Source organism: Falco cherrug, chromosome 5, assembly GCF_023634085.1.
Source record: "Falco cherrug isolate bFalChe1 chromosome 5, bFalChe1.pri, whole genome shotgun sequence".
NCBI lineage: Eukaryota > Metazoa > Chordata > Aves > Falconiformes > Falconidae > Falco > Falco cherrug.
The window spans coordinates 63,738,626-63,981,520 of NC_073701.1; the positions used below are offsets into that span (position 1 = coordinate 63,738,626).

The 242,895-nt window shown below is 46.7% G+C and overlaps 4 protein-coding genes and 1 long non-coding RNA gene across 14 annotated transcripts; 4 read left to right on the top strand and 1 right to left on the bottom strand.

Annotated features, from left to right (window-relative positions):
- Positions 1-24,215: 24,215 nt before the first annotated feature.
- Positions 24,216-31,097, top strand: LOC102048524 (endonuclease domain-containing 1 protein-like). The gene is made up of 3 exons (XM_014287473.3): positions 24,216-24,434; positions 27,689-28,008; positions 30,190-31,097. The coding sequence occupies exons 2-3, from the start codon at positions 27,724-27,726 to the stop codon at positions 30,733-30,735; spliced, it is 831 nt and encodes a 276-aa protein (XP_014142948.1). The 5' UTR covers positions 24,216-24,434; positions 27,689-27,723; the 3' UTR covers positions 30,736-31,097.
- A 139-nt stretch (positions 31,098-31,236) lies between these two features.
- Positions 31,237-56,607, bottom strand: LOC102049741 (uncharacterized). 3 transcript variants are annotated; one of them, XM_055712317.1, is made up of 8 exons: positions 56,252-56,607; positions 46,077-46,262; positions 45,733-45,855; positions 45,201-45,428; positions 43,204-43,245; positions 42,158-42,205; positions 41,193-41,256; positions 31,237-34,637 (listed from the first exon to the last, which is right to left on the bottom strand). In XM_055712317.1, exons 1-7 carry the CDS (start codon positions 56,310-56,312, stop codon positions 41,213-41,215), a joined length of 732 nt encoding a protein of 243 aa, XP_055568292.1. In that variant the 5' UTR covers positions 56,313-56,607; the 3' UTR covers positions 31,237-34,637; positions 41,193-41,212. The 3 variants fall into 3 exon arrangements, 2 of the variants coding, with proteins under 2 accessions (XP_055568292.1, XP_055568291.1); XM_055712316.1 differs by lacking the exon at positions 31,237-34,637 and adding an exon at positions 37,895-39,275 and having other exon boundaries at positions 56,252-56,606; XR_008732529.1 differs by lacking the exons at positions 31,237-34,637; positions 41,193-41,256; positions 42,158-42,205 and having other exon boundaries at positions 43,637-45,428.
- Positions 56,608-79,970: 23,363 nt separating this feature from the next.
- RBM17 (RNA binding motif protein 17) lies at positions 79,971-93,968 on the top strand. 3 transcript variants are annotated; one of them, XM_055711883.1, is made up of 12 exons: positions 79,971-80,063; positions 81,810-81,950; positions 83,443-83,559; positions 84,473-84,639; positions 86,551-86,648; positions 87,636-87,692; positions 89,625-89,766; positions 91,742-91,893; positions 92,590-92,666; positions 93,028-93,126; positions 93,472-93,544; positions 93,690-93,968. In XM_055711883.1, exons 2-12 carry the CDS (start codon positions 81,828-81,830, stop codon positions 93,791-93,793), a joined length of 1,209 nt encoding a protein of 402 aa, XP_055567858.1. In that variant the 5' UTR covers positions 79,971-80,063; positions 81,810-81,827; the 3' UTR covers positions 93,794-93,968. The 3 variants fall into 3 exon arrangements, with proteins under 3 accessions (XP_055567858.1, XP_055567859.1, XP_055567860.1); XM_055711884.1 differs by having other exon boundaries at positions 92,593-92,666; XM_055711885.1 differs by having other exon boundaries at positions 86,554-86,648.
- A 14,930-nt stretch (positions 93,969-108,898) lies between these two features.
- PFKFB3 (6-phosphofructo-2-kinase/fructose-2,6-biphosphatase 3) lies at positions 108,899-152,202 on the top strand. 5 transcript variants are annotated; one of them, XM_055711604.1, is made up of 17 exons: positions 108,899-109,029; positions 135,772-135,897; positions 136,223-136,319; positions 136,791-136,857; positions 137,012-137,086; positions 137,353-137,409; positions 139,185-139,309; positions 140,032-140,239; positions 141,079-141,225; positions 141,606-141,710; positions 142,660-142,789; positions 143,000-143,062; positions 143,233-143,297; positions 144,887-145,057; positions 146,164-146,186; positions 148,163-148,213; positions 149,206-152,202. In XM_055711604.1, the coding sequence occupies exons 1-17, from the start codon at positions 109,014-109,016 to the stop codon at positions 149,210-149,212; spliced, it is 1,533 nt and encodes a 510-aa protein (XP_055567579.1). In that variant the 5' UTR covers positions 108,899-109,013; the 3' UTR covers positions 149,213-152,202. The 5 variants fall into 5 exon arrangements, with proteins under 5 accessions (XP_055567579.1, XP_055567576.1, XP_055567578.1 ...); XM_055711601.1 differs by lacking the exon at positions 108,899-109,029 and adding an exon at positions 130,306-130,908; XM_055711603.1 differs by lacking the exons at positions 108,899-109,029; positions 148,163-148,213 and adding an exon at positions 130,307-130,908.
- Positions 152,203-194,147: 41,945 nt separating this feature from the next.
- LOC129736276 (uncharacterized) lies at positions 194,148-213,040 on the top strand. 2 transcript variants are annotated; one of them, XR_008732634.1, is made up of 4 exons: positions 194,148-194,211; positions 202,594-202,668; positions 204,056-204,340; positions 209,527-213,040. It is a non-coding gene; the product is annotated as an uncharacterized LOC129736276 (long non-coding RNA). The 2 variants fall into 2 exon arrangements; XR_008732633.1 differs by lacking the exon at positions 209,527-213,040 and having other exon boundaries at positions 204,056-209,513.
- The last annotated feature ends 29,855 nt before the right edge of the window (positions 213,041-242,895 follow it).

Consider the following 242,895-nt stretch of genomic DNA (forward strand, 5'->3'; position numbering starts at 1 on the left):
GGTACGTGGCTGCAAGAGTCTTTTCTACATCCAGCCTGAGCCTCCCAGTCCCCAATGTACAGCTCATGCCTTTTGTTACAGTCTGGCATGATGGAGAGGAGTTGGGATGTGTCCCTGCAACCACCTTTTGCGTATTTGTAGCCAGGTCTTAGCTCACCCGTCGGCCTCCTTGGGGCTTTCTCTCCGCTATTAGCACCACTGGCTTGTGGCAGGAGCACAGAAACCTGCCTTTCAAACCCCACTTTGCTTTCCCAAAGCCAGGGCAGCAGCCAGAGAATCCATAGGCAGACCGGGGGGGGGGATCACCCACCCCACCACGAGCATCTCCCGTGGCACTCAGCCCCGTCTCCCGTGCTGGTGGCTTGCTGCACTTGAGGAGTCCAGACGGCTTCTTCCACCAGACTGGAGAGCTCCAGACTGCTGAACTGGGGTGACATGGATGGGGCATCTGTAGCTCAGGTGCCCTGGTAGACCTGATCTGGGTCTCATCCAGAAGAGTGTCCAGAGCATCACGTCCTGCCCTCGCAGCAGGGCTCATGGGGGGTGGGGGTGGCACCAGGGGTGGGGCAGGAAGAGGAGTTGGAACCACCACTCCTGTTTTTTCCTCTTTCTAGAATCCATCCTACATCCCAGTTCATTCACAGGCAGTTTTGCAGGGGTGCATCTGATCCAGACAGTCTCCAGCCTGGGTTCAACCCACCGGCACGTTCGTGGCCGAGCAGTGACAGAACACAAGTAACTTCCCACTGACGTGCCAGGTGTGACACCGTATGTAGCATAAAGCCCCCAGTATCACTGTGGCCTTTTTTTGCCCAAGTTTGACGCAACCTTAATAAGATCTGTGAAGCATCAGGTTGGAGAATGAGTATGAAGCTGTAAATCAGCAGCAACTTCACAGTAATTGCCATTGACACCAGGGGAAAAGAGCTTTCTGGAAGGAGAGGTGGAAGGGAGTCATTGGTGGTCCTTCATCTGAGCCCTTCCTCCGCGCTTCATGCTAGCGATGTGATTATTGCTTATTTTTTTCGCTTTTGATTTCACAATGAATATGAACAGGGCCAGCCTAAATGCAAATAGGAGCACTTGGAACTTCTGCAGGGACCCCAGGGGAGGCTCCGACTGCCCCAAACTGAGTCACCAGCAGCCCCATGCAGGGGCAGGGAGGGCACAGGGTGGGGGGTGACAAGGCAGAGCTGCCTGTTCAAAAAAGGCCTCAGTTTCTTGGTTTGGTAAGGATAGAAAAATAAAAGTTGATGCTGCAACCTAGTGGAGAAAAGCCAGCCACGCAGATTTACAGCAGAGCTCGTCCAGGCTTGGGGAAAGCAGAAGGTGATGTAATTTGTGCCTTGTAGCACTGGCTGGTGCAGACTGGACCGCTGCAGGCTGAGTTCCCCTCATTTTTATGAGATTCCAAATCTGAGAGCATGTTCTGTAACATATTCAAGTTTTCTAGAAAGTGTTTGGCTTATCACTAAATGACACTCTCGTGAAAAGGCTGTGTACATCCCCATGGCCCACGTTCACCTAGCGCAGTGCCAGAGTGACTGCAAACGGGGTGTCAAAGGGTCTGCTGAGAGCAGTGAACCTGTGGGATCTAGTCTGTGCTCGTAGCTATTTCATACAGCCCCAGGAGGAACTGGGATCGCAGCAGAACCTGCTTGCTGGGTGACATGGGGGGGGAAGGGCCACCGGCAGGGGTGAGATGAATTGCCTCCTGCCTGGAGCTAGGTAAACCTGAGCTGCAAACTTAATGTGGTAGCATAGTCTAAAACTAGCTCTGAGGCTGGAGCAGCCAGACCTGGGGACTGGAAAATCCCCAAAACACATAGGCTTTAGGTCGATAATCATCCAAAACGGAGACACAAGCACTACCCAAGCTAAGGGCTGGTGTGAGTGGGTGCCAAACTAGGGCAGGGAGAGTGTGGTCTGAGAGGCACAGGGATGCTGTGCTCAGGCTTGGGGTCCACGCTGCAAAAAGGAGTCTGGAAAATGGGAAGGATTTCAGAGGAGACCTTCAAGAGTGAGGAAAAGTTGGATAAACTACTCTGAGGGGCAAACGTGAGCTCAGTGTGTCACCCAAGTGAGGAGGATCGATCTCTGCCCACGAGTGCCATGTCCAAGGGACCCCAGTCCTGGGCTTGGTTCCTGTGGGTGGGTGGCCTGGAGAGCACCTAGTGACCAAACCCCTCTGCTGGGTCCCTGCGTGGGTTTGTACGCCAGGAAGGCTTGACACGGGAAGGATGAGGGGGAGCTCCCTAGCTCTGCCTGGAGCATGGCCTTCTGCCTGGCCGGCATCCCTCTCATGCCGAGGGCTTTGGCAGAACTGAGACACCTCTGGGATTAAGGAACAGCTGAGCTGGGGGTTTACGGACCTGTGTTTTGGCTTTAGGCACCGCAGTTGGCATCAAGCTGCCTAAATCCCCCACACACCACATCTCCGAGACTGCACTGGTTTTATCGACTCACAGACGGCTCCTTTGGATCACCTGAGCCCCATGGCCAAAGCCACCCTGGCACTCGGGAGACCTTGTGCACAAGCGACGGGTCAGTTAAATCACAGCTACTGGCTTGTACCCCTTCCAAACAGAGAGGAGACAAGGGAGAGACAAAAACGGGAAGGGAGGCCGCTGAGTGCTAACCCATCGGTGGATACTTGCAGCTGGTCCTGTGTGCTCAGCCGGGATCAGGGAGCCAGCAGCAGCCCTTAAGCCTGGTACAGGGATGCTGGCCCCGCGTCCCTGCTCACCCCACGTGTCCTGCCTCCTGACTTTCCCCGTGCAAAACCTCCCCCATATTGCTGCTGCCTCTGGCCTGTGTGTATCATCCGTGGGGCTCATTTTGGCTCATTAAAAATAGCGGAGCATTGTACGGGGGAGAAGGCAGGGAAAGAGGATGAAGGAGTATGGCCAAGAGTAGCAGCAGGAGGAAAATGAGGAGGAGGAGTGACGCAGTGCTGGGGGGGCAGAGAGGAGCACAGCAGCTCGAGGCAGCTGCACAGAGCCCGGCAGCTGGACGCCAAAAATAAACCTCAACGGTGAATCAATTTGCTCTGAGGAATGGGTAAATCGGGGGAAGCAGCAACGAAAGGAAGCGGACAGGGTAGCTGATGAACTGAATATGCAGGAAAATCCACAGAGCAATGAATCACCTCCCCAAAAAGCCCCTTTTCCCGAAACAAGGCAGTGATGAAGCAGAAAATTGAGCAGAGACAGAAACAATCAATTATGTGGCAAAGAGAAGTTGTCTCCTGTTGAGTAAATATTCAGGAGTGGCCAACAAAAGGCAGGGAGTCAATGTGAGCACGCAGATAAATCACTGGTCAGCAACCCACGGCTGTGGGGCCCAGCGACTAGAGGCACTGGGAGCAATGATTCGTGAATGTGCCCACCCAGCAAAGGAGCTGCAGGGCTGCCACTGGGACACGGAGCGTGTGGAGATGCTCCCTCCAGATCTGCGTGCCTGTCCCCAGTGATGGGAGGACAGGGAGTTTCGGGCAAGGAAAAGTGGGCTGCAAACGTTGAGCTACACTGGGCAGAGGAAATGATGCTGGGCACTGCCATGTGATGGGTGAGGGGTCCCAGGGACTAGGTTACAAAGCCCTCTAAGCTCCAAAAAACATTTTTTGGGGATGGGATGAGGCACGCTTGGGGCATCACAGAGCCAATAGACATTGGGATCATTGTTTGGATCATCGAGCATCCGTGGAGGATGATGAAAATTTAACAGAATGCACAGCCGAAGCTCCTTGAGGAGCTGTCTAGATGTTACGGCTATGAATGCATAATGTACAGTGATGAGGAGAGCTCAGAAACATTGTGGAGAGAAACAGGTTTCTTGAAGAAAATGCTTAATGCACAAGAAACTTTGGGGTAAAAAAATCTGTAGAGACAACTGTAGAGATTGCCTCTTGCAGAAAGCAAGGATTTGTTATTAGGACATGGCTGCTTTTGGCCACTGTAGGACAGACCTTATGTAGAGAAGCCAAAAGAGCTATTAGCCATGATTTGGAAATGTGTTTTGGGTGTTTCATCAAAAAAAGAAGGAATTTAGAAATGCTTTTTCCCAGCTGAGTGCTCCAGCCACTAGACTGGAGTCCAGCTCTGTCCCTGCCTTGTCCTAAGCCATCTCCTCATAGCTGCTCCATGATGCTGTTTTAGGAGAGGGACTGTGGGCATGAATGGTTGAAGGAGTTTGGAGGTGGGCTCATACGTGTGTGTGAAGGGGTCACATCTCCCCTGTGCAGCTCCTCTCAAAATCGGTGTTTCTCAGCTGACCCTCTGCAAGGGCCACAGGCATCCCAGCACTGTGCTGGGGCAGAGACGGCCCATGGACGGGCACAGGCAGAGGGCATGGATGGAGAAATGAAGATTATTCATGTGGACGCAGAATCCTTCATGCCAAACTCTGTGCAACTCAGTGGGGATGGAGGTGCTCCCACCCCCATCCTTGGGGGACCTCCAAGCCCAAGGGCCACATCTCCACAGCCCGAAGGGCAGAGCAGACCTCTGTGCAGGTGCAGGAGCTGTGCCACAGCCTACGCTTCTGCTGATGTGAAGCCACGTTGTCACTAGAGGGAAGCAGAACCATGTGCACGGCGCTGTTATGGCACTGCTGGCATCACCAGAGCTGCTCTGGGCCGGCAGCGTGGGGACACTGGGCAGAAGCACCCACCCAGCGCATCTTTGCTGGAGCAAGGCGACGCCTTCCTCACCTCGGGCTGCGCAGAGCCCCGGGAAGGGTGGTGGAAGGAAGCCACAGGGAAAGGGGGCGGCTGAAGGGATGCTGGGCCACGTTGACTAGTTACTACTCTTCAGGGGCATGTCTGGGTCCCACGTCCCCTGCCTGCAGTGCTGCTCACTGGTGGTGAGCTGGCATTGGCACTGGGGGCTGCAGCGGGGTTCAAGGACACCCCATAGTGCAAGATCATGGCCAGCAGGGTTGGCTGGGGGCTTGGAGCACGGTTGGCTCTGCAGGGGAGATGCACAGTGCTCCTGGAGACAGTGTGCTCGTCAGGCTGAGCATCACTGGGCCACCACCCTGCCTGAAGCACAGCCCTCCTGGGACGGGTAACCAGAGGGACCAGGGTAGGAAGCAGGGGAGGCACGAGGTGGCGAGAGGGGGACAGGGTCCCGAATTGCCCTTGTCTGTGCTCAGCGCTGGCGGTGCTGCTGGTCACTGCACCCCAGGGAACGCGCAGGACACGCACATGGGAACCACATCATCCACAGAGGAGGCGGGTCTCCAAGCCAGCTGCTCTGGAACCTGGGCATTTTCTTCTCTATGAAGACAAGCAACCAAGAAAGTCATTTCCCCCTTCAGCCCTGGAGACGTGGAGAATTCCTCTCCTCTCCTGGTGTACTGGGCTTGTCTCCACTTACACCCTGAGCTCTCCGTGGGGCTGGCATGGCCACAGCCCACCTTAAAGCCCGTCCACATCTCCGGGGAAGGTTCACGTGAGTGTTCATCAGCTGCAGATCAGGATCATTTCCTGGCACGTTTGGAAATAAATGCATCTTGCACGTCTCCCTTTGTCTACTGCTCCTGAGAGGTTTTTGACACAAAGTCAGCCTATTCACCAGCAGGTGCCAGGAGTTTAGTTCAATAACAGATTTTGCTGCCAGAGCTCTGCCCTTATCAGTACAAGCCTCGATCGTTGCAGTTCTCCCACAGCAGGTCGTGCAGCCAGGAGATGCCGGGGCTTCCTGCTTTGGGCAGCACGAGACTGTAGCTGTCTGCCAGCCTGACAGAACAGAGGTGAATTTGGTGTTTTCCTCAACCCCACCTCTCCTGCAGAGAAATTTCAGGGCACCTGATTAGCTAGACCCTGCCAGAGGAGCTCGGTGACAGGAAACCAGTGATCCCTTTGCAGGAGATGAGGCAGAAGGATGCACGTGGTGCCTCTAGGAGAAGGCAGGACGTCAGCAGAAAACACAAACTGACAATATCAGCTTGAATGATCAGAAATTGTGTTTCTCAGTTAGTGGAAGGAGCACACTCCCTCTGGTCCCACCAGCATGTTGCTCAACAGCCATTGCCCAGGGCTGTATCTTCAGGGCATCTCCATGGGCAGCCACCAGCAAGATTATTCCCATTCACCAACGTGCCTGTTGGGTTGAATACTTGATGGAAACCTTCTAATGACAGAAACCTTAATGGTGTCATGCTGTGAAAGAAATAACTGTGGCTTGGGGTTTTATACCTCCAGATCTTTCTCTTGCTTGTTAGCGTCAGAGCCACGCTGCTAGTGTTTGCTCAGCTCGTTCCTGGGTGCAAAGAACGAAGCAGAGAGGTGCAGCACTGGGGTCGGGGCTCGGTGGTTATTTGCTGGGCTGAAGGTGGTGATGCCACAGGTGAGGAAGGCTGGAAGAGAGCCCAGGCACTTTAAGCCCAAGGTGAGGAATTTACATCGGAGATACCCCTACTGGCCCTTTCTGGTGGCAATTTCCAATGTGTGGCCAAAGGAGACAGTTGGGAGAGCAGCTAAGCGTGGGGGGGAAGGAGTATCACTAGGAAAGGGGGTGTTACAGTGGGTTTGTGGTATATAAAAAATCATTACAATTAGGAAATAGGCTTGTTTGTCTGCTATTAATTGCTGTATTGGAAACAGGAGGTGAAATACTAGCTGTTGTTAGGTCTTTAGCTCAACAGCTAAAAATTACTGCCAGCAGTAGTAATTTGGGTGAGGATGGAGAGGCAGCTGGGCAACATGGCTTGCCCAGGAGGACAGAGAAGAGGCAAAAAGGCAACTGCAGGACAAAAACCAGTGTTGTATTTTGTTTCTGAGAATTGGAGGTCCCTGTAACCCCAGAGGGTATTATTGTCCACTGGAGCAGCAGCAGACCAGGTGACAGGCACAAAGAAGGATGTGATATTGCGGTGGTTCCAATGGTGACGGCAAAGCAAAGAAAAAGAAGTACTAATGAATGCCTTGTTTTTAAAAGGAACTTTCTTTCTCCCCATTAGTGAGAACTTCCTGCAGCAAAAACAAGTGCAGCTGCTTTTTTTTTTTCCTCTCTCTCCTTTCTTTTTTTTTTTTTTTTTTCTCAGAAAGAGGCGTCTGAACCCTTTTGCTCTTTGAGAACGAGCACATTGAAAACTGGTTCTGTGGTACTGCGCTGACCAACTCCTGTACAACAACTCCTGTACAACGCAAGGGCCACTTCATCCTGGCTAACAGAACCAAGTCACCAGCCAAACCAAACCCCTGAAGCCTCTTGGTCCCCATGCTGAGTGGCCGCCGCAGCCTGGGACAGCAGGCAGGACGGCTGTTGGAAAGACTTCTGCTCCTCTGGTTCCTACCAGAGAAGATTTAAGGACACAAATGTCCGTCAGAGAACGCCCTTGCTTTCTACTCCAATGTAACAGCCCTCTTGGTCCACCTCAGTATGGGGGGTGGGGTGGGGGGTGTTAGCTGCAAGTAACCAAGGGACAAAGCAGGGAGAAAGACCTGCTGAACAGGTAGCTCTGTGCCTTGCTAAATTCAGGAAAGACCACGTGGGTGTGATTTAACTGCCAATCCAGGAAGGCTGGAGCCCAAATCTGCTTACACTGGCCCACTACAAAGAGGGGCAAGCCATGGTCTGCTTGTCCCATAGACCTTCCACCTCTGGAAGAATGAATGCTGAGGCTCAAAGGAGAATAAAGTGTGAATAAATTCTGCTGGTCTATCAAGGTAGCTGTTTCAGATTCATGAGCTACTCATAAACTGGATGTCACCTGGAGTGCTGCTTTGAACCACAAGGTCTGTGTTGAAGGGGGTCATTTCTGGCAAGACAGACAGCTGGATGGGGCAGGAATAACATCTGGGCTTCTGACATGGAGACAAGTCAAACCCCTAAACACAGCCCTGAAAGTCAGCTGAGGGAGATGGGGTGAATGACCCAGGCTGGAGCCCAAGGCTGACCCACGGTGCCCGTGACCTTGCCTCTGCCCAGTGACAAATGGGGCTCAGAGAAACGGCCTTGGATGTCCTGTTCAGGGGAAAGCCAAAAATCACTTTGATTGCAGTAGAGGTTTTGTTCAGAGAGAAGAGCCTTCATTCCCCTTCCACCTTACGGTACAAAGCTATGCCCCATAGGAAGCAGGGGATCTGCTACTTAAAAAATTGCTGTTGACACAAGGAAGAGCTGAGAGCAGACAGGACGACAAGTACCAGGAAAATAACGATCATGCAGCTAATCATGGGTTTGAACTTTCTGAAACTGTAGATGAGCTGTTTGGTGAAGTCTCAGCTATCTGCCTATAATGTATCTGATGAATACATACCATGTAGAAGCATCTCTATAGTCTCTGCTATATATATAGATACATGATACATGAATAAATATATTTATATTAATAGTATATCTAATATATGAGTAAATGTATGGTGAGGTTAAAGGTAGGGAAACTGAAGCCAAGGTTGTAGGGGACTGGGAGGGATGAAGGAAGGGAGGAAGACATCGCTGTGAGGTCCAGGGGGGACAAGGAGGAGAAGAGAGGCAGACTAAGAAGATTCAAAGGGAAGAAGAAAAGGCTGGATGGAGACCACAGGGGATTTTATAGACAGATGAATGTTTGTGTCTCATGTTGCTCCTGTGGCTCCCAGACCTTCTGAAGAGCCTCAACCTCAGATGACAATGGAGGTGAGGGCTCTCTTCCTGCGCTCCTCTCTAGTGCTACTCTGGGCACGTCACTGGGGGATGCTGGGCTGGGCTTAGATGCAGATGACACAAGTGTCCAGATTCCCACATCCTAAGACCTAAAGTCCCCCAGGTGCCTCCCGCCTTGTGCTGGTCTGGAATCTGCTGCGAGTTTGACTCTTGGATCATGGATCCCTTTTCAGGGTGGCTGTGAGTGTTGCCACTTCAACACAGAGCTACTGAAGGAGGTTGTTTGTCTGCTGACAGCTGCCTAAAAATGACCAGCGTCCTTTCCTTGGATCCCATTTGTTTTCCTCTCGCCCTCTGAAACAAAGGGAACCCACTGGAGGCCTCTGTGACAGAAGGGTAGTTTTTCCAGAAACTGTCTCTGCTGCCTCCAGTTATGGATGCATTTTTTTAGGTGTCCAAGCCGAATTTTGATGACCCCTGAACTGGTGATTGAAAAGGAGGACTTTGCAGGGAGGCATCTACCCACAAGTGAGAGTGTCTTGCTCACCCACCGTGGTCTACAGTCTTACATGTTCAAAGAAAAGAGTTGTGAAAGTGGCACCAAGGACTGGTGTCTCTGGCAGATCCAGACAGCTAAAACATGGGGTGAAGTGAAAGAAGAAAGGAGCTCTGACTCAGAACTGCCCTTCATTGCTGAGCGTTTCCCAGAGGCCTCAGGGACAGCAAAAAATGTCTTCATCACGGCTGTCGGGAGAGATGCAAGTGAGCTGAAGGACTTTGGGGAAGATTTGTCTTCATTTCCCTCATCTAAAGACCAAATCTATGGGGGAATTACAGCAGCTGCAAAGACATTAAACTGAAAGAAACTGGCAGGGATTAATCGTGGTCTTTTAAACATTTCGGGAGGATGTTGGTCAGAAGCGTATCAGATGTTGTTTAATCGGGCAGCTGTGGAGTCTTTCACACCTTCAGGGCACATTTTCCCTAGTTACTAATTTTCAGGGTAGCTGAACAAGATTCAGTTTTATGACTTGGTGGTGGGAGGAAAACATCTCCAAAAAACTGAGTCATTGGAGCTCAGGCACACAGTAAATCAGTGGGGAACTCGAGCACAGTCATAAGATCAGTGATAGAGACCTCAAAGGTCATCACATGCATTTCCCAACCAAACCCAGAAGTCATTATGCTTGTGTTGTACCCGAAGGTTGTCCCATAATGGAGACCCTACTGCCTTCCCAGAGAGCCAGTTCCAGTGCCTGGAAAATTAGAGAAACCTTCCTAGTGTCTAACCCAAATTGCACTGAGTCTTGCTTAGCTTAATCCGTGGCTGTCTCATCCAACATGGGCAAGGAGAGCTGGAGCCAGGTGTGTGCCTGATGGCTGCTGCCAACCCTCCAGAGTCTCCTTTTAAAAAGTAATATATTTTTTCAGCTGTGCATCACGAGTTGTGTTTTTCAGAACGGCGATCTCTCACTCCTGGATTCCTCCTGGCTGACTCATTTTGTTGATGGAGGTGTCCAAAACTCAGCCTGCCGCTCTAGCTGGGGCCTTGCTGGTGTTGATATTGGGATGGCATTTGCATCTTTGCAGAAGCTCATGTCAAAAGGTCATATCATGATGCCATTGCATACTGTACCATGGCGGACTATAGGATTCACTACCATCACAGCCAGCATCACATCCCCACCAGATACCAACAGCTTTAGGCACCATAACTTTCAGATTAGCACTGATACCTACAATTACTGGTCCTGTGTTCTGCCCTCCAACAGCTGCCCAGGTTGATCTGACCCTATGGTACCTCTGTCTCTATCCGATCCATTGCACTTCTCAGATCTTTGTTAACTCTAATTGTGGGTGTAGGGTGGGAATAACAGTGCAGGATGGCGTGGAACAATTACTTGATGTGTCTTGAAGGCTCTCTTACCAGGCATATGAATTTCAAGATGGGTTCCCCCCCTGAATATTTCTGTTATTTGTTTTGATCACTTTAAGTAATAGTCTCACTCCCTCACATCTTTGGACTCCTTTCCTGCTTGGAACAGTCTGTGAATTTAATAAGGATATGGTCTCCTCCATCAGCTGAACTACCAGTGAAGGCACTGAACAGGACCTTGGACAGACTTGGTCGAGACCCATGTCTATGTTCTTCCAGTCTGGTGTGGACCATGAAAGGCAGCTCCCTGGGAGCATTCTGCAGCACTTCCCACATGTATCCCGGCACACTGCGTCAGCCTTCAGTCTCTCAAATAATGCCACAGGAGACATGATCCGATGTCTTTGTAAAGAGAAGTGACGTGAAATCATGTGCATCGCCCTCACCCGCAATGTCTGTTACCAGATCACAAGAGGAAATCACAGTGGTTTGAGAAAGCCTGGTGTTGACAAACCTCTCTCTCCTGTTACTTTCCAGGTGCTTGCAGAAATTTGGTCTCAGCAGTGTTTCTGGAATGAAATGAAATTCATCCTCTGAGTCCATAGGTTCCAGGATCCATCTTTTCCTCCCAATCCTTTTTTTTTTTTTTTTTTTTGGGGGGGGGATAAGCATGACTTCTTCCCTTTCTTAATCTGAAAGCATCGCCTTACCCTGCTCAGGTTCTCCAAGACAACTTCTAGCAGCTCTTTGTAAGTATCTCACAAGAGTCCCTTGAGACCCAGGCAAGCTGAAAGCATCTGCTGCTTCTGGACACTTTCAGCTTGTAGGTATCACCTGTCCATAACCTCCCCCCTGCACCAAGCAGCAGATCAGGGCACCTCCTGGTCATATTATGAGGGTCAGAGCACATAAGAAAGGATTTCTCCTTGCCCCAGATAAGCTTTGTGTTATGTTTTGGCCTTTCTGATTTAGTCCCAGCATGCTCAATACAAGGATGCTCGGGTTTTGGAGCTGACCTAGTTTCTACTTTCTATATGCCACCCCCTGATGCTGAGGTCGATGAAGAGCCTGAGATTTACTGTGCCTGTAACGATGCTCCTTTCCTTCACTTTAGAGAACTTTCCACTTGAGATGCCATTATTGTTTATTTTAAATTGAGTCAAGCAATTTTGCTTCTCCTAAAATCAAAGTCAAGCACTCGGGCACACTTGTGTTCAGCTACAAGTAGTTGTAAATCTGAATTTCAAAACTCTTCCAAAGCAGACACTTGTAAAGAACAAAAATAATGGTTAGTTGTAAAATCATTCACTAAGGGAAAAAGCAGATTCGGGGACCTAAAATAAAGAGTGAATTTGTGTGTGTTATTTCCTCTGTTGCCTGTCTCATGTAAAAAAAAAATAATAATCTTTTCAGTTATGAAATTACGGAGCTGTCCTGAATCGCAGCTTGTAGCACAAGAAGGCTGACCACCTCCTCTTTGAAGTGCCGATGCGCTGAACATTAAATCAATCTTCAGCTATTTCAGTAACAAACACATATAGGATTTACAATAGGAACAAAACAAAATGAAAAAAATCCAGCAGCAAGGGCAGCCAGTGCAGTTAGGTAATGCAGGTAGGCATGCATTGCCCAGGCTTGCGGCTGCGTCTACAATAATGAGGCTGTTGTGAATAGATGGGACAGGCAGCTGCCAGCAATGGGATACGCTGGGTTGAACTTTTCTGGAGGCTGGCAATGGACTAAATGTCCTTTCCAGGTCCATCTGCTGTGCAGTTTGGGATGCTTACAAGCTCCCAAGTGTTCTGTGTCGGTCATATCGAGGGAGGGAGGCTGAGGCAGAGGATTTGTGAGTTCACAATGGTCCTTCGGCAAGTCCCCGTCAAAGCTGAGGTCCGAGCTCAGGAAATCCTGGCTCTTGTTCCTGCAGCTGGCGAGGTGTTTTTCATAACAGCAGAGACAAGTCAAAGGAGGGCCAGGTCTGACATCTCTCATAAAGAATTTCCCCTGTGTTTGCAAGTTAAGCGAACACCACGGTGTTTTGCCAGTGGAACCCAGTTGCAGTTCAGCTCTTTCTGACTTGGGTAGCTTGGCTCAAAGATAAAGAGCATTTCTGCTTTGGGGTGGGGATCCAAGACGGCTGGCTTGTTGTGCTCGTGTGAGTCCCCAGCCGAAACCCAGGCGCTGCGGTTTCAGTAACCGCCGCGTACGTGGAAGCGCCGCATCACTTCCTACGTGCGACGGCCCAGCACTATCTGGCACACGCCGCACACAACCACCTTCCTGTGCCGGGGTTGCTGATGCTCAGCAGGGCAGCTTTGCTGCTCCTGCGATCAAAATAACTGAAAAATGGCCCAGCTCTGCTTTCCCATTCTCAAAGCACCGCAGAGAGGTGGTGGCTCCTGGGGAAAAGCCCCTTCCCCGCGAGGCACCACGGCGCCGTGCAGAGTGCGGGGTGCTGGGCAGGCTGCTTGCCTCCTCCTGTGCGATGTCTTTGGAGTGCCCTGGATGGCATGAATTGAAATTCACGTATTAAAAATAGCCGTTTTTTTGGAAAGTAAAACCTGGTTGCTTTGTGTTTGGTTGTTGATGTACATTGTTGAGAGCCTGGCAGCTTTTGGGCTAGGAAGGTGGGACTTTCAGGATGGGTTTGGTTCAAATAACACAGTCAGGAAGCAGAAAAGTCCAGAGTTTTTGCTACCTTGTGTCTGTGTGTGTTTTGCCCTTGAACATCACTGGGCAGAAAGTAGATAAAGAAATTTTCCATACTGTCATTTTTTTTTTTCCCCTTTCAGTTTATCAATAATGATATCTAACCTTATTGCAATTAATTGCAATAGTGAAACTGAAAAATATTAACTGCGATGTTTGTAACTTGCACTGAAATTTGTGTCTTCCACTAGAAAGTCCGTCCATGACTGCTAGAAGAACCAATAAAGCTACAAGCTTTTACCTGCCATTAGTGAATGTTATTTACTATATTCAGGGACAGATTGTTCCTGCAGGCCAATTTGTTTGGACGACTGAGAATAAACAACATGCAGCCTTTTAAAGGCTACCTAGATGAGATGCCTGAATGGATGCTAAATGAAAATAATTTGAAGCACAAAGGAGTCATTTGAAAGTAAATAACATCTTTAAGTCTGCTCCTCTATTTTCTCTTCCAAACACTTGAGTGTTTTCCAAGAGCAAAAATAAAAGTTCAATGTACAGCATGACATGCAGAGAAAGAATCTCAGATGAGCAGAAGACTTCATGTTGTAATCACTGACGAATAGTACCCAAATAGCTGGAAGGCATCTGTGATCTTTAGGAGAGATGAGCTCTGTAATGGAATAATGTGGCCGAGTGTTGCCTTAGGTTACAATAAAGAGGGGTGTTACCTGTTTTAATCCTGCAGAAGAATTATGTTTTGAAAGGCTGATATTAAATAAACACAGGGATTTAAATGGCAGGTTTGTGCCGCTAACCCCAACATGCTTTCCAAATAAAGCATCCACAGGGGATATCCAGAAGGGTGAGAGTGGTACAGAAAGAGTTGTGTTCTCAGTGCCGTGTCCTGTGGCACACCTCCCAGGATACCGTGTTGGGGCTGATGGTAGTGGCTCTGCATTTAGCAGAAACTTTTGTTACCTCCAAAAAAACCTGGAGAGTATCAGCCAATGCATTTTGTGCCTATTTCTGTGATTTAGGTCTGCGGCAGTCTTCAAAACAAGAACCAGGACATAGAAACCGAGCTCTAAACCTGGTGTTTTCTACCTTCTTCTTGCTCCAGCCTTACCCACGTTGATCTGTATTTTGGTCTTATTTGGAATAACTCTCCAGATTTCTTTCATAATGCCCATGGGTTTATAAAGATCTGCCTTTTGACATTTGAGGTTGGACTTGACTCCACGCAGACTCCCTCCACCCCACCTCCTTTGTAACCATAGGAAGGTGGTTTCTTTAACAGACACTTCTAGTTTTTTTGCAGATACAGGAGTGAAAGGAAAAGGGGGGGGGGGGGGGGGGAAGAGATGTAGGTGGCAAATTCCAGGTCAATCTCATTCATTGCTTCTGTGGAATCAGCACCCACACATCAGAGACACAGAGACCGTTGTGGAAAGGCTGAGGTTGGAAGGGAGCTCTGGAGAGTCCGGACTTTTCCTTGCAGCAGATATAATGTCAATGCTAGATCAGTCTGCTCGAGGTTGACTCCCTCCCGAGTTTTATGATGTCTCCAAGAGCTGACATTGGAGAGTCTGAGCAAGCCCACCCCTTTGCTTCTAGTACCTCCACCATGAGGTTGGCTGCTTCTTGTTTAGGGTTCCCTACTCCCAGCAAATGCAGCTGGCGGCATTCGCTCATGCTTTGCCCAGGCACAACAGCCTGTACTCAGAACTGGTGAATCTGACTGTTTCTACCAAAGCAACCTAGAGATCTGGTGAGGGCAACCAGGTGTGGTCCAGCCCTGAAGATTCAACATGCAGAAACATATAAAAAAACCCTCCAAAAATTTATTACTAATGTGATCTGCCTCTTATCAGCCAGTCTGGACTTCAAATGCATCTCCTGTAAACCAGTTTTGCTGTGCTGGTTTCCTCGCTGGTGTCAGCAAATACTTCTGCTTTTGCTTTTCAAGAGCAAGACAGCCTCTGGTTAGATCCATATGGTGGACTGCAGGTCGACCACCTTGCCCAGACACAAGGGTGCTGCTGCTGCCCAGAACTTCTCTAACCTCATCAGCTGCCTCCTCTGCCATGGCAGATATCCCCTGCTGGGAGATGGGTCCCGGCAGTCAGTCCTTGCTGTGAATTTTGTGTTCTAGGGAAGCACCTTCACCTTCGGAAAGGCATCAAAGAGCCAGCTGAGGTGAGGTCTGGGCTGGTTGCGTGCAGGTTTCTGCATTTCCCTGCTGGATTCCTGTCTGCTTCTGTTTAAGGAAAACCTTTGTTCATCACTGAAGAATTTGCCTGTTGTTATGGTTCATTTCCTCACCTTGCTCGAGTTTGATCTGTAGATCCATCAGCCCTCTGTGTTCCCATTCCTCTGTCTCCTACTTGGAAAGACAGGTGCTGCCCGTATACAACACTTTCAAAACCATGTTGGTGCAGAAGCCCACAAAACAGAGGAAACACTGAATTTAGCTTACCACAGTTCGTGACTCACCACATCTTGTTGACATACCCCTGGAAATACCCATTTCAAATTTCCCCACTTGCTTATTATGGACGCCGGTATATTTTTATAGTAAACGTGTTCTCCACCTGCTGGTAGTGAGAATGAGCACTGAGTTCTGCATCCATCGTCTCAAAACTCTGGATTTTCTCATGCATCCTATTGGCAATGGCCATATTGCAGAAAGTGGTATGTCCAGCAGAAAACCAAGCCACAAGGGAAGTGTCACTAGTCCTCTTGGGTTGTGCTCAGCTCCCTGAGGTCATCTCTTTGGGCTGAGCTACAGGGTAGGGCTGCATCACAAGGGGAGGAGTCAGCCTAGAGCAAGCATAAGCTGACGCTCCACTGCATCCATGAGCTAGCTCTTGGTCTAGCAGGAGGTCTGACTCAGAGCAAGTCACCTGCACAAAGAGCTTTTGACTTCACTTCTCAAGCACCCCAAATCTGCATCTAGCCCATAGCTAGTTTAGCATGAACTTATCTTCACAGTAGGTGTTCTTCTGGCGCTAACAGCTATTTGGGGCTTGGGGAACATGCAGAGCACTACTCTAAACTCAGGCAACCCTGCCAAAAAGTAAAAGAAAAATAACTCTGCCCCTTACGCCCTGTTGGCTTCTTCAACCCCATCAGATTACTGGATCTAAGAACACCAAGACTGAATTGCATGAGGTGCATCCTTCCCTCCTGTTCCTTGCTATGCTGCTTATTTTTCTGTTGTGCTCTCCAGAGAACATCCTGTCATGCAGGAAAGGTGATGCAAGTGCAGCAGGTCCTCCTAGAGGGTTGTGAAACTCCCCTGAAATTCCTGCTGGATTGCCATACCAAGGTCATGAGAGTGAATGAGGAGGGGCTGTTTGCGTCAGAGACATAAGGACAGGGCTTTGGAAAAGGATAGCTTTTGTATCTTTTATGTTAGGCTTTGGCTAAATGATATAAAATAGACATCACGTATGTAGAGATAGCAACACAAAGTGGGACTCATCCCGTGTAATCTTAGAGGTGGAAATCAGAGCTTGTCACCCTGGGATCCCTTATAGTCGTCAGAGAGAAATAAGCACTTTTCTAATATAATACACTTCATCTGCCTGGTGTGAACTGTGCCCTGGAAATGTGGATTCATCGTTTATTGACTCTAAAGGGAGCGCTGAGAAGTAGCTCTTCAGCAGGATGAATCCTGCTTAGCCATCAGCTGAGCTCTAGGAACACATCTGGGAGTCTGAGTCATTTTGACAGGGCGAGCTAGGAGAGGGTTGTTGCAATTGTCTGCCTTAGTCTGGCTTCAAGGGCCAGCTTCTTGTGAATACAGCTTCATCAGGAAATGTTCCAGGATTCGAGTCCTAACTACTTTCTTCACCCACACATCACGATGCAGCAGCGGGCCTCTGTGTCTGAGTGCTGTCTCTTTGTTCCCACTGGTCCTCAGCTTATATGGCAGATGCAAATTTTAAGTAGCAGGTAGTAGAGAGCAGATTTCATTGATTTTAGATTTAATCGAGTCTTTAACATCTACATCCTTGAAAGGCACTTGGAAAACTTTTAAAGTCTCAGGCACTCAAAATGCAAAGGGTTTCACGCTGACCTCCTACCATATGCACTCAAGGTTGGCTCATGCTCCTCGTCCACTGTAAGAAAAAACATCACCCCGTGGCTGGGAAGAGCAGGCCATTTCCTCATGCTCTCTTAAAGACAGATCCTAACTGAAGCTTAGTCACTTTGTTGAATGAACTCCTAAGATCAACCTAAGTGGCATTTTAGCACTTAATATCCAGTGGTTTTATCACCTTCCTAAAAGCTAGGTGTTATGTCTGAATCCTTTTATCACAGATATGTTCAGGAATCGATGAGTGTGACCACTAAGCAAGATTTATGAATGAAGGATCTGTTTACTTAGAAGTCTGGATTTTTCAATAATGGCAGAAAAGTCACAAAAATACAAAATGACAAAACACATAGTTAAGAATATACATAACAGGAGTAAGTTTTCCACTAGCAGCTTCAGCATCTCCGAGGGCTTTCTCTTAAATCACAGCTTCTGTCTCTTAACAGAAGATGATGCCTGTGTATCAGCAGGATCTGCCACCCTCCTACGATGCAGCATTATCATGTCTCATGAGCACTGGATGACTGAAGCTGACATCTTCAGAGGTGGCTGGCTCTTCCTGCCCTGCCACATCCCTGGGCTCAGGGGATGCCAAGTCTGGCAGAGAAGTCCCAAGTCACAACCCCTGAGCAAAGGGGATGCTCTGCCTAATGAGCAGTGAGGCTTTTCCTCTGGAGTTTGGTCTGACATAGTTCTGCTCACAATCAACAACCTGATTTCCATGTAGAGTGATCCAGCAGCCTAACTGGAAATCTTCATGTTGACGTAACTGCTAATTACCCTTGGCATAATTAACGTGCAGTAACGCAGCCTGTGTTCATTGCAGAGAGGGCCAACCTGTGGCTCCCGAGTGGCTGAAGCACTGTTCTCTCACCGTGGGGTGATTTTGCACGGCTAGCAGAAGAGCTGGGTTGGTGCAGAGACCGTTGGATATCATCAGTCTCTCCTTGCGGGGGCAGATGAGCTGATGGGGTCTCATCTGTTTGGTGTCTATCCTCCAAATTGGTGTCTATCCTCCAAAGGAGCCTGAACCAGGAATCTGGAAAAGTGCCCTCCTCTTGGCTGTCTGAGGTATGTGGTGTGGGGTTTTGTGGCTTTGGGCTGTAGAAAGGGTTTAACGTACAGCTCTCAGGACCAGGGAATCTGGCTATCTCCTGACTTGTTTGAATTTTCCAGATAATACCTGAGTGTGTTGGGGCAGGGCAGGGCAGCAGGGGGGGGAGATGGGAGGTGCATCTACCATAGGGTCATAGAAATGCTGGTTGGCAACAGCAGCTGGAGGACTCCAACTCACCCCCTGCCTGAAGTGGAAGCCCTGTCAGCTCTAAACTGGCTTAGCCATGGTTCCATCCAGCTCAGCCATGAGTCACCTCCACAACTCACCATTTGTCATTTCCCAACAACCTGTCGCCGCAATGTGCTACCCGCCTAGAGGCATTTTGCGTCCTGCTGTCCAACCTGCACTTCCCAAGCCACAGTCTGTGGCTGGTGCCCTTTGTCATCGTGCCTGGCTCTACCACGAAGAGCCTGGCATCCTTGTCATTAGCAGCTGTTAGGTTGTCCTTCAGCCTCCCCTTTGCCAGGCTCAGCCAGCCTCAATCCCTCAACCTCTTTTCCAAAGATGTGTGCTCCATGCCTCAGGCCGCCTTGGTAGCAGACCTCAGGGCAGCTTCAAGCCAGGTCTCAGCAGGATTTAGGATTCCCACATACATGGTGAAATCCTGGCCCCAATACACAAATGTCTTCCAAGTAGAGAAATCAAAGGAGTCTTAATGAACAGGTTGTATTATTAATTAAAGATATTTCATCCTTTTAAAAATATGTGAAACCACAGCATGGACTAGTTTCTGTATAGAACAGCGTGTTTCTGAAATCAAAGCACAGCTGAGAGTGTTGCCATAGCTTATGAAGAAGTGTGCTGTCATCGCTGCACGGTGGAAGGAAGGAAATCCCACAGGATCAGGCTCCAGATAAAGCTTTAATGTCTCGGGACTTCCATTTTACCTGAGGAACAGCTGCAGCCTGTGAGATACTTTCCAGTCCAGCCTCCTGCCCGTGGATTTCCCTTGCTGTCACCGAGCCCAGCAGCCCGCCAGAGCAGGGTGCTGGTGGTGGCGAGTGACCCGCTGCCCATAAAGGTGAGCAAAGCTCGGAGGAGGGGGGCTGGGACATACCCCAGGCCTGCAGGGAAAGTGCATCTGCTCACAGAATCGCCCTGAGAGGCTGTGCTGAAGGCTGGGGCTGACTGCTTTGGGTACAGCCACAAAGCTGCCATGCTGCTAAGTTGAATGAGGGAGCTCTTCAAGGGAGAAGCAAACTGGAGGGATGGAAGAAAGGGGTCTGACAAGCCCTAGAAAATGCAAAAAGACAGATCCCAGATCTGCCTAGATCTGCCCTTCGGTGCTAATCTTTTGTGACCTAGGCCACGTGCGGGGGCATTGCTAGGAGGATCTAGCCAGGAGTGATCCATGCTTACAGACCTGAATGCGCTTGGTCCCTGCTTTTCCTCCCACAAGCATACACGGCCTCCATCCCTGACCACCCAGCCCTGGCCTCGCTGGCAGGATTCCCCCATCGATTCAACGCTTGCCTTTTTTAGTGCAGCACCATAAAATCAGCCTGAAGCCAGCAGCCCTCCTCGCCCTGAGCCATGGGGTTGAGTTTCTTGCAATCTGAGCAAACAATTATTTTTTTTTTCCTTGAGGAAACCAATCTGTCTGACATAACCTAGAGTGCATCTGCAACCATTCTAGTCCACAAAAGGTGTTAAAATGCAGTAAGTCTTTGCTGATTTTCATACCACAGCACAAGCACTGAGCTTCTTCCTGGGTATGTGGGAAAGAGCTGCTTCAAGACCCAGAGACGTGACCCCAGTGATAGTGTGACTGGGCTTGCAATGCTTTACTGGATATACCCCAAAACCAGAGTCACCAAGAGAGGGGGTGGATTTAATGCACAAAACTTTTAAGTATCTACAAGTCAGACATCTGTAACCAAGCTATCAGCTTTCACTGCCTTTATACTCAGCAGAAATAAACGCTTTAATTTGAACCATTTTACATTTGCTTAATTGAGGCTTACACTAACTCATCTCTGGAGACACCTTTTTCTCTCCATTGACTATAAAGTGCAGGTTTGGAAATCTCTTTTTCAACTGCCTGAGTTAGGATGAATGAATATAGAGGTTTTGGGGATGGGCATGTCTTACAACCTTATGTAAGATTATTTTAAGACTTGCATGTGTCATAGGTACAAACACAGTGCTCTTCTTTTCCTTCTACATCAGTGTTACCGCACTGCTTTTGCTGTCCACATTTTACCTCTGCTCCCAAGCAATTCTCCTGCTTTTTCCTTGCCATTGTCTCTTCACCCATCAACACCCAGCCCACAGAAGCACTGGTGTGCATCTGTGACGAGGGATTTCAGTTATTGCCTAATCCTCCCCAGCGGACACTGTGCTGCTGCACGAGAATCAGAAACTGAAAATAACACATTTTTGGTCTCCAAAGCTGAATGAAACTGAAAGAGTGAAAGTAACCACAGGCAACCAGACAGCTCTCAGCTGGTTAGTGTTTGCAGCAGGGTGGTGCTTCATCGGTGACAAGGGGGAGACCCCACTGTCACTGAAGTGTTACTTGCTCTGCATGCACAGGGACCGTGGCACTCAGTCTGGTGGCGTTAATGTAACTGAAGTTACCCAAAGCACATGCCAGCTCTTTCAGCTGAACCGTACTCTATTAAAACCACTGTTGATCCTTACGGGGAAAGGATGGATTGAACACATTTGTCTCCAAAATGCAAGGATTGCTATAAGCCAGCATTTGGCATGTTGCATGGAAGAACAGCTCAAGGTAAATAGTTTAAAATGGATAATACACACCTGGTCTCCTTGGAGGGATTAGACAACCTAGTAAGTCTTTTATATCTTTCTGTTTTCCCTGCTTTTTCTCCATCAATTTGATAATTTTCACATGCCCCTGGATGAGGGTTGTGGTGTTTGCATGGGAGAGGGGCCACGTTCCTTAATGGAGAGCTGTGTGGCAGAGCTGCTTTGAGACCACGTCTGGGACCCTGGGGAGGGACAGAAGCAGCAGCTGCTGCCTTTGCCAGGCACCTCAAATCTTTGGTCTGATCTAGGTCAGGTTTCGAACCATGACTTGAAGCCTACACTCATCTGAACACCTGGCAAAGGTGAACATAGTTGGCATAGCAGTAGGGTGAGACAGGCATGTCTCAGCATCCTGGTTGCTACAAAAGAGTCCGCTGGCCTTGAGGTGTCTGCATTCCCTCTCTGTCCTCGCTCCCATCAGCAGAGTAACTCCCAGCACCAGAGGTGACTCACAGGTCAGTGAGGATGGCATGTCCAGCATCTGGACATGTTCAAGTCCTGCCTGTGGCCATGGGATGCCAGGGTCTTTGCTGCCCTCTAAGGAGAACGGTCCAGAACAGCATACATCATCTCATTTCACATGCCCAAGCAACATTTCTCTTCCTTACATTTTGTTTTCTCATGCCCATTTGGCTTCTGCTGCTGTGATTTACCCCTTCCTCAAGACCTGCAGTGCTCAATCTACTTAGCATTTCTGTGGCTATTTGCTTGCTTCTTCCATGGGGACCAAAGTCTCAAGAGAAGGCTTTGGTGGCACCTCTTTTTCTGCAGTAGTAGTGCTTTTCTCACTGCTTCTGGTTCAAAATCCTGGCTTTCCTACACTGCAGTCACAAGAGGTATTTTCATTTCCCTGCATTTCAACAGCTATCTCATAGCTTGCCCTGCTTTGAGCAGGAGGTTGGACTGCTTTTTTTAGCATCTGATAGAAAGAAAACTGAGGTAATTCTTAGGAGAACATTGTCATGGAGAAGCCACATCTGGAATTCGATAGATTTTCCCTAGAAAAGTGATGTAAGTCCTGTTTCTTTTCAACCATGACATGGAAAAGTTATTGGAAGTACTTCATCTATGAATGTCCAGGCTTCCAACTAGGAGAAGACTGGAGGGTCCAATAGGATTTTTCCATCTCTGAACTTTACAGGTTGAAGAAATGGAGGTTTGTCTTACAGGACAGACCACATGGGAGCTGGCCTGCAGGAGAGTTCATTCAACATCACTCACATCACTTCTCCACCCAGAAAGTGCACAGCTCTAGACAACGTATGGGCACTGTCTACACTGACATGAAAGGCAGAACCATGCCAGTTAGTAAGCATCAGAGCACAATTTTTATAAAAATCAGTGAAATGCAAAAGCATGACCTCATAGACCTCAGGAGTAGGACGAGAGGTTCATGACTGCTTCGGATTATTTCCCATTATAACAACCAACTCATTGCCACAGTATCCCTGGACTGTTACCTGTATTTTAGACACAATACATTTTTGGGATAAACTCAGGAAAGTTTGCCAAGGTTAATTAAAATTGTGGACAAGTGGAAGAGTTCGGTTCCGTTCCCACTGCTCATTCATTCACAACTAAACTGGACTCATTTTCCTCCACTTCCAAAAGAAATGCCCACATAAGGGTTTAGAACAGTTTCACTTGTCCACCACAAGAGTTAACCCAGGTGAGCTTTTGTTGACACCAATTACATGGAAGAACTTTTTGTTTTCCAAGAATGGCCTGCTGCAAATTGCTCTGCTTGGGATTTTACCATCAGGCCTTTTGAAACCTTGAACTGTGTTTCCATTGCATCCTTGATAGCACAGCTGGGTACTGGTTGTGTTAGCTAAGCTGGTATCTGCTTGGGCTGCTTGCTGTTTCACTGTGGCTATTTTAAGCACTTTTTGAAAAAGGAAGAAACTTGGTGTTGACTGCCTGTCCTCTTCCTTTCTCTGTGCACCCCTCCAACCATGACCTTATGCTTTACCGTATTAAAAACAGAAGGCCAGCAAGGACATCAAGCTCAGCACGTTGCTATTCTTCAGAAATGTCCGTCAAATTATGCTTTAAACTAGAGTCACAGAATCCCATTGCTCCCATTGCTCCAACTCCTCAAGACATGCTTTCAACGAACAAGCCCTTGCACTAACAAAAAGTAGCAGGATCAGACACAGAGGGCAAAGGCAGAGCTCAGGGGGTAAAATCCAGTGCAAGGAACTGCTGCCCACCGATGCTTTTACTGGGCTACAGGAGGGAGCGTCTGCTGAACCCTTGGGGTTCAGAGAGATACAGAGTAAGGCATGCAGCATGTGGCCTGGGACTAGGGGCCTGTATAGAAATGAAAAATCCAAGATAAAATAGTCGTGCTCCCTGCAGCTTTTAATCAAAATGTGCACAGAATATTGCCAGACCCCTTTAACTCTGCTCCAACATGCAGCTCAGGACAAGGGACCCTTCTTAGAGTCCCTGACTTTTGTCAGGCCTTTTTCTGATGATTCTTGGTCATAATCATTAACAGTCTTTAGTCCCATTTCCACCCCACTAATAATGTAGAAGACCAGCATCTTTCCTCCAGCTTTCCTTAAAGAGACCATAGGAACCAACACTGTTCGTTACCTCTGCCCACTGAGGTCAAGAGAGCACAGCCTACCAAACCTTATTCTCTGTGTCCAGCCCCTCAAATCCCTTTTATTCATTCCTAAGGAAAGAAAACAGTCTCCACCGAACCTCCTTTCTGGACAGATTGAGATCCTATTTGAACACCAGCTCAGCCATGGCTGTCCAGCAGCAAGCAGAGACCAAGGTGTGCCCCCAGGGTCTGCAGGATGGCATTAATAAGTGCTATTGCAAAGCCTTCACCGTCTTTGAAGGGAAAATATATAGCCTGACCACATTAATTACATTCTGAGAGGCTGTAGAAGAGCAGACTGTGAACATCTGTGTGTGCTCAGAGGCAGGCTGGTCAGGCGAGTGCCACCAGAGAGGGTCTGCAGGGAACAGGACCTGACGCAGGAGCTGCAGCAGCAGTGGTGCCCCGCGAGGAATGAGGAAATGGAAAGGGAAATCACCAGACACAGTTATCTGCTGCTGACACGTGATGCTGCAAGTCATCAAACTTGGGAGAGATCCTGAGGAAACAGCAAACAGAAACTGTCAACCCATTTCTGGGCAGGCATGAACAAATCTCCCCTGAATAACAGTAGAAATCCTCTCTTTTCCCCGAGTTTCCCTTTTTATGACCAGGTATATATTGCAGTGGGACTCTTGAGGGATCAGACTATTTCTCCAGGGAGAAGAGTGAAGCAACAGCTCAGCTGCCTGTTCTGAGACTGCTTCAAGGTAAGCTCTCGCTCCTTTCTCATCATTGCCTGCAATATTCCAAGTGTTTCCTTAGCTTCAGTTTAAATAAGTGAGACAAAGTGTGGGCTGCAGTTGCTGAGCTCTAATATCCACCCTCCAAGGAGAAAGTGAGAGTTTATGCATGCACCGTATTTTGCAGCTCTTTAACATTTGATGTTAAGGAAGGCAAGGACAGAAGGAATGGTTTGGGAAACTCAAGCACAGAAAAGGAAAGATCTGGAGAATATGAAAGAGACACTTAGAGGCAGCACAGAAAAGGAAAGATCTGGAGAATATGAGAGAGACACTTAGAGGCAGAAGAGATTGGAAGAAGCCTGGAAATTGTCACCACATGAGCTAATCCCTGGTCTTTGAAAAAATAATAAAATCAGGTGGGCTCCAGGAAAGAAAAAAAAATCACTTTTGGTGATGCTTGGATTAAAACCTCAAAGAAGGAATGCTATTCCCAAAGGAAATAAACTACCCCACTATGAACTGGCACTCCCAGAAGCTGATCCCCCAGATATCATTAGATCTGAAGCCCTCGGCAGCTCTGGCAATGTGTCATCCATCTGGAAGTGTCACCCAAACCTGGTGGGATGATCTGAAATAGTGGCAGTGTTCCTGCTGCTCACCTGCTGCCCCAGCCAAATGTTTAACCTGGCAAAGGATGCTTTGAGGAAACTATCAGCATGGGAAGCCTTGAGAACAGATGCACAAGGAGATGCCTGATGCTGAACTGAGATGTCTGATTGTAGGAAAACAGATTCATCCCTGCTTTTTTTAATTATTCATCTTGGTGATTGCAATTTGTCCTGCTTGTCTTGGACATCTCTTTGAGGAAGAATTATTGCCTAGGCTCTGGCAAGGTCTCGGTTAGCTAAGAGCAAACACCAGGCACTGGGTTGCATCTGAATGCCCCTGCCTACAGCACAGGAACCTGACAAAGGTTGCACAAGATGCACTGAAGATGCTGGAGGCAGAGTGCCCTCCTGATCCGAGGGTGGCTGGTGCCGCCAGGCACTCCTTTACACCTGCTCTGGCACCATCACTTACCTTAGAAATACTGCCTGTCGACTACAGCACGCACCAAGCAGATGAGGGGGCTGTAGCCTCTTTCATGTGCAACGCTGGGAAAAGGTAGGTTCAAGGTCTTGTTTTGGCCCACTGACAGAGTTTGGCTCGCAGCTGTAGGGGAGACTTGATTCAAGGTTATCAGAAATGCCATAAAACCCCTTGCATAATTAAGTTCCGCTTGCCAAGTCACCTGGAAAATTCACATCAAACTGTTGAATAAGAAGTGGATGGAGCTTATCGAGTACCATAATTCCACCCATGACCTTGCAAAAGACCTCTGGAAAAACACAGGTCCTGGCTCCAGCCCTGGACAAATTTACACTAAACCCTGTTAAAGAATCTATATAAACCACCCTGAGGCCACAGCTGGTTTCAGAATGTACCAGAGACATTTGAAAGTCCTCTACCACTTTGGGGCGAGCAGAGTCCTGTGAGTAAAATATTTATGTGCCGCTCTTTCACACGGTAGGTTGGTTTCTATATATCTGATACCGTTAGATGTATTTTAAGCTGGTTGAGGGGGTGGTGCAAAAGAAAGACTTTTCAGTAACTTTTCTGCCTGGGATGGGGCAGATAGAGTCATGCTCTGCAGAACATTGTGATAAGTCATTTCTTGCGGTTCACTTGTCTCATTTTTCAGCTTACTGGTCACCACGTTTCTGATCCAGCACTAGTAAAGAGATAAAGGACCAGATGACTTAGGTCAGAGCGAGGGTTTATCTAGCTCAATATCTTGAATCCAATGGAAATTAATAGATGAAGGTCAGGGAAAAGAGTAAGAAAAGAGCAAATGGGCAAGGTGAGTTTTCAAGCCTCCAGTGGTCCTCAGCTCAGGCACCTCCCCAGCCAAAGTGGGGTTTAAGTTTCAGAGGCCATGGCAGCTTTCTCTCCCATGAATTCTTTTGGTTGCTTCTCATGCCTGCTTTATTTTAAATGCTGATTATTTAAAAACCATTCCATCAAATGTATATCAATGAGATCAGAAATATCACTGCTATCCCAAGGCCTGCGGTGCACCTGAAAGAAGATGATGCTCTCTGCATTGCTGCCAGCATCACAGGGAATTTTTCAGCAATTCTCTGAAAAATTCTCTGAAAAAAAAATCTTGCTGACTACTGAAAATCATGTCAACACCTGGGAAAGACAAAATAGCACCTGTTTCTGTTCCAGAAATAGAAAATCCTGCACTGGTGCCTTTTACTTTACAGGAAAAATGATCAGCAAAGCTAAAGATATGCATGGGCAGGAACCCTGCGCAACCGTGGGAAGAGCTGCCCCTCAGTATCTGCATTGCTGCAGCAGCAGCCAGGGTGTTGATAAGATAGAGGCGTCATCCCTCTTGCTTGCTGCTGCCATCTGCTTGGCCCCCTTCTCTTTCTGTATCCATGTGTCCGCAAGTTCATTGCCTGGGGCTGGACACCCTGAAAATGCAAGCTGAGCAGCAGGACACACATTTCCCACCGTCAGCTGAGAGCCAGGACCCCAAGCTGGACCACTTTGGGTTAAACATCTGACCCAACTTTAGGGGAGACTAACCCTGCAGTGAGCACAGAGGAGTTACCGAAGAGCTGCAGGTTGGTGCAAACTTGCATGGGGCCAGAGACGTGTGGGATGCACAGCGTTACTGTTATTCCCCTTCCAAATCCCCAGTGAGACTAAAGCCCAGCTCAGTGCTGTGGGTGGCTGAGCAGAGCACGTGCCCAGCTGCAGGTCCTCTGCTGTGGGAAGGTCTTCAGAGCAGAAAGGAGCGAGATGGTGTTCTGAAATGAGGGACTTCCAGCCCCTGGGTTGCTTCAGGCTTTGTTCTCCAGTGCCAGTGCAAAAGCTGAGCTCTTGGCCAAAACGAGTACGTTGGAAGATATGGCCTTGTCCCCACACCATGCCTCAGTTCCAAGAAAACTTTGCTGTGTGAGCTGATTAGACGTGGGATGGATTTGAATCCCTCCTCAGACGGGCTGATTGCTCCCACTGCTGCCTCGTCTAGGCACCTAAAACCTATTTTAGATTTCACCTTCATTCCACTGTTGATTTTTCCATACCCAGGAGGACAGCAGTTGTCCCCTCCTTGGTCTCTCATAGTCCCCTCCTCTGCCAGCTGTGTCCCACAAGCACAAAAATGACTCCAGGCCATGATGAGCTTTCTCCAAGTTGAGTGTACCTCTGCATTTGCCCTCCAGGTGAGCCAGAGCCTTCACTTGAAACCCTCCCCACGATGCTGTTGCTGCTGCTGCTGCAGGTCTTGGCGAGCTGCCTCTGGCTGGGATGCAGTGAGGTGGTGACATCCTTTGAAAGTTCATGCCCTCAGTTTTTCTTCCGGGCAACTCCCCCAAATGAAGCCCTGGAGCCGGAGAGCCCAGCCTGGATCTGCCAGCTTTACAAGAACCAGTATTACTATGCCACCCTGTACGACAGGAACAGGCGTATTCCCGTATACTCTGCTTACCTCTACCAGCCTGGACCGGGCAAGAGACCTAAAACGTGGCTGGTTGAGCCCCAGGTGAGTGTCCTCTCCTACTGGCATGTCATCCTCCAGTCATTAAAAGATTAGCTACAGCATTTAACCAAACACTTCTTCCGCAACCCCCCCCCACGCAAATGGACCCACGGGACGGGATTCATCTCATCTCACATCAAACACCTTCACCACATTTCCTCTGCTGTGTCTGAGACATCAGCGGGAGGTTGATGTGAGTCATATCCTAAAAATTCCTGGTTTTCCACGTTGGCCTAATAGGAATATTAAGTCAAATTACATTACATTACAAAGTCAGATGACGCCCCCCTCCCTGTACCATCCAGTGGTGGGGGACAAAATGATGAAGAAAAAACATCTAACAGCAGCTAATTTTGAGGCACCGACAGTGCTGGGCTCTGATCTCCACTTCGTCTGAGCTATTTTGCATCCCTGACGTAGCTTATTTGCTCCCAGTTGTCAATCTAGCTTTGTAAGTAGCACGAGAGAAGTGCAGAGAAACTCAGAACTGGGTGAGACGACCCAGTGAAAATGTCTCGACACAGGCACTCAGCAACAAGAGGGTTAGGTTAGTGCTGGGTGAATTTATTGGTATTTCAGGCAGTGAAAAGCGAGTGGGATCAGGATCAGTCAAGCCAGAAGTGCGCAATCTCCATCCACCGGCAGTTGCCTCTTACTGCCATTGCCTCAGGCTTGGTTCAGAAGGATCCACCAGGCGCACAGCTCTCTGCAAATTGCATAGCCCTCCCAAACGTCCTTCTGACAAGCTTCAGACCTTCAGTAAAAAAGGCCAAGCAAATTATGGAAGAGAAGAAGAGGAAATTGAGGTCATTGCTAAGTATATGGTAGCAATAGGGAATTTAGGTGAAAATCAGCCACAGAAGAAAGCCACATACCTTGTTGCAGAGGAAGGCTGAAAATGTTTCCCTAAATATGAAAAGCAAGGTGTTATAGTTAAGAAAAAAATCATTTGCACTTGTTACTCATAGGAACTCCAGCAACTAATATGGTATTAGCACCACTGCAGCATCCTCATTTAAGGGGGATAAAAATGTCTCTCTCTTTTGCTCCTGGACCACAGACCCAGGTCACCTGCAAAACCTGTGATCTTGTTAACTTTCTTCAGAGGTCTTTTTGTGGTATTTAGGTTCCCCGGGTCTCTTTGGGGATTATAAACTTCTTTAAGAGGCTGATCAATTCTAACTAATTTTCAGTGATGCTGCGGAAGGAACACATCTGTGTTCCCTGGCACAGACATCAGCTCTGAGGCACATTATTAGCAGTGCAGTAGCAGATCCCACTTGCACTGAGGTATTTTTGCTTACTGAACAAAAAAGCTTCATCATCACAATGAACTATAGCTTTTCCAGAGAAACCTCACCTCTAGGACTGGTTTCCAACACATCTCCCTGTGTATGGGGTCAGAGGAGGCAAACACTGGTGCTTCAGGAGTGTGGTACTCCTGCAGCAACCACACATACTTCTTCCTACATGAAGGGCAAAGAAGGAGAAGAGGAGAAGGGACTGAGTCCTTCTCATCTCCTGGGAGTCCTGTGGGCTCCACAGCTCTTCTGCTCAACCTCTTCCCATCCTGTCCACCTTCAAGGACTCCCTAAGACACCCAGCCTTCAAAGAGGATAGCTGTGTGCTTTGTTTTCCCTAAGCCTGTAAAACATCAGGGTGTTGACAGACCGGGTTTAAAAAGGCATGAAAACCTTTCACAGAGACTGAGAGAGTGCTTGTGGAAATGGGGCTGAACGGAGCAAAGGCCAGGGCTGATGAGAGCATGATTAGATGCAGGTGATGAGGGTTGGATGTGATGAATGGGGGTGGGAGGAACTGGGGAAGGCCCTGGGCAGATGTGAAATGTGGAGACAGGGGAAAAGGGAACCTGTTTTGGAGGGCAGATGTCTCACCAAAGTCACCTTTCAAACCTGGGAGTGGAAAATGCTCATTGTCTCATGCATCCACCCACACTCCCAGTGCAGGCTGCAGGATGGATCTCAAAGGTCACGAGTCAAATAGAGAGCTGACAAAGTGTGAATTATTTTTTTTTATTTTAATATCTTGTGTTAGTTGAGGATTTTCATATATCGAGATGACAATAATAGTTGCTTGGAACTCAGAGACTTTTGCTCCAGGGAAACCTGCTCCCTTATTCCCATCCCTAATACTAACACTTCTTCCTCTTCTTTACCTGTCAAGCTGATGGGTCCAACTCATCCCAAAACTATGGAAAGAGAGTGGACCCTCTTAAATTATTTCAGCGTCACCTTAGAGCAACTCAGCAAGAGTCAAGCTATCCTCCAAGACTACAAGAACCTGACAGGTTTGAACCGTGGCCATTTGAACCCCAGTGGCCATCACTCCGACTCCGGCAGCAGGACGGCTACCTTCACCCTCACCAACATAGTGCCCCAGAATGAGAAACTCAACGGTGGTGCTTGGAAGAACTATGAGCAGCAAATGATGATCAGAAGGACCCAGGGCTGTAACACCACCTATGTCATCGTGGGTGCCGTGCCTGGGAACAACTATATCGCCAAGGGGAGGGTGAATAAACCCAGCCACATCTGGTCGAGTGCCTGCTGCGAGGTGGACACCAACCACAGAAAGGCTTGGGCGGTCATTGCCGAGAATGACAAGAATGAGGTCCAGCTCCTCACGCTGGGGGAGCTGGAGGACAGGTTGACCCAGCTCTATGGGAGGGACCAGGTTTCTCTGTTTGACAGTGACTGTCCCCGGGAATAAGCCCTGCTTCACATCCCGGGTGTAAAAGGCTCGGGAGCTTTTGACACGTCCTGTGCAGCATCCTGTGGATAATGGCTAGCTGAAAAGGGTCACATAGACATAGTCCAGCTGGCTGGACAAAAATGCACATCGCTCTCAGCTTATCTGAAGTAAAGCAAAAGTTACACAATAACAGGAAGATCGCGGTGGGAAAGAATGTTACAGGTGGGAACAGATAACTACAGAAGAGAAACTAGGGGCGGGCTTGGTATTTAGGCAACTAACCAATAATGAGCTTAACTTTTGTAATATGTATGAGCTAATTATAACAAGGCATAAAAGGTGACTGTAAGGCACAATAAACAAAGTCTGCTGGTCACTCATATTGAGCGACTGTGTCTTCCCTCCGTCGCGACAGCATCCGTCCTGCTTCCTTCTCTAGTAGTTTTCCAGGTGTCTCTCAGAGCACCTTCCCCTCTGATTAAAGGAAGAAAGAGGCCAGCAGAACCTCCAGTTGGTTTGCTTTGCTGCCCACCCTTGGAGGGAGCTCTTAGTCAGGAGTTCTTGCCTTGGCCACTCTGGAGGGACAGGGTGGATAACAGCCCATGGGCAAGGAAATCAGAGCTTCTCACTGACGCTACAAAGGCTTTGCTTTTTTTCCTCTCTTTTTTCCCTTTTTTCCATGCTCATATACAGATCATATTCCTTTCTCTCCTCATTAGATATCACTGATGGCGTGTTGCTGGCTTGCCCCTCACTTTCTGATAGTTCCTTTCTCTCCTTGTTAGATATCACTGGTAGGGTGTCACTGACTTGTCCCTCACCTCCTTAGGAAGGCTGTGGATCTTGGGTGGCTCAGGTTGCCCACAGAGGTTGTGGAGTCTCCATTGCTGGAGATACCCAGAACCCAACTGTACAGAGTCCTGGACAACCCGCTGTAGCTGACCCTGCTTGAGCAGGGGTCTGGACTGAAGGATCATGAGATGTCCCTCCCAACCTCAACGGGTCTGTGATTCATCCTGGGACAAGGAAAGCAGAGAGCCCAAGGATTGCTGAGAACCTGTAAGGATTATCCTACAAATACATTCTGACCAAAAAAGCCAATGACAACAGCAAAAGATAAAGGGAGAGAGGGAGGTGGAAAGAAGAAATACAACTAAACATAGGAGGAGCATCCTCGCTCTCTTGAGGTCCGTAAATAAATTAAACAAGGAGAAGGAAGGAAGTACCTACATACAACCACTACACTGCCTAACCCTGAGCTTACATGGGGACCGCGTTTATGTCCATTTGCTAGCAGGGTTTTGTTTGCTTGCTTTGGGAACCTGCCCCTTGAGAGCAGAAGCTCAGGTGTCAGACAACCAGGCTCAGGGATCAGACACACAGCAAGCTTTGACCAGTCAAAGATAAATGTCTGTCAAACGCTGGTTGGATAATTTCATTGCCTGCTCTGCTTCTGAGCCTGTTCTGCAGATTCATGTATAACTGATTTTGTGAAATGTATTCCATGGGGGTAAAATATCAACATATGCCATATAATTCAGTTCCTGTGTAGTTTACAATATAAATTATTTGCTCCGGTGCTGAATTGTGGGGTCACCTTATATATAAACCAGAAATTGCTTCCCACTGAAACTGTCACTGCTAGTAATTTCCTAGTACCTACCACATCCTTGCAGGAGGTAGGGTGTCCAAATCCAATCTGAAGTTGCCATAACACCTACAAAAGTGTCACCATCAGACTCCAGTTATTTTTCCTATGAATGTGCATGACCAAAGTGGATTGTGGTACCAACAGCTCATACAAACTGTCTCACAGAGATACCGTCTTGAGCCTGAACCTCTCAGCTCAGGAGCTGTCCATCAGCCTACTGGGTCTCATTGCTCCTCCAGGACAAAACTCTTTGGAGGCTGCACAGAAACGTGGGGTGGGGTTCAGGTGCAGAGTCAGACACCTACATGCAGGTGTCTTCATGTCTGCTGGGTGTCTAAGCTCTGACTGCAGGCAGCAGAGGTCCAGGTGTGGCTCAGCCGCATAAATAAGAGGCATCCTGGGCTACTTCAGATGCCCTGATGTATGCAAGACACCCAGTGACTGATCTGCTGCAGGATCCTGGGGGACACCTGCACCCATCTGGGCCAGCAGCCAGTGGCCAGGCAAGTTTCCCAAGGGTTTCTGCAGTGGCTCTGGACACCTGAGCACAGGCAACCAGATCCCACCGCAGACTGCTAGGCAGTGCCCAGTAGCATCACAGCCTTCTGGTCCTGCCATCTCCAGCTGCCACGGTGAGAACAGCAGAAGCGCTTACTTGTGGCAGCTGTGTTGCTCAGTGAGGTCGTGGAATATTTTGATTTTTAGGAGAACCAGATGGGAACATTACTCACACCCCTACTGCTGGATAGCCCCTATGGTCCCAGATCCCCTGCCCTGACAGACTTCTGCTCCTCAGGTCAAATGCTGACACAGATCATTGATGGGGTGAAACCATCAGTGCTATTTCAGGTTGAGGGACCTCTGCAGATACCTCTGGTGTTTCTCATGGGGCTTCCTCTGACTTGCTCACCCAGCTCCTCACACCCACTGGGGCCTGAAACCACACTCATCCTCACAACTACCTGTCCCATGCCCCACCACCCCTGCTTTCCAGGCTCTGCTGGAATACCCCGTTCCCTGGCCACCCCTGTGAGTCACCCCTCTGTCAGCTCCCCGGGGTCTCCCCAGGACCTTTTTCCCTGGCAGTACCCAGAAACGCCCTCCCCTCCACAGCAAGCATGTGAAATACATGGGAAGCCAAAACCATAAATGAATCGGCTTGCTTCCAGCAGACACCAGGGGTGCTTTGCACAGCACCCCAGCTTGGAGCTGAGTAAAGGGCTGCCCCAGCCCCACCGTCCGCACCTCCAGAAGCATCCTCGTGGGAAGCTTACATCTGTGACTTTCTCTGGTTTCTGCTGTCCCTGGCTATGAATGGGGAATAGGGATACAGCCCTTCGGTGAGCCCAAAGCCGGTCCGCGCATCATAGGTGTGCCCCCAGTGGGGTGGAAGCTCCTCTGTCTGCTGGGAAGATGCAGCTGCACTGAGATGGGAAGGTAATTTCACAGTTTGCTCTGTGTCTGTCTGTCTTTGGGGAGAACTCTGGGCACTTGTGGGTTGCTGGGACTTCAGACACAAAGGAAAGATTATTTGGCCCAGGAGCTGGGAGGAAGGGATGCTGGGAGCTAAACCCCATTAGCCCTGTTGCTCATTGCATCGCCTGCTGGGGTGGGGTGAATGGGCATGCAGCTCGCAGAGGGCCCTACCGCTGTCAAAGCTCACTTCACATGCAGTTTGCTTAGTCCTTTTCCAAAACCACCAACAGTTCAGACTCCTTGAACTGAACAACGTATTGTCACATCCTGTCCCAAAACATAAAGGATATGAGAAAATCAAGAGGGTGGCACCATCTGGCCTCTGCTTGAGAAAGCAGCTGGGAAAAACTCCTTTGATGCATCCAGATTTTGAACGGCTATAACATTTCACAAAAGTAAATACAATACGCTTATTTGTAAAGCTCTCCAGGAGTGTCTCTGGCTGCCATGTGAGGAAGGCAGCCTGAGGGCACCTTACTGGGGCTTTGCCATCTCCTGGACAAAGGAGAAGCCATCCCCGTTTGCTGGGCTGGACACTCTGAAGCTATTGGTTTTGTCTGTCTCTTTCATGCAGGCAGCAAGTATACTGTCTGTGGTTCTGCTTGAAACACGTGCTGTTCATGGCACTAAGCTGGTCTCCTAGCTGGCTGTCCAGGGGGAGTGCAAGTCTTTTAATCTCACCCTGCAGGGACAGGCTTGCTACTAGGAAATGAGGCTCAAAGCCACGAGGGTCCTTCCTGAGTCTCAGAGGAGGGTGCAATTGGGAATTTCCTGTCTTCAGGTAAATGTGAATCTACAAAAAGGAAAAAAAAAATTACATTAACTTCTTCGTCTTGCCAGGAGCTATTAGAAGAGAAAAATGTTCCATTTATTTAAAAAAAAAAAAAAGCATCTCTATTTTCACGTTATGCATTGTTGTGGCAAGGTCACCAAATAAGCGGGAAAGCCTGGAGACTTGAAAAACAGTGCTCCCTCCTGATTCTTCATCCAAACACGTGAAAAGTTATTGTTGGCCAGTTACATGGTGGACCAATGAATCATGGTTCTTTGCATCTCTACAGCATCCTCTGTCTGATCTTTAGTGCCTTTTCTTGATTTAAAGGGCTAAAATGATGGCTGGCGACTCCGAGAGCAAAACCCAGTGTGGCATGAATGGAAGGGCCCTGAATATATGAACTAAAGGCTTGAGACAGCAGGAAAGTCTGTTGAGAGCTTCTAAAAGGGGGATGGCACCACCAGAACAACTGGGTCATTGAACATATCTGCATAGAGGTAGCAAATGAGTAGAAGGGGAAGAGGAAAACTTCTGCCAGAGGAGCTGTAAAATGGGCTTGGAGGAAACCTTCAGCAGGAAGGAAAATGGAGATCTCAGATCTGATATGGAGGAATTAATAACATTTTAAAATTAGTGAGAAAGTTAACATTGCACGTGCTGAGCTGACACTGCAGGTGCCGAAAGCCTTTGTGCCGCGCCTGTACGATTTTACATAACTGTCAGGACATTTGCTGGGAACGCTTCTTGTTCACATGACATAATGATATCAGTGAGATTAATATTTTCAGACCCGAGATGCCAGGTGTCCTACTATGAACTAATGTTTGCTTTCTAAGTATCACATTGGCTTCTGTAAAGTACTTGTAGTTTTGCACTCTTTCTGACAAATTGCACAACCACATGTCTTTCGCCAGTTGTGTTACCTGCATCTCTGGGTAACCTGCTCACATGAAGACTTGTTTTAACAAACGGCTAAGTGCAGAAATGGTAAACAGCCGTTTACTCCTGAGGCTCTGAGATCTTAGTCTGAATGCTCAGAGCGTTGGACTGAGACAGACCGGTTTACAAAGTCACCCCAGTGCCACCATTTCCAATCCATAAAACAAAAAATGATCTTCATTTTACTGTGTACTGTGACTTAAGTCTAAGAAGAGTCTAACCCCCTTCAGTTTTATTATTTTCCTCTTACACTGCCCTAAGTAAGAACTTTACCAAGGATTGAGGGAGTTTGAGCAGCCCAAACCCACTAAAAACTGGAGGAGAGAGAAACCTTCGGTTTTGAGCAGAGCGAGCTGGAAAACAGGGCTACTCGTGCACAGGAAATTTTGTCATTTCAAAATACGGTTTCAGTCTGAATCAGAACAAAACCCCATGGGTTTCCAAATTCCCCTTGAAATGGAAATTCTGAGAATTTGGGTCTGGAAATGCTGAAGCAGGGTGTTTCTGATACCGCCTCCCACCGAAGACCTGCTGAGCAAAATCAGCTTTCTCACCAGCTCATGGTGGTGCCGCCACCAGCTTCCCTGAGGAGGCGGGAGGTTTCCTGGGGACACCTGCAGTGACATCTCCCTGGGAGCCTCTCCAAGGAATGCTGGGCTTTGAACATCGACCTGGGAGCCCTCCTCCCTGCTAGACTACTTGAGCATTGCACAGCTGGGTCCTGGTGGTCCATCAGGTGGCTGAAAGGGCTGTGTTAGGAAGAGGGGGGAAGGTGGAGGCTGTTGGCAGGGCAAAAGGACCAGGTTTGCCTCTTGCAAAAATTTACGCAGCAGCACTTTGCCCTGCAGCCATGGACTTCCCCCTCATCCTACATGGACCTCCCCACAGTTGGGATGACACCTCTGGAGTCTCTTGAGAAAAGGATCATATTTGGTATGGGTATGAATGCCACAGCTGTAAAAATGAAATCTAGTTAGGGAACATCTTCCCTGAATTTCTTCTGCAGGAAGGCAGGAGGAGAAACCGATTAGAGAATCAGAGACCTGGAAGGGACTGGTGGAGCTGGTGCTTGCTGGAGTCCTGAAGTCTTTGCTCTCATGCCTTTAAAGTCCACAGGTGAGCACGTATTTGTGCTGCCACACTGTTATTCCTATAGATAAAGTAGAAACAAATCTAGAAAACGTGTGGGTAGCTGCAGTGTTAAGGCTGTGACGGAGAGGCAGGTCTGTACTGTTTCACTGCCTCCTTGCACTCCTTCCTTATATCTACTGTTTAAATTGCCTAAGACACAGGCCATTTTTGGCCACTGAACAGTACTTGTGTGTAAGATCCCCACCTATTACCATTTTTTGTCATTGCAACCAAAAAACTTGCTTAAATTTAAACTTCATAAATCATTTTGTCTCAGTTGCAAGAAATGTTTTTATTAGGTTTCTTTAGCATTTACAGATCTGAGTGACAGATTCTGCAAGTCTTCGTGACTTCTAGGGCTGGGATCTGGCTCATTTATTGGGACATCTCATCACAGGTATTTACACGTGGGGGTAATTCTGCAGGCTGGGCACAAACAAATCATGCTGCTCGGCTTCCAGCGATCAGTGCAGAGAGGAGGACAGGCCTCCCATAGTCCTGTGTTGTAGCTTCTAGCCCTAGACAGATGTCTCTGACATCCCTGGGTGTCTCAGGTCATGGCAGATACCTACCTTCAGGCAACTGGATCAATCTATAGCTGTTTCCATGCAAGCTGCTGTCTGAGCTCCCAGTACAGTCAATGGAGTCAATGGCTGACATGGTCCCTGGGGTCTGGAACACTATTCAACCTGTGTGGACACCTGCATTTGACAGCTGCATGTCTCTAGACTCCTCTTATCTCCACTATGATGGGACCAGCTTGCATGGAGACACCTATATGAAAGCACATGTGATGACGCATTGCAATGTGCAGGCTAATTCTTACCCTGGCCACTTTTGGGAAAACACATTTTCCCACATTCGGGCTCCTGACCATGATACAGAAGAATGTGTATTTCCACCCTTTGGGGAGGGTTAGGGTTAAGGGAGCTCTACAATAGATTGTAAAAATCTAGTAACTGCTTCTGTTCTCTATTTTGGAGACGTTGCCAGAGATCCTCTTGTCCAAATATTTTTAGTTTCCTGCTGCATTTTAAAGGTTAGCTGTGATGGGATATGTGTGAAGTGAGCTTTAGCATAGGTCTTTAGAATAAATCTTCTGAGACACATTCCTGAGCTCATCACACCTTTTGTTAAAACAAGAGGGTAATGGAAAATAAATCATGTATTTTTCAAAGTTTAGATCAATAGCAAGAAGAACAAGCTGCCTTTCAAACATCCACAACAATTTATTCTTACAGTTCATTCGTTGTTCCATGCCGAAAAAAACCAGTTTACAAAATAAAAATATCAACCACCGCATCTCATGTAAAAGAAGTAAGAGCGACCATGGCGAAAGCACAACAGTGACGGTGCCCTTTGGCCACAGCCTCTTCCAGTGATGCCGTTTTGCTCCCAGGCTGGGTCCTATTGATCCTGCTTGCTCTCTGCTTGTCATGTTGAAGGCTGTAGCCTCAGACACAAACATTTCCCCAAGGGCCACCAAGCCTACCGAGAGGTATAGTCCAGCTCAACTGAGAGTTAATAGTTTCCTGATAAAGTACATATACAGCTCCTGTGCTGGAGGTGACCTGGGTTCAGAATCTCTATGTAGGCATTAATAGCTGGGAGAATTAAACCCCATAAAAGTTGTCCAGGCTGTAACCCACTATTACTTACAGGTCCCTTACCAGCAGTGTGTCCCCCTTGATTTCCAAGAAACAAAGATGCAATGTGGAGAAAGAGTCCCTAAGCCAAGCTGGCTAGGGAAAGGCAGAAAAACCACTGGAAAAGTAGGAGCCATGACTCTGCTCTTGTTATCTGTATAAAAATTAAAAATGTGCATGCTAGCAGGAGATGAAATATTAATGTTCTCCAGTGAAATGCCCTGAGCAGGACAAGCCACGCCAGCCTAACTGCAGTGCCTAACAGAGGTGTGTTAGCAACAAGTAATGTGCATTGACTGAATGAAGCAGGAGAGCTTAGTACCACCGCTTGCAGCCTTCCGAGCAGCTGCCAGGTGTGAAAACCTCTCATCTATTGCATAAATACAGATTGTTGTTCGCTCCCATACAAAATAACAGCATGTAATAGACCATTACACATCCATCTTTATAAAGATATGTAGTACAAATAAGTCCTATTCCAACAGGAATAAAAAAAAGCCATGGGAAGTATAAATATCAAGGTTATGGAGTAAGAATAAGTCAACAGGAACACAACCCAGTAAAACAGTAACACATACGCTCTATCACAAAATAGAAAACTGCACTCAGGTCTCATGCTTCCTGAATTATAAGGAAGGGATTCATCCCATTTTGCTTTTGTAGCATGCCATATAAGCATCTATAGCTAATCTGGTCATTCTTTAGAATTCTTTAGGCATTGTTTAGAGTCAATGCAGAGAAACAGGTGCCTTTAAATTGTGAGCCATTTGGCCCATATACAGATATCTCTATGTATCTGTGGCACAAATAAATACGCACATACACATATACATAGGCAATAGGGTGAGGTGAACTACTCTCTGAAGGGACTTCTTCCCCTCCATGGTCTGCCTCGGACAGAGTTGCTTGCATTTTGTCAGATGAACCAAGTGGAGCATGGCTAAAAAGAGACAGAAGACTATTCAAAATTCACAAATTCCCGATAATGTCAGTACGTCAAGTATTGCGTATGGTTGGGTCTGTCCTTAAACGGCTTTGCACTAGGTTCTTTGGTGCTCTGCAGCTATGAAAGCAGTTTTCAAACTAATCAGCTGCCGCAACCTCCAGCATCCTTTTCTGAGCTGGAGGAATAATGTAGTAACTGTTGTGGAAGGAGCTAGTCTAAAACAATTGGGAAGAGGGGAACAATGACAAATGCACGTGTATACTGATCCATAAGGGAGTCCAGTAAGATTTTCAGTTTACATGCAGAGGAAAAATTGATTTAATTTCCTTTTCCAAGAAGACCAGCATAAGGAAGAGAAAAATATGTCTGTGTTTGACCCATCTAGTTAGGGAAGGGTTGGGGGAACATCAGGTATCCAGCATTTCTCTTTGTGGGGAAGGTGGTGTGTGGGCTGTAATGACGATGCCATCATCTAAGTGCTTGGGCAAGTGGTCCATATGTACACCTGGTCGCTTGGGAGAGGCTGCAGTTATATCAGCAATACATCTGCTATATGGTAGGAGGAGGAGAAGTGTTTCTAGGAAGCCATTTCAGCCAGGGCTCTTTCCCCATCTATCAGTGATGGGGTGCACCCCTTCCACTCGTGCTCTGTAGGTGGAAAGACACTCTGTCCCCATGAGAATTAAGCCATAATACTTTTTGCATCCTTCACACATTGTATCTGAGTGTCAAAGCTTCCTCCTCATTTGCTACTGCTGATCTTTGAATCACTGGTACAATCTGGTTCCTTCTGTAGCAAGTCATCGATTTCATGAGTTTGGTTCTGAATGCTGCAGTTCCCTGAGAAGCCTTCTCTACAGCAGGCAAAAGACTTTACTACAGCTGGGAAGAGGCAGGTTTTCAATGGCTTCTACTATATTTACTATGGGAAACCACACAGTACTTTTTGCAGAAGACACCGCTTAGGATCTCAGTTGTTACTTCATCTGGTATCAACTGTTTCACAATTTGTTCCACCACAGGGCCAGTGAAATGTAGAACATTCCTGGCAATTTTTCACATACCATTTTCTCAGAAAGCCTACAATGGCCCAGGCAATCTGCACCATGGTTGACCATCTTCACTAGAGCATGTTTCAAAGCATTGTCTTCAACTTCTATGGCTTTATCCTATTTGTGAACTGGCAAAAACACTGCTGATGTGGTTTCACAAGGTCCTCCCCTCCTCCTTTTTGAGAAAAATTCCCATTTAGCAGAGAAGCAGAGCCCATCAGTAGTTGGTAAGGAACACAAAGAGGAATGGGTATGAGGATTAGCAAAGAAAGAGGAGAAAAGGAGAACTCCCAAATATCAGACAGGGACACCCTGGATTAACCAGGCTGGGGAGTCTGTGAACACGAATAGCCTTGGTGCAATTCAGTGTAGTAATAGAAACAGCGAGGAGGACAGACTAAAATAATTCTGAAGTACAAAGTTGTCATGACACAACTGAGAAATCAGGGGGATGAAGGAAGAGTTACGTGGTCATGGTGGCAGATGCTCCACCAGACTTCCCACAGGTTAGCCAGAGAGAAAAAGACTGATTGTGTAATCTATCTGAAACCAACATATTTGCATAATTAACCTTAATTTCCCCACAGGATTCATTTTCCACCCATTATTTGAACTGGTGTTCTCAGTTGCACAATGGCTGGGGCAAAGCATGCTTTTTGATTTCAAAAGCTCTGATTCTTCTTTTTCTTCTGCCAGCTGAACCAGACAACCCAAAATCCATGGTCATTTATTTAATACCGGATAAGGTATTCAGAAACTTAAGCAGTGCAGTAGTGAGATGGCTGATCTGGTTGATAGCTCTTCACTGCTAGGGATTTTTTTTTTAGATGTCACATTTTCCTGGTTCCGTCCCACTTACCATATTCTTTGCTTGGTGAGTCACACAAAGACAGCAGGAATGATAAGCAGAGCAAAAAAGATAGCTGTTAAAACAGAAAATCAACACGGTTAGCACCTGGTGTTATCTTAATTATTGCAATTACTCCAACTGGGAGAAACAGGCAAGACCTGGGATAGGGTCTTATCTTACCCCTATGCCCAGAGGCAAGAGTTCTTCCATGTTGCCCTATTGCTTTGCTCCCTGGGGCAAACAGGACCCAGCCAGAGGAGACCTGGGCAACTAAAGATCGACCACAGCCAAATAACCACAGCATAGTTTACAATACCTTTTGTTCCCTTCCTTTATCTCACTCCATTATTCCTCCTTATTATAACGTGGGCTACAGTTGTCAGCAGACTCCAGCTGGAATCAAAAGCCCCTGTACATACCTTGAGCACAGGCACAGTAAGAGACAAATTCTATGTTAGCAGCTAATGGCTGAATGGCCAAAGGGGAGAAGAAAATATCTTCAGACTGATCTAAATGCATCAGTTTTGCTGTGAGGAAATATTTTATTTGGCCATCTTTTTTTAATCCTTTGAAAATGTGAAAGAAACATATAATTTAAATATTTACATTTTTCCCTGTTTTTTCCAGTTGAAGTTATTCACTGAATTCACAGAAAATCTCAGGGAAAGAATCTGAAAATTGCTTCATTTAAAAACCAGACTTGCAGTTGATCCGTTTTCTTTTACTTCCCTTATGTAGCTTTGAAAACTTCTTTATAAAAAAATTTAAGTGCTTAAACAGTCTCTGGTTTACACTTTCTTCACCGACTTCTCACCCAATACGTGCACATACAAAAACCAGATGTGTTTTGCAGTATATTTATTAACTCTTACAACACAGAAGATTTGCTGTTTGGTAGAACAGCAAATTGAAAGGCAAAGCAGCTGCTCTGGGGGATGGAGTGAAGTCTGAACCCAACTAACAAAATGGCATACCTGTCACTGGCAGTATCAAAGATGAGGAAAAGGATGGATGAGCCGAACCTATGAAGAGAGAGAAACTCTTGATTTTTGTATTGATTTGCTTATGTGGTGAAAAGCATCAAAGCAGAGATGAGGACAGAGTTAGGTGAAGAGCCAGCTTGTTCCAGCATTGAAGCAATGATGAGGGTAGAGTCTGACAGCTATCCCTCTGCACAGGAGACTCAGTAATTGCCATGTTCGTTTCCTGGATATCAACATACGTGCTGATCTGATATCTGTTAATGGTGGGCATGAAGTGAGCTGCATCTTCCGGGGAATGGAATCCAGCTAAGACATTTATTTCATATGAGATTGGGATGGATGACTTTCAAGGTGCCAAGCTAGGATTTGGAAACATGGCTTCAAACAGGACCTCTTTTCCCCCAGAAATGTAAGCCAAAGCTTCCCTGGTGCAAGAAATTCATTGAATTTCTCCCTTATCCTGAGAAGGAAGCTCCGAATTTGAGCCAGTGTGAGATATGGACAGGTGTTTAACAAAAGGTCCTGTAAGAATGGTGTCTTGATAAATCTTTTTGTGCTGGATGCTGGGGGGACAATTGAGAAAGGGAAGGATATTCTTTATCCAGCCCCATTAGAGACATCACATCATAACAAAGAGAAATAGCTGGTGTACTAGTTACAAAGACCTGACTTTGCTCAGGTTTAAGTGTACTTTTGCAGGAAACTGGAATTATTTTCTGTTGAATTAAAGGCCATGATAGCCTGTTTCATCATCCAGTCTCATGTTTTTCGTAATCCTAATTTTAAAATTCCAAGTATTTGTAATCTCTGACTATTCAACAGGTTGTATCATTTTCTAGGACTGGTGCGTTGATGGGTTATTTCCATCATAGCAAGAACTTCCTTCACCCTGATAGTACCAAGTGGAATGATCAAGGGGGGGTGTGTGTGTGTGTGTGTGTGTGGAGAAAAAGAAAAAGAAAAAAAAAAAAGAAAAAAAAAAAAAGACTGCCATGAAGGAGGAGGAAAAAACAAACAACAAATTGTGACTGCTGTACCCGAAACACTCTGAACGAGGAACCACAGGGAAACAGACAGATCTATGAAGAAGGGGAGAAAGTCCTGAGTTAATGCTGAAAGCGTGTCCAGTGAGTAAGGTGATTCTTTCTTACAGTCAGAGCAGCAACAGAGGCAATGATGGCCAAGTGTCACCTGAGAGGTTGCTCTGCAGGCAAAAGGACCAGCCCAAACCATCCTGCCCTACCACATGGCCTGGCATGGGTCACAAAGGGCTGGCATTCATCTCACCTACCGTTACATGCAATGTATGAAGGCCCGGACCCCAGGTGAGATCCCCCATTGCGTACACCAGTGCTGGTTATACCCAACCGCTCATCCACCCAGGTTCTGCCCTGGAACGTGCCTACGTGCAGCAAAGCACCTTGGCAGCCAGGTCACACCCCACCGAGCTGTTTAATCCCCCCTGCTCACCTGAGGAGGTCTCTTCTTCCCAGCTCAGGGTTTAAGCTGGGGGGGCTTTGGCCAGCCCCTTGTTGCAGACGGGTGAGCACAGAACTGATGTGCAGGTGAGCTCAGGGAGCCAGATTTAGTGCCAGTTGCTGCCTCACCACATTTTCAGGCAGAATCACCCTGCAGCCCGGCACCCAGGCAATGGGCAAAGCCTTTTCTTTATCTCCACATCCAGGGCTCAGGAGCGAGCAGGAAAAGCCTGCACAGACTTCAGAAACAGCCCTTACAGTTACACAGATGCAGCCTCTGAGATAGCCATATGGGCTCTGCTATCATCACTGGGGAGAAACAAGCCTTTAAAAGGTGCAAATCATCTCACCCTAAAATAGACCTGAAATAGGGCAGCTAACACAGCACCATCAACACCTGTTCCCCCCTGTTGGTTATAAAGGCAGTCCAGCTCAGGTGTGGGTATCTATGCAGCAGGCACCTACCATTCTGCAAGATTAATTTCCCCTTAAAGGCCCAAGTACTGGTGAAAACCAGTTATTTCCACTCTCTGTTGGTAGGAAAAATCCTCTTGTGTTGACCTTGCATTAGCTTCCACCTCTTTAAAATTCAGACCAGTGCACTCCCCTATCTCAGAGGAGGTTGGAAGGGTAAGGAAAGCCTGAGGACTGTGGAGGTGGTGGACAGCTGCAGCCTTCCACCATCAATAACTCTGCCTGACACCCAGAGAGAGCTCCAGACCCTCAGTGCTATCACAGACCCTTTGAAAAGGGGCTTTGTTTTCTCCCTGCATATTGAACTCCTGCACTGTAGATTTAGGAGAGGTGCCATCAGAAAAGGTAGATAATTTAGGTGGAATGGAGTAGGGGTCATAAAGTGCCTTTTTTGGTGGTTTGGGGTTTTTTTTTCCTTTAACACATCTAAAGGCATGAAAGCAAGGTTCAGAGGTTCTGCAGCCTCACTTGGGAGCCCTGCTAGCTCCCTGCACAGTGAAACTCAAGATGCCAGACCACAATGGGGCACATCCTGCTGAATCTGGGTCCAATATTAGTGGGCTTCTTGCCATCTTCTAACAGCATCCTGCATGTTAAATTAAGAACCGAGAGACATTGCTCGGGTTTAGCTATGGACTAGATAAACTCTGGATCCTAAACCCCTGAGCAATCATGAGAAATGCTTAGATATACCTTTTGGAGTACCTTACTGTGAAGTGACAACAGATGACCTGTAACTGCCAGGAGGAAGGAGAAAGAGAAATGCTTGTTCTACTGTTTTCTTCCTAGTATATGACAGTGTGGCTCTATCTGTCACACATTCTCAGAATTTTGCAGTTAGTCTGAAAAGACACCCAAGACAAAGTAGGATACAGCTATCTACAAAGTAGGATACATCCTCCCCCGAGATTTCAACTCCATCAGTCAGAAATCACATCTCCATTGGTGTCAGATACCTGAGGTCCCTGATCTCTCCACCCCCAACCCCAAGCAGGTTGTTCCCTAGGACTGATGTGCTGAGCTGGGGGGTCTGGACCCTGTCAGGTCATGACACCAATGTGATGCTAAAGCAACCATCATACCTGGCTCAACAGTCTGTGGCAGCCACTCACTGCTGTCGTTGGTGCATCGTATGTCAAGGCAGGTCCAGCTGATTTTGCCATTCACCTTCTTGCACGTGCAGGTGCCAGAGGTGGGGGGTCGCTTATCATAACCGCTCTGGCATTTGATATTTAATACTTGTCCCACATAATACTGTTTGTTCAGGCTTATAGAGGCATGTGGAACAGTCTTGGGAGGACCACAAAAATCTGTGGGATCACAAGGCAGCACATGGTTAAAGCAGGTAGATTTTACCTTCTGCTTTTGTTCTTGAAACAACATGATTTGTATTGGTTCAAAGTACAGACAAGCAGGATATACCAAGCCTTCCTAATTCTTTGTTGGGATATAAAATACTCGTTCGCTTACACCACACCGCTTGTTTAGCCAAGATATGATAGCAATTGTTTCTTTTGGTCTGTCAAAATAATCAAAAATTACTCATCAGTCTTACACTGCTTCCATGAAAATCAGCAGAGAAAGTGTTACAGTAATGAATGGGCTCTTACTTACCTTTCTGGTCAAACTTAGAAAAGTTTTCTTGCTTCTGGGTTGCAGGGGTCTGTGTTTTGCTTTCTGGCTTCTGTGTAAAATCTAACTCCATCATGGGAGCCGTTGACAACAAAATTTTCTCGTCTGTGGGAAAAGTTATATTTGCTGAATTACAGCAGGATGAATAGCAGAACAAAGCCAGAGCACCCAAACTTTTAAAGACAAGGTAGAATTGTTCCAAGTTCTAATTTGCAAAGATAAGCACAAAAGATCATTTGTTAGAGCAATGCCCAGATGTGTCTTACACTGACTAACTCATTGGAAAAACACCTCTAGAAGTGTAGAAAAGGACAATAATCACTTACCAATACATTCAAATTCCTTGTAGACCCAAGAAGCAACCTGACCTATACTCTGACACCGAATTCCCATGTACTGGCCACTTCTTCTTGCATAGCCGCTGTCACATTCATAATACAGTTTGGTCCCCACTGGATACATGTCGGCAGTGACATCAGCAAATTCGGTCCTTGGAAGAGCTGGGCACTTTTCTGCAAACAGAACGCCTGAGAATCAGGGCAGCCTGTGCATCTACCTTATTCACTGAGGACTTCCCACATCTTTCTGTCTTATCAGTACCAGATCATGCCCAGAGGGCAGTGAATTAAGCATAATTCTGCTCCCAGCCACAGGGCTAAATTACAGCTGAGAGATGAAACTGGGTGTCATGAAGGGAACAGGAGGGTAGCAAAGCTGTGTTTCTTTGATTGTCTCTAAGCCAAGGAGAGGCTCTGAGTGTCTGGTGAAACTATTAGTTATTTTAAGTGAACATTTTTTATTTTAATATTAGAACCGTCCCACCATCCAAAGCCACCTTCACATTGGAGTCAGCTGTCGCCATTGATTTTATAAGTATAGATTTGTTCAGGATGCAGAAAAATCCCTTGGGAGTGTCTCCACCAAGTGACATAAAGCCTGTATTTGTCTAGATTTTTTTAAGTGTGTGTGTGTGCGTGCTGATTTTATTCGCTTGTGTTTCTTCTGGAGGAGAATGGATGCTGGAACAAGGATGTTCTGCAGCAGGTGGGGGCGGTGGCAGGACGCACCAGACCTATCTGCCTCCCTTGCCCCCCCTGCCTGAAGCAAGCTGTTGAGCCCTTTCTTTCTGCACCCAGCAGATGGGCAACATGAAACGCTACCAACTTTTTCTTAATGAAGCTGTATGCCATCATATTGTAGAGCTGCTGCCTGCAGCAGAGCGTGCAGCCCTGAATCTATGCAGTGAGGCATAATAAGCAAAACGAAGTCATTAAAAGTTGCAATAAGCAAACACTGGAAAGGGGAGTAGACTTTTAGTTCTGTCTGAGCACACCAAGGAGCAGCTCACTGTGAAATAAGTTTGCAAACCTAAATATAACTTGCCCCAAAACAAGGACGTGAAGTACTGTGTCATCAGCAAATCACATCTAAATATACTTCTCAATCAGTTGGAATGAATTAAGTTAGGTCATTTCAGTGCACTTGAAAAGCCCACTGAAGCTGAGCTGGAGACCCGAAAGTTGATAAAGGCACTATTTAATGAATCTTTAAGGCCTAAAGGCTAAGAAATTAAAGGATCAAACAAGCTGGTTGCATCAGGGCTGGCATTCGGGATCTTTGGGTGCATGATCTTTGGCCCTTTATGCTTATGCATAATAGTAACAGCTATTAGGAGCAAAATTTCCTAGTCATCACGTCTACACATTTTCTGCAGCCATAATTAACGCAGCCTTAGCAACCAGCAAGAATGACTGCAAAAGGGCCTTGAATCCCTGAGACTTGATCATTTGGCACCTGCCCTTGACTCCCAACGTGCCTTCTTGAAACAAAGCCATGTCTTGCCGACAGCAACACAATCGGCGACTCCCAGACCCAGTCCCGCAATGCCCTTTTCTTTCAGAGCCACCTGTCATTTTCTCACTTTGATATTTTCTGCCCTTTTTAACTTTTAATTACCTTGCTGCTTAGTAAAAGTCACAAAGTTTGAAGAAGGCAACAATGAAAAGTATTCTGAGTGGCTTAACATCGAAGCTGTGTGAAGGCTGTTTTAACCCCCGTGTATCTTTGTGTTATCAGAGGATTCACCTTGTAAACGACATCAGACTGTGGCTTCAAGAGAAGTGACTGTACCCGAAATAGTTAACCACATGGTTTACCACAGACTGTCAGGGTGATTAAAATTAAAGAGTTATCAGATTAGCAGTAAGTTGAGATCACGTACTCTCACTTTCCCTGAAAGCTAAAAGCATGTTTCCCTCAAGACTTCAAAAGCCTCTTTGAAGCAGACTGTAGATCTGAATCTCAGCACGAGGCACTCAAACCTACAACTCTTTAGTCTCTTCTTAAGAAAACCCACAGTATTTAGCCTACTCATCATATAGGGCAACTGTTGTTTTAATCGATGATCAAAGTTAGAGCTCTGTACTTGCACGTGTCAGATAAGGATTACACAAAAATGGTGCGCTCGGGTGATGGCAAAGCAATACGCATCAGGCCGGTGCTCTTGGATCAACTCACCCACGTTGCAGCTGGATCTCACACAACACTCCGAGCACCCAGCCTTTTCATTACATCCACATCACTCACACCCTTGTCTTCTCACATCTAAACCACTGCGGTATCTACTTCTTTGGCCTTTACACCCATATTCCAGACTCTGATCCAGAAAGCACTTGGAAAGATGAATTTCCTAGGTCTCACAGTGATCTTCTGTTTGCTTCCCTCTGTTGACTTCTAACTGCTTCACTGTCACATCCAATATTTTGCTCCCATTTTCAAGAATGTTCTCCCTATCAACCATCATAACCATTCAAAACATTGGCTTCTTTTCTCCTGCTAGACCTCCTCACCACCGTGTTTGATATCAAAGTCATCAGCTTTTGGATTTATTGCTATACCAGCCCTCACACTGGGAGGAGGAGCCGTGCATGAATATGGACATTTCAAGATACCTGTTGTCATCATTCCTCTTGATTGTCTTTAAGTATCTTATCTATTTTCAGAGGTGCTTTTCTTTAAGTGGCCTTTTACTCATCTTTCAAGAACAGGCAGGCACGCAACATGCTGATCAGCATTACTTCTGTACTTTCTTGTCTTACATTTGGATCCTAAACTTCCTGTGTTGGTCAGCTATTTGTACCACGCTTATGCAAGCAAGTCCATCAGCCAGGACTCCAGGCATTGTGGCAGTAGATGTGATAATAACTCTTGATAATGACTACACGCTCAGCGAAGTCGGTCTGAGAATGAAAGCTGTAGTTTGACCCAGAGGAGCTCCCCGTGCTTTGATATTTAGCAGCATCACAGGTTCAAGCTAAACGCTGTATTCAAACTCCCATCAGGGAAAAATAAGTATCCCCCAAAGCTGCAGAGGCCGTAGGTGGTGGCGTATAGGTGTGCAGGGGTGTTTCATGGCACTGGACCTCCTGGCATAGTGTGGGGAGACTGTGCAGAGGGCAGGCAGACCTGGTGAGGTCTGGACCATAGTGCCTGCACAGAATGACCTCTTGCTTATCCCTGGAACTTTGTGCCCAAGCGAACTGCATGGTTTTCCCTTAAAAAAACAACATCCCTGCCATGTAGGGGATAGAAAAAACAAGGGATGGGAAGAAACAAGGGAACTATGGAATGGCAGTGCAGATTTACTCCTTGACTAGGTTTCTGACTTTTTTACATTTTTAGGGAAGATTAACTTTGCTTTTTTTGCTGTTTTGCACCTGATTGGGAATTAGTCTGTCAATTCCTTTGAGCCCTTGTGATATGAAAATGTAAATCTTACAAAAGGTCAGTACACCTAGGTGTAACCTGCCTCATAGCCTCTAATGACCCAGTTTTGCATAGCCCAGATTTCCACTGGATTCTGTATCCTTCTACAGTTGCTCCAGGGCTCCACTTCTGCTAGCATTGGTTTAAAAGACTGCCCTCACATCATCTTCGCATTTCTTGGGGTTTCGTTTGCCTCCTCATTTCCCCACCCCCATCCTCCAATTCTCTACCCCCATGACAAGGTGCTCTGTGTCCCTATTTCCTTCCCTTTCAGTCCCAATGTCCTCTGTCCTCCCTTTCCTTCATTCACCAGCTTCATCAGCCCTCACCTACCATTCTTATCTCCTACACCAAAAAAGTGCCCTGTGACTCCATTTCTATGCACTCAGAGGTACTAACACAATGTATTGAAATGGGCTGAACAGAGAGGCTGGTGTAATTACATTCATGAGATTTAGCACTGCTATCAATTGCAGAATTGCTAAACCACATCACTTGCCTAAGGCAGCTGGGAGTCCACATTTCTCCCCATATTAGTGACTCTTTGATGTCTACAGTATTTCTGGAAATTTTGGAACTGGTTTCAAGTCTTACCGTATAGTGGATGGAGACATGCTCTTGGGATTAGGAGACTAGTGAATTTAGATGATAGACATCCATGAAACATAAAAATTAAAAAGTAGTTACTGCATCTTCTGGTGTGCTCCCAAAATTAAGTTTGATAACCTTTCTGAGACCTGCAAACCTTGTCATCTAAGCCACCAGATAGGGGGATTCTGCTATTCCTGCTTAAGCAACAGTGCCTGAGGCCATCAGAGGCATCTTAAGGCATCTGGAACCTCCACATAAGCTGTCAGGTATCACACAGGAGTTATTGGAGGCTGGTGCCAGGCACAATACCCTGCCATGCCCTGTCTTTTGCAAGTTCATTGCTGTGTGCTAAATAAAGCTGAACTGTCTTTGGCTACCCTCAGCATCTAGCTTTTGGCTGCCCTCAGCATCTAGCATCATCATGCAGGCTCAGGGCAAAGAAACCTGCTGGCTAAATCACTATCAGTTCTTTCAGTGCTTGCGTTTCTTCCCTGGGGTTTCCCACTCAAATACAGTCAGTGACTTAACACAACGCCGCTCAGAGTAGACCTGCTAGCAATATTAGGATTTATGAAGCTCTCCTGCCTACTTCTCTTCCATGCCTGAGTTAGCAGAACAGTGTTAGACAAGGCATCAGAACAATATATTTTATCCAGAAGAAGTGAATGGGGAAAATTCATGATAAGTGTTTTCGGTATTAGATAGACACAGACAGTGAGTCATGCCATGATAACCTAAACTCAGAATTTCCTCTGTCATGCAGCTGTGTGTCACCAGCACTGATATTATTCTGGTGTCAAGTTAAAACATCAAGGTGCAAAAATAGGACAGTTTTCCCCTAAATACAAAAGCAGTAAGGTGGGATTTGTAGGAAACTGGCTGTTCTGAAGATCTCGGTAGAAGCAGTGGAAGAAACCAGGCACTTCATATACTTGCCCAGTTCAGAGATGAAGAGAGTCTCTTCCCAGAGGTACCAAGAAATCAAACCGTGCCCAAATGAAGGCATTTCCCCAGATGTGCCTGAAAAGCTAATTCAGCCCTGGGCGTTCATATGCTGTCTGAAACTATGTGCTCTCTACATAGCGCATGTCTTTGGAAGATGAAACTGTTACGGGTGAAAAGAAGGAACTGGTACTGGCAACTGGAATGAAATGGTAATGAATTTTTCTAACTTCAAAACTTATTCCCAGAGGGTCCATTAAGAAGCTAGCTACAGCTCTGCCTGCTTCTTTCACTTCTGATTAATGTCATTTATTGTCTTTGTGGATTTGTAAGCTGGCAATAGATCCCAGCTGTGGGGCTGGGGTGCAGACCTGAAGTTTATGGTAATTTGCCTGTGAGATTTTGATTAGCTATACTGTAGACTACACAGAGATTATCTTACAAAGTCACAAGAATAGCAATGAGTCTGCAATGTAAGTGACAGAAATACAATGCAGATAAATTGCCAGGCACATGATTTAATGCAAACAGGAATGGAGATCAGCCTTATGGGGCAGGACATGGGTTTTATTACTCCTAGCAGTGGAGAAGAGGCATGTCTGATTCTAAGGCAGTTCAACACCTGCTGAGTTTGCTGTACTAGAAGATGCCTCTGTTGGCAAGACAGTGTAAAAGAATATGAACCATCAGGAGCTGTCCATTAACTCTGTAGGACCATAGAACATTAGGTTTGGGAGACATGCACTTCTCTTATCTGTTGGCTTAATCTGCTAACCTGCGGTTTGCCATTGACCTAGTCAGTGGAATGTAGTGCAAAAAAAAAAAAAAAACTTCCATATACAGCAAAGCTAGAGTTGGTTTGACAGTGGACTAAGCTTTCTCATGCTCAGCATAATTTAGCCTTCTCAGTTCCTTCTGTAAAAAGCAGAGATGAGCAGACCTCTCTAGAGGACAGCAGATGCCTAACTTAAGTTCTCCAAAGCAATGCTTAAAGGTGCTTCTCTCTTTTTATCAGCTACAGTGGTGGACGAACGCTCTTACATGCTCACATTAATAATTGTATGGTTTAGCTAATGCATGGAAACCATGTTAAAGCTCACTTTGCTGTGAGCTCCCAGGAAAGCAGCCTGAAGATGTTGTGTTTTCTGCTGACCCAGTTGTTTCTTGATTTGATGTCTGCCTCCCCTCTTCCTAAACACAATTATCCCCCTTCAGCACCATATGACTCCTGTTTTAAGGCATGGACTGAGTGCCACCCAGTCAACAAAATGCAGACATTTCAATTCCCTGCGTAGTCACTAGAAAGACATTTACAGGACATGACTCTGCACCTTTATCTGCAACCCGGAGGTGAACTGTGCCCTGAAAGCACTATGTTCTCTCTCCTGGCTGTGAAGGGGGTCCACATGTCCAGCTTGATGGAGAAGATGGTGCAGAGTTCTGAAGTTAAGAAAGATGAATCTCATGCCTGCCCTGGCAGGGAGGCTGGGCAGGGGACTTGGACTGCAAATGTGGAAGAGGGAGCTTTAGGAAAGAAGGAGAATGTTTCCTAAGGCAGGGAGAGAGAGGAAAACTAGTGTAAGCACGGTGCACCACATAGAAAATACATGAAGTGGAGAATGGAGAACTTTTTTTTTTATTCTTTTGTTTCTGGGTGTTTACAACCTTCTTGGACCTGTGGTAAAGCCACAGAGCTCACACTCTTTAAAGGCAACCACTGCACATGTTATGGTAGCAGAACATAGAGTCTGGTTTTGAAACTACCAGATGTGAAAGCCTTGTTTTGGCGTGTGGCATTTGGGTTTTGAATAGGTTTGGCTGCATTTTAATCTGTGAGTTCAGTAACACCCGCCTCTTCTGTATTTTCATCTAAAGGGAAAAACACATTACTGAGAAAGAAAACCAACTTTTAAAACAGCAGCAGAAATTCAGATTCTTCTCTTTGGCTGGAACTTTCTCAGCCTTGCTTTTTGTTGGGTTGGAAGGGCACAAGAGAATAACCTCTCTGAAAATAATTGAACTGGCTGACAAGCATGTGTCCCAGTCTTGGGTAACAGTGAAAAAAGGTCTGATGAGGGTCTTCTGATTTCAGATGTGGCGTTAGGACTCATCTCGTTTGACTTGTGGCCTTAGCAGTGTCATTGATCTTTTTGCTGGAGCTCTCAGGAGTGGGATGGAAATTATTGGTTAATGTTGATGTTATTTTCTGTAAAGCATTAAACATTTTTCTAAATAAAGAGGGCTCTATATTCTTCATCTGAGGGCTCACACTTTACAAATGGAGAACATAAAGAAAAAGCAGCAGATGAGAGTGCTGCTACCCTGGCAGGGCTGAGGAACAGGGAGTCAAGTGAAGAAAGTAAAGGTGGACTTTGGAAATGTGTTTTGGAGAAGCATTGGAGGAGATGAAGCAAAGAGTCAGTAAGCCAGGTGGTTGAATGATTCAGGACCAGGGTCAGGAGGTGGAAACCATGGGTAGAAAACATCCAAAACCCGGGCTTTGAAGATACAATTAATGCAACAGAAAAAAACAAGAGAGACAAAGCTAAACATCGAGGAAGAAAGCAGGGAGACCGAAATTGCAACACTCTGAAGGCAACAGAGTGAGGTCAAAGGTAGCGGCTTTCTAGCAGTAGCTAAAGAGTGGATTTTTTGCTGTGATAAAATAGAAGGACATAACATCTTATCTCTGATGAGATGGGGAGAAGCTTTCTCCCTCTGAAGGCAGAAGCAGATACTGCAGGATCTCTGTCCATAACATCTGCTTTTTCTCAGCAGGATCACAATTTTTTAACAATTTTTTAAACATTTTTATTTTAATTGTAGCCATGTATTGGACACTTCACTGCTGAGGGCCACTGTAACTGGAAGGTTTATAAAGGTATTTGCTCTCTGGTTGACCTTACAAGAATTACTTGTATGTGTTTGACAACCTTAATTTATTCTGCATTGCGTTTCAAATCCATGCGAGCAAGCACTAATATGCAAGTATAATGGGAAAGAAATTCCTCTCATTTAAATGACTGAGATCTGGTACCCATCTTGTGTGAATGAAATTCAATTGAATAAAATTCTTTCTTTTGTGAGTTTTAATCCTTTCCAGGTTTAACTTGCAAATCTATTCAATGTACTCCTGTAAGATGAATAGCAAGATGGAAAGGTCACAGGAGCACAGAACAGCTTTTATCTTGTGTTTGACGCTCACCTAGCATACTTCCAGCCTCATCCATGCAGCTTCTAGGCACTGCTGCTGTGCAGAGTAAATGAGATAAATGTGATGCTTTTCACAAGAAAATCAGCATTTCTCTTATCCTCTTTAGCACTAAGGTGTAGTTTTATTATTACTAAATGAACGATCATCCCATGCCGTAGTTTTCGCAGATACATATCAGAGGACTTTGCCCTTTCAGAACACATCAGATCTATCAGTGAAACTGTTCTGTAAAACAAAGGGGTTTTATTTTCTTTTTCCCCTAATTATATCTACTCCTGATAGCACATTTTGCCAGAAACCTTCTTGCAAACAACATCTACAGCAGGATCTATTTACAGAACTGAACTTGCAGTGCTGGGACAAGCTGAAAAGACTGAGACAAGATAATATGAAGAGCACTGTGTGTACTGAGTCATAGCTGATTTTTCACTAGTTTGACCTAGCCTCTTTCCCTTTTCTTGGCTTATGTCTGTTCCCAGGTCTCTCTGTTGATCCCTCTAATGAGTTAAAAACGGTAGGTCTTACAGCCACAGTACTTCAGGCATTTCTACAATGAAAGACCCTGAATGGTAAAAGGTGGTATTTCTACCTTAGCGTATTATTTGCAGGGAGAAATGAAAAAAAAAAAAAAAAAAAAAAGATACTATGTTTAAACATTGGGAGAGACACTGAAAATAAATACAAGAAGCTGAGGAGAGATGAGCTTAGCGATACAGTGAAGAATGCAATGCATTTATTCATTCACCAGAGAATTAAATCACATCAAATAGCATAAAATGCAACTGCTCTAACACCCCTCAATTTTTTCCAAAAACCAGAAAGATTTCTGATAAATGAGGCTTGCCAGCAAGAAATCTCACAATGTGTCCCACCACAGTAATACAGAAAGCATGATATAGGGACCTGACTCATCCCAGAACTGATCCTATTTACATATCGTTGGCTGAATGTCTCGCAGCGATGCTCTTGCACACAGCACTGAAACACTTGCCGCGGGCACTGGCACTTCACTTGGCAATGAAAACACCCAGTGAAGGAAAAGATACAGCGTTTACTGGCAAAATATTTTAAGGAGAATAAAATCACCTGGGGGTTAAATATTTTGAAGGTCCTTCCTGCATTAATAAATCATAAGCTACGCAATCTTCCCTTGAGATGCCCAGCCCCTAGTAAAATTCACCACCCTACTAGAGACGATCCGTCAGCAGTTACAGTACCAGTGTATCTGAGAACCTGCCTTAGGCTGTATCTGTTCATACCTCTCAATCTGGACATCCTCATCAGATACAGAAGGAAGGAAATACCACATTTAATGGACCACTGAGAATGTAAGATTATTTTTTCCCCCTTTAAACAAAGCAGTTTAAATTCAAATACACTAGTATATCACCAGACCATTTCTGAATGCACACACTTGTCACAATAACTAAGCCCAATATAAGCAGTATCACAATTTATGAATGTGTAAAATTATGCTGAATGAATTAGCTGCCTCTGTTCACGGTTTGTAGGCACTACTGGATGGGAGGCGTGGCTGAAAGAATACTTGGTATCTACACACTCATAGCAAACCTGGATGGCAACTCCGAACTAATAGCATTGCCATCAATTTTACCTACAGAGGTACTGACATTTCAGTGTCTATTTTTATATTTCCTTAAGTTACGGGCAAAATGGAAAAAAAACAAATTCAAAGAGCTACCTAAAGTGCACAAGGCTGCTTTGATCTGCCCACCATTCCAATGATGGGTTGGAGGATACATACATTACTCAGACAAAAAATATCCTGTAGTGCGCTGGATTGCTTGCAGTTGATGGTTTGTGGGCACAAAACCCATTTCTCTCATTTCCTTAGAATAATAAATTCCTTAAGCTCTTAACATCTTTCCTTACCTGAAAGGAGTCAGGATGTTGCAAACATCCTCCAGCAGCCACCACAAAAAAGCAAATCATATTTTCCCTACCCAAAAGGCAGAAGTAGTCTTTTACCTGGTTTGTTCCCCTTGGCGGATCCTAAAAAGAGCCACATCAAAAGGTACTTGAGCTCCATGGGACTTGTTCACATCTTTTCTCCGTAACACAGGATGGTGAAGCTTCTCAGAACTGATGAGCTGGTGCCAATCAAGCCAAGGAGTCACCTACTGCCTGGCTAGGCTGGTGGGGAGCATCGCCCTGCGTGCGCGGTGAGGTCTTTGCTCTTCGGTCAGCAAATCATTGTTTCACTGGCTGGCTCTGCAAGACAGAATAAAAGCTGCTCTCTCTTCAGGTATTAGTAGCTTTTATCCAGGAAATCAAACTTAATGCTCAGCGTGATGGAGTCTGCCATCGTGTGTAGGAAGTGGTTTGACACATCAGAGCTACTGACTCCAGAGCTGTTCCACTACAGCTGAGGTCAGTAGAAGGGGGAAAGATTCTGGTAGGTTTGTGCAGCCACTTAACCCTGAATTTGTGTCCAGGCAGGTACTTAAGAGGGACCATCACTGTAGCATAGTTGTCTTGTGTATGACAGTGGACCTTAGGCACTATCTGTGGGCTCTGCCTACAAAGAGAAGGTCCCGTGGGGTATCAGTTTGGCTTTTGGGGGGTCGTCTGCTAAGGATGATAAAGCCACACTCCGTTCGTTTCTTGATGTATGCATGTCTGCAGTTTCACTGTGTGAAAGCTGAGCTTCTGAAGGATGGATGGTTTGATCAAATAGAATCTATAAGGATGAGGCTGGCAGGCTGGGAAAGGGTTTCTCTTGTTCCGAAGTTGTCTGGTTTTCCATGCCTCAGTGAAATTTGTTCTTCCAAATGTCAGTGGTAAACTGGAAATGATGAAGGAAGTATCACACTTTATGTAGTTTTCTTGAGCCACTTCCACAGAAATTATTATCTGTTAGTACCTAGAGAATTAGTTGGGATAGATTGTGGAAAACCAGATTTAAACTATATGTGGTATTCGGTCTATTCTATTTACAATCATATATATATATATAATCAAATCAATTACACGCTGGACATTTACTTCTCTCTAAGGAATAAAATCTTCCAAACAGGCATGCTAAGAAATAGATGTGATACATTTTTAAATGCCACTACAGCTGCATCCATCAGTCACAGGCACAGATGCAGAGGATGCTGTGTTAGTATAGACTCTTCTGTCCTCACACCCTTAAGGGAGATAGTCCTGTGAAAGACAGCTGACACAAGGGAGCTTCTTTTGAGTGAGACCTAAAACAGACCTTTTCTGGGGGCGCGTGATGCCATTATCTATGGGAGGCTGCACAAAGGTGCACCTTCGCCCCAGCATGTGAAAAGATGCAGCAGACAAAAGATGCTACAGTGCCTGCTTGCTCTCTCCTGATAAGTCTCCTTTTGCCCTTTTTCTGAAAGCTTTAGTGCAGCTTCACTGATGCAGGTGACAACTCCTCCTGGGGGGTCTGTTGGCAACAAGGCTTTGGCCAGGAGGTTACTGCCCAAACCCAAATGCAACAGGGCATAGAGAACAAGTAAGACTTCTGGAGCAACTGCTGCAGGTGAAATGCTTTGCTTACCCAGGGCTGCTCTGTGCTCCACAGATATTTACTGCCTTTGCTTTAGTACCAAATAATCTCCCATATTTAATAGCATAATAGGAAACGCTCATGCCAAAGCCCACTGAAGGATTTTGAGGGATTTGTTCTTGAAACATCTGCCCGAAAATCTTAGACCCAGTTCTTCACCTTTTGTCCACAATACCTGGAGATATGCAACTGCATATGCAGAACCGCAGCCATCTGAGTTGGTAAACCATATTTGCTAGATTTCCCAGAAAGAAATCCCAGTCTTTTTATCACAATTTGTCCTTCCCCTACTAAGCATGGGGTCTGTTCTTTGAGGGTGCGGGGATTTACACCCCACCATCACCTTCTGTTTTCTTGCCTGGTCAAACTATTTAATTTCATAGCTATTTGCATTACGGAGACAGAGAGAGGGCACCTTTTCTGCAGTCCTTCAGCTCAGTCTGCCTCTCTCAGCTGTACAAAATTCTGCCAGTTAATCAAGGATTGCAGGCTGAGCAGGGGGCAGCAGCTTGGACCACAAGCGCAGCTTCTCAACAAGCTGAATTTTTCCTTTTGTTGCAAAAGGTCTTTTTTCGGCAGATGAGCTGAGATCCACTCCCTCTTGCACGCAGCCATTTGCTTTCAAGCAGCAGATCTCAGCGTAGGTGGATAATAGCCACGAAGATTTTACTAGAAACGGTGAGTTCTTATCCTAGCAAGAACACGCTATGTGCAGTCAGTTGTACGGGAAGGAACGGTGACCCCAGGTGGCTAATTGCTACAAGCACAGTTTGCAGGAGAAAGACTCGTAACTCGGCATTTAGGCCTTTTAAAGGTCAGAATAAAAACCGTTACTGCTGGCGAGAGCAATTAGTTAGGTCAGCTTTGTGAAACAGGTCAGCTGGTGGAACGATTCCAGGAAAAACCAGTGCCGCTTCTTGCAAGGAACTGCCCCAAAGCAGAGCGGGGTGGCGACTGGAGGGACCCAGCAAGGGTGAAAGTGATCTAGAGGTAAAAATAAAATAAAAAACAAAAAGTAAAAATAAAACCAGGGGATTGGGGGGGGGGGGGGGGGAGGCGGGACAGGACGACACGACAACATAACTAGCATTATAATTTAGATTATTAACATCAGATGTTATCAACAGAGGTGTGTGGCAATAAAGGAGGGGAAGCACTGTGAAAACTTGGTGGGAACCTGGAGAGTGATGGAGGGAAACAGGAGCAGCTTGAACATCCAGGAAGGTGTAGGGGGAAAAGCAGGTGCTGGTGCCTCTGTTGCTTGTTGACTTTCTTCCACTGATCGCCAGATTTTGCTGCTCAGAGTAGTCTTCTCTTTCAGCAGAGAGCTGGGAGGGAAAGGCCTGTCACATGGCCCAGGTCACCACAGACAAGATTATGAAGATTATTTTTATACCATGCCACGTGACCAAGAAAGATGCAGAAATGGAGTTGCCAGGGAGTAAAACACAGACACAGCTCCAGCCTTCTTTAGGTCTAGATTTAGCAAGGGCTTTTCAAAATTCTGCAAGTGCTTTTAAAACTCTTAGTGCACAAACTCATTTGGTCTGGAGGTCTGGAGGTAGCAGAGGCTGTAGGCAGATTCTCCAGTGTATCGGGTGCAGTTTTATCTGATGAACAGAAACCAGGATCATTCAGAAGCTGGGGAGAAAACAGGCATTCATAGAGGTGTGTATCGAGATCTCCTGAGACTTAGGAGACATGTCCCCTTTAAATCAACATCTCAAATAAAACCAACGGGTATTGAATTTTCAGTTGGGCATTGATTATTTTATAAATCCAATGATGTTTCAAGGAAAAATCAGCCAGCTTTAAAAAAGGACAACACTAGGATCTTGTTGCAGCCCTTCCCAGTTCAAAGCAGTGATAAATATCCACATAACTCACTAAAATAAGCAAGCTTTGTTGTCTTCCTTTAATTCAGTTATCCTGTTCTGAATCACACTTACATGAGCCCTCTATTCAGGGGAGTAACGCTTCATATGGACCTTGCCAGGAGCATGTGTGGGTGGCTCTAATAGCTAACTAAACTCTGTTAATCAGTAAATTGCTTATACATCCTTGAAATTATGGTAATGGTGGTTGTAAACTCACTTTATTTTTTTTAACTTGGGAGGAACTGTATTGAGAATTTTACCTTAAGCATGGGATATATTACTACTCTGTGAACAGCTGAAGCTCAAATAGCTAGGTTTTGCACTTAAATAGGCCACCCTTGGCTTTGTTTACAGACTACCTAGAGGACTATGTTTAGTATTTCCAAGAAAAGATATTAAAGATGCCATGCACAAGAGCCCTTCCCATCTTCCACAGCAGCACCCAGCTCCGCTGCAAAGCAGAGGTGTGAGGAAGTCCCAGTTATACCATATACTAGAAATGATCATTAGAAATTTTTCACCCAACCTCATTATTTAGAACAGTCGAACTGTTTTGAACTGCTTTTTATTTCCTATAAAAGTGAGACAGAGCTGACATGAGGCACACAAACTTTGCATCTTAAGTGGAGCATATTTACAAGGTCAACAAGGATTTAGGTTCAAGTCACGAGAGTTGCATGGTCAACATAGTTGTCAAAGTTCCCCCTTGAGTCAATGGAAAAAGTCAACAAGTGCATCTAGAGAGTGATTCACCTCCTCTTCTGGACATCTACCTCTACTGGATGAATCACCCATCTGAGCTTCTCTCCCTCCCTTCCATCTGCAGACAACTGTTAAACCAGCATAACTAGTTTAAACCAAACACAAGTCTTTCAGACAGCTGCAGCTGAATGAGACAAAACCACCCTGCAAAACTGTACTGAATTTGAAAAGAGTATTTAAATTGCTTATTTACTGACTGAGAACAGTCTTCCCTGTCAAACACCCTGAACGTAGTTCATTATACTCTTATTAACTATTCCTTTCACGGATGCAAAGTTCTGTGATAAATATGTGAGGACCATAAAACTGCAAAGGACCTCGAGGGTCCAGTATTCAGTGTTGGGCTAAATCCGTCAAACAAATCACTCTGTGTGCTTTACCATCTCAAAAATTGGAGGGGATGTGTGCATTGAAAGGTTCCTACTCCTCAGCAGGTACCAGAAGGGTTTCATCCTCCAGCCTGAAGTGGAGAGCAAGATTCTACAGCTCTCATTCTTCTGTGTTTATCATACTTCTCACCATAGCTTTCTCCATGAATATTTGTTACGCTAAGGCTCACTTCTATCAAATTAAGAATATGGGCCTTTAGTTCACATCCACAGAGACAAAGGAAATTCCGGGGTTTTCTGAAACACAAAGTGCTTTGAATCAAACTCTCTGTTGGAAAAACAGCTCTGAGATGTGTATGAAAGAACAGACTAGTATGAAGACCTCAGTGCAATGCAGGGATCCTAAAGATCTTTCTGTGTGAAAGAGAAAAACACAAAAAAGAGCCACCCTCACTGGCCAGTAAGAGCAACCTCTTAAACCTGAAGGTTTATACAAATCAGTACAAGAAGCATGAGAACAGCCTTGCTGGATCAGGCCAATGGTGCCTCAAGCCAAGCCTTTTACCTGCAGCAACAGCAGCAGGAGATGCTAGTCTAGGAGGGCACTTGACCTAGGCTGCTTCCAAGCCCCTCATTTCTCCAGGTGTCCATGGTTTTTGCATGAAATGCTGCTTTTCTGCCCATGCCTTTTGGCCCTATTTATGGACCTGCTGTCCATCAGTGGTGTCATTCCCATTTGAACCTGTGTGCTGGTTTTGGCTGGCATAATTGACTTTGTAGCAGCTGGTATGAGGCTGTCTTTTCGATTTGTGCTGGAAACAGTGAATACAGGGATGTTTTTGTTATTGCTGAACAGTGCTGACACGAAGTTGAGGCCTTTTCTGTCCCTCACCCCAACCCACCAGTAAGCAAGCTGGGGGGCACAAGCAGTTGGGAGGGGACACAGCTGCGACAGCCGACCCCCACCGACCAGAGAGACATTCCATACCATATGGTGTCATGCTCAGCATATGAACTAGGGGGGAGGCTGGCAGGGGGCCGCTGCCTGGGGACTGCCTGGGCATCGGTTGGTTGGTGGTGAGCAATGGTTTTCATTTGCATCACTTGTCTTTCTTGGGTTTTATTTCTCTCTCTTTGTTATTTTCCTTTCCATTACATTATTACAATTATGATTATCTTTCAATTATTAGACGTTTTTTATCTCAACCCACAAGTTTTCTCACTTTTACGCTTCCAATTCTCTCCTGCATTCCTCTGCGGGGCACTGAGTGAGCCGCTGCATGGGGCTGAGCTGCTGGCTGGGGTTAAGCCATGACAACCTGCCAGTGCTCCTGGCCTCCACAGCCTCCTCTGGCAGCAAGCTAAAGGACCCGTCCTGCAAATAAAGGACTCCTTTTATCTGTTTTAAACTGATGTTCTACTGAATGTCTCCAAGTTCTGCTGTTGTGGGATTTGGTGGCTTATGGTCTATATTCACCATATCACCCACCTTCGCAGTACAGTTAACCTACCCACATCCTCCCCTTCTCCATGTTGAACAGCCCTAGACCTTTGCTGCCTCTCCTTGTAAAGCAAATGCTCCAATCCCATGGTTATTTTAGTTGTCTTCCTCTGGACTTTCTCCAGTTCCACTATGTCCTTTTGGAGATGCAGAAAGCACAATGGCTCCGGCTACCCCACATGTAGGCCCACCAAGGTTTTATATGGCAGCAAAATTATCTTCTCTGTCCCATTCCCAGTGACAACACCCAAGATCATGTTGGCTTTTTTGGCCATTGGTGCTATTCTCCAAAATCATCAGGTTAGTATGCAACAACAGCCAAAACATCCCCCCAGTACTTCCCTGTGGGAATCAAACAACAAGCACATTATTATTACAATAAAGTAGTGTTTAATTAGCAGATCTGGAAGAGAATTTGTAAACTTACTCTCCTCAGACTTAGTGTTGGGCTGAGTTTCCAGCTTACGTTGAAAACTCTTGATATGTTTAGTTTCCATGTAGTGAATACTGCCACAATGCCATTAACACAGCGATGCCTAGGTTGGGATGTTTAATACTTCCCCATGCAAATACAGCCGCATAATACAGATAACTTTCTTCTAGAGATATTCTTATTTGCAATCATCATTGCTCTGGTTTGAGCAGAAAAATTTCAGGATCTTAAAATAAACTGATAAGTGAAGTATATTATTGTGTGATCATATTTGTTCCTTCCTTTCTCCTTTTTAGTACCATCAAGTTATAGTTAATCAGGCGTACTCAATCCTACAAAGCGCACAAGCCTTAAGAAAGCCTCTGTAGTGAGCTCCTTCCCCAAGACACCCTGTCTCTTTGCTCGACTTTAGTAAGAATTTTTACACTATCTGTCAATTTAGGGAAAATAACCTAGTTGAATTACAGGGTGAGTAAAAAATTGATTGGAAAAACCCTGAAAAGAAAGTGCCTTAAAATGGTTCAAAAGTGCGTCTAATGGAAGAGCATATTGAGCGGCACCGATTAAATGTCAGACAAGAAGGATGTATTGAAAGATGTTCTCCAGGTTATTATGTGGGTCTGAGGCTTTTCAGGTTTTTTTAACAGTTATCTGAATGATGACTATAGACAATCTTTACTGCATTTGCAGCAGATGCTAAGCCAGGAGAGATCATGCGTATATTAGAGGTCAGGAAAGAAATTCAAAGTTACCTCAATACACTAGACAAAAAAAGTAGGATGCAATTTAAAGAATAAGTGCAAGCTTTATATGTAGGCAGAATAAAAAAGCCTGTGAAATGGAGTACTGGTGTCACCGGTTAGATAGCTTTTCTGAAAATGAACCAGGGGTTATGTGCAGAAGGCCAACTGGCAATGTCACATGGAAAAAATGTAAATCTAATTCTGAAATATACAACATATGCAAAATAATCCCTTGTTTTATGCTTTGACAATAAAGCCATGGATGGAATGCTGTGCCCAGCTGTGGGCACTACACATTGAGAAAAACTCGGACCAGCAGAAGGCAGTTCAGAGGAAAGCAATGATAATGACAATGACAAGGGGGTCTAGAAAACATTTCTTAAAAGGAAAGACTGGATAACCTGAGACTGTCTGAGGAACGGTGATGGAGAAGGGGGCGAGATAACAGCCTTCAGCAGTGATAGAGATGGAGCCAATTGTGCCTAGGCATGGACTAGGAGACCCTCAAGTTTCCTTCCAGCACTGCAGTCTTGGGTCTGGTAAAGACTGTGCTCTTCACTCTCACTTTCCAGACTGCCAGCCCAGTGAGCTGCAGCCCGTGCTTTAACCCTATCACTTACAGTCAGAGAAAGTCCTTCTGCATCATCCTTAGCTCTCACTTGCCATCTAACCCATCCCCAAGCAGTCTTAGAACCTGACTGATTTTTGTACCAGTTAAACCTTCTTTAGCCCAGAAAAGAGCTGCACCTTCAGTTTTAAAGGGCTCTGTGCCTGTACTAAATGAACAAATGCACATTTTGCATAACTTAACAGCATTGTCGCCATAAAAGTCAGTCAGAAACTACATACTATCCACCTTGGGTGTTGGCTATGTAATATTTGCCTTTGCCTAACCAAGAAGGCGGCTTTCTTACCTATCTGATATCTAGGTACCAAAGGTGGAGTCCTGCCCGTGGGGCACAGCAGCCCCCGGCAGCTGCGGGCTGGGGGCAGGGGGCTGGGAACTGCCCGGGGGGAAGGGCCGGGGGGGCTGGGCACAGCCGCTGGGCAGGAGCCCCCAGCGTGCCCAGGTGGCCAAGGGGGCCAGCAGCGCCCTGGACCGCTGTCAGAAGCGCTGTGGCCGGCAGGGCCGGGGCAGTGCCCGTCCCCCTGTGCTGGGCACCGGTGCGGCCGCCCCTCGGGGCCTGGGCTCAGGGTCGGGCCCCTCAGGGCAGGGGGGACGCAGAGGGGCTGGAGCGTGTCCAGAGCCGGGCAGGGGCTGGGGCAGGGGCTGGGGCAGGGGCTGGGGGGGGGCGGCGGGGGGAGCTGGGGGTGTCAGCCTGGAGAGGGGGGGCTCAGGGGCACCTGGTGGCTCCCTACAGCTGCCTGGCAGGGGCTGTAGGCAGGGGGGGTCGGTCCATGCTCCCAGGGAACAAGCACCAGGACACGGGGAACCGGCCTCACGTTGTGCCGGGGGAAGTCTAGATTGGACATTAGGAAAAATGTCTTCACGGAAAGGGTGGCCGAGCGTTGGAACAGGCTGCCCAGGGAGGTGGTGGAGTCACCATCCCTGGAGGTGTTTAAAAAACCTGTAGATGCGGTGCTCAGGGACATGGTTTAGTGGTGGGCTTGGCAGTGCTGGGTTAATGGTTGGACTTGATGATCTCAAAGGTCTTTTCCAACCTAAGTGACTCTATGGTTTTATAATTTCTTTGGAGACTCATATGGGGGACAAACACCTGAGCTGGCTGTCTAGACTCCTATTACCATCAATGAAGACAAGAAGACTCAACTAGGGCAGGGCTGTATCTTAAAAAAGATGTTTAAGTAGGTCGGATGGAACGTGCCCTGTAGGTGTTTGGTTTTCCCTATTGAAAATAAAGAGGATCTAGATGGTGAACTGACACACAGATACCCTTTATTACAGGCATCTAAAATCAGAGGAGATGAACCTAACCTCCAGCTAGTTTTAAAACACAGACTGTTACATTATACTATTGCCATCCCACCTTTGGCCCTTATATTACCAAATGAACTTCCCATGGCTGAAGACTAGCATTAGAAATCTTGCTGCTGCATGTCATAAGGCATCTTTCTACCTCTCTTTAGTTTTATGAGCTGGGTAGATGCTTCTGTTTAGGAAAACAAAGTTCAGTGCCTTCCTCTAGCTCAGTGATGGCACAGTTAATCTCAGCTGTATGAATTTTGTTGAGTCAGCTATGAATTTACCACCTCATAGGAAGCTGTTGTAGATGTTCCAAGAAATGGGGCTAAACACTACCCCACAGAAATAAATGTAAACAGTTGCATTTCAGTTCTTAGATGAATCTTGCACCTTTTCCCTAAGAGGAAAAAAAAACCAAACCAAACTTCTCAATGGTACGGACTTTGAGGACTCCTTACAGAAATGCAAAAAGAACATCTAAATGCAAATAGTAGTGATATGAAAAATTTACAGAAGTTCTTCAGCTAGAGTAACGTGGAGGTTTCTAAATCTAACCACTAACCAAGAAATGTTAGTGTATGAGTGAGAAAATTGGTGTGGTCCTCAGGAAGGAAGTATAGAGTGAGAAAATGAAATGGTGATTTAGAAAAGGTCAGGATACATTTTTCATCAGCCATGCTAAAGAAACAGAAAACAATACGAGTTTTTCCTCCTTGAGCATAAATTATTAAAGCTGACCCTTTTATTCACTGCAGAATAAGGATTCATTCCATGTGTTTTGCTCTTAATGAGGCTCAGGACTTTTTTACAACATCTTTTTAATGAATCCCCAAGTTCTGACAGTATCAAGAGCAATCCTTCAAATTGCTGCCAGAGTAACTCAGGCTGAGTTTATGCTACAAAAGTCAGACCTCATGTTTCAGGACATTATTTTAGAATCATAATTTCCTGTGGTTGCTCTGGGATTTTCTTTGTAGGATGTTTTTCTAATGCACCTTCAGCTGTTCTCAAATAGTGCAGTGACACCAGCATTCAAGGTGTTGTAGATGAAGGCAATCTAACATGGGGCAAGTAAGCATTGTTCTGGCTAACAATGGAGCACTAATGCTGGTCAACAGAGCTGGACATCTGCAGAGAGAAACTTATGGGTGAAGTATTAAATAAATAGCTAACTGGTGGCTATCCTTTCCATCACATTAGATTTCCATGAGCCATTTTGTTACTGTTACCCTTGTACCGTATTCATGGACCGAGCACTATTTGTGCAGTGGAGAAGGTTGGGGTTGACGTGAAGACGTTGGGATTAGCAAAAGACCATGAGATGATGGATGTCTGAGGTGCAAAGCTCTGAGTAACCCAATAGGCCTGTTGAGGATTTCAAAGCACTCCATCTCTTTCTCTAGAGGGAAGCTTGGCTGCCAGACAAGATAACACTTTGGGATGAACAAGGTTGTTTTCACCTTTTCTCACTTAATATTAGAAGTTGATGTAGATGCAGACTTCTGAGTTAGTCACCTGTTTGCCATTGCAGTCAATGGAGAGCAGCAGATGTAGTTCAGATGGTGTATGTTAGATGTTTGCCTTAGGGGGAGATGAACTTCACTGCAGAAGCATATGCTTCTCTGCACCGGCTACTAACAAGCCAAACACCCAAATGCTGCAGATGTCACATTTGGTCTGAGGATATCCACCAAACCTCCCACCTGGTTTTTGAGTGTTACAAACTGCTGAAATTGGCAGCAAATATTGCCCTGTGTTGCCTTGGTGTCTATAACTGTCTCCCAGTGCTCTGGGTCCTTGCCAAAAATAACTTCCCTACCGTCAGATTTATACCCTTCACTCAGATGAGCTAGCATGTTTGTCAAATATCCCAGATCCAGACCCTATCACCAACCCCACCATCTCTCTGGCTCTTGTGGTATAGTGCACATGTTATAAATACTGGAGCACATCGGAGTTTGGGGCTGAGCTCTGGGCAACATTGCTCTTCAAGGTGAATACAACTAAAACTGAAAGCAATGAACTGCAGCAAGCGAATCTGTAGTATTGAAAGGTTTGAGATGTCCACACCAGTCCTAACACTTGAGCTGTTCAGGGCTTCCAATGGTGAGTGCCTCTCTGGTGCTTGGAAGAAGGAAGGAGAAAGGTGACCTAGACAGGGTCAAGCTGACTGTAAAGCATGCTAATGAAGTGCAGGAGTTATTTCCATAAAGCAGTTCATATTTCATGCCCTGCAGCTGTTCTTCAAAAAAAACCCTAGCAGCTATTTATCAGGCTGTTCAACAGAAGTATGCTTATCCCACGGAAGTTCTCCTCTGACCTTCATAAATTGAACTGTCCACACTTTATAACCAGACCCTGTTGTATCACCTGCATCCATCCAGCCAAGGGAACTGCCTGCCCTGTGGTTGGCTTTGGAGGTTGCAGAGGAGTCACTCGTGTGGGGCAAATGGCCTCAAACTTTCTCCCCAAGGCCAAGACAAAGCTCGTTGTAACCAGAAAGCATTCAGTGCTGAAAAAAGTGTCCTCACCCCAAGACTCTGAGCTCAGACAGCGAGTGCAATGGGCTTTGAATCTGGTTGCATTTCCCAACTGCACAAGAAATGTGCAAACTTTGCGGGAGACCACTTTCATCCAGCAGAATCCCATCACATGTGGGATGGTCTCCAAAGGGTACGGCAACACTGCAGGCAAGAAATGGGATGGAAAATCAACATGTGGGATCTTTTATATCTCTTCTGGGCACAGGGACACTTTCTTCTCTATTGACACCTCTGATTGTCACAGTTCAGCCCTTCTGAAGTCCTATTTTGATCACCACATGTTGATAACCATAGACAGCCCTACAGGAGAACAGGGTCCTAGGAAGAAAGTATTAAACAATCTTACAATTCCAGGCTCTGTCCTAAGGAGCATAGTCCAAGCTCCTAAACTTCTTGATTTCTAATTCCCAGAGATCAACATTTCTTCATCTGGTGAGTTTGACTTGCAACTGTAGCTTTCTTTTAAGATAGGAGATCATTCAAAATACACAATTTTTAAAGCAGAAGAAAGAAGTGTCTGAAAGCAAGTATTTTGGGGATGAGGGAGTTCACATAGCTTCATGTTACGCCGAGTTTCGTGACACTTGTGTTGAAGCAGTGAAAAGAGGACAAGATTTCCCAGAGCTGATTTACTTCCCATCAGTCAGACTGCTCCTCACTCAGATGCCCTCATGAACATCTTCATTACGTCTGTTACTTGCATGATAAAAAGAGTAGCACTCAAAATAAAAAAAAATCTCCATCTGCCGTTTTCATGGTGAGCAAGTGGAAAACATGAAATATTTGACGTGACTAATAAAAGCCAGACGCTGAGCCTCCTCAATTTGGAGTGTTTTATCAGCTCATTTAAAGCTAGAAGAGGAAAGCACTCCAGACACTATGCCAGATACAGCTCAGATGCTATAGAAAGAACAGATAAAGGATAATATGAAAATATAAATTATAGCAGAAGGATAGTATCTACCTGCTTGGCTGTTTAGTGTCCAAACTGTGTCCACCAAGGTGATTGTATCATCTCTCTTAAGTGGAATCAAAAAGATTAAGAAATTAAAGACTTGTATCAAGACATTAAAATGAATGTTCCCTTTCCCAGTTCTTGGCCCAGACGTTGTTATGTATAGCTTGCTCCTTTTTCCACTTTATCAAGTTCTGCAGTGCAGCAAAGGCCAGACTTGGAATCTTCCTGCTATGTCTTCAATGGGCACTGCCCTAGAGTGTGGCTAAATCAGTCAGAGAGGGAAGAGAGAGAAGAAAACACGGAGAAACTGGACAGGTATCAAGGACATGGCTTGCTTCAGCTCAGCACAAAACCAGCACCTCTCACTGTGGCTCAGTGTGGCCAGCAGTGCCAGTCAGCATTAACGTACTGTATAATTCTGAGCTGAAGAAACTCAGAAGAAAAAAACTGTCCTTCAGGTAGGAGGCAACTGCACCTGTTGTAATGCAAATGGTTTTGCGCTGGGGTTGCTGTGGCATTCCAGTGGTCATGCACAGCCAAACCTCAGCTTCTTATGCTCCCTGAAAAATCACATTGTAGAGCAGAGCTGCTGGTACCCGATTCACCACCATGAGCGTTGCCACAGGCTCCCCATGGTGGCACAGCCTGGCTCTGCCCTGGGAAGGCTCCATCCCAGCAACATCCAGCTCCAACAGTGGGCTTTAAAATGACAAATTGTAACCAACACATGCAACTGAGAAAGCAGATGTGCTAAGAGAGGGAGAGCTTCATGAGAAAGACTTGCTGTCAAAGGCAACAAGCATCAGAAGGATGAGGCCAGAGGAGACAGCTAATTTTGGCTCCTCCACTAACTCCAAATGTGGCCTGGGGAAGTGACTCCCCTGCCTTCCCCACTGCCTCACACCTGTAGGCTGTTAACAATAAATTCTTGATAACAATCTCTATTGTAACTGCAGCATGTCTCCATGTTCTCCTGCTTAAAGTCATGCACCCTTTGAGAAAAGACAGTACTTTAAAAGTCTTAATTTGGAGCACCACCTCCTAATGCTGAATAGCTAGAAAGCAACTGAGCAGAAGCTCAGTCAAAAGGTTTCCTACTTTATATTAAAAAAGAAAGAGAGAAGAGCTTCATTTGTTTTTGCTTCAGGAAGCTCTCTGCACCAACAGAGAAGAAAGTCCCTTTCTAAAATAACAAGAAATTCATTAGCATTTCTTGTACTTTTTTAAGGTCACCATTATAGATATTTTTGATAACACATCCTTTTACGTGCATGTGGTCTGCTCTGACGGCGGAGGTAATGCTGTTTACAAGGCTGTTACCTGAAGAGTGGGGTTGGTGTTTTTTTCTGATGTCTTCCTTGTTTTTCAGGAACAGAAGGATGGACAGTGCTCACACCTGGCTCATTGCTTGCTTATGGTTAAGGTCTTGGAAAGACACTTGGAAAGAGTGTACGAGGAAAAACAAAAGACATGGCGAACATTGCCATATTTAAAAAGATGAAAGCTCAGTGTTTGGCCTCCTTCATTTGCCTTCCATGATGCTGTAGGACCAGATCATTAAGGACTTCAGGATACTCTACCTCTGCTTACAGTGCTTTTTCTTAGGAAACATAGGAGTTGACAAGCTGGGCTAGATTACCATCAGTGTAGTCCAGTTATGAGGCCCTTTTCCAACAATCAGGATATCTCCAAAGGAAGAGGCAAGAAATCATACCTAGACAAATCAGAATAACCTGGTCCTTAATCCAGTTATGAGTTTGTTTTACAACATACAAAATAAAAGTTTTTTCTCTCTTGCATGAGATGGCATACTCTGAATAAACACATAGCTCTTTGTTTCTTACTACAGGAGTACGTTGCGAATTGTAGAGTTACCAAAAAGTTCAAGGCACACAAACTATTTTATCAAATGAAAACTATGAACAAAAATAACTCCTGGGACATAAGGTAGCATATGGAAACTGTCCCAGTAAACTAAGAAAGTGCTGTTCCATGGACTAGAAATGTCTTATAGGGATGATTCACCACCTGGCCATAGACCATGCTTGAAAACTTCCTAGGCATCTCAGTTTTAGATAGCTAAAATTGGATGAGATTAATTGTAATTGTATGAGACATCTTACCTGATCTTATATGTCCATATATCCAATACACACAGTCTGATTCTGAGATGGGAACTATCATTGCTAAACAGCTGGAAAATGCTGCCTGGAGCTTGCTGAAGGTCTGGATCCTCCAGCAGAATCCCATCATTTAGACCAGACTGGTCCATTCACAACGTCAAGGATGAGGATGTTCCAATATACCCGTCTCTGCATCAAGCACCTCTGTGGCAGAGATGATCTTGAAGGTTGATGTGTAAGTCTTCTAGGACTACTCTAAACCAGCAGATCTTCATTCAACAGATTCTGAATATCAGAAGCTTTATCTTACCTTCAAAAATTCACCTAGAATATCAATGCTATTGGACATACTTCAGGGCCAAGGATACTGTACATTACCCACACAGGAAGAAAGCCACAGAAGAAACAGAAGAGAACATGTCCTAGCACAAAAAGCTGCATGCACAGAAAATAAGTTGAACTTCTGTTAAGCTGGCAATCCTTTGCACGGACTAGGTGAGATTCTGTGGTACCCTTCATAAAAGCAACCTTTTAAGTTATGTGAAATCATCAGCTTGGGTGAAATCATCCCATAACTGGAGACCAGCAATTCCATAAGGAGGTCTGAATCCATCCTAAAGACGATGGACATACTGGAGAGAGTCTAGCAAAGGGCCACAAAGATGATGTAGGGACTGGAGCATCTCTCCTGTGAGGAAAGGCTGAGAGAGCTGGGGCTGTTCAGCCTGAAGAAGAAAAGGCTCAGAGGGGTGTTATCAATGTGTATAAATACCTGAAGGGAGGGCACAAAGACAATGGAGCTGGCTCAGTTCTGCTCAGCGGTGCCCAGGGACAGGACCAGAGGCAATGGGCACAAACTGAAGCAGAGAACGCTCCCTCTGAACATCAGGAAGCATTTTTTTTACTGTGAGGGTGACTGAGCACTGGCACATGTTGCCCAGGGGGGTTGTGGAGTCTCCATCCTCACAAATATTCAAAAGCTGTCTAGACATAGTACTGGGCAACCAAATCTAGGAGACCCTGCTTGAGCAGCTGATTGGAGAAGATGCCCTCCAAAGGTCCCTTCTAGCCTCAATCATTCTGTGATTCTGTGAAATCATAACAGCTGTGTTTGCACTAGAGTGTTGGATTGTGTAAGATCATTATTACTAAGAACCCATATATTACTATGTGGGATGTAGGCTGAGGATCAGAAATGAGAGGACTGTTTAGGTGGCCTGCACCTTTTAGATGTCTGCGTAAGATAATCTGGCAAGATATTTTCAGATAGCCATCTTAAGTGCTCTGGCTCTCCATGTAGTCACAAGCAAGAATACAGGGTTCTCTAGAGTGATTCAAAGGGTTCAAGGAAAATATCTAGCTCTCTCCATTGACCTAACAGGTCTTACATACACATCTGACATGATGCTCCTCTATGGACAACAAGGTGTCACTTGGAATCAGACAATAGGTAGTTCACTGAGGTGACGCTGAGCAGACGGCTGATTCAGGGAACATGGCACTATCCACTTGCATTTTACAGTACTCGTGCCATTTCTGAGCTAAACAACTAATGGAGGAGAAGGAGGTGGAGAACTTCTTTTGCATATTTTCCCAGTGCTCAAAGCACTTGGTTAGTAATCCAGAGCAAGCCTGGATGCTAAAGTTCTCTCCTTCACCTCATTTCTGTATAACAAGTAACAAAGCCATAGAAATAAGAGATTCATAGGATAACACAGATTGGAAAGGAGAGGTTCAACCTGCCGCTTAACACAAGGTTGGCTATGGGACCTCACCTGGCTTTATTCAGCTGGGGCTTGAAAACCACCAAGGATGGAGACTGCACAACCTCTCTGGGTATCTTAATGCCCATCAATGTGTTATTAACACCAAAAAAATCTGGTTATGCCAAGAATGTCATGATGGCCATCACGACAGGAGCTCAAAGTATACTCCTTGAACATTAAGTTCTTGAATTCAGCTGTTTTGGACTGAAAACGGTTGTTCATAAGAATCTGATAAAAATCTGCAGCAAGCGGAAGGGTAACCTTACCTATCTCTAAAACGTCAGTACAGATGCATTTCCAGAGCAAAGTTGTATTGCTCAGTAACAACCCACAGTTCTTAGAATGTAATCTCAAATCCAGAATTATATTTCAGTTCAAAAAATGTACCTGTAAATTTGGAAGGAGCTTTCATTCAGATGTTTCAACTGCTGGTGAAAATTGCTGTCTGAGACTCCTGGTTTTGAGTACTCAACTTGAGATGTTTTCATTTGCCCAGAATCCTTCAAATGGTCCCAAGCTGGGCTCTCAGAATGATAGGAAATGCATTAGTGTCACTATTAAACTGTAGTAGATTGAAGCAATGTTTTAGGATGGAAAATCAGAGGAGCTGAATGATTCTGAAAAGGAGTGAGCTCTTTTACATGGGAAAAGGTTTAGTGAATTTAACCAATGGCCTTTCCTGGCATAAAATCTTCAAACCTGGAGACAAGTCTAACAGCGAGGAATCTCCACTGTAGCACTTAACGTCACTTGATCTTTAAAATGGAGTGGCAGCTATTGAAATTTTGAAAAAAAAAATAATGGTTTAACCAAGGTTTGGCTCTGATATAAGAGAAAACTAAAGGAAAGATGGGAATGCTGGACCAAAAGCTTTCACCGCAGGCACACAGAGTAATGGTTGGGAAGGCAAGCAAGCCAGCTTGTAAAGCTGATTTTCTCCTTCTCTTGCAAATCCTCCCTTCACTGTTTGCCTTGGCTTCCAAAATCTTTCTCAAAGCTATTAGTTTTAAAGCTGATGACCAATGTAACAGAGGTTTAACTCCCACCCTCCACCCCACCCCACCCCCTGTCTCCTTCATTTTCATAAAGTCACAGAATCCTAGAATATCTCAAGTTGGAAAGGACCCATAAGGATCATCGAGTCCAACTCCCAGCAAACACAAAACACCTGAAATCCCTCCAATTTATTGATGCCCCAGACAGTGGGATTTTAAGCATGTAAGAAACCTGTATTTTTGGCACAAAGACACTCTTGATGGCTAATGCAGGGTGATCTGAATAACTTTCTACCCAAATCCTTCCTCTAGCAGAGCAGCACAACCATTTTTTTTCTCTCAGTGACAGCAGACGTCCCATCTGTACCAAGTCTAGTCATGTGTAATATTTTCACTGTTACATTTTCAACATGTTTTCTCAGTTCTTCAAACAAACTTGAGACAGTGACGGTAGGACAAAATGGTCACTTCCTCATTTATAGCATTTTTTTCCCCGTTGCTGGCCAAACAAAAATACTCCACTGCAGTGTCAATAGCAACGGAGCTTTCTTTAGTTGTAATCAAAAATATTGAAATATGTGTGTCAGAAACTTCATCTGTGATGAAGTATTTCTGTTTTGAGACACTTTTTACTCATTTTCATTATGGAACTCAGCCAAAATATGAAACTAGGTAGAAATGTGAAATAAGTAAAAACTAGGTAAAAAAAACCCCACAATTTTCTGGGGTTTTGGGTCATTCTATATACAGCAAAAATACACCATTTTCTTCATCATTTTCACAGTCACATTTTCAGCTGTTCCCTTAGTAGAAGAAAAAATATTTCACACGTCTTTCTACCTATTTTCAATTCTTTCAGGTTACTACTCCTTCCAGTTTTGGGGGTTTTTTTCAAGCCACCAAGCCTAAGCCAATTTTCCCAAGGCAGGATAATTTTTTTTCTTGCGCTTTCCCCTTCATATTTCATTTTGCCACATGGGCAACGCCGAAGGAATTCATTGGGCAGACAGCAGTGATAATCAAACAGATATTTTCTGTGCCAGGGTGGGGTGCAGGAGGAAAGAAAAAATGTCCAGAAAGGTTTGAAGGTGCTGCCAGGACCAAGCCAGCAAATGTAGTGTGTGGCAGGGTCAGTTCTCCGCCTGGGACCTCCACCAGTGGCTGGAAACCACCATCTGATGGGATTTAACAACTTTTCAACTTAGAAACCCTTCTCTGAGCAGCCTTGGTGGTTTGCTTTTGCGCCACGTTGTGGTCCCCACCATTTCCCACCTGCGTGGGTGGGAACCGCTCGGCTCTCCTGATGCTCTGCGGTTTTGGGGGGGTTCCTGCAGCCACCGTGGCCACCCAAAGCCCCCAGTTAGCTTGCCGCGCACTGCCCTCTAATGCCATGCTGGCACATTAGCAACCCTCGTCCTCAGCGGAGAGCTGTAATAGGTAGTGCAAATGATCCACATCCCGCTAAAACTGCTATCAATGCTTAAGGGGAATTGTAAGAAATGAGGCATTTATAGGCTGCTTTTTCTCTCCAGCATTGCTTTATTTTACGTCTTCTTAGAAATCGCCATCAGGGAGAAAAATGAGAACTCCCTGTGTACCTTTTCTACACCATTTTGGCTGTCAGATGCATTCAGGATCCCCTTCAGCTGCCTCTTTTCACCCAACATATCTGATTTCTTTAAGTTTTTGTATTGCAGTGCTGCTTCTTGGAAGGGATGGGATGCCCAGGAGTTAGATGGCCACTCAAAGGTGTCCATACATGTTGGATTTATGGGTATGTTTCCTCCCCTTTTTTTTTTTTTTTATTTCAATGCTTCCTAGCAGCCCGTTTGCTTTCTTGCCTCCTTCAGAGCACTGAGTAGGCATTTCTAGAAAATTATCCACAATGAAAGCAGAATCTCTTTCCTTAATGGAAGCAGCTGATTTAGAGCCTGCTGCTGTGTGTGTTTTGTTAGTACTATTTTCTCTTGTGTGCATTGCTTTGCATTCATTAACACTGGGTCCCATCTGCCATCTCATCACCCAGCCAGTGTTCTGCCATCCTTCTGCAACTTTTTGCTTTCAGCTTCTGCCTGGTTACTCTGAATAATTTGGGATCCGCAACAAATGCTATCACCTTGGCTGTTCACCTTTTCCAGGTTGCCTGTCGGTACAACAAGGGCTCACAATCCAGGCTGGTGGCACTTCTTACAGTGTCACGGTGTGAAAATCATGAGTTTATTCACAGCTTTTTGGTCCTGCCTGTAACCCCATCTCCATAATCCCCCTCATCTCCTCTCCCAGGAGTCGAGGAGACCCAACCGCTTCAAACCCATCTCAAACAGCTGAGAAAATTGCTAAGTTGGGAGAAGAAGCTGCAGGAAAAGGTACAGAGCAAAGCCAGATGAGATAAAAAAGGCAGGTACAGAGGCAGAACTGCTGAGACAGTGATCATTAGTGGGATTCAACATTTAAAATCCTAAAGGAAAAAAATATATTTGGAAGATCAAGTTTCAGCATCATCGTGGCTCTGTTGGAGGGCACAGAGCTGGCCAGCGCTTCCCCACCTTTGCAGATATAGCTGAAAAAGAGATTTCAGCCACAGTTACTACCTGTTTCCAAGATGAGTAGTGCTGGGGATGACCCCACAAATTTTTCCTCTTTTTCCAGTCTGTCTGGGATCTCTAGATTTGGCAGCTGGGTGAGATTTCTCGCTCTGCCTGCAGCCTTCCTGAATCCAAAATGAGATGGCTTTTGTTGGCTGCTTTGCTCTTACACAGATGTGTACAAGTATATTGTGGTTATTATTCCAATGATTAACAAATTCTGATCCATGCCTAATGCACTTTCTAGACTCAACCAAGAGTTGCTTCTCTTCTTGTGAATTATCTGATGCATTGCTTTAATAAGTAGTTATTTACAGGTCTAATAATTTAGCCTTTGCCCTCCCTGTTGTGACTTGTTCCTAGGAGGAATTGAAAACTCCTATTGCTATCTTGTTTTCCACCTTTTCAGACTCTAATCTCTTTTTAGTTTTTCCCAGCGACTGTCTTGCTGTGGTGTTCCCCTGTGACATTTCAACCCACAGTGATTTCTCTCAATACCTTTTGATGCAATTAACTATTTGATTCCTTGCTTTAACATAGGATACCAGTTTTCTCAATGGGATTCTGTCACTGTAAAATTAGTATTCAAGTGTCCTGATGATTTTCTTTCTTCCAGAAAGTTACAGATATGTGAATTATAGCAATCCTTCCTTTAAAAATGCAGGCATTGCTAGGGCAAGAAACCAAAGGAATATACTTGGGAGATCCTCCATAAATAAAGTGAAGACAATTTCTTCTTATATTTAAGAAGCTTTTACTGTCATTATGAAAATAGGTCCATCTGTAAATGCACTGCCTAGAAAGACTGCCTTAGTAGAAAGCAGAACAACTAGGAGAACAAGAGTCTAGTATAGTCCAGAAATTGAAATTGGATATCTTAAGTAGTAACTTTACTTACTAGCACCATTTTTTCAGCTAACCATGGAGAAATAAACTGCATAGAAGTGCAGTCAAAACCAATGCTGGAGATAGTCTTTCTTTCTGATTAATATATAGTGTCTGTAGCATTTTGAGGCTGAAGTGACAGTGCTATCTGCTTTGAGGTTGGAGGTTGTGCTTTGCTTTGCAGACAGTGTTGCATGTTTATTTACATTGCTTTATCATGTGGTGCAAGTGGCCATAATTCCTAGAAATCTCAGCTCATCCTATCTGACATGCTTGGTAAGAGCTGGAGATACACCTGTCCATTATAAGCAAAAAAGAAAATCCATTTTTGCTGTTGTCAAAAAGAAGACTCTGAATAATTAGTGCAAGACTTTGAGGTGAGCTACCTGGAAAAGATGGTGTGGTTGGTGTGGCTGGGTGAAATCCAGGCTCAGACAGATACAGAATTTTAGGGATTGTTTTGGAAAACAAAAATTATTTCTGCAGCTAGGTGATCAGAGAAATCAACCGATCCAGTCCACTTTAGGCCCAAATGTCATAATGCAATAAATACTTCTAAATAGCCAAATAATTTGCAATAACACAATTACGTGGTGACCTCCGTATTAGTGACAGTGATGGCACAGGGAAATGGTAATAAACATGCCTGAATACTAGATGGGGATGTTTGAAATACACTTGATGTGAAATGATGGCAAGTTTTCTTTCCTCCTAACATTTTCGCGACAACTGTGTTGTCAAACTCAGAAGAGTCTCATATTTTCTTCATTTTTTTCCCCCAGAATTAAGGTGTGCTTTGTAAGTAATTGGAAATGCTGAACACCCAAGGAGACAAGCTGCCAGATTACTCGTTCACTAAACTACTCAAAATTCTTAAGGAGTTAGAAATACACTATAGAGTATGGTGATATAACATGCAGGGAACATGCAGTGTTGGGCATAAATGTAGTCCTGTTCTCTGCCAACTGAATTCCTAAATCTGCTTCGAACTCCAGTTTAGCTCCAACTAAATAAGGGTCAACAGCAGCTCATCATATTGCAGGGACACATCTCTACACTCGACTGTTTCCCAAAAAACTCACAATTCAGCTACAACAATTATTTCTTCTCTCCTCAGCAGCGACATGGACTCTTAAACCTGAAAAACCTTGACGATCATTGAAATTCTGAGTGCAGTACTAATATGGGGTTTGGTATTGCTGTTGCCACTGGGATTTGAAGCGGCTTTCTTCATGTGAGCTATGTAAAGCATCTGATAGTGTTTGCTATTTGGTGTTAAACCATCCTGGCAAAATATATTTTACTTTCTGTTTAATGTTGTTTGTCTCTACTCCTGTGTGTTCTTGTTTCAGCTGGGATCAAGTTAATTTTCTTAATAGCTGGTGTGGGGCTGTGTTTTGGATTTGGTGTGAGAACAATGTTGATAACACACTGATGATTTAGTTGTTGCTGGTTAATGTTTATACTAAGTCAAGGACTTTTCAGCTTCCAAAGGGCTGGAGGGGCACAAGGAGTTGGGATGAGATACAGCCAGGACAGCTGACCCAAATTGGCCAAAGGGATATTCCATAACATAGGACGTCATGCACAGCATATATAAACTGGAGGCAGAAGAAGGAAGGAGGAGATGTTTGGTGTTACGGCATTTGTCTTCTCAGGTCACCACCACACGTGATGGAATCCTGCTCTCCTGGGGATGGCTGAGCACCGGCCTCTCCATGGAAAGTGGTGAACAAATTCCTTGTTTGGCTTTGCTTGCATGCCCAGCTTTTGCTTTAGCTGTTAAACTGTCTTTATCTCAACCCACAAGTTCTCTCACTTTTACCCTCCTGATTCTCTCCCCCACTCCACTGGGGAGGAGCGAGTGAGCAGCTGTGTGGGGCTGAGGTTAAACCCTGCCACCATGGTTCCATGCACCTTCTTTAACAGGGTTGTTGCAGGGATCATTAGAGACCGGCCGACCTTCACATGCAGCCCATGAGTTGTATGACCCCACCTCATTCAGCTCAACCGGGAACTTTTTCCAAGTGGGTTTGGGGCACACCACCACAGCACAGGACTCAAAACCCCGGGGCTACCCTGACTGCGGGGGACCCCTGACCTGGCCCAGCGCCGCAGTCTCACCCTGTTGCACATCAGGGGCTGGATTCCCGGCGTGAGGAAGGAAACAAAGCTCAGAGCACCTATTACACTGCACGTGCATCATGAAAACTGAAAAAAATTTGGGCTCCTTTGGGACTGAGGGAGCCAGCAGCCCAGATTTCAGACCCATGATGAAAAATGGCGTGTGCAACCGGCTATCACCCCTCTGCCTTTGCAAAATTCACCCCTGCACCCCACTCTGCTGCACCCTGCCCTGCCCTGCCTGCCCGACCAATGTGCTACGGACTCGCCAGGGTGCGGGAGGCCGGGCTGCGGGCAGCCAGGCCCAGGCCCGGGACGCCAGGCCGCTGAGGGGGCTCGCTGCGGGCCTGGCACCCTCACCAGCGCTGCAAGTGCAGGGGAAGGTCTGCAATCCGAACGCCTCCTCCATTCTCTCTTGTAACGGACCACAGCGCCTCATCCCAGCCCGCAGCTCCCTGCGAAGGGCGGGGGCTTCCCTCCCAGTGCCTTACTGGTGCGCACTGGGCGGAGCGGGAGGGAGGCGGGGGCAGAGGCGTGCTGCCGGCCGCCCGCCGCCAGGGGGCGCTACAGCGGCGACGCTGCCGCAGCGCGCTCGGCGCCCATTGGCCGAGCCAGGCGCGCGGGCGGCAGTGCGCAGGCGCGGCCGCGCCCAGGGGTTGCGCTTCCCGGCTGCCTCAGCGGCCGGCTCATGGCGGCGGCGCCGTGACGGGTGAGCGGTGAGCGGCGGGCCCCGGCCGGCCCTGTCTGCCCGGGGAGGCCGCACCGGGCTCCGGGGGGCGGGGGAAGCAGGCAGGGGGGAGCGGGGGGGCCGGCGGCTGTCCCCTCTCAGCGGCCTCGGCCGTGCGGCTGCCCCCCTCGGAGGGGTCTAGGCGGGTGCGAGGGGGGGGGGGGTCGGTCGGTCGGTCGGTCGGTCGGTCACGGCCCCTCAGTCCCGGCTGCGTCCCAGGTCGCGGGCCCCGCCGACCGCGTGGGGACGGGGATAGCAGCCCACGCTTGCTGCCGGTGCGGTGACAGGCCCTTTGCTCTGCTCCCTTCGGCCCCCCGGCTGTGGTGCGCCCCGGCCCCTGTCGGCGCTGGGCACAAAGTCCCTTTCCCGCCATGGCAGCAGCCTCCCCGCATCCATACGCGTAGCATAACGTACCCCAAGTGCATCGTGTCTCCCTCAGGATAGCAGCATTCCTACTGCGTAAACTTAACTGCCCTGTGGCAGGTGGGATTTCTTGTAGTGCCCTGTCCTCATCCTGTTCCCGTATGCACTATAATGTTCTCCTATATGTTTAATAATGTCCAATGAGTGTAACCTCCTCCGTTTTCCTGTGGTGAACTCTCTTCTGCTGAGCCTCAGTTGTTCATATTCCCCTTCAGGATTAATTGTTGCGTTTTTTAAAAAAAAATTTTGCTGAGCTTGCCACCTTTTGGAGTTGTAATACAGTTGTTCTCTGCTGCATCTGAGACTTTTTCCACAGGTTTAAATGTGTGTAAGTTATATCTGTAGCAAGACTCATTTCCTGTATGTTGAATATGTTGGGCAGGTTCCTTCAAATATATGTATGTATCTGTCAGATCTGTGGGATCAAAATCTTGCTGATGAGTCTGTAAGATTTCACTGCAGACTGTTAATCAGTCGTGTTTGAGCCTGCAGTAAGTTAAGTAGTTACAGTTTTGGGGTGAAAATACTGTAATTCAAGGCTATCAGAATGTAAATAATGAGCTCATGGGTTGTTCCACTGGTGATTGAGCTCTCATTGCATTCAAATTTTGTTTTCTTCTGTTCAGGTGAGATGCAATATCAAAGTGATGCATTTCATGTCATGTTACTGAGGTTGTTACCTAGCTAACTTTGTGTGTGTGTGTGTGTTGCATGTACATGCGTATATAAGTTCTGTGTATTTGTATTTTAAATGTTGTGGAAATTGTTACTTAATAATACTCTGGCAAGTTTATTTACTCTAAGAAGGCTATTCCTTTACAGTGATGCAAAAAATAGGAAGATTTAATAAGATGACTGGAATGTTGACATGTTTGTGTGGATAGTTTTTAAGCTCAGAAGAGACAACAATTCCTTTGTGTTTGATTCAGAAATTTTGAGGCTTGTGTGATACATAACATTGAATTTCTTTGTGAACCTCAAAATACCAGTGTGGATTAAGCGTAACCTTTTCAAAGCATGAAATCAAAGATTGATATCTAACGCTACAGACATAATTTTAGGAACTTTCCAGCACTTGTTGACACTTGAACAGTATTCATCACCTTTCAAAAATCCCTTTTATACAGCCTTACTCTAGTTATGTGTATCTGTTACTAGCCAGAAAAACATTTTTACTTTGAATTTTCTCTGACTTTGAAAAAAAGCTGTATAAAAATATGGTGTAGTAACATATGCAGACTAGTAGCAAACAAGCCCTGAACATAGATTTGTTATGTCATATGGATTTTTCCTTTTGTCTTTCAGTTTTAAATTGAAGACAAAATGTCACTTTACGACGACCTGGGAGTTGAGACCAGCGATTCTAAAACAGAAGGCTGGTCCAAAAATTTCAAACTACTACAGTCTCAACTGCAGGTGAAGAAAGCAGCTCTCACACAAGCAAAGGTACAGTCCCTTTCTATTTTTGCTTTCTATTGTTCAAACTTATTTTGTGTTCAGAGCGTTGAGGAAAGCTTGTGACCTTTTAGAATACCAATTTGGGGGAATTTTGCTGGTATTTGTCTATGACTTCGTAGCGAGGAACCTAGCAGAACTGAGGGTGGGGGTAAAGGCAAGGTGCGTGTTTCTTGTAGTCTGTTAGAGGGAGCGTCAGGTCTTTTAAGTAGCAGAATTAAAAGCTGATCTTCACATGTAACTTTAAAGAGAATGAGATTAAGCTTTTCTTCTTTTTTTCTGTTTTGTTTTGTTGGGGTTTTTTGTGTAAGTAAGGGTCATACATACTGTAATAGTTGGCAGTACCAGCTGTTGGGCATTTTGCATCAGTTGTTATTTACATGTTTGCATTGTTTTATGCTTGCTATTTAAAAGGCTTTTGGTGCTAAAGTACAAATTGTTGTGCATTAGAAATTTTTGCAGAAAGTATTTCCAGTATATATAAAAGGAGGAGTAGTGCAGGCTGATTCTTTGAGCTTAAACTGTGACAGAGCCATTTTCCCTTTTCATTGCTACAGAATTTCACCCTTTTTCTTTAAGCACTGTTGATATTTTGGTTCAAGCAGGATACGTGTTCTTTGTGGGTGGTGTGTAGGTTCTACAGTGAGACTAATTAAAAAAGTAGTAGTAGCATAGATACTGAATACTTCAGTAGACACAGCATTTTTTCACTGGAATTACTCCTGGTTTATGCTGCTAAAATTGAGGGCAGGATTTAGTGGATAATTGGAACAACCTTCGTAAATGAAAGTAACTGACTACTGTCTTAGATATATTCTCTGTCTATGTAACTGATAGGCAGTGTATGCATAGACCAATAGAAGAATACAATAGGATTAGAAAACTCAAGAGTTCAGAATAGATTAATGTATTTTATCACTTGATAAAATATGAAGACCAGTAGATCTTTGGGATAAGTCTGAGCCCCTTTTTAAAAAAAAAACAAACCTGCTCAGTTCACTCTCATCTGAAGAGATCATCTGCATTTTTAATATGTTTCTGGTCCTAATCCTAACTTACCACAATTTGTTCTAGTGCTGCATGCACAAACAAAGTCTGATCTCACTAGCTTATAAAGAGGAAGGTAGGCACTGGTTTCACTGAAACGTTCTTTGAAATACCACATCAGATCTGTATTTGGGTAGCAGCTCTTTAACCATAGTTGCTAAGCATCTGTCTTGGAACCAAGCGGCTTTTGCCACCACTAAATCTTGACATAAACTTGATTATCCACATCAAGGTTCATTAGAAATGTTAAGAATTGTTGTGTGTTGATAAACCGAAGGGTAATGATATATTGAGCTTTGCACAGTGAAGAATTTGATACAGTGGTTTTCATCCTTTAAAAAAAAAGAGGCACCAACTGCAAGTATATAAAACAATCTGCCTTTTAGGAAACTTTTGTTACCTTCTTTAGACATTTTGTGTTTTGGTGATTTTTCAGAGTCAGAGAACAAAACAAACAACAGTCCTTGCTCCAGTGATTGACCTGAAACGAGGGAGCTCTTCTGATGAGAGGCAGATTGTGGACACACCACCTCATGTAGCAGCTGGGTTAAAGGTAAAACCAAGGCAGCTATGAAGTCCAGCTCTTTACAGATGTTTTGGAATTGGAATTCTTTGACTGTAGCCTGTTTGGTGTTTTTGTCCTCATCTTTCCTAGTGGTCAGAGAAGTGATCATTTTCTGAAATTGATTTCCTCTGCTTAGAGGTTCTTTAATTAATGAATGTTTCAACTTTATACAGGCTTCCATGTGATACAACATGGAATTACCAAGGCTAATGTGCAGTTAAAATAAAACAGTCTTCCTAGCATGTTTCTCCTGGACAGTTTCAAAGTATTTTGCAAGACAGCAGTTTGGTCAGGCAAATAATGAATGTAATTGTCATCACACCACTGTTGGAACTGGACCTGTATAACAAAAGTAAAAGAAAAGCCACTAACCTTTTAAAATTGATTTCTCATTGTAAGGAATAAAAAGAAACTTTCTCCCTGAAACTTTTCCAGAGGTAATGGTTCTGAAATGGTTCTTTCACATGAGAGAAGAGTATGTGTACCTCTGTTGGTATTCTATTAATAGCAGATGTTGAAAAAGACTGCTGAGATTGTGTGGGAGAAACCTTGCAGATGGTTGCAACAGCAGCGTGCCATAATAGTTCTAATAATGATTTCATGGGTTTTGAAAAATTCTTGTGCCTACTGATTTGTTACTTTGTATTTGGCAGAGGAGTGGGTGGAAGGGATGCTTTCTTCCTGGAAAAACTGGATATAGTGAGAGACTGGGTGAAATACTAGTTTTAAGTAAAGCAAAGATTTCTTCTGGCACCAGTGTGATTAGGATATTACCTGCCATTAGAGAAGTCAGGAACTGAGATTTGTGTTCTTGAGAGTGAGAAGGAAGTGTTAAATTCTTGGTTTCCAACTGGATGGTGTTTTCAAATCTCAGCTGAAAAAACTCCTTATTCTTTTTTAGGATCCTGTACCTAGTGGTTTCTCTGCAGGAGATGTGTTGATTCCTTTGGCAGATGAGTATGATCCCATGTTCCCAAATGACTATGAAAAAGTGGTAAAACGTCAAAGAGAGGAACGACAGAGGCAGCGTGAGCTGGAGAGGCAAAAGGAGATTGAAGAAAGAGAAAAGTAAGGCTTTCATTTAAAGTCGTGGTGTAATGACGATTATATGGAGAATGGGTACATCAGTTTTAGTTTTATTCCTCTAAACAGTTTCAGTGAAACCTTTAAAGGTTTTGTGAGGAATACTGTATGCTTCTATAGAAACAAGTGCAGTGTTTTAATGCTCTTGCTAGATTACTTAACAGTGCAAAATTTACAAGATTTATCATGTTTACAGCCTCTTTGGCTGAAATACATGGGTCAAGGTTTTCTATGTGTGCTTTATTTCAATAGTAGCAGCAATGTTTGGGTACTTCATGCATCGTTATCAGACTTTGATCATGCAAGTATTTTAGAGTATTTCTTGTCAGTATAATTGACAACAGAAATACTTTTCAACACTCAGTGATAAACCATCCTTTCTGCTTTTAAATACTACAAACTGATATATGAATGCATTCAGGTTTTAAAGATGTAGTTAGTACAGCGTTTGAGAGGCATAGTTGCATTTTCTTTTTTGGTATTCTGCATTCAGTTTAAGTAAGTTAATTGTGTATTTATTACTCTTTTGTCTCTGGACAAAAGAAAATATGACTTACTTTTAATTACCTTAATGCTCTTTCCCTGGAGTAAGAGGTCTCTTTAATCATATTAAAGAAATTGAATGCAGATTCAGTGTCGTGTTGAAGTAGGTGGTAAAATGTCTGTTAGGCAGGCAGTAAGATTAATTTGCTTATTTTAAATGAAATTAAAAAGCCATCTTTGTTATGGTATAAATCACGTAAAGTCTGTGGAATTACAAGAGGGGTGTTCCGTTGCCCTGTTTAGATTGTGGAAACTGTGGAGTTTTCTGTCTTCTCCCAGTTATATCTTCATTGTTCTGGTGGAGGAGGAATGCCTGAGGCACTGTCATACTAGCATGCAAGATCTCAGAAATCTGGGCTGTCATTTCCACAGCTTCAGTGCTGATTGCTATTTAGTCATGCTTGTACTTGTGTGTGGGCCAGGAGGGTAGTCTTTACATAGGACGTTAGAGAGAGGAAGTGAAAAATACATTATGCATTCTGATTTAAGGTTGGGGAAACAATCTCGGCCAAACCTGCATCACATGTATGCTTTGTGATAACCGGGGTGTTTGAACAGAGTGTGCATTTGTTTTAAATTTGCAGTCTAGAGATTCAGAAACTTTGTCTGGTTCCATAGCAGTGCTGTTCTTAGCATCCTGTAGCACAGTTTTGATGGCTGTGCTGGGAATGAGATCTGATTTATGCCCCAAGCTGTGCTCTTAATTTTGGGGGAAAAATACTTTTCCTTTTTTAAGGTATTAAAATTAGTAGTCTCATGATCACAGTAAGTAACAGTTGAAGTGCCAACAATTCTTGAAGCATTTCCCACCTAATGTTAAAAGTTTTAATAGGCTTGCCTGACTATTATTTTAATCGCCAAGCTAGCTTCTTAGTACTCTGATGTTTAAGCATGATGACTTACTGGGTTTTTTAATTGACTGAGTAAGTGATATTGCTCTGAATTGCCTGTGATAGGGAATTTAAAAGAGATTCTGTTCAAAGCAGGGTGATTAATTAATGTGTCTGTTACCTTGCTTTCTGTTCTATCCAACACCTCTTCCATTGTAGTCATTCAGTCACAGTAGTCAGTTTGGACTATATTTATTCAGACCATTCCTCATTTCCATATGTTCTTGGCTGACTTGCAAGTGGAAAGTGATCTTCCTTCGGATCTATCTTACATTTCACAAAAAATTCTCTGAGGATAAAAGCAAAGAAATAAAAACCAGAGATGTTTACTTACACCTTTATGGAAAACATTATAAAGTGCCTATTAGAGTGTAGCAGTGTATTTCACGCTCCAAAGGTGGTGCCACAAATTAAAGCAGAAAGTTAATTTTGTTTTCTTATCCTAACTTACTGTGCCTCCTAGAAGACGTAAAGACAGACATGAGGCCAGTGGGTTTTCAAGAAGGCCAGATCCAGATTCTGATGAAGATGAAGATTATGAAAGGGAGAGACGAAAAAGAAGTAAGAGATCTGTTTGTTTTTGGTGGGGAAAGAGGAGAAAAATGTGGGGCGGGGGGAAATCACAATCCTGTTTCTGTTTCATGGATTCTGTGTTTCTCTGTCCTCAGCAGAGTAGTGTTATTTCTAAGCCTTTAGAATAAACCTAGCATTTTACTACACCATAACTGTTGTAATGCAGAAAACTGTTCTTTCCTTGAGGGCAGATGGCAGCTAAATCATTTGTGGAAAGACCTCTTTTTACATAAGTTTGTAGATATCTGTTTTAAGTTTCTGCATGGTGTAGGTTCCAGAAAAGGGGTGAAGTGTGAGATAAAAATCAGGCTGTGAGAATCACTCTTTAGTTTTCACTGTTAAAGCTTAGCTTTCCTGCATTTGTTATTTGAATGTCCTTAGAATTAGTTGGGAGATGTGGATCTGGATGATGAGATAATGTCTTTTCATAAACAAAACTAAACTTTGCTCTCTTTCAGCAACAAAGTTACAATAAATAATTTAGCTCTGTTGTTATTTAAAAAAAAAATTCTGACAGGGGACATTTGAAATACTTGCTCTGCCTTAGAAGTTTGGGACTATATTAGAATATTGCTCATTAAAATATGGAAGAGGCTTTGTACTTCACTGCTTTGAAAGTGTACGTAATCTTGAACAGAATCTTTTCCTCATTTGGTTTGATTGAGCAGTTTGAGAACGGAAGGTTTGTTTCACTGTAGTCTTGAATTCTGAAATCCTGTGAAATATGTTTATGATAGAAACAATATGTAGCACAGCATTGCAGTTTGATGATTTCTCCCTTAATGGGCTTTTCATCCATTTCTAGTCCACCACTGTTGAAACTTCTCAGCCTGCTCTCCTGTTATTTTTCAGTTGATAGAGATGTATTTAAGAATCGGCTGGTAAGGAGCCAGCAGCTGTGTTAAGATTCAGCGAAGCTGTATCGAGCAGCAGAACCTAATCATACAAATGTGTTGTCTTCCATTTTGCCCATAGGTATGGGAGGAGCTGCCATTGCACCACCCACTTCTCTTGTTGAGAAGGACAAAGAACGTAAGTATGCCAAAACCCTGTTCTCTAAAACCTAGCAGTGGTGTTTATTTCTCACTCAACTTTCTATTCAGTTAACCCCTCCTGCTGTTCTTCCCATATGATTCTTTGTGGCAGAAAACTTTGTGCTAGTTCTTTGCTGATGGGGGAAGCTGTGGGGAAGCTGCAGTACTGCTGTGTCTCATGTCCCTGCTCGGAGGGGTTCTTTCTGTATGGCTAGAGAAGTGGTTTGCCAGACTGGCCTGTTACCATCATGTTCAGATACTCATCGCTGAAGTGAAAGAGCTGCTGCAGGCAGGTTTCTCTGGGTGAACTAGAAACCTCCACAGCACAGAGAGGGAATTTTCCCATTACCTTTTGCTTTAGAAGGTACTTTATAAAGATCTTTTCTGAAGGGATTACGTGCTACAGACAGAATTTTCTAGATTTTTGAGGAATGGTACTTGCTTAAGAGGTGTGTATGTAGTAGGGCTTCCTGCAGTGAAGGTAGCTTGTAGGCTGTCCACTAGATGGCACAATTTTGCCATCAGACCAAAACTGTTCCCTTTTTTTTTTTGCATGTCTAATTGTCTTACGTTTTTAAATTAATGAACAGTATGTTGTATATTTAAAAAATAATAAGAAAAAAGAATCACACACAAATTTTTCTTTAGGAGTCCTGATTTTATTTATGAAAATATTAACATAAAAACAAAAGTAAAGCTAGGCAGAGTAAGTGAATGATATAATAGTGAAAGCATTTGAAGTGTGTAAACATTGAAAACAGAAGGAGATTGTTTTGAGTAAATAAGAGTAACTGAGCAGTGTCAAGACAAAGTAAATATAGGCTGGATATGGTAGAAATATCCTGAGGGGGAAGCTTTCAAAATGTGACTTGATCTCACAAGGAAACCTTTGTACAGCTTGTTATTTGATGCTCAAAGCTGGACTGGAAAAACCTGAGAAAACATTGCTGTAGCAGAAGTTCCATAGTCCGGTCCATCTGCTGCTTAAATAGGGATTTTATTTTCCTCGTACAACTTCCTCAAACTTCACATCTGATGCTTTATTTGGTAAGATACAAGTTCTAGTTCACAAGAAAATAATCTGAAATAAAGTCAGTCTGAAAGTCCCTAAGTACATTCAAAAGTGTGTTCTGCATATTCCCTGTAGTGTTCTGTAGGTGGGTTTTTTTTACATTTGGCCATTTGACTTGTCAATGGAAGGTAGTTTAAAGATCGAATCAGTACGATTGAGATACCTATATTCAGGGATGTATGTGTTCCCATCCCCCAGGAAAAGTTGCAGTTCAGAAATTGTCAGCGAGATCTCTTAAGATTGTATAAATACTTTGATATATTTATCTGTATTATATATTTGTATATTTACTTTGATATAAATGCTTTGAGTTGCATTCATTCTTTTTGATAGACTGATACCTCTTTTGTGTAAACATACAGTGTACTTTTCTTTACAGTCCTCAGGCCCCAAGCTGTGTGCATTGATGCATTTTTGTCTTAATTCTGCTCCTGATGAATGGGGCTATTAAGTTTGCTTGCTCTCTGTCTGGATAAACTCATTGTAATGCAGGTGGCCTCTTAATATTTATTTTCTCCATTTGATAAGAGGTTAATAAATGCATTGTAGACCAATGGATACAAACTTGTTCTGTATGCAACAAGGAAAATCCAGAATAACTCAGATCTGGTTTCTGAGGGAGAGCGGTAAGGGGATGTTAAAGCAGCCTGTGCAAAGGTAACATTCTTCTGATCTGGATTTATGTGGAAGAAGTTTTTTGTAGTTTTTTAGTATTAAAGCAGAAAAAAGTACAACTTGCCGATGAAGAGTTGTCTCTAAATGAGTTAGATTGAATGTATAGTACTCCAGTGTTCATAACAAGTAGATCGTTAGTGCAAAGTATTTTATTGAACCAGCCAGTGTCTCTGTTTTCTTCAGCTGTAGCATCATTTCCATTTGAAGAGGAGTCGAGACCTCGGGCACCGTCTTCCAAAGCAGCTATTCCTCCTCCAGTGTATGATGAGCCAGAAAGACCTCGTTCCCCCACGGGACCTAGCAACTCTTTCCTTGCTAACATGGGGTAAATGTTTGACTTCTGCACATTTTGTGGAAAAAGGCATTTGAAGGTGGTGGAAACCAGAAGTTAAAAGAGTTTGTCCGTAGGGAAGGCAGAACCCATTGCCTGTATGTGGTTAGTCTGAGTGCATATAGTCCTAACTGGCAGGATACAGAAAAAGTGATGGATTTACTCCATCAAGAGAAATGCATTTGAAGTGATTGCATTCAAGGCTGTGTAAGTGAGTAATGAAGCCACACTCCAGTATAAAGCATTTATGGCTTGTACAAGCCAAGCTAATGTAGTGTACAGGAAAAAACAGATGGCATGTTAATTCCTCTAGATTTCTTTTCCAGCTTTGTCTTAAATTTGCTATGTATCAGTGGGCAAATAATTTCAGCTCTGCTTTGTTTGTTCAAAAATTCAAAGCATATTTGCATGAATGTAGCAGCTGTGGCTGCGAATATGTCCATTTACTTTTCTGTCTTGGATTAGCATGCCCAACACAAGTGTGTAATACTTGTGTTACCACTGGGGCAACAAAGAGAAGTCAAATTTGTAGTTAAAAATAGCTTAGACACCTCATTTGCAGGGTGTAGTGGTTAGCTATGGTCTTCTTATCGATCACATTGGCTGTTTTGGGTATACAGCTTCAGTGTGGTCGAAATTGTATCCAGGATGAACACAGACACAAAACTGTAGTGTATTATATTGTTACACTGCATTTCTATTTTGAAGACAATTTTTGATGCAATTTCTTTGATAGAAAAGCTTTTTCTTTTTTTTTTCTCCATATGATCCAGAAAAAAAATAACCAAACTCAGTACTGTCGGACCAGTTTACGCATTGTTACCACCTCTCATTAGCAATACCCCAGGACCTTCACTTCACAGAAGGAAGTGCTAAAAATATGACCTAACCTGCCTTGCTTTGACCACACAGTGAACTACTTTTCATTCTGTGACTTAGTTTTCTAACCTTTCAGCATTATGTAGCCAGACTTTTTGGCCTTTTTAATGTGCCTTTGTACATTTCATGGCGTACGCTTAGAAAATAGTCATGTAGTCACTGATCCTGTATTTTCTGTGTAATCTCATGTGCCTGTTGATAAAATGGGGAGTGCCTAAGCACAGAATATATACTGTGGTTTAAACTAGTATACCATGGCATGGTTTTTGTGTTTTGACCTATCTAGCTATGGTCTCCAAAGAAATGTCAACATGTGTAGGTATATTTTGATTCTGAATACTCATTCAGTGGGAATTTCAAAACCTGTCAGTGGAGGTGCTTTTTGTAAGGTACTTATTAAAAAAGGTACATTTAAATAGCTTCAGGACTTTATTGCCACAACATTATTATGTTCTTGAAAATTCAGAAAGATGAGACATGTTTAAATTAATACTAAGGGTATCCAGATTTGTTACAGGAAGGGCTGTCAAAGCCATATACTCTGGAGCTTAGGCCAACTTGAAACTCATAGATAGTGGACTGTGATCTAATGTGGGAAGTTGATTGTTCCACATCCACCTTTTCTCTAAAGCTTTTGGTACAAGCCACTGGCAGAGATAAGAAACTGGGCTGAATAAACCTTCTTCTAGTCTGATTTTGATTTACTATCAGCACTCTGATCTAGTGAAAAATGTCACTGTTCATGGCAGAGGGGTTGGACTAGATGATCTTTAAATGTCCTTTCCAACCCAAGCCATTCTATAGAGTGTATGATGCTGACCTGCACTGGAAGTTGGGTTGTATTTGTAAAAATATAAACAATTTTGTTTAGTCAACTTTTCTGACAACTCTTCTATCTGTAATTCAAGGGTAACACTTTCCATGGGGTGCTGTGAAATTGCGAGGTTGTAAAGGTGTGTAGAAGCTTTTATGTTTTCAGTCTTTCTGTAATGACATTTTAGGAGGTAGAATATTTGAGCACTCAGGAGAAATGCAATGTTAATATTTTGTGTAAGAAACCTTTAGTAACTGATGCTTTTTCTCTTTGCAGGGGGACAGTAGCTCATAAAATCATGCAGAAGTATGGTTTCAGAGAGGGCCAGGGGCTAGGCAAGCATGAACAGGGGCTGAGCACAGCATTGTCAGTAGAGAAAACAAGCAAGAGGGGCGGCAAGATCATTGTTGGTGATTCTACAGAGAAAGGTAATTCTGTCCTGCGCCAGTAAGTTTGTGAGAAATGGTCAGGGAAAAATAATAGGTCAGGCTCAGTGAAAGCTCCTGGATTTTTTTGTTTACTATCTGTCCTTGCAGAAAACACTGAATCAGAGTTGGAAGAATGATTTATACCCCTTCTTGTGGATATTTTGCCTTTTTTTTATTTGTTTTTAAATGGTCCTCTTTTCTTTTTTTTCTTTAAGCTTATGTTCCCCTTCCTACATCAGTTGCCCTTCTTTAGTGTTTGGAAGCCTTTTTTGGAGGGGCGATCCTGCTCTGTTCCTGCTGGCTTTTTCCCCATCACGTACTTCAGATACTGTTCTCATTTCCCTGCTGTTGTCTGATCTACAGACAACATCTAGACTTACTAGAACAGCACCTCTCCCTGAGCACAGGTGTTGGAAGTCAGGAGATCTGACTGATAGGATTCTGATTTATTTCCCTCAAGGAAATAGTACATTGTCAGTGTTCTAGCTTAATTCACATTCTGCAGAAGTGATTTTTAAGCTTATTGTCTTGCCAAGTAGCTATGAGTTCTGACTGTTCCTGATCAATATGAAACTACATTTTGTGGCTTTTATTCCATCATTTGATAACAGTAAGATTCTGATAAAAGCCCCCACATAAGGTTTAAATGAACTTTAATCTTAAATTATTCCATGACTCACTGTTCTATCTTCATAGCAGAAACGGGCAAGAAAGCGGATTCTAATCCATTGACTGAGATACTGAAATGCCCAACTAAAGTGGTCTTGCTAAGGGTAAGTTGGGAGTAAGAGAACATGTCTTCGTGTTTGCAGCATACGTGCCTGGTTGAAAAGTTTAAACCTGTGTTCTTGTTACAATGACTGTACAGCTCAGATGGTTCTGGGCCGTACCTACATGGTGCTTTGTGTTGTGGAGAAAATACGTGTCCTCCTGAGATACGGGTTCTGACTGTAAATCAGCACTGCTTTAGATTATACAGTTATCTTGTCTTAGTACTAGGGAACAGTCTCCTCCTGTGGCTTTTGACTGGTAAACAAATATTCATGGTCACAGTTGCATGCATCTGTGATTTGTCTATATAATCATCTGTACACACTACATCCAGTGAGTTGGGTTTATTCTTTTAACTTTCAGAACATGGTAGGTGCTGGGGAGGTGGATGAAGATCTAGAAGTTGAAACTAAGGAGGAATGTGAGAAATATGGCAAGGTTGGGAAATGTGTCATCTTTGAGGTAAGAGATAATGTGTCTCTCTTTTTGACTGCTCTGAAAGCAAACTGGGCACTTCTCCCTCAACAACGGGCTTGTTGCTGCCTAAGAGAAGGGACGTAGATTAGAAGATCTTGCAGGGTCCTTTGCTGTGTTGTGATTCTGGATTTTCCATATCTGTAAGATATAAACTTTTAACATCAGAAATGGGGCAGAAATTCTCTGGGTATCGTGCTTTTGGAACAGTCTTATTTTTTTTTTATTGTGTTCTCTTCACTACCTCTGTGAAGAGCAGCAATTTAAAACAGTATTCTGCTACTGTTCTAATTACTTCTGGGTTTGGGTTGGGTGGGGTTTTTTTTGTTTCAGATTCCTGGTGCCCCTGATGATGAAGCTGTAAGAATATTTTTAGAGTTTGAACGGGTTGAATCTGCCATCAAAGGTAGGATATGGAATTGTGTCCTGTGAACCTCAGAGCTGACTTCTGTAGAGAGATGAAACAGTCTCACTGATCAGACTGTTTAGCTAAAGGAATGCCTATTTTACCGTATCGGTGCTTGCTGACCTGTTCTTGGTTTCAATTCCAGCTGTTGTGGATCTAAATGGGAGATACTTCGGAGGCAGAGTCGTGAAGGCTTGTTTCTACAACCTGGACAAGTTCAGAGTACTGGATCTGGCAGAGCAAGTTTGATTTTAAAAATCTAGCTCGAGGTGTCACTGTTTTGGCAATCAGGTTTTCAGCAGTAGGCTGGGAATAAAGGAGAAACGTAGCTTTCCTAGCAAACTGGAAACAAGCCTCATTGAATGGATTTTTCGCATTCGTTGTGACTTACATTTTTTTGTAATATAAAGCCCTTTGAAAGTAAGATTCACGTCTGTGTGTTTTTGAATTGCACAATTCTGCTTATTGCTCTGGGGATCCTGGTTTTTTTGAGCTTTCAGATGACTTTGTCCTTTTGAAAACCCACTGCTGAGATGATGCTTTGTCTGTATTCCTGCTTTCCTTGTTCTGGTGCTTCATCATGGACTCCCTGCACTGCATCCACAATAAGTGGGAAGCTCTGGAAAAGGACTATGTGCTATCATGCTTCTCTTCCCTGATGGCATCTCTCAGAGTTACAGCCATGCTTTTGTAAGTCCTCCGTGCCTGCACGCCGGTGTGATTTGGGGTCGTTGGACAGTTGACAGCTAGTTTATTCTCTCCTGACTCCAGGATAATGCTTTCTATGCCAGAATGGAGGCTGAAGTAACAAGGAATGAGTCTGTCTGTCTTCCCAAATCCAAAGAAAACACACGTTTAACCGAGGGAAATGGAAGGAGGAAAGAGTTTGAAATGCTTAGCCATTTGAAGCAGAGTGAGGGGACTGTTAGGAGCACTGTGCTGTCAGGCAGTCTGTGCTAGAAATAGCCAGGGTTAACTGTTTACAGGTCATTATTGAAATGCTATAGGTAGAACAGAAGGAAACTTGTTCTTCTATCTGGCCAACTATCATATTCTCACTTCTCTAACATCACACATACGTAACTAACTTTTGGTAAATTGATTCAAACCTGGCTTTTTCTCTGTATATATGTATTTCTGTATTTGAAGTCAAATAATGTCAAGGTTAGGCTTGTTTTTTGAGAAGGAGGGCTACTGGAAGTTTTCAGAGTAGGAGGTGATAGAAGAAAATTCTCATAAAGTCTGAAGAGTTGACAAACTAAACTACTAAACACTACAACTCTTTTTTTATTACTATTTTTTTAATCTCTAATCTGATGTAAAATAATACATGGCATTCTGCCTCTGATTTTGTATGCTTTTTGTTTGGGAACTGCGTGACAAAGTTGGCAAGAGGTGGCTATGCAATGATGGCAGTTGTCTCTGTGCGGCGTTGCACCTGGAATTGTGCAGGTATTAAAATGGAAGTGACCTCTGAGGGCACTTTAGCTGTTTGAAAGCTGATGCTGGATGTCTTTTTCTGGTTATACACATGTATTGGGGGGAGGGGGTATAGACCTGTAGTTGATCAACGCTGTGAATATCTCCAGTTATTGCCCTTTTATTAAGTTTTGGCTGCAGATCTATATGACAGACCCTTGGTCTTGTGTTTTGCTTATTTTGTCTGCTTGTGTTCCAACAACCTCTGTACAAACATTTGCCTGTAAAACAGAAAACAATTTTTAAAAAAATATTGTATTTTACCTGCTGTGTGTCAGCTTTCTTACTGTCCTCTCCTGTTGCACAAGGCCTTCCCACAGAGTCAGTCACTTCTACACCACGTGTGCTGCTGTTGGCAGTCGCTGTAACCCACCATTAGAAAAACCTCACTGCAGCAGAGGTGAAGAACCAGCCTGACTAATACTAAAACCACAGGACTTGGGGCAATAACAGGATCTAGATTGTTACCGGCTCTGCTGTTAGTTTTCTCTTTGACCTTGAGCAACACTTTAAGGCCTTTGCTACTATGTAGTAAAACAAAGAATTTAGCCTAATATGAATTAGCATAGATTTGCTTATAAGTCAAATAATCTGAGTGGCATGCTCTGGGAAGTTACAGTGGTAACAGTATTGAACTTAGCTTGAAATATGACTTGGCTTTAAACAACGTGATTTATTTATGGCTCTTATTTCAGCAAATACTTCTGTTCTGAGTGACTAGCTGTAACCATTTCCTGAGACACACAGATAATTTTTTTGTGTGTCATTTAACCAGCTGTTCTGCTATTTTCTCTATACCTGCTAATACCAGCTTCTGGGCTTTCAGTTTGAGTTGGAGGTTTTATATTTGCTGAGAATTGCTTTACTGAAAAATTTTGAACCATTTTGTTCTAAAAATCCTTATTATTGGTGAAGACTTACGAGTAAAGTTTACCACTGGAAATGTAGGGTAGAGGACTTGTTCATGTAGTGTGTTGTGTAGGAGATCCATGCCACGAATAAAGTATTTTTCTGTACTATGAAGTCACTAAGACAGCATAGGCACACCACCTCTAAAGTGTTAGCAGACCTGCATTGCCTTAGTTCCATCTCTGTGTGAGTATGTGCTTTGGTGGGTGCTGTGCGAATATTGTGCCGTTGGAGCCTGGTTTGTAAGCAGTTATCCTTTAGGCGCTGCCACAGTAAATGCAAACACATCCACAGATGCAGAAACCTGGAAAGGATCAGACATGCTGACCAAGGTCCTTAGTCAGACCTTACTTGTCACAGATAATGTAGTTAGTAGGAGGCATGTTTTTTGCAAATGCACATTCGTCCTGCATTGATGTGTTGGCTCAGGCTTTCTCAGGTATGGCTGTATCTTGTGTGCCTTTGAAAATTTGGTTCTGAATTTACTTCTCTGCTTCCTGCCTCCTCTGGAATGTTGTTGCTGACTTATTTCTATTTCTGGTAGTTTCTCAAATTACTTCTTATTTAACACCTCCAGATCTTCCTGCTTACACATCCCCCACCCCTGCCCTTCCATGATTCATCAGTTGCCCTCTCAACAGGCTCAGCAGCACTTAATTTGGTATTCTTCGTTGCAGCTACGAAGTTTTACTTGTTGATCTTTGAAAACTTGAAATTGTGTGCACACCTTTTTCTGTAAGGTGCGTACTTGTAGCTGTGGCCTGATGCAATAATATTTTTGTTCCTCTTTTCAAAAGTTCATGATTTTACAGAAAACTAAGAGGATGGTGGCCTCTTAAGATACATTTGCCTTATTGGCAGTACAGTATTGGTTATACCGCTTCAGATGAAGTGTTTGGTATTTTTTAGGCCTAATTTCCTAAAGTGAAGCTTTAATTCCATGTTTGAAGTACCAGTGTAAATACTGTGACTCTCTAATGGGCCGAGTAACAACCTCCTCTCAGGCTAAGTATGAACTGTTCCTTACTTCTGGGAATCTAGATTAAATGCCTGCTTAGGAGAGATTTGACAGTGTCCTGCAGCTAACAGCCAGCTGAGAGGGACGTGTAGGACGTGTCAGCCTGGAGCTGAATGAGGTGTCCCTGGTGCTTTTTCAGCCCTGAAGTCTTAAGAACAGGGATTTGCATACTGGCATAACTGCGATCTTGTTCTCTTCCTAATTTGTAACACTGTACGCTGTTTCAACAGTAGGGAAGTATTGACTTGTTTGCTTTTGTAATTGTTAAACCCCCAAGGTTTCATTCCTGAGTGGCAACAGCTATTTCAGAGCCCATCCATTTCCGTACATAGATTGTGATTTTATATTCTTATGTGTGCTCTTTGCACTTAACCTGTATTTCAGCTGTCAGTTTATCACTTGCCTACTCAGTGTCAGACTAAAGAAATCTGATGAGATGGAGCTCGCAGGGAACATCTTCGACATTACTATAGTCAAGATCCAAGCTTGCTTTGCCAATGTTACATGAAAATGAGAGTTGTTGCCCCAAAGAACTTGCTCTCTGAACAGCCATACGAAGAGGGAAGGAGGCAGCTACAAAAAGTGTCTTGCCCAAGGTCCTGCAGAAGGTTGACTGGGAAATTGGGATTACACCCGGTTACTGTGTACTTGCAACTACGCAACCAAAACTCACTTTCCTCGGGGAGCTGATTTTTGTTTTAGCAACAGAAGATGGTAAGTGCTCTTAGCCTTGCACTTTGGATTCTGAAGCGAATTCAGCTGGAGAAGATGCGATTTGTGTGCTGCAGTCTGTGTAAGCGCTTGCCTTTTGAGGTGCTTATCTGAAATCGGGCTCCTGTGGTAGGTTTGCCTGAGTGCATTGGTGTGCAGAAGCATGTGCATTGTAACCCTACGCAGTTATCATAAAGACAGAAGGAAAAAAATGGAAGGCTTCAAACAGGTTCTTAAGCCTCTTAAATCTTTCTTGCTCCACAAACATAAGTCAGGTGAGGGAGTACTTTCTGTCCTTACAGCACTTAGTGTAAGAGGCCCCGAGCAAGTCTCTGATTCATCCCGTCTTAAATTGAATTAAATCCCATGTTTGTGCCTGGGGTTGTTCTTCCCCAGGTGCAGGACTTGGCACTTCTCATTGAGCTTCGTGATGTTCCTGCCAGCTGATTTCTCCAGCCTGTCGAGGTCCCTCTGGGTGGCAGCACTACCCTCTGGGGTGTCAACCGCTCCTCCCAGATTGGTGTCGTCTGCAAACTTGATGAGGGCACACTCTGCCCCATCATCCAGATCATTAATGAAGATGTTAAACAAGACTGCACACAGTGTTGACCTTTGGAGTCCACCATTAGTTACTAGATTCCAGCTAGACTTTGTGCCACTGATCACCACCCTCTGGCACCAGCCATTCAGCCAGTTCTCAGTCTGCCTTGGTGTCTGCTTATCCAGCCTGTGCTCCAGCAGCTTCTGTATGAAGAGGATCTTATGGGAGACAAGGTTTGAAAGCCTTACGGAAGTCCATTGCTCTCCCGTTGTCTACCAGGCCAGTCATTTCATTGTAGAAGGTTATCAGGTTGGTCAGGCGTGACTTCCCCTTGGTGAATCCATGCTGACTACTCCTGATGATTTTCTTGTCCTTCGTGAAAACAGTTTCTAGGATTAGCTGTTTCAGAATCTTAGAAATGAATTAAAAATCTCTAAAAATTGGAAAAGAGCATGAGCATCCATACAGCTGAGGGCTGCTTACAGTTGCATCCAGCACTGATAATGCGTTCCTGGCTTGGCTACAAGACTAACCTTGTTCCCTTTCCCAATAAAGCAAGAACTGCTTGTGGTCATGGGGAACTTACTGTGTTGCTTACAAGCATTCTCTGTACCAGTAACTGCCGTACTATGTGGTGATGATTGACTCCTTAGGAGAATTCATGCCTTTAGGTGATGAGGCAGTTGTCCTTAAAAGGGAGCGGGGATGGATTGTGTTAGTGCACTGTCTGTTAATTTGCTGTCAGCTGAGCAGTGAGAGTGTACAGCCTGTCTGCAGCTCGAGGGTTTATTTGCTACTCTGGAAACTCCTGTGGTTTTTCAGGTGCTGTCTGGATTTCTAAACCTTACATTTGCATTTCTATATGGAAGGAGATGTCTCAAGAGAGACAGGCATTGTGGTGGGTTGTCACACCACTGCTTCTGGAACCACCCGCTGGCCAGACTCCAGCCACTGCTTGGGGGCAGTCAGCTCCCAGTTGGGGCTTCACCCCTGTGGCAGAGGAAAGAATTGAGCTTTTGTGAAATTCTGGATGTCAGCCAGGAGATTTGGCTTTCTGCTATGCTGAGCTGTGGAAGGGGTGGGTTTTTCATAGATGGGTTTGAGGGTAGCACCTGGGCTTGGGTGGTTTTTTGGTGTATCCTATAGGCAAGACTTCTAATAAAGAACTTCCCTCTTGCCCTGTGGTGCTGAAGATGTATTCTAGTTGAGGAGCAATCCCAGAGCCTTTATCATCCAATCAGTTTGGTTTATGTGAAACTTCACTATTTTTCTCATGTCCTTAGGGCCTGTGCTCTCCTTTGAAATCCCCCATGGACTTTCAGAAATGCGAGGCTTTGAGGTTAGTGCTAGGCTAATCCCTCGACCAGGAGGAGGCAGTGTGTTCCTCCGGGCTATGGTGGAGACTACAGGACAGCAGAAATACAGACTGGTCCTTTTATCTGCTCTGTGAATAGAGGTTCCTGCTGTCCAAGACAGCACTGGTTTCTCTTGAGTCCTGTACACCAGATCCAGGCCTTTTTGGGGAGAGCTTATCTTAAAACATGAATGTGCCATGTTTATATTGCCGGACCAATATTGCAAGCCCGGTTCTGTGTGACTGTGGAAGAGCAAAGCAGTTCCTGCAGAACGTTGCTCGCACACCACTGCTGACTTCCGGTTATGGCTGTAGAAGGGACTTTGGCGAAGCCCAGCGGGAGGAGGTCGGGCAGCTCCTGGCAGAAGGCACGATGCTCGGCGGTGTGTTTAATACGTGAACATCACCTCTGCCCTCTTTTGGCTCAGAACCACATTTCAGGCGGGTGGGTTTAGCTTAATGGAAAAATACACCTGCTTTTCCTTTTTCTGGTTGTCGGCTTGCTGCGGTGTTCTGAAGAGACAGCTGAGCTAAGGAAGTAGGCGTGCTGGTGCTCAGAGTAATGCGTGAGAGGTGTGTGGGTGTTTTGAGGTGTGGGTTGAATAACTGGTCTATGTGTGAGAGGAGGCAGATCTCGTGGGAAGGCCCTCATCGATGCCTCTTATGCACTTGCAGAGTGGGCTTGAGAATGAACCTTTTCCTCGGAGGAGTGCAGTGACATTTCATGCCTCATAGAGGATGATAGGATTTTTCAAGGATGCAAAACCTGACAATTACATGAGTTGGTTATAACGTCAGCCAGCTCCAGAGCCTACGGGCCTTAACCACTGGGCAGCTCTAGATGTAATCATACATATGTCTTGTGTCAGGAGCAACAAACGAGTAGCTGCTCCTTTCTCCTCACCAAAGGATCTGTGAAATCTGAAACTTTCTTTAAATGAGCACTTAGGTTGGTGAGATTGCCTTTCTCTCAGGTCAGTGGGTTAGATGTGGTGCCTGCCTTGAACGTCCAGGGTGATCTTACCTCCTATTTACTGCAAAAAAATCTTTTGTGTCACTTAAGATGCAACTCAGAAAATCAGTGGCAAGGAGGAGAAAATGCAGTAAAGTCTGCAGGACTTCGAACTGCTGGGAAAAAAGCTGGGCAAACCTAAAGTCTTCTACTTTTATGTTGGAGAGAGAGAGAGGGATGACAAAGTCCCTGTCCATATGCCCGTGCTTGAGAGCTTACCCAGAACTGTGCAGTAGCAGACAATAAATACAAATGCTATCCTGTACTGAGCTGTGCTCCTTTAGCAATCTTGCTGTCCATGTTGGGTGGGGCTGGGTGTTGCTCCTGGCTTTCCGTACACAGGAGAAAGCCCACAGCTTTCCGTATCAGTAAGCAAAGTCCTCCCTGAATGGGCGTAAGCTGGATGTTGAGGTGGAAAAGCTGCAATCGCAGTTAGTTGAAGAAGGGATAGCATCTATACTTCTGCAGATTTTTCCTCTCATAACTGCCTTCTCTGATTTCTGATCGCCGCTGAGCTCATGATCGCAGCTATTTTCTTTCCCTCTTCTTTTTAGTATCAGGAGATAGAGAAATCCCAAAGCATGGGGATTCATGCTGCATTTTGCTCTTGTTAGTATAGAAATCTAAGAGCACAGCCATATGTCTGATGTCCAAGCAGCGTTCCCTCACCCTAAGCTTTCAGCCTGCGACACCACGCTGCCCTGCTTTGGCAGGCTTGACGGCTGGTGCTTGCCTGCCCATCTCCCAGCGCACACTCTCCAGCACCACAGTTGGTTTCTTTACAAGATAAAGCAGCTAATGCTGGGGATGGCTAAAGCAGGTGCTGGATATTTTGCAAGGATGCTTTAAGTGGCACATGCCTAAAGCCCAGGACACCCTCACCTGTATGGAAAACAGGATTTTTCCCAGGAAGATGACTAACCCTTTTCTTGCTTCTCTCCTGCTTCTAATTTCTCCTGAAGGAACAATGTGGGGTTTTTTTCCAAAGCAGTTTTTAAGCATCTTGCCACTTCATAGCCCTTGAGTTGTTTTTCCTCTCCCAATCTCTTAAGGCGTGATCTCTGGCCTCTGGTTGAGAGCTTGCAGCAAGTCAACAGCTCGGGAGTCCGCATGGTCCTGCCAAGACAAAGGTCTTCAACTCATCACAGATTTCTCCACCGTTTGCCGCAGGCAGAAAGCTGGGTAGCTTTTTTGGACTTCACTGCTTCAAACTTGTAAAACTTGTATAGCAACTGTGAACCAAAATTCAAATGACAGTAGCAAAACACATGAAGCTCCTCCAGCACCTGCTCCTCTCGTGAGGATGGGAAAAGAAAACTGGTGGGGTTTGTGTCATTTAAGGCACTTCAGGCAAGCGCTGGGTTTCTGTGATTGCAGCGATGCAGAGTTGTCACTGGGAGAGGGTATGGGCTGGAGCAATCCCCAATGACTTGTCTTTCTGTAGGAGGGGTGATGCCCTCACCCAGCAAAATTTAAAGACCTTTCCAGGGAAGTATCTATATGGCAACGAAGTGTACTTAAACCAGGGTTTAGGCGTTTGCTTCAAGCACAAATTCCAGAGGAAGCCCCAGGACCGTGCAGCCCACCCACCTCCCTGTACCGCACCAGTTAAAGCTCTGCACGCCATCCCAGATAACACAATGCAATTGCTTCTGCAGATGCTCTCCCAGAAGTATCATGTTCACCTGCAAGGGCTCAGTTCTTCCAAGGAAGACAGGAATTTAGGGCTAATAAGGACATTAAGTCCTGAAAATACCATATGTGCTAGTCATGTATTTTCTCCCCCTTTCTTCACTTTTCTTTCTACCTGATCATTTCAAAGTGTTTTACTTGGGTTTATTTCAGTCTAGCAGGTTGCTTTATTCATGAGGAAAGCCTGATGATCTTTGGTTTTCCTGCTGTGTTTTTGCTGGCAAAGTTTGTGAAACATGAAAGCTTGGAAACCTGAGGCTACTAGCAGTTTTTATATTAACAAATAATGATGTTGGCATAATAAAATCAATGCATACATTGGGGTGGTTGTTTTCTGATTTTCTTTATTATTTTTTTTTAAGAAAAAGGCTTTAACGGCATGGCAAAGATTTGCCTGACCAAGCCTGGACTGTGTGAAACAGAATTGGTTATCTGTCACTCTGGATGCATCTGAAGAATGATGGAGATGTTTCTCCAAATGTGACATTTTCTCTTCAGTGCTAGGTGGTGGCAGTTCAAAGCCATGGAAATCGATGGAGAGAGGAGAAAGAGCTGCCTGCACAGGAAGAGCAAAATCACATTTAGAAACCAGTTGGAGCTGGCAGCTGCAGAAAAGCCACTAAGGTGTGTAGCTGACAGCGGGTGGTGCTGCTGCAGTAATTACTGCGTGCAGATCACCCCTGTGAAATGCTGTCCCTTTCCTTCTTTCTCTCCAAGCCCAAAAGATAATAACTGCGCAAAAAGGGAGACCAGGATCTGGAGCTGTGCAAGGGACCAAGAGTACCTGGTCCTAAGTCTTTGACCTGCATATCTCTAATCCAATCTTGCTGTAACACCTTTATAGATAACCTAATCTTTGTGATAGGAAGATGCCAGCTCTAATACCAGAGGTGAGCAAAAAGTAATCTGTCTAGGTCAGGCTGCAGGGTACTCGGTGTGCTCATTGTTCCCAGTCCCCAGGCATCTTAAGCCCCAATGACCTGGTTGTGCTGCCCACTCTCCCAGCAGAAACGGTATTGCCCTTGCTACCAAAAGGCCACAAGCCTCTCCGCAACTTTTCCGTCTGCTAAATTTGCAAGGCTGAAGCATCAGGCTGGTGACCAACACGTGGGGAGAGCTGGCCAGATGAAAAGGAGCTGGGTACCACGTGTCTCTGGCTGCTAGAGTGTGGGAGGATTAGCAAAGGCCTTGAAAACGCAGACATGGGCTGAAAAGAGAAGCCTCAGGGCTATAAACATCTCACTGATGGTCAACGACTGGTCACTGAAGTGCAACCTTGAGAGATTGGCTTAGGTGTCTAACAGCAGCAGCTCAGCAAGAAAACAGCTGAGCAGTGGGATAAGGGGCCTGATGCTGCCCAGGAAAGCAGCACCTTCAAGCAACCTGTAACCCAGGGGGTGAGGCTAAGAGCCTGTCTGAGCACTCAAAAGGACAAAACAGGATTACGCAAGCCAGATCGATCGTGTGTCCCATGACATACCCAGCGCCAGCAATTACAAGCACCCTCATCTTTCTTGGGTTTGTGCCACGCAAGCCATTCAAAATGTTATAAATATTTTAAATGAGCTGACTGCATTACCATTTGCTTGTAGAGTACAACCCTCGCAGTGAAGGAGATCCCTGTGACTGATTCTTGGGCTGAAACAACTGCGTGGCTCCAGCCAAGAACAGCACTGACACCCTTGTCTCACAGACTGCTGGCACCCATTATCTTGCTGTACCACTAACTGGAAAGGGAGGTCAGTTCAATACCAATTTCCTGGCTGGGCATCACTGATACGCAGATCCATTCCTCCCTGTATAGCTAAAGATGTCTCTGCTTCCTTAGGTCTGTGCAGAAATGCTGAGCAGCTTAGCTCGTCTCCAGTGCCCCTAGATGCAGAGGTGTGCACACCTACTGGTCCCGTGCAAGGTGGGGAAGGCAAGTCTCCATCTGGCCCAAAGGGGGGTTTCTGGGGTTAAGGATGAAGCTGAGGACTGCAGTCACAGCATCTCAGCCAAACACAAGTTTTAAACCTGGGAGAAAGGTAAAAGGACTCTTTGATGGGTCAGTTCTAACTAAACAACCCCCCTAAAATATTAATGCTCATTAAATTTTGCTTTTGTTTCCTTCAGAGACAGCTTCCTACAGGACATGGCTGGGAAAGGTGCTGGCAAACATTGCGGCTCTGAGTGCCTCTCCCATGGAAACCAGCACTTGGGAAGATCTCAAGAAGCCATCTGGACCATCCCTCAGCCCCAGGGCAGGATTAATGCTGGCTAAGACTGTTTCCAACGTGTTTGCCCAACCTGTTCCAAAAACCTCAGGTGATGCTGAGCCACCCGCCACCCTCTATGACTGCACAGCCCAACATTTGTGCTCTGCCAAGAGGAGACATGTCCTCATTTCACCGTCCTAGACCACATTGTGTTTAGTTTAGTCTAAACCTAGTTTTGGGACCAGCTTGCTTCTCAGTGTTTTTCTTTTCTTCTTTTTATTAATTATTATTAGTGGTAGTACTTTTATGTTGTTCTTCTTAGACCCCAGACAGGAATGCTGGTGAACAGTGAGTAAGGGATGAAAATCCTAGTGCACTAGAAATCCCCAGACTATGTTTGAAGGCTTCCCTGTTTATTTAAACTGCCTGGCACTACTTAGATGCCTGAGGTGCCTTCTGTGGGTGAAAAACAATAGCATCTAATATAGAGAATGAGGCAACAAGATGTTCCAACTCCTGTGATGGCTTTGGCTGGAGCTTAGAAGAGTAGCTGGGTCCTGGGTGAATGGCCTTTATTTTGTCCATGGGATGCAGGGGAGAAGTAGGTGCTTCACTGCTGAACAGGCACCTCTTCAATCCCCAAGCACGCCTGGAGCACCAGGGCGCAGCCCTCCCTCCGCCTGCCTGCCCCAAGGCTGGGTGCTTGCCCGGCGGTTATTGAAGCCTTTGCCCTGTTTCATCCAAGGGGTGGCAAAGCCTCTCTGCCTCCCTGAAGCAGGGACCTTAGCAGGGACCTTAACCACCAGCCTCTGATACAGGACCTGATTGCACCTACGAGATGCTCTTACTGGGAAGTTTTGGAGCTGAACTGACAGTGTCCAGGAAAGATCAGTGTTGCAGAAAAAAAAAACCAACCAAGGAATTAGGCACCTTCCAAGCTATACAGGCACTGAGCAGGATGTTATGGATAGCAAATTTGGGCGAGAACATCCAAACATGGATTTTGATGGACGTGACACCCAAGTTCATTACTGGGTCTAACCCTGAGCGTATTGCGTTATGTTTCTTTTGCCAAGCCCTGGAATCATGTGCTAGAAATAATCTTCCAGAGATGAACTGCTGATCCGCATTAACAAAGGCAGGTGTAAGGTCCTCCACCTCTGTTGGAGCAACCCCGTGCACCAGCACAGGCTGGGGGTGACCTGCTGGGGGGCAGCTCTAAGGAGAAGGACCTGGGAGTGCTGGTGGGCAGCAAGTTGCCCATGAGCCAGCAGTGTGTCCTGGTGGCCAAGAAGGTCCCTGGGACCCTGCGGGGCATGAGGAGGAGCATGGCCAGCAGGGCGAGGGAGGGGATCCTCCCCCTCTGCTCTGCCTCCGTGAGGCCGCGTCTGGAGTGCTGGGTCCAGTGTTGGGCTGCCCAGTTCGGGAGAGATGGGGAACTGCTGGAGAGGGGCCAGCAGAGGCTGTGGAGAGGATGAGGGGGCTGGGGCATCTTCGGGATGAGGAGAGGCTGAGGGAGCTGGGCCTGTTTTGGCTGGAGAGAAGAAAGCTGAGGGGACCTTATCAGTGTCTACAAACATCTCAAGGGCGAGTGTAGAGTATGCAGACAGTGGGTTTGACATTGATAATGTGCAGCTGTGATCCTGCAACAAAGAAGTAAATAACTTTGAGGGAGTATGAGAAGAAACCCAGAGGAAACACAAAGGAGGAATGTGATCTCATCTCTAGAAGATAAGGAGACTGTGAACAGCAGAGTCACCTACAGTGAACAGCGGCTGGGCAGGCTGGGCACATGGACAGTAGAGTTTGACTAATAATAGAGCTTTTAGCAGCACATGTGCAGAGTATAAACTTATAAAAGCTGTAACTAACTAACAATTAAGGTCTTTGCTTCACCGTCATTGCAAAGTCCGTGCCTTCATTGCCACAGGCAAGTGTCAGGAGGACGGGGCCAGGCCCTTGTCAGGGGTGCCCAGCGACAGGGCACGGGGCAACGGGCACAAGCTGCAGCACAGGGAGCCCCACCTGAACAGGAGGGAGAACTTCTTTACCGTGAGGGTGCCAGAGCAGGGGAACAGGCTGCCCAGAGAGGCTGTGGGGTCTCCTGCTCTGGGGACATTCAGAACCCCCTGGACGTGACTGTGTGCAGCCCGCTCTGGGAGAGCTGCTTCAGCAGGGGCTGGGCTGGGGGGGCTCCAGAGGCCACTTCATACCCTGACTATTCCATCATTTATCCTGGGCAATAAAACTGTAAAAATCTGATTTTATATTTTGTAGAGATGTGGAAGCTCATCGCTTCAAGGAACATCGTTTCTTTCCCAGAGTACAGCATTGGGTTAGAGCTGGGCTCTCATTCCTGCCAAGGGTGGATCAGCAGAGCTCCTGGGTAGACAGGGAATTAGACCAGCAACTGGAGGGGAAAATGTTTTAAACAGCAAGATGACAGCATGTCCTCCACGATGCCCTGTGGATCCCGCATGCCTGGAGACGCAGCATTAGGTCAAACCACCAACCCTTGCAGGAGGTGCCTGCCCAGGGCCGGATCCCGCACAGGGACCGTGAGGGGTAGATGCTGACACTTGTGTGCAGCTCTGCTCGCCCGGGCTCCCCAAGCAAGCCAGGGCAGCGCCAGGCTCTCCTCCCTCTCCCTTGAGTTGCTCCCCGTTGCTCAGCTGTGAGCTGTGCTGGGATGGCTGCACGGAGCAGCCAGGGCCACGCGGTGCAAGCGCCTGTGCCCGGAGCAGGGCTCAGCAGCCTCTGGCAAGGGGTCAAGGAGCCTGAAGGACGGGGTGGGGGCTCCACAGGCTGTGGAATAGCACTGGGGCTTGCTGAACTGCCTCTGGAAAGCAATGGTTGCTGCGGCTGGAAAATGCCATGAAAGGCAGGTTGCCATCCTGCCACCCTGGCCTCGGGCATGGCTGAGGTGTCCTTCATGGGATGCTGGGCCACGTGGAGTGAAGAAGGACTCTCCTTTACCTGCCGGGCTATGTCTGGCAGCAGCACGTAGACCTCTTGCCCAGCTGCCTTGAATTTTGCCAGCCTGTGGTCCTTTAGGGTTGCTAAATGTCCTAGGAAATTCCATTTCTGAATGATTTTTCCCCAGGAAAATGGTTGCCTGCCCTATTTGCCTGTCCTGCCATGTTCTCCAGGGAAGGTTTCAGTTGGTGGAAGGAAGCCCAGCAGCTCATGCCACCAAATCTATGCTTTTGTCCCTCACATGGTTCTGAGGCTCAGGGACATTTCCACATGCATTCGTCATGCCCAGAGCAGGGCAGAGGCAGCAATGCCACATAAGACTTTGATGTTCCTGCCATCCTTGCTGGAGTTACAGTTCTCATAACAAAGCCTGGGGAGCATTTTTTGGAATCCTCCTCCTCACCCACTGGCTTAAACATATTTCTCCAGGGGGTGTTAAGCCAGATCTGGCAGACTCTGCACTGGAGCAGGTGAAGAGTCCTCACCTTGAGCATCATGGTGGTCTGGATGGGGCTGGAGCCCACAGTAGACGGGCAGGGAGGCTTTATGCCACCACTGTCACCAGCACAGGGGTGGCTTGAGGAAGGTCTTGGTGACTCCAGGAGGGAGGAACAGTTCTGCAGGGAGCAAAGACGGAGCAGAGAGCTCATGGTATCACTGTTAACCACCAAGATGGAAGGACGGGGTCCAGTCCTGCATAGCTTAAGGAGTTTCCCTTGAACTAGCACCAAGCCAGTGCCTTTTTCTTCCTCCAAGGAGGAAGTAAAGAACGGCAGTAAAAATAAACAACTCTCCCAGGTGATAATGCTCCACCTACACCTCCTGCTGCAACCTGAGCTGCAGGTTGAATGGTAGAGATTAAGGCACACAGACCTGATTACACTGCAAAACTCTGGGCTCTGCTCAAAGCTCATCCCAGCCCCACGCTGGCTGTCCCTGCTGCGCTCCCAGGAGACAGGGAGGTGTGCATCCTCAGCATGGGGGTTAGCACAGCAGGATCTGAACCTCCAGGTGCCTTGGCCTTGGATGGTCCAGCCTGTGCAAGGGCAGACGCTGGGCAGGGGGATCTGAGTTTCTAGCTCCCTGGTGCTGGAAGCAGTTGTGTTTTCCCAGCTTGGCCCAGTACCACCGCAAAGAAGATGGGATCGGTGCTCTGCTGAGCTCGGAAGATCGGCAGTGATGCGGGAGGCCAAAACCCCATCATCCCACCCACAGCCATTCCAAAAAACCCACCACAAACCAAACCAAACAACCAGTTCCCACTGCCTTCCACCCCTTCCTACGCCCATCTTTGTCCTGTCCCTGTCACCTCCCTCCTAGCCCTGCTGTCTCCGGGAAACGAAGGGTTAAAACCTCCGAAATTGCAAGAACTCCCTCCTTTCTGCAGTGCCTGCCTCCGAATGACGCGGGTTTCTGCCGGGCTGTGCCCAAATATGTCCGTTTCCTTCTAAAAGGAGGAGGAGGAGGAGGAAGGGAGAAAACAGAAAAGAAAGAAGAAACACAAGAGATATAAGTGAGGGGGAAGCCGCGGGCACCGCGGCACCCGGCGCCCCAGCGCAGCCCCGCCCCCCCCCGCCCCATGCCGTTCCGCAAAGGTAGGGGCTGGGGGGCGGGGGGGGGGGGCTGGGGGGGGGCAGCACCCCGGGGGTGCGGGGGGCACCCGGGAGAGCAAGGCTGGGGGCCGTGCCCCGGGCGGTGCCTCCCGGCAGGGCTGGGGGAGGGAGCTGTGCCCGGCTTCGCTGCGCTGCTGGCTGTCGGGGGAGGATGGGGGGCACCCCCATGCTGGGCTGTCGGGGGACGATGGGGGGCACCCCCATGCTGGGCTGTCGGGGGACGATGGGGGGCACCCCCATGCTGGAATGACACGGAGAGGGGGAGCGGAGAAATGCAGCTGTAAATGGCAGCTGTCCCCCCTCCGCTTTCCCTTGGCTGTGGGTTTTTTCGTCCCTCCCTGCTCGGGGGTGGGTAAGGGGCTCTGGGTGGTGCAAGGGCTGAGGGTGGGAAGGAAGTGGGGTGTTTCTGGGTGGGGGGGGTGCTGCTGGGGATTGTTTGGGGAGATGCAGGCTGAGAACTGGCAACCTGCCTGCATCTGTGGTGGCCCTTGGGAGATGCTCAGCTGGAGGAGCTGTGCCTTTGGGAGCCTGGGAGGAGAGACCCGTCAGGGAAACAGCTTTTGAGAGGGTTAGCACACCTGGGCAACCCTCTTTCATGCCATGGTGCTCTCTGATCTGCACCCCAAACCATCTCTTCCCAAAAATTCCATCCCAGCAGCTGGCAGAAATCCCTCCTGGCCATCCCCTGGCTTGGCAGCGAGGACCCAGCTATGAGACCTAAAGCCCCGATGGCTGCTCCTGTGTTACCGCACAGGGGTAATGGATGAGTTTTCCATCCTCTCTGGGCTGCTGCAAAGCAGAGGCCCTTAATGTCACCTCCTCTTCATCCCAAGGGGGTGTCATAGTGCAGGCATGGCAGGGCACAAACGAGAATGCTCATGGTGGCTCCTTCTCCTCACAGGTCTTTTGGGAGGAGAAGCATAGGGGAAAAAGTCTTCTCCAAGAGCCACAAAAGCTAGGGGAGGCAGGGTTAAGCTGGGATGTGAAAGGACATGGGGAGAAGATGCTGCTCAGCATCTAACCCAGGTGCTTTGCCAAAGCAGACCTGGACCAGTGGGCAGCTGGTGCCGTGCCAGGGGCAGGCAGCACTGGGGCAGGGCCAGAGGGTACCACTGTGGAAGTGTTACACACTGAGGCTGGCAAGGCATGAAAGTGCAACAGGGAGGGAATGAAAATTTGGGAGAGAGAGGTTGATTTGTTTTTTTCACCTCTCCCTGCTCTGGGGAGGATGTTTTGGGTGTGCGGCAGTTTGCCCGCAGTGATGTTCACAGAGCTCGTGATCTCAGGCATGGAGATTTATGTTGCCTTTTAAGGTTCAGTGAAGCATGATGTGGTTCACACCCTCGCATCTTGACAGTGCAGCAGACTTCAGGTCTTGACTTAATTTTAGGTGATAAGCAGATTTGTTTAGAGCAGAAGGAGTGATGCCGGGGGGTGGGTGGTTTGGAGGAAAGGAGAACGCGTCAGGCTCTAAAAGCACTGAGCCCTTGGGGGTGGGCACGGAGAGCCAGGGGGAGCTTCCCATGCTGGAAGGCAGCTCGAGTGGCTCTGCTGCAGCCTCAGCAGGGATCCCAGTGATAGAAATGACAGGCAGGTCTCCAGCACATGGGGACACACAGTGGGTTTGCAGTAATGAGGATGCATTTCCACGTGGTCCTGCCCAGCACACCTGAATTGGGGAGGACACATTTGTTGGGGCACCGTGCTTGCGGTCGCCACTAGATACTTGGGGCACAGCTAACCTGCCAGTCCTTGGGACCTCGCTATGAGCAATCCAGTTCTGCAACCTTTGTGTCACCCTCGCAGCCACAGCTTGTCTACAAACTTCCTCTAGAGGTCAACCTTGAAATGCCAGAGCAGCTGCCAGCAGCTCCTTGCATCAACTTGCAACTCCACCTTGGGAAAATCCGATGTGACAGAGAGGCCAGTGTGGATGGATTTTGCCCTTTGCCTGTGCATGTGCATGCTCAGCTCATAGTGGAGACCCCCCAAGGACCCCTTCTTCTTGCAGATGGAGATCATAAGACTCAGACTAGAACAAACCTGCATGCGTTTGGCCATGACAATACTTGCAGAGGCTGTCTGTAAGACCTGGCTGCAGTCTGTAACACCAGATGAGAGCATTGCATTGGGCTGGTGGGACCCCTTGTCACCAGGCCTGCCTAGACCACTGCTCGGTGGCTGCAGCTGGGCTGCCTGGGCTTCCGATGGGCACAACTACAAACCATCAGGCAGGAGGGTTGTGCAGAGCACGGCCTTCTGTCTGCCCTTCCAAAGCTTCCCAGAGCAAGCCATGCACATCCTTAGTTTGCAGGAGTCAGGCATGAAGACATTTTCCCTGTAGTTCAACCTGGTGCATAAAAATCCTTGCTGAATTTTGCTTGACCTTGTCCTCGGCCTGGCTGGAATTGGGATACATGCCTGGTCCTTCCAGAGGAAAAGGGGAACTCCAGCCAGCTCAGCAAGGAGGCTGAGCCTCTCCTGTGGAAGCCTTTTGGGAACAGCCTCTCCCCCCAGGGCTTGCTCACTGCCACCCAGATCCAGGGTGCAAAGAAGAGGCTCTGCCCAGGTAGCCTGAGGCACAGGGAGACTTTGAGGTGTGAGTTTGGGAGGCCCTAAGCTGTCTTTGCACACCCCTGAGTGTGTAAACGGAGTATCCTGCAGAGTAAAATGTTAACTCGACCCCTAGCTCTGCTGGTTTCTCACTGCTTGCAGCTTTGGCACCACTTGCCTGGGTCTTCCGGGCAAGACTGTGCTAAATCCTCGTTGCCTTGGCTCTGTCCTGCCTCCTTTCTCTCTGGGCACTGTAACCAGTGGCATTGCCCCAGGATCTGCACTTCATGTCTGTACAACAGTTGCCACTTAGCCGACCTTAAGGGCATTTGGCAGTTTCAGACGTTAAAGAACGGTATTTCTAGCAGGAATGCTCAAGGACAGCTAGAAGGAATGAGCTGAGGGCAGGAATTAATTTCTTACCAGCATCGCTGCATCAGCTGGGAGCACTGGAGAAAGCCCTGATCCCCAAGCACTGCCATTGCCCTGCAAAGCCCTGTCTGTGGCTGCAGCTCTGCTGGCAGGAGGTGGTGGGAGCTCTCACCTAAAATGCCCTTTGCCCCGCCTGAAAAATTATTTAATTACTGCAGCTGACGCGAGGAGGCCTGGGAGCGTGCAGGTGATAAGCAGCCAGGATATTGCCAGCGAGTGGGACGTTTGTCATTTGTCAAAGGACAAATGAAATCCCCAGTGGTGTGGCTGGCTGGGAAGGAGCTGGAGATAAGCCTGGAAGCCAGTGAGCACAGATCAAACGCATGATGCTGGGAGCAACTGGCTTCCCAGGCTATTGGTACAACCATTAATTAGCAAGTTGGCAAGGGCATGGCAGATGCGTGGTGCAAGGTGCTTCCCAGCTGAAAAAAAAAAGATGCATGACACCATTAATGTATTATTCATGGGCATATATAAAGGTATAGGTCGGCTTCGAGCTGTGGACGGGGGACGCACTGTGTGCTGTTTGGATCACTGGTCACCAGGGCAAGTTACTGCTGGGCTGGTGTGTGCACAGGGTCCTGCGTGGTGATGCACGGCTTGAATTGGGAGAGAAAGGGGAGTCGGGGCCCTGCTTGATGGAGGGGCAGATTCTGGAGTGGTTGGCGTTCATTCTGTCTGTTGATGGTCCTCTCTGGGACTGCCAAGGAGGATCATGCTGGTGGCTGAGGTGGATGTGGGCTGTGGTTTGGAGAGGTGATGGTGGACGCTGTGTTCCTGCCAAGGAGCTCTGCTGCCATGGACATCGGCTGTAGTTCTGCAACACCGGCACAACCCCAAGCAGAGACAGCTCGGACAGCTGTGGCCAACTGTGCTGAGCATGCTGTCTTTGCAGGATAAACAAAAAGAACTCAGAGCAAGGTGGAGATTAGAAAAGCCATGGGCATGGTGGACCAGTGCTGGGATCCTGTGCAGCATCTGGAGGAGCCGCCACAGCTTGCAGAGGCAAAAGGAGGGACGCTGGAAAAAGCACAAGCACAAGGGTCAGGGAGCTCCTGAGGGGTCTGTGGCTGAAACCTGATGTCTGTCCTTCCTCTCTGGGCTGGGAGTGGAAAAGCAAGCGGTGCCTCATGGTTGCCGCACACATGAGTTTGATTAAACATCTCTTTCCAGGCTGAGAACAATCTGGTGGGCATTCTTGCATATGTCACGTGGGATGAGGTGACTCTCACCTTCCTTAGCCCTCTGCACTGAGGTGTACAGCGCAAGCCAGGTGCCCAGGTGCTCCCAAGAGGCAATGTACAGGCAGGCCCAGAGGAGGATGCTTTGACGATGGACGGGCTCAGCAGCCCCAGTGGCAGCCTCTCCCATTGCTATTGACCACAAGGAGAGCCAGACACTTGGCTCCACGGTGGCAGTATGCAGCTGAGATGAATACTACCTCAGGGCTAGCAAAGGGCTGGAGGAGCTGAGCACCCACCATGTAGAGGGGAGCAGCAGGTTTGAAAAACCATCCCTAATTTTCCCAGGGTCCTTCTTCCCCACATCACACCTACCTCCATAAGGACTGATTCACCGTCAACCAAGTTTTTCGGAGATCTTGGAGACTGTAACAGCAACGCCCAAATCCAGCCCTTGGGATGCTTGTAAGGCGCCGAGCTGCTCTACAGAAACCTCACTGTGTGTCACATCTACTGACCCCACTGCAGATGTGTTGTGTTGGATGTCCCTCACCCACCATATCCCAGCCACCATGGGGTGCTTGTCTGCATGGAGGTTTGCCATGTCCATGACACTGGGTGCAGCAGAGCACCTGGTGGACCTGCACAAAGCCCTGCTGCTGTCCACCCTCCCCTGGCTCCTCTCTGCCAGTAGCCATCAGAACAACCCCCTGTGAGCAGCTCCTGTTCAGCTGTGACAGCAGTTGTTACACAGCGGGGAGGCTGATAACAGGGGTTGTTTTGACAGAAGAAATGCCCTGGTGGGGGTGACGTGGTGGAGGTGATTTCTGCCACCCAGGACTGCAATTTCTAGTTGTGTCGTGGGAGGAGCAGGTAGACAGCCCAACCATTATAACTATATTGCTCTTTGTTAGGCCTTTTTGCTTTCTGTTTGCAGAAGTTACGATGTCTTCTGGTTTCATTCCTGCTTACTGTGATCAAGGACACCCTTGTTAGCAGAAGCAGAGGTGTCTTTCACACATCAGCAGGAAGGAAAGGGCAAGACCATGTCACATCCCAGTGTTGTTATTTCTGCTGCGTGTTCCCTTTTTTATCAAGCTTCCTTGATATCACAAGTCCTGCAGATAGTCAGATGATAACACCCTCTGATGGCAAACAATCTGCTTTTACAGAGCGATTACAGCTAAGGGAAGAGATTTGCCTTTCTGCAGCTTTTTGGTGTTAAAAGGGATAATTTTGTCACTTTGGGATGCTTGCTGGCTTGCTGGCAATGCCCTGCAAATCCACATGCTGTGTGTTTGCTGGTCATGTTCCCCACCACCCCTTGATGTTGTGATTCCTTGGCAGCCCCGGAAAACTTTTTATCCAGTGCCAAGGAGGATTTATAAGCACTGATGAGTGACGCATCTGATAGGGAGAAGCCAAGCAGGGAGCTGGCAGCTGCTGGGGCAGGGTGGAGGGGTTCTGCCTGCTGCAGCTCCCCACGGGGGCTGTCCCGGTGACGGTGACGGTGTGCGTGTCTGCTCGCAGCCACCTGCTCAAAGGGCAGCGAGGAAACATGCAGCAGAGCTGGCCCTAGCTCTCCTGGCTCACCGGCTCGTGCCTCAGTCAAACCAGCACCTTATTTTCAATGAGGACCTTTCCTGGAAGGCTGGAAAACCCTTTGTGTCCTGCTTTGCCCCTTGGTCAGCGTTTCATGCCAGGGTTTTTTCCTTCTGGCTTTTGGTTTTGTTTCATTCCCTTTCGCCTCACTGCTCTCTGGAGTGAAACATGAGTAAATGACCCAAAGGAGCAGGTGTCTGTCCCCACATCACACCTGTCCCAGCACGTCCCTGCTCCCTGCAGCTCCAAGAAAATACTTGGTGAGCGTGACCTTTCCACTGTCTCTTTGACATTACACTTTCTTTAGCATTTATGACCACTCATGGAGAGCTTTTCATGGGTGTGAGGAGGAGTCACTGTGCCTGGTGGTTGTGTTCCTGTTGGTGCTCATGGGGTGGTGCACAACCAAGTAGCAAAGCCCAACACACCTCGTGGCATTAGTGCCGCGGAGGACATGCCAGGCTGTGATGGGTAGGTGGGACATCCCTCAATGCCACCAGCTGGAGGTGGAACTGCCACGTGACTCAAAAGTGTTGTAAGAGGCTTGTAAAGGGTGTGCAGCTCCCCATGGGGGAGTGCTAAGGTCCAGTGGGGGCTTTTGGGACCTGCTCTGCACCCTGATCCCTCCAGAGAAACCATCCAGTGAGGAGATATGGGTTGTTACTGCCTCTCAGACTTCCTGAGTCTGGGAATTGAAACCACATAAAGATGCGGTCGCTGATAGCATATCCTCATCTCAACCTGGGAGCAGGCAGGCATGCCTGTAACCTGCCTTCCCAGGGCCAGCAACCCACCAAGCAACCTGGGATGCTGGAAACGCCCCCCCTCAGGTGTTCTGCCTCCCTCCTGCATGGATGGAAAAGAACTCTACTGTATTTACATGGTGAACAGGCGTCATCATGACCCCAGTGCTTTCTATCCATGCCACCAGCTGAAGACCAGGTTCAGTGGCCATGTTACATTGGAAAAGCCCAGCTGGCTGGGCTTGGCTTGGGTTTGGCCCATGGAAAATGGTCCAGCCTCTCCCTAGGAAGCTCAGCATGGGCTTGGGCTTCACCCCAGCACTCAGATCACACCAACAACAACCCCCAGGCCACTTCTCCACCAGGTACCCCACCATCTCTGACATTCCCTTTGCCATCAGAAGCCCGTGCTGGCAGGCTGGCTGGCATGCTGAACCCTTCCCTAACACACCCTCAAGATGGAGAAATTCATCTCGGCATAAAATGACTCCAAAGGCTTTAAATCAGATGACCACGGGTTTTTCATGGAGGGACGTGGGAGGATTTCAAAACCAGCAGCCGGCGAGGCATGATCCCTGTTTGCCTGGTGCGTGCGTGCACACACGCAGACACAGGCATGACTGTCTTGCAGGGCACCCCGCTTGTTCTTCCCCTGCATAACCACGTTTTAAGGCTGAAAAAAAAGAAGATGGGAAGATGGGGGACAAGCTTGAGCTGGGAGTCAAGATCAAACCCACACAAGTGTTTTTAGGTTTCCCTTGTGTTTTTTCCCTGGGGGATTCCTTGCCCTCCCAAGAGGTGCTAGGCTTCCCCTAATATTCGTTGCTATAAAGGAAGCCATTATTTTCTTCATAGCATCCTTTTTCAGACTTAAAGCTTTTTCCACCCTGGTTTTCTCCTTCCTGGAGCACAAAATTGCTCTCATTTTGTGCTCTGCCAAATATCTTGTTCGAAACACCTCATTGGTACTGGCCACGCCGTCCCATCCTAGAATAAACCTCTTCCCAAAAGCACAGAGTGTGGGGTGAGATGTGCCCTTCCCTGGTGCTGAGGAACTAGAAAACCTAACCTCCTGCTAAAACACCCTGGAATTGGGCTTTTTTTATTGGTTTTCCATTACTTCTTTTTCTCCAGGGGCATCATGTTGATTGTTCATAGTTGGCTGCTGAGACTTTGTTATTCCCTCTCTCCCCAGTTCTTCAGCCCTCATTGGATGGTTTCCAGCCTTATCGCTTGAAGCAAGGGAAACTGAGGCACGGGGGGGGGTGCGGCGATAGGCTGGAGGTAGCAGCGATTGTGGCTTTAGCTGCTTTTATCCACTCTGCATCAAACCTGGCTATGCTGGAGCATCCTGTAGCCTGTCCCCCATGCTGGTATGTTTTGGTGTGTCGCTGGTCCAGAGCTTCAAAATCAACCCGTGTGGGTAGGAGCAGGGTGTTAAAGCCCCACCTGCAGAGATTTGGCTTGGAAATAGGGCAAAGCTTTGCGCAGTCCTGGAATAGGTTATTTGAGGACAGGGTGGGGAGGCTGAGGCAGAGAAATGTCTCCCTGTGAAATGGCTCGGGGAGAAAGGATGCTGCTTGGGGGCTGGGGAAGGGATGATGGTAAATGAACTGGGAAAAGTAGGTGCTGCCACATTCTTGCGCAGCCCCAGCCCCACTTCGGGCTCTCCTGACAGGGCCAGCAGCCGACGTCTTGGCAGGGACACGGCTGGGCTGGTGTTAGATGGCTGCAACCCTTCAGCCATCCTGATTTATTCCCCTCTCTGACGCCTCGGCTGTCAGCTCTGCAGCTTGTTTGCCCAGCCTGACGCAGGGAGAGCCTTTTGCAGGGCAGCAAGGTGAACTTGTTTACCCATTTATTTATGATTTTTTTGGCCGTGCATGGCGTGCTGGCACCCAGCCGCTGGCGGGAGCCCATGACAGCGGGGACGTGGGGTTGCCGGAGCACGTGCCAACCCCGGGAAGCCGCACGGGCTGTGCATGCCCCGTTCACATGCACACAGGGAGGGAACGATGCTGGGCTTTGCTCTCCTGACCTCGCTGTCACCCAGCGCTGTCACCCAGCACCGCCACCCTCCCTCCCAGCAGCTGCAGCCTCCTCCGGAGACATGCGAAAGGGGCATGAGCAAGCTATTGCCAATGCTGGGGGGCTGCTGGGCTTTCTGGTAATTTCCAGGAAACCTGGAGAACAGCTGAGCCTGGTAAACAGCAGAGATAACGTGCAGGGACTGGAGGTGTTTTTCTCCCAGTGGTACTGGGAGAAAAATTGGGAGTCTTGCCTCCTGCACGCAGATCTGGCCACATGCCCCAAGGAGGGATGTGACTTTCCGGTTTTGGTTTCTCTGGAGCCAGGATGCTCCCGCTGCTTCTGCTGAGGGATAAGCAGGAGGATGGGTTGCACTGCGTGTGTTCTGCTCATGGGCCTGAAGGCAAGGACTGAGCGAGTGGCAGAGCTGCGGTGCTGGTTTCTGTGCCTGGGAGACTGAATTATTCTGCCCCTAAATATGCAAACAGACACTACCAGGTTATCCTGCACAAGTGGAGAATAAAGGCTCCTTAGTCACTAATATAAATTTATTTGGAGGAAACTTGTCCCTTCATCCCATCTGTGACCCAGGCAAGCATCCCACCTTGCTGCCAATAGGAGACTCCAGCATGCCTGGCGCAGAAATTTGGATTTTTTCCTTGTTTTTTTTATTTTCTCAGAAATCCTCCTTATTAGCAAGGCATTTCTAACAGGAACAGGAGGAGGCATCTGAGGCTGTGATTTGGGCTTGGGCAGCCTGATGAAGCACCTCCACCCCCAGCATCATGGGATGCTGCCCTGCTTTGTATCAACACTAGTGCTCCAGGGATGGATCTGTGCTTGTGAAACAACACTCCCTTTGCAAAAATTTAAAATAAAAAAGGGGGAAAAAAAGTTGTGGGTTTTGTTTGGGTTTTTTTTTTTCCGCAGCCTGGGTCTGTTTCTCAGCTGGAGGACTGGATCCCATTCACAGCTGAGCATGAGGTTTTGGGGTGGGAAGAGGGACTCAGAAATGGCTTCACCACTGAAATCTCCATATTGTTGAACCATCCCAAGCAGGACAAGTCGAGACAGAAGAGGCACCTGCCAGCAGTGACTTTTGTGTTTGTTTGTTTCTCCAAGGTTGATTTGCCAAAGGCAGGGAATGGCTTTTCACCTCCTACCAGCTGTGAAGTACATGTGCATGGGGGAACACAACCAGCAAAGCCTTCAGTTCTTTTAAACATCAAATTGCCCCTGGTTGCTGCTGTGTTTGCCCTCTCCATTTTTTTATCTTCATGAATTCTGGGTGCAGCTGAGCTGTTCAGAAACTAACCCAAGTCAAACATGTTGTGCCATGAATAGGAGAGCATCTTAATAAATTATTAAATGGTTTATGGCTGTTGCAATGGCAGCAGTTTGGGCAGCTTCTCAGTGGAGGACATGAGGGTAGGAAGGGGGTCTTTTTCAGGTGTTGCTTTAACAGTCCAAAGTTTGAAAAACCTGAGGTTGCCTTTTCTGGCTTGGCTTTGGATGTCCTTCCATGCCGTGCTTGCAGCGACAGGGTTGTGTGGCCCTGGCAGCTAACGGCCCAGCTGCAAACAAGACGAGACAAGGTAATGTGGGATGAGTCTTACTCACCCCCTTTCATCAATGACTGACTCTGTCTGAATGTGAAAGGACCAGATTTTTGAGTAGCATCTGAAGGCAGCAGTGGCATGGGGCTGCCAGGGATTGAGGTGGTTGCGTGTGCTCCTGCACGTGTGCTTGTCCAGGCGTGGAGGGCTGGATCGGACTCTGCATGAGATGGGTTTTCAAGGGTATTTAGCTGGTCAGCTCTGGAATGAGCACCTGTGTTTAAGGCAGGACAGTGAGGGGACATGCAATGCATCCATGCTTAAAATATGTCCTGCAGATATGGGGGGCTGCAGCTACCGTGACCCTCTGACCAGCCTTGCCTTCACCCCAAACCCACACTAGTGGGATCCCCATTAGCCACAACTGCAGAAAAACTCTGCTTTTGCCTAGCTGGCAGGTTTGGGATATGCTCTGGATTCTGCCCGTGCAAACCTCTGTGGGTCTCAGCACCCCGATGGGTGCAGACTGAGCTCCCGTTGGCTCAAGGCACAGGTCAGGAGACCCAACCACCCACCTGAACCATGAGGCATCACAAACACCTTCACCCAGCACTGGGAACAAGGTGCCCATCACATAGGTGCCTGGGACTATCCAAGCTGGGTGATAAACACACAACATGAAGCGAAGGAAGGTCGTCCCTTGAGCCCCTGTCCGGCTCTCTTTCTTTATTGGGAAGTTGGCAGGAAAGCCCGCCTGGGAGTCGGGTGGCTGTCAGATCTCTTGTTGACTCAGGCCACTCCGACAGTTGTTTTAATTCAGCCTGAGCGCCGGGTAAACAGCCGGGTGGGAAATGTGACCCCTGGCTCCGACCTGGCCTCTGCAGCCTCAGCCCGTGGAGGTGCAAGCAGGGAGAGGCATGGACCCACAGCATGGTGCAGAGGGGCATGTGGGCGCAGTGGGGATGAACACGTGGGGTGAGCCCTTGTCTCCTGGAGTCATCTGTTCGCTTTTTCAGGAGTGAGAAGAAAAGCGTTAACCCTATTTGGGGCAAAGAGTTTGTGCTGTGATTCCCTGATGACTGGAGTTGCCAGAAATACTGAAGCAGACGCAACAAAAGTGGTTTTCCTCCGTCTCCGTCATATTCAGTGGGGACAATTCATGGTCAATGGCCAACATGTGCTTCCACCTGTGCCATGACCTTACAGTGCTGGCTCTCAGCTGGAGTGACAGCAGCTGGTTTGGAGCACTCCCTCGTGCTACGAAGCACAGCATCTTCCCTCATGATCCCTACCTGCCAGGTACCCATACGCTGGTTTGCTACTGTATGTTCAACTCCAGGGCAAAAACCTAAACATTCAGCTGAATTTTCTTTTTTTTTTTCTCTCTTTTTTTTTCCAAGGAACTGTTAACAGCTTGTCATTGCGGGTCGGAAAAATTAAATGCATTTGAGAAAATATGTTGGCAGCAAGCTCCCCATATTGTTTCAGCTTGTCCCAAAATTCCAGAGAAATTTCCCATTAATATTTTTCATGTCTGATTGGAAAATGTTGGGGAAAGAAGAAACAAATTCTGTAGATATTTTTGGACAATTTCAGACTTTTTTTTTTTCCAGCCAGGTTTCCATGGTGTGGAAAAGATTAATTGAAACGCACGAATTGAAAACAACTGCTAGGAATTAGATAAATGAAAATCTTTGCCCTACAAGCAGAAAAAAATCTAAGGATAAGGAAATTTAGCTTCTGCGTTCCAGCAATCTGATTCCAGTGATTTGGCTCCAAAAATCGGTTAGGGGAGCTGTTAGAAAATCGGAGACCTGAAAGGTTACCTGAGGGAGGCTTTGAATGTGGAGAGTTCCAGCAAAAGATAAGGAAACTCAGACAGGACCTTACTATTCCAAATGTCAGTGTATTGGCCATATCCTTTCTCCCTTAGTTGTCTTTCACAGACAACAGTCCCTGCAGGTCTCAGGTTTAAAAGCACATGGCAACAGTGTGGAGAAGTGGGACACTTATACCTTACCTCTTGGTGCCTGGTTTCCAACAGCTGAATGGAGAGGTGAACCCCTGGAGGGGCTGATCCAGGGAACAGCTCAACCTGAGGAGTGGTGGATGGTCCCAAAAGTGGTTCTTCTTGGCCAGAGTTGAGGCGCGTAGGACACTGTTGGGCAACCATCACCTGCCATTGCCTGTATGACCCCAGCCCTGCGAGGAATCAGGGACGAGCAGGTTGTTGATATGGCAGACGTGTTCACAAGGGAGTGGGTGGAAGGATCCGCAGCACGTACGTGGTTTCGAAATGCATCTCCTCATCAAATCTTTACTCTTCCTCCCCATCATGGGTTCTCCGGATTGAACAAGGAATTGTGTTTTGGGTCACCTCATGCTGGAGCGCACCGAGATGTGTGTTGGGTGGCTTTGGACAGAGACTGCGCTAAGGGGTCCCTCTGTACTCACAGGTTACAAACACCTCCAGGATTTACACTCAATAGCCACAGCAGGGCAAGTGAATTGCTCTGGGAGTGCCCATTTTTCTCCGCAGATGGTAGAAATGATCAAAGGTGATGAGTCCCTTGTAGACACCCAAAATGACATAAATCCTTCCCAAATAGGACCCACAGCTTCGCTGTGGATGGAGGCAGACACAGCAGGAGCCGAGCAGGGCTGCAATGCCTCCTCCCTGTGCAGCATCCCTCCAGGAATGTTTCCATCTGAGCCTCCAAGGCATTGCAGATCATCCTGGGATGCTGCTTCGTAGGACAATGCTTTATTACCCCATGATCAAAAGTCCCCGTATCGGGACCCAAAGTGGTATTAGCAGAGGTGGACAGCAGGGATTAAAACCTACCCTTTTTCCTAGGCTGTGATTAACCAGGTGCATGCCGCTGCCTACAGGCACCTCCTCCTTGGTCAGCAGGCACAGAAAGCACCACGGTTCCTTCCCAAGAGCTTTACGTTGTAGCTTTTTGCATTACTTTGAAGAGATTGCCCAGCATCTCTCGGGTCTCTGGCTTCATGACATCATTGCCTGCATCTCTTCAGAAGCCTCTTGGTCACCATGGTGATGCTGAGGTTGCCACTGGCCTGGGCTTGTTACATCAGGAGGTGAGTCAGCCCCAGAATGAAAGGCCACAGCCTTTGTCATTGTTTGATCTAATAACCAGCAATGCTGAGATAACGATCCAGGCTCTTAATGAAAGGTGGGTGTTAATAAGACGTTAGGACATAGTTCAATAGCAAAGTCCATGGGATAATGACAGGCTGTGATTTCCGGAGGGTGACCATCTCCCACCTGCAATGGGTTGAATGGGCTCATCCCTAGGGGGTTTCACATCCATCGCTGCAGCCCCGCAGGCAGGAGACCTGGGGAGCTGCATCCCAAACGCATGGCTGGGCTGGGAATTAAGCTCTTCATGAACACAAACGACTTCAACCGTTGGGCACCACCATGGAAATAGTTCCTATAACAATCTGTGCTTAGGGGAGGGCTGGGATGTTAACTGCTTCCCACAGGATCTCCAAATTGCTGCAGCACTTTGCAGTGCTGTGCTGGTTTTGGCCGGGGCAGAGTTAATTTTCTTCTTAGTAGTTCATCTGGGGCTGCGTTTTGGGTTTGTGCTGGAAACAGGGATTTTTTTCTTATTGCTGAGCAGTGCTGACACAGAGTACAGGACTTTGCCAGTCACCTCCCACCACCAGCGAGTAGGCTGCGGGGGGCACAAGGAGCTGGGAGGGGACAGCCAGGACAGCTGACCCCAGCTGATCCAAGGGATCCAAGGGATACCCTAAGGATGATGCTCAGCAGGTAAAGCTGGGGGAAGAAGAAGGAAGGGGGTATGCGTGTTTGGAGTGATGGCGTTTGTCTTCCCAAGTCACCACCACACGTGATGGAGCCCTGCTCTCCTGGGGATGGCTGAGCACCTGCCTGCCCATGGGAAGTGGTGAATGAACTCCTTGCTTTGCTTTCTTGTGTGCGTGGCTTGTGCTTTGCCTATTAAACTGTCTTCATCTCAACCCACGAGTTTTCTCACTTTTACCCTCCTGATTCTCTCTCCCATCCCACCGGAGGGAGCGAGTGGCTGCGTGGGGCTGACCTGCCGGCTGGGGTTAAGCCCCAACAGTCCTAAATTATATCCGGATCAGGTGTGAGCACATGGCTGCATTCCTGCTGATTTACCCGGAGAAGGCACTATGGTAACATATGCCAGGTTTACGCTGGCAGCAGCAGGGCAGGTAATATCTGATCTGGCAGCTGGGACACAGTAACCCCATAAAAACACTTATCTTCCAAACCGACAGGGCTTTTGTGCTGGATCGGTGCATTGCATTGTCACAAATGGTTGTGGCATCGGGACAAGGTAACCTAAAGTCAAGTTTAACACCTTGGGGATTTACACCCTAAATCAATGCCACGACTTTCAGTGGGGAATTTCACACCCTAAAATCACAGGGCAAGCAGGGAGGTGTTCCTCTGATGTAACTAATACTACCTGCGAGTAGGAGGCACATCCCAGTGTCAGGCTCATGTGGATGTTGACTTCCCAGCATCACTGACAGTGCCAAAACCTGAATTTTGGCACTCTGGCTGATCCGTAGCCTTTGATCCTTTCTGTTGGGACCAAGCCTGAATTTTTGCAGCCAGATTTCATTTCAAGGAGGATCAGTATCCAGTTCCTGAGACTGGAATATCCCCAACCCCTTGCCGTCTCATTCCCCTCAAACCACTTGTAAAAACCCATATTTCTCTCCACAACCTGTGGAGTCAATTATCTTTATGATTTAGCCCATTTATGGGGTGAGTTTTGTTTTGCACTAGTCTTGTAAGGTCAGGAACTTTCACAGGACATTGCTCAATCCTCCTGGACCTATTTCTGAGCAGACCTGCCAGCCTTGAGAAACAGCCCTGCTCCAATGGGTGTTGCAGGTTCAGAACGTTATTTCCAATTTTTTTTTTTTTTGAGAATGACAGGATGTAATTCTCAAAAATTACAGATGAAACTCCTTTCCTGGGATTTTAAATTAGAACATTGGTCTGGGACACTCCTTTGGGATCATCAGGCCTGACTATGGACACCCATCTGCTTCCTTGAACTTTACTGGGTCTTCCCAGGGACCCTCCAAGACCTGAGCAGAGCTGGGAGCACCCACCTCTCTCTGGGGACAATGGAGGGATCCTTGAGTGATTTTGCTTCTGATCTGGGGAATCGAGATGAAATCCAGGCTCTTACCCTTCCTTCTTCCTTAAATCTGTCACAGCCAGGCAATGTGTTTGCAACTCTCCTGTCTCCTTTCCCATCCAGCTTCAACTCACCCGATTATAGCCAAACCTCAATAGTTAGGGCACTAATCAGACAGCTCAGAAGAATCTAGGTTTGGACCCTCATCCTCCTGCTTGAAGGGCTCCTAAATGAAAAGGAACTGAAGAAAATAAATCCCTTTTAGCAAAGCTGATGGTGTAGCATGACAGAGGGCTGACTTCAGGCAGAATTTAGCATCCCTGAAAAAGTTTCTGCGTTGCATCAAGCGTGACGGTGCCAGCACCCAGGGGAGCTCAGAGCACAGGGCTGAGCAGGAGCAAGCAGGTCCCCAAGCCTGAATCTCTTGAATACTTAAAGAAAACTATAGGGAACCCCTTTTTTTGCCACTGGCCAGTGAAATGATGTTGGTTTTTTTTACTGCCTGGGTATCACCCGTCGTTGCAAGCCAGGTCATGTGCACAAGAGCTGATTTTTGCTGCTTGTTGCTCGAGCGTTGGGAACAGTGGCCCCGTGCATTTCTGCAACCCTGTGTGGCTTTTCCTGCCTCTTGGCTGCCAAGAAATGCAAGCTCAGCTCCCTGTGCGATGTTTAACCGGGGCTGAGCAATGCCCTGTGCCTCGGCGGGGATTTCCCCCTCTCAGGCTAAGCACTTGCTCCTCAGCATCGGCACCTGAACCCCTTTGAGTTTTCCCCTTCTCGCTTGCAGCTGGTTTTAAGGAAAGCTGCACCCAAGGCATGCGGGTGCCAGCCCTGAGCGCTTGCTCTGCTGGTATTTCGGCGTTCAGCTGCTGTTAGCAGCTTGCTGTGTTGCTTGCAGATGGGGAAGGAAGACGTTTTGTGAGCACATCAAGTCCAGTTAGGGAGTGCAATAGTCTCAAAAACTGGACGGCTTGTCCCCGGCAGGGGGAAGGGGCGTTTGCACGGGTGGGTGAAGCAAGGCACAGCTCAAAGGCAGCCCTGAGCACACGGTGTTCCCTGCCTTGCCCCCATCCTGCATCCCAGGCAGCGACCAGCTCTCCCAGCTGCAGACCGGAGAGATGTCAATCGGGAGCTCTCCTCTGGTTTCAGGGTAGGGGACTGCAAGTGCCGTGCTGAGCAGCATCCCATCATCGCTGCGGGAAACCCTGCCTTGCAATAATACTGGGAAGAAATGGTTTTGCGCAATTTCTGTTCCTCTTTGGCCAGCAGTGGGGTTGATGCTGTAGGTTTGGTACTGTTGAGGAGGAAAAGGAGTGTGAGATTGCAAGGGCGGGGGTGTGTGTGTGTGTGAAAGTCAAGAAATAAGGAAGGAAAAAACATCTCGTTAAAAGGAGAGAAGAGAAAAAGCTCTTTTCCATGGCAGAAACATCCCGATGGTTTGCAGGAGCTTGTTGCAGTCCCCTGGGCAGCCGGGCTTGGCAGGATGAGGGAGAGGGTGAGATAAGGAGAGGGAGCGGTGATATCCCGATGATGTAGGTACAGTTCACACTTTGCTGATTGATTTATTCTTGTAACTGAAATACCTGTGAGGGGCGAGGGGAAGGGAGACGATTGTGTGCAGACACAAAGGACCATGAACTCCAGCTGCCTCTCCAAACCCAAACATTTTTTATCAGCCTTTGCAAAACCCTCCCCACCAGGACCCTGACCCTCAGCAGCTTTTGCAGACTTCGAGTGCCTCCAGGGAAAGTGCCATCCGCAGGGAAAACAGCTCAGCATCCAGCGGTGAGAGGAGAGGGCAGCCACTTGGTTTCCCCCCTGACCTTTTTGAAAGCTCCCAATTCCCTCAATACATAGGAGACAACTTTCTTGGCTTCTCCCAGGAGCCCACTGATTTTTTTTTTTTTTGGAAGTGCAAAGTATAGTAGTTTGGGGTTGTTGGTCTTTTGTTTTTTAACTAAGGGTATAAACACCCCTCAGTCAGCCCAGCAGAATTACTTTCTCTGTTGCAAGAGGGTGTTGTTAATGCACTAACAAGAATTTGGGCAGCTGCTGCCTGACTTTTGCAACCTCCCTCCCAGGGTAAGGGAGAACTATCTGTGCCCATGTCCCGGGCTGGCAAACTGAGGCTGTGCTGGAAATTGTGGCGGGGCAGCTTGACCTGAGCACACGTATGGCTGCATCTATACAGTGATGCATGAACAGCTCCCAGCCACCATCTCCAAATTTTAACTGTGCAAGGAGCTGGTGTGTGCAGGGCTGGACCGCACCGTGCAGAGCCCACTGGGCATCATGCCTCCTGTCCCCTCCATGCCACATCCTGAGGAGATGCTCCGTGTTGCACTGGATGTAGGCGTGCGTGTGACTTGTCTTTTCCCTCCAAGTTTCCTTTAGAGAGGGGGAAAAAAAATAAAGAAAAAGAAAAGCAAGGAGGATGAATCATGGCTTAGTCAGAGTTGGGGCTCTCTGGAGCGATCGCTGCCGTTGCCTGCATTTTGATGCCGAGGGAAGGGTGCTGGGGAGGCTGGCTGGTGACCCCTTGGTACTGGTAGGTTCTGCCAAAGGGGATGGGGAATTTAGTCCAGGATATGGACTGTAGTCCAGGATATGGAATTTAGTCCAGTCTGGGATGCAAGCAGAGCCTAATTCTACCAGTCAGGGTGGGTTGCTGGGTCCTTTTGGTGTTTGAGCAGCAGGGGAACAAACAAGGGAACTGAGGGGGATGGATTTTTCGTGTTTCAGAGAAGGTCACAGCATGTAAGCCCTGTAAGAGACGGGTGTCCCGCTCTCCCAGGAACAGGATTCTTCACTCTTTTCTGCCAGACTCGCCTCCTTTGTGCTGGCCTGCCGGCTTCCTGGACCTGCTGGCTCCATCCCACGGATGCTCAAGGTCATTTTTTTCCCCACCTACTGCCAGGACCTTCAGATTTTGAGCCCTTGGCATGACACTTATACCCCCGTCCCTTTACATTCATTAAATCTCTGCAGGATACTGCGATGGGGTAGGTGAGGCAGCATCTCCAGCACACGCTGCCTGATTTATTCCTCTCTCCACAACTTTCACCACTGGCGAAGCCGAGGATGTGGGACCACATCGCTGGCTGTCCCACGGCCTGTGGTGGCTCTTGGCGAGCTGACGCACCTCTTACTAACAGCGTTTGGCCCCCTGGGTGTCTCGAGCCCTCCAAAAAAAAAAAATCGCTGAACTCAGCACCCCATGGGCTGCTTTTGCAGCAGCTGCGACCAACAGTTTATTTACTGGTCCAGGCTCTATTTATAGGGAGCCGCGCTTTTGCCTGGCACGACTGGATAAGGGGGGGGAAAAAATAAATCCTCTGGGCACACCTAGTGCTGCCCTGCCCGCCACCCTCTCCCCGCCGGGAAAGTGCCTTATAAATAGTAATGATGCTTCTTCCAGCTGACCTCGCTCAGAGCAGCTGGGTGCTCGTGCCTTTGAAAACCAGGCCATTTATTTAGGAGTTGAAGCTTTCCGCTCCAGTTATTTAGGAGTTTTTAAGCCAAGAATTACTAGGTGGATCTAATTTGAAGTGACTGTGATTTTAATTCAGGCGGGGTTTCGCTTTCGGGCTCCTTTTGATATTTGGGGGATGGTTATCAAAGGGGAGAGGAGCCATGGAGAGGAGAGCGGAGTCGCTGGGGAAGGGGGGATACCCGAACTTCTCGTCCTGCAACATCATGTCAATATTCTTCCTTCTTGCATTTTAGCTGGGAACTGAATTTTCGTGGCTTTCCATGGGAAAAGGTCTGGGATTTGGGGGAAAAAAAACCCCTCCTGCCCTTTCCTGAGGATGGATTTTGTGCAGTGGTCCAGTGCGCACTGCTGGCTGTGACCCCCAACCCCACCTTTGCTGGCCAACACGCTCGCTGGTCTCCCCCATCTTCCTTCCCACATCCCAAATCTCTGGATCTTTCCCAACTCCCTCAGAGTAGCTAATTTTTAAATTTTTTTTTTTTTTTTTGCCTGTGAATACTTTTTTCCTGCGTAGGAGAGGGAAGGATTGTGCTTTTTTTTTTTTACTCCATCCATCTTGGCTCCATGTAAGGAGGTAGCCAAGAATATGTTTTTTCTAGATCTGTTATAAAAATACAAGCCTTTGCTTCTCGAGGAGGAAAATACCCTACATAATAAAAAAAGGTTATTGCACACTTGCAGCACCTAAAACGCTACTTATTGAGCTTTACATTTTCAAGCAAAATTTGCTTGCTTAACCCACGCCAAGGCAGATGCTCCCACCTCTAAGGCTCTTCCCAGCCATGGCACAGCCCCGTGTGTCCCCGCTGCGGTACGTTCCCTGCTCAGCACCCTGCCACCCAACCCCCGCATGCCATTCCCCGCTCAGCACCCTGCCACCCAGCCCCCCGTGGTGCCCAGCAGGGACCCCCTGCCACTGGGGCTGGGCTGGGTGCGGGCACCTGCACATCTGGGGTGCTGCATCTCCCCAGTGGTTTGCTGGGTGGCCTTTGGACAATGTCCCTGGCCCCTTCGTGCAGCAACCTGGTTCCACCGGATCAATAAATAAATAAGGAAATAAATAAAACATGAATTATTATTAATAATAATAACAGCAAAACAATAATTTGAAAATATTAATAAAAATATTAATAATAATAAAAATAAAAAGAAGAAAAATAAATAACAAAAATAAGTAAGAAAAATAATCAACAAAAAGGAATAATAAAAACAAATAATTAAAATAATAAATATTTTTAAACGGCAATAAATAATTAAAATAATAAATCATAAGCCAAACAATAAAGAATTAAAATGGGAAATAATGAAACCCTAAAGAAATAATGATGAAATCACGAAAATAATTAATGAACGCTAAAACCAGTAGATAATGAAATTTACTAACGGTCATTATCGCGCCTGTTGGGAGGGCAGCCTCCCCCCCGGGGTCGTGCCCAGCGCTGCCGCCGCCCCCCGCCCCCCAAGCGCGGCGCTTTGCGGGGCTGGGGGTGTCACAGACACAGGCTGGCGCCCGCCGCGGCTTTCCGCGGCCGCGGAGCGGGGCGGGGCGGAGCGGGGCGGGGCGGGGCGGAGCGGGGCGGGGCAGCGGCCGCGGGCGGGGGCGGAGCGGCGGCCACGGGCGGGGCATCCCCGCGGGGGGGGCCCGGCCATGTGCGACGTGAGCGACGTGCGGGGCGCGGACCCCGGCCCTGCGGCGGCTGCGGACCCCGGCGGGGGGGGCAATGGGCGCGCGGCGCAGCCCCCGGCCTGCGGGGGGGTCCCGCCGCGTTTCGTTTGATGTTGCTTGGGGGGACGTCGTAATTTGTGTTTCCCTTTTCGTTTTACTTTCGTTCATGTGATGTAGTTGTTGACTTTTTAGTTCCTTTCTTATTAATTTTTTCTTTTTTTTCCTCTTTTCCTCTTAATTTACATTTTCTTTTCATTCTTTTTCATTTTACTGCATTTTTATTTTACTTCGTATTTTACTTCATTCGTATTATACTTCATTCAAGTGTTATACTTGGTGTTTTACTTCAGTCGTGGCTTCGTGTATTTCTTCATTTGCGTTTGATTTCATTTTATTCTTTTTTATTTATCATTTTTATAAATACTATTTACAATGTTTACGGACCTTCTTTTATTCTTCTATTTCATTACATTATTGTACATTGCATCTCGCCATCCCACCGTATTGCCTCGAACCGTATATTATTTATTTTTTTTAACCGTGGGCACCGCCTGCATGCGCCCTCCGCCCTCCCCCCCCCCCCCCGGCGCAGCCCCGCAGCCGCGTGAGTGCCCGTGTCCCCCCCCGCCCCCCCCACCAGGAGAACAAAGGCTGCGGGCGCAGCGGCACCGCCTTTGTCCCCGCTGCAGTGCGGGGGGCGGGCGGCAGGCGGCAGCCGAGCCGCGCCCCCCCTCCCCCCGCCTTCCTCGGCGGCGCAGAGGCCGCCCCCCGCCCCCCCCCGCCCCGGGGGCGGGAGCCGCGGCCCCGCCGGCCCTGCCGGGCTAGAAATAGGCGCCGCCGCCGCCGCCGGCTCAGCGCGGCCACGGCAGCAGCACCGGCCGACTCGCTGCAGCAGCCGGGCAGCCCAGCCCTTCCTTTCCCTGCCGGGAGATTTTCCTCCTTTTTATTTTTGCGAAATCAAAAGGAAATTAATTTTTTTTAATTTTTTTTTTGGGGGGGGGGCGTTCAGATTGATAGCGAAATTAGCGGCGGGGCTCGTGCTCGCTCTCTCCACGCACGCAGCGGCAGCGTGGGTGCCGTCCCTGCCGGCTTTGTGCCCTGAAGCGCCGTCCCTCCTCTTCCTCCGCCTCCCCCCCCCGCCGCCGTAAAGCCTTAACAAGGCTCCGAGAAGCATCCGCAAGCGCCGCAGCCGCTTGCTCAAACCACCTCCAAAAGCAGCGACCGCAACAAAAAGCCTTTTTCTTTTTTATTATTATTCTTTTTTCCCCTCCTTCCTCTTTTTCTTCTCCCTCCTTTCCCCCCCCGCAAACGCATCAAGGTGGACGCGGAGCGCAAAAAGACCTTTCTTTTAAAAATGCCCATGGAGCTGACGCAAAGCCGCATCCAGAAGATCTGGCTTCCCAGTGACAACCGCCCGGCGCTGCCCCGCCGCTGTGAGTACGGGCACCGCCGCATCCTCGCGGCTGGGGTGGGGAGCAGCCCCCCTCCTCCAGCGTACCCCCGGGGGGGAGGCTTTGCAACGCCCCCCCCCCCCCCCCCCCTTTCCCATAATATCCATGCAGCATCCCGCCCCCCCTTCCCCCGCCTCCTCCAGCATCACCCCGGGCGCATCCCACCCGCTGCCATCCCGTGAGTCACTTCCAGCGCCGGGGAAGGTGCAGCCAGCACGTGGCAGCGCCCCCCCGGGGGGGCGGGGAGGTGCCGAGGCACGCGTGGCCCAATTTCCACCCCCGACCCCCCCCCCCCCCCCCCCCCCCCCCCCGCCGTGGCCTCCAGCCCTGGGATTGAAAGGGAAAGGGAGCAGGTTGCTAACTTGAGATTTATCAATGATATAATAATTTTTTTGGGGGGGGAGGGGCAGGATTAGGGCGATGGATTTAGAAAAAAGCCCCCAGCCGTACGCACTTTACCGCTTGACCCTGTGCTGTGTGTGAGATGAGATAGGAGGCAGGTGGAGGGGGTGAGGGGGCAGAAATTAATGCTGAAACTTCTGCAGTGATTTCTCTTTTTTCAGAAGCTCAGAAAGCATCTTGAGTGTTGCAAACCAACCTCTGCGTTTAAAAAAAAAAAAAAAAAGGCAGCAAACGCTTGGGTCATCCTGATGTTACTATAAAACAAATCATGAATCATATAATACAATAGCAAAGCTCGAGAGACAGCTCTTTTAACTCACCCGACAGCTGAACTGACAGCTGCCGGTTGTGCAACTGCGTGTCACTAAATAAACGTCGCAGGAATGGGCCGATCCGGGGCTGCGGGGGGGCCGGGATGCAGGCGGTGGCACTTCCCAGCCTGGCAAAGGATGGAAGTGGCCCGGGCGGTTGGCTGAATCAGGCTTTCCAGTGCTTTTTCTTCAGCAGGCGTTTGTAAAGGGGCTTCGGACATTGGTTTCCCTTGGCTGGAAAGCCCCCCTTTTAAAAAACGATAATAATAAAAAATAAATCCGATGGATTTGCCATGTCTTAGCCCCCTGGCTATGGGTCAGGCGTGTGGCGAGGGGTGGCCAAGCCCTGCAGTGGAGGGTGGCACATGCCGCCTGTGCAGTGGGAGCTGCCGAGGAAATGGCTTTCAGCAACAGGCTGCACATCTGGGCTGCCACGGGGCTTTGCTTTTAGCTGGGGAAAATGTCTCTTGGCTTAATGCTTTGCAGCTGGATTTGTTTGGTTTGGTTTTTCTCGAGGGCTGACACCTCTGAAAGAAATCCCTTGTGAGTGTGGAGCCTCCCTGGGGTTTTTGCCACTTATTCACCTGGTTTCTCAGAGAATTCCCTCTTGGCAGAGGAGAACACTAACATACTTTAATATATTAAGACATTGAGGGGCTTGTTAATGCCATGGTGTAGCCTTGTGATTATTTTTATTTTATCCCAAGGTGGGAATAAGCCACGCCGGGTACCATTAGTTACACTCTGTGGGAAGAGTGTTATTGGGCTTTTTTAGTTTGGTTGTGTTTTGTTTGTTGTTTTTTTTTTTAAACTCAAGGTGGCTATTTTAACTCAAAGTGCTATTAATTCCTTGGCAGCAGCAGTGCCACACAGCCAGGTGGGAGAGGAGGTATACCAGAAATGTGAAGCCAATGGGAGGGAGGGAGTGGGAGCATCCTCAGAAAGCTCCTGCCTTGGCCGCTGCCTGCGAGTGAAATAATTAGTCCGATTGTTCACTTCCTTGTCAGTGGAAGGCTCGAATGGATGCGGAGTGATGCCTTCATCTGGCCTTTTGATGGCGATCCATTAAATTGCTGTCAAGCTGCACGTCTCTCACGTAGGGGCTGGGAAAGTCAAGTCGTCGCAGGCAGCTGGATGGGCAGAGCCAGGCAAGGGGAGGGGGCTCAGCTGGGGGATGCTCGAGGAGGAAGGGGGCTGCCACTGCCTTCCTCTTCCCATCACTCCGGCTCGGCAGATGAGGGCATGTGAAAATACGTCTGTGATGTGCATGCAAAAAAGCCCCAGCTCACACGTCAGTAGGGGGATAGCAGTTCCACATGCGTGTGTGTGCGCACAGTATGCAGCGCAGAAACATGTTCTTGCTGCATCCCTGAAGGTGTTGAGGAATTGCAGAGGGAAGAAGGTGGAAAAGGGGAATTTAACGTAGAACATATGGCGTGGGCTTGTGGGAGGTGTGGGGGAACACTTCTTACAAGGAGACTAAAAATGCCTGAAGTGGGAAGGTGGCTATTTTAGCTAACCTTTTATAGAAGCACATTTCCTTCCCCTTTTTTGTCTTCCTTAACCCACTCTGGTGAAGCATGAGAGCGCATCAGCGCTGCCTTTGTAGCAGACAGAAGGCACAAGTGACGAGCTGCTTCTAAATACCCTGATTGAGCCTTTTGAAAGTCATCCCTGACCTTGACTTACCTGGATAGATGTCAATAACGAGTAATGAATATGCATTGAAATCCCTGATGGCTTTCCAGCAGGTGGTGAAGAGAAATGATGAATTAGGGCTTTGTGAAGCACTGGGAGCAAAACACTGGTTTCTGTTTCATCCCTGATGCAAGGTTTCCTGGAGGCTTTTGTGATTTAGCTGGGTTTGGGCTCAGGTTCCTGATAAAAAGTTGCACACCCCATGCCCTGGTGTCTTGGGAGGTGCTTCCCAGGTCTGTAAAAAGATGCTTTTTCATGGTCTAAGGGGAGCCTGGATCTTTGCTTTGGCAGCAAACCGAACTGGGGGGAGATTCCTCAAATACAGGTGTTTAACTCCAGCAGCACCCTTTGGAGGTGGCGTGTGTGTGCCAGTGCAGCGCCAGCACTGGGGCGGACTTGGCTGTCCGAAGCCAAAGGGATGTGCACAGTACCCAGCGTTGTCCCATCCTCTCAGAGTGCTCTTACTTTAATGGCCTCGAATCCTCTTGGCTCCACTCTTGAGATCCTTTGTCCCCTGGCAGGTAGGAAAGAAAGGAGGTATTATTCCTGCCCCCCTACCTTTTTTTATCTTTTATCTAATAAGTGGTTGGTATTTTGTGCAAAAAAAGATTTGCACCCATAGGTTAGTTGAGGATGTGAGACCGTTAGAGAGGAAAAAAATATTTCTCTGGGTATGTTGCACAGCTCCCCTGGTACCCCAGCGCAGAATCGGTGCTTGCAGCTGAAATCAATGGGAGCTGGCCCGGGCTTTTGAAAGGCGGAACAGGGGAGGCAGGTCGCACAAAAGGAGTGAGTGTGAGGGCAGCCCCAGCCTAAGGAATGTGGAATATTTAGAGAAGTTAAAAAAAAAAAAAAGGAAATCTCTTTTAGGTAGTTTATTCATCTCTGCTTTGGTGAGACTGCCAAGCAGATGATGGGTGGCTCTTCTGGGTACCGGTGGTGTAACTCTTCCTTGTGGCCTTAATTTTGGTTTCTTTAGCTGTGGATTTATTTTATTCTTTTTTCTTAGAAGGAGAGCGAAGTTCTATGTGCTTTGTGTGCTTTCTGGACACCTCTGTTTGTTTGCCCTTCCCAGATCGCCACTGAAAAAAATCTATCCCGACCTACCACCCTGTCTCCATCCCCAGGGAACCCCTGGCATCTCCGGATCGCTCTGCCTCTGTCCCCTGGTCCCACCTGCAGGCAGCTGGGACAGGCAAGGCAGAGCTCTCCACCCAGACCGTAATTAAGCTGAGTTTTTATGGCTCTGCCACCCGCCACTCACTCCCTGCATTCCTTTCCCATGAGGTCTCCGGGCTCACCCGGGCCGATTGAAGGCTGGGTGAGAAATCCCCCGGAGGGTCTCTGCCTGGCCTGCCTATGCTGGGAGGGCTTGTGGCGGAAGGCATGAAAGGCGACTGGCTAATCCAAATTCCATTAGGCATTGTTAAAATCTTCCTTTCCAGCATTTAAAGTGCTTGGCTTTCTGCCTTGGCCTGTGGTGTGCGCAGCACCATGTGAGAAGTGATTCTGCAGGGCAAACCCTGGAGGGGAGTGAGATGCTGCCACATTACATGATCCATGGAGCCGCGTGTGGTCCAGATGCATCCTGTGGCACTGGGCTGCAGAGGACTAAAAAAAAATCCCAAACTGCATTCCCAGTCCTGAAACCTCAGCAATTTCCTCCAAACTGAACCAGGAATTTACTTTCTAAAGGATTTATGGAGGGAGAAGTGATTCACCTGGGCAGCCCGACAGCTGATTTGTCTGCATTTTTGTCGTGCCATTTGGGTGAGCTGGAGAGGAGTTTCTCTTCGCTTGCCAGGTCATCACTAAGTGATGCCTCTGGATTTATTTCCAGCTGTTTGACATGGACCATCTTTACAACAACAGCGGCAGCAACAAAACTTCAGCTTAAAACAGAATTGGCCAAACCACAGGAATGGGAGGTTGTGTTTGCCTTGGGGTTCTTTTGGTTGGTTTGTGGTTTTTCATCGGTTTGGGTTTTTTTGAGGAAACTGAGGCACAGAGGTTCTGCAGGGAGGTTGGATCAGCTGCTGATTCCTTGCCCAGTTTGCAGCCATCAGGAATGTTCTCCTTGCTGTGGCTGTTTGGCTGGCACCAGGGTGAATTTGGGTCACCGTGGCTTAGCTGAGGCAGTTGACTCACTGTTGGGCAGCCATGGAGCCATCCACCATGTTCCCTGCTCCGACAGATGGTCATTCAGCAGATCCCGTGCAAAAATAAGCCAGTGGATTCACCTGCTCAAGGTTTTGGTTGTCCAGGCTTAGGAGAGGGATGCACAGGACATACTGCAGAGATGGTGCAGAGCAGAGGCTTTGGGTTTCCTCTAGCTGCTGAAGGACTTGGGGGAAGGCTGGGTTGAGAGCAAGAGCCTTGATACAAGATGAGCTGGAGGATTAATGGCTGCTCACGTTGTTCTTTGTCCTCATAGCCTGTGGGCCACAGCTTGCCAATTCCCCCACCGTGATAGTGATGGTTGGCCTCCCAGCCCGAGGGAAGACCTACATCTCCAAGAAGCTGACTCGCTACCTCAACTGGATTGGTGTCCCAACAAAAGGTGAGGCTTGCACTGGCTGCCTGGGAGAAGCATGAGGTCTGGTCCACGGGAGTCCCTGTAGGAGCTCAGTGCCTTGGGAGGTGGGAGGTAGTGGGGGATCTTTTCAGGATCCCATGGGCCAAATATCCATGTCTCCCATCTCTTCTGCTGCAGCCCAGGTTCTCCTTCACTTTGAAGACCAAGGGATGTCCCTGAGCCTCCTGCTCTAAGGATGTCACTTCTTGGCCCTTTGCTAGAAATCGTTATCTGCAGGAAACTGCACAGCTGAGTCGAGCTGTGCTGACACCCGCTCCTGGTTTTGACGTTCTTTACCTTTCCCACACAGTTTTCAACGTAGGGGAGTATCGCCGGGAGGCGGTGAAGCATTACAGCTCCTATGACTTCTTCCGCCCTGACAATGAGGAGGCCATGAAAGTCAGGAGGTGAGTGTGGGCGCCGTGTCTGTGCTTGCACTTGAGTCCCAAATGCCTGCCTCTGGGAGCATGTTTGGGGGTGATGAACAGAAAAGTTGGGCTTTAGCTTGAGTATTCCCTGCCTGCCCAAGGAGGGCCTGACTGGGGTGCCAAGGGCTGAAAGCTGAAGCTGACTGGGCTTCGTAGCTTCAAGGTCACTGACACATCCTCCATCAGTGGTACCCAAAATTCACCTTCAGCCTCAGTGATGTAGGGTATGAAGTTTGGCCTTTGCTTCTTCATCCACCATTGCCATGCTGCTCGGCATGCGTGGCTCTTGTGTTTTTGGCAGACAGAGGGTGTCTTTGCTAAATGTCCCTGTGAGGGAGGAAAAGTGATGAGGAGGAGCTGCAAAGCCTGCCGCCTTTTGTGGAGGGCTGTGCACTGGCTGCAAGCATCTCCAAGGACATCAGGACCAGGGATGTCTCACCTCTTTTGCAGGCAATGTGCCCTGGCTGCCCTGAGGGATGTCAAGCTGTACCTGACGGAGGAGGCTGGCCAGATCGCGGTAAGCTCAGAGATCTGCTCCACAGGGTTTGGCAGCAGTCCTGGTCCCAAAGGCGCTGTGCCCTGTGCGGTTCTTTCTGCAGTTCCTTCTCCGAGGAAGGCCTTGGTGGGCAACCAGGCGCTCTTGGTGCTAATTGAAATTTTTGCTTTTAAAGGTTTTTGATGCCACCAATACCACGCGAGAGAGGAGAGGGTTGATCCTAAACTTTGCCAAAGAAAATGGGTTCAAGGTTGGTACCAGTGGGCTGCTGCCTGTATTGTGCAGTCCTAAAGTGTTGGCCTCATGATGCGTAAGGGAGCTGCTGCTGGGTTTGATGGAAAAATGTGAAGCTCTTGCCTTGCTCCCAGTACCCAGCCTTGGGGAGGGAAAGGATGGGAATGGGGCAGAGGGGGAGCTCTCTGGTCAAGTGGGGAGGAGATTGGGCTGGGCAAGGGGCTGGTTGAATGTTACAGACCTTGTCAGTGGCTTTCAGCTGAGCTTTGCTTTGCTTTCCAGGTGTTCTTCATTGAATCTGTCTGCAATGATCCCACGGTAGTTGCCAGCAACGTTATGGTAAGCATGGAAGTGTCTTGCTTTTGTTTTCCCTTGTGTAGGATTTCCTACCTGTGCCTGGCTGGTTTCTTATCTGAACATCTTGCCAGAGTTGGCTGAGGATTAGGAGGTTTTTATCTTTGTATGATCTATTTGTCCTGGGATGAGAAAGGAGCTTTTGTCTCCCAGGGCCACCTGGAAGTAATGAAAATTAAAAGCTATTGTAGCCTTTCCCCAGTTCCTTTCCACACTCTCTGCATTTCTGTTGACATCTAACTTGATACCAAGGAGAGAAATGTATTCAGGATGTTTCGGTGACCCTGTCAAGTCTCACTTTTTGAAAGTGATGGGTGTGTTTAGGTGTTTAAATCCCCTCAGAGAGCAGTCAGGCTTGGCGTCTTCAGCCACATGCAGCTTCCCAAAAATCTATTGAGGTCTGCTTTGAGAAGAATGGCGGCCCAGCTTAGAGGTTTCTTGCCACTCGCTGAAGTCTTGGCTGGGAGAGCAGAATAAATCACTGCTTCCTGGCTCCTTTGGGAGCTGCTGGATCTTTGCTTTCCCACCAGCAGAACTCCTCCTTTGCCCATGAGGCTTGGCTAGGGCAGGTAGGTGATAATTGTCTACCTGGACATGATTAACCTGAATGAAAGTGTCCTTTCTCTGCTGGGCTCTGCTCCAGCCTTATCTCCAGTTGTACAATTCACAAGCCGTTTCGCGGTGTCTGGGAATGTTTCAGGATATACAAAGTCTGTGAGAAGGGTTTTGTTCTGCCCCTGGGATGGGCTCCACAAAAGGTGCTGGGATGGGAACTAGAGCATGGCTTCTGCTCCTGCTGGGAGCTGGTGTCCCAGGGCCGGTTGACCGTCTTTTTGGGAGGTTGCACACAGCCTTTTCCATGATGCTAAGAAAACATTCAGTTTGCTCCATCTTTTTTTTCTTTTTTTTTTTTTTTTCCTTCTTTGCAAGACCCTGAAGCTGGATTTTTTTGGAGGATTTAATCCCTTTCTTTGGAAACTAATGCTGGAAGGGGGAGAAAATCAACTGCTAGCTGAGCGTTGGTTTTTGCTCCATGGGGTGCTGCAGCTGAGTGGTGCTCTTAGTGCAGAAAATGTGCTGTGAGCCCAGTGCAACGCCATGCATGTTGCTCAGTTGTGTTAATGTGTTGACTTTGGGATTGTTTGTTAAGTTCCTAAGGTGTAATGCTGCTGCTCAAACCCAAATCTTCAGGAAAAATAGCATGTTAGAGTAGTTCAGGTAGAACTTGGCCCATGAGAGTTCTGGATATTTGCATTGCCCACTTCCAGCATCTTTCAGCCCAGTAGCTTGTAGCAGATACTGCACAAACGTGGGCTGGATATTGTCATCCTGCTGTCTCGGATGGTGGACAGCCAGGTTGACCTCTAACTCCCGGGAACTTTACTCAAGAGGCCTGGAATAAGCATCTTGTCTAAGCGCATGCACTTTCCATTCTCAGCTTGAATTGTCTAAACCTGATGCTTTCCTTTAGCCGTAAGAAAGCTCAGTTTTCCCACTGTTGGGTGCTGAGGTGTTACCCCAGCTCTTTGGAGAATGGGATCTCCCCTTGATGATATGAATCTATACCAGTCACGCAAGGCTTCTCACCTTTTGCTTAGTTTTGGGTCCAGTTTGCTTCTTTTCTGTCCTATGATATGTGATGCCTGGAAAGTGGGTCAGCTGGTAGTGGATCTTGGAGGACTTGCAAATTTGAAATAAGCACGGTCTGGCTTGGATTGCTTCCTAACCTTTCTTTGTGGTATGTTTTTACCCTGACACAGGAAGTAAAATTGTCCAGCCCTGATTACCGGGACTGTAATTCAACTGATGCCATGGAGGACTTCATGAAGAGGATCAACTGTTACCAAGCCAGCTACCAGCCACTTGACCCTGATGACTATGACCGGTAAGAGAATTGCTGACCTCTGAACTGGCTTGGATGCCTTTCTTCTCCCAGGAGAGGAGTGATGAAGTATGGAGCTGCACTTCATTTTGTCTTCAAACATGTAACAACACTAGAATAACGTTTGGCCAAGCCTCACTGTGAATTCAGGCTGCTTCCTTCAAAATGCTGTTCTTCCCCAGCCCTGTGCCAGGGATTCGGGCACCAAAAACTTTCCAGGCTCTTCTGGGCTTGGATATCCCCATTTCAACCTTGTTCTGCAGTCTAAACAAAGGGTTTGGGAAAGCACTTGGGTCTGTGGGTTTCTGAGGTGCTTTTGTCCTTGTCCCAGTGAAAGGAAGGGAGTGTTTGGACAGGCTCAAACCACAAGGTTGAGCAGGCCCTGTGGTTTCATCTAATGTGTGGCCTGGGAAGACCTTTGCTGCCCTGCATGGATTATCCTGGTCCTGCTGAGCTCTGTCCTGGGGAGGAACATGTTCGCTGCTAGTCCTGTTTAATCCTCTTTACTGCTGTGAGGAGGAACGGCGATTACACTGGTGTTAATTAGCTCTCCATGAATTGCCATTACCTGTTGGCTTCCTGTTGAAAATAGCCTGAAGGAGATCCTTTTAGCTGGGTGATTATGTTGACTGAGATACCTCACAAAGCCATTTTTCAAGGATGATGTTTGTTTCTTTCTGCTTTCCCCACTGGCTCCCGCCTCATCTTCACTGTGCTTTCCCTAGGGAGCTTTCTCTCATCAAAGTCATCGATGTTGGCCAGCAGTTCCTGGTCAACAGGGTTCAGGATCACATCCAGAGCAGGATTGTTTACTACCTGATGAACATCCATGTCCAGCCCCGCACCATTTACCTTTGTCGACATGGCGAAAGCGAGTCCAACCTCAAGGCTCGGCTCGGAGGTGACTCGGGCCTCTCCAACAGGGGCAAGAAGGTGAGGGAGGAGTATTCCTCTGTGGCTTCTAGGAGTGATGTGGCTGTAGTAGATACCATGCGTTTGGTTCATGTATTTGATGACCTCTGGGATGCTCAGAGGATCCATGCATAGAGCTGGTAAGTATGGGCTCTGGCATGGCCTCAAAACAAGTCTTTCCCAGCCATCAGCGTTGCATGTTGGCTTGCGTGTCGTTAGGGTTTAACAGAGGTTGGGCTGAAGAAATCTCTAGAAGGGTATGAGTGTCTTCATTGAGTTGGTTCAGACCCTGCCCACAGGCAGGGTGGGATGTAGGACTGCTGCCACCCTATGGAAGGGGACAGCCAGCTCAGAGGGTGCTTTTGGACTGCTCGTTATTGATTCTTCAAAGACCAGGTCAAACGCACTGCTTCAGAGAGGGTGAATAGCTATTTTGGCTTGCCAGACCGTTTTGAAGTCCAAATGGAGTCATCTGAGGTGTGACTGTTACCAAGGACCACAGGACACAACAATTTAGCTCTACGACAAATGAGCAGAGCTGTGGTTAAGGTTGGCTAGGGGTCTCCCGTAGCATTATAGGAGAGCCCAGGTTGTGGTGGTGTTTCTTGGATGTTGATGTTGTTCCTCTATGCCATTAGGTTGTTGCTTTCTTCTCTGCTTTCTTTCTGTTCTCATACCCCTCATAGCTTCTGGGGATCAATGCATGTGTGGCTGCTCTTCACCTCAGAGCAGAAGGCTGATGTGTCTGCCTATAGAAGGCAAAAGAGGTCCTGGAGAAGGCAACGTTTACTGGGAAGCAGGGAAGAAGGCCCGCTGGGAAGCTGTGGATCAGGAATCAACCCCTTTTTTATGTCCCACAGTTTGCACTGGCACTGAACAAGTTTGTTGAAGAGCAGAACCTGAAGGACCTCAAAGTCTGGACCAGCCAACTAAAGAGGACAATCCAAACGGCAGAAGCTCTCCAGCTGCCCTATGAGCAGTGGAAGGCACTCAATGAAATCGATGCTGTAAGTTTCTTTGATTGCAGTAGAAACAGCTGTATTATGCTGGTTGCTGCTTGGCAGAGAGGGTGATAGCATTGGCCTTTTCAATTTTGCCTAAATCTCACCTTTTCTGGGGAGATTTTCCTTCTGTGGGAAAGGGTGGCACTTCTGCTGCAGTAACCACAACTTGGCTTGGCTTCTGATCTTAGCTCTGTGTCATGCAGATGCTTCAAGATGTTGGCTTGAGTGAGCAGATTAAAATGATACTTGCTTGGAACTGCTCTGTAGCTGGCCACTTGGAGGGTTATAGACAACTGTCTTGGAGAAGGTTTTGCATGCTGGGTGTGCTGATGCTTTTTGACTTGAGCACGTCCAGTAACCTCATGGACGTCCTGTTCTGGCAGGGTGTGTGTGAAGAAATGACATATGAAGAAATCAGGGAGCAGTATCCAGAGGAATTTGCTTTACGTGATCAGGATAAATATTACTACCGCTATCCTTCTGGGGAGGTAGGTCTGCAAGGAGACCTTCAGAGGTGTGACTCTTCCTGTATGTTTCTTGTTTTCATTCTGTCCTCTACACTTGGAGCAGGGAAGCAGTAAGTGTTCCGAGAATCAGGAAAGGTCAGGGCTCATGTTTACCTTTTGTGCTGAGCTCTTGTGAAATCGTGGTATGTGAAGATCTCATGAAGAAATGTGTCGCTTAACAAACAGTCCCATTGACTTCAAAGCAAAAGGGAGGGAGGAGGGGCCCGGAGGTTTCTTAGTCCAACCTCCCCCCTTACATCCACTCCAAGTGCTGTGCTGCCCCAATTGCCCTTTCTTTCATTTGCAAAGAAGTAATTTCGATGCCTGTTCTCAGTATCATTCCCTGAGGGCTGGTGTTGATATCTCCATTCCTAGCAATTTGCCTTCAGGGTGTAACACTAGGGATGATGCTTCAGGTTGTGAATTGGGCTTTTTATCCCCAAATTAAGTTACACCCATAGACATTTGGGAAAAATCTTGGGAGGCTCCTCCTGAGGTGTCTTAAGGGGGGCGGGGATGTCTGACACTTGAGCCTGGGTGTCTGGGGATCCTTCTGGCTGCCTGTCACAGCTCTTTATGAAGTCCTTCAAAACACTGGAGTTTTTCAGGTTGCTCCAGAAAGTCAAATTTCAAGATGATAGAGACACTATGCCTAAAGCCCCTGTGCAGTTGCTGTTTACTTTAATAAACTCTCCAGGGCTGTAACTGAGATGTGAATGGCTTCTTTCTCTTCGGGCCAGAAGAAGAAGCAGCTATTGATCTAGAATAGCCTGAAGATGAGGATTTGTTGAAACTTTGCTTGTTTGTTAGCAGTAATTATATTGGTTTAGTCAGAGGCATGAAATCAACAAACGTACCAATACAAAGACCATTGCTTCTTATGAGGTGCTTGTTTTCTTGATGCTATGCCATGTCTTCCCTTCTGTCTCAGTCCTACCAAGACCTGGTGCAGCGCTTGGAGCCGGTCATCATGGAGCTGGAGAGACAAGAGAATGTCCTTGTGATCTGTCACCAGGCCGTCATGCGCTGTCTCCTGGCATACTTCCTGGACAAAAGTGCGGGTGAGCTCCCTGTCCCTGGGGAGAGGATTGATCCTGCTAGAGGAGGGATGATAGAAGGAACTCTGAGGAGATGAGAGATGTCTTCAGGTCCATGCAGGGCCTGGAGCATGCATCTCTCTGGTGTGGGGTGGCCTTAGCTGTTGATGAAGATGCCTCAGCCCACTTTTGGAGAGGGGGTGGGGTAACCCTCCTGCTTTGCTTCCTCTGCAGATGAAATGCCTTACCTGAAGTGTCCCCTTCACACAGTGTTGAAGCTGACCCCGGTGGCCTATGGTAAGTGGTGCCTTTCTACTAAACATGCCAAGGGGTTTGGTTTGTACCTCCTTCTGAATCCAAGCTGCCTCTGGGAGAAGAGCAGGGGTCTGGAATGGGGCACTTCATAGCATCCTGTGCCCATGGGGTTTGCTGATGGCACCTCTGTCTCCTTGTGCTCCCTTCTGCAGGCTGCCGGGTGGAGTCCATCTCGCTGAACATTGAAGCTGTCAACACCCACAGGGAACGGCCAGAGGTGAGTGTTGCTTTTCCTCGGAGCCGTCCCTTGGTGTCCCCCTCCTTTCCCCCATGGTCAGCTGGCAGTGAGGATGGCTGGGGTGGGCATGGGGAGGTTGCTCAGCTGGATGTTTTGAAAGTGCTGCTGGAGGGCTGGAGCATCAGATGGGTTCTTGTGCTGCAAAGATGTGGCCAGTTGAGGGAAAAGGACTGTTGCACATGCCTGCTTCCCAGTGTGTTTGCCCTGATTAAAGCCGGCCCAGGGAAAGCTCTTCCCTGGTCTTTGACTTTTACCTGTGCAGTCATCCACTCACCTGAGTGGGGTGTGGAGCTACAGATGGAGAAGGTGGCTTCTCCTGTGTCTCCCAGATGGCAGGCAGAGCCCAGGCTCGATGCCTTGCCCACCATCTCCTGCCTTTGTGGTGTTTGGTTTTTTGGTGTTTTTTTCCCTGGCATGCCCACTGCTCTGTGGGGTTACCAGAGTGCCGTTCTGTAGGGCTGGGGTTGGTGGCACTGGGCTGGGGATGCTGTGGGGAAGAGACCCCTTGTGTGGAGAAGAACTGCTGCAAGGTCAGGTCCATCTGCCACATGTTCCACTGGGCTCTCGGAGGCCAGAGCGGGGGATGCCAGCTCTGTCAGGGCTGGGTGGCCACCCAAGGGGGACCCAGGGACCCTGGCAGGGCCCATGTCCCAGCTGCTGGGACATTTCCAACTTGTGCTTAGCGGTGATGGAGCCCACTGGTTGTTGGATGATCGGAGCCGTCCCCTTTTGGCCCACGTCTCCTTTCCTTTGCTTCCCAACCTTGGCAGGCAGCAGTGTCTGAGCCACCTCTCCCTTCCTGTGGCCGTAGCGGGGGAAGCTGGTCCTTCCCCTCGCCGTGGGGGGCCACTGGTGCCCTCCTTCACCACCCACCACCCTTGCAGCCCATGGCCCTCCTGCCGTCCCCAGCAGGTAGGATGGAGCCAGACACGCGTGAAGTGCTTGGGTCCCTCTGCTCGGCTGTGCAGGTGCTGCCCCTCCATCCCATCTCGCTTGAGTTGGAGCTTGGCGCGGTGCTGACCCTTGCTGGCTGCTCTGTCCCCACTTCCCAAATCTTCCATATCCGCCTGGGCTCGCTCGTCTTCCCTCTTCTTGCTCTCACACCTCTCCCTGGGTCGGAGGGACAGGCTTCGAGGAAACCGATGGGTGCCTCCCTCTGTCGTATGGCTTTTGATTACCACTAGGCTTTTCAGCAATCTATATTTACTTTTTTGTGAGCCGAGGCTCAGGTGAGGAGAAAGTCTGTCTCGTTTCCAAGTGCAGAACCTTTTATTTTTTGTTTTTGTTTTGTTTTCCCTCTCCTTTGGGAAATCATGCTGCGTTCTTGAACATTTTGCATCAGGGTTTGTGGTTGTTTTTTTTTTCTGGTGTCCAGAGCCTTTCATTGCATCCTTCGCACATAGACAGTGATTGTGGGGAAAAGCAGAGGCTGCTTTAAGGAAAACAAAAAAAAAAAAAAGAAAACAACCTGCTGCTTTTTTTTCTTTATAACTGTCGCCTTCTTCCCTTTTTTTTTATATTTTATTTTATTTTTTGTTTACTTTTTTCTTTGTCTTACTTTAATTTAGGAAGCAAAGAAGGGACCTAACCCGCTCATGAGACGTAATAGCGTTACCCCTCTAGCAAGCCCAGAGCCCACCAAAAAACCTCGCATCAACAGCTTTGAGGAGCATGTGGCTGTTCCTTCCGCCCTGCCGGGCTGTGTTCCTCAGGAAGTGCCCACGCAGCTGCCGGGACAAGTTAGTTGAACTCTTTTTTTGTTGTTGTTGTTCTTGTTGTTTTATTGTTTGTTGTCCTCCTGTAGTTCCTGAAGCTGGGGAATGGCTTGCACTTGTTGCAAGCTGTGCTGCTGTCCCTGAGATGCATCTTTCTCCCACGGCTGCTGTCCCTCCCTGCCTTGGGTTGGTTTTGGGAGCACCCGCTGAAGGGTCACTGTTGATCCTCTCTTGGGTTTCGAGAGTGCTGTAAAGCCCTCCAAAGCTCTAGGCTGCATTAATTTAGTGCCTTCGCCATCTGACATCATGGTGTCAGCCTCCTGAGGAGCTGCATCTCTAGAGTGGGCAGGACTGAAGGGCTCATGCCTTCCCCCTGGATGTGCTTGGCTCTGGTGTAGGTCTGAGCATTGCAGTAAAGCAAATGTTCTTGTGCTTCCCTCAAGAAGGAGCTGCCAAGGCTCATCTTTGGCTGGAGGGGTCTCCTTCTTGGAGCAATAGGTAAAATGGACCAAAAATGAGTAGAAGCCTCTTGGCATGGTGAACCCAGTTGCCTTCTGCAGCCCTGGGTGAAGCCTTGTGGATAGCTGCCATGATGCTTATGTGTCCTCTCCTCTTTCACCCCCCAGTGAAGGGATGTAAAAAGAGAGACCTTGCTTGCTGCACACTTCTCCAGGAGCAAAACCTCTCCCTGTGCTCATTAAGGAGCTGGGGTGGTACTGGAGAACAGCATATATATCTAGGAGCCCCTTCGCCATGCTGCCCTTCCCACTAGCTGCCTGTTGCATCTTGGCTGTCTTGCCCAGCTCTTCTTGGCATTGTCTGTGTTGTCTGGTGTCCTCTTGGCCAGATCCCGGGCAGGTTAGGAAGGGTGCTGTGCTCCTCCAGCCACTCTGCTTGGTGACCGCTTTGCATGAGTCTTCCCACCCCAGCAAGCACCGAGCGGGGCACCCTGGTCAGTCATTCAGCTTTTGGGGTTCCGCTTGGGCTGGTTGAGTCTTGCAACAAACCCTTTGCCGGCGCTGGGTTTGGAAGCTCTGGCTGTTAGGTGCCCCTCGCTGCCGTCGGTGTCCTCTGCCTGGACTCGTGCGGTGTTACTGACAGCTCTCTCCGTTCTCTCTGTCTCTCTGCAGCCTTTACTAGGGAAGGCATGCCTGTAAGTACCTTCTTGCGTCTTATTTTCACCCCCTTTCCATGTCTTTTGCCATCCCACTGGTTGTTTTGTTGTCGCTGTGATACCCAGCGGGGGCATGGACTTCTTGGAGTTAATATTTCTCGGGGCTGGGTGGGTGGGTGCAATTTGCCTACGGCTTAGAAAAGGTAAAGAGGAGACAATGGATGCTGCTTTGTCCAACCCCTCAGTAGCCTAGCTTGGGTAAATGTCCCGATGGCATCGAGAAATGAAACAAATGATCACTTGCCTTCTTTTGATGATGTCTCAGTTCCCTGCCTTCTCCTTGGATAGTCACGGGATGGGAGATGCTCTTGGGTTTTCCTAGAGTTTTCTCCTCTGCAATAGCACATCGTACTGTAGGTGATAGACCCAGGTGGTCTGTCCTTCCTGAGGGCTCAGAGTTGTCTATGAGTGATGGCACCAGAGAGACATCTGAGAAGGTTCTAATCTCAGCCCTCAGCAGGGTTTTGTTGCCTGCATGGGAGCAGGATTGTGTTTTCTGGAGCTGGACTGATCCTGGGCCCTGGCATCTGCAGTTCTGCAAACCTGGATTTTGGGAACAGTTGGCCAGATGTCTTGGGCAGAGTAGATGCAAGGGTGTTGTCATCCTCTACCTCTGTTAAGAAAGCAAGATGCCTTGAACATTTAGTGCACTAATTATGAATAATCAAGGTTTTGACATTTTGGCTTAGTGCCATTAGATTCATGTGTAGTAGGGACAGGACAGCTTCTGGATTAATTTGAAGCCTTTGGACTTGAATCATGCTGTGTCATTGATTTGAGAGCAGCAGTCATTGAGCTGTGCTCAAATGTCTTCTTGGAGACCAGGGAGATCTTGGGGCTGAGCTGTGGCTGGGGGTAGTGCCCAGGGGTCTTTTTGCCCTCTAGACCAGCCTGTGAGCATCCTGGTCCAGGTTCGTTTCGTGGGCTGAAGATGGAAGGATTGGCTAGAACATGGCCAGGCCAGAACTCAGCCCTGCTAGCACGTTACAGCTGGTGAACCTCCTGTTTCTTCCCCTTTTTGGAGTAAACCTGTTGAAAAAAAAGGGAAGTTAGGAAGGACACGCTTGGCTTTGCTTGTGGATGGGCTGGGGAAGGTCATCACACCTCTGGTCCTGTGCAAGTGCAGAGGCTGGGTGGCTCAGCATGGCCTGCATGCCTGTGCTCCCTCCCTGGTTGCTCACAGGCACAAAAGCCGCTGATGGAAGTGCCTGGTCATCTTGGGTTGCTTTGGAAGTGTTTTTGTTTCTCTGTCCATCCCTTTATCCACCTTTCTCTTAACTGTGTTGTAATAAAAAGCACTGCGTGCTCCAGTGCTGGCTGGGGCAGTGGAAACATGCTTCAGTGTTGAGTTTGGGAGATGGCTGCATTGCATTTTGCTAGACCAGGAGCTCTGCTGGAGCAGGCAGTGATGGTTACCCATCCCAGGTGTAGGCTGGCAGCAGCAAGTTTAAATCCCCAGCTACTGGGAGCCTGCTTCCACCTACTAGTGTGGAGTTTAAAAGCTATTTTTGAGGGATCCATGAAGACACCCCCAGCCAAAGGCTTGGTGGCATTCACACTGTTGTTACCTCTTGGAGGCTGTTGTCTTGTACTTACATGCATTTGGTCCCTCACTGTGTCCCACCACAACCTGTATGGGTTCAGGGGACGTGGAAGGTGCCTCCTCCCCAATTTGCACCATGGGACTTGGTTGGAGTGGGCACTTCATTGCATCAGCTCTCACTGTTGGGATCTTGACCCCCATCCAGGAGGACTAGGGGACACCTGGAGAGGCTGGGGACATGGCTGTGTAACTCAAGAGTTCTCTTGGCTGTGGGGTCGAGCTGGTTTGGGGTCGTGGGACTACCTGGTGTGATGATTTCTTTTCCTTTTGCTTGGTTTGTGATCCAAACTGCACTTTTTAACAACAACCTGATCCCCTCCCTTCTTCTCCCCTTCACTTTTCATGCTTAAAGACGACCTGTTTGTCACTTTCTCAAAGTTTTCTCTTTACTAATATTTCCAAGGTAAATGGCTGTGGTGCATGTGGCTTTTCCTAACCCTCCTCCTGTCTCCCTAGATAACAGAGGACAGCTCAGCCCACCCTGCCTCGTAGCCTGGCTGGGATTCCTGGTGCTTGTGAGAGGCAGTTTAGGTAGTAAAAGCAAAAAAGAAAGAACAACAAACCTTGAGAAACCTTCCTGGCTGTTTCCTAGTCCTTTTTTCCCCAGCCTGTTTTGTCTAGTTTTGCGAAGTGGGAAATGTCCTTGTGGTGATCATCTCCCATTGGGTTTCTCCTCCAGCAGATGCTCTCCTCCAGCCATCACTCTTGGGGCTGGTCCTGCTTGTGTTTAGCCGATTGTCTCTGGTTTTGTGGTCCTTGCCTCATGCTGGTGGGTGTCAGTTGTTGCTACCCTGCACCAGGGCTGTGTCCGAAGCAGCTCTAGGGCCTGTGAAACCTCACAGCGCATCACTGGGGGAGCGGGTGCTCCTGTCGTGCCACTGGTGGTGTCTGGTCCCCGTGCTAGCTCCTTGGCATGGCCAGCAGGAGCTTCCTCTTGGCAGTGCCAAGGGTGGACAGACAGTGACCGCGTCCTTGGCAGGCAGGGGAGACACTGCCCACCCTCAAGGAAAGCAAGAGAAAGATGTTTAATTGGGCTCCTTGGATGAACACCATGGTCCCTTGTCACCTTGCCTTGCATGGACCAAATTGCAGCTTCAGAAGTACAGAATGGGTTGGGTGGGAGGGTTACTTTGGTTTTTAGGGATATCTCTGTCAAATTCTCACGCTGTAGTTAAAGCCAGGGGATGTGTGTGGGTAGAGTCAGCACATCCCTCCCCCCTCTCTCCTTGGGTGGGCAGTGTCCTCTCCGCTGTGGTGGATGCTTTCATAGTGACTCGTGCTGTGGCTTTTTGTTACTCTCCTGTCCTCTTGTTGATGTGCCCATGGACGATACTGCCAGAATGGGGTCCAACCCAAGCGTGATCCCCAATCCCCATCCTTCCCTTCTTGTTGCAGAACATGAACAACTCGCAGAAGCCGTCGTGACTCCGATGGCGCTGTTGTGAGGCCACCAGCGACACCAGTGGCGACGCCAGCTTCCCATCCCATCGCCATTTCTGAAGCTTGCTTATAAACCAGTTGGCAAGGTTGGCCCTCAGCTGTTTCTACCCACACCCGTTCATCTGCAAACTGCTCTGCTGAAGGGGGAGAGATGCGGGAGAGCAGAGGAGAGGAGCCGAGCTCCCTGGGGTCACCGCCACATCTTTAAGCTGCGGCATTTGCTCTCCTCTCCAGTGTCCTATTAGATCATAGCAAGCTGTAAAGTGCTTCTAGTGCACAGGAGTTTAATTTTCCTCTCTGTAAGCCGTTTTGATCTTCTTTTCTATAGATGATTGGTACCCATCCATATCCGGGTGGGTTGTGTATATATGTGGATGGTGCAGGGTTAGCAGAGAAATAGGGGGAAGGGGAGGGGGGACTGAAGGGGTTTTGCATTTTTTTTTTATTTTTATTGTTATTAATTACTTTTCAACAAAGCCCCTAATGTGCTGTGCTGCAGTCCTTTACCCACACTACAGCCTGTTGCACACGCAAGCCTGACTCACCCAGGTTCGAGAGCACCAGGAAGGCAGTTGTGTCAAGTCTTCCACAGCAAGAACTGCTGGGTTTAACCAAAAAAGGACCCCAAAACATTCTTTTCCTTCTTTCCTTTTTTATTTTTTTTTAATCGATACACCTTAAAGGGGGTTGCAGAGAATCTAGATCTGCTTCTAGAACTGCTCATGAGCTGCCTGTAGTACAGGGGTAGCCACGCTGGGGGTGGCTCGGGCGATGCTTTCATCTCAACGTGAAGGGATAGTCTGAGTTCAGGTGTGTGTTGATTTTTGGGGAGACTGAGGACCAGTTGAGGTATATGCCGGTACTTCATCTCCCCTTTCCTCTTCCCTGGAGGAAAGCAGAGATTTTGCAAGGGGGGGTTGAATCCCTGCAGCGTTGCAGGTGGGCAGGCTGAGCTAGATGCGTTTTGCAGACACACAGGTCTTGTGGAGGTGGCCAGAGGTCTGGCTGGGATGCAGGAGTCCCTGTATGGCTGCAAAAAGGCACAAGAAGGGACAGTTTTGTCTGTGTTCTTTCTCTTTTTATTTTTTTTAATTTAATATATATACATGCTCACACACATGTGTGTGTCTGTGTGTATACCTAGAAACCGCTTGGTTTTTGCACTTTATTTGTGGCAGAAGCATAACTGTTATTTTTTCAAGTTGTGCCCCTTAACAGGGGAAGCCTGAATACAGGCAGCTTTTTTTTTTTTAAATTTTTTATTTTGCATGCTGGAAAGCTGGGACTAAAAAAACACATAGTAGTTATGGTGTTCAAGGTCTGTGTGTATGGGGGGGAAAATAGGGCAAGGTCCTGACGTAGACTCCATCAGCCAACTCCCAGTGGTTTGATACGAGAGATTCTTTCTTGGCAGCCTGTCCCAGGCTGCGAGACAGAGCTAAAAATGGCAATTAACCACTATTGCTTTGTACATAAGTCTGGATTTTGAAAATTTTTTTGGCGTTTTTTTGTCTGTTTTTAGGGTTCTGGTTTGGGTGTTGGTGTTTGGGGTTTTTTTCCTCCCACTTGTATGTGCTTCTTCTCCATCCTCACCTTGTGCTTTTTGGCTGCATCACTAAGCTGGAGGCAGAAGGTGCAGGCAGCCAAGCCCTCTTGCAGCACTGGACTGGGTGTTTGGAGATGGGCAGCTCCCTGGCTTCATCTTCCCATGGGTTTCCCCAGCCCACTGGGTAGGAAACAACATCCCTGCGGATGGGAGTAGACAGCTTTGGGGAGAAGTCATGATTTTTAAAATTTCTGTGTATGTTTGTGCATGTATGTTTTTTGGGGGGGTTGCTCTGTTTTTTTCCTTTGGGGAAAAGGTGAACCACAGTGCCTAGCGCTTCAGCCTCATGCAGACAAAGCATGTGCTCGGAGCGGCACCGACAACGGGGGGGGGGGGGGGGGGGGGGGGGTCCATGCCCAACTGGGGCAGGCGGCCTTGGCAGTGCCCTGCCTGTGTGAGCTTGTGCATATGTGTATTATAGTCCTGTACAGATGAAACAAAGAAATTTCCCTCCCACACCCCTTTTTTTTTAATAACTGCGTTAAAAGCAGGCTTCTCCCTATGTACGCAGTCAACATCTGCTTTTTTGGTTTATCTGACCTGGAGAAAAACGGATGTTTTGGGAAGGCAAGTCACTTGTCTTTTCAGCCTCCTTCCTGGGGAGTTTTATCTTTCTCCTCCTGCTAGGGTAAGATAAGCCGGCAAATGCAAACATGACATCTGGCTGCCCCTTAATCAATCCTGTACACATGTAATTCTGCAGATGTTTTGGGGTGTATTTGTGTGTGTGTGTGTATGTATATATATATATAAAAAATATATATATATAAAAAAAAATCAAACAGCAAAAAACCTTCATGACCCTAAATGTTCTTCCTTTGGGAATAATAGAAGTCTTGAAGATCTACAAAAAGATGATATTGGAACTTGGCATTTTTTCCAGCAAGGGGAAAATTGGTCTTTGAGCAGCAAAGAGGTCCTCTCGTGCTGGAGGGGTTGGCAGTAAATGGGATGGTGTCAACCCTGTGCAATCATGCTGCCCCTCTGTTTTGGTTAACAGAGCCAAGGACTGGGCAGTGATGCTCCAGCCAAGGCAGGTGGGGAGGGGGGACTTGCCAAACTACACTGATGGGTTCTTCCCCCTGCTTGTTTTGTTTTCCTTTGTGATACTTGAATTTTTTTTTGTTTGATAGCAAAGCGCTCTTTATTTATTTAATGTATACTGCAAAGCTTGGAGAAGGGTAGTTACTTGGGATTTTTTAATTGTGGTATGTTAACTGTTCTGTATATAAGTCTGGAATAATTGCCTGATACAAAGCTGTGCCAGCTTGAAAACAGGGTATGCCTTTCAGAAATTTGTATATTTTGCAGTTGCTGGACCAATAAAAAAATCTTGTTAAAATACAGATGTAGCCTGGTTGTTCCTTGTGTTGGGAATTACTCAGGCCCATCTCATGTGCAGCTTGGTGGCCACATAGTCCTGCCTTACACATGTTCCTGTACCTCAAATCCCTCCTGGCCCCATAGCGGATTTGCTGAGTATCATCTCCAAGGGAAACCATTTGGATCCTGTGGCTTGAACCCTTTTTTTCTGACCACACTACAGCAATGTTTAAGTTTCTGTTAGGGTGAGTGAAGAGCTCCTCTGTGGAACTGAGGGCATTGCTCCTGCAACCAGGTGTCAACACCTTAAGGGCAAGCAAATACCCTGCAGGTTCTACCTACTCCATCACTGCTCAGTATGAAGGTGATGTGCTGGAATATGTCCTGCCTAGATCTTCACATAGGCTGCAAGTTAGGCAGGTCTAGGCATTTATTCAAAACTAGTATGGTTCTTCAGACCAAATACCTGTCTAAAATGGTCCTCATGAATTTCAAGGGCTGGGCAAGAGCTGTCCTCTGAGATCACAGCTGTCTTTGCCCTGAAGGCAGGAAAAGAGCAGATGCCACCTGCGAGCAAAGTTGAAAATTCTCTGCAAAGTTAGTTTGGTTGTTTTCCTGTTGTTTCTCCCCCCAGCTCCAGAGCAAAAGAGGGAGCAGAGGCAGCAAAAAGTGCAATTTGAAGATGGTGCTCCAGAGCACATCTTGGGTGGATGGTCCCCATGTGGTTGGAGGCTCGTCCCTCTTGAGCAGTTGTGCTTCTGAAAGCTTGTTAGGAGCAAATAGGAGGGGAGAGAAAAAAAAGTGTGGACTGCCATGTGTTCAAGCTCAGCTCTGTGGTTAGTTGCTGCTGGCTGATGTGCAACTCTTGCTCTGATCTTCCCTGGGTTTTCAGTGCAGGTTGAGCCTTGCTTTGGGCTGGGGCTTGCTGGGATGCAAAGGAGCCATCTGCTTCCTCCCTTCTGCTCTGTGCAAGAGGGCCTCTCACCAGGGAGAGGGCTCTCAGATTTAAAGCTTAAGGCATCCTCAAAAACTTTTTTCTAGGTGTATACACAGATGTACAAGACTTTATGACAATGCTCATCCCTGCAAGCATCCTGGGGGCAGGGAGGACCTGTGCTCTCTGGGTAATCCAGAAACCACAAGAATTTTTTGTTTGTTTGTTTGCTTAATCTCCATCAACCTGGCTGTCTCCTTGACCCAAGCAGAGACAAAACTCCTTGCTTTATTTTAGGGCAGGGAGTGTAGCCTTGCACCCCACCTTGCAGAGAGTCCCACAAGGGTGCAGGGGCTTTGATAACACCACGAGCTGTGGTGGGCTGAGATTGCATGTAGCCACAACAGCGGCGCTGCTCCCCTGCCTTCCCTGGGTGGGCAGGGGCTGTTCTGAAGCTGTGATAATCTTGTTCTTGTGGGGGGAGCACAGGAGGAAAGCTTTGCCTCCTGGAGTGTGGCTGTGGGCAGCACTTCCAAGGCTGCTCTGCAAGAAAACACCCCCTCTGAAAAGCCTTTTCTCCTTTTTCTGCGTGCAGGGGGCACGATAGGTTTGTGTCAGGATATCTGTGCGGGAGAGCCGTGCATGGGAGGGGGTTCATGGGCCAATGCCATCCCAGACAGCATCCTTTATTTGTCTTCCATGAGATGCATTTTGTGGCATCACAGAGAGGAGAGATTCCTCGGGGCAAGGCGGCTTTAAAGGTTATACATGACAGTGGGAACATTTCCCGTCTCCCAGTCAAGTCCCATTTTCATTTAAAAAAAAAACAACAAACAACAAAACCCAGCTCACTGCTGGCACACAAGGCTAGCGAACTTGTGATTGCTAAAAAAAATAAAAAGGGCAGACTAGTCACGCTGGCTGACTCAGCTCTGATTGATGGCTCAGGAATGTGTCTGATACGTGCAAGGGATTAAATAAACCACGGGCAAACCTTTACAATACAGCATGTTGGATAAAGCACAGCTGGCACCCCGCTCACCTGCCTCTGGCTGGGGAGTGACTGTCATCACGTCATGGGATTGGAGGGGGTTTGTTCTTTTTTTTTTTTTCATCTACCTGCAAGAAAAATTAAAAAGAAATGGATATTTTGGGGGGTTGCTTTGCAAGGGGAAACAACTTGCTGCTTGTGGCTCTAATGGGAATTATTTACAACAGCTCCAGGTACCTAAATGCATTTGTGCACTTTTGCTCCAGCAAACACATCCTGGGCAGGACATGTATTTCTACTGAAATATGAAAAATTTATTTTGCAGCTGTGCACAGACTTGTGTAAATCACAGTCTCGCTGCTCCGTGCCTTAACCCTGCTTAGTGTTAGGGTCCCTTCCCCATCCCCAGGGTGGGCTCAGAGCCCGGGCTTCATTCATGGCCATGGCCAAGGGAAGGCTCCGTGGATGTGGATATCTGACCCTTGCATTTCCCTTGCTTGAGTGTCCACCTGTACCCTCCCTCCTCTCTGAGACCGAGGAGTGTGATGGGGCAATGCCAGGCTCCTCTCCCCAAGCTGCCCCCTCCCTGGGGTAAAACAGCCCGTTCCCATGAGCAGTCAGGCTCAGTGTGGGGCTAGGGTGGTGAATACTCTCTCCCAGCAATTTCGCGCCCCCAGTAAAACCTTTCTGTTGTGGCTTCTGCTGTAGAACCTAAGCCATTCTCCTCCCACCTGGCCTTTACCCATTGAGAGGTTCTCAGGTCCTGGTACTGCACATCTCTGGTGGCCTCCCCAGTCAGGTGGGCAAGGGTCCCACACTGGTCCCATCCTCCAGCTCACCTGCCTTCACGGGAGTCACCGCTAGGTGCTGGCTCCCCTTCCTTCCACCTGTCCAGTGTGGCACTGGGAGCCTTTTCCACCCCCGGCCATGCATGCCTTGGCTTTTCACCAGGCAACATCAGCAGTAGATAGGCAGACCTACAAGTTCTGCTCTTTCTAAAAACTACACAGACTCAGAGTGTTTTCTGAAAACCTTTCTGAATTTAAAAGGTCAGGTAAAAGAGGACTCATCCAGAAGGATAGAGAGGGGACAACAGTAGCCAGGACAACAGTAGCCATGCCACCAGCAACAGCCATCCAGCCTGCAGCTGAACCTGCTCAGATGCTCCTAAGCCCTGTGAATTGGTCCTGCTGGAGACACCTCCATCTGCAGCCCATCTGTTACCCTCCTGAATGCTGCAGAGCATCCAGCAGCAGTGAGGAGCAGCCATCAGAATCATCTGGACATGCTTCTGCCTTTGAGCTGCTGCTTAGAAATAGCTGCACAGTGACATATACCTTGTGACAGTCCCTTGCAACTTCCTGGATAAATACACAGAGGGAGTTGGTGTTCTGGGTTTTTGTCCAGACAATGGGTATCACTTGAGAAATCAGGTTGTGCCATTCCCCCAGCCACCTGCTTTTCCTTTCTGATCTCTTTCCCCTTGGGGTATGACCTGTTTGCCATGGATGATCTGGCCTCTGTTTGCAGAGCTGCTGCTTGCCACAGCCAAGGCAGAAATCAGGGGAGACCTTAGAGGTTTGGTCAGCTGGCTTCTGCTGGGAGTGCTTCGGGAAAGGAACTGCTCAGAAAAAAGTGAATTGAAACTGAATCTAGTTGTCAGTAACGCTAGAAGAAACTACATCACGTGGACAGAGGAACATCACAGCACTCTCCAAACTACCAAGCTGCAACAAGGTCTTGCACCACCTCATACCAGCATACCCTTCATACAGTCCCTCTGCTGCCTTCTCCTCATCTCGCTTCACCTAGGGCATGTGTTCTTTCTCCTCTTGCTTCTTCCTCTCTCACCTTCTCTTCCTTGCCTGCTCTCTCTTCACTGGCTGCCCAGCCACTTCATTTAACCAGCCACAGCTGCAGTTTATCTACATCAGCCAACCCACCGCCCCTGAAGCCAGCCCACAGCTGTAAATTATCAATGATAATTAACCCAGCTTCATTCCTCTACAGGGGAATAGTGGTAAGAGTCAATATCGAAATGGTTGACATATGCCTGAAATGCATGTACGGTACCTACATCCATAAAGTTGGCTTCATGTCCTCACCCCAAGAGTGCCCTGCTGCATCCTGCCGCTCCTCTGTCCTGCTCCATGGTCCACCCCCAGGACCTATGCCTGATCTGAGGAGGCCACAGAGGAACCAGTCCTTGCTGTTGCTGGGGCCAGGCTGGACTCTGCGTCCTGGGAAACCTTCACTGTAAGGTTTGCTCCCTGCTTTCCTTGTGGCCTGATGCACCAGCTGACATGTGTCAACATGAGACAGTCCACAGAGCAAGAATACAGAGAAATTGGTCAGTGGTGTACTGAGTGTTGCCAGGCCTCAGATCTCCTCATCTTCTCTTTCTCCATAAGCCATCACCATCCCTTGAAGACCTGACAGCTCCAGTCCAACTGATGAGGGGCTAAATGCCTGGAGAGGTCTTGAATGTTATCTCCCATGAGCCTAAGGGGAATCTAATTTGCAACCTGATAAGACCATGACAAGGTTGCTGAGTCTGGTGAGCTTCACAATCAGCCAGACAAAACTCAGCTGGTGCATCTGTCCACCCAACTGGCTGGCAAAGTGAGTGGAGAGTTTCTTGCTGATCTAAGGAGACTCAAAGCTAGCATGGTCTGAAGGGGTGGTGATGAGACAGTGTTCAGGATCACACAGGCTTTGTGAATTGCTTCTCCCTCTAGTACAAGGTACAGAGCCTTATATTGCATCCACTCCTAGTCAGACACCTAGCCAACACTATCCTGTCTTTACTGCCACAAGAAGTATCCCAGTGCTCTTTGTGTGGAAATCAATGTTGGCAAAAATTTGTACCAACTGGTGGCCTGGTGCAGAAGTTAGAAAAGTGGATGGCAGCAGGGGTTGTGACCAAAAAGCACGGCTGAATTGAAGCTACAAAGAGAAACAGTAATTAAGACCTAACGAATAATTACCATGGTAGAAGGCAGCTTGAGAATGAGCACAGCCCCAAATCCAGATATTTCTAGCTGCAGCTGAAACCCCACAATTAAGCTGTGATTTTGGTCATTATGAGGAGGTATTTCCAGAGCTGGATCTTGCCTTTCGCTGCCTTTATGCACCAAAACAACTGACTCAGCATCAGCAAAAAGAAACCCCAGCATTTTGATAAATGTCATCCAAACCAGACTGGAGAGCCTGCATTAGCTTGCGTTGGATGCCTCCACCAAAGCTGGATGCCAACCTGTGGGCAGAGCTGCCTTTTCCTGATGAGGAGATGAAGTGGCTTTCTGGCTAGCGGGGGATGTGTTGGTTTAGGGGAGGTGGGGGGTACCTAAAAATACTGACGTCCTACCTTGGGAGCAGGAGTCCCACCATATGGCAGCATGAAGAAGCGAATGTCACCATGCATTTCTCTGCTCCTTGGTCCAACTCTACCCACTCATTACTCCAGGGCACCGTGGCAGCAGTAAGCCAGGCGAAGAAGGGAGCTGTAGCTCCCATACGTGTACCTGGTTGCCCCATCCACCCTGTGCCACAAGCACGCTGTCCTCAGGGGTGTCTGTATGGGCAAATCACACCAGCGACCTAGATTTCAGGGTGATGGTACGAGTGTTAATGGCTGATTTCCTTCCTGGTTCTCCCACTGGTGATGCTGCAAGGACTGTGACTTACTCTGACCATTCCAGGGCTGCTCTTTTACTTTCCAGACGGTATTAATGTCACCTGCTCAGAGGGGTGATGCCACCCTACCAACCAGGTGCTCTGACTCACTCACTCTTCTTTCTGCCCAGCCTTGATTAATCTGTGACAAGCAGCAGACGTGTTCTCCTGCCATGCATCCACCTTACTCTTCCTAATTGCCCCATCCTTCAGCATTTGCTAGGCATTTCCCGTGCATTTGCTCCTTCCTCTGTAGTTCCTATGCAATGTGCAGGCATCTCCCAAGCCTGTCCTCCTGGTGCAGAATCTCAAGGCCACCTTTTATCCTTTGACGAAGTACAGACAACCTGCGCATTAGCCTGCTCTATAATTGCTCAGCCACCACCAGCAGCTACTCGTGCACAGTTTCTGCTGTATGGGTACAAGGGTTAGATGTCAGGTTTTTTTGGGCCTGTGTTGGTGACTTTAACCTACTGGAGAAAGATGAGAGAAAAGACCTGGGAGTCATCCCCAGGTCATGTTCTTGGAGGAAGAGGTTGCCCTTTCTACCTGAGATGTACCCATCTACAGTGTCAGAGTCATTGCCACAAAATCCCAATGCCTTTCCAGCCACCACTTTGGTTTATCTTCTTTATATTTTCTTCACTTTTTTCCTAAGAGGATATCATCCACTTGGGCATATTCTCAGCAGCATTTTTGCACCATCACAGGCCCCTTTGGTGGGATGAGCCCACCTTCTTGAAGCTGCTTGGGACAGGGAAATTATTTTCTTATTTGGCTATAGACTACCCAGCAGGACCTGGGTGCTGTATAAGCAACGCATAATAAAGTAATATAACACTGATAGTCACCATAATTAATTTGTAATAATGACTGGCATGTCTTTCCAGACCTGCTAAACCAGCATGCAGGTTTGTGGTATCCCTGAACATGGCCATTGCACGGAGACTAATTCCAAACCTCTTTTCCTGACACAATTTTGCCCATCACCAGCTCTGTTGCAGAGGTGAGAGAAGTCTGTCTGCATCCCTTACATAAAATCACATGCAAGAGTGAGCAAACTAGGGAAAGATGGGGCTGGGAAGAAAGTTAATTAAGTCAGAAGAATTGTAATAAAGGGTTTGCAAGGCTCATGGTTGAAGCTGGCTGACAACCAAGGCTTTGGTTCACCAGAAATCTTCTCTTCTACATGTAAATAAAAATAAAAATATCTTCCTGTCCAAATGGGATGGAAACCAGTATTTTTCAAAATTTCCAAAGCTTCTTTTGACTCCATGAACTGACATATCATTTTCCTTGTTTTGTTGAAGACGTTTTAGATGAAGTGTTGGCCTTTTTTGACAAAACATTCTGATGTCAGAAGACACTGCACTGGGTTAACTTGAGGTAATGCTGGGGAAGAAGCACAACTGGTGAAAGAGTGAGGGGTAGCCCTTCATCAGTCATGAAAGATGAAATTGGGTTTTCTTTGCCCTTATCTTGCACAGGGCTGGACACCCACCTCATCCATCCAACAGGTCACCTCCAGGCACCTCCTGGGAGACCCAATAGAGAGGAGCTATGGCCTCAGGAATGCAGGTAGGACTCAGTGTGGTGTCTCTGGCATCTCACTATCATCCCTTGAAATGCTCTTGGAAGCTACATGAGCTGAGCAGCCAGCAATGCCCCAGACAAGGAGAAGGGTTAGGAGGGGAAGGCTTAAACAAAAAGCCCACCTGTCTGTTCGGTTTTAAAGCAGCTATTAATTACCTTCCTATCTGCTAAGCTGATCTGAGCATGTCTGTGGCTTCCTCCTGAAGCTGCTCCTAGCAAATCTGCTGCTGTCTGTGTGCTTGCACAGCTGCTGCCAGGGTCAGGAGGGATGGGACTGATGCTCATAAAGGTCTGTGAGGATGTCAGCCAGCCCGGGAAGGCTTTTTGCCATGGCTGTGAAGCTGATTTGCCTGCAGAGAGGCTGACTCAACAATGCTGTGAGGGTTCAGCTAAGCCAGACAATCGTACGCCTGCCACGGGGTGAGGCCATGCACGTGTTGGGCAGCCAGGCTTTGGCTGATGGGCTGCCATTGCAACAGCCTGGCAGTGCCTCTGAGCCTGTAATGTGAGTTTTGCAGCTTCTTTTGGAGGCTTTTTTTTTTCTTCTCTCCACAAATGCAACCTGGGAAGCTGAAACCCTCTGGTATTTCCCAATGGCAGCACAATGCATTGCACAATATTTCCCTTTCTGGTTGCACTGGTGGGTTTTTTTGTGCTGGTTTGGGAGAGACGATTTGGCTTCATGGCTTGTCTTGGGCACAGCCAGGGTTTTTGCAAAGCGTGATGTTTGCCAAAAGCAGGTAGGACCCCATACAATCATTATGTCCAGCCCATCCACTGTCTATGGGATAACAGTTCCCATGTCTGTACATCTCTTGCAGGTTATGGATCAAAGTAATGGAATTATAGAATCATAAAATATCAAAGTTTGAAGGGACCCATGAGGAACATTGAGTTCAACTCCCTGCTCCTCACAGAACTACCTAAAACTAAATCATTGGTGCAAAAAGAAATACAAGCAATAAATAATAAATACATACTGTCCAGGAAGTTGGTATTTAAAGTGCCAATGAGCACAGGCAAATTGGTCACCTGCTTCAAAAGGGGCCGATTTGCTCCTGTGCAAAGGTCAGATGAAGTATTAAGCAGCTGCCACATCCCTCTGCTATTTTGAAGAGGTCATTTCAGATAAACAGCTGTGGGACCCGTTGCTGGCAGTGGTCTGTGTCCAGTTTCGTAGGAGGATATTCAAAGCCAGGCTGCGTGGGAGATCCACGCTAACTCACAATCAAATCGCACCCTTCGGTAAAGAAACCTCCAAATTGCACCAGGGGTCAAGATACCTCCGGATGAGTAAACATTTGCTGCAAGGGCCTGGGAATAAATCCACTGAAGGAAACAGGACTAATAGCTATTGAAGAATTAGTCCTTGCCTCCTCTATTGAAGCGGGTATGTTTTCAATGGATCCCATTAGCTGCAACCAAGCCGCTCCGGGTTATCATCGCCTCTACTTGTGGCAGATGAGACAAAGCACAACACCGAGGCATCCAATTGCAAAACATATATATATATATATATGTTTTGCAATTGAATTGGTTTTTTTTCCCCCAGGGTGGAAATCCAGTAGCATCTTCTTTCATAGAATCACAGAGTATCTCAAGTTGGAAGGGACCCATAAGGATCATCAAGTCCAGCTCCCTCAAGTAATTAACCAAGGGACCAAAGCAAATATGGACAAAGAGCAAATTAAATCATTATGGATTGGTCATGCCTGCAGAAAATAAAGCTGTCAGGGAGGTTGTTTCTTTTGCTGGCTGGGATTATTTATAGCCATGCCGTCTGTAGGAGCTCATCTGAGCATGTAGGGGCTGTGGCTGCTGGGAGAAATTAGCTGTATTTAAGTAAGGCTGGGGACACAGGCAAAGCCGGGCAGGATTCTTCTGTGTGAGCTTTTTTTCTAGCTGAAAACATTGGTTTGTCAAAAATTGAAGCTTTCTGCAGCAGCATGCCAGGCAATGTTTATATTGGCAAATGAACAGGGTCAGGGCAAGGGCTGGAGCAGGGGCTGTGACCGGCAGCAGTGTTTTGGTGTATTGCCTGGTGCAGCGCTGGACTGGGTTAACCGGCACCCGTGGCTGATGGATGCAGGGGACGACATGGCTCAAGGTTGGCTCCTGGATGCAGCCACACTGTGTTTACTACCCAGCTTAGGTATGTGCATCAGGTGGGGGGTTCTCCTGTCCAAAGGGACTCTCCTAAAATAAGTGAGGGTGCGTGCTCAAATTAACTTTTTATTTGAGGCACACTGAGCAGGACCTTGACTACAGATGCAGTCCGTGGACCACAGGATTATGTGGATTACACATAAGGGGTCTGTGAACACACCTGAGGGCAGCAGCCTGTTGTCAGGAGGCTCATGTCCCACCATGATAGATGAACTGCACAAGACTGGGAGCAGCTGGGGAAGGAGCAGAGGGCACCACATGAGCGTGATGCACACCATGGCCATGCCATGCACAGCCCCGGGAAAGTCCCAACACTCAGAGTGAAACTCCCTCTCAATGACCACGTCCCCACTGCTTGCATGTGGAAGAGGAGAGCTGTGGAAAACCACCTGTTTCACAGGGCTTTGGGGCTGAGGCAGAAAATGGTTTCACCCTCAGCTGCGTGCAAGCTCCAGTTAGCTGCGAGGGCAGGCAAGCAGCACTGCTCCCCAGCTGGCAGTTTGCACAGCTCCACGGGGCACCTCTCCATCGGAGGGCATCATCCTGGGCAGCAAAGCTGTCCCTGCCTCTGTGGCCACCTCCATCCTCAAACAGCAGCCCTAGCTAAAAGGCACAGCTGGGGCTGCTGGACCACTGAAAGTTGCCTGTTGTGCTGGCCTCTGAGACCATATGTGTGTGAATCATCCCAAGGCAGGTCTTTTTTGATGGATGGAAAAGTTTTTAAATTATTGTTTTTATTATTACTATTGTTATTGTTGTCTTTGTTACTATTACTTTGTTTGGGAGTGGCATATAGAATCATAGAATCATTTAGGTTGGAAAAGACCTTTGAGATCAAGTCCAACCACTAACTCAGCACTGCCAAGCCCATCACTAAACCATGTCCCTAAGTGCCACATCTACACATTTTTTAAACACTGAGGGAAGGTGATTCCATCACTTCCCTGGGCAGCCTGTTCCAATGCTTGACCACGCTTTCCATGAAGAAATTTTTCTTAATATCCAGTTTAACCCTTCCCTGGTGCCACTTGAGGCTGTTTCTTCTTGTCCTGTTGCTTGTTACTTGGGAGAAGAGACTGACCCCCAGCTCGCTACAATGTCCTTTCAGGTAGTTGTAGAGGGTGAGAAAGTCTCTCTCCCCTGAGCCTCCTCCTCTCCTGGCTAAACTCATCTGTATACTCATGTGCTTATCTGTACATCTTGGGAGCCAGGAGGTAAGAGGGATCCAGGCACATCAGATTCAGTGGATTCAGTATAGCTCTGTTGGAGCCCAGACCCTGTATTTGTCCAGGAAAGGTTTGGGAAAAGAAGTGTTAAATGGCCTCATTTCTCATCCTCTGCAATCCCCAGGCATACTTCACTGATCCCTGGAGGGATAAATTTCTGTTGTAGCCTCAGGCAAGAGTCACATACCCACCTAGATCTCCAGGAGCTCAAGTGACTGATGAACCTGTATGGGGAAGACAACAAACCCCAAGGTTTAGGTAAGTCCATTCTACTTTCAAACATAGCCAGGGCATCTCCTAAAAGAAAGCCTAGGTTGAAACACATCCTCCCTGCCTTCCAGAGTCAACATTCCCCTTCTTCCTCCACGGTGGTCCCAGTTATGGATTTTCTGCAATCCTGGGACCAGGCATCAAGCAAACCTGACCAAGCAGCGTTCCCACAGGGCACATCCACCTTGCGGTCTCACCTCACTCCAATCATTGCCTTCCAGTTTAGGACCTGCTGGGGCTGGGGGACTGCAGCAGAACTGATGTTGTCTAATGGGGTTGATGATGGACCAGTGGAGCCGTAAAACATGGGAGAACCTGTGACTGGTGTCCAAACTGGATATTTACCTTTTTTAAGCTTCTTGGCATTACATCTATTAGTGCTGATGCTTTGATTTACAACCTGTGCCTTGCCCAACAGATGCTGCCGACAGCAAAAGTTTGCGGCTCCTTTTGCAGCTGGTGAGCAAGCTTTAATTGTTGCATCGCCTAACTCTCCACCAGGTTGGAGAAAGTTAGCAGCAGCCAGCTTAAGCAAAAAGGCTGTTTGGTTTCAGGTGCATTTTGTCCATCCATGTCCAATAAAGCCTGTAGAAAGCATGTGGGTTTGGCTCCTCCCTTGAAGGAGAAACTGGAGGCAGACAGAGGTTCTGAGTACAGCAGTATTTAAAGCTGTGGGTAGTTAGTTTCCACCAGTAAATGCAGTCCTCTCACATGTGGTGAGTGGAAGAAGTGACTGAGATTTGCATCTTTGCCTGGCACTGCCTTGGAGGCAAGAAGCAGCACAGCTGCTCGAAAAGAGAGCCAGGGCTGTGAGCACAGGGGAAGCATGGGGGAGGACATCGCCATGTGTCACAGATAGCCATTTCCAGTAATCACTGCATGCCGCACGGCTCAGGAAAAGCTCATGTTTAATTTACCACAAGGCAGATGTTGGATAGTTCTCCCATTGCTTGGTCACAGGGCTTGAAGCCCCCTTCTTCTTCTCTGCTGTGACCCAACAGAAGCAACCAGCAACACCGATCTTATGAACCATCTCTACATATGATCTCCTGGCAAGGTTTGTTCCAGTTAATTCACTGGAATTTCTGGTCTGACAGAAATGCTGTTTTGGCCTTGGATGCCTGAGGACAGGATTGCTATACCTGGATTTGGCCCTACAAGTGCCCCACATCTACACTGCATGAGATGTATGCTGGCATGGCTCCTTCTGGCCTTGCTCAGCAGATGGATGTCAGAGATGCCAGACACCTTGACTGCTGGCACCTGCAAGGACACAGGTGCCTTTGGAAACTCAAGTCCTCGAGTCAGTAAATTATAGGCCAATTAAGTCATGAGGGCAATACCTAGAGGCTGACCGAGACGCAACCGTTATTGCACTGGGCCTTGCATGGATGTGGAGCTGTAGATAGGCCTTTGCCATGCTGAATTACCAATCCAGGAGGTTTTATGCAGAGCCCAGAGGCTGTGCACTGGGAAGGCAGTGTGGGTGAGAGGGGTGGAGATGAAGAACCAAACCATGCCCCTTGTTCAGGTGCATAAATCTAGCAAACTCCTTGCCAGCTAGTACTTGCTTTACAGAACATGCTGGGAACAGTGTTCATTACTTATGCAAAGCTGCTCTATTATGAAAATAAAGTCAAAGATAAGCCAAACTAGCCTGTCATGAAGTCCACCGGAAAAAAAAAAAAAAAAAAGAAGTGTTTAGAGAGATGCAAAAACCGCCCTCTGCTTGGAGCACTGAAGCTGGGAGAAAATGTGTGGTTGCTAGTCTAGGTCTGTGCATCAAGTCCTATCTGATCTCACAGAAAACGCACTGGCTCCTTGTCTCCTCCTTCTCTTGCCCAAGGGATGTTTTGACTCCAGCACTGAGCAAAGAGAAAGATATATGTGACCTAAATCAGGTTTTACTTCTGCTCACATCCCTCCAGCTTGAGTAAACAGCAGAGGATGTGACTGAGAGCACACACGGTGCCTCGCCAACGCCTCTTCTCTGCTTCAGGTTTTCTTCTCCCTTCCCCAGAGGTGAGTTTGACTCACTCTGTATTTAGAGAGATGCTTCCCCTTTCCTCACACCTCTCATTAAACCGCCCTGATCAGCCGGTCCCCAGCCCACCTCTGCAGCTTTTCTTGTTACATGGAGCAGCTTTGTCCGACAGGACCTACCTCCCAAACCAAACCCCACAGGAGGGCTGGGGGAGGGAGGGAAAAAAACTAGGTACTGACAAAACAAACACAAAAAAGCCTCCCTTGATCAGTCTGAGTGCCAGCCCCACCCTGGGGTGTGGAATAAACACTGGCACGTATTTATTCATCACCACTCAGCATCCAAATATTTGTTGCTCTGTCACAGGGGCACACACATTCACGCCACCCGTCAGGTGCCTTCTTCATTTGCAGCAAACCTGAGCACACTTCTGTCCGCTAAGGCAGGGGAGGGAAGAGATCCTGCCTGGAAGATTTGTTATCAATACTCTAGGATTTCTAGCAATTTGATGTCTAGATGCACAAGGATATTTCTTTTTGGCTATCTGAACTCCCACCTAAACACTCTTCTGGACAACACATTTGTCTATTTACATTCATGTGCTCGCATATCTTTTCATGTGTGTATGCATATGCATTTAGCATATATGTATATCTATCCACCCACATTCACCTACCTATGAATACACAGGGATGATACTGGAAATGATAATCTGGATGCCTTGGCATTAATAAAGCATAAACCTGATGTTTGCGGAAGTGAATACGTGGCACATGATGCCATTTTAATCTGCATACACACATACACATTTTCTCCATCTGTCTAGTTACAAGCATGCCAATATATAGGTGTGCTTGACACCAGTATGTTCTTATATGGGAATGTGGGTGAATTAATTTAGCACACAGCTCTGCTTATCTCAGCCAGAGTAAACATCAGCGGAACCATTTAATTAAAAATCACATGCCGGTTGTATTTGGCTGAATCAATATGAATCCAATTCGTGCATCGATGTCCTGATCATCTTGATGTCATTACCACCAGAAGAATTAAATGTCCTTGTATGTCTAAAGAGGAAAAGCTTCTGGCTGACCCCATGACCAGTACAGTGCTTCATCCACTGGCAGACTGGGTTAGGCTGCAGGTGAGATGTGGAGGTGTGGCACCTGGGAGGAAAGCTTTCCCTAACGGTGAGCACACACAGCAGCGATAACTGCCCTTTGATCTGTCCCAGCTTTACGGATATTAGGGGAAATGTCTTTAGGGCAAGGGAGTTCCAAATGTTGACCATGGTGATTAGATAAGGGTGTTTAGGGAGAAGCTTAATTTCCTGACTGAAATGGTCGTGATGACCTTGTGATGTGGTGGGCCACTAGAGGTCTGGGAACAGGTCCCAGGGGAAGGTTTCTTCCAGTGTCTTCAAGGATGTAAAAGGGAGGGGATTTCTCAGCTATTCTGAGTACTTTATGGAACTGGGATTTTATCTAGAAGGGATTAAAATGGGGTGATTCTCTGGTGAGACTCATGAGTTTGAACTGGCAACTCGGAGGAGCATTCAAGGCACAATGGAGATTTTTGTTCTGGCCCAAGTCGGGCTGTCCCTATACTCACAGGACGTGTTTTATCTTTATCAGCGACAATCTACTTTTGTTGTCTTTACAACAGCCATTCCACAGAACCTGCAATATGCTTCAGTGCCCACATTGCGGTTTAACTTCAAGAGTGAGGTGGATGATGCCCAGCTCCCAGTGAGGGCAGGGGGTGTGATGCCCAGTTTAGACGCAGGTGACAAAATGTCTATGTGCTTTTGACTGGCTTGACTGGATACGGGGGAGCTGGAGTCAGGCAGCTCTGGAGATCTGCTCTGCTCTCTGTGTTTTTAAGATGAATAGAAGGCACAACTCTTCCTGGTCAGATTAGAAAGGGGTTCAGTACGGCACATGCTCTACCTGAAGTCATCCTTCCACTGTTCATTGCTGTGGGCACCTGTAAACATGCTTTTTTCCCACAGGCGTACCTACCCACCAGTGGAATAAACACAGATTTGTGTTTTTCCAGCTAAAAAGCCTTTGTGGTCCCACAGCCAAATCACCATAGGATACGTTGCTCCTCCAGCCACAGCACATGCACACCACCTGTTACACAGCAGGCCAAAGGAGTACCTTTCTCTACTTTTTTCCTGAAACTGTCAAAAGAACAGGAAGGGAAGCCTGGGAGGTCAGTGTAGTTTTTCCAATCAGATGTGCCAAGGTTCCGCTTCAGATATGGCATGTTCTATCAGACAAGTGGAGGTATGATGGCTTCTGACGTGAAATTCCATGGCATAGGCTGTCACAAATTCCCAGCGTAATGTGTAACACTGGCAGACAGTGGCTTGGAGCTCATTTGCAGCACTTCTATAATTGGAGACACACCTCTGAAGCTATAAATGTAATTGCATCTCAAGAGATTACTGAGATCAGGGAAAGAAGGCCATCAGCTGCTTTGTGACCATGCTGAACCCTCCAAATAGACGGGTAGCAAAGTCTGTTGAGAAGGCATTACAGGTGGCTGCTGCCAGTGACAGGGCTTTTCTGTGGTCCATGGCTTGCTGCCATTTTCACACCCCCAGTTAGACACTCTAACCATCACCTGTAGTTGATCCTACTTCTGATAAGAGTATCTCTGAATGTAGTGTAAGTCAGCCCCGGCTCTGCACCGACCCCTGGGTGGCCTAGGTTCCAGTGACGAAGTGTCCCTGTGTTCCTCTGCGGTGGTTTCAGTGTAGGAGGGGAACAGAGGGGGAGAAGGCTTTTTGGGAAGCCCTAGAAGGTGGGTGTGGGTTGACCAAGGTTCCTTGGCAGGCTCCAAGGTCTTCAGCGCCACCTACTGCCACGCTAAGCCTTGGCTCCCTTGTCATCCCTCCAGGAGTGGGTTTAGAGGATACTTTCAGGCTTATGGGATGGGGATAATCAGTAACCACATCTATTACCCTGCTGTTCCTATGGGCTGAGTGCAAATTAAAAACCATGCTAGTGTCTGGAGACAAAACCCCTGTGCTATTTCCCTTACAAATTCATTCAAAGGACAAGAAAGAGCAAATACTTGATGGCAGTTATCTGACAATGAGCAAAAAATAATAACTGGGAGCTACAGCGCTGTTCTTTCTGGTTGGCTTCTGCCTGTAGGATGGTCTCCGCTGTCAGCATTAAGTTACGAAGTGAAGGCTGAGTAGACCATTCAGTGAAGGTCAGAGGGAAACAGAGTGTTTATCGCTGCAGGTTTGTTGACTCACCTTTGGTCAGATCCAAAGCATCCCTCACGTTAAGCAGCCAACAAATGTTAGAGGAGCATGCGATAGGATAGGTGTGGCTGATGCAATATATCTGACTCTATGTTGTGTTCTAATCTCAATCAATTTAAGCAAAACAGCTGAGGTCAGTGAAGTTACATTGAATTTACAGCCCTTGTATAAGTGCAGAACTTGGCTCTCCATGTTTTTTCCAGGTAGAAGAACATAGATGTTCAACAGCTCTGCCAGACCTAGGAAAGATCTGATTTATGGAGCAAGACAGCAAGTCATCTCTAATGTGTCTCAGGATTTCATCCATGTGAGAAAAGCCTTGACAATCAGCCACACAGCCCACCTCTTCAGCATTTAGAAGCCGGTGCCATTCTAAGACATTTTGTGGAGTACACTCCTCACCTGCGCTCTCAGGTGGCAGCAGTGGCTCCACAATACACAGGCTCCTCTCTGCCTGCACAAGAACCTGGTTGTTAATTTTATAGAATGAAGACCCCAAACTGAGTCTGTTCAACCTTGCTTCTCCTTTAGATGAAGCCATAGGCCCCGCAGACACTTCAACATCTTCCAGTCCTCAGCAGTCCACACTGTAGGCAAGGGGGAAGATGAACCACAAAGTGTGTTTCACATCACCTGCAAAGCTAACATAGAGCACTGCAAGGGTTTCAACATAACAGAAATGAGCAGAACTTGGGTATCTGCTGTATGACCTCTGGTGTGAGCAAAGATGTCTGGGGCTCCAGAAAACCCATAAAACATCTTTAGGTAGAACTTGCTCATATTTAGGGAGTATAAAGTCTTCCAGAACCATAAATGACTGATCTCAGCTCAGCAACACTTTTTGTTCCTGTGTTTGCCAAAGAAACTAACATACATTTGTTTGCATTTAATTCTTCTGGTTAGTGGAACCATTACTAGGAACTGGGATCAGTTTGAGCTAGTGAGAGGGGCTGTGGGGTGGCTCCAAGTCACAGTTTTGACAAAATGTGCACATTCAACATTAAATACTTCTCCTGTGGTCCATGAGCAGGGCAGGGAATCCTACAGGTGGCCTGGACTTCATCTAGCATCTTGGTTGAGGGATTTGGGAGCTGATCTCAGCATGCTCCCACACCAAACCCTTTGTCTTCCCCAAGGTCTGGTATGCTGTCTGATCCTCTGGGACCTGGAAAATAGAAGGAAGCAGCTTTCAAAGAACTTGTAACCCAAGCAGGGGAGATTTTGGAGGAGAAATTGAAAACTGGAGATTGAGTTTATTAAAAACAGTTTGCTCAGTGCCACCAACAGTCATCTAGGAGTGCTTGTGGTCTGGGAGTTGAACACAACCTCAGGACCTCTTGCATGCTCTTCTGGTGAGGATTTGATCAGCCTGATTCAGCAGGAAAGCAGTAGATACTAGAGACGACTTGGAGGTTCCCATTAATGAAGGTTCAATCTGGCATAATTGCAACCTAAATGCTTCTGCTAAGCTCCAGCTGGTGTTGATTCATCACCACCCTTCTGCTGCAGATGGCTGGGTAAATTAGGACTCCTCTGTATAGCAACCTGTAGGCTTTTTCCAAGAAAAACAAACAAAAAAACCCTCAGTGTGGTTTCTGCGGGAATGGAATTCCCACTGAAACATTGGCTTTGTCCCTCTCCTGAAAAGCAGCCCCATTGACCACATCTACAAAGGGCACAAGTAATACAGACTTCTCTCAACCAGAGAGAACCTCCTGAGAAACGATGTTTTTCACTAAGTTCTTAACAACATCTCTTCTAGCTAATATGTTTGTGCTGCTCCTCCTGGCATGCTGAATGGCAGGAGAAGGGTACATAGGTGCAAACACACCCAAATTCCTAGTGGGCATCGCCCAGGTCTCCACCTGGGAAATTTGACATGCAAAATGTGACCCTGATCACCTGCTGAATGCTGCAGGGATCACTTGTTGCAATCAACCTTCCTGGCAGGGCTTGCAGGCATGTGATAGGATTAACTCCCCACCTTTGGTGTCCCAGTGTACATGTCTCTTTGGCAGTCCTGCACCTTGGCATGCAGAGAGCTAGGTTTCAGGAGTTCATGGTGACCTTACAAGAGTCTCTCTGATCCTGGACATACCTCTGACTGAAAAGGAGAGGCTTGGGGTTGAATGATTTGACTTTCCAGTGCTTCAATTTACCTAGATGCAAAATAGTGATAAGGAGTTCTTGGAGATCTTTGTAGACTGCATCATGTCTTGCTTATGTAGGAGTTAATGATTCTAATTATGATATCCTTTTTACTACCAGTGATTTAGCACAAAGGAATCTACCTGAGGTGATGGGACAAGAAACTTTTTATAGTGCTCAATCAGCAGATTTGGAGAGGAAACATCTGAGCTCTGTTCCTGAGTCTGTGGCTGTGACTGCTCCAAGACCTTGGCCACAACACTGAGACATCTCTGTGGCTCACATTGCCTGTATGTAGAACAGAGAGAATTTCTGAGCACTCTGCAGAAAGGATGAATTCCTCACTGCTGTAAGACGACTAGAGAAGACATGAGTGCCAGGGAATGCAAAAACACTTATCTTTTTCCTCTTTGTGGCTTCCATTTGTGGTCTCAGCATCTACACTGTGCTCTGGTGAGGCCAGAGACAAATACAAGTTTGTATTTGGCTTACCATAACCAACATCAACGAAGGGATCTATGCCTCTGGTAGAAAATGCTTCAAAATCGGGGGTGGGGGGTGGCGGGTAAAGCTTGGACTACTCTGCTCTGGTCTAAACACACGGAAATGGAGATTTTTAAAGCTCCCTGTATTAATAGGCTCTAACTTGGACAACTGACTCTTCATGAGTAGTCATGGCAATCACGTTCAGCTGACATGGTCTCCTGGTTTGAGCTAAGAGTGCCTGTCATGTTGACTCTACCGATGGGTACTTTCCACAGGGCATTTCTCCACTTAGAAGTTGCTTCTCTTTTACTCCAACACAGCTTGAATAAGTCAGCCTGCAGCTTCTGACCACCTTCCAGGAGACAGGATTATTTTCTTATTTATGGAGGTAAGCATTTCCAAGCAATGAGTTAAAACAGCTAAAATTTCCCCTGTGGGAGAAAAGGGACATGTTTAATCCATTTCCATCCACCACAGATTCATCTCTCACACCTGCCTTTCACCTTTTGCTGTCAATAGTGCTTATTTTTTCTTTGTTTCCTTTTCATGTTCTTTTCCTTTTTTTTTTTTTACAGTCTTGTCCATTCTGAGCTGACCTGTGGAAGAACTGTAAAAGTAACAAAAAAGCCTGAAGAACATGACTTTGACTCAGTTTGCCATGTGTCTTTTACCCTGGCTTCAACGATGAGTCGAGGCAGCATTGCCTTTTCAGTTCCACTCACACATGGATTCTGCAAAGATGCGGCTGTTCGCAGCGCTGTGAGGAATCGCACTGAAATCATGGGAAATAATGAGTCACATGCATGGTACAAAGTCATCCAACACAGTTTCCATTTTTCTCACCACTCACTGATGTTTAGAGCATGCTAACATGGTGATGCTTGATACAATAGTGAATAAAAACAATTCAGGGAGAGGTGTGATATTTAACTTGGCCAGAACCTCCCAGGATTTCTGAAGCACTTCAAGATCCTTGGGTGAAAGACAGATCGTAAGGGCAAGAATATCATTATTAATAGTTTAAATTCCACCTTCCAGACATGTGAAGTAGCAGGATCCTAAGGTCAGGGCAAAAGAGCACTATACGCCGCATGCAGCGGTGGAATTTGATCCTTGCTGCAGGGTGAGTTGCTCATTAGAGGGGGGACTTTGCACCACCTCTGCCAACAACAAGTTGCTTACAGTAATGAAAATGGAGTTTTAAAGATAATTTGTCAGCCTGGGATAAAAACCCCGGAGATTTAACTGCAAGAAGTTCTCAAAGACACAGGGCAGAATAACACTGTTCTTAGCAAATTAATCTCTTGGTGTGGGAGCTGACCTGGACTTAGGCAGCTGCTGGAATATTGGAAATTGTTATTCTTAGCTTTCAAGTGTTAATAGCAAAATACTGTTGGGGTTTTTTTCCTTTACCCGCCCCCCCCCCCCCCCCCCCCCCCCCGCCCCAGCCCCCTTCTCCCTTCCACACTGGAAATTTAAAGAAATAAAACCAAAACCAGAAGTCCTGACTGTCCTGACTTATGGTCATGGAGCAAAGGTTCAGTCTGGGCTGTATGTGAGAGCTCATTTCTTGGGCTTGAGGACTACTGGAGCACTGATTTAGGGATACCTTTAGTAATGAAGCGCTCCAATCCCACACTGCAGTTTCCTCTAGTGGCCACATTAACTAATAACTGATAAAAAAGCTACCTTATTTTGCCAAGGAGCCCCACAGGGGTCCTTCACAGCAGGTGCAGAGGTGTTGCAAAATTCACCAGCACAGCATTTCTGCATGTGTGTTCAGCTGCTAAGTGAGCCCCAGGGCACCCACGTGCTGGTCACTGCCCCAGACCAGTTCTGGACACTGAGCACTGTGGGGAGCACTGGGAGGGTCTGTGTGAGGGGTTATTGCAAAATATTGTGCCTTGTGGTAAAATGGTCAGTGTGACATCCCCAGGAGAAACAGAAAGGGAAAGAGGAAAGGCAGCCCCTGCTTGAACTAATTGAATCTTGATCACAGGACTCATCAGACTTGTTGACTAGAAATGCTTAATCTTCTCTGGGAATGGTGATGTGAAATGAAACGGTTGTTTGCCTCTGGCCCTTCCCTTTGAGCATTGCATTTCACCCTACAGGTGAATAACAGGTTGTTTGGTCCCAGGCACCTCCGTGGTGAATGCACTGTCAGCTTGAGCTGAAAAGTGACAGGCTGCAAAGCCCCAGGCTCTTTTCTGCTCTGCATCATCCCCCATCAGTGCTCTGGAGCTGGTCCAGCTTCCTGGGCTTTGTGAAATCTCCCGGGATTGAAGTTCAAGATGGTGGGAAAAGACAGCTCTTCTCCTGGAGATAACCAACATGTGGAAGGATGACACCTCTATCTGGACCTTGTGCATGTTGTGTCTGCTACAATAAGCCTTCTGTAAACCTCTAAGAGACAAAACCCTGGTGTTGCCATACAGCAATAGCAGGATGCTCCTGCCATGGGCCTGCCATTCCCTTGGGCTCAGCAGAGCTCAGGAAGGAGGCTTTCCCTTCCCAACAGCTCCCTTGACCTTAGCGAGAACAACACTGGGAACAGAGCAGATCCTGCCCTTGTAAAACCGTTCAGTCTCTGTCCCCCAAGACCTCCATAGAAGCCCCACTAGGCGGGCATGTTGCTGGATGAAGCCCACATTCCTCCTGAGGAGGATCAAACATGCCATCTAAAGCAATTCAGTTCCAGCGGGAGACCTCCTCAAGGATCAGCCGTGCTGGGTCATTAGGACTGCCAGGCCTGCGAAGCAGGGGGGAGACTGGAGAAGGCAAGTGAGCCGTGCATCCAGTGTGGATCCTACAGTCTGATGGTCTTGTCGTTTCTACATGGCTGCCTCAGGCTGCCCAAGGGCTATAGGTTATTTTGCTTAAGAAAAGGAGACAACATAAACAAGAGTCAGTCCACAAGCCTTCCCTTTTTGGTTAGTGTCATCCAAACAGCAAGGGTGGACTCTTCTTGGCTAATATTTAGACCATTGTGTCATGTAAATCCTTTTGGGATTGTGTTGCCACCAAGCAGCTGAAAAGAACAACACGGTGCAAGATGAAGGGCAAGACTCATTTCCTTATTTCATTTGTAATTGTGTGCCTTTCAATCCAAAAGGAGAGGAAGGCCATAACATTACCTGCTGCAGTTCCAGCCTTAATGAGGCCTGGGAGGAGGACTTGATAATTAGGCTCTTGAATCATGTGTTAGGTGTGAGTTTCTGTTCCAATGCTCTGCCAATTAGCACACAATTCCTAATCAATAGCAGGGTAACTATGAGATTAGGGTTAATGGGTCAGACTCATTGAAGTTATCCTATTCTATGCTAATGTCAGATTAGCTGAGTCCTGGTGTCATTAGTTTTACCTTTCCAGGTTTCTGGCTACAAAGGAACAAGGGGCAGAAATGGGTTGTAATTAACCTCTGGTTTGCATGAGAAGACTCCTACACCGGGTTTTTTAGATGTGAGATGGGTGTCTAGGTTCCCATCAGCCAAGATCTAACCAATGGTGCTTATGGTGCCCACAGAGAGATTCATCCTGCCCTGAAGGGGACAGCAGGCGTGGGATTCATTTGCCTAAACACAACTACCAAATACAAGGGCTGCCCTGGACATCCACATCCACAAATCCAGAGGGACTGGCTGATATCCCACAGGGAGAACCATTTCCCCTGGACAGAGGATGGATGACAGTCCCTGAGACACCTCAGTTGTGGACAACAAGGCACAGACAACTTAAGATCTTGGTATGTCCAACCAAGTGAGTGATGAGGGATTCAAACCAGCTCTTAGCTCAAGGCAGTCAGCTCCAAGGAGAGGGGTGGGAGTAAAACTGAAGGTAGGCACCCAAAGCGGTGTTTGCAGCCCTGTCTCCAGGCCACAGAGACCGCTGAGCCTTGTCACATTCTGGAGCCTTCTTTCTTTCCAAGCCTGTAGGTTATACTTCCAAGTAGGAGAAAGCCCTCTGTGGAGGCCATCTGCTACTCTGACGGCGTTATTCAGGGAACCAAGGAAAGCCAGGTGCTGGGTCTGGAGCTGAGATATGAATCTTTGCCTTCCTTAGCAGAAATGAGGAAAGTAAAAAGCTAAGGAGCTTTTGTTACAGAGAAAAAGCAGGATTTTTACAACCAGCAAGGTCTGTCTGAGCTGTTGGCTGAGTAAAACCATGAAAGAAGACCCATATGGAGAGACAGCACTTGAATGAGTTGAATGGGAACCACAATCCTGTGACACTGATGGTGGGTACCAAACAGAAGCCCTGCCTAGCTGATGATGCCGATCCCTGATCCCCTGGAGAGAAACACCTCCCAACCCCAGAGATAAGATGTGAAGCAGCAGGTTCTTCTTGGTATTTACAGGGTAGTTTTTCTGGCTCCAGAATAGAGAGGAGCACCCACAGGGACACTGAGTCCCAGGGACCAAGTAACTGCCAAGACCGTTTTGCTTCCATGACTTTAACTTGGCCCAAACTTTACACCTACTAAGATCTTCCAAGTGATGCTTTTCTCATGTCCATTGAATCCTTTGCTTCTCTGCTACTTGGCAGGAAAAAATAGTTTCTCTGCAGGATTATTCCAGTGAGGTGGTGAAAAGGGACCTATTTTGCTATGGCAGGCCCTGTTCAAGTAGCAGCTTGGCTGAGAATATTTGTTACACAGGTTTGCAGTGTTCATATTTCCCTTGTGACAGGACCTGAACCAAACCCTGACATTGCTGTTCAGACAATGTCCTGACTGTTGCAGTCATTTTAAGTTTTTTTTTCCTGTATTTTTTTAAGTTTTAAAGAAGATCATGTCATATTATGTAGGTTCCGTTTTCAAACTTCCTGAAGACTTTTTTCCACCCTTTAAATTCCAAAATGATTCTGTGGTTTTTAAAGGCTCTTTTTTTTTTTTTTTCCCCCCAAGAGACACAGCCACATTGTAGCCTTTCTTCTGAGGTATTTGCAGCCAAACGCTAAAATAACCGATATGCCTAGCAGCAAAATCTAACGTCTGCCCCTGAGGGCATAGAGCACAGATGTGGCTTCTTTTGGGGACACAAAGAGTTTCTTATCCAGGACATCAAACAGCTGGCTTCACTCTATGCTGCTCATGCTTCAGTGCAGCAGGACTGGCTTTAACAGTTGCTCCAGATAGCATGGCTCAGGCAAAATCCTATTTATTTGACGACAGTGGTGCCGTTAGTAATCCCCAAATAATCCAAACCTGACCAAACACTCGGGTGTTAAAACTGTGCCTTTTCTCTAGGCATAGTTTCAACACCCGAGGCTTTCCTGTGCTGTGTGTTGCTGTCCTGTTTCCTTGGGACACTCACTTCTACTCTGGGAGAGTGCTCGTGGGACTGCGGCATCTTTGACTCAGTCTCTTTAAAGCACAGAGGATGAAAAGCAAAGCTGTGTGTATCTGCGGATATTCTCCATTGCCAGACACATATTTTCCATCACCAAATACGCCATGGACAGAGTCCTGCTGCTTTAAGGGTTTTGAAAGTCATTCAGACAAATTCACTGGGAGACCATTCAGGAAAAATGTGGCTGTATGTTTGTCTTGTCATATTTTCCCTGAAGTCACCACTGTCAACTATAATACTGGGCTAGATGGTCATCGTGTAGTCATTTTTATGTTGTTTTGTACAAATAAATACAACACTCGTGTTTGTCCTCTCTGGCTCCAGCCCACAGTGCACAAGATGAGCGCAAGAGTGGGATGAGAGAGGGCCAGTCCAATGCCATCCCTGAAGTTAGGGGAGGCAAATGTGTAAGAACACAATGAGCACAAAAGCAGATGTACAGGATCAGGCCAACGGTCCACATAGACCATTGCCAGCAGTGACCATTCAGAATACGTGAGCCTTCTCCCAGGATGCCCTGCCAGGGATCTGAGCTTGGCAGTCAGGGAAAAGCATTGCCAATGACATGCCCAGCAGGAGCCCATCCTGGGTCCTGGTGTTTGCTAAGTCATGCTGAAGTCTGCTGCAGCATCCTTGTGTTGTCACCCAAACTGATGTAGCCAGAGGCTTGGACACATCAGTCCATGCTGCAGCCTCCTGCTTCCTTTGCAATGGAGATAGAGGTGGTGAGACTGAGGTACACACAAATACTCACGGGAAGGGCTCAGCTTGGCGGGGAAGCAGGTTATTTCTGCCCTGTGTCTTTGGCTTGGTCTGAGCAGCTTGGAAAGTGAGGACGAACAGAACAGCTCTGGACATAGCTGGTGGCTGTTCTGAATCCTGTTTCTTCTGCACCAGGTCCCAGCCGCTCAGTGGGAAGCGCTTAACTATCAGCAAGGAAACCATGCAAAAATTCATGGGCACTTGCAGTATGTCGAGCAATTGGTGATGAGGCTGTTGTATCCACATTGGGCACTGGAGTTGATAAATCAGGAGGGCTGAGAGGGCTCAGGACAGGGCGCAGGTTTCCCTCTGAAGAGGTGCTTCCATCACCTCTGAGCCCAGGCCCAGAAACAGTGGGAGCATCAGGGAGAGGGGCTCCAACCTGCATCCATGAGCAGAACAGCATCTCCTTAGCGGGGACAGAAGGGCAGCAGGTGCTGCTGACCCATGGCCAGACCTGGTCAATAAACCTGTCCAGAGCAGCACCAGCCCTGGAAGAAAAGCCAGGAGACTTCCTGCCCTGAAAATCTGATATCAGCCAAAATCTCCTGTCCGAATCCAAACGCTAAGCACGATTTCCCCACATGGACCTGCCTGCTTTTATCCCACAACTCCAAATTTCCTCTTATTAAAAAAAAATAAAAATTAAAAAATTGTCCCTTTGCATAAGAGCATTATTTCTACCTTTTATGAGACGGGTGGAAGTTTTCACAGAGAAATAACTCTGGACGGAGTTATTAAAAGATTAAAAAACACACCCATAAAAAAATTAAATCCAGGCTGAAAAAACAAATATCCTTACCAGAAGTCAGGGGCGTTTTTCATAACTTCTTGCTTATGCTATGAAGTCTGATTTTTTTTTTTTTCTTTTTTAAAGGGATGAGGTAGACTCAATTACTTTGCTGAGATTAGTATGACCTGCTGATAAACCAGATTAAAAGCCTCCTGCTGTAACATTGTATGGTGCTGTGAGAATCTCTCTAGCTCTGTAATCTCGTTGATTCCTGTACCGATGGGAGAGGCATTGCCTTGCTTGTGTTTTTGATGGGCTTGTGCCTTATTCTCATGATAGCTCATAATTCATGCTCTGTGTGGGTGTGAGCACATGTTATCAGGGGCATGGCAGGTCCCTGGGGCTCGTGACTCATGGTGCCACTGCATCACAGCCCCACTTGCAACGGGCAGGTGATCACCTTGTCCTGGAAAGAAAAGGTGGTGGGGTTACAAGTGGCTCTGTTGAAATCTGGCCAAAGAACTGAGATTTCAGGGCAGGAAAACCGAAAACCATGGGAAAAAAAAAAGTTAAAACGCGAAAAACCTCTTAAAGACTATAGAAGAGCTGTGATTTCAAGTAAATCTCAGTGGAAACTGAGAATCTGTAAGAGGATGAAGGATTTTAGATGACCTGTGTTTGGGCTGGTGCAAAATTTGCCGTGCTGAGACCCGCTGTAAACAGCATCAAGACCAACGTGCTGCAACAGTGCTGGCTTCGACTTGCTCCTGTAGGATGGGATAAATGCTTCTTTTTAAAGGAAAAAGTGAACGTACAGCATCAGGCAGGGAAAGCAGATGTATTCATACAGTTACTAATGTTTGCTTGAGCCGGCAGATGCTAGGCATGTCTCAAATACCTTTACTGTTTCTTTTTTACTTTTTTTTTTTTTTTTGAGTTGCTGAGTCTCATGGAGCTGAAGTCATTCTCAGAGGTGACTTCAGGACACTCAAATCACCTCGAAGCTCTGCTGGACTTTCGCCTTATGTCTATACCAGGTGTTTTGCAGCACAGTTTGCTTTATGCATACTTCTGTCTCTTGAAATACCTGGCACCAAAACAAAGCGCGGTCTCCCACTTTCTCTCCTTTGGGCATGAAAACCATACTGATTCCTTCTAGCAGGCATGCTGCAGCTCAGGTCCAAATATGGATTTAGAGGAAACTCAACATCCTTGCTCTAAAAAAAGCCAAAAAGCCCTCCCCGCCTCCCCCATAATTACAGTTTGACATAATGAGTGAGTGGTATTTATTAATTTCAGCTCTCAGAGCTGATGTCACAGCAGAGTCGGGGTCCGGGAAATCTCTGAGTCACATGGAGATGCAAAGCCAGGAAATATAAGCAGAAGAAAAAGAAGTAAATAGTAAGGTGAAAGAGGCTGGGAGCTGGTGGCAGCTTCCTGAAAGAAGCCATGAGAACCCGGTCGGTGCAAAGAGCTAACCTTGACCTTGGGTTAAATGTCAATATTCAGCTTGGTTGACAAATGAAGGCAGAACGCCTCCGTGTTGTGATCGCCCGGTGATCTAAAAGAGGAAGGAGGCGACAGGCTCGAATATGACCCAGGGTCCTGGAATGCAAACTGTCCTCTTCCTTCACGGCTTCAGCTAATTGAGAAAGCAACCAGTGCCTCCACGGGGGAGGGGAGACTGTGTCCCATTTCCATCTCCACTCAGTTTCCTACCAGATCCAGTCTTGCAACATATGGATTAGGATCGGAGGATGCTGAGGGCTTTGATCTCCCTGTGAATTCAAAGGCTGCGGGCTTGGGTTGGGAGGGTGCTCTCGGCATAAAGAAGAGCTTCAGATAGCCACAAGCTCCCTGTGGATCCTGACTGAATTCAGCAAATGCCTGAAGGTGAAAAAAAGTTTGGAAACATCATTTTTTGAAAAGCTAAGATTCAGGCATTATTAAGTAGTTGCTGCCTGCTAAAATTCATGCAATTTTTAATTTTTCTTCCTAATTTTTAACCATGGTATTGGTGGGAGGTTTTTCATCACTAGCTAAGTAGAAGAATGGGGAAAATCTTTTGGGGGAGAAGAGAAACCAAGGACCTACAAGACCCCACTGCTCTGCATTGAGTATAAATTCAGGCTGAGCTGCTTGTGCTCCAGGTGGCTTGGTGGGGTGTCTGAAGCCACATGGGGCTAAGGCAGACCATGACTTCTGAAAAAGTAGACACTGCCCCTCCTCAAAACCAAACCAACAACAAAACCTCAAGCTTGTTTTTTTCTTTTGTTTTTTTTTAATTTTTTTCCTGCTATTTTAAATTCCAGGTTTTCCTGATGAGATCATCATCAGTGATGCAGACAAGCAGAGGACTGGGTAAACAGAGAAGATTTCTCCTCTCCTGCATCGGCGAAGAGAAAATGTCTGCCTGATCATTTCAAGTGAAGTTGGCATGGTTTTGCCTGATGTGCTGAAGACATTCAAGTTTCACTTCACTGTGGGAACTTTGCCTGTGGTCTGAGTGTGCTGTCGCTTGCAACATCACGTATTTTTTGATACAAAGCTTTTGCTTGCCTGCGATGAAGTGTCACAAAATTTAATTTGTTTTTTTTTTTCTTCTGCAGCTGCAGCCCTGACTGGAGAAGCGGAGGGTGTGAGCACTGGGGGACCAGGACTTTGGTTTCAACACTGGATGTGCCTGGCTGGGGAGCAGAAAGGACACATTCTCACCTTTCTCTCTCAACTCCTTGTATGTGGGAGCACATTGCAGCCAGCAGCAGGGAGGAAGCTGCTGGTTTAGGTTTCCTTTCAGGTGCACCCTTTTGCAGCATGACTCATTTTGTGTTCATCTTTGCCACATACATGATTTTTTTTAACCTCTCTTTGGTCTGAAATAAAAACCCTCTTTAGCCTTGAAGAACATCTTTTGCCCCTGAGGGATGTGTATGTGAAACAAAGAGAGATGGTGGGGAGGTACGTGAGCCAATTTAAGAGGAATGTCCCGATGCCAGAAATGTCCTGTGCCAGAAATCATGAACCTTTTCTCCAGTTTTCCCAAAATCATTGAGAGAGGCTTTTCATAATCTTCAGACTCTGAGAAATCCCAGACTTAGTGATGTGGTTTGGTGAGAATCTCGGCTGCATTTCTTCTAAACTGAACTTTCTGGTGGGTAAAGTACAACTTTACCGAGATGCCTAGTGATGACATCTGTCCTATTGAAATTATTAGTGTTATTTTACAGAGCCCAAAAGTAAGCAGTTACTTCTAAAGACAGGAGTGGCCTTAGGAGAGGTGTGGTGCCCATGCCAAAGACCCTAGGATCACATCCACAGCAGCATCTGGGCCCTGGTGATGCTGTGGACATGTGCTCCTCACTGCAAGGCGAAGCAGGCCAGCGAAGAGGTCATGCTGAGGACAATAATGCTCTGTCCTCTCTTACTTTTGGCTTCAGACCCCACCAGCATTTCCTAAAATTAGGTGTTTATGCTGTTCCTTGGATGAAGTCACCAAACATTTTTTGCCTTCCAGAAACAGAGGTGCCCTGACTGTTGCTTTAGCAGTGCAGGGCTTGGAGAAATGGGAGATCTTCAGCTTGAGGAATACAGGCTTATCTCTGCCCTCTCTTCCCCCTTCTCACTGGAGAAAGCACAGCCCAGTGGGCTAGGGCTGTGGGACCCTCTCTGACCTCTTAGTGAAGCTGTGGGACCTGATGTCAATTGCAAAACCTGCCCAAGAAGCTGAGGAAACACTTGGTTAATGTCCTGCGGACTCCACAGAGCCACAGCTACTCCAAGCCAGCGGTGCCTAAGCCGTGTACTAAATCCTTATTTCCAGTCAGTGTGGTTATGCCTAAACTGCACGTCACCTAGGCTGAAGGCATGATCCATGCCGCAAATGCCAGGCAGAGCCACAGACAGATTTGGCAATGAATTGCAGGATTACAAAATGCAGACACTGGAATTTTGGTGCATCAGTAGCATGGTATCTTCTATGGCCACTGGCAGTCACAGGACTGGGGACCTCATGGCACAGGGACCGCTTCACTGTTTGACATCCCACTGGACAGGTAAGAACAAACCTTCATCCCAGAGCAATCACAGCCCCAAGCACAAGAGACAAAAATGTGCCCAAAGATGCAGAGGGACCCAGAAGCCTGGATGTAATTGGGTTTAGGTGGTCTGGAGCTGCAGTCGCTGTTATCAGGCCATGCTGTCCCCTTTTCTCCTGCTGCCCTTCCTCCTATCATGCCTGGCTTCTTCTCCCATTGACTCCTACAGCTGCACAGTCTAGACAACTTACCCTTTCACGAGGTTTAAAGCGAGTGGATACAGCTGCATCTCACATGCGCTGCATCTCACATGCCTTTCTGTTCATCTCATGCATTTACATTGTATCATAGGTCCTTCTTGCCTTTTGTTCTTGTTTTGCTCTTCTGAACTCTTTCTGACCTCTTACGAGGCTTATCGCTGCCTCATGCCACTTCTGATACGCTCTGGGAAGCCTGTTTCTCTAACAGCTGACTCTGGATACGACAGTGAAGGTTGGCAGAGTATCTTGTAAGCGCATGTGGAAAAAAACCCCTTTGAATAAAATAAGGAAAATTCAGGTGTTTGCAATTTCCTTTTCTGGCTAACTCTGAAGGAATCTTTGGCTTGTTTTGAAGGACCATGAAAACGAGGAGAAGTGCTGGTTCTCTGTAGTTCACCGTATTTGATATAATGACAGTAATTTTAAAATCACTCCCAAAGGGCTTTGCTCCCCAAAAGGCTGGGATCAAAGCCTTTTGCAGAGTAATTCCTTCGAGACTCAGATTAACGCTATCTACAAGATGATTAATGATTAAGGGACAAGTTTAGCATTAAGCTCTGTGGTTCATTAATGCCACATGACTTGAGGTCGCTCCAATAGTCTGGTCACCCTGCAGTCCCAGTCTTATCTTTCATTGCCATAGCACAGCTGAAAAAACCAAAACCCATGGGAGATAGCAGCATTTCTGGTTGCTCTCTCTAGGAGAGAGCCAAACACGTGGCACACCATCTATTGCTATATGGTGGAAAGGTGAAAGCTGATCACAGCTGGTCATCTGCCCTCCTAAAAGGATCAGTCACCCACAAGGGGCTTTGCAGTGGTTTTATTTAGCCCACAGGACATGTGTATTTCTCAACATATGAATCTGAAGTAAAACCAGCACCCGTAAAAGTGTGCTTTGTGCAAAAACAGAGGAAGAAAAAGCACTGAAGGCTGGACTTCCCTCCAGCCCCACCAGCTCTTCACATCTTGAAGTGGTGGTACATCATCCACTGATCTTCTGCACTGATCCACATGTAATTCCTGTTGAACTTTTCCCCCTTGTTTTTTTTCAGTTATGGGATGTGTCAGCTACCTAAATCCAGTGTCTGTTTTAAGGAAGTGTTTGAGTGAAGACATGCCAGGAAGGGAACAGGGTGACCTGAGGGAGGAATTGGAATGAGGATGGAGGTATGCAGTGGCTTTATTCTTGAGGGAAAGGCTGTGGGGATGGGAAAGGGTAAGAAATCAGAGTGGATGTGTAATCCTGCCATGACTGGAATGGAAGGATGAGAAATGTGAACTTGATGTAGAAGGTAAGTGGGAGCCAAAAAGTCAGAAAAAAGTGGGTATTATCTGCTGTGTTTTGAGTGGAGAAGTATGGGGGAACAGGCAGGAAAAGCAGTGGGAGCTCACATTTCTTTTAGTTCTGATGTCTAGGACCTAAGTGTCTGCTATAGAGCTACTTGCATATTTTGGGGTGTGTTTCTGATCTTTTATAGATATTTGCTCCAAAATGGGATGAATTGTGTCCTGAAAGAGCCTATTTTCTCCATTGGTTTCCAAAGGGGTATAGACAGTATTTCAGGTCTCATACCTACAGTCTATGGTGGGATTCAACTCCAGAGTCAGAGACCTCCCTTTTCATACTTAGAACATTGGTGTCCTCATGTGATTCTGATGTCTGAGCTCCTAAATACTCATTGGAGATCTAGGGCAGCTTTCTGCCTAGATGTAGATGCCTGCTGCCACTTTATTCACTGTGATATCTCCTGTCTGGTCTTCAGTAGCCAGGTGGGGGTCAGCCTCTTCTCCCAAGTAACAAGTGACAGGATGAGAGGAAATAGCCTCAGGTTGCACCAGGGGAGGTTTGGGTTGGCTGTTAGGAAAGATTTCTTTTTCATTGGAACAGGCTGCCCAGGGAGGTGCTGGAGTCACCAACCCTGGAGTTATTTAAAAGACGTGTAGATGTGACACTTAGGGACATGGTTTAGTGGTGGACTTAGCAGTGTTCGGTTTATGGTTGGACTCGGTTATCTTAAAGGCCTTGTCCAACCTAAATGATTCTATGCTTCTATGATTCTATGTCCTCTGTGGTCTTGTGCCATACCTGTCGGTTTGGGGCAAATGTCTTTGATACCCTTGGGTGCTGCAATTATTTCTAGACCCAAATGTTTAAGCAACTCTATCCTGCCCTTCGTATATGCAATGGGATCCAGAAAGCTAATCCCACTCATGAATATCTAGGGTCACTTGAGCTGTACCCTGTGTGGCTTCCCTCCTTCTTCAGCTGCTCCTGGCCTCCCACAGGTGCTATGTCACATCTGAAAGTCCTTTGCAGATATTTCAGGCACCCAAGGGTGTCTCAAATGGCCCTAGATGCTTCTATATTGTTGAAACAACCGAATCGAGCTCCTGCATTTGGCCACAGCCAACTCTGCAAGGCAGAGTTGACCGTAAGTGGGAATTTTATGTCTACTTGGAACAGCTGATTAGTGGGATCTGGATGTGCAAAGGTAGGAAGACTCAAGGCAGCAAGTGAATGTAACTATTGGAGAGAGCAGAAATGAAGGGCAGCAGGGAAGCGGTTTGGCAGTAAACCAAAGATATCTTTACACTTGTCCTGTGGTTCCTTCCTCATTTGACCTGTTTCCTGTTTCAAGCACTGGTGCTGGTAGCACTGTGGACCGTGCAGAAAACTGGGCAGTTTGGCCATACATTTTGTGCTGCAGTTGCGAGCTTCCTTCCTGCCAGTCTAAGAAAATGTGTAGAAAACACCATCAACACATGGACACCTTGCCCACTTATCAAAGAGTCATCCTCACTATTTAATGGTTTTGCAAAACTCTGGAGGGCTGCACTAAAGCGTAAGTTATAGACGTGATATTTAGAGACAGATACGTTATGCAATAGCTGTAGTTTGAAGGCTGTGAAATAGGGCCTGCTGGGCAGAAAAGTTGAAATCTCAGGCTTGGAGGACACAGAAATGTGAAGTAGAGATGAGTCTGGGTAAGTCTGCAGCTTGCAACACATCCCGCTCTGACTGGGAATTGAGCTTTTCCATCACTGAGAGGCTTTAGGTTTGGAGGTGGCAATTGTCTCACCCCACTTCAGGACCTTGATTCATGTGCTTAAACTCGCCCCAGGTGAAGACATCCACGAGTAGCTGGTGGATAATGACTTGGCAATTGGAGGGCAGACAGGTCATGTTGATTGACTCTGGGTACCTGCTTCTTCAAGGGTTTTCTATACTGTGAGGGTGGTGAGTGGAAATCTAAGGGCTGGATCCTCAGTGCTAACAAGGTGTAGGACCTTCATTAGAACTCAGTCACCCACGGGTCTTTATGGAGGCTTTTTCTAACTCACCTTCCCACAGGGAGAAGTGGCTGCTCCAGCTAAAGCTGAGAGACTCTGTCAGAAGATTATTATGAACTTGCCCTGAAAGCCCCATGGACGGTGAGCAGATTAGAAACGCAGTGTGAAAAGTCAGCCTCTTCTCTGAATTGCTGTGCATGGGTCTTGAACATCAGCTTTGAAGAATGAGGATCCTGACCTCTCTCTCAAGCACCCCGTGAATTTAAAAAAAAGAAAGAAAGCTACAGCTGTAATTTAACAAAGTAAAACTCCCTTCCTCCTCGCTTTTTTTTCACTCCGAGTTAAATTGCTTTCCTTATTCATCTCAGTTTTCCCGGACATTTCAATGCAGCAGCCAAGAGTAATTTTTATATTGACCTGTTTCCACCGACGGTACCTTGCTGCCAGTAAAATCACAGCACATTCCCTTTGTTTTCAGACTCATAGACAATCACATTTATCTGTTCACTGCCCTTCAATAGCAGGCAGGCTCTAATGGATTTCTGTATGAGGACCGTACCCCCTACCCACTAATTGAAATTCAGTGCACAGAGTCACATCAGTGCAGTGTGGTGGTGGAGAATATCAATGCACAAAGCCAAGCCAGGAGGGGGAATGGGTAGAGAGAAGTTTCAAATTTTCAGAGCCTTGCAGCAAAAGCAGCTGGGACTTCTTTGTGCATTGAAGCAGTGTAACGTGGTCATGTGCTCCAAACCTCCCTCTGAAGGTCCCAAAAGATTAATAAGATGGACATCTGCCCTCCAGTAGGTTCAGGTAGGGACTTACATAAACTGGATGTTGGAAACTTCACTAATTTTCAACCTACAGTTACGGGAAAAAGAGCAGCCTTGAGCCAGCAGCTGGACTCTCCTAGCTTCTATGCTGGATGTGAGGTTCTGAGGCTGGGATGCACCATTTCACCTTGTGGTTAGAGCCCTGGGTCGATGGTGAAGAGAGCTGGGCTTTGTTCCCAGCTATGCCTTCTGGATGGCCACAGGCATCTCAGCTCACCTCTCTGTACCATACTTCTGTTACCGACGAGATAGCTCGTTTTCCTTTGAAAAGTCATTTGGGCTGCTGCTGAAAAGCAGTCAGAAGAACAGATGAGCTCATTTTTTATTATTATTTTTATTTTTAATAACAAGACTCAATATAAGAAAGAAATTAAATATTTTGAAGACCCAACAGGGAAGGGTATACTGGATGGCTGGGATTTAGCTCAGAGATGAGGGACATGATTCAGTTTCCCAGCACAGGTACTTGGTGCCGTACATGAGGCCCTACAGTACCTCCCAGCATTCATCTGCCACTCCAAAAGGAATTAAGTTTCCTGAAGGTCTTATGTCTTACTTATTTATGCTGCTTAGATGTTTCAGGTAAGCCAGAGCATCTCAACTGGCTCAAAGTACCTGCAAGTGGGCACTTCGGTAGAGCCCTTGGTCTCTGCTGACTGTCACAGCAGGTCAAATGTCCACCTCACAGGGACATACCTGCACACAGAGAAGAATCTTTTGCTTCAACAGAGGTGTCTGTTGTCACTTGAGATGTTCCAACACGGGGCAGGCAGATACAAGAGACGTTTATGAGAGATCCGTGCCCTTGGAGAGCAGCAGCTGGAGACCTGTTGGGAAACTGTGGGGTGAAGAAAATGATGCACAATGTTTAGTCAATTGAGTCTTGTCCCTGTGTCCTTTTAGGCAGTCATACTTACACCCTGCTGCTCTGGTGCCCTAGAAAACAGACACCTATTTTAAAATCATCTCTAAAAGCACAAACTTGTCTGCAGTTTAGGGGCTGTGACGGGCATGGAGTCAAGACCCTACTGTGCTGTGAGCATCCCTTAGGAGACCAGGCCAACTGGATGACCTTAGTGCATCTTGCCTTGAAAGCTTGACTTTAAGACATGGGTTCTCCTGGGTCAGGTAGCCAAGCCACTGGCTTCTGTAATCAAACCTCCTGTCACCAAGCTCCAGTTCAGGAGAAACTGGGTTTCTGCCCTTCTGAACTAGAAAGGCTGAGCTTAGGGAGATCTTCCTGTAGGTTTTGGGGTAAATTGCATCATCTCACTGAACCTCAGAAGGTGATGACAATATTTCACTCTTTCCACCTCTTGTCTACTAGGAGAGAAAACTCCTCAATAAGAGGAGCTAATCTCTCATACGGACGGTTCAGGCTGCACTTAGCATAGCATTCTTGTATACTCTGAAGTCAACTCTGCTTGTACACACAAGGCAACCTTGCTGTTACTAAAAAAGAATATTTTTTAACAGCTTTGTTTATTTTTGTCCTGGGAGAAGGGTCTGCCTCTTACAGTATTTGCAGACAGCCCTTGCTAAAAGGAGATCTGATCTCAGGCATGGTCTCCAACCAGAACTATAATTCCAGCGGTGATAACAATAATAAACATGGCAATAACCATGCCCAAATATAGCACTTGGCACTGTTTTTCCTGTTCAAACATCAGTTCCTACGACTGTCATTCCTTGCACACTTCCAAATGCTGGCATTTGGAAATGGCAGCCGCTTCCAACAAGGCCTTTTGTCCAGAAGATATTATTTCCAGTAGACTGCACTGCAAAATGCGATGTTGCACTTCATCCCTCCAAGGTAGAGATGGGGACAGCGTGTGACTCATGCCTCTCATATGATCCTGAAAAGAGAATGCATCACTGGTGCAGGCTTCAGCTGTGCACACTAAATTCAACTTACACTTTCCCCCTTTGTACAAAAAGAAATGCACTCCCATTATTTCCTCTTTTGGCTATAGAAGTTCTTCCGAGATCTTTTTTCCCCATTTTTCTTGCAGTCCTTCCCTCAGACTTGCTTCATCTCTTGCACCCACCAGGACAGGAGCCAGCCTCTACAAAACCTGGGAGAAGTGTGTTTCTTGTGAAAGATGTGGCTTGCTCAGTTCCCGGAAGGTGCTGAGACTGCTGGATGTAGGGCTGCGTTACAGCTAGTTGAAACAAGAACTGTGGACCCGGACAAATGTCATTGTTTTCTTCCCAAATAATTCAAAACCAGATTGAACTATTAACATTTCCAGAATAGCTATCCATCCCCTAAAACATATCTCTGGAAAGACCTCATTTTGGTATTTCTAGTCCAAAGGAAATATTTTAAAATTCCTGAATTTAATAAATTTTCTCTTCGGTTAGAGTTGGGTTGTTTTGGTTGGATTTTTTTTTTTTTTTTTTTTTTTAGGGGGGGATATTTTTTTTTCCATAACAATTAACTTGAATCTTTCTGAGCTGTCAGAGACCATCTGTGTTTAGGTTTAATTGTATCAGGCTCTCATCTACCCCTGGCCAGGCACTTCATTCACATCTTTCACTGCATGAACATGGGCATGGTGGGAGTCAAGGTCTAGGGGTGTACCATGGAAAATGTTGTCCATACTGTGTTGCCTCACAGCTGAATAAAAAGATCCAAGACAGTGGAAGGCACTTTTATGAAGTCCCTGTGTAATGAAAACAGGCAGAGCATAAGGTCAGCATGACCCAGGCAAAATGCTTCCTTTCTGCTGAAGAAAACAAAACAAATGGATGCTGGTGAACTTCAGCAGAAATGAAGTTGTTTGTTTTCATTTTCCCCAAGGGAAAAGCGTAAAACTCCACGTGTGCATGGGCTTTCAAATTCATAGGCAAACTACAGGAACTGTCAGTTATACAGAAACTGCATTTTCCATGAAGAGAGTGCACAGAACTGGGTAGACAATCCTCAGGCTGATGGAGTGATGGGATTGCTCAGACATGCTTGATTTCATGAGCATTCAAGAGAAATGAATGAAAATTACAAAGAAATTTCAGGTAAACCTCTTTGTTCAGCAAGAAGAGCAGATTCTCAGCTTCACTCAACCTAGAAAGCAGTAAGAGGAAATGAGACAACATCAATAAACCTCCTAGATGAACAGGAATGTGGGGCACTGAGGACAGCATGAAGAGGGAGAGGACTCTCCAGGAGGCTGAAGGAAGAAATGGGAGGGCATGAACCCAGAGGCAACAATTTTATCACTGAATTGGTTCAGATAGGATTTACCAGAGAGGTGGAAAGGGGTGGGCAATGCTAAGGATGCTTTCATGTCTTCTTCCTCACCGTGCTGTAACTGTCTACCCTGGAGACACACTCGCACAGCCCTCTCACAAATCTAGAAGGCCTTCCTAAAGAGTGCAACAGCAACCCTCTTCAGCCCTGTGGTAACCAGCATCACCCAGCCCTGCCCAGGTGTGCTCAGCAGCTGTTTGCTGGGAAGCATCCCATCGGGTTCTAGGCCTGGGTTCACTGCTGTTGAGATAAGCCCACATCTCAGGCCAGATCTATACACCCCGTACCCAAGACAGGAGCTGCCTCAGCCAGACTTGGAGAAATACCCAGAAGAAGTTGTGCCTGGAAAAGCCCTCCTGCAGCCTGGAGTCACCCGCTGTGGGCTGGGTGGAGGCAACTCATGTCCTTCCAGGGCTCACAGCCATGAATCCCTTTTGGTGTTACACCACTGGAATGCCTTGACTTTGCTGCAAGGCAGAAGGCAAGGTAATACTTTATCCTTTAAAGGCAAGAAATAACACTTTTGCCACATCCAATGCAGTTATGACTGCCAGGATTCATAGCCTCCCTTATCAATCTGAGCATTTCCCAGTGCCTAAAACCAATGGTCAGGTTCTGGGTACAATGCTGTGATTACAATCGCCCTGTCTCCTACTTAGATCAAGGAAAGACAATGGTTTCTTTTTTATCATTGTAATTGATATCCTGGATGACAGTGGAATGGGTCAGGTGCGGACACGTGTTTGCACATCAGCACTGAAAGACAGACCTATCGATTAACAGGTGACTGTGGAAGGTGTGGGCTGCATGCCCCCCCCCTTTGGAGTGCTGTTTTTTTAAATAATCACAGACAGCTTTGCAAGCCAGAGAGGAGCACCGTGATAACCTAATCTGGCCTTCACGCCTATCAGAAGCCAAATGATTTCACCCTGTATTTTCAGTACCACAGCAAGGTCTTTGGGTCAGCTCTCCTTTGGGTTGCGGTTGAACCTATACCGTAGAAGAGGAAAGCCCCTCTCTTCCCAGGCGCGGAGGGATCAGGGAAGAGATTTGAAAGCAGTACCTGGTCCCTAACCTGGTATGTTCCCCTTCCCAGGAGGTGAGAAGGTATTCTGGACTATAAAAACTGTTTTGAAACAGGAAGCAAAGGGACAGAGGTCTGCTTTTCCTTCTCTTGTAATCCTACTGCATCCAAGTGGTTCATGTCCCTACCCAATACAAGGGATCTCCACTGAAAAGCAAATGCTGACCGCACCTGCCCTGTTGGTTGCACTCGTGGGAAGGCTATGTCCTTATGTGCTGTCCTTGGTGAGGGAGGCCAAGGGATGGTGAGCAGCTGGCTGCAGGCAGGGCCGCACTGGACCTGCCTTCTGAAATCTGTGGAGCTGGGGGAATCCAGCAGGGCAGCGTCTGAAACCCAGCTCTCCAGCTCCCAGCCTGTGTTTCCTTCCAACTGTCCAGTGTTCCCAGCAAACACTTGACCTTCCTGCAATCCCCACAAACCCACACACTTCTGGAACATGACATGTGAAACTGGAGGGACAACCTTTAAATGACTTGTCTTCCTCAGATGCCAGTGTTTAGGCAGCTAAATCGCGCTCTTGAAGTTAATTGTTCAAATGTCACATCCAAGCTACCCACTGACAGTTCCCCTCAGTCCCTGGAGAATCTCAAGCACTTGAAAGTGTGATTCATTTGCCCTGTTTAGGTTAAATAACCCACAAACAGGACATGGCTGGTTTTCTGCATTGACAAAGGAAACAACTACCTCAGATGCTGATAGATCCGTCTGTGAGTTGCTGAGTCTCATCCTTAAATCAAGCTGGATGTTTTCCTACAAAGTGGTCCAGCTCAATCAAGACAGCAGGGCTGAGTCACCGCCAGCCTGATGAGATGGTCACAATGACACCCGATGGGCTCCAACCTTTGCATCTGAGAATAATCACTGCCGAGTGGCAAAACCACTGTCTTAATGAGATTCAGAGTGGTTTGCTTGTCTCGGATCCTAAAGGCCAGCTGCCGTTGTGCATTACATCCACCCTGAGTTGAAGCTGGACTGGGCAGTTGCAGGGCTGGGTGATACACACCAACAGTGGCAAGATCTCCTCCTCATTTGTACCTGCTATGTCAGACAGTAACTGTACATATTACATACAGGGAGGGGGGGAAACCCTCCCATTCTAAGATTTTTACCTCTTGGGGTTTTTTTTGTTTTGTTTTTGTTTTGTGTATGTGGTTATTTTATTCCTGCTGTCAGCTTTTCTACACTGGGAAATTTCTTCAGAAAACCTCTTCTTGTCTTATATGTGCTGTGGGGTGTTTGGTGATGCTGTGTCCATAATCATGAACAGTGCAGGCTCCAGCAAATGCTGCTGGATTTAGCTGCCCCTTCGGTAATATCCTGGATCTGACAGCACCTGATGTTATATACTTCTGTGTAAGATCAAACAAAAACCTTTCATCTCTTTTGCCCACTTAGCCCTTTCTGCCCCCTTTCCCTGGCCACTCTATTAAAGGTTCAGGTCCCATATAAGCAGATCAACTGTGTTGCTTTTCATTGTCCCAGTAAAATACAACACTTGAAATTATCCCAGCTCTAAACTTGTTTATCACTTCTGCAGGCATGTTTCCAGTTTCCACAGGCTACGATTCCCACATGTTTTGTTGTACAATTTTTTTCTTTTTTTTTTCTTTTCTCCGCCCCCGCCCCCCTCCCCCAACACACACACACAACCTTATGAGGTGGGAATGGTTATTCCTCTGCAAAAGAAGCCACTGTCAGGAAGAGCAATATCTGAAAGCTCAGAGATATTCAGGTGAATTGCTTCTCTGGATTTTAGCAAGGAAATCTGGAAGCTACTCCTGGTAGCTGCGAGTGCTGGATGACTGGTTTGCTGACACTCAAAAAAAAAATCTCTGTTAGAGCAAGATGGACAGCTGTTACAACGACAGGAGAGAAGACAATGATAGTAAAAATGATATCTGAAGAGGCAGAAAAGGGAAATGAAGCTTTTTCCTGCTAATTTTATTTTGGAGGCTGCTACAGCTCCACTTCAAATTAAATTTAACCTTTACTTTCAGAGACAGCTGAGGAAATCCATTCTCAGTTGAAAAACAGGCGGTTGCTCTCTGAGACAGACTTCCCCTTTGGGGCTGCCAAATCTCAACGCAACTCTCAGCACTGTCCTCACTTAACCTCTCCCAGAGCCAAAAAATATCCAAATAACTGGCTGCTTCATGCCCTGGCCATTAACTTGGCCAACACCGATCAAGCAAATTAGTTCCAGTAAATTTAAACGGAACCCTCTTGTGGCTGTCAGACAGCTAGTTAAGTCTTCCAGTCTACTGGAAAGAAAGTGGAAAAGGTAAATAAGTCAAATCAAAAGTCCTTTCCAACCATGTGAGTGCAGCTGTCCTGGTAGCCCCCTGCAGTGTGGAGGTGGAGGTCCTACAAGCAGGGGGACAGGGGGGACCTTGTTGCCTTGGAGGAACATTGCAGCAGTATGTTCCCACCACGCTGACCCTGCCTGTGCCAAGATGTCCCAAGACACACCTGGATTTCCATGCTGTACCCAGGAACTCTCTCCTGAAGTGCTGTAGCCAATCATTGGTGAATTAACACAGAGAAGAAGGCCTTTTCTCCCATTGTATCAAGGATGGGGAGGGAAGGAGCTACAGATTTATATCTGATGTAAGGTGGCTCCTTCTGAAGAAGAGCAGGCTGGGCTCATCTATGGCATTTTAACAGAATTCCTAACTATCCCTTGGGGCACAGGGCCTCATGAAAGCAAATAGCCCAGCTGCTTGGTGGCGGCTGATGGGACAAGGCAAGAGGGTCTGTCTTACTGTGGGAGACTCGGTGTCTGGTGGTTCAATGCCGCTGAAGGTACGGTATGAAAGGCAGGCAGCCTGGCAGCCTAGCCCCACACTGCGATCCCAACATCAGGCAGAAGCAGATTCGCTCCCTGATTTCAAGTACACTGTTTGCAGACAGGCTTCTTCATATCCCTTCAACCTAAAAAAGGGATAAGAGGATAACTTTCCTTGGAAGCACTTTGCGACCTGCTGACTAACAGGGCTGTGTGTAAGCTGACCTAAGGCTTCTTAATCATTGCAGTTATCAATGTTAATACATGTGCGATCACGACATGAGGCTTTCAGAAAATTGTGTCAATGTGTGACATCTCTTTGGTAGATACAAGTGTTAAAAAACATTTGTGTTGTATCTACATGTTGCGCACAGAGTGGGAAGATGAATGCAGGAATCCCCAAACGGCTTATAGGCAAGTGCTAGGGCAAATCCCAGTTAGCCCTCATCTGCTTGATATAAATAAAGAAAATCTCCTGAAAAACGCATAGAGGTACACAGACACATCCATATACACACACACACATATACAGCCCCCCAATATATATGTGTGTGTGTATAAATATGATAGGGTATGGGTAAATATGGTAATATATTAAACTTTTAACCTATCTATAAGGTCAGATTCATCTTTTCAGCCCTGGTGCAGTGAACTTAGCTTCAGTGCACTGGATTCCTAAAGAAACTTGCATTTTATGTAAGCACCTCCTGCAGACTGATGTCTGGTGTGACCCCAGGCAGCATTCAGCACACACATCTCATCGAGCCTTTTTAAGGAAGAGGAGGCACTGCACCGCGACTTAAAATGAGGACCAGCTGTGGAGAAACACTGGTTCTACATTTTTCAGCAGATACTGCAAAATCGACAGCTTCCTCAGCAGGAGGTGGACAGTGAGTACAGAATGGCATGTGTGTGCTTTTTGTGGTCCTGGGGCAGAAAGAGCTATTTTAGACATATTAAAGTGGGAGAGGTAAGGTATAACTGACACAAATAAGGTGGGAGAACTTTCTCAGGCCTTTGGCACTGCTCTGGGGAAAGGCCACATACAGCCTGGGTTTGGGATCTTCACAAGGACTACATTACCACAATGGCTGAGGAAAATAGGCACTGTTGTCACCAAGGAGAATGGATATATTGTCATTGGTGGCCCAGCTCCTCCAACACCTCACCTCAAGCTGTGATTGTAATGGCCAACTCCAGCGCACTTCTCCCTTGGCTTTGCTTGGTGTGCTGTCTGCTCGGATGTCACTGCCTGCCCCTGGGACAGAAACTCTGGCAGGGTTGGGCAAGTTTCTGCACCAATCCAACACCCCTTAGTGAAACAAAGCTGTGCAACAGCACTGTGTCATCTGCAACAGATGGGCACAAACACGTTATTGCTCCTAGTGTAGGTCCAGCTCCCTCCCAAGGATGCTCTGTGGGAGTGTCAGGCTGTTTGGGATGTTACCTTCTGTCCATTCATCTGCTGATCTAGCACTGACTGAGTTACCCCAGTTCAGAATAAACTGCGTTGTGCTTTGTCCTCTGGAGAGCCAAGATTGGCACCCATAGAACTGTGGGAGAAGTTAAAGCTCCAAGCAGATGGTCTTCAAGGCTAAAGGTAGCTCTGCCTCTTCCCTCAGTTCTCTTCTGATTTGATTTCCTACTGTTTTCTCCAATCCTTCTAACTCATTGATGCCATCACCTACAGCTGGAGCCACCCTGGCTCACAGGTTTTGGAGCTATCATGGCTTGGAGGAAAGAAGCAACATGAGTTGTCTTCATGTTCTCCAAGATGCTGTGTGTCTTGGGTAAGGCATAAGACTTCAGGGCCAAGGACATGTCCTAATCACCAGGGCAGGGGGTTCTGGGACAGCTTCTCAGCAACTTGGGGAGTGGGGAAATTGCCACATGAACATGCCACTTTTTAAAAGGATGCTGTATAAACTTAATGTGGGAATCAGATTATGGGGTGACTGTGGAATGGACCCTGGAAGTCCTTTCTAGAGACATGTTTCTGGAGACATTGAATTTAGGGGGTTAACTGAGTGAAGGCAGGAACTGAGTGTGTGTAAATCAGGAAAACTGGTTATTTGGGCATGCTGGGGCCATACTGCGGCCTGAACGGGTTAAATCTGTCCAGCAGGAATTAGCGGTTACTGGATGTCTTTGCTTCTGTTTCCCAGCTGCTTTCATAAAGGGTTTGTTGCTGTCTGAGTCTGCCCCAGCCCGACTGTCTGCAGCAAAGTCAACACCCCGAGTGGGCTCTGGCCAAAGTGTCCCTGCTGAGGGGAGTGACAGGCGCTGTGGTACCTGCCCTGGGCAATGCGGGGTGAAATCCTCTCCTGCCTTTGCACCCCAGCTCCAGACTCTGACAAGTAACCTGAAGTCACATAGCTGTGCTAAAGTCCTTTGACAGGGTCAGGCTGCAATGGTAGATTTTTTTAATGAATGTGGGTGCTTTGAATGATCTTGCAATGTTTTGCTAATTTTATTCCCCTTCTTGCTGCCTGATAACATGAAAAAAGGGATGGATCATGTATTGTTGCCTAAATATGAATAAAACCACTGCAAATTTCACAAGATGTACATAACATAATCAGACTCAAAGGGTCCTTTCTAGCAGATGCCTGAAGCCAAAAGCAGCTAAAAATTTTTAGCAGCATCTGATTTATGGTCTGACTTGACAAGTATTCATATGGGTGTGAAAAAGCTTCTGAAGATGTGCCACAGAGCATTGAATCCCTTGTCATCTTCCTTACTGCTTGCTCCGTCTCAAATTAGATTTGGTATTTCAAGTGGTTTCAGCTTCAGGCTGATTTTTCTTGCCTCAGTTAAAACTCAGGTTTCAAGCTGAAGATGTTTCACCCATGGGAGGCTGGCACCTGTTATCTAAGGGTCCAGCAACACTGACCATGATTGAGTTTGGACCTAACTGTACACTGGAATAAATCAGCATTATTGATTGAGAGGATTTTTGCTGGGCTGTTTTACACCAGACCAGTTTTACTCTCAGCAGGATTAATAACGGGCAATTTTCTAATAAGCCCATAAAATTCTGCCTTGGTATAATATGAGATCTTTGCCCTTTGCTTCCTTTAAAACCTTCTGTATGTCTGTGACTCCAAATGCCAGGGGCAACAGAACACAATCTTAGTTTTAATTGCCTAATAAGCATGCAGAAGCCATGCAAAAGGCTGGGTGCAGAGCACAGGCACCCGAAGACAGGGGAAGAGGCAAAGGCAAAGGAAATGTATGGTTATATAGCAATATGGAAGAAAGTAATGCAAAGACATTTCATGCACACACAAGGCATCTTTGCTACCGCAAGTAATATCCAAAAGGATGTCAATTATTTCTGAGTATTTTCTGGAGTGTTTTTTGTTTGGTTTGGTTTGGGTTTTGTTTTCCGTTTTTTGCCTGAGACAATGAGCGTTTCACTATTTCATTATGTTTTGAAACAAATATGGAGCAAGGCAGTGCTCACAGTCTCTCATGCACTCGTATGTTTCTCTAACAGTAATAACAGTGGCTGAAACTGTTTCCCTAAGAAAAACACAGGAAACTTGGGTAGCAGGTGGAGATAAAAGAAAAGCAGAATTCTTGCTTGATGGCTTGTTTTCCTTGCATGACTAACAGTGTCTGCGCATAGATTGTTTTTCTATAGAGCTGGGGGAATGTCTTAAAGCCAAACGTCTTTGAAAGACCCAGTTCTCTTGTTTGTGTAGGTAAATAATAATAATGTTGCCATGGTTTTATCTAGTGTTTTCATCCCTTGATCTCAAAGATCTTTACAAAGCAAGGGAAGGCCAAGGTGAGGAACCAGGTCTGCATTTTGCAGATGGGGAAACAGAGGCACAGAGAAGTAAAATGTCTTCTCAAGTTCATCCTGAAGGTCCCCTGCAGCTGAGGAAACATCAGCCTTGTTCCTGTACTACCTGCTCTGGCCATGCTGCTTCTAGCAAAGACATGTTTTTTCAAAGCACCAGAAGAGCGTGAGTTATCCAGACCCCTCTGACCTGACTGAACTGGTGTTTTTAATCTCACTTCCAGCCTAAATGAGTTTGTTTAGAGAAGTAGAAATTTTGTGCCTACTCTAGGCAAGAGTGCCTGAAGGAGCGCAGACCCAATGGAAAACATAGACTCATTTGATACTTTCATCTTAAATGTTGTTAGTGGCACACACATTTTACCAGAAATGTCTAATGAAAATTTTCAGATAGACGACTGCCGTGAGTTTGTGACAGCTCACACAGAGTTGGTTTTGGAAACACATACAAGCAACAAGCCAAGACAGACAGTCTGCAAGAGGGAAGGCCAGGAGTGGGTCACTGGGACACCGGGTGCTAGAGCTGGAGCACAAAATCAATCGATGAATGACTTCTCAGGACTTGCAGGAGTGTGTGGATACAGACTCTTTTTTTTATCCACTGCTGTCCATGTCCTACCAGGGAACACCAAAACAATAAAAAAAAAAACAATCCTCTGAGCACACAAACCTTCACAGAAGCCATTGCCACCTATTTTTGTCTCTGTTTAGTTGTATTATGACATGGTCTGAATTTCCTGAGACACACCAGCTTTGTTTGAGTTTTTCTCCAGCCAGAGTTACCAATCCCCTTTGTGGTTTGGGATAGGAAGTGTTTAAAATGGGCAAGGTCAAATCTCTGTGGAACGTCCGCTGGCTTCGGAAACCAGACTTTCCCAAATGCACCTGTTGGATGCAGGAAACAAGGGGATCAGTAATAACAAGAGGAATAAGGGACAGAAGAGCAGCCAGCATATGCATTGTGCAGTTTTCTCTGTTGACATTTGCTCCTACACCTGCTGAATCAGCATTTTTCTCCTGCCAGCATATAAAGAAGAGACTAAAGAGGCTGGTAACATTGGCCAAATCAGCCTATTCCACTGTTCTGGAACTCCTTGGATCAAGTAGAAAGCCTTTGTCAATCTCAGGGCACAAAGCCCAGGCAGTCCTCCTGGGGTGCCTAGCTATTGGCAAAATGCTTTCCAAGCATGCAGGGCTAAGCCCTCTAAGTCCCTCAAGAAGGGGCGTCAAGCCAGAATTTAACAGAAGCTGCCATAGCCTCATGGCAGTAAAGGTTGCATCTCAATACAAAAGAGAAAAGCAGAGGCGTAAGAGAAAAGGGTGTTTCTATGCAAGAGAGGTCTTGGAGGAAAAGTTCCTTCTAACTTCACCCTGAAGTAAAATGCACCAACTTGCAGAACTGAGACTTCTTGGTTCCCTGCCACCGAGGGCTGGAAACAGCTTGTTTTCTCTGAGTTCGGATGTTAAGTAGACCTGGACCTGCTCAATGCTTGCACATGAAGACTTCACAAGCATAACTGAGAAAGTCAGGATCAGACATTAGACTCCAGAAAATGCTGAGCTGAATAAACAGAACCCACCCAATAACAACAACAACAACAATGTTTTTTTAAGCAGCTTTGAGCTCTAAGCGGGGAAATGAGGAGAACTTTGCCATGCTGACTCACAGGGTGCAAGGTGCGTGTTGTTGACTTTGCTCTTGGTTTGCAGGGATTTCCCTTCGATCAGCGAAGGAGCAGCTGGGCCTGAGCAAAAAGGAAAAACAGATACTTTTGTCACATGCCGGTGGTAAAGACAGGCTTCACAATGAGCTACTTGCTTCTTGCACTGAACAAGGAACTTCAGTCAGAGAGAAAACAATATCACCTGAAAAACTGTTTCCTCTGTCGGCAGAGGCTATCAAGGGTCAGGCTGGATGGGAAATGCCTGGACAGAATTACTTGTAACTCCAAAATCTTAGATCAAATGTTTCTAGACCATGGTGACCTTGAGGTGCTGGAGGATGAAAAGGGACGTGGATTTATTATAACCTCTGTGTGACATACGGTCTTGCCATATGCCACTAAATTCCCAGAGGTTTTCGAAGTGCGTGGCATTGATTCTCATGCCTCAGAGCAGAGGGAAAACTCAGCAGACTGATGTTGCTAAGCAGGAACACAAGAAATGATGGAGTTCTTTCTATTTTGGGGGTGAGAAAAGTAATTTCAGGAGACAGGAAGCTGTGTGAGCTGCCCTATAAAAGCCCCTGGAAAAGCTGACTTTGCAAAAAATGTGAGCAGCCGTGGGCACACAAGAAGGGAAGCTGCTCTCTGCTGTCTTACTCCCAGCTCGCCCCCAACCCCCCACTTCCCCATGGAGTCAGGGAGCCATGTGGCCCCCAACATAGTTTTCCTGGCTCCTTTGTAACCTACACGGTGGGCAAGAACTGGTGCCTGCCTAAGTAGCCTTTCCATGGATGTGTCATCAGGACTCTACATTAGCCAAAGCTTCTCCCCTTGTAAAACTTCCCCCTGTTTAATTGATGACACACCGTTAGCTGAACCTGTTTAGGCCTCTTTATGTTTCTGCAAAACTGGTAACACTAAACAGGGCTTAACGTTCCCAGTAAGAGGCCAATTCCTCCTCCCTCCCTGGATTCTTTTGGAGTAGGGGATATATCCGTGTGTGTATCAACTGCAGTTCATGACCGATCTGCAGTTGATTCAGCCCATTGCTCAGGCTCCAGGGCTGATGTGTTTGGCAGCCTCTTGAACTTGCTCCTTCACCAAGAGGGCACAGAGGATGTGTCGGGGCTGGGGGGAGCTTTCACATGCTCCAGGCCCTCCAGGCTCCACGAAAGCAGCACTGCATTCTGTCACAGCCAATTTGTGGGACACCTCATCAAGAGGCAGACAGCAGACAGCCACCCACAGGCTGTTTCCAGCGATGGTTTTGAATAGCTGAGGGCTCAAGAGAAGTGGGCAGACACCTTTTTATAGTTGAGAGATAATCTCCTGGCTGGAAGTAATGAGCAAGTCAATCTTTTGGAGCAGATCTTAAGAGCAAAGCTCTATGGCTCAGTAATGACCTCCAGTGGTAGCCTCATGGGGTCTTCTACTGTTCATGGTCCAGCCTAAGCCCTCAAAAGCCATAACACAGTCAAGTCTTAGCCCGGTGGAGAAACTGGGTGCCCTGATATCCTGGTCATGGATGTGTGTGTCGCTGTGCTACAGTGAACTTTGTGGGTGGCTGGCAGATCCATTTCTTTGGAGAGGCCTGGTCCGTGTCAAGGGACAGAGAGGTCACCTCCTGGTGTTTGTGCTCCTGGGGTTCAGCTGGGGCCCTACGGACGTGTTTGCTCGTGCCCCCATCTAGTGGCTGTCCCCAAGCCTGCAACATGTCCCCTCTTCCTCTGGTGCCATTCAGCTCAGTGGGGAGGACTTTGACTCTGCTGTTGATGTTTGTGGGGTGCTACCTGGCTTGGGACTGTGCCCTTTTGCAACTAGGGTTTGTGGCACAATCCGTCATGGTAAATCACTCGTGGACAACATTGCCAGGGGCCAGAGAATCAAAATCTGGTAACAGTCACGCCAGTGTGATAGGACTGTGTTTCTTACTCCTGTCCAGGTTCCCAACACATGATCTGACACTGAGGTATGTGTCCTTGCATGAAGTCCATCACCTCTGCTAAAGCTGCAAAGAGGGGGAAGAACATGTTGGTGATGATAAATCAGGTTTTCCCTCACTCTCATGCTTATGGCTTCCTTTTGCAATGTGATTACAAAAAAAAAAATAATAAAAAAATTCCCCCAAAACCACCACCAGCAACTGAAAAAGGATGATGGTTTCAGGTGTAAGTTGCTTCCCCAGGCATGAGATGAGCTTTCAGGCAGAGATGACATTGTCTGAAGTGAAAGTGGAAGCTGCGTGTAAACATTTGGCTGTTCTATTAAAGGCTGGGAAACAAGACAATGTGATTTCAATGCTGCATGTAACTGGAATACCCCAATGAACCTGCACTACTTATCAGCTCTGATGGTAATATAAAGGGCTCTAGGTATTTTTACAGCTCCTGTTACAGCATTATCTCAGCTCTGCACAACCTTTATTGTATCTCCTCCACAATTCTTCAGGAAAGACGTCAGTTATTTCTGTTCGACTGCTGGGAAAATTGAAGTGTACAGAGAGACATACTGAAGGTCCCAGAGGAAATAACCAGCAAAGAAAGTAGGGAGTTAAACTTAGCCCTCTGCTTGCCACTGAGCTGCCCTATCTGAGATAAATCTTAAACAAAAGCCACAATACCTCTTGAATTCAAGAAGACACAAATGTCACCACAGGACTCCAGGAAGCATCCCCAGCACTGCTCAAATGCTTCCTGGAAGCTGAGGGTAACTGTGGGAGCAAAGCACTGTGACTGGTGTTCAGTGGGTTAAGAAGCACCACCCAGCACTCTGAAGATGCCTGTTGCACTGGTTGGAAATCACTTCCCCAAAAGCTGGTGGTAGCCACTAGGAAGCAAGAAGTCCCCTCTGAGCATTACCTGAACTGAGCTGTTCCAGGCAGATTTCCTCAAGCAGTTACAGAAATGGCTTCTTATAGTGACTCAAACCCACTGGAGAAAGACATATATGGAAGGAAAAATGTTACTTTGCCATCTCCCCTATTCTCATTCCCTCACCACCCCAATGTGGCCAAGCTGGACTTCCCATGCTATAGCAAGAGCAGGTTCCTAAAGATCTAAATTTTGCTTAGTGGGTAGATATCCATTCGGTGTATCCCTAGGGCTTTCTACTTGCTTTTGCCTAGCATGCCTTGGCTACTCTTGCAGGCATCAAATGATTTTCAACAGAAAATCCATTATCTTTCTGATATAGGCCTGCTTGTGTTACCAAGCATAATCCCTTGTGAAGACCACTTGTCAGGACACACTGACAGGAGACCGACAGCCCTGTAGTCAAACATGGTGGTAGGGCCAAGGCTCAGGAGCTGAAGATGGGGTTGATGTTCCCCTTGAATTTTGGTCTAACAGCTGGCAGTAAACCGAAACATCAATGATCAGTGGTCATCTGTGGTTTCCCAAAGCATTGCTTTTAGCTCCCTGATGCATTCTTTTAGGCTGGTTTGAAGAAATGGGCTAGGCCCTCCAGAATTTTCTCCAATAGGTCCTCTGCTTTGTCTGTGTAGAGGTTGGTGGACTTTCTGTATCAAGATGGCTCCATGCAGTGCCTAGCACACATCACGACATAGTACAGGAATGGGCATGGTACGGAGGGCTAAAGGGCTGTCTGAGTACCCCGTCCTCTCTCTCTCAAGTACCAATGATCAATCACTCCCTATTCATGTCTTTCAGGCCACTGATGATCTAGATATCTTAATTCCACTTGCAACACCCCATTTCTAGATTATATGCTTAATTTCTTGACATGCATGGTCAGATCCATAATTCAGCCCTCCTTATTGTTCTCCTCTCTATCTCTTCCAGTTTTGATTGTCTTTTTTTGAGAACAAGAGTTTGCACTCCATATTCAAGATGTGGAGAAGGACCTGGATGTCTATGGTACTCTAGCCTTTCTGGTTACATGCTGACTTTCATTCCTGTTCTTCCAGCGTCCTTCTTCACTACCCACCTTGAGTTCTCCACAGCCTGCTCCCCCACCTCTCTGGGGTCTCACGTGGGGGAAAGGAGAGGTCGGTACACTCCTCAGGCTTTTTCCTCCCCGAAAGAACAGCAGCACTGGGTAAAGTCTCCCAGAGTTAAGCCATCCAGTCAACACCTTTCTGGGGCCATGGTGGGGAGCAGCATGACCCTGTGAATTTGTTTCACTGTCTTCTCAACCAAAGGCCACTGACTAGGGAGCTGTCTTGCTAAAACCTGTCCATTTCAAAGAGTAATAAGACCTCTTGGATGCAGGCTGGTTTACAGTCAGGCTGGAAGAAAGAAGAAGGATTGCTTTCCAAGCCGTGTAGTGATCCCAGATTTGATAAACCCACTCTTTTCCTTTCCTCTCTTTCTCTCACCTCCCAGGGGTGCAACTCAAGTATTTATGAATGCAAATGGTTCTTGGGTCAAAAGCAGGTCAGAAAATGCTGTACAAGCAGGATAACATGTCCTCTGTTTCACCAGGGCACATATTGCAACACAAACAAAAGAGCTGCCCATGCCCCTTAAGGGCTCTGTTCTCATCCTCCCTCCTCCTCTGACTCAAGCTGTGTCCTGCCCCGTGGAGAGTTTGGCTTTCTGAAGTCATGAAGGCTGAAACGATCAATATCAGCCTGATCTGCTGAGCAGCCCTGGGTCTGCATTTCTAAAAATGGATAGGATTATATAATTTTTTGAGGGGTGGTGGTGTGGGTAGTAAAAGGAGGAAGAACACCGTCAAAAGCTAAGGCTGTGCTCATCAGCCACTGCTCGCAGCAAAGGCAGAGAGGTTTCTCAGGGAATACACAGACTTGAGCCCTCTGTGATAACATGTACTTAGTGCCAATGGCTTTTAGAAGAGAAAATATGACCCTCAGCTTCCCAAGGCACAGCGCCTTGTGCAGTGTGGGCCAGGCCGAGATCTTGCTTTGGCTTCTCATTCACCTGCCTAAAAGGCTCTTGAAGTCACTGGGATTGTTTTGACGCTTGTTTCCTGCCTTTGTCAACTGAGTGTAGAGGACCAAGGTCTGCTGCTCCCTTTTCCATCTCTCTTGGTTGCTGCAGAAATCCTGATGATTAAATGAGGTCCCTCTGCTGTGTAAATGGTGCTGTGGGCTCTAAAAGACACACTGGCTCAGCTTTTGTTGAAGTGTGAACCCAGAGAAAGCCCTCCAGATCCATGCCAGCATCCTGGCCTTCATAGCACATCCCAAGCACATCCCTGCATCATTTCATGTTTCTGCCTGCCTGGGTATCTAACTAACTAATCAGTCCTCATGACAGTCCTGTGCTGCATCTGTTCCAGGTCAGGGGGAGAGAAAAGCTGATTTCCATCATCACCTGGAAAGTCAATGGCAAAGGGGGAGACAGATCCACCCTCCTCAGCTGGCAGGCATCCAGCCCTCTCCCGTCTGTCTGTGGTGCCTTCAGAGATCCCTTGATGCTCATAACAAGGTCATTTATGAATGCTCGTTATGCTCAGCCTTCTGCACAGACGCTCCAGGAAATACAAGTGGACTCTGAGCATGATCGTAGTATATTTATACATTAGTTATTCTTTTAACCTTGGTCACCAGCAGTGTCCTGATCTGTAAGTGCTGTTCCTATTTATATATTGCCTGTCATGCTAAGCGGTGTTGTACTGACCCAGCTGCCCTCCTTACTGGAGATAATCATTAGATAATCTAACTTATCTTGCTTCCTGCTTTTAAGACTCAGAAACATATTTAAACACTGCCAGCTGGAAGGGCAGAGTTAGCTGTCATACTTACTGATGCTTTAAGAATCAGTTTGTAGGTAACCCAGGAAATCCAAATCTAGTTTGTAGGTAACCCAAGAAATCCAAATCCTTCCTTCCCTGTTTGTTTTCTGCTGAGAAATAGCTGACACAGGTCACGCTGCTTCGTGAACAAAGGAGGCCACACTTAGTGGAGAAGAAAGATGACTCCTGAGATTGTAAAGTCAACTCTGGACCAAATTCAACTCGATGTCAGTGGAAAAGCATTTCCAGCCTGGACTGCATGTGACAGTGCCCTGCACTGAAGTGACCCATGTGTAAATGAGCCTGGAATTGCACTGGACACTTAGGAAAAGGTGATAGGGAAATAACACGGAAAACCTTGTGGAACTGATTGAAATCATCCTCTTCAGAGGTGAGGTCAGCAGGGCAAAGTCACCTTCCACAACAAGCAGTTGCTCCTGTCACTTTTGTTTCATTCACAGTTCTTCCTTCCTTCCCCCGCAAAACATTGACCCATCCTTGAAGAACAGCTCATCCTGTGCTTGGGGAAGGAAGGCAGTTTAGGGCAGACAAAGATGAAGACCTAGTCCTGGTGTGTGAGAAGGCCACAGTACAGTTCCCCAAACATCAATCATCTGTTAACTTCCAATACTTGACCATTACAACCTGAAAGTTCACTTATCAGATGGAAAACGTAAGAATGCAATCCATACCTAGCTATGCAGGCACAGATTAACTTTACTTAGAGCACTCTAGGCCTTTATAAAGAAAAAGATAGCTGAATGCAATTCAGTGGATGTATTTCTATTAAAACTCATGTGCCTGCAACTGTCTGGGTTAGAACACACACAGGCTGGCTGTAATTCCACCCCAAATGAGGTCATTTGAAATGGTACAACAAACATTACTAATGCTGCTGCATCATGCTGGGCTGTCAGATAGATCCCAGGGCTTTAATGCAATGCTATATATATATTTATACAATTGCCCATACTTCTTTAATTAGGAGATGCAAATGCTAGTCAGAGACAAAGCAGAAAATGCCAACAAAGGCAGATCATGCTTCCGTTCACATTGAGGCGTTTGCTGCTGACAAGATACAGCTGCATCAGCTGTTTCTTTCGGCATTGTATTTGGCTCTGTTAAATCCTATCGATGAACAGTAAATTGTCTGGAGTGGTGTCATTTTCAGGGGAGGCAGAGGGGTAAGGTTGGAGGGTTGGGGTTGTACCTATGCTACCAGCTCTGTGGGGGGCTGTACTTAAGCTATGAGACCCCACTGCCTGGACTGGAAAACAATCTCAGACAGAGGTTGGGAAAAGCTGCCCGGCATGGAGCAACATAGACGTGGCTGTCCCTTTATGGTGTGAGTGAAAAGTTCCTGGTCCTGCAGCTGGGGGTAGATAAGGGCATGAGGGGGTTGAACATACTGTCCTTTCCAAAGCACAGCATGGACATGCAGGACAGGGCTACAACAAGCAGCCTGGATGAAATGTGCTTCAGAGCAGCTGATGCTGATCTCCCTGTCTTCTCTTGGCTGGGTGTGCGCTGTCATCTGCAGCATGTAATGGTGGGAAATGTCCAAAGTTTGGATAGGGAGGGGTTAATATTTTCACTGCTTGCTGTGAAAGTGGGAAAGAAAGGAAGAACTGAACTGCAGCACCTTGGCAGGACATCCAGGCACCTGCCTGCAGGCAGGCTCCACCTTGATCCTGATGCTGAACATCTCTGAGCCTGAAGACAATTGGGAGCCACCACAGCTCTCCTGGCAAAATTCCTGGCGCAGAGACAATTAGGCTAGCAGTGCTTGTGTTGGCCTAGTTTGTATTATTGTAAAGAGGTGACAGAATTACCTCAGCACCTATAAAGCCTTTGTCAGCATACGCTGCCTCTACAGGTCTTTGTTTCCTGGGCAGGTGGGAGGTGAGGGTGAAGTAATGGGTGGGCAGCAGCCCTCGCTCTTGGTCCTTCACTGCACAGTGGCCATCTGGGTCCCTTTCTGCAGCCCCTTGCTGTGGTACAGACCATCACACATCATGCCCGCCTCCACAGCAGGTTGCGTCTATCCCAGTCTGTACTGGGAGGCATCGCTCTCCCAGCAATGGCAGTGTCCTCTGGTGTAGCCAGATCCTGCCGGCACAGTGCCCAGATGTGCAACAGTGGCTTGATGGGCAAGATAGAGACTGATGTAAGACAACCTGATGAACCTTTACAACATTTGTGGTGCTCCCATTTACCATAGCTTTCCCCAGAAAACTGTCCTCATGCCACAAGGGGCAGAGAGGCCGAGGAGTGGAGGAGCAGATGGCAGGGACTGATTGCAAGGCCATGTATGTGCTTCAGAATATGGAAGTACACTATAGGGGAAAAAACGCATGGAAACAACCTGAAAGCTCAGCTGCATCTAATTTCACCCTGAATAAAAAAGAAAACCATTGCCTTTCACAGTTCTCATTTGGTTCTGAAGTAGGATCTGGAATGAGACTTTCACAATTAAAAATATTATCCCTCCGTCCTTTTCCTAGAAGGCTAACCTGTCTCACAGCTGTAGGATGCTCATATTCTGTATGGCACAGTTCAAACCAGAAAGACTAAATAGTTATGATCCTATGTTCTCAGGGCTGTGTCTTTGTGGTAGTTAAAATAAATGTTGCTGACTAGCTGCAGAAGTGCTTCTTTTACCAAAACCAGAGTGCAAAGCATGGCTGCAGGACAGTGATATGTCAACCAGAAGTCTAATGTAGGCAAGCCCCTGGTGTGGAGGCTGAAACTAGAATTCAATCCCGGTTGAATTTCCAGCCAGCCTGAGATTTTTCACTCCTTTATTTTTCTTGTCAAATGTGTAAACCATGAAGTTAATAAGCTTGCTTCCCCAGTCTCAGAGAACTTGGTGTTACTCTCTTGAAACAGTCAGATCCTGAAGTGTTCATTTGTACTAAACCCCGAGTTAGTTTTACTTTGAAGCCATAGTGCTGGGATAACGTTTGGTACCCAAGAGGAGATACGTGCTTCTGCCAGATTTGAAGTTCATCAGAACTGCTACAATACGGATTTAGAACTGAATGAAACTTTATGGAAGATTTTGTTATATTTAGCTTTGGCAAACCATTCTGTTTTGAGCTGCCTCCTATTCCCCAAAGAATCCTGAAAGTAAAAGAGAAAATTGTTTCCAAATAAGAATAATTATAGCTTGCATAACACAGTCACGCATTCAGTTACAAAGTCAAAGAAACCAATCAGGGCATCTCGCTTGTACAAACAACGTCTTAAATTGCAGGGAGGAATGTTTCATGATACCCCAAATTTCACAAAACATCCGGCTTCACTTTGTTCTAAGTTTGAAAGTTCAAAAGATTCACAAAACCTAAACAGTTCTCATACTTTGCCCCACTCCCTCTTGCCAAAGACCTGCCCTGAAAGTGAGTTCTGAAAGTTTTTGGGTAGAGAAAATACAGATAAAAACAGCTGAGTTTTGTCCTTGCATATATCTGTGCTTGCTCCAAAGTCTTGAGTAAGTAAATAATTTTGCTCTTTCTCTACACTTGTTTCTTTCCTCTCTTTATTTATCACATCTTTTTTAGGCTGCACATGCTTTGGAGTATGGGTGTCTGTGCTTCAAGCTTTTGTTTTTTTCTGAATACCATCTAGGGAGACAGGGATCTCCAATTCTCTTGGTGCAACCGCAATACCCTCAATAAACAAATAATAACCAATTCAGGGGTAGTTGGTTCTTTAGGGCAGGACAGTATAATACAGCCCATCCTAAATAACTCTGTCTAGACACGTTTTGGGAATAAGGCCTAATATGATAATTCTGGGGAATTTTCTTTCTCAAAGCAAAGGTTTGCAAGCAACACCCTCCTACTCCAAAGCGTATCTGCCAACACCCCAGGACACTGCAGTGCAGTGGCAATTATTGAAAAGACAGAATAGACTTGCAGTAGTGCCAGCAAATTCCATCGTGTTGAGAAGGAGGGGTATAGCAGTCTTGGTAAGAGCCAGATCCCAACAAGCAGAACGACTGCTTTTCAATAGCTGGCACCCATGGACTGGTGCACTGTTACGCTACCACTTGCATATACTAAAACCCAGCTGCCTGCAAAGATTTTTCTAATGGTGGAGATCAGAGGTCCTTGCCTGAAGTTTTTGCAGTCGGGCAGGCCAGGACCTCTGGGCAGCATGTGCAGTGAGGATAAAATGCATTGCAAGTCCTTCTCCTTCAGATCCAAGGTATGGTGTGATGTGACAATAGATTTGACAGCAGTTGCTGCAGTTATCCACAATCTGGGATACCTGGAGGACCTCATCCTCATCCTCATTGCCTATTTAGAAAACAAGTCACCATTTCCAAATAACTGAGAGTCCCTGGAGAAAACTGTAGTTTCACCTCTCCGGACTTTGCCTCCACTAATTTTCAAGTAGGAGAATATTAAGATATTTTCTCAGGTGCTGCCATTTCAAGCTGCTGGGCTCTTGCACAGTCACATTGGAATCCTGTAACACAGCCTACCATAAAAGATAATCTAATCTGGTTTAAAAACAACTTCTATTTTTGCAGTGGTGATGAACCCACCTGTTGTGTTCACAGGACCTGAGTGACCTGCAGGTCCCAGGGCTATTTTCAAGGTAGAAGAAATTTTCATTTACCTTTTTTTTGCTTCCTTTCTATGAAGGTGAGAGAATGCAGGGGTCTTGATCACGCTGTTCTTTCCACCTTGGAAAGCCAACACAGGGATCAGATGCATCTTACTGACACAGACACCCAGTGTAGGCATCTGGCCAGAGGTTTCTCCACGTGATTTGGGAGCCCAATGGAGATTTAGTTAAAACAGCTAACAGAATCTAGGCAGGGATCCAGCTAGTCAGGTATAAGTGTCTGGTACAGAGGGCGTTATGTCACTCTCCACACTACTGAGCGCATTGACTAGAAGTTTGATTCAGTTTTCCAAATTCAGATGTGTAGCGAATAAGTTGTGTACTGGAAGTGTGGCTTCACTGGCTGGGGAGGGGACCTAACCCTGGTGTTTTTTATGGAGAAGACATCTGTGAGTGGCTGATTTGATGGTCTTCATCACAGTGAGAAGGGCAACAGCTCGATCTCTACAGAGCAAACAGTCTCTACTGCATTACTTTGACAAACATACAGAAGGACAGGTGCTTGTCCTGCTCTTCACATTATGACAGCAAGAGATTCATCTTCATTCTGAGTCATTCACTGCTGGTCCGATGTTTCTGTGTGCTACTTTAGATAATTAGGAATAAACAACTGCAATTTTCTTGCCTGTTCCCTCTTCCTTCAAATACAAGAACAACATGTGTTTGGGACATCTCCAGGGAATATTTTCAACAGACAAAGTGAGACTGAGCAGAGAACTCTTCACTGCTAGCGTTATTTTCAGATAGTTTTGTGAATTCTTGCATTTCGTGTTTATTTTCAGAGGAAGATGTTAAGGCACTGACCTGTTCCAACATGAGTAAGACCCAGGACCTGTAGACACAGGAGACAGTGTTCAGTACCCTTCACGATTTGCCCTGAAGCCCTGGTCGCCACCAACACACCTTTGCTGCTGGCTGGGCCATGGGGCTCCTATGTGTCCAGGCAGCTTCAGTGTGTCACTGAGAACACGAGAACACGGCCTGGGCAACTGGAAGACCAAGACTGTGGAGAATGCAGCCCATCCCTACAGCATCAACACAGCCAGGGATCTTTCCCAGACCTTCCCATAACCATCTTGAACTACTTGCAGTCCTTCCCAGCCAGGGGGAGCTTTGTGGGCACAAGCTGGATAGTTGGGGAAAAACAAAAGGGAGAATGACTGCTTGGAAGGGAACACCTTGCTGGGCCACCAGCCACATTTTTAGCTCCTGTATTTACAATCTGTCCCAAAACTGAAGTCAAGCCAACAGTGTGAATCCTACAGAAATCTCTCCTAACAGGGAGACTATTGGTGAAGACCATCTAAGGGCAGGGGGAAGCCCCTGCTACAGCCAGGAATGCCAATAAGAGGTAATGTGGGACAAGCCCTTGTCAGTCATTTTCCATCAGCATTTTCTTCACTGGAAGCATTTTACACTGAAGGTTTTCTTAATTGCAGTGCACTCTGGGTTTGAAGCCAAACACAGAAATTTATTTTGCTTTGGGGCCATGGCTCAGCTTAAGAATAAATTGCCTTTGGGTGGACACAGGAAGGGAGCAGGGTACATTTCATCCTCTGGAGTTACCCCTCGGCTTCTAGTTCAGACTCAGGCAAGAACAATAAACAAGACCAAGTGCCGGTGCCCCTCCTGCCTGAATTCTCATGGCACGTGTTGCTCTCACGCGGCTCCTACCTGAGACCGGAGAGCTTTGGAGTGAGTTACAATAACTTTAGTCAGTGCCTCCCTTCTGCCCTGCACCGCTTGATCTTATCTGACTGGGAGAACGATGGAAAATTTTTTCTTGCGGAAGGGAAAACATCAGAGATGTTATGAAATCTATTCCTGGCACTTCCTTCATCTGCGGTGGCTGGAATGATTTAAAAACACAAGTGGCTTCCTTCTCTTACCTGGCCCCTTTCTTCACAAGGGTAAACCTTGCTGGAGGGGATTGAAAAGCCTCCGAGCTGGAAATGCCTGAGTGTCTTGCAGACTCATGGCTCCTTCAGAATTGTCTCTGTGCTTGGGCCCTGGCCCTACACATCTGTCAACAGGGCAGAACACATGTCTGCCAGCTCTTCCCACCAGCGCAGTGAAGCTCACTTCCCTCTGCCTGGCCCCAACTTGTTTCAGGTCAAATTAAAAACTACATGAGTCTGATGCTGCCTTTTTAATGTATTGTTTATTGTGTGTTGATTACCAGGAAGCCATCACTTTGCCTCTGCTTTCTTGGCAGGGCATAAGGAAAGAGAGGGAGGAATACACTGGAGAGGGCAATCTGCTCTGCAAGCATCTCTATCCATAAAAATTAGGAGCATCTTAGATATGCAAGGTGAATCAGAGACTAAGGCAACAGTTGCGATTAATGTCACCGGAAATTTAACTTTTTTCCTGGACTTTGTGAGGCCAGTGACACTGACACATTCATAGGCACAGCCTTATTTTTGAAGCAGGCCAAAATCCCGGATTTTGCCAGCTCCACCCCCAGTTTCTGGCTGTCAGGATGCTAGACAGCTGAGGTGAGTCCTTCCACCCCAATAGCTTCAGGATGCTGCAGACTGTTTAAAATGAACTTGTCAGGGAGGCGAAGGCTGCAAAAGTACTCATTCCAAGGAGTTTAATGAAAATAGGTAGCCAGAATGAAGACAGAGAACATAATAATGTCCCTGTTGAGGGAAGTACAGTGGAGCGAGCTCAGTCCTTACAAGGCACTAAAGAATTTCAATTAAAACCTGAGGTAAAGGAAAAGCCCTGCTGGAGCTCACAGACACTGAAAGTCCAACCATGAGCTTCAGAACAACAAATCCAGGCAAGTTCTGCCATCCAGGAACAGCTTGTTTAGCCCTGATTAGAATAAAATGGATTTAGAAATAATAAATAAACTTTCCTTCCTACCCCACCCAGCTTAGGATCTGCTAGAGGCTGAGATGGTCTTACCTGTTCACAGATGCTTTTCACAATAACCTAAAGGCTTTGGGCTGCAGCTGCTCAGTCTTGTGGAAACATTGCTGGTGCATTTGTGATGATAAACACGGTATTATTAAAATGGTTTTCTGATATTTGCCTACCCATAAATAATAATAAGGTGCTGTGCTTACACGGTGATTCATTTTTAGACCACTTCAAGGAAGTAATATTCAAAATTATGGGTTCTGCCATTGTGGGGACATGAAGAAGTCTCTCTCTGTTCTTGTTTTGGAGATAATGCATGAAAACTTGGTAGGAGCAGGACTGGAAGGTCCTTGGAGAATGCTGAAAGAATTTATGGAGTCCTGAAGATGAAACATGATCATATTCCAGAGGAGCTTTTAACTCGTATAAACTAAAAAGATCTGCAGGACTTCACCAGTTGCACAGAAAAGTAGAAGTGAAACAGCTCAGGGTCCGTGGCAGGAGGAAGAGGGTCTTCCAGATCTGAACACTGAAGCTGCAGGCTAGTAAAGTCTTTTAACAGGCAAATTATACAAGGAACCCCTGGAACTTAATGAAGAGCTTCAGCTCTCCCATTGAACAGGAGAGAGTAAAACAACTCTTGGAGAAGACTAGTGGTCTCAGGGCTGGATGCCGCCAGGCTATGGAGAGCTGTACGCATTTGTGTGCAGCTGCTAGTCTCCGTGTTACGGCAGGTGGTGGGAAAGGGGGTCACAGCTCCCTTAGTAAATGTCTGGTAAATAAAGTCCTTGGAGAACTGGGTAATGCTCCAAGTCCTCGCGTTTATTTCATTCTTTCCACAGCTGCTTTTTCATCTCCTTTGTCCACCTAGTCCTGTTCGGGATGTTGTTGCCAGAAGTGACCAGCACACCCATCAAACCTCTTCTCTGGTTTCCTTCCCCCTGTCTGGAAAGGGACATTACTGAGGATGTAGCTCCATCTACTGCCATAAAGCGAAATGTCGGTTCTCCACCAACATCTGTCTTGGACCCTTTTGCTGATGCATTAAACAAATTGAACTCAGCATAAAAATGACTCACTCACCCTTTTTTTCTTTAAAAAAAAAAAAAAAGCAAAAACAAAACCAAAAAGACCCAGAAATTAAACCGATAAGGAGACAATTATAATTTCTGGACATTCAAAATTCCAGTGGAAAAAAAAATCTAGAAAAATAAAAAATAACAATACACAAAATGTTTCGTGCTCAGATCTCAAATCCATCCTAGAAAAACTATTTTACCTGCCATAATTATCCAGGATTGAAGAAAGTTCTGGAAAATCTGGCCCAAAACACTGTAGCTTATTCTTACAGTAAAAATTTAAGGTACATGGTTTGGTCACAGTCCATGGGATGGGTTAGCCTTCAGTGTGTTAGTTCTCACCCGGGTTCTGTTACTAATATAAAATATTGTTTTGGTTTTCCTTGTAGCCAATATGGAGAGGGCAAGAACTCCAGAAGGCATTTTTTCCTCCGCTTAGATGCCTGGCTCAGGGTTTTATGACTGTCCCTCTCTCTCTAGAGACACAGTGGGTGGAAGCAGGAGCAAGATATATCCAGAGATGGAAAGAAAACCTTTCCTTTTTAACTGTAATAGTGGAAACAACTCGTACAAGACAGTGCCATTGGAAAGAAAATGCAGATTGGGTCTCTTCCCCTTAAACGTACAGTCTTTTGGACCTGTGTATGAGGAAAAAGCTCCTGGCTGAGCCAAGTAGAGCTATATGGGTCTGGAGAAGGGCAAAAGCCATAGGTCATGAGCAATGGGGCACGCCTGGTGGGTAGAGTATGCTGGATAGACATTGTCACAGCACTAACCTTGCTTGAAAGCCAGTTGAATCTCTAAAGGGCCCAAATCCCCTGTGATCTGTCCCTGGCAGCACCATGCTGACCTGCATGAGTTCTCCATCACTTGAAGTCCTCCAGAAAAGGACCAGCAGACACGGACCATTTGCAGGACTTGCAGGGTGAAGATCTTTAGCATTGTTTTCATTGGTGGTTTTTTTTTTGTTGTTTGTTTTGTTTTGAGTTTTTTTCCTTCAGATCTGAGAATCATTCTAATCTTTATCAAGGACTAATTAATATCAGTAATATTATTAAGGATGCAAAGCCAGTGAGAACAGAGGAGTTTCCAACAGTCCAGGAGAAAAATCTTGCCCAAGGGTATAACTCAGGAGATTTTGCTTCTAACACTAAAACAGGTTCTTGGCTGGTTTAAAACAACTAGCTGATGTTTGTTTGCCTGACCCCTCGTTTCTAAGCTCTTTTCTGCTCTAGCAAAGGTGTTGCTATACCCCAATAGTGGTTTCACATCCCACTAGGAGCAACTACCAGGAGATGCAAGGCAAGCTTTCAAAAAGAGTTATACAGAGGTAGGACAAGGAGTATATGATCCAGGTATGGTTGTGAGAAGTCCTTCTGAGAGTAAAAGGCACCTAGAAAATGTTAAAGACTTGCTGAAAATCTAAGCCTTTATCCTGCAGCCTCTGAAATATTCAGAAAAAGGTGACCACAGATTTCAGCATCACTGAGACTCCTGAGGGACACATGCTTTGGTCCCGTTTGAATTCAGCGGTGGTCACTGGTAATACTTGTATGGCTTACAACAAAAGCAGAAGCCAGTCTAATTTTGCAGAATCCAGGGACAGTGCATTGGTCACCAGAGACAATGACAGCCTTTCTATTGACTTCACTGGGCTCAGGGTACGGCTGTGAAAGCTGGTCTTGTGTTGCACAGAACGGGAAGGGCTTTGGGACTGCATAGCTCCAGGGATTAGTAATAAACAAAGAGCCTTTAACTTCTAGGTCACTGCTCCGAACCCCTGCCAAGCTTCTGGTGAGTGAATGCTATTGCCATTTGTACAGAGACAGCTGATGAATGAGTTTGACAGTTCTTGGCGTGGTCCAGGACAGAAAATGTCCATATCATTGCTGAGTCTTCCATGCCTTCCTTTAAGACTCATGGGGCCTTGTGAGATCATATTGCTGATGGCAGTATTCCCAGATGTATGGTACCTGCTGGCAAGGAGCACAGCAGTGCTTCACCTTTGAGGAAAGATTCCTCAACTCATTTGGCTGGCCGTTGATGTGGCCAGGACAAAGTATTCCTGCTTAGCACCTGTACCAAAGGTTTCAGCTCATGATAAAGCAGACTAAATGAGCAGCTGTAAGGATCTGAATTTCTGACCGATCCATGCTGGCAGCTGAGCGTCCTCTTGGGCAATCGCTGTTGCTGGCTGTCTGTAAACCAACAGGTCTTGTTCAGTCTGAGCTCTAGGTACGTCCTTGCAGGGCCAGGTGAGTCCTGGCTCCCTAGGATGCTAGGGAGCAGGCCAGCTCTATAGCTGATGGTCTTTGAGTTGGTATCCATTTTTCCCTGCTCAGGCATGTTGTAAGCTTCCGTACTTTAGCCCTATTTCAAAGGATCATTGGATAATTCCTTTGGGTTTGTAGCCCTATAATTGGATTATTTGTGCTCATAGTCTGCTCTCCTCTTTGCTGGAAAGGGTTGGACATGGTGGTAGGACATGAAGCGCAATTGTGGTATTGAAAGGAATCACTTCCAGGCTCTTTGTCCGCTAGGGAATTGCTTTTTGGCAACTGGAAGTTCAAATGTGTACTTTTGCGAACTCTTTTGCACTGGTTTCAAGCCCATTCAGGATTTGCCCTTGCTAGTATCATCTGATCTGTGGCACTAAGGTGCATGAGACTGGGCATGCACAGAAAGAGGCATGACTATCACAGCTTGGGACTCAAACACACCATTTTTTTTATATGCAACACTATATTGCTTGAGGGTCTTACCCTTCAGCATCAGCTTGCCAGCAATGACAGGACCTGACCCAAAATGCCATGATCTGGGAGACTTCCAAACATATTAAGGTCCTGCCTATCTGTCCCTGGCAAGCAAAGTGGTACCAGTAGGTAACCCAGAAAAGCAGATGCTCCCTCATTCACCAGAAGTTCTCAGACTTGGTGTGATTTGTACCCCAGCAGCTTTCCTTGGTCTACTCTTTCCTTTCTAAAAGCTGGTCACCTGATTAATAATTTTTAATAAAAATCCAGAGCTTAGGATGAGTGAGCTGTGTGGGTCTGCTTGTGAAGGGCTTTTCTCACCGCATACCCACTCAAGCTATATTAATTTCAAAAGAATAGGATGTCACAGAAAGAGGGACAGAAAGGAGGATGCTTGTGTGACAGTGGAAAAGTATCAGGTAATTGCAAGCAGCCTTTTCAGGAGGGGCAGGTCTCTCCAAACAAAGGAATCATGTAGACAAACCAGCACAAAATATATTGGCTGTTACCAAAAGTCAAAATAATTGCAGGGAAAGGGTAGTTAAGTAGTTATATAAAGAAAGATGCAGATTTGACCATAGTATTCAATGTTTACCCACTGAGTTGGTGCACATCTGAGCCATGCTGCAATTTTCTACTGCTTGGTTTATTTAGCTCCAACCACTCAGCTATTAACTTGATCACTGTCAAATTGCAAGCAATTCTCAGAGCCTAGCTTAAAATTACAGGCACTTCCAGGGGAGGACTGACTTCTAGTAATGTGTGCCTGTGCCTTGTAGGAGGGAATCTGGAGTGGAGACTTCTAGGAATGGCATCAAACCAGTTTGTGGTGGCTGAGAGAAGGTTGGTTTGGTTCAGGTTGCTGTGCAATGTCAACAACAGCTTGCTGGTCTGCCTTGTGTCACTGACTCCTACATGGACTGCAATTCACATGCTACCAGGATGGCAATTCAAGGTACCTCCGCTGATCCAATGGCATGGTCATGTGAGAGGGAAACCATTCAGGTTTTGATGGGGAAAAAACCCCAACCACTTGAGAAAATGTTAAGGCCACATCTCTGTAAGCCACAGCCCCCAGTCCTGCCCCCATGAATATAGGAAAGACACGTGTGGATAATCTATTCTGCACTTGGAAGCCAAGAAATTAGGAGTGGGAAAGGATTAATGCAGTGCTAGTGACTGAGAGCCTCAGAATCCAGAAACACAGACTAGCTCTCCTCTCCACCCCATGAAAAGGGCATCTGCATTATGGTTTTTTCAAGTGTGTCTCCTCCACAAGGAGAAATCTCCCTTTAGCCTCATTTCCTTTGGAAAGAGGCTTATGCAATGCTGCGTATCCCACCAAGAACTGAACCAGCTGGCTGGTTTTAATCACAGTCAGCAGAGAGGGGGATGTCTTCCAGGAACTTACATGCCCATGGATTTTGCAAGCAGGTGGCTGGGTGGAAAGAAAAGTCTCTAAAGTCTTGGACAAGGCCCCGATGAGGGGAAGGCAAAGTCCCTGGGCACAGAGAAGCCCCATGCAAAAGTAACGGACACATTTGTGTGGTTCATTAATGTCTCAGTCACGTGCCCACAGGGTTTAGCCACAGAAGTTGGGCAAGGAAGGTTTTTGAGTCTATAAGGAACTGGATTCCTTATTTTCGTTAAAATTTGTTGGTCTGGTACATCTTTTTCCTAGTGAGTCTCACATAATCACACGACTCTGGGAGCAATGAGTTGCTATCTGCTCCATCTCCTTGGTAGGTAACATCTCTTTTCCTGTGTTCTTTTTGATGTTGGCTCAGCTTTGTCCGGTGGCTCAAGTCTCATACACATCAGTCATTAGCTTTTCCTTAGAGAGGAGCAAAGAGCTTGCCTGGGAATTTGCATTGCATCCACAGTGGGTTGAGAAGTCTTTCCCAAACGCTGACTGCGGTGGGAACACTGCAGACGCAGCAGATCTGAATTTGGTTACAGTATAATCCTGGACAGTGCATTTTTTGTTGCTAGTTTTTGCTCAGCTCGTACTGCATTTGCCATCTGGCACTTTCTGTCTGGACTAATGAGGATTTTTACAGAATCATAGAATTGCTTAGGTTGGAAAGGTGATTTGAGTCCAACCGTTAACCTAGCACTCCCAAGTCCACCACTAAACTACATCCCTAAGTCCCACATCTATACCTCCAGGGATGGTGGCTCCACCACCTCCCTGGGCAGACTGTTCCAACGCTCGGCCACCCTTTCCGTGAAGACATTTTTCCTAATATCCAATCTAGACTTCCCCCGGCACAACATGAGGCCGGTTCCCGTGTCCTGGCGCTTGTTCCCTGGGAGCAGAGACCGACCCCCCCTGCCTACAGCCCCTGCCAGGCAGCTGTAGGGAGCCACCAGGTGCCCCTGAGCCCCCCCTCTGCAGGCTGACCCCCCCAGCTCCCCCCGCCGCCCCCCCCCCAGCCCCTGCCCCAGCCCCTGCCCGGCTCTGGACACGCTCCAGCCCCTCTGCGTCCCCCCTGCCCTGAGGGGCCCGACCCTGAGCCCAGGCCCCGAGGGGCGGCCGCACCGGTGCCCAGCACAGGGGGACGGGCACTGCCCCGGCCCTGCCGGCCACAGCACTTCTGACAGCGGCCAGGGCGCTGCTGGCCCCCTTGGCCACCTGGGCACGCTGGGGGCTCCTGCCCAGCGGCTGTGCCCAGCCCCCCCGGCCCTTTCCCCCGGGCAGTTCCCAGCCCCCTGCCCCCAGCCCCGCTGCCCCTCACACCACTGGCCTCGGCCCCTCGGCCCGGCCTGCCCAGCCCCCTCAGAGCCCCCTGCCCCCGGCACATCGGCGCCCCCCGGCCGGGTGTCACCCGCAGGCGGGCTGAGGGCGCGCTCCATCCCCTCGCCCCGAGCGCCGTGCGGGTACCCGGCAGGGCTGGCCCCAGCCCTGGTCCCTGGGGAACGGCCCCTGTGCCCGGCCGCCAGCGGGATGTCACTCCGGTCCCCACCACGCGCTGGGCCCGGCCGTCCAGCAGCTTTTACCCAGGGAACAGCACGTCCACGCCAGGAGCAGCCGGCTTCTCCAGGAGAGCGCTGGGGGAACGGTCTCACAGGCTTCGCTAAGGTCGGGGGAGCAGCACCCACAGCCTTTCCCCCATCCCGTGCGTGGGTCACCCGGGCACGGAAGGAGACCCGGTTCGCCCAGCAGGACCCACCTTGCACAGCCCCGCGCTGGCTGGGCCCCATCCCCCGGCTGTCCTGCCCGTGCCGTGCCGGCGCTCAGGCCGACCGGCTCCATCACCTTCCCCGGCACCGGGGTCGGGCTGCCGGGCCCCTGGTTCCCCGGATCCTCCCTGCGGCCCTTCCTGCAGACGGGTGTCACACTGGGTGACCTCCAGTCAGCGGGGCCCGCCCCGGGGTAAGTGATGGGCAGTGGCTCGGTGAGCGCTGCCGCCATCTCCCTCAGCACCCTTGGGTGGATCACATCCAGCCCCATAGACTTGTGCGTGTCTGACTGGTGTAGCAGGTCACTGGCCATTTCCCCGTGGATTATGGGACCTTCATTCTGCTCCCTGCCCCTGTCCTCCAACTCGGGGCTGGGTACCCAGAGAACAACTGGTCTTACTGTTAAAGACTGAGGCAAAGAAAGCATTAAGTACCTCATCCTTTTCCTCATCCTTTGTCAGTATGTTTGCCCCCCCGCATCCAACAAAGGATGGCGATCCTCCTTAGCCTTCCTTTTGTTGCTAATGTATTCATAGATACGTTTTTTATTGTCTTTTATGGCAGTAGCCAGATTAAGTTCTTGCTGGGCTTCGGCCCTTCTAATTTTCTCCCTACATAACCTCACGACATCCTTGTAGTCCTGAGTTACCCGCCCCTTCTTCCAAAGGTCATAAACTCTCCTTTTTCTCATGAGTTCCAGCCAAAGCTCTCTGTTCAGCCAGACCAGTCCTCCCCACCAGTTCATCTTTCAGCACATGGGGACAGCCTGCTCTGTGCCTTTAAGATTGCCTTCTTGAAGAACGTCCAGCCTTCCTGGTCCCCTTGGCCCTTCAGGGCTGCCTCCCAAGGACTCTGCCAGCCAGGCTCCTCAACAGGCCAAAGTCTGCCCTCGGGAAGCCCAGGGGAGCAGTTCTGCTGGCCCCCCTCCTTACTTCTCTGAGAATCAAAAACTATTATTTCATGATTACTACACCCAAAACAGCCTCCAGCCTTCACATCACCCACCAGCCCTTCTCTGTTCACAAACAACAGGTCCAGCAGGTGCCTCCCCTCACCGGTTCCCTCACCAGCTGTGTCAGGAAGGTCTCTTCCACGCACCCCAGGAACCTCCTGAGCTCTTTCCTCTCTGCTGTGTTGTACTTCCAGTGGACAATGGGTAAGTTGAAATCCCCCATGAGAACAAGGGCCAGCGATTGTGACGCTTCTCCCAGCTGTTTATAGAACCTTTTGCCTGCCTCTTCATCCTGGTTGGGTGGCCTATAACAGACTCCAAGCATGATCTCTGCCTTCTTGGCCTTCCCCCTGATTCTTACCCACAGACACTCAACCCCGTTGTCACCATCGTTAGGCTCTAGAGCAGCAAAACCCTCCGTAACACACAGGGCTACCCCACTGCCTCGCCTTCCTTGTCCACCCCTTCTGAAGAGTTTACAACCATCCATTGCAACACTCCAGCTGTCCCAGTCATCCCACCACATTTCTGTGATAGCAACTATGTCACAGCTTTCCTGCTGCACAAAGGCTTCCAGCTCCTGCTACTTGTTGCCCATGCTGTGTGCACTGGTGTGATACACTTCAGTTGGGCTATTGATCCTGCCACCTATTTTTGGGGGGAGAAGCCCTAATTCCTACGTTCTCAGGTGCTTCCCTAGTTTCCAACACAGCAATAACCCTTGTGTGTTTGCTCCTGCATGGATCTCCATCCCTTACCTCCACTGAGATGGCAGACTGAAGGACCTTGCGAGCACACCATCCCTCAAACATTGGTGTGCTGCCTCCAGGCTTATCTCTGGTGACCCTGGGTTTACGCCTTTCCCCTTCAAATCTAGTTTAAAGCTCTTTCAGTTTTGCTGGACATTGTGGCACTGACCCAGCTCATCTAGGCAAGGGATGGTAGGCATCATCTCCTATGGAGACTCATCTCAGGAGATAATTGCAGTGGTCATTGTCCCCTGGTGAATTTTCTTCCCTGGATGAGAGTGAAGGTGAGTCCTTGAGAAATACATCGTGGCATCTTTGCTTGCAGGTCTTATTCAACACAAGTTTAACAGTGCTTGTTTGAGCCAGCCTGCCAGAGAGATGTTTTAGCTTGTCCTTCTCAGTATCCCAGAGACATCTTGGCAAGCTTCATCAACAGCGATCCAAAGTGGGCTTGTTTTAAACACCTAGTAAGTAGAAACCGTGTAAAGCTACATGCAAGGCTAGCTGTCTGTGGATAGCAGCACCATCTTGTGTTCACTTCTGGAGAAGGGACAGACTGTTTTAATTGCTGAACAGGCTAGAGATACTTAATCTCTTTGACAGCTCTCCTGAGAAAATCATAATTATTTACAAACTCTGTATTGACACAAGGCAGAGGCATAAAGTCTAGGTCGGTCTCCAAGCCTCCATCACACCCAGGGTCTTCAGCTAGCACTTTCATTTGCACATCAGAATTGTACCACTCATATCCCGGGAGGTGCTTTAGTTTCATGCTCATTCCTATCACATATGCTCCAGCAAGTGACTAGCACCACCCTTTAAATTCAGGCTTCTGAAATTTTTTCCCATCTGGTAAAGTTTCAATGCATAGTAACTTTGGATTGTCTAGTCTGATGGACTGTATCTGCACTAGATTATTATGTTATTAAATCCAACCAGAAATTCCCTCCCAGGAACAGCTCTTGGAACAATTAAAGACAGTTTCAGCATCCTTGAAAAGAGACTTTGTACAAAAAAGCTTTTACCCCAGGCCATTGATATGGTGCCAATGAGGTTATTTAATGACTCCTATTATTTCACATTTGCATATTTTAATAGATATCCCAAGTCTCTTCCCTCAAGTTTGTAACCTCTGTGTATCTCCTCCTTCCAGGTTCCCCATAGGTAGGATCAAGTCTCACTTCTTTGCAGAACAGCACCAAGACACATCAGCTTTGATGTACCATATCACATTGTAGGTATCTCTAGATGATGATGGAAGGGTGACAGGGAAGGGAGGGACTGAGATGTGTGCAGGAAAACAGGAGTACACAAGGAAGCAGCAGAGAGCAGGTACCTCCCCCAGGTGTGAGATTTCACCTATCTGGTCAAAGAGGTTCTTAATATTACCTAAGTGTTTTGATCACTAGGCTGTCAGAGAAAAGGACTTAGGGGAAATGGTGGTAGGAAAGATGGATCCACCTTAATCACAAAGGAAGTGCATAATTTTTGGGGTGCCTGGAAAAAGTCTGCAGCAAAAGCTCTTTTGGGTATGTCCACCTAACGTACTGTCTGATGGTGTTAAGCGATAGGACCATGGAACAGCTCTGCACCAGCTGGGCAGGGCTCACTAGAAGTTCCTGAGCCTTTAGAGGCCTCTGCTCTTTCTCTGCACCTTCCCAGTCTCAACCTGGTGCTGGGGCTCTGTTTTCCCATCCCCTGGCCTCGCAGACCAGTATCTTCTGCTTTGGAAAAGTACCTCCATGAGAAAGCCAAGTATGTACCTTGTATCCAAGTATCTGGCCAGAAAAGTGGGGTACTGCCAGATTCAATCTTGACCAGGGAACCTAGATTTTTCAAAAAAGTGCTCCTAGCAATTTTTGTACATATTATAATTATAATACATACATCATAATTTCTACCATGCTGTCACCCAGGTGACTGGTTTTTGATGTAGAACTGCACTAGACTTTTGCAAGAGAAACTGGGGGACATTTGGCCAGATTTGATGCAATGACAGATTTGCTTCTGGTTACAAAATAAGTATGTTGTAATTGTTATTTGTGAAAACGGTGAGATTGGACACCACAGTTTTGAAACAGTGATAAGATGTACTGTTACTTCATTTGCTATGTGATTGTGTTTTGAGGCATAACTAGAAATTCCCACTGTGGACCAGGTTCCCCTGGACATACCTACACCAGTATAGATATACATTTCATGTATAGCTATGTAGCTAGAAACTAGTCAAGTGTGCTGGGAACCTTGTCAGCCACTGTCCATGTTTGTGAAATGTTAGAACACTCCTTGGCACAAATTTGGCCTATTTTTACTAAAATTTGCCCTGAAACCATTCCCACATTTGGCAATTAGTCCAGTCCAGTCCAGTCCAGGGACCATTCCCAGTTGACAGTTTGCTCACAGCTTTGCTTTGGTGGCTGGCAGGTCAGTAGTACAGAGCAAAGCTATGACATGCAGGGTGGTCCCAGTACACCAGGAGTACACAGGGAGCATCCCCTGGCATACTTGGATTGTTAGTGTGATGTTTTTAATCCCAATGCACTGGAAAGATGGGAAGTTTTATAATCCTGATGGAAAACAGGAGAGGAGAGGTTGATAAAGGAACATGGAAAATACAAAAAGTAACAGCTCCATCCTCATTTCTTTGCAAAATTTCAGGCTTTCTAACCTGTCTCATTTTTTGTCCAGAAATCTTATCTTATGAAAAACCTCTGATAAATTGATCCATTCTCCTAATCAGCCTTTTCTGGTGTGATCTGGCTTCACCACCACATCTGCAGGCAGTTTTGTTCACTACAGCCAGGCAGAGTCTCGCCCTGCCTGCAGGCACACTGCAACAGGACGGTGCTGGAAAACTGTGCGCCTCTGCAGAGCTCCCCCCTGCAGAGCTCTCCCAGCAAGTGGCGAGGAAAAAACTCCCCCCTCTGATGAGCCAGAAGGAGATCTTGCACTGATGTTACCAGCTGTGTTGCCCACCAGGCCATGCCAGCATGGGAGATGATAATGCAGCCGGAAAGCGTTTCTAAAAGCTCTTTCATTCCCAGCCATGTGGTCTGGGCACTGGGTTGGAATGATGCTCAATTATTTCTAACATAGGGACAGGGCAGGTTGCACTTACACCTCTTAAAAAAAGAAATAATCTCTTTGATAGTTTTGCTCCAGCTGAGATTTTTCTAACCAGCTTTTCTGGAGACCTGCCACCGAATTCCTGGGACAGAGTTAGCAACTGTTACTGGACGGGTTTGGGCTTAATGAAGGACTTCTGGGGTGGATGCTGGGGTTGAACAGATACATCCATGAGGACAATCTATCAATCTGCAGCAAGGAGATAATTTCCATTGATGAAAGTGTTTGATATCACAGGGGCCTCAAGAAGAGGGATAAAGGGGTTTGGAAAGACATTGAGGGTAAGGCTACATGAACTGGGGAGGACGAGTAGAAAGGGGACAGGATGCTGGGAGACAAGAGTACATGTGACCACCTAATGCTGACAGGGGCTGGGACCCCTCTTAGGGAAGTATAGCAAAATCTGAAGGTTTTTCTTTCAACCTGCCTCATGTCCTGAATTTATCATGAGTCTTACCACTGGCTTTGCTGCAGCCAGGCTTTCCTAGTCATTTTGAGTATGCAGGGCAGAGATGACAGCCTTTTCCCGTGCTGTGACTCCTGGTGTCATGCTCACCTGTGACATTAGCAGCTAGGGAAAAGGAGGAAGAGGCAGTGTTTTATGGTCCGGGAGTGTGTGGTGTTATTAGATAGCGTTGTAATATAAATAAATTGTAGTATTCTCCAGCCATGCAGCACAGAGGAGGCCTGGAGGGAGGGGGAAGGTCAATTGTGGCCCTCCTTTATCAGAATGCATCATCATGTAATAGCTCAAAGGGGTGAGAGCACCCTGTTATCCTGCTCTGAGCAGGAAGGGTGGCAGCCTTCCCCCTCTCCGAGCTCAGAAGGGACCTGGGAGGATGCATGATACCCACACTACGGGTCTGAGATGCAATCACCTTTGCTCACCCAGCTTCAGGCTTCTCTGCAGGGAATAACGTTAAGGTTGGCAATTATTGGTGTGGCCTCCCAGCAGCAGGAAATTAGTTGTGACTGCCAGCTCATTTTATTTAAACCAACAAACAGGTGTCAGATGAAAATGACTTTCTTTCATGCCCAACTTCAACTGGATTCAGCATCTGTACAAGTGAAGTGGATGTATGTAACAGACACAGACACCTCCTGTACTCAGGAATCATGGTTCCAGTTGTAAAAATACTCCAGATTTACTACATCATAGCAATTACTGTCAAATAACTACCATGGATATTCACTCTAATTTCAAGACAAACTCACAATTAATATTATTTTGTATTTACCTTCCATGCGTATTTTAGCAAATGAGTTTGCTGGCAGAAAACTTCACTTAAATAACAAATTAAAGCAACTTGTTAGGAAAGCAGATTTGGAATTTGCAAACACCAGATAGGGTGTGCTGGAAATATGCTCTAAGTGTAACAGTCACCCAGGCAGGCACAATGAAAAATGCTGTGACGTACCTCAGTTGGGCTTACAGTCTTACAAGTATGGCCAGCCAGCAAATGCAAATCAGTAGGCTTGGTCACCCAGCACAACAAAATACCCTCTTAACTTCCTCATTTTCTCAGAAAAAAAAAAAAAAATTGCTAAAAAAGCTTTAGCAGAAGGTCGTGAAGTTAGAGCTATTTCCAACCAAATGATATTAGACTGTAATTCACAGGAGCTACACCTACAGTCAGCCCGAGTTTGTGACAGTCAGAAAATGTTGCTTGTGGAAGAACTACAAACGACTCAAGGGAATTAGGCAATAACTGACTGTCGGCTGGGATCCCAGCTTGAAGAAAAATCCCCATCTGCTGATTCTAAGAACACAGGAAAACAGGGAAAGAAGCCATTTGAGTCTTGTTCTCTGTCACATGTTCTCTGTGTAGTTAGTGCTCTCCTCCGCTTTAGAGCACTTTGGTAAGGACCAGCTTCTTTCAGAAGAGCTCTCCTCTTCGCCTTTCAGTATTCTGTGAGCCCTTGAGGCTCTCATTGGACAAAAGCAGAGATATGGAGTAATCTGGCAAAATCTGGCAATACAAATATGCTTATTGACTTGCCAGCCCATATTTGCTAACTGTTCAGTTGGCTGCTGCAAAGCAAAACTTGCAATAGCTGAGCTCTTGCTGCTGTTGTCATGAGTGGGCACATTTCGTCACATCTGTGTGGCTATGTCCATGCTATGAAATTAAGCAGAAATTAACCTTCCTGGGCATGGGACTGCAATGGCTCAGTTACTAGAATGATTTTTTTTTTTTTCAAATTTATTTAAACCTTTACTGCCTGGCCTTCTTCCAGACAACTTCCATCATCTAAAACTTAGCACAGGTCAAAAGGCAATTCAAAAGTCAGTTTTGATGGGACCTTTCTTGAGGGTGAAAGAATTGAGTTTGATGGAGATGAACGGATTGTGGCATGGGACCTCAGGACCACAGGAAGGACCCTGACCATGATGGCTTTCCTTGTAGGCACCCTTTTTTCCTGTCTACTAATTTTGTTTTAAATAGGTCTAGAAGTTGAATGGAGCACAGAGAAAGCGATGAAGAGTGAAGAAATAAGAGAATAGGTTTCTATGTCTTATTTAGCTAGAAAAGGAGGAGGAAAATGAAGACTGAAATTTTCCCTTTACTCAAATGGGTTTCAATAGGGCACCTGGAGTGCTAACTTCATCGGCACATTGCATTCTATGAAGTCTGCTGAACTTCTTTGCAAAACCATCCTGTTGAATCTGAGGAGTCCTTAAGTCTGGCCTATGTCCTAACTTCAGCTCAGGTGCCTGAAATATAATTACCTTTTTCTTTTGACCGTACAGGATGGCAGAGTCCATTAGACTTGTGTTTTAGATGGCTGTAATCACTTACCAGTGATTTCACACTGGAAGTATAGTGGTCATGTTGATAGACTTAGATCACAGTGTCTGACTTTAGGAGATAGGTGATTATCCAAGTGATTGAAGTTAGTCTTGGGATCAGAGTGCTGTCCTGAATTGGAGTCATAGTCCCTCCAAATTATCACAGCTGTAAGTCACATGCCTAGCTGGGATTTTCCTATTCCTCTCTGTCTTGCATGGAAGCTGCTATGGGTTGTGCTAGGAGGAGTGAAAGCAATAATTTGTTAGATTTTTGTCTCACAGATTTGTTCTGATAAAGAAGAAAAGCTGTTCTTGAAATAAACTGAAAATAGAAAAAATAAACAACAACCAGCCAACACTCCAACCCCTTTGTGACTCAGAGAGCAGCAACCTTGAGGGAGAGGACGTGATTTGTTTCCTTGGGGAGGTGTCACAGCAGTGCAAAGTAAAAGGTGACAAATTGAGGTGACAAATGCTCTTCTATAGGCGCACCCATTGAACCACCAGGATCTGCTGGACTTGGCTTGTCTCCTCACATAATTTTAAGACATGTATTGCCTTCTCATCAAAGGACTCTAACTGGACATCCCAACTTTATGCACTAGTTGTAACCACACAAATGACCAAGGAGCTCCTTCTTCCCCAAATAGATGGTTATGTCAAACCCTCTGGGTTTGGAGAGGTGTGATCACAGTGGTGTTATACTGGAATTAGTCTAATTTGACATCATGGGCAAAGATCACCTACCACACCTGTCCTGGCCACTCTCTGCTGGCCACTTCTTTCCTTTCTCAGGAAGACAGACACAGCAGTGTTTTGAGGAGAATATGATGACAGTGGATGGGTATTGCTGGAGCTGTCCTTTCCTATGCAAAGGGGTTAAGGAGGGAGCTACTTAGAGCCAGTACAATAGCACTGAATATGGTTGAGATCAGTCTCCTTGAAGGCTTTCTCTGAAATTGTACTGGAAATGGATAAATTTTGAGCTAGCTCTGCCTTGGAGAGCCTTCTTTCATGCCATCATTTGGTTTTGAACTTGTCGGTTCTTTTTGAATCTGACTCAACTGTACACAAGGGTGTTCTACTTGCAATGGTTTTTGTGTTTTTCTGTTTCAGAGAAAAAATACCTATGAACTATGAAAAAAAAAATGCTGATGCCATTGCCATGTGAATAAGCAGTTGTAGTTACAAGGAAGAGGAGTTCTGAGAAGGGAGGACATACATTTCTGTGGCACACAAGAACTATGAAGTTCGTAAGAAGTTACCTGCAAGACAAGACTTCAGAACTGCAGGAACCTTCCCCTGTCTGCAAACTCAGACTGACAATGAGCAAATCTCTGCAAATTTTAGCTTGTTTCATACTTCTTCTGATTTCATCTGTTCTCCATCTGAGGAGAACAACTTCAGGAGGGCAAAATCCATAGGTGAAAGTACACCTCTACCAAGCCCCAAATCACTATCCACCAGAACACTACGGGGAAGTTTACAGTGGACTTGAGTCTTGGGTTTCGGTTTACCTCTGTGCTCAGGCAGGGCTGCAAATAAACCGAAGAGTTTTTAATAGCTGAACTGGGGGAGTTAATTATATAAAGATGTAGCAGATAGTTATTCCTGTAAATAGAGTGTTCCCTTTAACCAGAAGAGATGTTAGCTCTATGTTTTTATTTGCTGTAAATAGGACTGCCTAGAAGTGAAGTGTGTTATGGACCCAGAATCAGTGAATGAAAGGAAGATTTGCAGTGAGACTATCACCCAAACAGGGTAAAAAAGTGCAAATGAAGACAGCTGTGGAAAAGAACAGGCTACAAAGATCAACTATGAGATAGCTGCACAAAGCACTCCTTAACTGTGACTGACAAGTTGGTGAAAATGAAAAGTCTGTGCACAGACAATTCTTGAACAGAGGATGCTGTGAGAAGATGCTTTTTTTCTCCCCAATATTTCAATGTTTTAGCTGGCCTCAGAGCCCCAGCAATTACATGATGGACATACAGCTCTGGAACTTCTGTCCTTGCATACATTAGTTACCATGTATGGACAAGAGAAAAACATTATTTCTTAAGTTCCAGTTATGTCTGGAGAGCCCATCCAAGACTGTTCTGAGTTTGTATAGGTGTAAAGACATGGACAGATTAGATCTGTGCCAGAGAGCTTAGGGTAATTAAATATCATCTAAGGTATCTTCAGGTTTCCAGCTTCCACATAAAAGAAAATAAGCATCTCAATATTCTGGAAACACAAGGCAGTGAGTTACAGTCTGATGCCTAAATTCTACCTAATTACATGAAACTAGTGTTTCTGACTGGATGGCATCTCTGAAGGCTTTGAAGCATTGCTGGGAAACACTACACACATGGGTTGAAGAGGACTGAGGCTTTCTAATCCTGTCTCGAGTGACTTTGATCCTGCTTTTACTTTGGGGCCTGGATATCTAGAGGATTCAGTGATGGGTTTTGTGGGTCACAGGCTCTTCCATTGTCTAAACATTGCTGGAAACACATCTGCAACAAGCCAGCCATGCATGGGGAAGGCGAGAGACACATGAGAAGGGGTGCGGTTCACAAGAAGTGAGAGGGCATTTTGAGGTCTCATGTATGTTTCCTTGGTTGGGTTGAAATCTGGCTTTGCTCTCTTGTGCATCCATGAACTGTCCATCATGCTGCTTTTCCACCACTGCACATGCTTTTTGCTAGTCTTTGATTTTCTCTGCATCTTCAGAATTTGTTTACAGACATCCACATTTAATGAGATTAAAAGAAAATACTGAATAACTCATTGAAATGAAGAATTGAACTGCAGTGACCTTTATGTTAATAAAAGTGCCCCTTTCCTCTGTGCAAACACTTTAGCAAAGCAGGGAATTCACTGCATCTGTTGAATTCACAAGTGGCTTTTTTTGTTTCTGTTTGTTTTGTTTTAAATAACTGCCTAATAGCTGGAACCAGCATTGTGTTCCTCCTGCTGACTCACTGGTTTCCAAAAGCTCTGCAACGAGTGTGACATCTTTAAACACCACAGAATATACTGTTTCCTTTCAGCCAGGCATAATCTGCAATGATTCAACTCATGTAAAAGAACCATGTGGGTTGAAGTATCCCAACTAAATACGTCACCCTCCATACGTCCAGCCTCTGTGCCTTGCACTCTATGTGATGTGCCATCCAAATACTATTTACTATTGCAATCTGCAAAAGCACTTCACCTTTGTTTCAAAAATTACGCCATGAATGTGGAATTTGGCTGAGGAAAAATAGTCTGTGTTCATTAAAGTGAATAATTCCAGATCTTGCCTCTACTAGAATATGAAGTTTATTGACACTATTAAGTAGTTCTATAGGATACCCTGTATAGGGTAGCACATTGCTTGGAGTTATAAAAGAGTGTAAGGCCAAAAATCCATACACAAAAAAGTGCTTAAACTACTACCTGGTAAAAACTATCTAGATATGAATGTTGTGCAATTACGAAAATTCAGAAAGAGTAGAGGTTAATTTGGCCATTTCCTAAGTAATTTAGGGCAAGCCTTTCCACTGTGGTCACCATCAGTTCCTTGTCTGTAAAATGAGGACAGTGTCACATCATTTTTTGAGCAAGCTCTTCAGGAAGGAAGTAATTTGTCATCCGTGCATCTAAGGAATTGAACACAAGAGGGCTTTTCTTGTGGGTGAGATTTCTAGATAGAGCTGCAAAATAAATAATCTGTGAGCGTTCTTGTGTTTATGTGCAAAACCTTTTTAGTTGCTTTTTTGAGACTGTTTGATTGTTTACTTGTAAGAATGTCTGCAGAAAGTTAAGTTGTCAGGAGAATTGGTGAGAATAAATATTCATGAGAATACTCTCGTTGCAAATGCTTTTGTGGCCATCTGTAAAAGCTTTTTTATTATTCAAACAATGCTGAGCTTTTTACAGATAATTTGCCAACAAAAAGAAAAAAAGGAAAGGCTTCCCCCCCCCTTTTTTTTATTTTATTTTTTTTAAGAGACAGCTGACGCTCTAGTGGCACAGTCATCATCGCTGGGGTGTTATTTAATACCCATGTGGCACAAATAGCCAGGAAGGAGTAATGAGAACACTACTGTCCTGATATCAGAAAGACAAAATTGTGTACTATTTTGAATAAAGAACAAATTAGTAAAACTACCACCGGTTTGTGAGTAATTAAGGAAAACAAACAAAAGATTCTCAGTTTATCAAATAACTTGTTTATAGCAGCAATTGCCTTTAACGTTGGTATGATGCCGTGCTGTTGTTACACAGGATCCTTCTGCTCAAAAGGCAAATTCCTCATTGTGGGAATTTCCTTCTTTTTTTGATGTGAATCAGGAGTAACACAAATAATTTTTCATTTGTTGTTTTTTTCATCTAATATTTGTGGTTTTCATCACCATTTTAGCAGAGCATCTCTAAAGTGTTATGGCTTTATACTTACCACACTTCCTTTTTAAAGACAACTTGTCACCTCTTTTTTATAGGAAAGGAAATGTGCAGAGCTAATATTTGCCCTTTACTAAGATCACCCTGGAAAACTCTAGCAAATCTGGGAAATAGAATTTTACCCAAATCCCTCCTATATTGCCATTGCCAAAACCCCATCTTTTCTGTTATCATTCTAATCTGCCTTTATGTTTAGTGCTGAAACGGAGGAAAAATTGAGAGGATCCCTCTGTTCTTAGACTTTTCCCTTGTGCAAGCACTTCTCACCATGGTTGGAGAGGTGTTTGTGCACCATGAGGGCTATGGATTTGACCTAGCTATGAGTTTTCTCAATTTTTTTTTTCCTATTCCACAAGTGTTTCACTAAAAATGACTAAAACATTTGGAGGGCTGTTGAACTCCATGCTATCCTTCAGCAGAGAGTTCCGCCAGTTAGTTGTTCCTTGTGTGCAAAGTTATTTCAAATTTTTTAATTGATTATTCTGATAGGATTGTATAGGAATTTTTGCTTCACATTCAGGAGTTTAGGCAACAACTGCACTGATCTGTATTCCAGCCTGTCCATATCTCAGATTCCTAGGTTGTGGCTTCTGCTGAAAGTCCTGGGGCCAGATATTTACCTCTGCATTGGAAAGATAAATCTGCTTGAAAAGACGGTGTTTGGGATCTCTTACTTTCTCTTTAAATGGGGATTTTCAGAAGCACATCAAATTCGTAAGAAATTTCAGCTGAAAACATCTTGACAGAATCTGTTTATGGTGTTTCATCTTCTCTGAAACCAGTCATTGAAAACTTCCAAAATGTCATAGGAACAAAGGAGAGAGTTTCCTCCTAGTTCATTGCATCAGGGTAGGAAGAAAGCAGGGAGCTACTTTGTGATGCCCAGGCTCACGTTGTGGATGAAAATCAGGGCTCAGGACAAATGGCTCAGATCGTTCAGCAATTAGGGGAGCCCCGTACACTTGGAATCCCTGCTCTGTTGATGCAATTATCTCTGGGGACACGAAGGCAGTAGGATCCCAGAGTATTTTTTTCTGCAGCAGCAGTGATGAACACTTGAGGGAAGCAATGTCCTTCTGGAGGGGGTATCTCCAGCATATAGGGGGGGGGGGGGGGGGGGGGAAGGGCCACCCTTGCCATCCGTGAGGGTGCATCTGCATGGGTGCACGTCCTTGTGTGCCTGCTTAAGTGTCTGCAAAAGCAGCTGCTGAACCGCCTCTTGGTTGCTGGTTGAGCGGGAGCCAAACCAGGTTAATGTGAAAGCAACAGGAAATTGGTCCCCGGGAAATTCTGTCTTCTCCCAAACTAGTTTGTAAGATCCTTTTTTTTTGTAAAAATACCCTGTTCCCTAGCTTGAGCTCTCATTATCACTCTGAACACCTCATGGACTGACTCAGTCTCTGCTGCAGACTTTGTCCTGATTCTGATTGATCAGCATAGACATAAATCAGGAAAGCACTGCATTTACACCAGTGTTAACAGCAGCCCAAGCTCAAAATTATTTTTCTTTCTTCACATCTCTTTGTTGTCCAACTTTCAAATTTTGATCTATCTTTCTACTTAATGTGACCATTCAGAGTTATGAGTATCCAGAGCAGCCAGGTACTGTGTGGTCAGTGGATGGAGGGACAGATGGATTATGAGCATGGACTTCACAACGCTCTCAGTTCAGAAGGACTTTACACATATCAAACCTGAACCAAAATAACAAGGATACATTTCATCCATGGCTTTATACCATGCCCTGCCTTAGACCCCAATTTGAATGTCACATACAACAGAGTGAATTTGGGCCCAAACTCTGAATTTATGATGAAAAATAAATTTCCCGCTGTACTCTGAACAAAACTGGCTTGCACTCTGCAGCTTCTGTCCTGCTGCTCTCTCTCCCTCATCAATTCTCTTTTCTTTTTCACACATCAGCTGCAAACATCTCATTTGGCTGGGGTGTTGAAGGCAGGCTCATCTCTAGTAGTTCCAGACTGTTAATTCAATCAGCTCTTAGATCAGCATGAACATAAGTAAGTGAAAAAGGCTCTTGAATTTCATCACCTTGTTAAAAACTCAGGTAGATTTCTGGAAGGATTATTTGATTTGCTTCACCAGGTTTCATAAAGGTTTGTACACAGCATTTAAACTATTATTATTTACTTTTAACAAGCTATTTAAGTCCTACTCTCAACTGCATAATCAATACTGCTCTCCCATCTGTTCAGAGATCCTGACATCAGCAAATTTCAATTCTCTGCTGACTGAGTCAAAAGGAAGGAATAATTTTAACACAGTGAATGAATGATAGTAAAGGAGCCTGAGAGAGACTGATATGAACTAAATCTCCATGTCCAAAGATAGCCAGGCATTCAGGAATTGTGGATCCAAGCCCTAAACTTGCTGAGGATTTTGCTGAGAGCATTGAAGTGCGATGCTATGTCTGGGAATAGATTAAAGTGATTTCTATTCCTGACAAGAAGAGTATTTTGATAGCTATTAAAGCTGCTTGAATGCATTTTCTTTCGAATTAATTTATTGAGACTTCTGGAGGTTTTTTGACTTTGCCCTGGAGCAGACCGAGGCTTCACCTGGGCATTTCCAGCCCCTCCACTGCATGGCTGGCACAAAGTGACTTCTGAAATCATTTTGGCTAGATTTATTCACCCTTCTGTGAGAGGAGGATGAACATCTGCTTGTGCAGAGGGATGCAGAAGCACAGATAGATGATACAAAGGGAAGAAGTCTCAGTCCATTGCTGCCCTGCCATTGTCAAGGCCCCAGGAGATACCTGAAACGATGGGCACCAAAGGATTCTGGCTTAATTTACGGTGGTGTAAATCTACAATACTAACACTGAAGTTTTTGGATGAGATCCCTTTCAGGGTGGGCTGATTTCTCCTTATTCAGAGATTGCAGGCCTAGGAAGTGAGGGATTGGGGTAATACCTTCTGCCTGTTGGTATTATCACCAGAAACATAGCCAGAGACACCACAGAGACCACAGCAGCTGGGTTTACTTCACAGCATTTTTGGTGCTTGCTATCTAGCTAATAAATACTTAGCACTCTACGGGGAGGCTTAGTCATCTTCACAGACCATAGTCCATGCAGCAACTCTGCTGTCTCCACAGCTTACAGTTTAATTAGTGCAGGTTGTGATCTTGTTCTGATCTCATCTGGAAGGGGACTCATCTCTCCTATCTTGAAGTGACTTGACATTAGGCCCCTACATGGGACACAGTTTTCCTGGTCCTGTGACAGCCCAGGGAGACGTCATCAAAACAGCTGATGACATTTAGAGTATGAATTATGCAGGTATCTACTTAAAGGTGAATTGACTTGTGCTATAAGTTTCTCTGACACTAATATTTAGCCTTTAGTGACTGCAGATGGAGCTGAGGTTGTACGTGTTCAGGTACAAACATCTATATTATATACTTCAGTACATATATAAATCACAGGCCTGATTTCTTCATTTTACCTGTACTGCAAATGTGTTATGGACACAGACATTATTTCCTAAGCCTTGGTGTTTGAAAGGCTTTTAGCACCTATTACAGGCATTTGGAGAGTGTTTCATTCAATTTGTTTATTGATCCCCCATTTGGGATGGGATAAACCTCCCTCTACGTGTGCCTCTGCTGACCATGGGGGGAACCTACCTACCTTGCTAGACTAGACCCTAACATCCCAATAGATAAGTCAGATGAGAGAAATGCAGCTTGTGCTGTCATGGAAAATGGATTCCAAGGACCTAACATTCAACTCAGGTCTACAGACCCTGAATAAAAGAGATTCTCACCATATTAAGCAAGGTTTGCATTACCTGCAGAGCCAAACTCAAGACCACTTTCCAGACTGCTCTTTCACCATTCTGTTTGAGTGTCTGGTCAAGGTCACTGTGTAGCAGCAGTCTCAATTGAAGAAGCACGAGATTAATCCAAAATCTCTACTCAAAGGAACAGGCAGATGTTTGGGTCTGATTTCCTGGTGTAAATCAGGCATCATACCAGGGACGCTAGGAGTTATACCTGTGGTAAGACATGGCAGAAAGCTGCGTCCATCTGAGTGCTTAGTTATTTCTTCCAAAACTGAAGTTTCACCACTATTCGGTGTCAGTGTTTGCTTAAGCACTGACAGCAAGGAAGAAATGTATATTTCAGAGAGCTATACCATAGCAATCAGACTTTATTATTTCTTTATACCAAGAACAAATGCATCTTTTCTCTCATAGTGGTCCTTTGCAGCCCCAGCCTGTACCTTGAACTTTGCCAGTCACTTTCTCAGCTGTGTCTAGACCCAAAATTTTGGCAGACTTTGGGTGCAGGAGATCTTCTCCCATATGCTCTTGTGCTGATAAAGAACCACATCACAGTTCCCAAGAGGTCCATTGACGACTCTCCATTTGGAATATGGGAAGCTCTTCAAGGTGGTTGCTGCTGCTGAAAATAGTGGCTTGAGCCGAGACAGCTGTCTCCCTTTAGTGGTTAGCCCACGTAACTGTGTGAAAGTGTTGCTGCTTTTCAGACAAGGCATTTAATTGGAATCTTAAGGCAATGGCTCATTTTAGCAGGTTCAAGCCCTGCTTTTGGTGCAAAGATGGCTGTTTTTCCCCCAAACGTGCTGTGGTCTTTTGTGGAGACTTTCTACTTATTCCTTTCTTTTCAGTCCACCCAAAGAAAGAGAAGCAAGTGTATGATTTGGTGTGGAAACAGCCCAGCCCAAACAAACAGCTAACGTTCCTCTTCCCATCTGAATTTCAGTGTTACCAGACCTCCTGAAGAATTAAAACGCATTATTAAGTTTTAACATCATCTTTTCCAAAAAAGGTCGTTTTGTGTCACTGCTGACTCCTACTTCACTATCTCAGAAACACCACTGTGGTCTGGGATTTATTGTCCTTATGATAACAGCATGCTCCATTTTCCCTGTTTTGTAAGTTTTTTTACTCTTTTCATTATGTCTGGTATGTCCAGAAGTGAGTTGATTTGCTGTGTGGATTATTGTTTCTTTTGAATGAGGGTTGCTATTTTGTCCCTTTTTCTTCACTACTTTGGCCCCATGACATTTTTTTGGGGGGGGAAGGAGGGAAGCAATGAGAGGTTATATCTTGAAGAATTTCACCCTGGTGGAAAATACCAATGATTTAAAATAAATATACTCTCTGAGATATCACATTACCCTGCCGAGCTCATGTACAGCAGAGATAAAATGGCTTTTTTAGAACGGATTTTTCCTTCTCTACCAGCTGAGTGGAATATCAAAGTACACAATTTAAAGTAACTGTTATGAAAAAGGTTATACACAATGCTATCACCAGAAAGAAGCTGAAAATTAAATGGAGCTGATTACCAGAGAACTCATTTCCTTTGCTACTGGGAGTCTAACAACAACAATAAAAAAGAGTTTAGAAGTGAAAGCTGAGATTCTTCCTTTGATGTCTTATTATTTTCTGTTTATGTTCTTTTAAAATAAAGGGCCACAACATAAATTAAGTCTGAGGTTTAATTTTTGTCTCTATTCAAACAGCATGTTTTTCTCTAGGTGATTATTAAAATAATGATTCTCCTCTCCAGCTCCTGTATACTGGCAGGTTTCTATTTAGGCAGTGGAGCAGCATGGACTGGTGATAGCTGGGTCCCAGACAGACAGAATCCAGTTGCTTCTGGGAACAGAGACTAAGAGGTTTTTAATTAAACACGTGAAAATGTAGAATGACAAAGAGCCTGTGCCCTTAGGCATTCCCATAGGTTCATCTTAACTGAGTAGTTCCTATGATACTCAAGTTATTTAGTCAAGCTTTCAATCCGCTTGAACTTTGGAGGCAACATCATTGCTTTGATGAGAAATCTCAGGCTAAGTGACTGACCGTACTCTGGGGTGCTACATATCAGTTACACTGGGGTTCTGGATGGCTTTACAGACCGGTGCATTGCTCTACCCACAGTCACACTTGGGTGCAGTTCCAGGTTGAGCTGCAGTGAAGCTGGAGAGCCCAAGAACACCCACCATGTTAGCACAGACCCAGGCTCTTTTCAGGCAAGGCACCCACAGGCAGAGTCTTGCTCGATCCCAAGCCACCACTGGCTGTCCCAGGAGCTTGCCAAATACTCCTAAAAGGGCTTCAGCTTCTTTATGGCAATGGACTGTGGGAAATGTTAGTGGCTTAGAAGCTGGAGCTTTCTAAGCTGAGCTGCAGGCAGACTACAGCCGGGCTATATCCAGCCACACAGAGATGTGCAGGAGCTTCTTGTTTTGAAGTGATTATGACCTATATCACAAGCCCAGATTTCAACTGAAGTGCAGAACAGAAGAAAGCAAATGTCACTCCCATCTTCAAGGAGGGCAAGAAGGAGGCTGAGGGTCTACAGGCTGGTAAGCCTCAACTCTGTCTCTGAGAAGCTGATGGAGAAAATCCTCTGGGTAACAATTTCCAAACTTGTTACGGACAAGAAGGTGATCAGGAGTAGTCAGCATGGATTTATAAAAGGGTAATCATGTCTGACCAACCTGCATGAAAGCCTTCTACCATGAAATTATTAGCTTGGTGAAAGAGGGGAGAGCAGTTGCTGCTGCTTATCTTGAGTTTAGCAAAGCTTTCAATACAGTTCATAACAGTTTTATAGACAACAGATAAAGCCTGGATTAGCCAGGTGGATGGTGAAATGGATCAACCCCTTGACTGTTCCTAGCTCTAGTTACCAAACCAGGGTGACACAACAGAGACCTAAGTACCATGACACCCATAGCACAGTCATTCGGCACCAGTATTGGGAGAACCAAGCCTCATTCACAGCCAGCTGAGGCATTTGTATGTTCTCCTTATCTATACAATGGCACTACTATATTTACCTGAGAGTAAGGCCCCAATGAAGCCCAAGGTGATGCACAAATACACACAGGGCAGCGCTTGCCAACTTTTCTAGAAAGTGGAGGGAGAGAAAGTTCAGTGGACAACTCTGGTTACCTGTCTTAGAACGGGATGAATCATATTTTCAGAAACTTCCCACTGATAACAGAAGAAATGTAGATGATTAAATTGTAATGAACTTTAAAGATTACATACTTTTAGGCAGCTCTGGTTAGTTGAGCTTGATTTCCATTCCATAAGCCCCTGTTCTGAACAACCTCCAGCAAGAGTATGAACTATGTCCATTCAGGGGAAGAAAAGTCAAAGCCTAACAAGAATAGCTTGCACCAGGCCACAGGAGATATATATAGCAAAACTCAGAAATCAGTCTAGGTTTACAAAGACTCAGTAGCACCTTAATCACAGGATTGTCTTTCCCCTAAGACCTGTTTCTCTGCAAAGTTGTGTTGAATATTGTTAGTGCAATTTTGTTCCAGGTTAACTCCACTGAGACACCAGCTAGGCCTTGTTGACCTTTTGAGGAAATCTCAAAAGGTGTTAAGGATTTGCTGTGAGCTTCTACACCATTTTCATGGAGATGGGCAAAGATTTCTGGCAGAGCTTTGCTTTGAATTTTTGACTCACCAGATCCTCAGATTCAAAATGAAACTGAAAGTCCTTGCGAGGACTGAAAGCAAAGACAGCTCTCAAAGGACCATAAATACTGAGTTCAGTGCCTCTCTGGTTATCAATGCCTTAGTATGGAGAAGGGAAGATGCTTATCAATGGGAATGGGAATGCAGTGTCTTCTGGTCCACCCTAATGAGGATGTACCGGGAGAACTGAGAATTTCCTTCAGGAAGTTTCTTTAGCAACTACAGAAAACATGCTGATGACTAATTTTTAATGTCTCTTCTTTCAAGGCTCTTCCTTGACAGAGTCAAATTATGATGACATTGCCAGGCTCTAGTTCAGGCTGTTCCAGTAGCTCAGTGCCAGCAAACGTCCTACAAGCAGCTATCGCATGCACGTAGATCCAGCCTGCCTACCATAGGGCTCATGCTGTTCACTGCTGGCACCCAGAGATTTCCTCCAGCTGGGAGGCTGGTGAGCATCATGGCAAAGGCTATTTGTTTCTGGTGCTTTTCAGGACAGGAGTCAAGGAAACGGTGTTTTTGCAACCCTGTGGCAAAAGCAAAAAAAACCCAAACCAACCCAAAACGATCATATGTGTTGAGCTGTGACGTGTTGTCCCCACCACAAGGAGTGCTGGGTTGAGTGCAGGTGTCTGCTGTAGGGTGAACTCAATCACCAGGCTTGATTCAGCTGCTTACACAGAGGTGTCCACTGCTGTTGGAAGTGCTCTGGGGTAATAGGGCTGTGGGACATGCCACAGGTTGTAGGAGAGACCCAAGTTCAGTGCAATTCCTCCAGGATACCCCAAGGTGTCTCAGTGATGCTAGAAGACTAAAGGTGAGTGGTTACGCTGCATTCCTATGCCATAGAGAGCTGAATTCAGTAATTTGAATTGGGACCTGAATCCAGATTCAGGACAGAAATACTTGGATTTCTGGGGGAGGTGTCAGGGTAGCAGTGGCTCTCTGTGTTACCTGGTAGGCCAGATTAGAGCCACTTATGTGTTCTAGTTTCAGGCTGTACCATCCTCTGAAATCTCCGAAAATTTTCCCTGCTTCAGCTACACAAACAACCCTAGGATGGTGCTGGTAGCTTTGAAGAAAAACAGCAGAGTATAACTGAAACCACTGAATGAAGGGAAGTGTTGCATAAGATTATACCAACCTGTATCCTTCCTTTCTTCCCTGCTTTCCTTTTCTGTTCTTGTTTCATCTTCCACAACTCGATGATGTTTTTTCTTCGCTTCACTTCCCTTTTGTTTTTCAATCTTCATATCCTTATGTATGTAAATAGTAAGGTAATACAAAGGATAAAGGGCTCTGTCACACCTGTTACCAGTGGAATGGACCCCATCATGTCAGGCACAGTTACTGAGCTGTACAGGAGCACTGGTTTGCAACCAGTGCCAGTTATGGAAGAGCCAGAAATACATTAATTCCCCTATTTCACTAGCTCTGCATGCGCTGTCTTGGATGCTGTGATACAGCAAAGACTAAACTTTTTTGTAAGCAAGGTAAAAAATCTTCCTGTGGTCTGCCCTGAGATCTCCACTGGCTTCACAACATCACAAGACATGCTTTGGGCCATGTATTGATTATGATTTTAGCTGCTGTAGGTAATATGCTAGCTAAGCTGGCATCTCTTGGAGCGAGAGTGTTTACGTCTCACCTGTGATCTCTCACCTGGGTTTTAAGTGCCTGAAGTACAAATACAATAGTAAGCAGAGGAGCATACCTACTTGCAGTACCTACTATTTGGAGCTGTACTATGGCAGACAGGGACTTTTGGTGATACCTCTCCACTGCAAGATGTCTCTGGTAACCACTGGGCAAAGTTGCCTTTCCTTTCTGCATGTGCAGCAAAGAGCATGGTGGGGTGCAGGATGGAGCTTGGTCTTACCTGTGCAAGGCAATCGCACCCCTGGGCTGCACACTGAGGAGACATGAGACCAACCAACCTGGAGGTCTTTGCAGGAAGGCTGAAATCAGAGCTGTCACTCACTGGTGACTCCCACTTGTCCTGATCTGTTCATCAGCCTGAGGCTTGGTTTGCTCAATGCCAACAAGTAGGAAATTCTGCATCTGCCAAATGAAGCAGCAAGACTGGGGAAGGAGAAGTTGGGTGGTGAAAGTCCCAAACCTTGAGTTGAAATGGGTGGTGCTAGAGGTCAGACCATGATGTTTGCAGGTGCCATGCTCCTATAGCACTGCTGTGATCCTGTGGGGCTCCAGAACAGAACTGGGCCTTCAGCAAATGAATAACTAAACCTGGCAAGCCCATCTACTATACCATAAAATTAACATTTTTATGCAGGATGGGAAAGAAAAAAAGAAAAAAAAAAAAAAAAAAAAAAAGAAGAAAAGACAAGATGGGTATGGAGGTACCTTAGCCAAAGCAAAGGAGCATCTCTGCGAGTACCTGGGCTCCTGCTCATTTCTGTGCGGGCGTTTGGCATCCAGCCCTCACTGGCTCCTATCTCTCAGTCGCTGCCACCACAGGAAAATGCTTGCTGCTTGCCACGTCACTCTTTGCACACCACAGGCACAGCTGGGAGGGTTTTCAGGCTGTGGCACCAGCGAGACACAGCACGCACATTCATGACGGCTCATACACACCTCTCCCTCCCCCCCATCCTCTATGAGTTAATTTGTTTTTTAAGCTGAAGACACCTGCAGAGAGAAGCAAGCACTTCTTGTGGTTTGCATCAAAAGCCCTATAGTAAGCCTAACACCATGTCTGCTCTAGCAGTTACTCAAACACGCTCCTTTACAAGTGACTTGCCTGCTTTAGCTGTATGGGACCACAGCTGGAGTGCAGAGAGTCCTCCCTCTGGTCAGAGAGGCGTTAAACCCTGTTGTTCTTCAGTTAGGTAACCACAAGAGGTGATTCAGCACCCTCCTTCCTTAGTCTACGCTCTTGGGTGTCCCTACATTGGTGTCAAGCACAAACCACTGTGCCATTGCAAAGAAAACATCTCTAACAGTCATTTAGAGTGGTTTACTGCCGATCTTCAAATGCTTAGAAATGCAATCTGTAGGCTGGATCAGGCCATCCAGACCCTATCTATAGCATGTGGGCAGTCAGGCCATCCCAGGACTTGGCTGATCCAGCCTCTTCCAGGTGTCAAAGGAAGATGGTCTGAATCACCCTCTGATAGTACCCACCTCCGCACATCTGGCTTTGCAACCCCTTTGAGATACCAGACCCCATTTACAGCCACGTCACCTCTGGCAGTGAAAAGGAACGTGTTACTGTCTTGGATACCTTTGCACAATGCCAAATCCTTGGTTTAGACACTGATCTGCAGAGTAGTTACAGTTGTTCAAACACTTGCTGATCCTGGGTATTTATGGCTTGAAATTCCCCTGGGGAACATTCCTTAGAAAGCACAGAGCAATTTTAATGGCTTTTCTAAGCACCTCTGTTTTTTCTCCCTATTTAATCACTTCAGAGTTTCCAATTGTACACAATATTTTATTAAACTGTACAAACAGCACTGGCATTAAAAAAAATAATGTTAACCGTTCTAATTAAACATGATGACCAGCTGCACAAACTGTGAGCACAGATGCCCCCTGCATTTCATACAGCACAAACAAGGATTTCATGAGTCACTGGGCTGCAACCTTTCTCAGGACACTTTGCTTTTCTTGTCGATGTTAGGCACTTCTGCTCTTGGTCCTGCAGGATTCGGTGCCTGCAGTCACTGCCAACGATATCCCAGCTGTGCCTGCAAGGCTGCACTCCTCCAGCAGAGACAGAAGGGAACCTCTGAAAGGAATCTGATTTTGGGGTGACTCACCTTCTAGAGCTTCTCTTCTCTGTGGACTGAAGGGGTTGATGCAACAAAGCTCCAAATGTATACACTTCAGTTACAGCCTAACACCAACTTGGGTGACTGCCTAAATCTAAGGTGTTACAGAATCCTGTTTGGGTTTTGACTTAATTTTGACCCAGTATTTAACTGGTATCTCGGTGACAAGCAGTAACTGGGCAGTTCTACATCTCCCCACCCTCAGAAAACAGTGCGTCTTTGTTTAAACTGTGATGAAAGGATCATAGAAAATACTTTTTTCAAACCCATCTACATTTCCACAGACTGCAAAGGGATAGAACACACAGCAAAATGTCACAGATGGTGAAGGAGAGGACCACCCTCATCTGATGTGCTGTGCTGCCCTGTGACTGTTGGGTGTAGCTTGTTGACCGATGTCCACCATGCGTGCCAAAGAGCTGGGTCATAATTTAGAGCAATAGGAAGTCTATAAGCCTTTGCAAGGACTGATTACTACCCTGCAAGTAAAGTATGCCACTGCTGTGACTGGAAGGCCTGCGT

What these genes read in the sequence shown, in the direction of transcription:
- RBM17 (XM_055711883.1), top strand. Translation starts at nt 81,828, where the DNA reads ATGTCACTTTACGACGACCTGGGAGTTGAGACCAGCGATTCTAAAACA. An exon ending in GAGATTGAAGAAAGAGAAAA is followed by an intron (nt 84,640 to 86,550) that starts GTAAGGCTTTCA and finishes TGTGCCTCCTAG; the next exon opens with AAGACGTAAAGACAGACATG. An exon ending in GGTTGAATCTGCCATCAAAG is followed by an intron (nt 93,545 to 93,689) that starts GTAGGATATGGA and finishes TTTCAATTCCAG; the next exon opens with CTGTTGTGGATCTAAATGGG.
- LOC102048524 (XM_014287473.3), top strand. Translation starts at nt 27,724, where the DNA reads ATGCTGTTGCTGCTGCTGCTGCAGGTCTTGGCGAGCTGCCTCTGGCTG. An exon ending in CGTGGCTGGTTGAGCCCCAG is followed by an intron (nt 28,009 to 30,189) that starts GTGAGTGTCCTC and finishes TTACCTGTCAAG; the next exon opens with CTGATGGGTCCAACTCATCC.
- PFKFB3 (XM_055711601.1), top strand. Translation starts at nt 130,830, where the DNA reads ATGCCCATGGAGCTGACGCAAAGCCGCATCCAGAAGATCTGGCTTCCC. An exon ending in CCCGGCGCTGCCCCGCCGCT is followed by an intron (nt 130,909 to 135,771) that starts GTGAGTACGGGC and finishes TTGTCCTCATAG; the next exon opens with CCTGTGGGCCACAGCTTGCC. An exon ending in GACCCTGATGACTATGACCG is followed by an intron (nt 139,310 to 140,031) that starts GTAAGAGAATTG and finishes TGCTTTCCCTAG; the next exon opens with GGAGCTTTCTCTCATCAAAG.
- LOC102049741 (XM_055712317.1), bottom strand. Translation starts at nt 56,312, where the DNA reads ATGGAGCTCAAGTACCTTTTGATGTGGCTCTTTTTAGGATCCGCCAAG. An exon ending in CCTCGTTCAGAGTGTTTCGG is followed by an intron (nt 42,206 to 43,203) that starts GTACAGCAGTCA and finishes CTCTCTTCATAG; the next exon opens with GTTCGGCTCATCCATCCTTT. An exon ending in TTTGATACTGCCAGTGACAG is followed by an intron (nt 41,257 to 42,157) that starts GTATGCCATTTT and finishes CTGTTTTAACAG; the next exon opens with CTATCTTTTTTGCTCTGCTT.